General features: G+C 41.1%; 1 protein-coding gene across 5 annotated transcripts; it reads right to left on the bottom strand.

Moving 5' to 3' along the window:
- Positions 1–70,242: 70,242 nt before the first annotated feature.
- Positions 70,243–219,656, bottom strand: ZDHHC14 (zDHHC palmitoyltransferase 14). 5 transcript variants are annotated; one of them, XM_048844153.2, is made up of 9 exons: positions 217,694–219,656; positions 144,592–144,752; positions 128,969–129,127; positions 105,345–105,482; positions 99,696–99,744; positions 90,500–90,602; positions 86,569–86,678; positions 85,670–85,772; positions 70,243–71,449 (listed from the first exon to the last, which is right to left on the bottom strand). In XM_048844153.2, the coding sequence occupies exons 1-9, from the start codon at positions 217,942–217,944 to the stop codon at positions 71,093–71,095; spliced, it is 1,431 nt and encodes a 476-aa protein (XP_048700110.1). In that variant the 5' UTR covers positions 217,945–219,656; the 3' UTR covers positions 70,243–71,092. The 5 variants fall into 5 exon arrangements, with proteins under 5 accessions (XP_048700110.1, XP_048700108.1, XP_048700107.1 ...); XM_048844151.2 differs by having other exon boundaries at positions 144,580–144,752; positions 217,694–219,654; XM_048844150.2 differs by having other exon boundaries at positions 70,243–71,494; positions 217,694–219,652.
- Positions 219,657–219,986: the final 330 nt, after the last annotated feature.

Genomic DNA, 219,986 nt, shown 5'->3' with positions numbered 1-219,986 from the left:
TGATTTACTGCAGCAATGGAAAATCCCCTTCCATCGCTGTAGTAAGTATCTACTCTATGACACTACAGTGGTGTAGCTGCAACTGCCACTGTAGCTTTTTTGTGTAGACATACCCTAAGTATAAGACAAGACACCACAGAAAGATACAGACAGAAGCAGAAGGACAAGAAAACAAAGGGACAATACTGGTCAACATCATGGCTTGTGGTCTCATCATACAAATTTATAGTAAAAGACAATTCTTATCCCAATCAATTTACAGTCTTAGGTAAAAGGGGGAAACAAATGGAGGGGGACAGAATACAGTGACTGTAATGCAAACATATTTTGCATAGACTATCTATGTGCATAGTTTGCAAATATAGCTATTTGAGGGTGTATTTTGTTTGGTTTTTGATCAGTAGCAAGCAAGGTCTCACCTTCAATCCCAGTTTTTAAAAAGGTAGTGTAATTGTACAAATTGTCAATGAGCCAAACATTATTATTCCTAAAAATCATGTATAATATTATGAAGCAACATAATGCCTTACATGCATATTTCCGTATCTGAAGTGCTTACAAGCTTCTTTTGCTATTGGTAACTCTTTCTGCTGAGCCAGACAACTTTAATAAAACAGAAAAACAGCATACCCACAAGTCTTTTAACTTGAAAATGAAGTTGCAACTTTCCCCGCCTTTTATGTAGAACAAGTGAAATATCTGGGCAGTTTTCTAGCTATCATCTTGAACAGGAGCAATAAAAAATATATGTGGCTGCTGCAGAGCTGAAAAGCAGCTGTTTAGCAGCAACCACACCATTTTTTTTGCTGTAACAACGGTCAGGACTGATTAATTTGAAAAACATTCAAACTCCATTTTGATGTGGTTTTTCAATTAGTTTTACAATCCAAACAAATGTGCTATGGTGTGTTTATTCTAGTTGTTTCATTCTTTAGATCATGTCTTGAGAGTGAACCTCTCATACACACCTTTCCTCCTAATGCTTCAATCTTTCTCCACTTTGTTCTCAACATCTTGCCTTCTGAAAACTACCAGGAAGGGCTTCATACTCTAGGACTGATGGCCACTTAAACAACATTTGTCTGTCTTAGACATAGAAACAAAGTAATGATTTGAAGGCCTCTTTACACATCTAAAATCTCTGATCTTCTAGACCATGTTCATCCACAAGCTGATCTTAACAAGAAGGTTTACTGGAGAAGTTTACAGGTGGATAGGAACATCCTTACAGCTGCTTATTTCTACATCCTTGTTGCTGCTTTTTCTTCTGTGCAGGCCAGATCACATTTCTCTTCCTAGCTGAAACCTTCATTATAAGCTAACACAAAAGCCTTAGCACAAACGGACTGCCAAGGGGAGACACCTAAAGTGATTTCTAAAACCCTTTGCATAGGTGAGCTCTCTGCTGCCTAGCAGAGTGCTGAGGACTTTGGCCCTAGTTCGTAAAATGACTTAACCACATTCTTAACTTTAAACATATGAGTAATTCCACTGACTTCAATGGGACTGTTCATATACCTAAATAATTTGCTGGATAAGGGCCAAAGTACTCAGCACTTTGCAGAATCAAGCTCATATTTTCTATTTGATACATATGACTTTAGCTACTCAACACCCAATTTGTACTTCCAAAGCCCCATACCTCAAACTGAGGTATCAATATAAATTTTAGAAGTGAAAAATCTCCTTTCCATAAAAGCTGTTAAGCAAGCACATATGTTGGATTTTGTTATTTCCCCTCGCTATGACTTTTCCTAGTAAATATGTACTCTTGTGGTTCAGTTTATTGAACTAAATTTTCCAGGGATATAAATGGTCACTTCAGTAGAATCCAGTGAAGAAATGAACAATTTCACTAGAAAGGGCTGAATTAGTTAAATGAAGACCCTGTTGTCAAACACATACTATTCAAAATACTTATATTTGAGATGAATTGTGGCCACCCATTGTGATGGGAAAGGGGGCAAAGAGCATTCCTCAAATCTTTCTCATTCCTGCTCAGATTCTGACCACAGTTGCAGCTCCTGAACAACCCTGAGCACAAGGGCTGCAGAGGGTTAATGCTGCCATGGGTGCTAACTTATCCAAATTTGGTAGGGTAGAGTAAATGTAGGACCAGATCTTTACCCACTGTGCTGAACAGCAGGGCTGGTCAGCTATAGAAGGGCGTACATACTGCATTGTCCTAAGGGCTTTTCCTCAGCATCTCCCTCTAGTTTGACAGAGCCACTGCCCCCAACAAAGGGCAGTGCCTTAATGCTACAATCTGAACTAAGGAGGTAATGGCCAAGGAAGCTGAGGAATTTACCACAGCCATGGAAATATTCTGTTCTAAAACTAAACTTGTTACATCAGATGAAATAACTGGAAATACTCCAGTAGACAACTTTGCAAATGGAAGCTTCCGTCAAATATAAGTATAATCTAAATTCCTGACAGCAGACACAGTGACAGTTAATTCCATTAGTTCTTTATTTTCCAACATGTTTTGTAAATTATCATTACCACACTAAAGTCAAAAGGTTAAAAGGCTACCTGTGCCACCATCTTTGCCTCATGCCTATATGAATTGTGTCACTGTGTAATATTTGAGAGTCTCATACCACAAAATTTTATGGCAAAGTTGACAAAAGCTCCACCAGCAAAATCTTTACTGTTCTTCCAGATGTTGTTATGGGATCAGAGAAGACTAATAGCCAGAAACAAGTATAAAATACTTCAAGCCTCACTCTCTCCCCCCTTTAACCCCATCACCTTATTTGCCCTCTAACAGTAGAACATTTTTCTTGTTTTTCTGAAAAAAAAATCTCAAATTTCCAAAGCTTTCTAGTGGTTGAAAGCAGTCCATTCATGATTTAATCTTTGACTCAGTCATAATAGTTCATGGATTTTATTTTTCCTTCAGGATTCACATACACACACATTTTGTCTTATTTAACTCTGACCTCAAAGGCTCTGAAATCATGGCAAACTTCCTCTTAGCTGATTTGATGTGCCTTTGGTTGAGCCTGGTAACTGCTATTCCAGTTGCCAGGGTGTGATGCGAGCTGCTCCTTTCCCACATCTCCAGCCACTGCTGAGAGGTACCTAAACACTGATTTGCATATACAAATGCAACATTGTAGCAAAGCAATGAATCCCTTTTGTTTGTGAGTATTTCTGAACAGTAATTTGATGTGACAATAACTGGAGTAGTATTTGTGAAAATACATTAAATTAGCTGCCATGGAACATATAAATGGTTCTTTTCCTCCTGTTGCAGTGATCGGAGTCGACAAAATTCATCCCTTGGTCATGAAGACCTAAGAATTCCTTTCAGTATCAGTTTCTTCATTTTGGCACTATCGCAACTCATGCTGAAACAAGTGTTTTCATATTCAGTGCAAACTATAGTTCATGTGATGCGACTTTGCCAAAGATGTGGACACATTTTTACTCTCTTACTCCACACCTCACAGCAATGACGATGGATCAGATCACATGTGTACTGTCAAACTGGCAGGGCCAGCTAACCTTGAAATCCCATAAGTTGTCAAGTCCAGACTTCTCTAGGTCCTAACAGCTGGTCTAGATAGAACTTTCCCCTTATAATTTTTCATTCTGGGGATTTATCTCCCAGGAAACAATTCTGAGAAGAGCTTTGTTTGTAATTTCTTTACTTCTTTCCTCAGCCCATCAACTCCTTGTGATTGCTAATTGATCACAATGAGATGTCCAGCACCTCAGTCATTAGTACTTAATTATTTAGCTCCACATTGGAGTACTACATTGTAATTTTTCCAACTCAGTCCTGTTTCATTTGTTTTTCACTTTCTTCCTCTGGCTAAAGTGAGGATATTCGGTCTAACTCACTTTATTATATACTCGGCCAGCGTACTTATTTTGTGTTTCAGAGTAACAGCCATGTTAGTCTGTATTCGCAAAAAGAAAAGGAGTACTTGTGGCACCTTAGAGACTAACCAATTTATTTGAGCATGAGCTTTCGTGAGCTACAGCTCACTTCATCGGATGCATACTGTGGGAACTGCAGAAGACATTATATGCACAGAGGAGGTATTGTTTCATTGTCTCTGTGCATATAATGTCTTCTGCAGTTCCCACAGTATGCATCCGATGAAGTGAACTGTAGCTCACGAAAGCTCATGCTCAAATAAATTGGTTAGTCTCTAAGGTGCCGCAAGTACTCCTTTTCTTATTTTGTGTTGATTGTGAATGTAATGTATGTTCCCATTTTCTTTATGGTGTAGACAAAATATATTGTGCTTTGACTACTTTTGCACCCTGATTGGTAGAAAGCCATCAGTTTTGGTTGGTCACTTTGGACAGGGCTGTGAACAATCTGTGGTTTATTTTCAGTTTTACCTATTATGGAGGAAGGAGTCTGCCAGCTGCAATGAACTATAATGTCAAGAAGATACCATCCCAAAAGCAACAGTTACTGTAAACTACATCAAAGTGGCTGGGTATTCTGATCCATTGCAAAATTTCTGTTGACTTCAACTAGGCCAAGGTTTTCATCTGAGGTGTTTGTCAGTGCCTGCACTCCAACGTACCACTAATGAATAGTACAAAATATATTGTACCAGTTATTTGCAAACTTTCTTGGAATAACAGGAAAATATCTGGATTTTTTTCTTGGTATGTAATCACAAATGTAGAAATCATTCCCCTACCTTCTAGTACTTATGTGGCTATCTCCATTGATGAGTGTCATAAAGGGAAGGGTAACAACCTTCATGTATGCAGTAATATAAAATCCCTCTTGGCCAGAGGTACAGAATCCCCTTACCTGTAAGGGATTAATCAGTTCAATTAACCTAGCTGGCACCTGACCAGAAGGACCAATGGGGAAAGAAGATACTTTCAAATCGGGTGGGGGGTGGGAAGGCTTTGTTTTAGTGATCTGTGTGTGTTCTCTCAGAGACAAAGAGAGAGACCAAGCAAGTAATCCAGCTCCTACCAAAAGATACATCTAAAATTACAGGAATAGTAAGTAATAGCAAGGAAAGGCATTAGATTATCTTTTGTTTTAGCTTGTGAATTTTCCCTGTGCTAAGAGGGAGGTTTATCCCTGGTTTTTGTAACTTTGAAGTTTTGCCTAGGGGGGAATCCGCTATGTTTTAAGTCTTATTACCTGTAAAATTACCTTCCATCCTGATTTTACAGAGATGCTTCTTTTACTTTTTTTTTTCTTTATAATAAAGGTCTGTTTTTTAAGAATCTGATTGGGTTTTAGTGTCCTAAAAACCCAAAGGTCTGGTCTGTGCTCACCTTGTTTACCTATTTGGTTGGTATATTATTCTCAAGCCTCCCCAGGAAAGGGGGTGAAGGGACTTGGGGGGATATTTTAGGGAAACAAACTCCAAGTGGTCCTTTTCCTGAATCTTTGTCTAACTCAGTTGGTGGTGGCAGCAGTACCCATCCAAGGACAAGGAAGGATTTGTGCCTTGGGGAAGGAAGAAATAAGCTTAGGGGTCTTTTATGCAGGTCCCCACATCTGTACCCCAGAGTTCAGAGTGGGGAGGGAACCTTGACCAGGAGGAATCTTATTGGCAGGATATGAGACGCAGGCCATGTTTATGCTACAGCAGTACAGCTGCATTGTTGCCTCTGTAGCACTGTAGTATAGATGTTTCCTGCACTGATGGATAGTGTTTTTCCATCAATGTAATAAATTTTCCTCTCCAAGATTGATGGAAGAATTCTGCCATCAAGGTAGCCACATCTATGCCATCTGTGCTCTAACTATGGCTCTCAGGGCAAAAAAAACCTCGAGCTATGTTGCTCAGGGCTGTGGACAATCTAATTTTTAAGTGTAGACCAGATTTTAGTTGAAGATCAAAGATTAGGACCTATTTTCTCCAGTCTCTGAAGTTTAAAGGAAGAAGGGCATTAGGACTTTCTTTCAGATGACTAACAAAAGACAAATCTCGCTCAGCTAATGTGGCTTTAGGCTCAACTCACACTGAAATTCAGTAGAGTTGGAATGCCTAACTCCATTAGGCTCCTTTGAAAATGGTGACAGCCTTAGGGGTAGATTACACTTAAAAATTAGATTGACCTTGCTACGTTGCTCAGTGCTGTGAAAATTTCATGCCCTGAGTGTCATGGTTAGGTCAGCCTAACCCCCAGTGTAGACATGGCTAGGTTGACAGAAGAATTATTCCATCAACTTAGCTACGACCTCTCAGAGAAGAGCTTTAATTATAATGACAGAAAAACTGCTTCTGTCGATGTAGGCAGCATCAACATTATGGCACTAAAGCAACACAGATAGATGCAGTGCCAAAGCTGTGCTACTATAACATAGACATGAAATATAGTTACACTTGTTTGGGGACTGTTTTGAGGGTATAATTTTTTTCCTCTGAGCAGATCTATAATGACAATTCCAAGGTGTTTAATTCCCCAGCTCTAATGGGTAACATGTTTATCAGGAAGTTTCTGCAGAAATCTATTAGGCCATTTCTCCACAGATCATTTCTAAAGGAAACAGTGATTTACAACAAAGTTAACAAAGAAAAGGTTGTACTCAGGCCTGGTTTTATCACTTGGTAATGCTGCCATGAAAGCATGTTGCAAGTCCTTTTTCAGTGTCTGTTGTCAGAGTGGAGCAGTTACTTTACTGGGATGACATGACAACCGAAGGATTGTATATGCTTTAGCTAATTGTGTTTCCATAATCAACAAGTTCACTACTATGCTGGCAACATGCTTTCATGGCAGCATTACCAAGTGATAAAACCAGGCCTTAGTACAACCTTTTCTTTGTTAACTTTGTTGTAAATCACTGTTTCCTTTAGAAATGATCTGTGGAGAAATGGCCTAATAAACAGATCTCTGCAGAAACTTCCTGATAAACATGTTACCAGTTAGAGCTGAGGAATTAAACACCTTGGGACTGTCATTATAGATCTGCTCAGAGGAAAAAAATGATACCCTCAAAACAGTCCCCAAACAAGCGTAACTATATTTCATGCCTTCTATAAGGCATTGTTCATCTTCTCGCAGGGCAGAGAGCGTCCCTCAGGAAGAAGAATTCTGAAGCCTCAGTTTGACATACATGTATTTTTTCTTTTCATGTCAACCCACATTAGCTCTTGCATGCATGGTCTTTCTTCCAGTCCCAACTAAACCCTCCCTATATGTGAATATTTTTACTGAAATATTTTAGAAACCAACGACAGCATTTGCAAACATAGCATATATCATTCATACAGGTTACTGCAAATAAAGATCCTAGTATTCTAGTAAGGGGACATTACGGTATGGCTAGAGGAGGGGACAGGAAATCAGGCTTCTGATTAAGATATGAGTAAGATGTTTAGCTCTATGCCATGATTTTTCTATCTGTAAAAGTGGTTATAATAATCTCTGTCTCAGAGCGTTGGCATGATATTTAATGTATGTAAAACATACTGTGCTTTTCAACCAAAGTAAAACATAAGGACAAATTAATAGTATAACAAAATATGAATGGCGGGAATCTTCAAAAGAGGCTAGGGGAGTGAGATGCCCAAATACTTTTGAAAATCCCAGCCAATGTTATTAGTGAGACCATAAATCCACACAGATGTTTGTCCTGTCAATAGTGTCATTATAATAAAAGTGATGCCTTAGAAATCCAAGTGTCCCACACCGTCCTGTGTTTGAGTATCAAGGTGTAAAAGACTAGCTGACCTTTCTTCTATCCTAAGCACCAACACAGCTTTATCAATTCTGTATGGACAGCAGTTAAAGTGTCTTCCAATATATGCTAGAAATATGTCCCTCTAGCTGCAAAAAATAAAAACAAAAAGCTTTAGATGAGGCCAAGAGAACAAGGTGGGTTGAATGTTTTACAGCAGTGTTTTCAAGGGGATGTAGCATCTTATCTTCTGGTGACAAGATGGGGGTTAGAGCTTGGAACTTATTCTGATGAAATTAAAATTGGTTCTTCAAATTAATTGAGACTTCCCTTTTAAGCTCACAGAGCATGCTTGTCCAAACTTTTTGAAGTTACGGGGGCATTACAGATCCAGCACTCGGCCATCTGCTCTGTTTGTGGTTTTGACCACAGAAGGCCTACTTTTAAATGCTAAGCTTTGTATTTAAAGAAATGTGTTCAGTCCTATCTGTTCTTGACATCAAAAATAGTTACTGAAGAAATAAAACCAAAATGCAAAACACTTTCCTACAATGAGATAAAATATAAAGCCAACTGAAGGGATGAGTGTAGTTAAGAACAGGAAGTGGCCAACTAAATCACCGTGCTATCCCTTCTGAATCCCATCTGTCTGTTTTTCACCAAACTCTCTTCCAGCTCCGGAAACAGCTACCTGTAGGGGTCTTGTCATAGAGAGCTTGCTGCATTGTGCCCTTCTTTTGTAAGTTAGTCCAGTATCTTTACAGACATAAGTTATAGCTGTTATGGAAGAAATAGCCCCAGTGGAATAAAGTAGTTAGAAGTTAAAATACTCTCTCCTTTGTAGAAGTCAGACTTGAGAGACACATGTAGCCCATGGAAGAATTTTAACACTACAGCCAGCAGCCACCCTAACTCCTGGAATGTTTGTAAATTTGTTTCACACATTTTCTTTGTTTTTGTTTTCCAGCATAAGCAAAGAGCATCCAGCCTTTTCCATGGCTCAGGAAGATGTTATTTTGGAGCTAAGGTGAATTCTGAGCTTTCCTGGAGCAGTTTGTGCCCTTCCCACTCTAGCTTATTTCTTACTTCTCTGAATTGCCTTCTACTACTACTGGTTTCAAAAGTCATGTTTACAATGCATGCATAGGAACGCTGCGTCAAGGTAAACTCTCCTAGCAAGTGACAGAACTTTTTTCTTCACTTGAAATCTCAACATTTTCATTATGGCATTTTTGGGGATTTCATCTAAAGGAATCTGTGCGCTTTTTCAATATGCAGTCTGTGTAAGACATTCTCTCCCTCCCCCCCTCACATTATTTCCATTATTGGGTTTGTTACAAATCCAGTCATTACTTCGCATGCAACTTCCTCTGCAACACCTATTGTTCTTAATTTGGAGCATCATGCTCTGTTTTCCAGAACTTCAATTTCATTGTAAATATATTATAATCTTTCCTGAATAACTCAGTTGACAGTGGCCTTAAAAATGTCTTACAGATAATGCTCTTTCAGCCATTCTTTCAATACATTTTCTGCTTTGGAGTCTAGAATTTTAACAGGTTGCAGTAACTCTTGTCTAGTCTATTATTTTATTAGTTTGTATCATGGTAGCACCTACAGACCCCAATCTGAGATCAGGGTCTCAGTATGGTAGCCACACACAGTAAGCATTTTGGCCTACCTCTCTGATGTGCAGTGGCACTGTGTCTGTTTCCCTCTCACTGTCTGGATCTTTCTTGGGCTTCTTCCTACACTTGAAGTCTCCTCATAGGCCTTCTCCATGGCATATCCTAGGCTACCCTCTACCAAATGCTGTCCTGCCTCCTTTCCCCAGCTCCCTCCCCACAGGAAGTCCCCATTTGTTCTTTCCCCAGACTATGGCTGCTTAGTAGCTTCCTTCTGGCTCTCTCCCATACTGCTCACAGACTGTTCCTTCTATCTCCTAACAGGGCTACCTCTTAGTCCCATGCTCTTTGGCCTCTTGGTCCTATGTCCTGGGAGATAACCAGGCACAGGTAGAACTAAGAGCCTCTAAAAGGTACACACACCTATAATGAAAAGATGTTTCCTGCCCTAAACAATCTAATGCAACCATAACTCATGCTAACAATGGCATGTATACCATGTATGTACGTTCATGAATGTACTATTGCCTTTAAACAAATAGGTTTGGTCCTTTAGCTAAAGCAGTGCTAGAAACTCATGCTTTAGATCCAGGGATCCCAGTCTGAATCCCTGTAGATGACTTGGTGCATAAGAACACAAGAACAGTCATACTAGATCAGACTAATGGTCTACCTAGCCCAGTATCCTGTCTTCCAACAGTGGCCAGTGCCAGATGCTTCAGAGGGAATGAACAGAACACGGCAGTTGTAGAGTGATCCCCTCTGTTGACAGTCCCAGCTTCTGGAAGTCAGAGGTTTAGGGACACCCTGAGAATGGACTTACATCCCTGGCCATCTTGGCTAATAGCCATTTATGGACCTATCCTCCTTGAACTTATCTAATTTCATTCTGAACCCACTTATACTTTTGGCCTTTACAGCATCCTCTGGCAACAAGTTCCACTGGTTGACTGTGCACTGTGTGAGGAAGTACTTCCATTTGTTTGTTTTAAACTTGCTGCCTTTTGATTTAATTGGGTGGTGACCCTTGTTTGACGCTGTATGGAATCTGGGGGACACTTGAGGATATTATATCAATATTGTAAAATTGTAATGAGTTATGCCAGATAGGCCATGTTAGGTATCTGCAAAAATGTTATAATTTTCTAGATATGATAATCTCATTTATGTATTTATATCACCTTTGTATTATGAGTTATAGATATGTATGTATGTCTGTATTTCAAACTTGGGCTATGCTTCTGGGGGACACCCCCAGACAGTTTGGGCGTCAGCTCTGCCTAGCCTGCTTCATGGCCAATTAAGGACCATCAGCTATACAATTGACCCATTGCGAGAAGGCAGATACATCTTATGACTCAGTAAGACAGTCAGGGGCATGCCTATGGACTGAACTTTAAGGCCTCCAAGCCGTGTGCTGCGCAGCTTTTTGTTTGAAACAAAGGAAGCTCCTCTCAACAGCAAAGGTGGGGATAGAATCTATCCAGTTTGTAACATTGCTGTTGAGAGGAGCTAGCTCTTCAGGATGATACAGTTCCTTTATTCTTTTGAGTTGGAGCTTAAGTCTGTCCATTTCTGCCTTAGCTTCTATTCCTGCAATCACATATATGCCAGTCTTTGTTCATGTTCAAAACACAGGCGTTCTCTTTCAGCAGCTTCAAGTTTGATTGCTTCTGCTGATGCCTTCTGGTTCGTGGTCACTGATCTTTAACCTTTAAAACTCTCAGTATCAAATTTCAATAGCGTGGGGTTCTGATCCAAAGCTTAATTGACCTGGTTCTGTGGATCCTAGCCCAACTACACCACGGTGACGGTGATCCCAGTGGGGAGCCAGCTACGGTCACTCTAAGCATATGGTCTAACTCTAACCAGTCAACTACGTGTAATCAAATTTATCCCCAAACTGCCATCTTTTAAGTAAATTCTTTTACTGTGAGCTCAGGTGAGGGTAACCCCATAACTTGTGCAGAGAATGTAAAAGTCAATGGTAAAAGCTATTTAGGGTAAATTACAGCTTCTAATATCACTCTTGTTAAAGCAGATCTGCTCACAGAGGAAGATTATTTACGAGATAAGAGTGTGTGAATACTGTAATCCTCTATGAGTTTACTGTAAGTGTGCTTTTAGCCAGAATCCATCTTGAACGGAATGGTGTTAAACATGAAGTTATATGAAGTTAACATGTCTGTTAAAGGGGAATGTTTCTCCAGCTCTTTTCTGTCTGTAAAACAGACAGAAGAAGTCTGTCAGCCTATGACGGTTGAAAATTTATCAGTTGACCCAGAGTTGATTCCGGATACAACTGAAGTCCAGGAAGGAAGTGGTCCTAAATTTGTGTCTGCTAGGGATGATGACATTGTAACTAGGCTGCATCCAGTTAATGTCATAAATAGCTCCCAGAGACCAAGTGATTCTGGTGCTTCTATTTTGCCTGTTGCTAGTGTGTTGCTGGGTAAAGATATGACTACCTTGATTGATCCAGTGGGAGCCAGGGCAAAAGGAAAACAGGAAGGTGATGTTACCCACTGAAACTGTAGCAAGGAAGAGAATACTTCTAATTTTGTGACTATGAAGTCTAGCAATTTACCTGAAAGGAGGTTTTGTGAAAATCCTCCTGATGGGCCAGAGGTGATTCTGGATGTATGTGAAACTCAGAAGGAGTTTGGTGATTTGACTGTTGTGCCAAAGTCAGTTCTGGACATAAATAAAGGTCAGAAAGAACCTAGTGCAGTGCATGATATTGCAGAAGGAAAGGAATTTCTTGGTGAAGTCTTTGAAGTCTGTGAAAAGGAATAGTTTCCATTGACCCTTAATGGGCCATTGTTGATAGTAAACAGACTCTCTTCTGAGGGCATGGCTACACTTGTGAGTTAGAGTGCATTAAAGCAGGCCCGTGAGCTCTAACTCACGACACGTCCACACTGGCAAGGCACATAGAGCGCTCTGACTCCGCGGCTAGAGAGCTCCTGGTAATCCACATCGGCGCGTGGAATAACGTTTAATGCACCCCCACTGGAGTGCCGCAGCGCCAGTGTGGACGCCCTGATCTGTCAATGTGCTCTGATCGGCCTCCAGAAGTGTCCCACAGTGCCTGTTCCAGCCACGCTGGTCATCACTTTGAACTCTACTGCCCTGCCCTCCTGACCAACCATCAGACCCGCCCTTTAAATTTTCTGGGAATTTTGAAAATTCCCTTCCTGTTTGCTCAGCCAGGCATGGAGTGCTCTCAGTGAATCTTTCCAGGTCACCATGCCTCCGCACGCCAGGCAATCCCCAGTATGGAGCAATGGCGAGGTGCTGGACCTCATCAGTGTTTCGGGGGAGGAAGCTGTCCAGTCCCAGCTGCACTCCAGCCATAGGAATTACAATACCTTTGGGCAGATATCAAGGGACATGGTGGAAAGGGGCCATGACTGAGATGCACTGTAGTGCAGGGTTAAAGTGAAGGAGCTGCGGAATGCCTACCACAAAGCCCGTCAGGCAAACAGCTGCTCTGGTGCTGCCCCTGCGACCTGTCGTTTTTACAAAGAGCTGGACGAGATACTTGGGGGCAACCCCACCTCCATGCCGAGTACCACCATGGACACCTCAGAGGCCAGTTCAACAAGGCAGGAGGAGGAGGAGGAGGAAAGTGGGAGCGAGGGTGCTGAGGAGGAGTAAGATACCCCGGAATCCCTAGATGCATGTGGCCAGGAGCTGTTCTCAAGCCTGGAGAAACGGAGCCAGTCGCAGGGGGCGGTGCTTCGGGAAGGACAAACACCAGAGGAGGTTCCCGGTAAGCGACTTTTATTTTGGGAAGGAAGTTATTCGGTGCGGGCTCTTGGGGCGAGGAGGGTTAGGGCCTTGATACAGAATAGGGCATTGACGTGCTCTCTCACATCGTGGTAATTGGCCTCAGTGATCTCCTCAAAGGTCTTATCCAGAACTTGGACAATGCACTTGTGCAGGTTTCTTGGGAGAGCCACTGTGGTCCTTGTCCCAGTCAGGCTAACATGTCCATGCCCCTGTGCCATGAGGGCAGGGGGGACCATTGCTGCACACAGGCAAGCTGCATATAGGCCAGGGCAGAAGCCGCATTGCAGTAGAAGACCCTCCCTTGATTCCCAGGTCACCCTCAGCAGCGAGATATCTTTCAGGACGAACTCCTGTGGAAAATGTGGGGATAGCGTTCAGCGTAGGAGGCCCCTGCAGCTGTTGGCTCTCCCCAAGGCACAGAAACCCAGAGGACAGTACAGCCGTAAACAATCAGTCACGCTTGACCCTGTGCTTACTCACCATTTTGGGGCTCCTGTGGGTGATGTGTGCTTGCTTTGGGATAGGAAAATGATGCTATTGTGTAGACTGTGTTTGCCCTTAAGTACGGGGGAAATCATTGCTCTGCCTGGTGTGAACAATGCTGCCTCCATTAAGTGTTGCATTTTGCCTTTACAGATGCAACCTTGAGATCTCAGCCATCCGTGTTATCACCGGCCGAAAGACTCCAAAATATTAGAAAGAGGCCACGTAGAAGCAAAGAAGACATGCTGCATGAAGTAATGCAGCAGTCCCTTGATGAGAATCTAAAAGCGCAGCAGTAGAGGGAGAGTGAAAGGAGGATCTGCCAGCAGAATGAGGAGCACTGGCAGAAAAGCGCAGAGCTCCGGCAGCAAAGCACAGAGAGGCTGATAAGAATCATGGAGCACTAAGCGGACTCGATCCAGCTGCCCGTAGCCATGCAGGTGGAGCACTACCATGCCCCCCCCCCCGCAGCCCTTGTCCCAAACTCTTTCCCTTGTGCCACCATGTCACCTCCAACCCACTTTCCCCAGCATCCGGATTCTTATTGTCACCAGCTACCTCCAACAGCTGTAGCTTCACCACCGAGCCCAGAAAACTACGACCCTTACCCACTGCACTCAACCCCCATCACCATGCATTATAGCCATCCTGAAGTGCAGCACTCATTGCACAGCACTCCAGACAGGAAGGCTGAGTATGATAACAGGACATACGCAAATCTGTGATTGTACCATTCCCCACCCTACCCCAACCCCTTGCCCTTTCTGGTTTCCCAAGCAGTTGTGTTTCTTTTCAATAAATGGATTTTTTGGCTTTGAAAACATTCTTTATTATTCCATAAAGTAAAAGATACCTTAGCCCAGGAAAGAAACAGGCACTGCAAGTCAGCGTAGCAAACACAGATTCCTACTAACATTGGAACCAAGGCACTTCACTCCCATGCAGGGCACCAAACATTACTGATGGCTTTCAGCCTCAGATTGCTCCCTCAAGGCATCCCTAATCTGTGCAGCCCTGCGCTGGGCCCCTCTAATAGTCTTGCTCTCTGGCTGTTCAAATTCAGCCTCCAGGTGTTGAACGTCAGAGTTCCATGCCTGAGTGAATCTTTCACCCTTTCCTTCACAAATGTTGTGGTGGGTTCAGCACGCAGATAGAACCGCAGGGATGCCGTCAATGGCCAGGTCTAGCTTCCCATACGGAGCGCACCAGCGGCCCTTTAACCGGCCAAAAGCACACTCCACAGTCATTCTGCATCGGCTCAGCCAATTGTTGAACTGCTCCTTGCTGCTGTCAAGGCTCCCTGTGTAGGGTTTCATGAGCCACAGCATTAAAGGGTAAGCGGGGTCTCCAAGGATCAGAATGGGCATTTTGACTTCCCCTACCGTGAAATTCTGGTCCGGTAAAAAAAGTCCTGGCTTGCAGCTTCCTGAACAGGCCAGTGTTCTGAAAGATGTGTACGTCATACACCTTTCCGGGCCAGCCTGCATTAATGTCAATGAAACACCCATGGTGATCCACAAGCGCCTGGAGAACCATAGAAAAATACCCCTTCTGATTAACGTACTCTGAGGCTAGGTGCCAGAATTGGAATATGTGTCCCATCTATCACCCCTCTGCAGTTAGGGAAACCCATTTGTGCAAAGCCAGCCACTATGTCATGCACGTTACCCAGAGTCACGGTTCTTCTGTGCAGGATGCGATTAATGGCCCTGCAAAGTTGCATCAACACGATTCCAATAGTCAACTTTCCCACTCCAAACTGGTTAGTGACTGATCGGTAGCTATATGGAGTTGCTAGTTTCCAGATTACAATAGCCACCCACTTCTCCACCGTCAGGGCAGCTCTCAATCTCATGTCCTTGCGCCACAGGGTGGGGGCGAGCTCCTCAGACAGTCCCATGAAAGTGGCTTTTCTCATCCCAAAGTTCTGCAGCCGCTGCTCATCATCCCAGACTTGCATGACGATGTGATCCCACCACTCACTGTGGACAGACTGCAGCATTTTCCCTACGGCGCTCTCCGAAGGCTGGTTTAACTCAAAGCGCTCTATATCTGCAAGTGTAGCCATGCCCAGAGGAAAGCATTGGTGCCTAGTGGCCAAAATCTTTCAAATGTGTATGGATTCACTGACCTTCCTTTAGAAAGGCCTAGTGTGGATAGCTTTGAAAAGATTTCAGATGAAATAAAATTCGTTGGAGTTTAAACAGCCTTATAAGCTTAACCGGCTTGTTGGGGAGAAACTGTTGTTGGAACACAAATGTCTTCATGTTTATTCTTTAAGTAAGCAGTCTGTGACTCAGGTACTGAGGAAAGATTGGGTTACTGGTTTTTTAGAGCAGAACAGCCTTTTAACTGAACCCACAAGGATGCAGGGGTGAGCAGGCAAACTGTCATCTCTAGATATTTTGTATATGACTTGTAGTCTCTTAGTGGACTTGACATCTGGTTCCATGTGGAAGCAGAGGTTGGTAATGGAAGGACAAAAGAACCTTGAGTCGAACATGCTAGTGAAAAGGGATGGTATCTCTTTAAGACAGAGTCCAGCCTTGGAGTTGGTAAAGTTTGAGGATCTGAAAACTAGTAAACAAGCTAGTGTCTGTGCTGATGCAAATTACCTGACTGACTGAGGGGGAGGAAGACTTGCCTATAGCCATTAGCAAAGAGGACGGACCCAGCCAGCCAATGGCTTCTGTAACACAAAAGAGTTCAGATTTTGACCCTACTGGACAGGGAGGAAGGGAAGAATTAAACCTTGCAAATAAAAGCGACAGGTTAACCCTAAAATACCAAAAACCCAAGGAAGTGGTTAAACTGAAAGCCTATGTTAAGGAAGACCCTGAGGTCAAGAAAAAGCTACAAAGATTCAAAAGGGATATTGAACAAGCTGACCCAAAGAATGGTTTGTCTAAACTAAAGGCTTGGCATGACAAAAATAATTGTAAATGTACATGTGTGATAAAACTGATATTATTGCTAATGATTGTAACTATCTTGTTTCGGATACCAAGAACTGTAAAAATGTACAAAATGTGCAAGCTCTTTTGGAAAAGCCCTTGAACATGTTAAAAGTGGTACATAATAAAAACCCTTATGATTATGCTGTTTGGTTCAACAAGAACACACTGTGTATTAAAAAGCCTAATAATTTTGAGGTTTCACAGCTAATGCATAGACACATTTCTAAAACTTTCCACAGCAGAAAAACTACTACAAGCTTGAACTGCTGTGCACAAAGGGAAACTGTGGTACAACACCTCACAGCCTTCATGGCTGAATACCAGAGTAAGTGCTCTCTAACGAACATCAATGGGTATGTTAAGTCAACACATAGACCAAACCCTGGAATCACTCAAGTGTTTCACAAAGTATGGACTAAGTTTTTGGCTGGGGCCAAAGCATGCATCAATAATTTGGCCTTACAAAGAATTCCATGTAAACACAGCTCATATCAATGTTGGAAGGTCCTGAAGATGTATCCAGGAGCTCTAATTTCACCCTTCTACACCAGTCTCATGTTGGGGGTCTGATGCATGGCTAGAAAGGGTTAAACATCCTGTAAAATAAATAACCCTCAAAAGACATGTGGGGAGATAATGTTTGTGTGTTTGTGTATATACATATGTAGGAGTAGGGTTGACAATGTAATCAACAGTCCCTGTCTATTGTGTATTCTGATATCATTTAAATGAATTCTAAACACGGGATATCTCGGTATTCATCTCTCTTTGAAATGTACTGTGAATGGTGGAGTAAAAAGCAAATGACCTTATGTTAATTCATATAACTAAGTACCAGTGATGGACCTCCTTCAAACTCGTCCTAATTACCTTTTGTTCCCCGAGGAAATCCCAGTTTGTCAAAGAGGACATGAAATTGTATAAAAGATCCTTGGGTCCCAATTCTGTCATCTCAGATCTGCTTAGGCTTCATCAGGGGACGTTTGAGTCGCAAGACTGAGGTCCCAGTTATGAGATTTGGACATTGAACTAGAACCTATAAACCAGGGCTGTCGATTAATCGCAGTTAACTCATGCGATTAACTCAAAAAAATTAACTGCGATTAAGAAAATTAATCATGATTAATCACACTGTTAATCAATAGAATTTATTGAAATTTATTAACTATTTTTGGATGTTTTTCAAATTTTTTTTTTATTACAAAACAGAATACAAAGTGTACAGTGCTCACTTTATATTAGTATTTATTACAAATATTTGCACTGTAAAAATGATAAATAAAAATAGTATTTTCAGTTCACCTCATACAAGTACTGTAGTGTGATCTCTTTATTGTGAAAGTGTAACTTACAAATATAGATATTTTGTAACATACTGCACTCAAAAACAAAACAATGTAAAACTTTAGAGCCTACAAGTCAACTCAGTCCTACTTCTTGTTCAGCCAATTGCTAAGACACACAAATCTGTTTAGATTTATGGGAGATAATGCTGACTGCTTCTTATTTACAATGTCACCTGAAAGCAAGAACAGGCATTGCCTGGCACTTTTGTAGCTGGTGTTGCAAGGTAATTTAAGTGCCAGATATGCTAAACATTCATATGCCCCCTCATGCTTCGGCCACCATTCCAGAAGACATGCTTCCATTTTTGTGACTGAACTCCTTGGGGGAGAATTGTATGTCTCCTGTTCTGTTTTACCTACATTCTGCCATATATTTCATGTTACAGCAGTCTTGGATGATGACACAGGACAAGTTCGTAACACTTTCACAGCAGATTTAACAAAACTCAAAGAAGGTACCAATGTGAGATTTCTAAGGATCGATACAGCACTCGACTCAAGGTTTAGGAATCTGAAGTGCCTTCCAGAATCTGAGAGGGATGAGGTGTGCAGCATGCTTTCAGATGTCTTAAAAGAGCAATACTTCAATGTGGAAACTACAGAACCCGAACCACCAAAAAAGAAAATCAACCTTCTGCTGGTGGCATCTGACTCAGATGATGAAAATGAACATGCATCAGTCTGCACTGCTTTGGATCGTTATCAAGTAGAACCCATCATCAGCATGGATGCATGTCCTCTGGAATGGTGGTTGAAGCATGAAGGGACATATGAATCTTTAGCGCATCTGGCACGTAAATATCTTGCAATGCCAGCTACAACAGTGCCATGCAAATGCCTGTTCTCACTTTCAGGTGACATAAACAAGACATGGACAGCATTATCTCCTGAAAATTGTAACCAAACTTGTTTGTCTGAGCGACTGGCTGAAATAGGACTGAGTGGACTTGTAGGTTCTAAAGTTTTACATTATTTTATTTTTGAATGCAGGTTTTTTTGTACATAATTCCATATTTGTAAGTTCAACTTTCATTATAAAAAGATTGCACTATAGTACCTATATTAGGTGAACTGAAATATACTATTTCTGTTTTTTCTATACTGTTTTTTACAGTGCAAATATTTGTAATAAAAAATAAATATCAAGTGAACACTGTAAACTTTGTATTCTGTGTTGTAATTGAAATCAATATATTTGACAATTTAGAAAACATCCAAAAATACTTAAATAAATGGTATTCTATTATTGTTTAACAGTGCGATTAATCGCAATTAATTTGTTTAATTGCTTGACAACCCGAGTTTTAATTAATTCTGACCCTCACTCTGCTTGTAGAAACAAAGGTTTTAGAAAGTCATTTATCTTCATTTTTGAAGAAAGTTTCAAACTGCTGAAATTAAACTCTGATAAAAGTACAATGATATCTCTGCCATTTAAACTTGGTTTTTGTAAGAAAACTTCTGTGCTTTTAGAGTTTTAGAGGTTTTTATGCACAAGTTTCTGAGGAGTTTTTTTTTTTTAAATATTCTCTTCTTTTACTGATTCGTAACTGAAACATTTGTTATTTGTGAAAAATAATTCTAAATTTCAGTTTTCAAAAATTGTTCCTTTGCTATAAGCAAATGAAGGTGCAATTTTAAAGAAGACATAAATGAGATAAATACACAAGGAACAATGAAGGGATACAAATATCTAAGTCTTAAATGATTATTTTCCTGGGGTTCTTTAATAGTAACAACAACATTTATGAAAATGAGATGGAAGAAGAACAGTCTTCATCAAGAAACAAGCAGGTCACACAAATTTCAGGGAAAGGAAAATGAACTATAGCGTATGGAGGAAGAAAAAACTATCAAATCTCTAATACAACACAAGTTTCACCCTTGGGCTGTATTAAGTAAAGCACTGGCACTCCTACGAACACTTCCTTTCATATTTCACACAAATCAGGGAAGGTGTGTGGGGATTGGAAGAAAGCCATTGTTATGGCAAAATGAAACAAAAGGGGGAAAAAAAAAAAAAAGAGATGAAGCAGTTAATTATAGACTAAATATCTTTAGTTCCAGGAACAGTTTGGAACCTTTCATAGCTGCTTGGGAGAGACTAGGAAGTGAGATAATTCTCGACATGAATTTACAAAGAGTTGGTCTGAACAGATAAAGAACATGTGTCCACTCTAGGAACACGTCCTGTTTAAAAACATTTTAGCAAGGGGATAGCCTAACGTTGACCCTGATGTTTTGAACATGTTAAACCCTGTTTTCATTAGTGTTTAAAAATGTGTTAGTGAAAACACATTAGTTAACATGACCTGTTTTCCTAAGCTAGAGGGGGCCAAAATGGAAAGAGCTCTTTGAAAGAGACTCAGAATACTGATAAGGTAAAACAGTGGATGTGATCTAACTGGGTTATAATCAGGTATTTGATAACCTATTACACAGAGGACTAATCAAAGAGGTCAAAGGACGGGTACTACTACTCAGCTGGAGTCCTGGTTCAGAAGCTGAATAGAGGGAACTATCCTGAGGGAGGCATAACAAACAATAATAAACATATTAAAAATAATAATAAATAGTATGCTACGTGGTACTTCACCATCAGAGATGCACACTACGGTCCTGACCCAAAGCCCTTTGGAGTCAATGGAACGACTCTCCCACTGACTTCAGTGGGCTTTGGATCAGGAAGAGAGAATTACCACTAGGCATTGGGACTAACACCTGCGGTGAGAGTGGCAGGTCTAAATACAATGGGCTGGCAATCCACCACAACTTTATAGCACCTTCTATATGCAATTCTCAAACACATTACAAACAGTAATATCACAGTACCTCGTGAGGAAGTTGAGTAATATCGTTCCTAATTTACAAACAGGTTAACTCAAGTACAGAGAAATTATGGGCTAGATTGCGTAACCCTTACTCACACTGGTGAACACTTACACAGGCTGTCCCATATACATCAATGGGACTTCTCATGTAAGTAAGTGTTCACCAGTATTAGTAAGGATCATGTTCTCTAGCCCATAACTTCACTGTTCCTGAATTAACCTGTCTGTAAATTGGGGAAAATATTACTCAGCTTCCTCTAGCTCTAAGTGACTTGCCACAAGTCCCACAGGAAGTCAATGGCAGAGCCAGCAACTGAACACAAGTCTCCCAGACCTGTGCCTTGCTCACAAGGCCACGAGACCTAGTGCTGAGACCAAATGAAACTGTAGATTGTAGCAAGAGAAGCACAACACAAGACCAGAAAAACTACATCACCTCACAGTTACACAAAAACCATAGACACACAATTGTGGTTCAAGACAATTAGTAGAGGCATAGGCAGGTAGGTGAGCCCAGGACCACAACCCCCAGACAGATCTGGTTTATTCATAAGAAGAATAAAATATCAACATGTGAAACTCCTGAGGCAGCCCAGACTTTGAGGTACACCTTAGCACACACTAAAAGAATGGACGACAAAAGAAATAGCAAAACAAGCCAGCTGCTGAGGTAATACCCAAAGGAAGGGGGAAATGGGGGAGGGGGGGGAAAAGAGAAATACTAAAGAGTAATTATTCCTAAGAGCTGTGGTAAGGACTTAGGCTGTGATTTAGGAAATTTGGATTCAGTTCCTGGCTCTGCCACAGACTTCCTGGGGCAAGTCAATTAGAGGTAAAGGAAATTGAGTAATATTGTGTGTGACCTTATCAAGTGATTTAATCTCACTGTATCTGTAAAAACGGGTATACTACTACTTCCCTACTTCACAGGAGTTTCATGAGGATAAATTCATTAATGAGGGCCATATAAATAGATCAGAACAATACGGGATCATATAGTGGATGTAATTCTTCACCCTGGAGCATCCTCATTTCATAACATGGAAAAAAGAGAATACCTACCCTAAAGCTGCTCATCTACCAATTAAGTGTCCATATATTAACTCCTGAGCATCATCATGACTGAATGAGGAGATCCAAGGCCAAAAGGTCTATGATATAGAGTTCTCTTTGAAAGAAAGGTGCTAATGTTATGCAAGTTTATTTTCTCCTATAGTTCAGGTAACTTTATTGGCTAGTCAACAAGGAAAGTGTGCTGCCCACACTGCTCATGTGCCATGTTCCCCTTGGAATTCAGTGTAAATAATGATAGTCCAAGCTGCATAAACCACTGCATGCTACATGAACTCCATTAGAGGACTCACATGAGTACAGGTAGGTGCAAGTGGCAACGGGGCAGCTGCTGAGGAATACTGACGCCATTGATGGGGATGGCCTTAGATGCTGATGTCCAGACAGATGCAAACTTAGCTACCACAATGATGGCTGCAGTATAAAAACCAACCTGAGAGAAAACCATGGAGCCTCACCTTCCAATGACACCACATCTTGCCAGATCTGCACAGCTAGAGGCCCTGCCTCCCAGAGGGTATAGTCTGGTGGAACTGAAGATCTGTTGGCGATTGTCATCTAATGAGATGATTCCTCCCCTTCTTCAAAAGGGAAAGATACAGTCTACAGTAAGAGAGGAGTTAATACCTGTAGTATTGATGAAGGTTATAAATTACAATCCCTAGATTAATTGTAAAGGAGGTAAATAAAATTCAAAATGTAAATTCATCCACTCGGGTAGAATTTAACAGCAACAGAAAACACCTGAACTACAGAGAGCAGTAACAGTGGGAAAAGGAGACCATGGCGCAATAGTAACACCTTAAGCAGCGGACTCTGAATGGATAGGGGACCCAGTTTGAACTGAGAGACTAGGGGCTTTGTCCAGGGGCCCTGCTTTGCTTTGGACTTCCCAGCAGAGATTCTGAATCCTGTGCAGAGCAAACACTACAGGTCTAGACTGGGCTGTAGTGAAGGCAGAGCAACTGCCACCCTTGCAACACTGGACTGGCAATGGAGGAGGAGCTGATTTTTCAGAGCTAACTTTTCCAAAGCCAGACCAGGCAGCAGCCATGCTGATGGAGCTAACCTCATGAAACCAGACCAGCTAGATACAGAGCAGACGTAGGCCTGGTGATACAGACTTCACAGGACTGGAGAAGGAGAGCCACCCAGTGGTGCCCCTTTGACCACTACTGAGTTTATTTGGATTCGTAAGTGAGAGTTTATGTGGGTGGGGGATTGTCTGATGGATAAGAGTTCTGGGCTTTAACAATCCAGGTAATTAACAACTGGTCTTTGGGATCAGCCATACCCTGGTACACTTTGGATTTTGTATGTTTCCTGAGTGCTTGTGGTGGAGGAGAAATGCTGCAGTGATGACCAGGCTGTTTAGATTTTTAAGTTCCTACAGGCTGGGAATAGATACTTTTGTTTAGATGGGGGCTTATAACACATGTTTTATTTAATCTACCAAGGTTCACCTAGATGTATTATTGAACCCAGTCCTGGTCATGACTATTGATTCCTGGCGGAAAAGTTACATTTTGGGGGGTCCCATCTGGGGGACTCAGATGTGCAGGACAAGCTCCCTCTGTCCAGAGGAAGAACATAACCACAAGGATGTGATTTTGTCACCATCCCTGGCTTGAGAGCCTGATTCTGTAGCTGATGCTATAGAGACTTTGCTTTCAGCTGAGAAGATCCCTAGTTCAGTCCCTGCGGTGTCACCCAAGATGGGGGCCATCACATAAGTGCTGATCATGGGGCAGGTATACCCTGTCACTCTTTGGGGTGGAGGAAGAGGTGTTATAGGCCCATGGCGGAGTCCAAAGAACTGTCCTTAGCAGTGTTGTCCAGTGGACTGAGTCAATAGGGCAGCCCTCCTATGCAGGGCTGGGTGCATAGGTGTAGTTTGACTGCTATATTGCAGGGGGGCAAAGCACATGCAAACACACATATGCTCACTGACTCTCTTCTCCCCCTGCCTGGAGTGGAACCTGGGCTGCTGGTGTTTGCGGGGAGGGGTGGGCCAGCTTAACAGGGGAGCCCCAGCTGTGACTGGTGCCTGGCTGCCACTCCCCTCCCTGCTGGGGCTGCCCAGGGGATGTCCCCTCTGCCCTACCCCACCCCTGCTTCCCTACTGTCTCGTCCCCCAACATCACATCACCTCTTGCCCTCCCTTCCCCCCAGCCTCCCCAGGCACTCACCATTGTACAGGAAACAGGCAGGCAGTAGAACCCAGGAGGTGGCATCCAGTTGCCAAGGCAGAGGCCAGGAGAACAGCTTCTCCATTCCACCCCCAAAATGTGCTGGGGTAGGGGGAGGAGCAGCGTGGCAAGGACAGAGCCCCCCTTGTCCCCAGACTGGCCAAGCAGAGCAAGCCCTGCAGGGCAGCTTGGCGCTCGCAGAAATCGGGGTTGGGGGAGTGGCACATGACCCCATGTAACCCCCCCCACACACTACCTCACTTCTGTTTTGGGGGGAAATGCCCCCCCCCCCCGCACCCACCAAACTGTGGCTGGGCGGCCCGAGTCAATATGGCAGCTCTGCTATTCTAGGCTATGTGACCTAGTGGCCACAGTCAATATCACTGCCCTCCTATGCAGGCCTGTGTGGCCTAGTGGTCAGCCACCCACCTGGGCCCTCCATACTCCATGGGTGCCATCCCAGGGTCCTGTCAGCAGCGACTGTATTCACTACTAGGTCAGTGGGGATCCATCCGAAACATGCTGACTTCACTCCAGTTCTACAATCAGAGCAATGTTTACTTCCTACCCTGGTTTCCCGTGCTGTCGTCCACTGGTCTGCTGGACCTCTGGGTAGACCAGTGAAGCTCCTGATGACTCTGTCCCCTCTTGGGCTATCACAGGCAGCCAGGTATCCACTTGGGTCTCAACGTGCCGAGCCTCCTTGGTCTAGGGCTCCAGCAGCTCCTGGGAAGGAACGTGCATCCTCTCTCCTCAGCGGTCAGCCCCAACTGAGCTGGGCTGCTTCCTTTTATATTGAGGCTCCAGTTGCAGCATGTCCAGCAGTGGCGAGGAGGCATGGCTTCCTCATCCCACAATATGGGGCTAACCCCTTCTCGTCCAATGCAGGGCAGGTATACTCCATCACAGTGTTACATATTTTATTTATTTTAAAAAGGGTCCCATAGATATATTATTGAGCCCACCATGGCTACTGTCCTTGACACCTAGGTGAAGGGCAACACCAAAATTTATTATAAAAGGCCAAATTCTGTGACCTGCTTCAGTCCCCTTATGCCACTCACAGTGCAATGGAGTGAAGCAGGGAGTGGCTCCATCTCCATAGCTGGTGACAGCTTCATCAAGTGGGAGTTACCAGGGGGCGGGCGGGGGGGACAGCCTGCAGAGTGCCAGCTTCCATTTTGCCTGCTCTAAAACACAAGGGATGTTTTCAAGCATATATCAATGATTTCTTGACTAGGCTTTTAACATTCCAATTCTGTTCTGTTCTTTATGAGGCTCAAACAAAGCAAGATTATTTGTCAAATAAACACTAATCATTCATTAAGAGAATTTTCTGCCAAGCTGCCTACTCATTCGGCCTTGGCTGTGCTGATGGAACATGGGAGTTTTGATTTATAAAAAGCAGATGATCTTTGGCTAAAAAGAAATTTCCTTCTGTGTTTAAATAGCAAATTCAAGACACAATTAAACTCCCCTTATATCCTCTTGAGCCTCAGAAAACAGTGAATTGCCCCTTTGTTTTCTTTTTTATTTCTCAACATTTTATAATTGCTCCTCCCACTTGAAATTAAAAAACTTTAAGCATTTCTCTAGTTATACCTTTGATCCTTCCAAGCCAGAGAGGTGCTGGTTTAAATCTGTTCACCAGCATACTGCCATTGACACTGCACAAACATTTTTAAACCACACTTTGCCTCAGCATTCTGTGCTCCACATACCGATTCCAGAGACTTAAGCATTAATGCTGTCCTTTCTGCAGCCAAATAACCAGGACCTACCACCATTTCACACATCATACTAGAAACCTTCACAGGGTCTCAGTCTCAGAGAGGCCTTCTTTACATGCAGGGAGTATACTGTGCTGTGCTACTCTACAAACAGGAACAGACAAATGCAAACAAAGGGCCATTTATTTCCTCAGGTACAGCATACAGGAGAAACAATTAACAAAATATTTTTTGCAGTGGTGACGGAAAACAATGTGCTGCATATTACTTCATCATGCGAAATAAGCACTATGGTCCAGATCCAAAGTCCTTTGCAATTAATGGAAAGACGCCCATTGACTTCAATGGGCTTTAGATCTGGCCCTATGCCAGGCCATTAGGACAAAACTACCCTGGGCATCTGGATTAACCCCTCCACTGAGAGTGGCAGCTCTAAATACAATGGGCAGGCAGTCACTTGCAGAGGGCTGCAAAATACTGCTATTAGTCTCTACTGCTCCTGCCTCTTGCTCCCTTGCTGTGTGGGGAATGCTAGGGCCTGTACTGAATTCTTGAGTTGTTTTAACATATGTCATTCCACACAACTCAGCAGAGTGCAGCAATTAAACAATATTTGGATGTATTTTTCCATTGCTCTCTCTCTTTCTTCCCACCTTTCTGTTGAGAGAGATTGTGCCAAATTAACACCACCAATTTCTGCTAGTCTAAAACTCAGGGGAGGTCCTTGATGGCAAAAGCTTCCCTAAGAGATTAGGCTTCACTGACTCAAAACAGCTGCTACCTCACTTCCACCAGTGCAGCCTGTAAGGGTGTGATCAGCACTAAAATTTTGTGGTACTCCTTGGAAAGGAGATGTGAATAGGGAATCTGCTGGTTCAATAGCTCTCTCGACACTCTCCCACAGAGTCCTGGTGAGAAATAAGGGCTAGAAGACCCACAGATTTCAGAGCAGCAGCCGTGTTAGTCTGTATCCGCAAAAAGAAAAGGAGGACTTGTGGCTCCTTAGAGACTAACAAATTTATTTGAGCATGAGCTTTTGTGAGCTCATGAAAGCTTATGCTCAAATAAATTTGTTAGTCTCTAAGGTGCCACAAGTCCTCCTTTTCTTTTTGAAGACCCACAGAGTGGCAGTAGAAGAACCATTGCCTGCTCTCTATAGAAATAAATCTCCTCTAGGACGTCAGGAGCATGGTTTCTGCAGGGACATAAAATTTGCACCTTCCTTTGCTAGCTTTGCCAGATTGCCTCTGTGTTTTTATTTTTCAATAACTTTTTTTAATGTATTGCGAGATTACAATGTAATTACATTATAAGACATAATAAAGGTCTAAGACACACACGCAAACTACAATGCTAACAAGTCACATGCGCTACTAAACCCTCTTTTCCTATGCATTTCAAGTAACCAACAGTTTATTCAGAAATGAAATTCTTAGGAAGAATCATAAATTATTCTGTGATCAAGAAACAATGGTTCAAATTAATTCCTGATGTAACTTCACGGATTCCCCTCTTACAATGGGGATGAATTTAGCCAAATGTCTTTAAGACTAAACTTCTGGTGTTTTGAAATCAATATTTTAGTGCTTTGGCATCCTATGTTGAATAAAATAATAATGTTTTCTATTCAGTCAGTGTTGCTTTAAAAAGTGTGTTTAGTTTTTGTTTGAATTCTTTTTCTGTTTAAGACATGTATGTAATTATGGATTGTTTTTGCCAAATACTGACTGACAGCATGGATCTAGACTTACACCTATTATAGGGTTGGACCACCAGTTTTTGACAAAAGGGTATTTAATCCTATACTTACAGCAACGATTAAGCCATAGCTGGCCTCCATATTTTCTGTGTGCAACTCCTTCAGCTCACTGACTTCTCAGCTTCAAAATCATTTATGCTCAACGCCAGCTGACTTATTTTCAGAAGCATTCCACTCCAGCTGACATCATCTTTGCCTTGTGAAGGGTCACACCCATATCAACAAACAGTGATTCATTACTGCAGCTTAGAGAAGTTAAATTAGCTACTTAGGAATTCCATGATAATTGGTCTGATATATTATCATGAGTTATTGTGAAATCACTGTTGTCATAGGCAATTTCCTTCTGTATTCTCAAACTATTACCTGACAGCAGTCATTTAATTGGATTTCCTGCTACTCATTGCCAAGATTGGTTTCCTAGATATTTGGTTCTGAGAACATTTATGGGGTTTATGTTGGCTAAATTGCCCAGCATCCATTGAATTATCCTATTCCGCCAAATTTTTCCTCCGTTGTTATAAGTAAATATGATCTGTTCATTTCACTCAGATGTAATACCCATATATAAAAACTACATTAGCAGACCAGTAGGGATGTGACAAACCAAAAGAAATGTGAAAAATCACAATGAAGGATCACACCTGCCAAAAGGCAATAGGCACCAGGGAAATATAAAGGTGATGGCCCATTGTTCTGGGATTTAAAGCACTGATCCTGACCTGTAAAGTGTTACTTATAATATCCAGATTTGTGGCTCTCTTCTGTACCTTCTCCAGTTTTTCAGCATCCTTTTTCAAATGTGAATACCAGAACTCAACAGAGGATTCTAGTGTCAGTCTCACCAATGTGATATACAGAGGTAATGTCACCTTCCTTTGCCTACTCACTACTCCCCTACTTAGACAGCTAAGGATCGCATTAGCCCTTTTTGTCACAACATTGCACTGGGAACTTACGTTGAATTCTTTGTCCACTATAGCCCCTAAATCCTTTTCAGAGTCACTGCTTTCCAGGATACAGTCCCCCATTCTGTAAGTCTGGCCTGCATTCTTTATTCCTACAAGTACAATCTTGCACTTGGCTGTATTAAAACACATTTTGTTTGAATGGCCCCCGCTTTTCAAGTGATCCAGATCACTCTGTATGACTGATCCATCTTCATCATTATTTACCACCCCACCGATCTTTGTGTCATCTGCAAATTTTATCAGCAGTGATTTTATATTTACTTCCAGATCACAGATGAAAATGTTATAATGTCACTCATAGAACTGATCCCCATGCAACCCCACTCAATGATTCCTCATTAACAACTGTTTGAGATCTGCTAGCCAGTTCTTAATCTATTAAATGTGTGCTTTATTGATATTGTAAAGTGCTAATCTTTTCATCAGAATGTCATACAGTACTCAGTCAAAAGCCTTACAAAAGTCTAATTGTATTACATTCATGTAATAATCTCTATCAACCAAATGTATTAATAATCTCATCAAAGAATTAAATCAGGCTTGTTAAACTTGTCTGCAATAAAACCATGTTGATCACCTAGAGTAGGAATAAAATTGCTGCCAGTTAAGACTTGTGTTTTACATCTCTTCTGAAAGATGACACGTTGAATAGCAAAATGTTCCTGAATGTGTTAGTACACTGGTTCTCAACCAGGGGTACATGTACCCCTGGGGGTACACAGAGGTCTTCCTGGAGGTACATCAACTCATCTAGATATTTGCCTAGTTTTACAATAGGCTACATAAAAAGCACTAGCAAAGTCAATACAAACCAAAATTTTGTACAATGATTTGTTTCATATGTTCTATATGCTATACACTGAGATGTAAGTACAATATTAATATTCCAATTTATTTTATAAGTAGATGGTAAAAATGAGCAAATAAGCTATTTTCATATTTTCACACAAGCTGATTTCATAAGCAAGTAGTTTTTAAGTGAGATGAAACTTGGGGGTACACAAGACAAATCAGACTCCTGAAAGGGGTGCAGTAGTCTGGAAAGATTGAGAACCACTGTGCTAGTACATTGGGCTCACTACTGACACAACTGCATCACCAGCACCACCTCCTACAGGAGCTGGGGGGCAGGGGGAGGAAGAGGGGCTGGGGCTTGCTTTCTGAAATATCCCATCTCCATGCTTGTCCATCTCACAGTCAGCTCTATATTTTGGTTGAGTCAAGACTAACTTTCCTCATGTTATGGAAATGCACAAGTCCCTCCTCTCAATCTTGTTCCTGCCAAATTTTGTATTTTAAAATTCAGTTATTTTTTGTATTGAAGAGTAAACCAAAAGCACATGAAAGAAACCAGCTACCTACCTGTCAAAACTGTTGTTCTTTGAGATGTGTTGCTCATGTGCATTCCAACAGAGTGTGCATGCTCCACATGCACATCGTTGGAAGGTTTTTCCCCTCGTGGTACCTGTCAGGTAAGCTGTGGAGACCCCTGGAGTGGCGCCTTCATGGTGGTGTATATAGGTCCCTGCCGACCTGCCCCTTGCTCAGTTCCTTTTTGCTGGAATACTCCGATAGAGGGGAGGTGGGTGGGATTTGGAATGGACATGAGCAACACATCTCAAAGAACAACAGTTACGAGAGGTAAGTAACCATTTTTTCTTCTTTGAGTGATTGCTCATGTGCATTCCAATAGGTGACTTCCAAGCAATTTCCCTGGGGGAGGGGTCAGAGCTCACCTGGTTGCTGAATGCAGCACTGCGCTGCCAAAGGCTGCATCGTCCCTTGCCTGTTGGGTGATGGCATAGTGTGACGTGAAGGTGTGGATGGAAGACCATGTTGCTGCCTTGCATATGTCCTGGATAGGGACCTGCACAAGGAATGCTGTGGATGAAGCTTGCGTTCTTGTGGAGTGCGCCATCAGCGGAGGGGCTGGAATTTTAGCCAGGTCATAGCACGTCCTGATACAGGACATGATCCACGATGAAATGCACTGGGACAAGATCGGAAGCCCCTTCGTTCTCTCTGTGATTGCAATAAAGAGCTGTGGTGACTTACGAAATGGCTTTGTGCGCTCAGTGTAGAATACTAGGGCATGCCTGATGTCCAGGGAATGGAACATTTGCTCTCAGTTACTGGCATGTGGCATAGGGAAAAACACAGGTAAAAATATGTTCTAGTTCACATGAAACTGAGAGACTACCTTTGGTAGAAACGCAGGGTGAGGGTGTAGCTGCACCTTGTCTTTATAAAAGACTGTATAGGGAGGCTCTGAAGTCAACACTCTAAGCTTGGAGACCCTTCCAGCTGAGGTTATGGCCACCAGAAAGGCTACCTTCCAGGAAAGGAAGGACAGAGGGCAGGTTGCCATGGACTCAAAAGGGGGCCTCATGAGCACAGACAGGACCAAGTTGAGGTCCCATGGGGAATGGGCCAATGCACCTGGGGATAAAATCTGTCCAAGCCCTTGAGAAACTGGCCCACCATGGGATTCCGAAGACTGACCTACCAGCTTTCCCCAGGTGGAAGGCCGAAATGGCAGTCAGGTGTACCCTGAGAGATGATATTGCCAACCCCCACTGCTTGAGGTATAGTAGGTAGTCTAACACAAGCAAAATTGGTGCTTGCTGTGGAGTGCTGCCCCTCTGCAGAGACCAGATGGAAAACTGCTTCCACTTTGCCGGGTACATGGCACAAGTGGAGGGTTTCCTACTTCCCAGCAGACCCTCCCTAACTGAGTCTGAACTCTGAAGCTCAAGAGGGTTCAACCAGGGAGTTTCCATGCTGTGAGGTGGAGGGACTCCAGGTTGGGGTGTTGCAGACGGCTGTGGTCCTGTGTGATTAGGGTCAGCCATATAGGAAGCGCCACTGCTCTGTCCAATGAGAGGTTCAACAGCATGGTGAACCAGTGCTGGCAGGGCCACACTGGCACTATGAGGTTCAAGGAAGCCCTGTCCCAGTGAGTCTTGAGGAGGACTTTGTGTATGAGAGGGAAGAGCGGGAATGTTTACAGCAGGTGACCCATCCATGAAAGGTGAAAGGCATTCATGATGGAGCCTGGGCTGTGGTTTAGGAAAGAGCAGAACTGCTGGCACTTCCTGTTGCTCCGCTTCATGAACAGGTCTATGTGGGGAGAGCCCCACCTCTGGAAAATCAAGAGCATGTTGTCCAACCTGAGGGACCATTTGTGACGGTGAAACGAGTGGCTGAGGCAATCAGCTAGCTCGCTTTGCGCTCCCGGAAGGTGCGACGCCTCTAGGTACATTGAGTGGGCAATGCAAAAGTCCCACAGCTTGAGGGATTCCTAGCACATGGGAGAGGAGCGAGCACCATCCTGTTTGTTTATATAAAACATCGCTGCAGAGTTGTCCGTCAGCACAGACAGACAAGCGCCCTGAAGGCGGGCCTGGAATGCTTGGCATGCCAGACAAACCGCCCTCAGCTCCCTTACATTGATGTGCGGTGATAGATCTGTGTGGGACCATAGGCCTTGGGATCTGATACTGCCCACGTGCACTGCCCAACTGAGCGCTGAGGCGTCCATGTCCAGAGATAGTGTAGGTTGGGGTTTGGCAAAGGGTATTCCCTCACAGACCACTTGTGGCTGCAGCCACCAGTGGAGAGACTCGAGGATGCGAGAGGGGAGGGTAACTATCCTGTTCAGTGGGTCCCTGCTGGGTCTGTGCACCCATGACAACCACACCGGGAGAGGCCGAAGGTGCAACCTGGTGTGCTGGACTATATATGTGCAGGCCGCCATACGTCCCAACAGTTTCATGCAATTTCTGGCCATAGTTGTGGGGAATCGGTGAAGGTTTTCGATAATGTCCCTGAGTGTTTGAAAGCGCAGCTCGGACAGGAACACCCTGGCCCGTATGGAGTCCAAGAGTGCGCCTATGAATTCTATTCTCTGCTTCGGGACTAGTGCGGATTTGGGCATGTTCAATATGAGGCCCAGCCTGAGGAAGGTGACCCGGGCCTGAGAGACATGCTCCATAGCCTGAGCTTACGACTTGACCTTCATGAGCCAGTCATCCAGGTATGGGAAAACTTGCACCTGACATTTGCGGAGGAAGGCTGCCATGACCACCATACACTTCGTGAATACTTGGGGGGCTGCCAAGAGCCCAAACAGGAGCACCCCGAACTGGTAGTGCTGGCCGCTGACCACAAAGCAAAGAAATCATCTGTGGGCCAGGATAATGGAGATATGAAAGCACGCATCTTTCAGGTCGAGGGCGGCGTACCTCTCTGTCCTCCGCGAAACTTCACTTTCCTTATGAACGTGTTGAGGTTTCACAGATCCAGGATAGGCTGGAGCCCACCCTTGGCCTTGGAGGATGAGAAAATAGTGGGAGTAGAACCCCTTGCCCCTCAACTACTGAGGAACTTCCTCTATTGCCCCTAGAGCAAGGAGCGATTGCACCTCCTGCAGAGGGAATTGTTCGTGAGAAGGATCCCTGAAGAGGGATGGGGAAGGGAGGTGGGAGAGAACAGAATTGGATAGAATATCCCACATCCACCGTGTTCAGGACCCAGCGATCTGACGTGATCTGGGACCAAGCACGGTAGAAGTGGGACAGTCAATTCACAAAGAGGGGGTAAAGATCTGAGCTCGGTACTGGTGCTCTGTCCTAGGGCACATCTTCAAAAGTTTGGCTTTGGGCCCACAGGCTGTTTGGAAGAACCCAGGCCTTGGCCTGAGGAGGACTGTGACTGGCACCTCCTATTATTCCTGCCCCGTCTCCTGGATGAGTCTTGCCTGGGAGGCCCAGAGTAGAAACGGGACGGGGGCTGAGGCTAAAATGGCTTTCTTTGGAGTGCAGGGGTGTGGATCCCCAAAGAACGTAGAATCACCTGCGAGTCCTGAAGACTGTGCAAGTGAGAGTCCATATTTTCGGTGAACAAGCCAGCACTGTCAAAGGGCAGGTCCTGGACCGTGTTCTGGACCTCAGGTTGTATCCCCGACAGCTGCAGCCAAGCGCTGCATCTCATTGTAATGGCAGTGGCCATAGTCCTAGCCGCCAAGTCTGCCGCATCTAACGTGGCCTGGATGGAGGTTCTTGAGACCACCCTGCCCTCTTCGAGAAGTGCATTAAACTCCTTGCACGAATCAGCCGGAGCAACTCCTGGAATTTTGCTAACATGCTCTAGGAATTGAAAGCATAGCGGCTGAGTACCACTTGCTGGTTGGCAACTTGAAGCTGGAGGCTCCAGTTTGAGTAGATGTTTCGGCCAAAAAGGTCCAGCTTCTTAGTGTCCCATGACTTTGGGGCGGGACCTGGCTACCCCTTATGGTTTGCCGCATCAACCACAAATCCGGCGTGGAGGGGAGGTCAAACTCTTCCTCCAAATCCTCCCGAGTTGGGGAGTCCACCTGCATCGGACTCAATGGACCTCCGGTCGGAGCCAGAGTTAACGGTGCCAGGTCTTGAGGTCCAGACTGTGGGTGTCCCGCATTGGGACGCACCCCGCTGGAATCCCCTCATGGTTTCTTAAGGGGGGAACGACCGCGGTCCACCTTCTTTTTCTCATGCGGCACCGTGGACTGTGAGCAGTGCCACCTGCTAGAAGTGGCCTTACGAGCCAGGGGATGGTGCCGATGCTCCTTGGAGGAGTCCTTCCTTGGTGCCGGGGCATCCCGCACCAAGGCCAGGGTGCTGCGCACTGATGATGCCGGTGCTGTTTCTGGTGCCAGCTGAGGGCGGAGGGCCGACTCCATCAGGAGGAGCTTTAAATGATAGTCCCACTCTCTCTTAGTCCTGGGTCTAAAGCTCCTGAAAATTGGACACTTGTCTGTCTGATGGCCGCCTCCTAGGCACTTGAGACAAACAGCATGCGGATCACCTCTGGGCATAGGTTTTGCACACCTCTCTCATGCCTTAAACCCCTGCGACCGAGGCATGCCCCGGTGCCTGGGGAAACTAGGGTGGGGGGGAAAGCCCCTCAAAGTAAGCTTAACTAACTAGGAACTACTATACAACTATCGATTAACTATTTACAAATAAGAAAAGGGAACCACTAGGTAGGCACTTGCGAATGCAAGAGACTGAGCTGCTCCAATGACCATCACTGCGGGTAAGAAGGAACTGAGCAGGTGGCGGGTCGCCAGGGACTTACATACACTGCCATGAAAGCTTCACTCCAGGGGTCTCCACAGCTGACCCGATGGGTACCACTAGGGGAAAAAACCTTCCGACGATCGTGCACACGGCGCGCGCACATGCCTATTGAAATGCACATGAGCAATCACTCGAAGATGAGCAGAAAGTTCTCAATTCTATTCTCAGCGGCATGAATTGCACCTGTGATCAAAGAACAGAATTTGGCTTGAAATGTTGTCTTTTTTTCCCAGGCTCCACCACCTCATCCTAAAATGCAAAAAGTACCTTTGCTGATTATTCATTAAAAGTTTGAAAAAACCCAAACCCTTCCCCTGTTTGCATTTCAGCTCCTAAGTAAGGGTATTAAAAATATGTATAAATCTCTATGTATTTTATCTCACATTGAAACGAATTTTGGTCTGAAATTGCAATCTATTTGTCTGTGTTATCTCAGAAAAAAGGAAGTTCTAAGGGGATGGGCACAATCATTCAGCCTTTAGTCATGGAAGGAGACTTTCTGAAAAACATGAGCTGTCACACATGAATAAAAGTCGTCACATCTGAACCCATGTCACTTGTCTGAAACAAGTCTGACTAATATTCTACTTCAGCACTGATGCATAAACTTTCCATGTTCACCTATGGCTCGATTTTCAATGAGCACAGCTCCTGTTTAAGCACCAAAATAGAATCATAGAATACCAGGGTTGGAAGGGACCTCAGGAGGTCATCTAGTCCAACCCTCTGCTCAAAGCAGGGCCAATCCCCAATTTTTGCCCCCAGATCCCAAATGGCCCCCTCAAGGATTGAACTCACAACCCTGGGTTTAGCAGGCCAATGCTCAAACCACTGAGAAAATAAATGGCCAGATTTTCAGAAGAGCTTTGCATCCAACATATTGAGCTCTGTTGACAATCTGCCCCAAACAGTGAGTGCTGAGCACTTGAAAATCTGGCCCATTGTGGCTTTTTGTGCCCTATGCAAATATACTGTAGAAGGAGGAAGAGGGAGTCACCATTATATATAGTAGTAATTAACATTATTAGAATATTATTAGTATTAGGCTTAGATTGTGAGCCAGAGATGGGCAAACTACGGCCCCTGGGCCACATCCGGCCGGTGGGACCCTCCTGCCCGGCCCCAAGCTCCTGGCCTGGGAGGCTAGCCCCTGGTCCCTCCCCTGCTGTTCTCCCTCCCCCGCAGCTTCAGCTCTCTGCGCTGCTGGCGCAATGCTCTGGGCGTCGGGGCTGCGAGCTCTTGCCGGGCAGCACAGCTGCAGAGCCGCAGCCTGACCCGGCGCTCTGTGCTGCGCGGTGGCGTAGCTGGCTCCAGCCGGGCGGCGCGGCTGCCTGTCCTGGTGCTCTGGGCGGCGCAGCTATAGCGCTGCCAGCCACAGGTGCTCCAGGCAGCACGGTTAGGGGGCAAGGGGGGTTGGATAGGGGTTGGGGCGGTCACAGGGTGGGGAACAGGGGGGTTGAATGGGGGCAGGGGTCCCGGGGGGAAGTCAGGAAGGAGAGGGGAGGTTGGATGGGGCGGCGGGGGGCAGTCGGGGCAGGGCTGCCGGGGGCGGTCAGAGGACAGGGAGGGGTGGATGAGGCAAGGGTCCTAGGGTGGGGGGCCATCAGGGAACAAGGAACAGGGGCGTTGGACGGGACAGAAGTCCCGGGGCGACTGTCAGGGCATGAGAAGCGGGGGGGGGAGGGGATAGGAGGCGGGGGCCAGGCCACGCCTTGCTGTTTGTGGAGGCACAGCCCTCCACACAATTTCGGAAACCCGATGTGGCCCTCAGGACAAAAAGTTTGCCTGCCCCTATTGTAAGCTCTTTGGGGGCAGGGATTGTCTTTTTGTTCTGTGTTTGTACAGCACCTAGCACAATCGGGTCCTGGTCCATGACTGAGCCTCCTAGGTGCTATGGTAATACAAATAATACAATAAAGAATCTGATGGCCCAACCCTGCTTTCACCGAAGTACATGGGAGTTTTGCCAGTGCAAGAAGACTCAGGTCCACAGACCACAAAAGAATGCAAGATTAGTATCACTTTTTATGTTTCATACAGAGTATTTTTTCCTGACACTCACAACTATGGGAGAGGACTGTTACAAGGGAAGCTCTCTGTTCTGTGAGGTTTAGAATACTGCTACTTAGCACTTGTATCATCTTGACTTGTTCAAAGCACTTTATAACTACTAAACACTTAATACAGCTACAGGCTCTAACAGCTCTAGCAGCTCTAGCCAAAGCCCAGTCAAGTCAGAAGGAATCTTTCCACTGACTTCAACAAGCTTTGAATCAGACCCTAATGTCTGATGCACCTTTCATCAGCTTCAGTACAGGTGCTGCTGCGTTATAGCTGGTCCTGACAGATTTTACAGAATGTTTTGTCCAAGTTACAGATTGATTTTCAAAAAGCATGTCACTGTTATAATCTTTGCATGTTGAGTGTTATAAAATGCCCCCATCAGAGCATTTAATTATTAGATCAAAATAACAGCAGAATGTAGGAAGTCTGATAGAATGATTCTCTTTCACAGGCCAATGAAAGAAATTTAGTGTCACACGCAAACTGATAAGATGGATGTTATCCTGCATTTGAGAGTCCGCTATCCCACAAAGAAGTCATTTCCTTTTCCGGTGCTGGATACTCAGCCAGGCCTCTGTCACTTACCTGAGAAGCACTTTAAAAAGGGTTGGGCTATTTATTGATTAATAGCAACATCATACTAAAGATAGGCTAACCTGGTTTCCTGCTTCAGTGCACTAAGCTAATTGCCACAGAGGTCAAAAAGCATTTGTTATCACCATAGCATTGCAGAGTTGGTCATTATGGAGAGGTCAAGTGCATATGGAATTGGACGAGTGCATTATATTTTTGACGCCCTCTGAAATATCAGAGGCCTGATTTGCCACTGCCCTGCATTTTGCGTTGTGGATCCTCCTTTCCTTCCCCCCACAGATAGGCAGGTGAGGGTAAAGCTTGTGAAGACTACTCCAATGAGTGGGTAACTGTAGTTTCTGTGGAACAACTGTGAAACTGCTTTGAGCTGGATTAGGGTCAGAGGGAGATACAGATTTTTCTGTCCTGGTCCCCGGATGCATCTGTCCAACACCAACACCAACCAGGAATGAGACTTTGTATTTATGTACCACCAACTTCTCTGTGTATAACACAGCTTTTTCTGTGCCTTTAGTCTGGGCCTGGAGTTAATATCCTCCTCTATTCATTGGAGACTCCAGCGTAAGTAAAGGAGGACCTCAGAACAAATGCTCAGAAGTGCAGGAAATTTGATACACAACTCATTTTGGAAAGTAAAACAATTGGAAAACAATGGTCTTAAGTAAGTCCTCCTTTACTTATCCTGGATTATTTAGGCAGAGGATCCTCTATACAAATATTGCATAAAACATAAATAAATTGCTAGACCCTATTCTTTGATTTTGAACTCAACCATGCAACTGGATGTCTTTACTAAACAAAAGAAGAAAACAGTCCAAAACCAAAGTACCTTGGCAGAAAAAAGGAGACAGACATAAGCTATTACTCACTTCCTATAATGACGGCCAATGATACAAGGAGCTGTGGCTTGTTTAAGCCATAAACCTTATTGCTGTCTCCTAAAGTTCCACTAGATTTAAATATTAATTTTTGTCATCTGCAAGAGATGCAAAGTTAGAGAAGATTTTTTGCACATCTATGTGGAATTGTAAGGAAAAGATTTATAGCATAGCCATTCACAGCACCTTAAGGTCTACTTGTCTTTCGGGTTGCCAAGTCTCCAGGATTGTCCTGGAGTTTCCAGGAATTAAAGATTAATCTTTAATTAAAGATTATGTCACGTGCTGAAACCTCCATTAATACGTCCAACCAAAACTGGCAACCCTATGTTGTCTTTCCACAGTATACTCCCATATTCAAGAGGATTTATTTGAGCTGTAAAAGTTTGAGTCTAGGTTGAAATTTGGCACCAAATTTCGGGATTCATAACCTACTGGATTCATACGCTAATTTAAAAAATGGACAAGCGTCTATTTGTGGGGCAAAGTAGTGATTCTAAGAAAGGTGTTTTCATCTATCTAGTGACTTAATATTGCAAGGCATTTTTCTTTTTTGGCTTTCTACCTGCAGTGACCATGACCCTTAGCTGGGGGCCAACAAGTGCACAGCACAGCCCAAAAGGATGGGGGGTAGGGGAGAGAGGGCTTTAATTCTCCTCTCCCCCCATTGACTCGTTGTGTGGCCTTTGCTCTGTCACTTAACCTCCCGGCCTCTGTTTCCCCCTTTGAAAATGAACACAAAGTTGAATGTGACTAGATCAGACAGTTCTCCTTTCAGAAAACTGACACACAGGCAGGTTTGGAAAAAAGAAGGTCTCTCCAGGGCAGCTTGCCATGAACAGAGAGAGAACAAAGTGCAAGGGCCAGACATAGACTTTGACATGTAAAGTGACTGCTACCAGCCTTTAATCTTTGAAAACTATTTTCCTGAGCTGCAGTAGCACAGCTCCTTGTTGCTAACATGAGTAAGAGTGAAAGCTTTTCTTGTTCTCTCCCCTCTCTTTATAAATAAACAAACATTGCTTACTGCAGCTAAACCTGGAATAGGCCTTTTGAAGCGGAGGTGACCTCTGCTTCCAGCATTCACCTTGGGAATGAAGGAGACTCGCCTCGTGACAGAAGAAGAGCAAACAGGTGGAGTCCACTAAGCTAGCACTGCCAAAGTCATGAAGGGAGGTTCAAAGAGGAAAGTGTTCACTCTCCTAAGAGGTGGCACTGTCCTAAGGCTCTTGCTGGGAAGTTTAGATTGGTCCATGCTGTTCCATGCATCAACAAAACCACAGCCGTGAACAGCAACAAGTCAGGAGAAATGGCTAGCGCTTACTTTGTGCCAGGGCTTGCCCAGGCTGAGCCTCGGCACCTCTAGGCTTGGCAGTTCATAGCCCCAGCACCCATGGGCTTGCTGCATCAGTTATGAATGTAAAAAAATTGCTTGAGCCCCAACACCTCTTTCATTACAAATAAGCACTGGAAATAGTTCTGCCAGGAGAAACCCAAAAAGCAAAACAAAGCAAACACAAAGGCTGAGCCAACATGCTCCAGTGGGAAGAATTTCATCGTAACACCCTAACATGGTAAAAGCTACACTCTGTGAGCATCAGCAGGGATTGTTCAGAGTGATCGAAACCACCAGAGTACATAGCTCTGAGAGGGGGATGCCAACCAGGCCAGGCATTTCATAACCCAACAAGCAGTATTGCCCATCCCCAAGCCTTCAAAAAACATGTCAGACCCCAAAATCATGAGATTGGCTTAAAAAGCAGATTTTAAAAAAATAATAAAAGCTGGGTTCTTTTTTCTTGCCTTCTGGTTCATGAGCCTTTAGAGTGGTCTCAGGTCATGTTTTCACGCTTTTCTCCACAACCACAAGGGCTAAATATTTTCATTTAAAAAGGAACCAATCAACAAAAAGAACTGAGATTATGTAGTCACTTGACTCCAGGAGCTGAGGCTTTAAAAAGACACCCAAGATCTCAAGACCTACGATAAAATCATGAGAGTTGGCACAACAGCAATATGGCACAGCCAGTGCCCAGATCAAGAGAGGTAGGAATACTGCTGATGGGCACTAATGAAGGATCTGAAATGCACTGTGACTGATATCTTCTAACCCCTATTGATCCTGGATGGATGAGGGCAGGAGATAACAGGCCAATCAGAGTGCTGGCAGATATAGATACACTCAGCTATATTTGGATGCTTGCCAGTAGCCAGGGTGCTGCCTAGCAGAAGAGCAACAGGAAATTTGCACTTTGTAGGGACCCATCAATGCGGCACCCTGCAGAAGCAGGAATCAAGCAATCTTACACATTTATTTTAAACCGCACTGGGCCTCAGATTGTTCACATGTGGAGGGGACCGTCTTTGTGCAGGTTTCACCTCTCTTGCACAGAAGGGCACAGCCCGAGTTGCCTGTACAGCACAGTCCTGTCCTCCTCCAGACCAGGGTCCTCACTGTGGAGGGAGTGGAGCCTGGGGAGACTGGCCCAGAGGGGAGACACATTTCTTCCTTCACTGTCCCAAAGAGGGTAAGCAGGAAAGACATTACAGCTCAGGGTCCAAGGGCAGCAACCACCATAGAGCTGGATGAGGAGAACATCAGTGCAGAGGCTGAGGGCCTCCATGCAGATGGCTTTTGGTCTGCTAGTTTCTGATTTCATCTGCAGGGAGATGAACTCTGTCTGTCCATCTCCTGTGCAATTAGATAATGTGACATGGGAAGCGGTATCTCTGCAAAATAATCTTTGTAGAGATTTCCTCCCCCAGAATCTCTTCCAAGGCCTTTTTCCCTGGGAGAGAATGATCTGACCTAAGATACCGTTTCAGAGCTTTCTCAGCTTGGGAGAGGGAAAGAGCCTGCTGATATTGTAAGTGGTTACAGTGACTAACGCACCATGTGGAGACCGAAGCCACATAAATAATAGAGACACCTCAAACATGCTTCACTGAACCTCAGGAAAAAGCAAAGAAAAGGTCACAGGATTCCAACTGGGGAAAGAATAAAACTAATTCAGAGCACACTCCTTTAGTGCTTCTCTAGAACTACAATGTCAATCGGGAGAGAAAGCCTTTGACTTGTGTTAAGATCATTCTCCACAGCTGATGTCAAATTCTGCTCTCAGACACATGAAAATTCAAAGCAATTCCACTCACTCTGGGTGTACACCAGTGTCACTCCAGATTTACATCTATGTAACAGAGAACAGAATTTGACCCCTTTAATTAACCCCCCTTCCCTCAGATAATAACAGAAAAATGACTGACTTTATGCATGACAGCCATGGAACTATCAGCATTCAGTCATTCTGTTTTTGCTTCCCCAGGATTGTTGCTAAGCACAAACAATGCAAGTGATGGCTTGTGGGGGGACCTGCTGTCCTGTGCAGATCTTCTCACTATACCAGTCTAGATCTCCTCTTCAGGCAGCAGGAACTTGTGGTAAGACCCTCCCATCCAGCCATTTGGGGCTCTGTTGTTGCTTAAAGCCCTGCAAACTGTAAGGTGAAAAGGTGATGTTCTTAATTTCTATGGCAGAAAGTGATGGACAATTGGCCTGGAAGGAACCCCTAGGCAGCAGTCTCATAGCTCTATTATAAACCCATTTTGGCTATCAACCCTACTTGCCATCTGGGCCCAAGGAAACATGTAAGGATTATTTTAAAGAGGGGCAGAATTCAATAGGGGTAGGAAATCCGTGGGATAATCAGTACCCTCTCTGGTCTTGGTTGGAATCGGCATGGATTCACAGAAACCCAGCCTGACAGCAACAAAATTAGATGATGGTATGAGAGTTAAACAAAGGGCTTGCATGACAACTGCTGGATTTTTCTATAATTACACACATACCAGAGAGTCTGAACTCAAATGGCAGATCACCGAGACCTGGTAATACATCAGAACTGTAAAGGACTATCCTCAGAGTCTCTCTGGCATCCAAGCATGAGGGTGTTTGATGATTTTGTCAGCAATATCAAGCAGGGAAGAGAGGGTCTCAGTAAATATGAGGGAATATGAGAAATCTTGTCAACTCTGGAGCCTGTCAGACATCTAAGACACATAATCTGCAGATCCAGAGAGACCTGCAGATGTCAGGAGAAGCTGCAGTGGCCTTGTATTATTTCCCTTGTGGGAATTACTGCAGAAGTGTGGAATGTCAAGAAGCAGTAAATGCAGAATGATAACACACACATTTCAAAATGTCCACAACAATCTATTTTTTACTATACATATCTCCTCACACCCTAATTGGTGGAAGGCAGTGCAGGGGAAGATAATTTAATTCCAAGAAACTCCCTATCCCCCCTTTGCACCTATCTAGCAACCCTTTATTTCACTCAGTTTTTACATGGACACTGTATCCCTAATACCAGTAAACATCAACACAGAACGATGTCAAACCAAATACATGTTCAGTATGTAGAGATTGCTATTGCTGGTTTACATATTATATATACAAGTGCAGGAAGGAAAAAATGTCATGAGGCAAAAGTCAGATCTGTTACCTCAGTGTCCAAAAGAAAGTAAACCAAAACCCAATTTTCTTGAGCCCCATTTATATTTTAAAAAATATGTAAAACCTAAATTTAAAAAATGGCCTATTCATTTATTATGTGGTTTGATGATGTGGGAGGAGATCCCTAACTATTGGAATCTGGGGGCATGGCTACACTTGCAGATGTAGAGCACTGTGAGTTAAACCCGCCTTTGTAGAGCACAGTAGGGAAAGCGCTGCAGTCTGTCCACACTGACAGCTGCAAGTGCACTGGCGTGGCCATATTTGTGGCACTTGCAGCGGCATTGGGAGCAAGGGGATGGGGGGGCATTCTGGGTCCTGTCCCAACACCCTGTGATGCATTGGTTCGCATTCCAGCAATCCTTGTGCTTCCGTCGACTGCTGGAATCGTGTTGATACAAGTTTGCAGGGCCATTAATTGCATCCTACTCAGAAGAACTGTGACTCTGGGTAACGTGCATGACATTGTGGCTGGCTTTGCACAAATGGGTTTCCCTAACTGCAGAGGGGCAATAGATGGAACGCACATTCCATTTCTGGCACCAGCCCACCTTGCCTCTGAGTAGGTTAATTGGAAGAGGTATTTCTCTATGGTTCTCCAGGTGCTTGTGGATCACCGTGGGCATTTCATTGACATTAACACAGGCTGGTCCAGAAAGGTGCATCACGCACGCATCTTTCGGAACACTGGCCTGTTCAGGAAGTTGCAAGTCGGGACCTTTTTCCCAGACCAGAAGATCACTGTAGGGGAAGTCAAAATGCCCATTGTGATCCTTGGAGACTCCGCTTACCCTTTGATGCCGTGGTGTATGAAACCCTACACAGAGAGCCTTGACAGCAGCAAAGAGCGGTTCAACAACAGGCTGAGCCGGTGCAGAATGACTGGGGAGTGTGCTTTTGGCCGGTTAAAGGGCCACTGCTGCTCTCTGTATGGGAAGCTGGACCTAGCCAATGACGGCATCCCTGAGGCTATATCTGTGTGCTGTACCTACCATAACATTTGTGAAGGGAAGGGTGAATGATTCACTCAGGCATAGAATTCGGAGGTTCAACACCTGGAGGCTGAATTTGAAAAGCCAGAGAGCAGGGCTATTAGAGGGGTCCAGTGTGGGGCTGCAAAGATTAGGGATGCCTTAAGGGAGTAATCTGAGGCTGAAAGCCAACAGTAATGTCTGGTGTGGTGCCCTGCACAGGAGTGAAGTGCGGTAGGAATCTGTGTTTGCTATGTATGATACACTGACTTGCAGTGCGTGTTGCTTTCCTGGGATAAGGTTTATTTTACATTATGCAATAATAAAGAATGTTTTCAAAGCCAAAAAATCAATTTATTGAAAAGAAACACAACACAACTGCTTGGGAAACACAAAGGGGTGGGTAGGGGAATGGTACAATCACAGATTTGCATATGTCCTGTCTGGAGTGCTGTACTTCAGGATGGCTATACTGCATGGTGATGGGGGTTGAGTGCAGTGGGTAAGGGTCAGTTTTCAGGGCTTGCTGGTGAAACCACAGGTGTTGGAGGCAGCTGGTGGCGATAAGAACCCAGATGTTGGGGAAAGTGGGTTGGAGGTGACATGGTGGCACAAGGGAAAGTTTTGGGACAAGGGCTGCAGAGGTGGGTGGGCATGGTAGTCCTCCACCTGCATGGCTACAAGCGCCTGGATTGAGTCCACTTGGCGCTCCATGATGCTTATCAGCCACTCTGTGCTTTGGTGCTGGCGATCCGCATTCTGCTGGTGGACCCTCCTTTCACTCTCCCGTCACTCCTGCACTTTTTTATTTTCATTAGTTGGATGCCACATGACTTCATACAGCATGTCCTCTTTGCTTCTACACGGCCTCTTCCTGATTCTTTGCAGCCTCTCAGCCGTTGATAACACGGATGGCTGAGATCTCAAGGTTGCATCTGTAAAGGCAAAATGCAACACTTAACAGAGGCAGCATTGTTCACACCAGATGGAGCAATGATTGCCCCGTAATCAAGGGCAAGCACAGACGTGAGCTGTAGCTCACGAAAGCTTATGCTCAAATAAATGTGTTAGTCTCTAAGGTGCCACAAGTCCTCCTTTTCTTTTTGCAAATACAGACTAACATGGCTGCTACTCTGAAACCTGACAATAGCATAATTTGCCTGTCCCAAAGTGAGCGCACATAACCCATGGGAGCCCCAAAATGATGAATAAGCACAGGGTCAAGCATGACTGATTGATTGTTTCATGGCTGTACTGTCCTCTGGGTTTCTGTGCCTTGGGGAGAGCCAACAGCGGCAGGGGGCCCCTTTACTGAACACTGTCCCCACATTTTCCACAGGAGTTCGTCCTGGATGATATCTCGCTGCTGAGGGTGACCAGGGAAGCAAGAGAGGGTCTTCTACTGCAATGCGGCTTCTGCCCTGGCCTATATGCAGCTTGTCTGTGTGCAGCAATGGTCCCCCTGTGCCTCATGGCACAGTGGCGCGGACGAGTTAGTCTTACTGGGACGAGGACAACAGTGGCTCTCCCAAAAAACCTGCGCAAGTAATTGCCCAACTTCTGGATGAGATCTCTGAAGAGATCACGGAGGCTGATTACAGCGATGTGAGAGAGCACATCAATGCCCTATTCTGCATCTAGGCCCCAACCCTCCTCGCCCCAAGAGCCCGCACCAAATAACTTACTTCCCAAAATAAAAGCCACTTACCTGGAACCTCCTCTGGTGTTTGTCCTTCCCCAAGCACCAGCCACCACAACTGGCTACCTTCCTCTTGGCTTGAGAGCAGCTCCTGGTTGCATGCATCTAGGGATTCTGGGGTGTCTTCCTCTGCCGGAGCACTCTAGCTCCCGCTTCGCTGCTCCTCCTCCTCCTCCCGCCTTGTTGAACTGGCCTCTGAGGTGTCCATGGTGGTACTTGGCATGGAGGTGGGGTCGCCCCCAAGTATCGCGTCCAGCTCTTTGTAGAAACAGCAGGTTGCAGGGACAGCACCGGAGCGGCTGTTTGCCTCTCAGGCTTTGTGGTAGGCATTCCACAGCTCCTTCACTTTAACCCTGCACTGCAGTGCGTCCCGCTCATGGCCCCTCTCCATCATATCCCTTGATATCTGCCCAAAGACATCATAATTACTAGTGCTGGAGCACAGCTGGGACTGGACAGCTTCCTCCCCCCAAAACACTGATGAGGTCCAGTGCCTCGCCATTGCTCCATATTGGGCATCGCCTGGCGTGCGGAGGCATGGTCACCTGGAAAGATTCGGTGAGAGCACTCCACGCCTGGCTGAGCAAACAGGAAGAGGATTTTCAAAATTCCCAGAGAATTTAAAGGGCAGGTCTGACAGTTGGTCACCTGAGGGCAGGGCAGTAGAGTTCAAAGGGATGACCAGACCAGGGGGATGAGGCTTTCTTCCAGCAACTCATGGAAGCTACTAGATCGCATGCCCTGATTCTCATGGGTGACTTTAATTTTCCCGATATCTGCTAGGAGAGCAATACAGCGGTGCATAGACAATCCAGGAAGTTTTTGGAAAGCGTAGGGGACAATTTCCTGGCGCAAGTGCTAGAGGAGCCAACTAGGGGGGGGGCGCTTTTCTTGACCTGCTGCTCACAAACCGGGTAGAATTAGTGGGGGAAGCAAAAGTGGATGGGAATCTGGGAGGCAGTGACCATGAGTTGGTTGAGTTCAGGATCCTGACGCAGGGAAGAAAGGTAAGCAGCAGGATACGGACCCTGGACTTCAGGAAAGCAGACTTCGACTCCCTCAGGGAACGGATGGCCAGGATCCCCTGGGGAACTAACTTGAAGGGGAAAGGAGTCCAGGAGAGCTGGCTGTATTTCAAGGAATCCCTGTTGAGGTTACAGGGACAAACCATCCCGATGAGTCGAAAGAATAGTAAATATGGCAGGCGACCAGCTTGGCTTAATAGTGAAATCCTAGCGGATCTTAAACATAAAAAAGAAGCTTACAAGAAGTGTAAGGTTGGACATATGACCAGGGAAGAGTATAAAAATATTGCTCAGGCATGTAGGAATGAAATCAGGAGGGCCAAATCTCACCTGGAGCTGCAGCTAGCGAGAGATGTCAAGAGTAACAAGAAGAGTTTCTTCAGGTATATTGGCAACAAGAAGAAAGCCAAGGAAAGTGTGGGCCCCTTACTGAATGAGGGAGGCAACCTAGTGACAGAGGATGTAGAAAAAGCTAATGTACTCAATGCTTTTTTTGCCTCTGTCTTCACTGACAAGGTCAGCTCCCAGACTGCTGCGCTGGGCATCACAAAATGGGGAAGAGATGGCCAGCCCTCTGTGGAGATAGAGGTGGTTAGGGACTATTTAGAAAAGCTGGATGTGCACAAGTCCATGGGGCCGGACGAGTTGCATCCGAGAGTGCTAAAGGAATTGGCGGCTGTGATTGCAGAGCCATTGGCCGTTATCTTTGAAAACTCGTGGCAAACCGGGGAAGTCCCGGATGACTGGAAAAAGGCTAATGTAGTGCCAATCTTTAAAAAAGGGAAGAAGGAGGATCCTGGGAACTACAGGCCAGTCAGCCTCACCTCAGTCCCTGGAAAAAATCATGGAGCAGGTCCTCAAAGAATCAATCCTGAAGCACTTGCATGAGAGGAAGGTGATCAGGAACAGCCAGCATGGATTCACCAAGGGAAGGTCATGCCTGACTAATCTAATCGCCTTTTACGATGAGATTACTGGTTCTGTGGATGAAGGGAAAGCAGTGGATGTATTGTTTCTTGACTTTAGCAAAGCTTTTGACACGGTCTCCCACAGTATTCTTGTCAGCAAGTTAAGGAAGTATGGGCTGGATGAATGCACTACAAGGTGGGTAGAAAGCTGGCTAGATTGTCGGGCTCAACGGGTAGTGATCAATGGCTCCATGTCTAGTTGGCAGCCGGTATCAAGTGGAGTGCCCCAAGGGTCAGTCCTGGGGCCGATTTTGTTCAATATCTTCATAAATGATCTGGAGGATGGTGTGGATTGCACTCTCAGCAAATTTGCGGATGATACTAAACTGGGAGGAGTGGTAGATACGCTGGAGGGGAGGGATAGGATACAGAAGGACCTAGACAAATTGGAGGATTGGGCCAAAAGAAATCTGATGAGGTTCAATAAGGATAAGTGCAGGGTCCTGCACTTAGGACGGAAGAACCCAATGCACCGCTACAGACTAGGGACCGAATGGCTAGGCAGCAGTTCTGCGGAAAAGGACCTAGGGGTGACAGTGGACGAGAAGCTGGATATGAGTCAGCAGTGTGCCCTTGTTGCCAAGAAGGCCAATGGCATTTTGGGATGTATAAGTAGGGGCATAGCGAGCAGATCGAGGGACGTGATCGTTCCCCTCTATTCGACATTGGTGAGGCCTCATCTGGAGTACTGTGTCCAGTTTTGGGCCCCACACTACAAGAAGGATGTGGATAAATTGGAGAGAGTCCAGTGAAGGGCAACAAAAATGATTAGGGGTCTGGAACACATGAGTTATGAGGAGAGGCTGAGGGAGCTGGGATTGTTTAGCCTGCAGAAGAGAAGAATGAGGGGGGATTTGATAGCTGCTTTCAACTACCTGAAAGGGGGTTCCAAAGAGGATGGCTCTAGACTGTTCTCAATGGTAGCAGATGACAGAACGAGGAGTAATGGTCTCAAGTTGCAGGGGGGGAGGTTTAGATTGGATATTAGGAAAAACTTTTTCACTAAGAGGGTGGTGAAACACTGGAATGCGTTACCTAGGGAGGTGGTAGAATCTCCTTCCTTAGAGGTTTTTAAGGTCAGGCTTGACAAAGCCCTGGCTGGGATGATTTAACTGGGAATTGGTCCTGCTTCGAGCAGGGGCTTGGACTAGATGACCTTCAGGGGTCCCTTCCAACCCTGATATTCTATGACCAGCGTGGCTAGCAAAGGCATTGTGAGACACTTCTGGAGGCTGATCACGGCGCATTAACAGACCAGGGCGTCCACACTGGCGCCGCGGCGCTCCAGCAGAGGGCACAGCAAACGTTATTCCACTCGCCGAGGTGGAGTACCTGCAGCGCTGTAGCTGCGGAGATAGAGCGTTCCACGTGCCTTGCCAGCGTGGATGGGTAGTGAGCTAGGGCGCCCGGGGCTCCTTTATTGCGCTGTAACTCGTAAGTGTAGCCAAATCCTGGGTGTTGCTGACAGTACTCCCACATGAACCTTCTTGTGAGGGAACAGTATAAACAATAATACTGACAAGCTCAAAGGAGACCATGGCTCCAAGAACATACATAGACCAACTCTTCACAAACAAAGCTCTTGCGGTCATACAAATGTGCTTGGTAATAAAAATTATGGAAAAGAAAATGTTCTCTAAAGAGAACCAGTTGCAAACTTTCCCAGAAGATATTCAGTGCCTCTTCAAAACTTGCAGATACTGACTATAACGGATCATAATATTTTAACTGCAAATTCAAAATTTTAAAGTTTCACAAAGGTTTCAAATGGACATGTTTCATTTTTTAAAAATTGTGCAAAATTTTCACAGAAATAAAAAAGTAAACAGTCATCAAAACTATTGGCACACTGCTGGCTCAGGACTGGGGAAGCACCAGGTGAATCATATGCCACCTTTGCACCAGCTCCAGGAGCTGTATTCTCCGCCCTGCGTTTCAGGGGGGATCTAGCCTTGTACTTTCACCCTGCTTTCATGTTTCAGTTCTCATATGTGAATTCGGCAAATATGCACCTATGTAAACTCAATGCAGGCACATTCAGGCCTCCTATTTATAATGTGAGCATGCAAAACAAACCCTGACCTACATGGAGAAGTTCTCTGCCAAGGCCAAATAATAAACTTTCCCATTAAATCAAGCTTTTGGCATCAAAACTGATGTGAATGAAGTACTTTAGAGTAGAATGTGATTACTCAACTAAAACACAGACAACCGGTCTCTAGAAAGACTGAGTATAATTTTATCTTGTTTCTTCTTCCATTTGAAATAAGCAATTATGGGGAACTCATTGGTCCTTGAAAGGTGCTTGACTTACAGCCCTGGAGAATTAAGTCCAATTTTTTCACAGGACAGGTAGAGCACAGGAAGGGTCAATGTAAACTGCCTCATATTGCCCTGTCAAGTATACGATCAAAAAAGTTTGGAAGATTTTATTTCTAGAGATGAAAGGATAGCTCAGGTTTTATGCTCATTCCATCCTTGGCCTCTCTACTTAGATGACAAAATGGTTTTCAATTAGTAGCAATTGTGGTGGTGGATTTATTATTTTAGTGCCTGGATCTCTCACTCAGGAATGCAGACTTCTTGTGCTGGGTACAAAACACATACAGTAACTCCTCACTTAATGTTGTAGTTATGTTCCTGAAAAATGCGACTTTAAGCGAAACGATGTGAAGCGAATCCAATTTCCCCATAAGAATTAATGTAAATAGGGGGAGTTAGGTTTCAGGGAAATTTTTTTTGCCAGACAAAAGACATTATATTATATAAACTTATAGTTCATCATTTAACAGTGAGGCATTCCCTGGGAAATATCCCACCCTCTTCCACCCCGACTCCACCACCTCAACCAAGCTTTACAATCATCATTGCTGTGTACAGTTGTTGGATCATATTAAAGAAGTTCTGTATTAAAATCACAAATGAGTTTGATTCCCCAGAGTTTAAATTCCAGGGTATTACTAATTAAGAGGTCTCTTGGTTTTTGGTACTGTTTCTCTCCCTCTATGTATGAAACTTGCAAGCTGCTAATTGTGTTAGTACATTCTAAGACAGAGTCTGTTCTCAAAGCAATTCACAGAGAGAGAGACTCAAAGCAATACTCTAACAGAAACAGCACCCAGAGACTCCCCACCCTTTTGTTGTATTAACAATTGTGATTAAAATAGAGATAGAGGATGTATGTGGATGGATGCTTGGTGTGGATAATAACTGAATGATCAGGGAGGTGCCAGCCTAAGAATCCAGTGTCCATTGGCTGAAGAAGGCATCAAGTGGAAATAACCAGAGGACCCCACCCGGAGGGCAGACTGGAATCCACCCAACAGCCTCAAGAATGGGAGAACCAAAGAACAAGATAACATCTTGGAGCCGTCAGGAATGTGCTATCTGCTGATTGATTCAGCAACGGCATGATGAAGCAATTCCCATAGACTGGCATAGGAAGAAATTCCTATAAAAATAGACTCTAAAAAGTGAGAACTTTGGGGTCTGATTCTGCAAACCAACTTCCAGGAGCATCAGATGAGCATCTGACAAGGCCCTGCTCCCTCCTCATGTCCAGGCCACCTGGCCAGTGGCTTGGCATGAGCAACTCTAAGGCTGGTAACTATGATAACAACCTTGCAGAACCTGTGTGTGTGTGTATGTTTGTATGAATGAATGTGAGAATAAATTTGAGATTGAATGGAATGTTATAACTATAACTAACTGCTTACTATGATTCTTTCTGTATTCACAGTAAATGTGGTATTTTGCCTTTTTCCCTTTAATAAGATCCTGCTGGTTTTTATTTTATTGGTACAACACAGTATTAAATTGTTTGTTTAAAACTTATATATTGTGTGTGTGTACGTACACGCTGACTCCACTCTAAGTACACTGCCCTTTTAAATAGATCAGCAAGTTGAGACAGCAGCTACTGCCAGCAAGTTCCCTCTGTCCTGAGCCCTGTTGTGTGTCCCCATACTCTATGGAGATGGGGTAAGTGGGGGTAGGGGGACACCCTCACATTAGCAACTCTCCCTCCCCCCGCACAGCAAGCAGGAGGCTCCCGGGAGCAGTTCCAAGGCAGAGGGCAGGAGCAGCACACAGCAGTGGGGGCAGGGACAGTTGAATGGCTTGGCAATTGATAGCCTTCTGGGGGGCTGCTGCACAGGGAACTTAGGGGAGTGGGGAGCTGATAAGGGCAGGGCCATCCTTACCCATACGCAGAGTATGCAGCTGCATAGGGTACCAGGAAATTTGCACCAAATTTCCTGGTGCCCTGTGCAGCTGTGTGCTGCTCCAGCCCCTGCTCTGGCTCTTCCCCAGGGTCCCAGACCCTGCCTCTTCCCTTCCCTGCTCTACCCCAGCCCTGCCCCCACTCTCCTGAGCTCTGCAACAGGACTGGGTCTGCAGTCACTGGCAGCAGGAAGTGCAGCGACCCAGCCCCAGCCGCATTGCCGGTGAGTTCTGGGGGGTGGTTCCCTCCTGCCCCACAAGCCAGCCCTGCCCCATCCCCAGAGGCCTGGGGCCCGCTCCCCTCCCACAGAGGGGCTGCATAGGGCCCCAGAATAGCTAGAGAGGGTCCTGGATAAGGGGGCTGCTGGCTCACCCTGGTTGCAAGCCCCCACCACTATCTCCAACAGGCTGCTCTCTCTGCAAGCAGTGGACAAAGCAGGCAGCTGCCAAACCTTATAAAGGAGCTCTTTTAAAGTTGTGTAATGCAGGTTCCCTAATTGATCAGCAAAGTAACACCAAAACAGCGTTATCCAGGACAACTTTAAGTGAGGAGTTACTGTATTAAGAGATAATCTGGCCCCTGTTATATTGAAAGGTGCCCACAGGGGGTCTTGATGAACAAACAACCAGACCCCTTAAGGAGATTTAAACACCCTGGTTCATCTGGCCATTAAAGCTCTGAGGTTCCTTTGTACTGCAGAGCAGCTAGACTAAAGGAGGCGTCATACCCATGTTCATCTTTGAAGGTCACTTGGTCCCAGAGGAGTTCTGATGCGTTTTCCAATATGTAATACTCAGGGATTGAAAAGGAAGATAAAACTATTTTGCTCAGCAGCTGATTTTGATGCGAGTTCCAGACAGAGAACTCAAGCAGCTGCTTCTGGGCAAAGGGCAGTGGTGCCTGACTTGAGGTTTCTGCAAGGGGAAGTTGCCTGTATGCAATCTGTTAGCACCTCTGTTTTAATGAACAGGACTTAGCGTAATTTGCTTATTTACAAAACACACACAAGAAAATGCCCAACTCTGCATCACTGCCTGTTATGTACTAGCTCAGGGATTCTCACAGTAAATTTTTTGGTGGCCTCAGAGTGCAGCCATCAACTCTTGCTGGTGGCTACACTGACAATTTTTCCTAAAATATTTAGTTGACTTGAGGAAAAATAAATAAATATGCACATATGTCCAAATCATTGTAATTTATTGATTTAGGGTTTTTTCAGATTCAGTAATAAAAATAATTTACAGTTGTCTATTCTTTACTGGACATAAACAGAATAGAAACACAAATAAGGTGCTTCACATGTTCTTGTCTTTTTTGTTATTTCTTTTGTTTTTTTGGTTGCGCTTTTTTTGCTTCTTCTAAGACTTGCTAGCTGGTAAGTCTTCTGCTGTGAAGAGAGATATTTGCCAATATCACCTTTCACAGCAGACTTACTCAGCCACCGCAAGCCCTGGGGCAGATTAAGCCCTGGATGGGGAGATGGGCAGGGAGGTGGGCAGGGAGGCAGCAGGGCCCAGGGCCAATAGGTGGTGGGTGGGTAGGGGATGGTGAGCCTGGGGCCAGAACCTGAACCAGAACCTGCCACTGCACGGATGGAGCCCGAAGCCCCATAGCTGAAGCCTGCCTCCCCTACTCCCAGGAAAGTGGGGAATTCACTAGCTGCCTGCACCTCCAGTGTGTGTGTCTCCGGAGTGGGGCAGAGCCCAACTGCTGCTGGCAGCCCTGAGAGAAGGGCCACTGCTTTGTGTCCCTCACCCCCTTCACAGCCCAGGAGGCTGTGGCCGCAAGAAAAGGCCCTGGTGGTCGCATGCAGCCACAGTGACCGCATTTGAGAAACACTCTAGCAGACTGTCAAGGAGCCTACCGGCCCTATAGAGCACCTTGCCTAAACATCCCCTTCAGAGGTTCTCAAGAATAATTCAGGTTTCAGAGTAACAGCCGTGTTAGTCTGTATTGCAAAAAGAAAAGGAGTACTTGTGGCACCTTAGAGACTAACCAATTTATTTGAGCATGAGCTTTCGTGAGCTACAGCTAACTTCATCGGATGCATAATAAGAATAATAAGAATAATTCAGAGGCTCACAGCCAATAACAAACCAGTTTCCATTAAAGGGGTTTATCAACATAAAATAAACCCAAAGTAAAGCCAAAAACCCATGCCCATTCTCTTCCATCCCCGCCTCTGATTGGTCCCTCTTCCCTGAGGTCTGTCTGGCTCAAAGTTTCCCCACTAGGCACAATTTCCATTCCTCCCAGGCTCTGCTCGGTCTCTCCTCACAGCCAGGGGTGAAAGTAACTTAAAGGACCTGCTGGTACTCCAGAGTCCTGAGGAGGGGGCAGGGCCTCTAATGGAAGAGGTGGGGCCTTTAAATCCCCAGGCCCTTTAAATCAGGATTTAAAGGCCCGGGGCTAGGGCTGCGGTAGCAGCAGCTGGGAGCCCCAGGCCCTTTAAATCACCCCCTGAGCTCCCAGCTGCAGAGGCGGCTGGGAGCCCTGGGGCAATTTAAAGGGCCCAGGGCTCTAGCTGCTGCTACCACAGTGGAGCTCCAGGTCCTTTAAATTGCCGACGGAGCCCCGGGGGTCCAGCAACAAGGCCTGAGGCTCCGGCTGCCACTACCCTCCAGGGTCCTTTAAATCGTCCCCGGAGCCCTGGGGTAGCGGCAGCGGGTCTACAGCGGCAATTTAAAGGGCCCAGGGTGGTAGCGGTGGCAGAAGCCTGGGCCCTTTAAATCACCACCCGAGCCCCGCCGCCGCTACCCCGGGGCTCTGGCAATTTAAAGGGCCCAGGGCTCCAGCTGCTGCTGGGAACCTCAGGCCCTTTAAATTGCCACCTGGGGAAGCCCCGATACGGAGCACCGGCTCTTGCAGGCAGGGGTGGCAAGTTTGTGGAAATTTTGGTGGTGCCCAGAACTTGCCCCTGCCCAAACTCTGCCCCCCCCAAACTCCACCCCTAACCCTCTCCCCGCTGGCAGCAGCAAGCTCTGGGTAGGGCCTCCCTCCCCCCCCCCAGCAGCACACTCACCCACACCACTGACACTGCACGTGCTCCTAGGGCTCCTCTCAAGTCCAGGAATCTCCCTCGCCTCCCCTGTGGTGGGTGCCATGGGGGGGGGGGGGCTGCCCCTCACTGGGGGTGGGGGAGGGGGGGCTGCCCCTTGCCCAGTGTGGGGCAGGAGCGGTGACTGCGGGCAACGGCGGTGGCTGTACTGGTGGAGGGTCCCGCCGGAAAATGAAAGGGTCTGAGGGGGAAGGGCAGGGTGAGGGCAGCCTGCCCTGACAGTAGTGTTGGGGGGCACTAGGACCATACAGCAGCAGTTTTTGTAGGGAGGCAGCCTGGAGCTGCAGGGGAGAGACAGGGATGCTGTGCTCTGGGACACAGGGAGGCCCACAGGGGCAGCAAGGCAGGGGGTCCAGGGGACACTCGAGTGGGGGGGCAGCAGGTGGGACCAGGGGGGAGACTCAGCCCCGAACATTGGTGGAGCTGGGCCCCAGGGCCCTCAATATTGCTGGAGCCACGAGCCCATATAACTCACCTCTGCTGCTTGCCGGTTTGTCATACCAGGGTGTACAGGCTTACTTTCAGCTCTGCTCCCAGCTCCTCTTTGGCACATCCATTGTCAGGCCAATAGTTTCCCCCTTTGCAGTCAGAGGATCACAAAGGTCTCTTGTCTAGGCCAGGGCTTCTAGCTCACTCACAGCTCTCCCCCTACATCTTTGCTATCTGCTGTCTCTCCCTTTATAAGGTCCAGGTGCCTTCCTTAAAACCCAGTTGGGGAGCCAGGCAATTACCCACAAGTGAACTGGATCTTGCTCCCTCTTAAAAAGGCCAGTCACCCTATGATACTGATCCTTTTAATTATGGACTCAGACACATCCAATTTGCCCTCAGGCAGTTCAGTTCTGCAGGGTCAGATGATCCACGGCTGAAATATCTAACTCTACTGATAGCAGCAGACCATGTTAAGCAATAAACTATTTACTGTGCTAAGCCAGTCAATCAAAACTAACACTGTACTGTGGGTACACCAAATCAAGATTGCAATTTATCAGATAAAACATTATACTCCAGATGTCCCCACAGGCGCATATGACAGGATAGAAACCTCACTGTAGTTTCTAATCTGTTGGCTCAAGTAAAGGCTCACTCCTAATCACCCCCAACTTTTAGGAAGTTTAGGTGCTCAATCTCTTCTCAATGGATTGGAGGCCACTTACAGATGTGAAATTAAACCATATAGAAACCTGGGGTATATTTTGTATGTTTCCCCCATCTCTCAAAACAGAAACAAGGAGCCTTTTGAGAAAGCTAAAGGACAATAAATTTAAAACTGACAAAAGGATTTTTTTTAATGCAAAGTATAATTAGGCAGTGGAACTTACTGCCACAAGGTATCATTGAAGCCAAGAGTTCTTGCAGGATTTGAAACCAGACTGGACATTTATAGGGATAAACAAGAATGTCCAGAGTTTTAACAGCAGGGAGCGGGGAGACAGGGGAATCACCACACTACCACACCCAGAACCCAAGAGCTTTGGAAAGGGATATAAATCTTCATATTTCAAGGCTTATGCCAATCTCTAACTACTGGAGTTAAGAGGAAACTTTCCCTGAGGCAGGTATTCCATAACTGCTTGTTACAGGGTTTCTTGCACCTTTCTCTGAATGATCTGGTGCTAGACCCTGTCACGGACAGGATACTAGAGTAGATTCTGATCCAGTCTGGCATGTCCTAGGTTGCATTTGTAATGAAACCTAAAAGCAGGCACATTTTATATGTCTGGCTTTTGCAGAAGTTTCCTGCAGCTCTTATTTCAAGCTGTCTGCACTGATTTTATGTTTTATGAAATGCACTGAGAGATTTCAAATGAAACACTAATTAAAAGTCTCCTGATTACTTTAATCAGAAACTAAAGAAATTAAACTGTCTCCAGAAACCTCTCTATGCAATCTCCAGTGTGCCTGGAGCTAGACCTGATTAAATGAGCCTGCATGATTTATTTGGGCAGTATGAATGCCACCTCCTGGCTCTGAGGGAATTGAATTAGAAGAAATAAATCTTTCTACCCGGTTCCCTATGAAAGAGTTGAAGCCATTAGTTGATTACTAGTGGAAGCAAACTTCCAGCCTCACTCAAGTTTCTCTGCATAACCGCAACTTTTCTAGTTTTGTACTGGTAACAGAGAAGGATGTAGAAGGGTAAAGGCTAATTCTTCCTGAAGTGCCATCCTAGATTAATCGAGAAAAGGGCATTAGTTTTTCTTATCTTTTGATAGGAGAATGTGATCAAAATTCATCTTATTCATAAAGCTGATTGCTACAGAGCCGGTGCTTCAGAACCCACTAGAGGTAATAGTTATGGGGACTTAGAAGATTACTCTCAAGAGAGGTTTCAGAGTAGCAGCTGTGTTAGTCTGTATCCACAAAAAGAAAAGGAGTACAACCAAAACACTAACCCAGGAACCTATCCTTGCAACAAAGCCTGTTGCCAACTGTGTCCATATAGCTATTCAGGGGACACCATCATAGGGCCTAATCACATCAGCCAGACTATCAGAGGCTCATTCACCTGCACATCTACCAATGTGATGTATGCCATCATGTGCCAGCAATGCCCCTCTGCCATGTACATTGGCCAAACTGGGCAGTCTCTACGTAAAAGAATAAATGGACACAAATCAGACGTCAAGAATTATAACATTCAATAACCAGTCGGAGAACATTTCAATCTCTTTGGTCACTCGATTACAGATCTAAAAGTGACAATTCTTCAACAAAAAAACTTGAAAAACAGACTCCAACGAGAGACTGCTGAATTGGAATTAATTTGCAAACTGGATACAATTAATTTAGGCTTGAATAAAGACTGGGAGTGGATGGATCATTACACAAAGTAAAACTATTTCCCCATGTTTATTTCCCTGCCCCCCCCCCCCCACTGTTCCTCAGACATTCTTGTCAACTGCTGGAAATGGCCCACCTTGATTATCACTACAAAAGGGTTCCCCTCTTCCCCCCCCCCTCCTGCTGGTAATAGCTCACCTTTCCTGATCACTCTCGTTACAGTGTGAATGGTAACACCCATTGTTTCATGTTCTCTGTGTATATAAATCTCCTCACTGTATTTTCCACTGAATGCATCCGATGAAGTGAGCTGTAGCTCACGAAAGCTTATGCTCAAATAAATTGGTTAGTCTCTAAGGTGCCACAAGTACTCCTTTTCTTTTTACTCTCAAGAGAGATTCCATAGTCCATACTGGAGAAGTTTGGGTCTAGACCTCAAGGACAAAGTGTCTCCTCATTACTTTCCTTCTCATTATATATTTGGTAAGGAAAATCTTGGGACTTCAGTAGCACTTTATTACTGCTGGGCAATTGTAGGACTCTTTCAACACTCACTCCTGCCAGCCAACAGTGAATGTAATTGAAAATATCGCTGCCTTAAGCTAATGTTGAGATTTATTTGACCTTTGGCTTGACTCGAAGTAAATGGTTCCTGCGTTTTGGTCTTGTGTTCCAGCCCGACACACGGAAAAAGGTTGGCCCAGATTCTGGGCTGTGCTGAGGCTGCTTTGATCGTAACTAAGCCGCGTGCAGTTGGCTGTTGGAGGATCTCTACACTGAAGAGTGATTCTCCAGTGGCATAATGATGCTGAAGGGTCTCCATTCCCCTTTCTGTGGCTTATTTGCCCCCAGACAATCCTCAGTTGCTGTATCAGTCTCTTGAAGACACTGGCAGATAGCATGGTTTAGAACAGCCTAAATGCCTACAGCCCTTATATGTACAGAGGAGCACAGTACACAGCCATCTCAGGCTTGGGGAGTGCAAAGAGGGTTTAAAAGCACTTTTGCACACCCTCCTTCCAGAGTTTTACTGGGTGCTTCTGGGTTGCAGCCAAGGTTCTGGCACTTCAGCTCATTGGTACAAGCAGAAAGGACTAAATTCAAATCTTTCTGAGAATGAGAGTTTCAAGTCCTCATAGCTGATGGCAATTTGCCTCAGGGAACTCCTCAACTGCCATTGAGGAGTAGTTATGAAGAGATTCTCAGCATATTTGAGCTCCTTGTGCACCTCTCAGGACTTTGAAATATATGCGTACAGTGGAGCTGATACAATTTTAGACTTTGCAAGTAGATCTTCTGGGACTAAGAACACAATATCTGTCTGTCCCCATAGATGCTGAAAGAGGAGAGAATGGGACTCAGTTAAATTTTAAAATGATCTGACTTAGCAGCTTCACTTCTTGCATCAGACTCAAAGATACTGATATATTATGCAAAAAGAAAAAGAGTACTTGTGGCACCTTAGAGACTAACCAATTTATTTGAGCATGAGCTTTCGTGAGCTACAGCTCACTTCATCGGATGCATACCGTGGAAACTGCAGCAGACATTATATACACACAGAGATCATACACAGTGGGGTGGGAGGAGGTATTGTTTCATGATCTCTGTGTGTATATAATGTCTGCTGCAGTTTCCACGGTATGCATCCGATGAAGTGAGCTGTAGCTCACGAAAGCTCATGCTCAAATAAACTGGTTAGTCTCTAAGGTACCACAAGTACTCCTTTTCTTTTTGCAAATACAGACTAACACGGCTGTTACTCTGAAACCTGATATATTATGAAGCCACATTTTATGGAACTGTTGTTGATGCAATTCAGGGGCACTCAAACCTTTTCATAGTGCAGGCCATATCTTAATAGACAGATTGTGTTGGAGACTGCCTCCCCTTCCATTGGGTATTGAATGTGGCAATTAACACCACTGCTTACTTAGAAAAGGAGTAACAGCAAAGCATTTATATATTTATTTATTTAAGTGCGGTGTAGCAGTTGAAAACAAGGAAAAGAGTCAACCATCATGCAAGAAACCAGCTGTCTATGGACAACCAGCATATGGTCTAAGAACGACTGGTGGTCTACAGACTACAGTTTGGAAGCCACTGGAATTCACTCTCCTGCCGTTTTAGATATCAGGTGACTGTATCGAATTTAAAGAGTCATGTCCCAGTTAACCACACACTGTAATTCACCAATGAACTGAGGGAATACCTTCCATTTGTGTAGAGTAATGTCACTTCAGGTTAGTGAAGTGAACATTGATTTAATGTAACATTATCAAGTTTTTGCTTCTAACAGGATTGTGTAGAACAGAAAAACTTAATTGGGACAGTTTAACTATAACCTCAGATATTAAGGGCAGTGATTTTCCTCTCTTTTGGGACTGTAAACCATTAATAATGATTATTATTTTCATACAAATATACTATATTTGCATATATATGTAACTGTGTAGTATAGTTACAGTGTTTGTGTTGTGTGTAGAGACAAAAAAAAAAATCTTTCTTAAACATGGGAGACCAGAACTGCACACAGTATTTCAGATGAGGACACTCAACTAATTGACAGGTTTCCCCCAAATCTGTGAGAAATCTCCATAGATCAGAACATGAATGGAAGACCAGGACATTAACACAGAGGTTCTTTGCTGCAAAGTCCCACTCCTTCCAGTTGCTGCAGAACTCCCCATATTGCCAAGGTGTATACTGTGTGGAGGACAGCAGCATGGAGGATAATGCATACAGCATCAGCCTTATCTTCCATGGGGCAAACCCTGGAAGGCGAGGGGAGAGGAAATGACACAGCAGATACCGTCCACTAAGTATCATGTCCCCCAGAGCTACAGAGCACAAAGGCCAGTGGACTTGGGGAGGGGTTAGAGCTTCTGCAGGACTGTGGGAGGCTGATACTATTTCCCCTCCTGCATGCCCACCTACTCTGGTTTCTTCCAGGTTTGGCTTGCCTTCACACCCATTAGCAGATTGTAAAAGATCAGGCAGTATCAATACAAATCAATTGGCACAGGCCAAGTAATTTTTCAGAGGCAGGTTTATATTTGGACTGGAGAGCGTCCTAAACTCTCCATTATTCACTATTCACCAAAGGAGGAGAATTGTCAGGGCATCTAGAACTTGTATAGAGGTGAGTGTTTTTTAAAAAGTTGTATCTAGATTAACATTAAATAATATAAACAACAAGCACTGTCTGGAAATGACATCCTAGGACCTGTTAACGCTGTCACATTGTCAGAGCAATGTCATTACCATTACTATTCTCTTGAGTCAATAGGTCAGGGATTTACACTAAAATGTGGTAGTCCTTACTGGTTTGGAGCAACAATAGATAGTTGTAGATTCCTCTGCAATATTTGTCAACATGCATTGCCTCTATTATTATTATGATTGTTTGTATATAACTAACAATATAAGGCATTCTATAGACCAATAAGAGGACAAGCTCCCAACCCAAAGAGTTTTCAATTTAATTAGACAGTGTAAAAACAAAGGTAAAGAGAATAAGAAGTAATGCAAAACCAGAGAAAATGAGTCAAGGTAACTGTGCATCTTGCTGGATGAGCAATTTAAAAAAAACCTGAGTTTAATAATTATGATTTTCTGTTGTTCAGGAGGGAGGAGACTGGGAGGTAAAGACAGAGAGGGTGGAGAAAAGTGCTGGGGGTTATAGACCCCTTGGAAGTGATGTACTTTAAGGAAGGACTAAGAGAAGAAGCAAACACAATAGACTGGACCACAGAACGATTCGTCCAGACAAATAGGTGAGAACATGGTGGTGTAAGGTCTCACAAGTGAGGAAAAGGGGCCTGGATTTACTCCTCCATCTTCTAGCTTTGACCTAAAATTGATTGGTTTCTAGTACTGTGTGCAAGTCTTAGAAGACAAAGATGAAGACACTTTGACTGTAGCAGTGGAGGTGACTGACCTTTAAATGCAGGAAACAAATGTGACTGGGGTCAGAAAAGTGACTGTCAAAAAAGAATCTCTGAATACAACAGATCTCCTCTGACTGTGAATTCAGTCATTTTACTTTAGTGACAAAAATAAGATTTTATTACTCTTTACTCCTCTTAGCCCCACAAAGCCAACCCAGCTAAGGGAGAGCTACCTGCATTCTGTTTTTTCTCATGCATCACTAACACAATTACTGATTAAATTAAATTCCACTTACAGAACCTTAGGCCTGATCTACACTAGAAAATTAGGTCGGCATAACTATGTCACTCAGGGTGTGAAAAATCCACACCTCTGAGTGGCGTAGTTAAACCAACCTAAGTCCCTGAGTAGACAGAGCTAGGTCAACAGAAGAATTCTTCTTCTTCTTTAAACCTAGCAACCACCAGCTGGGGAGTTGGATTAACTACACTGAAGCATTACAGCAACACAGCTGCAGCTGCGCCACTGTAGCATTTTAAATGTAAACAAGCTCTTAATCTGGGAATGTATATCTCAACAGCACCCCTTAGGCCAGAGATACTAATGTCGACATACACAAGCCAAAAAGAACACAAGAAAAACATTCAGATCACACAGAGATGTTGCAGGATGATAGTTATTAGAAAATTAAAAATAACCTACATCTTTTCATGATCAATATTATTCAGGCATGGTACAACTTGCCATTATAAAACTTGTCCTGATAAAAAATACTGAATACTTTTTTAACAAACTCCTTCAGTTAATGAGATTTGCCTATGTTTGGTCAAGGTTTGTTCATGTCCTCTGACCCACATGGAATTTCTGCCAGGAAAATATCTTGGCAAAAATTCTTTAGAGTCCTGAGACAAACACAAAGCTTTGGTTTCATACAAAGTTAAAGTACATGCACTTAGATTTTTAAAATTCATTGCAAGTTATAAGAGTCATCTTAAAAAGGAAAGATTATTTCATTTTATAGTGCACGTTCTTTACCATTGCTTGCTATAAATATATTAAAATACTTACAGGGCCTATTTGGAGATTCATTTCAAGAGGCTATTTGCCTCAGCATTTTTTTTGCTTGTAGCTACAAAACAGCCAAGTATTATTTTGTAAGAATATGGTAATGCTCATACAGGGTAAGATGAAATCCAGAACAGTGACTAATATTTCCTGTTTTCCTTAACACAGATTCAGCTGATCACTCAGTTTCCCTACAGTCACTGAGAACAGAATTTTTTCCCCCAAAAGACATTTTATATCTATGCTCTGATTACTGACCAGTCCTAGACTCTTCAGTTAGAGCTTGCAGAAAACAAATCTTAGGATACACTCGCTGCATACTTCTGCTGCCATTGAAGTAAATGGAAAAACTCAGGACATTGGAAGAGGAAATACACTAATTGCCTCAAGTTTCTAGGTTTGAATAAACCATTCCTCAGTTAGGTCCCAATACTGCAACTTGTTACACACAGGCTTGGGATCAGAGCCTCCCAATGGTACCCTAAAAAAACCCCAAATGGTTTCCTACCTTTTGTAACTGTTGTTTTTTGAGGTTAACCCACCCTAACCGTTAGACCCCACCCCCGAGCAGCATTTAGTATTTTACATCCCTAATTTGTACTGCTAATTTTGAAGGGGCTCTGTTTTCTGAAAGATAATAAATTTTAGATTAAAAAGATAATAAATTACAAACGTTCTGTGCAGATAGGTGAGAATGACTGCTAGGCATGTTGCTACTTTTTCACCAGGGGGATTATTATAGCAGAGTGCCAGCTCTGATTAACTACAGGCAAGACAAAAGATAACGTAATTGTCTTTCCTGAACAATGGAACCAAGTGTCATTGGATGAAGGTGGTCAACAGGTTCCTGATACTCAGCCCCCTACCATGAAGTGCTCACAAGAGTTTTAGATTCTTATAAGGTTTTTGGTGCCAAACTAGGGCATATGGGGGGATTGAAGCAGGGAGGGGGGAATCTAAGGGGTGTTGAAGCAGTGCTGGGGCGTGGGGACTGGAAGAATGCGGGGAGAGGGGTTTAGGGCTGCGGATTAGGGAGGGCAGATATATAGAGGTGTGTGTTAGGATCTGTGCCAGATCTGTCTGTATGCCAGGATCTGGGGTGTCTGAGCCACTCTCCCTGTCCCCACATATATGCTGAGATCTGGGGTGAGGGTGTGAGCCCCTCTCCCTGACCTTCCATGTGTGTACTGAAATCTAAGAGGGCTAGCCAGCATTAGGGAAAAGACCCTGCTGGAGATCGTGGCCATTGTGGGAGCGAAGGGCCCAGATGGGTGTACATCTCTGCCTACATCAGCAAGGAAACACATGACCTGCTATTAAGCTTCTGTCTGTAATATGCATACAGCAGCAGAGTGTGACAGAGAGCAAGGAACTACTTTTAAACTGCTAATCGCTTTCTAAGTGCTAATGCCTTCATAGGACCAGAAGGGGAGGTTTAGCTCACAGTTCAACATTGTGAAATGGACCATGACTATCTTTTCGCACTTGGCCCTGTCAGCAACTCCGCCTTTCAAAAATCTCAAAGCACAACCATAATCGTCACTGCAGGGGGGATGACCAGTTAAGAATCACGTAGCATCCTTTATAATTACCTATTCACAGTTGCACCTCAACTTCAAACCCAGGTGATAACTACAGCTGCCTCAGTTAACATTGTCTTCTACAAATACCATTACTCTTTCTGCTCAAAAACTAGGACATTAATCCATAAAAAACTATGCAATGTAGAGTCAAGATTGCACAGGGGTATCTCGTGTCCTTCCAGAACATCAAGTTCAGCTACATTCAAACCTCTGAAAATGAAATACAGTGATGCCCCCAAACATTTATAACACACATGCTGCCTTTTAGTGCAGTACATTCAGGAAATAGGCATATGACCCCTGTAGGACACAGTCTAACATGAGCTCTTTGCTAAGGCAAAACTTGTGTTAGGTGAGGTGTATGAACAGGAGCTACCTACACCTGGCCTAATCCTCAAACACTTAGCCTAGCCCAGAGACACCACCACATTTGCTAAATTGTACCACCCTTTACAGCACCTGCAACTTTACACAGAGGATGGCATTTAACAACACTTTTCACTTACCTATCATTAAACCCACAGACCACTCTCATATCCCACCTCACGGCTGACAAACCCCATAGAAAGACCTGAGTGCACCATTTGACAAAACCTGCAGAACTTAGCACCAAAATGAGACATACTGGATCTCTCAAGGTACACCTGAACTTATTTCTTTTGCTCACACACACGAGGGGGAGGTAGGAAAGTCAGAGCAAGATAATTGGCTCAGACTCCCCCACTCCACATGGGCAGGGTTCCCTCAGAACTTTTCATACCACAGTGAAAACTCTGCCAAGCTGCTTCAACTAATGCACCCTCCATTCCACAAAGCTAGATCTAACTCAGTGAATGCAAATGGAGGGCATGAAGATAATCCCTAGTGGCTATTGCCAGCTTCAAGGGGTCAGAGGTAAGGTTGTGTTGGCATATACCTTAACTGTATTTCCTGGTTTTCAGAGGAGAGGCTTGAGTGAAGCTGAACTCAACCTTTTGGAATGGCAAAAGTTACCACTGGGAAACCTTACCTGTGGGTTAACTAAGTACATTGTTGGTGAATTTTACTTCTGTTTCTACAGCAAAGTGAACAGAGTGACCCATATTCTATTCTGGTTTGTGCACCATCAATAGAACAGTTAATTAAATCCCATCTGTAGACTCTTTACTCATGATTATGCACAAGCCAGAGGAACTAAGCTTGAATTTCAGGTCCTAGGTTAAGTTTGTAAGAATGGTACTTAAGAAAACCTTTTTCCTTACCAAGGGAGCAAATCGCATCTAGAAGAAATTGAGAAGCAAACACAGAACCCCATTATGCCAATGTAACAGCCATTAATGATATGAAATATAAAACATCAGACCTATAGCTACTGTCTTAAAATCATGGGATGAAATCCTGGCTGTATTAAAGTCAATGGCAAACCTCTCTGACTTCAACGGGGCTAGGATTTTACCTGTTCTCCTTTACATATTCCTTTACATACTCCTTTATTCTCATTTATTTCTCAATTAATATGCAGATCAGGGTTGTCCTAATGGGAGTATTTTGGTACTCCTTTCTCTCTCCTCTCATGTGTCCTCTGCTCCAAGTCTGACCTTATTTCTTCCTCTTCTTTTTTCTCTATTTATAGTTGTTTCCACATTATTGATTCACTTTAGTATTGCAATACCTTCGTACTCACCGTCTCCTAAAGCTTCATATTCTGTTTTCTAGGCTTTGCCTCCTTTTACTCTTCTTCGCTTTCTTCCCTGTTCATTCCATCTTTCTGTCTCCAGCCTTCATTTCACTCTTCTCTTCTCCCTCCTTCCTACCCTTGCTTTCTCCTTCCTTTTGCCATTCATTCACTCTTCTCTCTGCTACATTCACTCTTCTCTCAATCATCCCCTTGGTCCATTGTTTTCCCTCCCTGCTTCACCCCAGAAATAGGCTCCATCTCATCCCTTCATGCCCTTCTGCAAGCTTCTGTTCCTATCCGATGTAGGACAGGAGGGAGAAATGCAACCAAATCAGAGGAAGGCTTTCCACTTGCAACACAGAGTCAGAATTAATCAGATTCCATATTGATTTTGTTTTGTGCGGGCTCAAGATATTGTCGGGTGGGTTCACTGGCAACATGTGACTGGTCTGGTGGTAGTCCTTGAGGTGCACATGTACTCAGTGAGCCTGCTGTCAATTGCAAAATCTTAGCTGGCCAAATTTTCCTTCAGGCAGCCAAAGGGCAACCAAAAGCTGAGACAGAACACAAGATGGACCTTGAAAACTGGGATATTCCGCCTATAGATGGTTTATACCTGCATATGTAGAACCTAAATGTACTTAGGTTCATTCATATTTAAGGCCCAACTATATCTGAAGTTGGAGGAAAGACAGAAATATGTTCTTTCCACTTTTTTAAAAAAAATCAGTTGTTCAATAACTGATGTTAAAAACTGACACTCAGTGTGGGTCTTATGGATAAACATATTTCTGTTCAGGATCTAGATCTTGTAGAGGTTGCTCCGCGCCCCCCCACCCCCCGATTACTATCACCGTAGTAGTTCCCTCCCACACTAAAAACTAGAAGAATGAGGAACACACTTTCCTACATGCAACATTGAAGTTGTGTTGATTTTAGAGCCTAAATACATTGACAGATCAGAAGTGCAGCTTTCAGTAGCTCCTTGTTACTGGTTACTACTATGCTGCTCCTGCAGTTACTAATGTGGTGTCAAGAACAATTAAGACAATTATTCATTTAAAGCCTCAAATATTGTATAATGCATCTATTGTAAATGCCAAGATTTATGTAGGGAAAAATCTTTGTAGCATCACAAGTTGGTCATCTGCCTTACAAATCATGCTGCATGTAATTCCTGAAGTTTATGAGATCTGAAAATAATTGCAATTTGCCTGACCCATTCATCTACTAAGACCAGCTGCAAAGAATCTAATCTTCTCTCTACACAATTTTTAATGGCTTAATTAACATAGTAAACACTTGGATTTGAAAATATATCTTGCCTGTATTATTAGTAACATGTACAATGCGCAAGTTGATCAAGGATTCACTGATTTACAAAATGCAATCATCTCTGACATTTATTACAATGAGAACAACATTACTGTTTAATCATTAGTAATATAAAATTACTTTAAAAATAGAGAGGTCTTTGAGAAAACAAGAAAAAGGAGCCTTTTAAAAACAGATCTTATTTATGAAGAATTGCATTTCATCGTACACAGTCTTGTACTGTATACCCACCTAGAGGGGAAAAACTATTAAAAAAACAATGAAAGGGGAAAAAATTTCTGCCAGATTAACCAGCATAGTGAACTTCTACACATTTATAGGTACTTTTAGTAAAAACATACATTTACTTTTCTGTAAACATCAACTTCCATTTAGATTCTGCATTTATACAAATCAGAAGGTACCAGTATGAAGAACATTCAAACTTTTTATAAGATTAATTCAACATAATGTACTAACTGTTTAAGGAAAAGAACAACAAAGGAGAAAGCAAAATATTCAAAGAGAAACAAATACAGCAATGTGACCCTGGATTATCAGGTACCTTGTGCTCTGGTACCTTGTGCTCTGCAATGCAAACAAAATACAATCAAAGCTAAGAATCCTGCAGAACAAGGGATGGTTAGTTATTTTGCTGAACGGTGCCATATGTGTATGTGAATTCCATCTGAGGGAGCTCACATGATGGAAAGCAGTTGCTGCTGGGGAAAAGAAAGACGGAAGAGTTGCCCTACACAGGAATTTCAGTCATTCTGACGATGGAGACACTGATTTTAATCTGTTAATCAAGAACTGTAACTATAGAAACAATTAATTCAGTTCCGGTATTTTCCAGCAGATGTCCTCACAAGTCAATAGTGTCAACCAGAGATACCACCATAACAAAAACTCTGGGGTGGGGAAGGAAAGGAGAATAGATTCAAATTAAGGTGATATGAAAACCTGTAAATAAAAACAAGGTAATGGTAACAATACACTATTTTATTTATCATTCTTAAATACAATCTTGAAAGATTATAAACAAAGGGCAAAAAAAATATGGCATATCACCGGAATCTGAATGAATAAATGGCTCTAAAATGGGTATTCACAGTACTTCAGTTCTGTTGTCAGACTTTCTATCTCCCTCTCCAGCACTGGAAAAGCAAAAGGTTCTAAGTGATGGTCTATCATTTTAAACATTTAAATGTGAAGAGCGATCAGTGTGTTTCAGTTGGGGAACAACATAAAACCCTGTACAATATCCCTTTCTCTTACATAAGAATGTCACTATAAACCATATCACAGACATACAGTTGATGTGTTTCTGCCTCCACTACTTGCTACTGGCAAGGACATACAAATGTTGCCACCAAATGGAGTTTTCTGTAAGCATGAGATGCCTTGGGTATTCCTGTGAAATTGCAAGCAGATGAATTTATAAATAAAGGTGATCCTCAGAGTTAGCTCAATAGCTGTGAAGTTTAAAGACCACAGTAAAATATTTATCTTACTTGTTCTTTCACATAGTGGATAATCAATCCTTGGTACACTGATATCTGTAGAATTAATAAAATATTAAGACCCACTTAGCTACAGATTCACTTATCCAATCAAGTATTGTTTCTGTAAGGTTATACAGTAATTTCCCCTAGTGGCAACTGAATTCAAACAACTTTCCCTTCTACTAACAAAAACAGAAATATTTCACTTACTGTTCAGTACTATGAGCAAAGGATAATTTTTTCCCCCTTTTTTTCACTAGCAAAATTTTAGTGCTTATGTCAGGGAAGGCTGATAACACTAACCAAAGCAAATAAAATGTGACAAGGTGCTATGATTGCTTCATCCCAAACTTGCTCATCCAAAATAGTCTTGAGATGAAACATCCGTTTTTGTTCTCAGCTCTAAAAGAATACAAACAGTGCAGTGGTTTTGTAATAAGCATTCATCATGGGCTAGGTTAAGAACACAAACTTCGGTGTTTCTGAGAGGTGAGAGTACACTGTGTTGGATTATTATAATTATTTGGGTGCCCTCAAATCACTCTGACATTCAATGTGCTTTGAGCACTTAATTCCCTTAGGCTCCTTTGAAAATCCCAGCCATAAGTAATACACTCTCCTTTCCACTACCAGAGCTAGTGCTGTTAGGCTGGTGGAAACTCATGGATATGCACCTCGCTAAGTTTTTCTGTCAGCCCCATCTCCATAGTACCTGACTGTCTAGCTGTGGATTGGAATCCAGCACAAAGGGAGTTCTTCTTCGGAAAGGACATACCCAAAAAGAGAGAGAACATCTGAAAAAGAATTTCTGAGCAACCTTGCGAGACTGAATAGGAAAAGAAACTGAGAAGCTATATCCCCTTATGTGAAAGCTTGCAAACATTTTAATGACTCACCATCACTATTAATGATGGAGCATGCATAGACTCATTGCAATTTAGAGCAGGAAGGGACTTCAAAAGGTCATCTAGTCCATCCATAACCAACTGTGAAATGGAACCCAAGAAATCAGTTGATGTTATCAAAGTTTTCCTTCTATATTTTCTATACCTACAACTAGGTGAAAGGTGATATCACCATTTAGAGAAATAAAATTGGTTACAAAACCTCAAAGTCTGAGGGCTCTTGTCAGCATGTCATCTGACATTTCAATAGCATAAATGGCTGTATTCCAAGAGGCTTATTGTGCTCTTTTTTAAAAATATGGCATTTTTTTTCACTTGACATCCGTGAATGACCATGTTTCAATGCTGCAGGAATGTCATGCTTCTTGATCGATCAAGGAAACATTTTATATAATAGCAATTTGCAGTTGAAATAATATCTTGAGCTTGATGGAAAGACTCTCTGCATTTAATTTATCCTGAGAAGAGATTATTGAGGGTTCTAGAATCTGAAAAACAATTCAGATAGAGTAAATTACAACGTTTGAGTTCTCTCAGCTTATGCACAGGGTCCTCTTCAATTGTCCCTGAGTGGAGATATTTTCCACAAACCATAACTCTTATTTTCCCGAATCACAAACTGAAGCATAGAATAACTTTGTAATATAAATATTTCCATTTTAAATAATGGATGAAAATATACAGATGAAAACTTATGACTGGACAGCAGCTACAGTGTATCGCTTGATTGTTCAGGTTCACTTCATTGACTTTTCTCTTCCTTCTGAAGCCTAACATCCAGGAGTTTAGGTCCTAAGCAGATATTAAGTATCTGTACTTAATACACAGGTTTGCTGTAGAAACACGGTATTACCAAAACAGACAGCCTATACAAAGCTATACATAATACTAAAGCAAAACAATTCATGTTTAGATTTTCCCTGTGGCGGCTGGGCTCATTATGCAAATACATCAAAGTCAAAAACATAACCCCCTGATAGACTAAGTCATCCAAATGGGACTTTTCTTTTCCAGTAAACTGTATAAGGATAACTGTACGCATATTCAAAGAAACAGGATGTAATTTTATTGGATGTCCGCAGGTAATCTTATCACACAAGGGAATGGAAGAATCTGTGGTATGGCACAACACAATACCTTATTCTAAACAATTAAATAGAAGGTTAAATGATATGTAGCATGATAAAAATCAGTAGCCTCCATATTTTAGGCACTACTGATTAATTTAAAATAAAATTTAATAAATTGAAAAAAATAACGTTGTCCATTGGTTAATCTATTGCACCGTCTTTAAATGAAACAGCACTTTGAAACTCACAAATAAAAAAGCAGCACTCTCTTTTAATACCAACACCACTGTAACACATACCTTAGCGTGGCATGCAAATCCACATCTGCAGTCATTTTTTGTATTAACAAATGGAATGGTTATTTTCTATTTCAAATATTAGTAGCATAACATGTAAGTGCAGATCATTCTGGCCACAAGTGTGGTAAGCCTTAACAAGTGTGTATTACAAGAGCATAAAATGCATAATGTAACACTTACATCCAAAAACTTATCTTTTTTATATTGTAACATAGGCCGTCCTACAGGTAGAATTACAAGTTGCTGGACCCACATCTTCAGTTAACAGGATTACTGACCTTTCCTGGTTTTATTTAAAAAATAGAAGCAGTCACCATCAAAGCAGAACCATTAACAATCCAGTCAAAAGAATGCCATAGTTCCTTTGAAAAAATAATTCGTCCATTTAGCAAACTCCATTACATGGGAAAGTTTTCATTATATAGGCATGTTGGAGTCTTACGGTGGTACTGTAAAGTCTTTCCTGTTGGGTATACATTTGTACAACCACTATGATATGGTACAATATCATCAATAAAAATTGGTCAAACTGAGCTAAGCTTCACAAGACCACGCACTGAGTCTTCATGCAATGAATCTTGGCTAGCTAGGCTCAGGATGTGCATGGTATGGCTGTGTGTTATAGGGCTCCCTGCTGGCAGCATACCAGGAGGTGATGGAGCTTCCTCAGGAGTGAGAAACTGATGACCTTCATGTTCCTCTTTTAACGGTATCATGTCTGTCAAACCGGTTTCTGATGTGAGATTTGGCATGGAGGACGGTGGTGTCGGCTGCCCTAGAGTTAGCGTGGCACAAGGAGGGCCGATAGTGGTCTTTCCTGGTAAAGGTAGCTCTTCACTAGTTATGCTGGGTTCACTCTGTAGTAGTGGTGTGGCAGCAGCCTGTAAAACGAATTTAGTGCTCTGAATGCACTGATCTTGATCACACTGAAGGAGGTCAAAACCCATAGAGGGCAAACAAAACAGAAATGGGAGGATGTGGACAGAAGAGGTATGGAAAAAAATGGAATGTGAGAAGAAAGAAGAGAGTCATTAGTATCATTCCAGGGTTAGACTGCTGACAATAAAAGAGCATGCATAACTAAACCAGCTGCATTCTGGGATGAAAGTCGGAGTAGACTATGATAAACATTACAGTGTATGAGAGTCAGGGACTTCAGCTGACTCTAAAGAGGTACTTTCTAAACAACTTTAACTTAGTTGGTTATTACTTATTCTTACTTGAAAATCTTGGAAATGCCTAATGATCAGGTTTTGCTTGGTTTGCTGCATATTTGGACAAAAGTGGCAGCTCAAATGTCACTGACTCCAAAAAGCATTTCAGCAGGCAGCTGGACAATTTTAACACAGCAACTTTTACTCTAGGATGGCTAGGAATTCAGAAAAAATCTTAAGCCATATCGCAAATACCTTTTTGAGTTTTAGAGCACTAGGTTTGTCTCCTTTCTATTTATTTTATCAGGCTTCACGTAACCTGAGAATTACTGGGCTACAGAAGAGCTTTTTCAGGGCAAACATCCCTTTGAATGCAGCCAGTTTTGTAAAAATTCATCTAGTAATACAGTCTCTTTGCCCAAGATTTTGCTTCCCAGATTGTTTAAGCTGTTAATATTCTTCAGCCAGGAGATATGTACAAAACAATTATCAACCTGCAGCTTGATCACATGGACTTGATAGAAAAGTTCACTTCCATGGTTTTTTATGCTGCTTATTCATTTGTTTAATCTTGACAGTATGGAGGATCAAAACATAGCTGATTAAACATTTGTTTTCTGGCAAGCATCCAAGATTTTTTAAACATAATGGACCAAATTCACACAGCTGTAACTCCATTTAAGCCAGTAGAATTTCACCAGGAATTAATTTGACCTAAAATCATATTTACAAGGACAGTATTTGCAAAAATTAGTCAGTCAATCCCCAACGTGGCCGAGTTGTTAACCGCAATACTGTAATATGTCCAACTAACTAAAAATTGAAATATGTTCATGGGCAAACCATTGATTGGCAAAGATATCATCCCTTCTTCAAAAAAATCTATACCAAGGCATCAGTTTTGAGGTAACTGCTCTTTAAGGGAGAAGGCTGGAGTCTACAGCCTAGTGGTAACCAAGGAGGCCCTGCCCACCCTAGGATTGAGCTATCTAAACATGAAGAGGCAGCTGAGAGAGAGATAGGGGAGTAGAAGCCATGTATGCTGTAGTTGGTGGTGATTTCTCTGTCTCCAGGACACCGGTCTAATCAGACTCAGATACGTGGTGTTATGTCTGAGAGCTCTGAACCAGGGTCCTGAGGTGAGAGTCTTATGAACCATTTGTTGTAATTGCTCCTACCCTTATGCCTTATTAAAGAGAACATGCTATTTTATTAGTGTGTATTGGCTTCTCCTCTGTCTTCCCCTGCTGCTCCCAGGCTGTTAAAGTGAACCTACTATTGCCCCAATCAGGGGAAATTAAGGTGCAGCCCAGCACCCTACTCACACCCCTGAGTGACATAAGTTTTGCCAACATAGGCTGTAGTGTAGGCATATTCTTAATCAATTGCCTGCCACTGCCGTGGTCTTGGGCATTGGTGCACCACTCAGATCCCCCACCAGGCGAAATGGCTCCACAGAAGCTACAATAAAATATAGTGCATAATGACCATAAAATCCCAATACATAGGGCACAAATGATAAGATACTCTAAATGGTTTAGGAGCCTAACTCCCATTTCCTTTTAGTGGGACTTGGGCACTTCTGAAACTTTCACCCACAATGTAGTTTGTACACTCCTTATGCAGTTTCATCTTCTAGAATGATGTATACATTGAGTTTCAAATACATTCTTTTCTTTCATACAATTCTCTTATTCAAGGCTTGGTGGTGAGCATTCAGGCCTGGATCTAGCAAAGCACCGAAGCATGTAAGTCAGGGGTCTCAAACATGCGGCCTGTGGAGTTATTTCCCACGGCCCGCCATAGCTCCCCTGCCCCCCGCCTCCTCCCCTCTGCCTCTGCCCCCTCAAGCGCGCCACGTCCACACTCCTGCGCTTCCCACCACTAAACAGCTGTTTGGCGGTGCTTAGGACTTTCCATGGGGGGAGGAGCAGGAACGTGGCGCGCTCAGGAGAGGAGATGGAGGACAAGCGGGGCTGGGGCAGGGATTTGGGGAAGGGGTTGGAATAGGGCTGGGAGGGAGGGGAGTTGGGGTGCAGACTTTGGGGAAGGGATTGGGATGGGGAAAGGGTGGGAAGAGGCGGGGCAGGGGCAGGGCCTCATGGAAGGGGAGGAGTGGGGGCGGGGCCGGAGGCGCTTTTGTATCTTTGTATGAAAAGGTGTCAGTGATGCAGCCCTTGAGCCAATGTACTAGTCCTCATGTGGCCCTTGTGGTGATTTGAGTTTGAGATCCCTGATGTAAGTAGTCCCATATGACTTTAAAAGCTTAAAGCTGAGCACATACTTCAGTGCTTTGCTGGGAAGGGGCAGGGTGTTCAGCACCTTGCAGGATCAAGTCCTTGATTGGCTATTCATTGTGAAGACCCATTCTTGACTAATAAATGGCTATTTCACCCCATCCCAAGTAATTAACTAAACTATAGCCCCTGCATCAACCTTATTAGGAATGCCCTACAAAAATGGGGTCAGCATTCTAATCCTTCCAAGGAGACGACAAATTCCATCTTCTCTGAGAAGTACTAGTCAAACGCTATACTCTTACACAACAAAGGCTATAACCACCAGAGCATACTCATAAGAAATAATTTTAGCAGCTGATTTATTGCCTTAGTGATGTTTCAGCATTTATCTTCAAAAGCAGATCATTGCCCAATGTGTTCCAGCACCATAAGTACACAATTTAAATAGCATGAAGGCAATTTACTTAGAGTTATGTACTGGTCTGTATTAAATAATTTTAATTTAATTCTAATTCATTGAATTCTAATTCATTGTAACTGAACCAACATCTCAAAGATACTGAGAAAGAAGCTTGATAAAGCTCCATTAAAAAGGAAACCATACATTTATCAGAGTTTAATGTGTATAAAAGAGCATTCTCCTTTTTCTCCACTTCCATGAGTCCTCCCCTTTTCTGAAGGTTGGTACCACATCTCATTTCCTGACCACTACTCTCTACCTGGTACATCCCCAGCACTCCATCCCTTTTCCAAAATAATTTTCAGTAATTTGGTAAATTCGTGAGCTAAATCCTTAACACTCTAAGAAGCATATCATCTGGACCAACTGACTCATAGTTGTTCATATTTCCCTAGTAATTCCTCCCCTGCCTTTTATCAATTGCTATTTCAAGTCCTCTTTTAAAAACACTCCTTCCAACAAGCCTACACACCACCGTCCTCCCTTCAGAGGAGCATTCACAAAAATTATTGGGTGGGTGGGTGGGTGGGGGGGAATGAATCTAACAAGATACATGCTATACTTCACTATTCATTCACACTGTGTTTTGTTGCCTCCTTGAGTTTGCATACCGTCTACTACCCTAGATTTCAAACTCTTCATGGCAGGCACTATGCCTTTTTACATGGTTTGTAAGTCACCTTGCTCATTGTTGGTGCTATATATAAAAGATTATTAAAGAACAACATAGTTCTCACTTCTTACTCTGTTAAGATGATTTCCTACCAAATGTGTAGTTATGCCAGTTCATATATACAGTACAATAATTATTAATGATTAATGATTTATACAGTGTTAACTTGTGATAGCAACAAATTACTTGTGTGGTTCAACTAAAGAAAAGAGAACAGCTGGAACAGATCAGTGACAATCTCTAGTGCTTTTTTGTTGTTCAGATGCACCATTTCCTTACACAGCTTCTTTTTAGGTTTACAATATTCTGCATTTCATGAACTGTGATCAAATATGCAACTTTTTATGTAAAATATAACAATAAACAGCTTTCCACAATCTTAAACAGGCAAATCTTGGGACATACTAGGTTTTAAATTTGTTTTGAGAATGGATTATAGCAGGATTTATATTATAAGAGGCATATGCATGAAATGAATCTCTCAAATCTATGGCATTTTTATGCAAGTATAACACTCTTCGATTTGTGATATACACAAGCTATCAAAAAGAGATTTGTCTACGAAGATAATCTGAAGGTGTTCCCTGATTACATGATATGTTTCCTGGGTGACACAAAATATAGGGGGGGAAGTGTTAGTAGGAAGTGCCCTCAAAGATATTCCACGGAAGTTTTCAATATTAAAATTTTAGATTAAACCCCCCCCTAAAAAGCCAACAATGGGGTATCAAACTATTTATAGCTCAATTGTTCAAAAAGATTGGAGTTAAGCCCCTTGGCTCCTTTTTCCTCTAGATTCTATCATCTGATTTTGTTTGCTGTACACAGCTTCCCCCTTTTTACTGGAGCAGCTGACTGAGCCTAAAAAGTACGGGATCAAGTGCTTGTAAGTACAGAAGTTCGACTGTGTATATTATATAAATATATCTATACGGAAATTTGTCATTTTGATATTTATTTTCACACCAACAGCCACGTACAAACTAGACAATGTGAAAAAGCTAATTCTTTACTTTATTTTACAAATAATTCATACAAAGAAGTGTATGCACACAGGTTTTCTGAAGAAAATTTGATTTTACCCCACACAATATATATTATTAGAGCTCTTGTTCATATTAATATAGCTCTCACACTAACACCACCAGCAGCAATTCTATTAGTTTTAAATGCAAAATTAACTTCATAGCTAAAATTCTCTAATAGCAATATCTTTAAAAATGTTACAATTCTTGAAGTACTTAAGAAAAGGCTGCACAACGGAGTTCTCTAACGAGCTACAAATAAAACACAAATAATAATAAATGGTTAAGAGGAGGATTGGTTGAGCTGAATGATGGAGTTATGACTTAGTGGGCATACCTGAAACCTAGTGAGATGAAACACGTAACTGGCATGTCAGTTTAGATGGGCACAATCTATATGTGAAAGATGGAGGGATGGAAGGTGAAACTGTATATCAATGTACACAATGCCAGCAAGCTATCTTTTGACAGTGAAGGACAGGATGATGATATACTTGGTGAGAATGGAAGGAATTGTGTTTGTGCAGTGTCCAGTGCAGTGGGGCACCAATCCCAACTGGGGCCTTTAGGTGCTATCCTAATAGAAATATTTACTACTAATAATAATTGTAATGATGGAAGGAATGAAAAGCAAAGGAGAAAGTACATTGCTACAGATCACATGGAGAATGAGAATTAAAATTTCATGGATCAAACCTCGAAGTGCTAAAAAACATAAGATAGTCCTTTTATGAATATCCTTACCCAGAGGATAACCTGTTTGTTACTCTTCAGATGTATATGTATGAAAACGATTCCTAGGATTTGTGGAGGGCAGCGTTATGACTCCAGCCAGAGGCTCTACATCTTGCAGAAAGGGAAGAAATGGAGGACTGAGAATAATCGGGAACTTGGCACCAATGACTGTAAACTACCAAGGTACTAAGGAACAGATGCCTATGATGCGATAGCACAAATGTTAGATTTAAAAAAAGGAAGTTAAGGAAATTAAGAAATGGACCAAGCATGATGTAAAGGGTGGAAATATTAAGATTTACCAGTTGGTAACAAGGTGGAGAATGCTAAGAGATACCATTCTTAACAACAAACTACAATTCCTCTGGGAGGTGGCGGAGGGTCGGTGTGTGTGTGCGCGCGCACAGAATGAAAAGTATTAAATGTTGCTTTATAATGGACTGCCAAAAGAACTGAGGGTAAAAATATCCTGTATTAGAAATCAGATCAGAATACAAAGAATCAATTCAGGCTTGTAAGGAAAAGATAAATACAAGAGAAATGCAGATTGACTTAATGGTAGGCACAAGGAGTAAGGGGAATAAGAGCTTTCACAGACCGATAAGAGGAAAAAAGAACTAAATAGAAAGTAGGAATAAATGAGGAGAGGGTAACAGACGATTCCATAATGGCTGAGATACTGCAGTCCTTGCTTAAAAAAAAAAAAGGAAAAAAAAACGATACCAAAAAAAACCCAACTCTTTAAACAAGAGAGAGGGTATTTGGACAATTGTGAAGTAATGAAGACCTTGTAAAAATAGGGTATTAAGGAGTTAGCTCATGAATTTACCAAACTACTGAAAATTATTTTGGAAAAGGGATGGGGTGCTAGGGATGTATGAGGCAGAGGGTCGTGATTGGGAAATCAAATGTGGTACCAATCTTCAGAAAAGGATAGTGTGATCCTGGTAATTACCATCTGGTAAATCTAATTTCAGACCCTAGTCAAATAATGGAAATATTGAGAGAAAAAACTTTGTAAACATCTAGAAAATAAGCCTCCAGTTTGTGAAGAACAAATTACACCAAACAATCTCTGTCTCAGTGCTTTGAGAGGACTGCAAAATCAGTGAATGAAGAGAATGCAGATGTAATTATCAAGATTGAAGTAAATCATTCAATGGACAGCTACACAAAATCTCAATGGCAAAATTATTGCAAATGCCCTTAAATATAAAAACAGATTGTAAATAGGATGATGGATCACAAATAAGGATAGTTATAAAAGGTACTGTATTGCATTGGAAGGAGGAGTGTAGTGGATTGCCATTGAGATTGGTCTTTGAGTTAAACTTAAAATCTTCAGTGATAAGACCTTGAAGAGGGCAAACACCACATTAAATTCACAAATGATACTGAACAAGAAAATGCTGTGAAAAATGAAGATATAAAACAAAGCATCCTAGAAATATTAAAAGATGGGAGCTGGAATTAAAATGAGATTCTGCCTGGAAAGATGCAAGCCAGTGGGGAAAATATTCTGAAACAGTCAATTTTAATTCAACCTGGAAAGAAATAATGAGGGAGACACAGAAGTCATAGTGCAGAGAATATTAGATGAGTCACCACTGAATCATGGCAGAAACAGGCCAATGAGATTGTGTTCCATAGATAGAATCATTAAATTATAGTATAGCACAGCACAGAAAAGTGATAACTGTTCTCTGTATGGTTTGGTGGGACTGCCCCTGGAATTTTGCATCCACTTAGAATTATAGAATATTAGGGGTGGAAGGGACCTCAGGACGTCATCTAGTTCAACCCCCTGCTCAAAGCAGGGCCAATCCCCAATTAAATCATTCCAGCCAGGGCTTTGTCAAGCCTGACCTTAAGAACCTCAAAGGAAGGAGATTCAACCACCTCCCTAGGTAACACATTCCAGTGCTTCACCACCCTTTTAGTGAAAAAGTTTTTCCTAATATCTAACCTAAACCTCCCCCACTGCAACTTGAGACCATTACTCCTTGTTTTGTCATCTGCTACCACTGAGAACAGTTTAGATCCATCCTCTTTAGAACCCCCTTTCAGGTAGTTGAAAGCAGCTATCAAATCCCCCCTCATTCTTCTCTTCCGCAGACTAAACAATCCCAATCAGCCTCTCCTCATAACTCATGTGTTCCAGTCCCCTGATCAATTTTGTTGCCCTCTGCTGGACGCTTTCCAATTTTTCCACATCCTTCTTGTAGTGTGGGGCCCAAAACTGGACACAGTACTCCAGATGAGGCCTCACCAATGTCGAATAGAGGGGAACGATCACGTCCCTCGATCTGCTAGCAATGCCCCTACTTATGCAGCCCAAAATGCCATGAGCCTTCTTGGCAACAAGGGCACACTGTTGACTCATATCCAGTTCTAGTCCACTGTAACCCCTACATCCTTTTCTGCAGAACTGCTGCCGAGCCATTCAGTCCCTAGTCTGAAGCGGTGCATAGGATTCTTCCATCCTAAGTGCAGGACTCTGCACTTGTCCTTGTTGAACCTCATCAGATTTCTTTTGGCCCAATCCTCCAATTTGTCTAGGTCCTTCTGTATCGTATCCCTACCCTCCAGTGTATCTACCACTCCTCCCAGTTTAGTGTTGTCTGCAAATTTGCTGAGGGTGCAGTACACGTCATCCTCCAGATCATTAATGAAGATACTGAACAAAACCGGCCCCAGGATGGACCCTTGGGGCACTCTGCTTGATACAGGCTGCCAACTAGACATTGAGCCATTGATCACTACCCGTTGAGCCAGACAATCTAGCCAACTTGCTATCTACCTTATAGTCCATTCATCCAGACCATACTTCTTTAACTTGCTGGCAAGAATACTGTGGGAGACCGTATCAAAAGTTTTGCTAAAGTGAAGGAATAACACATCCACTGCTTTCCTCTCTCTCATCATAGAAAGCAATTAGATTAGTCAGGCATGACTTGCCCTTGGTGAATCCATGCTGACTGTTCCTGATCACTTTCCTCTCCTCTAAGTGCTTCAGAATTGATTCTTTGAGGACCTGCTCCATGATTTTTCCAGGGACTGAGGTGAGGCTAACTGGCCTGTAGTTCCCTGGATCCTCCTCCTTCCCTTTTCTAAAGATGGGCACTACTTTAGACTTTTTTCCAGTCGTCCGGGACCTCCCCCGGTCACCATGAGTTTTCAAAGATAATGGCCAATGGCTCTGCAATCACATCCGCCAACTCCTTTAGATTCATAGATACTAAGGTCAGAAAGGACCATTATGATCATCTAGTCCGACCTCCTGCACAACGCAGGCCACAGAATCTCACCCACCCACTCCTGAGAAAAACCTCTCACCTATATCTGAGCCACTGAAGTCCTCAAATCGTGGTTTAAAGACTTCAAGGAGCAGAGAATCCTCCAGCAAGTGACCTGTGCCCCATGCTACAGAGGAAGGCGAAAAACCTCCAGGGCCTCTTCCAATCTGCTCCGGAGGAAAATTCCTTCCTGACCCCAAATATGGCCATCAGCTAAACCCTGAGCATATGGGCAAGATTCACCAGCAGGAAAGAATTCTCTGTAGTAACTCAGATCCCACCCCATCTAACATCCCATCACAGGCCATTGGCGCATCCGGCCCCATGGACTTGTGCTCGTCTAGCTTTTCTAAATAGTCCCGAACCACTTCTTTCTCCACAGAGGGCTGGTCACCTCCTCCCCATGCTGTGCTGCCCAGTGCAGTAGTCTGGGACCTGACCTTGTTCGTGAAGACAGAGGCAAAAAAAGCATTGAGTACATTAGCTTTTTCCACATCCTCTGTCACTAGATTGCCTCCCTCTTTCAGTAAGGGGCCCACACTTTCCTTGACTTTCTTCTTGTTGCTAACATACCTGAAGAAACCCTTCTTGTTACTCTTAACATCTCTTGCTAGCTGCAACTCCAGGTGTGATTTGGCCTTCCTGATTTCACTCCTGCATGCCTGAGCAATATTTTTATACTCCTCCCTGGTAATCTGTCCAATCTTCCACTTCTTGTAAGCTTCTTTTTTGTGTTTAAGATCACTTCTGGGAACATGACCAACAACAAGAAGGTGAGACAGACCAGTGAAAAAAATGGCAAGTGGATAGGAGGGCTTGACTTATGTGGAAAGATTTATGGCCTGATTCTACAAAGACTAACTCAACTGCTTAACTTTATATACTATGATTGGTCCTACTGAATTCAGTGGTACTCAGGGTACATAAAGTTAAGTCCACAGGAAGTCTTTGAAGGATTGGGGCATAAGAGAGCAAAATGTGCAGCTAAATGTGACTAAAGAGGATCATAAAGAAAACCTGCCCATAAATGTTCAAGAACAGAGAAGAATATTTTGGGTTAATGGGTTAATTAGAATGAATGCCCTGAAATTAAGACAAATTTAGAGTGATATTGGGACAATGAGCTATACTAGATCCAGGTTTCCACCAAATAGTCTCTTAAAAATGAGACTGGTAATTACTGTAGAATAGCACAATGATCTAGGGCTGCATGTAAATGGGCTGAGCCCTTACCATGTCCTCACTTGAGCTCACAGATGCAGGGCTAGTCCCCAAACATGACCTCCAGTCCTAGGATAGGGCTTTTTTCAAAAAAAATAAACTAACAACTCCACCACAAGCATATGGCTTAGCCTAAGCTTCTTCTCTCAGCTTGGTTGTCCCTCCAGGACCATCTGGCCTTAGCTCTGTGGAGAGCAGCTCTCTCATATTTAAGATATAGCCATGTCTTTGGTGGTCTCTCCAAAGGGTCTTTCTCTAGATAGTCTCTCTGCTGCATAGCCTTTGCCAGTAAGGACAGTTGGTGCCAAAAATCCGGTGCAATGAAATCTGTACCCTCCCAGGCAGAATTTCCATGATTTCTCCAATGTTATCAAATTTGCTAATTCTATTAATATCTGTGTCTTGAGCAGGGCTGGATTAACGCAGGGGCTTTAGGGGCTACAGCACAGGGCCTTGGGCTAAGGGACCCCTGCAAAAATAAATCCATAATTATATACAATTCAGTGGTCACCAACCCATCGATCGCGGCACCTCTGTCAGTCAATTGTGATCTCCGGGCTGCTAAAAGTCCATCAGCGCAGCAGGGAAGTGGCTGTCTGCTGGCTCCCAGAAGTGGTTGGCTGCTGGCATGTCTCTGTAGCCCCTGACGGGGTGTGTGTGTGTGTGTGTGTGTATGTGGCTGCCCCCTCCCCAGCACTACCCCCACAGAAACCGGCCAATGGGAGCAGTGGGGGCGGCACTTGCTGTGCTATGCTGCAGATGGCATAGGCCTTCACCACCCCCAAAAAAATCTCCTCTAGCTGTCATTAGTGGTAACTATAGTATTAGCAAAAAGAAAAGGAGTATTTGTGGCACCTTAGAGACTAACAAATTTATTTGAGCACAAGCTTTTGTGAGCTACAGCTCACTATTAGCAGTTATCCTACAACAAAAATGAGAACTAGAGGGAAGGTCAGTTACAGATGGAGAAGGTCTCGTTCTATCTGCTGTTCAGCAGTACTTACACAACAGTAAAAACATCACAGAAATTCATGATAAATTGATGCTTCCATAGTGAGGTTGAGGTCATGCCCTATCTACTTAGCAACTGCTGCTAGGTAAGCAAGCTGTCACTGCCTTGTAGCAAAAGCAGCCTGTAAGACAACTGCAAAAATATACTCTAGAAATTATTTTGGGGAAGTCCTACAGCTTGTATTATACAGGAGGTCAGACTAGCTGATCACAGTGTTCCCTTTTGGCCTTGGAATCTATGAAAAGACCAAAGAGTGGATATTTGAGGGTTCTGGGGGAGCTTGTATCTAGGAGAAAGATAGGACTTGGCAGATAGCTGAAGACAGGCTGCTGGAATCCTAACTGGAAATGGAAAAGCTGGTAAGGACTCAGAGCTAGCAGCAAGGCTAACTGAACGTGACAGGAAGGGAAAAGACTTGTAGCGTGGCAGAGTCCAAAGTCCAGGATATGAATGAGGACGATTTTTTAATGGAGGTTAAAGATGGAACGGGACTATCAAAGAATCGTAGAAATGTAGGACTAGAAGGGACAATGACAGGTTATCTAGTTCAGTCCCTTGCACTGTCAAGTAAGCCAGATTCACCTGAGGAGGAGCCTGAGGTCGCAAGTAGGGTCCATTGGAAGGTAGGAAAGCATGCAACTGAGAGCAAGGAATGTGAGAGAAGGTTGGAAAAGGAGTTGTGAGCAGCAACAAAGATATGCTCTGTCACTAGACTATCAGACTGGCTACAGAAAGGAAGTTAAGAACCCTCTTCTGAACTATGTTAAGTATAAAAAATGAACAATTTTGGATAGGTAAGAGATATGACCTTGTGCTAAAGACCAACAAAAATCAGGGGAGATTTCTGAAGGTTCAAACGTTGCTTAGGCACTTAACTCCCACTGGAAGCCAATTGAGGGCTTTCTCCCATTTGTGTATTTGAAAATCTACCCATAACTTATATACAATGTGTGGAGGTGTGCATCTTTGGCCTATAAGTTCTAGGACTGGCAGGTACAGCATCTTGAGAGATAAGATGTCAGAGACTCTTACAAATATTTCTATATGTAAACACATGTCCTATTCAATCTTCCAAGTGTCCCCTGTGAAGTCATTTTCAGGCATGAAGGCTGGACAGTTGTCATAAAGGGTTCAAAGTGACTATGCTCTCTTCTGTGGCTGATCTTCATCCAAGGGTTTTCCCACCTCGGGTCCACTGAAATTCATTCCATCACAAGGCAAGTCTTAGAGCATTTGATGATCTAATTCCAGTACCTAAAGCTATAATACTGTGTGCCTATATACATCACTCTTTATCCAGCAGCATGCACTGGTCTGACTCAATTCCCCCTTTACATTTGATCATCTCAGTACATTTCATGATCAATGTTGCAAGAGCTTTCCACTTTTCCAGAGATACGAAAACTGCAGAGTCAGTCTGTTGACAGGCTATTTGATCATGAATATCTGGTAGGTGATGAGTATTCTGTTCTTATAAAGCCTGTGTGTCACAGTGACTTCACCAGCTTCAGAGGTCCCAGATGCACAAATATGACTGTATTAGTGAATTTAATTAGGTACATGCTTTGAAGCATATAAACTATAGTATGGGCATATCTATGTTGTAGAACAGGGGTTCTCAAACTTCATTGCACCATGACCCCCTTCTAACAACAAAAATTACTACATGACCCCAGAATGGGAGACTGAAGCCTGAGCCCAAAGGCTTCAGCTCCAGGCAGTGAGTGGGCTTTGGCTTCAGCCTGGGCAGTGGGACTCGGGCTTCAGCCTTGGGCAGTGGATCTTGGACTTCAGCTTCAGCCCTGGGTCTCAGAAAGTCTAAGCCAGCCCTAGCGACCCCATTAAAATGTGGTCCCAACCCACAGACTGAGAACTGCTGTTGTAGAGAGTTGTAACAGAACTTGATGCTGAAAGCAAAGGCTAAATGTATATGGACTGCGATGATCAAAGAGATCTGCTGGAAGAGACTCCATGTTATGTCTGTATACTTGTTCCAAAGTGACAGAACAACATGACAAAGACCTACTGTGACTAATTTGTCTCTGTATATAAGAATCCTGACAGAGTCCAAGGAAGTTTAGCTGAGGGTGTCCTGAAACATTTCAATATATTTCCAGAATTTTAGAGTTTGAGGTAAGATTCTTGAGTAGAACTTGCACTGAGACCTAGCATGGCCTGCCTTGTAGGTATCTGACAAAAAGCTTAAGATAAATGCCATGATTGTACCTGAAGTCACTTAGGTACTTCTTGTTAAAAATTATAAAAAATATTAAAATTTATTTTAAAAAATTAACATTATAAAGAAAACTGACAACCATTCCACTAAATCCTTGCAGCAATAAATGGAAACAATTCTAAAATCTTATAGAAGAATCTTTATAAAAGTTTAAGTGATTGTAAAGCTCACAAAGTCATGAGAAGTGTATTCTTTCTTCAGTCAAAAATCAAGACTGAAATTATGCTAGAAGACTGTGGTGCGAATTGATCTCCCTCCCTCCCTCCCTCCCTCCAAGGAAATAAAAAGTGCATTGAGTCATACGTTTAATGAATCTTTGACATATCTTCACAATCTACATAGTGGAAGAACAAGAGATCAGAAGTGGGCATCTTTGCTACTTATTCTCTTCTTCTTGGCACTGGAAGTCATGCTTTTCTGATGTGAGGTCCTTTGCCATCAAGGGGCACAACAGGAACCATTGGCACATTTTTGGAAGATATTTTAAGTTTTGAATATGGTACTGAGGTTGCCTGTTGTTCATTAGAAGTTCAAAGTCCCACTCCTTTTTCTCAAAATGCACCCCCCATCTTAAACATATCCTCTTGTTAACCTGTCCTGTATAAATATGTATCAATCTAGACAAATCTGCACTGAACAGGCAAAGGAAGAGAGTATGTGAGAAGAATACAATACCAAATGATACTCTGTTCTGCAAAACTGATGAATCCACGACAACTGAATAGTCCAGTTCAAAACAAGGCAGGTATCAACAGGATATGTTAAAGTGACACTGTATATTCAATCGCCAATAGATTTCAAGTGTAGGGGAAAAAAAGCCACTTATTTTTCTATTGTCCATGAGTAAAAACTATCATTATTGTATAGATATAGATAAAAACCTTGATTTCTTACTGCATAAACCTACTGCAGTATAGTTAATAATGAATAATTCCACCTATCAGAGTGGCAGCTGTATCCAGTTAGTTTATTACTTGATTAGTTCACATGAAAGCGGAGAAGGGAAACATTCACAGGGATCTTGATGAACACTATGGGATGGTTCCTACCATGTTGCTTTGAGACTGCGTTGCCCCATACATTGTAATGCCATTTGATGGTGCTGCTGGCTGTGGTGTATCTGGCTGTATAAATCCTCTTCTGTCAATTAGACTACAGAATAATAATAAAAAAACCCACACAAGATTGTTAGAAAGATTATGATTAATAATTCTCCACCCCCAATAAAAATAGATTTCAATATTACATTATTTGTGCAAAATTTTAACACACAAAGGTAAAAACAGAGGGAACAGTGTGAGAGAAACACAAAATGAACAGTCTGGTGAAGAACTTGAACAAAGAGCTGTTTGCTGGAATTCTGAAAGTAGTGTGATCACGCTGTGTATTACAGGCTGACTTTGGTTTTGCCAGCTAATATCTATGTACAAGACTATGTACACTTCTAAATAAACTAGACTTACAGCTCGTCTACACTGCCCCACAGTTTGGACTACAGGAGCGTGAACAGCAGGGCGCACCAAAGTGCTGTGCTGCAACTCCTCTGTGTGGATGGTGTGGGTGCAAACTAAAAGGAATACAATGTACAAGCAAAGGAGTAATTACATTATTCTGTTTTCTGAAAACAATTAACTGCTTGGAGTTCCTCACTTCCAACAGCTAGAAATACTGCAATGAAAGATCAAAGAACCACTAAACAAGTTTATTTATGTTACAGGTGTATGAACCTGTACTTAAACTGTTTTACTAGATCTAATTGCTGACTCAGCCATAAAACAGAGTCAGCAACTTACTTGCATCCGTGATCTAAAAAGATCAGTTTCACTAAATAGTACAATGAAGACCTGTTTCAGTTGAGCAAACTGAAGTAAGATAACAAAAGTCAAACTTAGATCAGTAAGTCTGTGGTCTCATCCTATACAAAAACATTACTTTTAGTAACCCTTACCTTGGAGAGATGGGCCCGCACAGCGCTGCACAACAATTAGTAAAGATGTTGCCATAACTGTATGGATTGTAATTCTCTTTACCTCTTTTATTTGACCAAGATCCTTTAATCTGAAGAGACATGAATATAAAATATCAGCTACTATGTCACATACAATTGCTGGGGCAAATTAGGGGTAATCACAGTAACAACAAATATAATAATCATTATTTATGATTTGGGGAAGAAAAGAGGAAAAGAATGTTTAAAAGCATGTCTGTACTAACCCCACAGTCCTGAAAGGGCTTTGGGAGAATCTCCATGACGCAACCACATAGAGGCTACATCCACTGTTTCAATTTCAGAATATGTAGGTTGGAGTAATGGCTACTAAGCAAACCTATAGCCCACACATGGGTGAGAGAATGAATTCCATGTCCCCTGTTGTCTATGTAGTTCCCTGAATACGGACTGAATAATTCAGGCTTTTCATGGGAAGGAGGTGAGTTAGTAAATTCCTTAGTAAGTCTGAGGAAGAGTCCTTGCTTTTCTGCCTTGAAAAATAAAGAATAGGCATGCTGCACTGTCATAATTCCCTGTAATCTGAGGGTTTTCCATGGAAAGCGTTTTATTTAACATGGAAAACAATTAGCTCTGTCTATATAGCCAAAGTTGACCCCAGTTCAAAAACAGATCAGGACTGGTATTTCATCTCACCTGTTTTACTTCACAAGTATGATGCATATTCTTCAATTTATTACTGAAAAATGCTCTGCCCTGCATCTTTATGCTTTGTATTTTGTAAAATACACAATTATAACTTAGCCCTTAGCCAATGACCAAAATATATTTGGCACACACAAAAATACTAGGTTTGGGGTTATCACACAATTATGAAAAAAGCTACAAAAATAAATAAAAATAAAAAGTAAATTTGGAGTAATTCCTTCAAAAAGCTTACGTCAGTATATTTGGATTAAATGGCAAAACTGAACAATGCTCTCTTATACCATCTGTTAGTTAGCTTTAGTCTTCCCTTTAGTCTCAATATTTCTTAATAATCTGGTTAGGAGAGACATGAAGTATCTGTCTTCACAGTTAGTTAAATGAACTGTTGTGACACTGGAACCGATGGACCCATCCTCCATGTAGAACAGAGACTGTAAAAGCGGATGACCTCTGAACTAATGATTTCTTCTCTGTTGGGAGAACCTGCCCTCAATTGCCAGAGCACTCAAACAAAATTTAGTTTAAATGGCAGAAAGTCAAAGACAGACAAGACACATGATGGAACTTGTTTTCAAAACCAGACTGGTTGATATTTTCTGAAACTTTTTTCAAGTCTAAATTGTTTTTGAATTACAGATTATGTAGGATTCTAGTGGAAAACATTGGGAAAAGGGTGCTATAGACAGCTGGATACTTCCCCACTGCACTGAAATGTATAAAATACAGAGACTTTTTGAAGGACTGGCTTTCACTTGCATTTTGTTCTTTTTGTTTGTTTGTTTCTTCTTCTGTGTTTCTCATTTTCTGTTCCCAGAAACTGGTCTAATGGGTCTTATTGAACCTTGGTTATAACTAGGGCTGTCAAGCGATTAAAAAAATTAATTGTGATTAATCGCACTGTTAAACAACAATAGAATACCATTTATTTTAAATATTTTTGGATGTTTATTACATTTGCAAATATATTAATTTCAATTAAAACACAGAATACAAAGTGTACCATGCTCTCTTGGTATTTATTTATTACAAATATTTGCAAAAAACAAAAAATATAAAAAAACAAAATGTATTTTTCAGTTCATCTCATACAAGTACTGTAGTGTAATCTCTTTATCATGAAAGTTGAACTTAAAATTGTAGAATTATGTACAAAAAAACTGCATTCAAAAATAAAACAGTGTTAAACTTTAGAGCCTACAAGTCCACTCAGTCCTACTTCTTGGTCAGCCAATCACTCAGACAAACAAGGTTGGTTACAATTTGCAGGAGATAATGCTGCCTGGTTCTTGTTTACGTCACCTGAAAGTGAGAACAGGCGTTCGCATGGCACTGTTGTAGCTGGCGTTGCAAGATATTTATGCGCCAAAGATTCATATGTCCCTTCATGCTTCAACCACCATTCCAGAGCACATGCTTCCATGCTGGTGATGGGTTCTGCTTGATAACGATCCAAAGCAGTGTGGGCTGACACATGTTCATTTTCATCATCTGAGTCAGATGCCACCAGCAGAAGGTTGATTTTGTTTTTTGGTGGTTCGGGTTCTGTAGTTTCTGCATCAGAGCGTTGCTCTTTTAAGACTTCTAAAAGCATGCTCCACACCTTGTCCCTCTCAGATTTTGGACGGCACTTCAGATTCTTAAACCTTGGGTCGAGCAGTGTAGCTGTTTTTAGAAATCTCACACAGGTACCTTCTTTGCGTTTTGTCAAATTTGCAGTGAAAGTGTTCTTAAAATGAACATGTGCTGGGTCATCATCCGAGACTGCTACAACATGAAATATATGCAGAATGCAGGTAAAACAGAGCAGGAGACATACAATTCTCCCCCCAAGGAGTACAGCCACAAATTTAATTAAAAAGAACAGGAGTACTTGTGGCACCTTAGAGACTAACGAATTTATCAGAGCATAAGCTTTCGTGGGCTACAGCCCACTTCATCGGATGCATAGAATGGAATATATAGTAAGAAGATATATGTATACATACAGAGAAGTTGGATATATATTTTCTTACTATATGTTCCATTCTATGCATCCGATAAAGTGGGCTGTAGCCCACGAAAACTTATGCTCTAATAAATTTGTTAGTGTCTAAGGTGCCATAAGTCCTCCTGTTCTTTTTGTGGATACAGACTAACATGGCTGCTACTCTAAACCTAACAAATTTAATTGACGCATTATTTTTTTAATGAACATCATCAGCATGGAAGCATGTCCTCTGGAATGGTGGCTGAAGCATGAAGGGGCATATGAATGTTTGGCATATCTGGAATGTAAATACCTTGCAACGCGGGCTACAAAAGTGCCATGCAAACGCCTGTTCTCACTTTCAGGTGACATTGTAAATAAGAAGCAGGCAGTATCTCCCGTCAATGTAAACAAACTTGTTTGTCTTAGCGATTGGAAGAATAAGAAGGGCTGAATGGACTTGTAGGCTCTAAAGTTTTACATTGTTTTGTTTTTGAGTGCAGTTATGTTACAAAAAAAATCTATATTTGTAAGTTACACTTTCATGATAAAGAGATTGCATTACAGTACTTGTATGAGGTGAATTGAAAAATACTGTTTTGTTATTTTTACAGTGCAAATATTTGTAATAAAAATAATAATATAAAGTGATCACTGAGCACTTTGTATTCTGTGTTGTAATTGAAATTAACATTGAAAATGTAGAAAAACATCCAAAAGTATTTATTAAATTTCAACTGGTATTCTATTGTTATTAAGTGCGATGAATCGCAATTAATTTTTTAATCACGATTAATGTTTTTGAGTTAATTGCGTGAGTTAACTGCGATCGACAATTCTAGTTATAACCCAATCAATATTTTCCCATCTAATGTCAAAAAGGATTAAAACTACCCTACAAGTTTAAGGAGGATGTTTATCATCACATATAGTTATTAAGAAGCAAAGCTTCATACTACGAGAAAGAATTCTGAAGTTTTTAGAACTAGGGGTAGAATGCACTAAACACCTAATGAATCGCTAAAACCGTGGTCACTGCATCACTGTTACCAGGTCATGGTGCCCTATCACCTCCTTCCTCACCAAGACACGCATACCAATATGCAGATAGGTTTTTTGGGGGGGGAAGGGAGGCGGGGAAACTCAGTAAGATCTACAGAAAGGAAACTGAAAATACAGACAATGAAAGTTAACAATCTTTTAATATTTACTAAATGAAAACAGGTATACAATTACACCATGAAGTCAAGAACTTACATCTTCATTTGTTGTTTGATTGGAGCTGATCAAATATGTATGAAAACCTGAGAGACCAACAATAGACCAAACGGAAAAAAAACACACGACAGCTTCCAGCACAGTGATTAAAAGTCAAGGAAGTACAAATTTGTATGAAATCTAATAATAATTAATAATAGCACTCACATAGTGATTTGTTTCTTTAAAGTACTGAACTCTGAATTCTGCACAAACATATGCTGAGTAATCTTCACAACACCCGTATTAGGAAAGTATGTAAGTAAATGGAAGTACAGTTTCACTTACAGACAGACAGACAGAGAGCTTCATTCCATGACTTTACTCAAAACCACACAATGAGTCAGTGACAAAGATGAGATTAGAACTGTGTTTACATAGCACCTAGCACAAGGGGTGGTGGCCCATGATTAGGGCTTCTAGGAGCTACAATAATTCAAATAAATAAGAACAGTTTAGAAGTTTCTGGCTTCCAGTCACACGTAAAATCAGTGAGACTCAGAATGAGACTTGCAAGCAGCTCTTTAATGTGCCTCCTGAGGCTCTTTGCAGCACACGATATTAAAACACTGTGATTTAATTATTAACCAATCAGAATACTTTTACTATGTTATTAACCAAGTGTAGTTGATAAAATAATATTTGGTCAGTCATTTCTTGTGGGAATAATATATATAAACTAAATATTTCCTCATCATACTGTTTCAATATGAATATATAGTATTATAGTAAATGAAACAATTAATTCACACTTGTGTAGCTTTTTTGGGTAATGTGGATTGCTAATTTGGCTCCTGAACCACTGAGGTCTGAGTATCACTGTAGTAGACCATGCTGTCTGTCCTCTGTAACTGAAGCAGAGATACTGATTATACATGTCCTACAAAATCATAATGACAATGTATTAGCCCAGGTATGCTACAAATTCCACTTGCTCTCCATTACCATCATGATTACATTCACTGCTCTGTTACAAACACACACACACACTTGCCATAAGCAAGTGACTGTGGAATTTGCAAGGCCTGTTTACAACTTTTACCTTTGTGAATTTTCCTACTGGAAACAATGCACTGAAAAGCACCGAAAACCTTTTATTCATTACTACAGAATGAACATAAGCAAGATATTTCACCATTCAGTCAACTGTGCCTCAATATTATTTTTAAGCTTTGATCTTATCAATTTTTCCTCTTTTTCTTTCCAACCTACCTTCCCTCTCTTCCTTCTGCAGAGGCCTTTTTACCTTAACTACAACCCCCCAAAATCAGTAACTAGCCTTTTTTAGGGCCAACATCTATGTTACTATTAAATTGGTCAACATTGGGTGCTGTGCAGTGCAGCTTACAATATCCTTTAACTCTGACTAAAAGACAATCTCAATGTCAAGGTATCATACTTTGCTCCTAAACCTTGTTTATCTCAGTAAGACAGCAAGCTACTACAACCAAAAGACCACGTCTATCCTTTCAATTGCTATTTATTTCAGTTTATGTACAATAGCTAGGAACTTGGAACTCTCATCCTACTCTATATTAATATATTTATGTTTGATAGTCTATATATACCAAAGAAGAAAAAAAGCATTGTCTCCTACCAAAATATATAATAAATTAATAAGGAATATGGCAATTGGAAAAGAACATGATGACAATTAATCTATACAAGTCATTTTCCAAAACAACTGTTTCTCAAAATATTCACAAACAGGCCACAAAATGCACCACTCACATCCTCATCAATACCTGTCTACACAAGAGAAAGAGAAATATGCATGACCCCTTAGCACTATGAAAATAAAGAAGCCAGAAAAAGCAATACCAGGAATGCCCTGGTCTTTTACCATTTAAAAATTACAACAAACATATTCAGGGTATTATTTAACAGTCAAGCACCATAATATTGCTGTGATCCAATAAACATGGGAACTATACATTACACAACTGCATAAAAACCTCTTAAAATATTGCTAAATTTGCAAAGTCATTATAATGCCCATTAGCCACTGGTAACAACTTTGCTCTAACACAACTTAGTTTAAATGGCAGAAACTGTCAAAGCCAAGCAGAAATGGAAATGAGCCAACAATTCATTAGTTTTGCTTAGGGTATAAAACATTTATATGTCACTCTTTAGAACTATCTCTTGCAGAAACAGGATGGATAGAAGAACCATGATGAATTTCTGAGCAGCAGGTTTGCTACTTTTCTTCCTCTCCCTCAGGGGTGATTTGAAAGGTCACAGATGAGCAGGAAAGGAGCTTGCACTGGGGACCAAGCCGTAGACACAGCAGCAGGCAGCCTATGAACTAGGACAAGAAGGCTTAGGCACAGAGAGCCTGGCAGGAGTTTGGCAGCAGCAGGATACAGACAGAAGAACCTGCAAACAGGAGGCAGAAGTCACCCCCCCTAAAGTTGACTGCTGCAGGACAGCGTGGTAGAGCTCTTAAGTGAAACTGCTGATGACACAAATGAACATTGTCTAGTGGGATCTACTGATCAAAATTTAAACTGTCCTCTGAGACAGGCTGGACTAGAAAAGACACCCCAGATATCAGGTCTGAGGAAGACCAGTTACCCTCCTACCCTTATAGTTGACTGCCCCCTTAGGACAGAGGTAAGAAAAAAGGTTTATCTTTTATTTCAACTAAGAACTAAGCCATTGTACCTAAGATATCAGAGGGATAGCCATGTTAGTCTGTATCCACAAAAACACAACCTATCCTGGAAAACAATCCCTCACTCTCACAGACCTTGGAAGGCAGGCCAGTCCTCGCTTACAGACAGCCCCCAACCTGAAGCAAATACTCACCAGCAACTACACACCACACCACAGAAACATTAGGAACCAATCCCTGTAACAAACTCTGTTGCCTACTCTGTCCCCATATCTACTCTAGCAATACCATCAGAGGACCCAACTGCATCAGCCACACCATCAGGGGCTCATTCATCTGCACATCTACTAATGTGACATATGCCATCATGGGAGATGGGGCATTGCTGGCACATGTACACTGGCCAAACCGGACAGTCTCTAAGTAAAAGAATAAATGGACACAAATCAGACATCAGGAATGGTAACATACAAAAGCCAGTAGGAGAACACTTCAATCTCCCTGGACATTCAATAACAGATTTAAAAGTAGCCATCCTTCAACAAAAGAATTTCAAAAACAGACTTCAAAGAGAAACTGCTAAGCTACAATTCATTTGCAAATTTAATACCATTAATTTGGGCTTGATTAGGGACTGGGAGTGGCTGCCTCACTACAAAAGCAAATTTTCCTCTCTTGTTATTGACACCTGCCCATCAATTATTGGGATTGGACCACATCCACCTTGACTGAATTGGGCTTGTCAACACTGGTTTTTCACTTGAAAGGTAACTCCCTTCTCTTCATGTGCCAATATATTTATGCCTGTATCTGTAATTTTCACTCCATGCATCTGAAGAAGTAGGTTTTTACCCATGAAAGCTTATGCCTAAATAAATCTGTTAGTTTTTAAGGTACCACCGGACTCCTTAATGTTTTTGTACCTAAGATATTTTCAACCAATATTTTCTTTCTGCCAGCCCTCGTGAATAATCCTTTCCTGTTAACCATGTATGCGAGCACTTTTCAGGAAGCAACCAGGTGCTAGAGTCTATAGGGTCAGTGGCTACATGCACATAAGCACTCCCTTCCAAGACCATTTTATACCTGGTGATTTATCAAGTGTATGGAAAATTTTGGAGCACTGCATCCCGCAGAGCAACCTATTGGGATGGGACTAATTATAGAACATTCCCCTATTAACAGGGCACTGTTAGTGATACTTAATTAAGCAAACTGCTTTACAGGATCTCATATTGTGGATATTCTTGTAGAAGCTTTTCTAAGGTTATCACCATGCAGTTTGAGAAACTTAAATACATGGATGAATTTATGCTCACAGCACCTGAGCGAGGCAGGGAAGCATTAGGTCATTCTGATAGGCTACACTATCTCCACCTGTGAGGGCTCCCGAGGGAGGGAAAGAGATCTACTGTTCTGGGCATACTCCGTTAGCTCCTCACTTTATGCTTTTTAAGCAGGAGTGAACTACTGAGCCTTGTGCTGGAGGACTCACTGAGTGTGAGCTTCCATAATAGGTTTTTTGATTCAAGGTAAGTGTTTTAGAATTTGTCCCTTTACATTTATAGTAAAAGGAATAAAGTTAATTCACTTAAGTAAGAGGTGCTTAGATGAAAATGTAGGAATTGTGAGGAAAACAAAGGCATAGTACAAAAGATGTACCCTCAGTTTAGCATGTAGGGAGCTATGTATTTAACTCCCTGTTCATCAAGATGTGCAAATAAAATGGAAGCTCATTAGTTATTAAAAAGATAATTGATTTATACATAGTTGTTGAATACACAGCAACAAGGCTCAGCTATTGAGTACAGTAATATGGTCTACTACAACTAGAGACCCGTAAAACTCGGTTTGTCACATAGCATTGTTAGTGAGGCATCAGCTGAAAAGCAAGACTCTCTCTTCACAAATTGTCTTGCTGCAAAACAAAATTCCCAGTACTGTTGATGCAATTTCATTTTGTATTGTGAGGAATTGCAACCAACCCACTAAACTGTCCAACATGTCACATTCTAAAGGAGCTGCTTCTACAAAATGCTCTATTGAGCCTCTCAAACTGGCATGACTTTGAATGCAAATTATGAATAAAAAGCCTATTGTTCCTGTACAAGGATCCACAAGTGTGGGATCAATTACCTTTTGATTTAAGAACAATTGAAAGCTTTTTCCATTTTGAGAGAACTGAAAGACTAATCCACTATTAGAAGTGATTTGTCATTCTTTTATGTGGAAGTTATTGTTGTGCTATTCAGGATAGATTGCTTGTTTGTGCTTCCTAAAAACTGTGGCCTTGCTTAAAAAGGAGGTTATGGCTCAATGATTCTACATCACAAACATACAAATCAATGAACACATCAGAAGTTATGTCTACAGAATTTAGCAAACTTGACGTTTTAGAAATATACAGGTGACAACACTCAGGGGTGAAATCTTGTTACTTCTGCCCTTTACATATTTCTTTAGCAAAAATTGTAATTTTGCCAATTAATAAGCGGACGTTTTTCCACAAAACCATCCCAGGTGGTGCGTGTGGTGTATGGTTGTTTTTTTGTTTTTAATAGGCAAAACCGCCATTTTTGTGTACTTCTGGGCAAAAATCTAGTTTTGTGCATAAGAGCAAGTGTTCTAAGGCAAAACAGTAAAAGGGTTTTGCTTTTGCAGAGCCCGTGTAAGGAATGATTTTTGCACTGGCTTTGTGAGTGATGCAAATAGTTTCACATATCTATATATCAGCCATCCACACATATTAGTGGGGAGTTGGAAGAGCTATAGTCCCACAGGAATTTAAGCAGGAAGTCAAGTAGAAGTTATGGCAGCTCCCCAACCTTTTCCGTCTGTTAGCTCAGAGTGGTTTTCAAACTTTTTGTATGGGTGACCCTTTTCATACAGCAAACCTCTGAGCGTGAGCCCCCCTTATAAATTAACAATGCTGGGGGTAATTTAATTCAATGGGGGCTCGGGGCTGCCAGCACCACAGAACTGACAGCTCGTGACCCCCACGTAATCACCTTGTGATCCCCTGAGGGTCACAACTCCCAGTTTGAGAATCCCTGTGTTAGCTGTTCTCAACTGGGAGCAGAAGTCATAGAATCATAGAAGATTAGGGTTGGAAGAGACCTTAGGAGGTTATCTAGTGAGTCAAACCCCTGCTCAAAGCAGGACCAACACCAACTAAATCATCCCAGTCAGGGCTTTGTCAAGCCTGGCCTTAAAAACCTCTAAGGATGGAGATTCCACCACCTCCCTAGGTAACCCATTCCAGTGCTTCACCACCCTCCCAGTGAAATAGCGTTTCCTAATATCCAACCTACACCTCCCCCACTGCAACTTGAGACCATTGCTCCTTGTTCTGTCATCTGCCACCACTGAGAACAGCTGAGCTCCATCCTCTTTGGAACCCCCCCTCAGGTAGTTGAAGGCTGCTATCACGTCCCCCCTCACTCTTCTCTTCTGCAGACTAAACAAGCCCAGTTCCCTCAGCCTCTCCTCGTAAGTCACATGCCCCAGCCCCCTGACCATTTTCATTGCTGTCCGCTGGACTCTCTCCAATTTGTCCACATCCTTTCTGTAGTGGGAGGTCCAAAACTGGACTCAGAACTGCAGATGTGGCCTCACCAGTGCCGAATAGAGGGGAATAATCACTTCCCTCAATCTGCTGGCAATGCTCCTACTAATGCGGCCCAATAAGCCGTGAGCCTCCTTGGCAACAAGGGCACACTGTTTACACATATCCAGCTTCTTATCCACTGTAATCCCCAGGTCCTTTTCTGTAGAACTGCTACTTAGCCAGTCAGTCCCCAGCCTGTAGCAGTGCATGGGATTCCTGACCTTGCGGAACCTGATCAGACTTCTTTTGGCCCAATCCTCCAATTTGTCTAGGTCACTCTGGACCCTATCCCTACCCTCCAGTGTATCTACCTCTCCCCCAAGCTTAGTGTCATCTGAGAACTTGCTGAGGGTGCAATCCATCCCATCATCCAGATAGTTAATAAAGATGTTCAACAAAACCGGCCCCAGGACCGACCCCTGGGGCACTCCGCTTGATACCGGCTGCCAAATAGACATCGAGCCATTGATCACTACCCGTTAAGCCAGATATCTAGCCAGATTTCTATCCACCTTATAGTCCATTCATCCAATCCATACTTTTTTAACTTGCTGGCAAGAATACTGTGCAAGACCATATCAAAAGCTTTGCTAAAGTCAAGATATATCACGTCCACTGCTTTACCCATATCCACAGAGCCAGTTATCTCATCATAGAAGGCAATTAGATTAGTCAGGCATGACTTGCCCTTGGTGAATCCCTGTTGACTGTTCCTGATCACCTTCCTCTCCTCCAAGTGCTTCAAAATGGTTTCCTTGAGGACCTGCTCCATGATTTTTCCAGAGACTGAGGTGAGGCTGTAGTTCCCTGGGTTCTCCTTCTTCCCTTTTTTAAAGATGGGCACTATATTTGCCTTTTTCCAATCATCCAGGACCTCCCCCAATTGCCACGAGTTTTCAAAGATAATGCCAATGGCTCTGCAATCACATCAGCCAATTTGCCTCAGCACCCTCGAATGCATTAGATCTGGACCCATGGAGTTGTGCATGTCCAGCTTTTCTAAATAGTCCTTAATCTGTTCTTTCACCACTGAGGGCTGCTCACCTCCTCCCCATACTGTGTTGCCCAGGACAGCAGTCTGGGAGCTGACCTTGTCTGTGAAGACAGAGGCAAAAAAAGCATTGAGTACTTCAGCTTTTTCCACATCATCTGTTCACTAGGTTGCGTCCCCCATTCATTAAGGGTCCTACACTTTCCCTGACCTTTTTCTTGTTGCTAACATACCTGTAGAAACCCTTCTTGTTACCCTTCACATCCCTTACTAGCTGCAACTCCAGTTGTGTTTTGGCCTTCCTGATTACACCCCTGCATGCTCGAGAAATATTTTTATACTCCTCCCTAGCCATCTGTCCACGTTTCCACTTCTTGTAAGCTTCCTTTTTGTGTTTAAGCTCACCGAAGATTTCACTGTTAAGCCAAACTGGTCACCTGCCATATTTGTTATTCTTCCTGTGCCCTCAATAAGGCTTCTTTAAAATACAGCCAGCTTTCCTGGACTCCTTTCCCCCTCATATTAGCCTTCCATGGGATCCTGTCCATCAGAAAAGCAGACTTTGACTCCCTGAGGGAACTGAAGTCCAGGGTCTGTATTTTGCTACTTTCCTTTCTTCCTTTTGTGAGGATCCTGAACCCAACCATCTCATGGTCACTGCTGCCCAGGTTGCCACACACTTCTACTTCCCCTTCCAATTCTTCCCTGTTTGTAAGCAGCACATCAAGAGGAGAACAGCCCCTGGTTGGTTCCTCCAGTAATTGCACCAGGAAGTTGTCCCCAACACTCCACAAAAACTTCCTGGGTTGTCTGTGCACTGCTGTATTGTCCTCCCAGCAGATGTCAGGGTGAAGTCCCGCAATAGAACCAGGGCCTGTGTTCTGTAAACTTCAGTTAATTGTCTGAAGAAAGCCTCGTCTACCTCATCTTCCTGGTCTATAGCACATGTCCACCACAACATCACCCTTGTTGCTCTCGCTGCTAAACTTAACCCAAAGACTCTCACCAGGCTTTTCTTCAGTTTCATGCTGGAGTCCTATTCCACTCACAGCTGAGAACTTGTGAAAAAGGCAAGAAGCTGTTGGAACATATTAAAATAGCACAGTGACACTGAGGGCATGTCTACACGGACCTTGCAGTTCAGACAAAAGGAGTGGGAACAGCAGTCCACACAAGTGCTGTGCTGCAACTCCCCTGTGGGATGCTGCACGTTCAAACTTCAAGGTCCTGAGTTTGCACTAATGCAGTCCTCTTTAAAGAGGACTGCATTAGTGCAAACTTAGGACCTTTAAATTCATGTACGCAGTGTCCACACAGGGGAATTACAGCACAGCACTTCAGTGCACATTGCTATTTGCACCCTCATAGTCCGAACTGCAGGGCTGCGTAGACATGCCTTGAGCTACAGTTAGTGGGGGATAGTGGGAGCAGGTGAGGGAATCTAACAAACAACTAGCTACTTGAATTAATGATACCTAGGACAGATTTTACTGTGTCCTAAAGGACTGACAAAGTTATCAGCATAAGTATACTTTGGAAATACTGGATTGTTTGGTGCCACTTAATATTTTTGCTTTTGTATTTTATAATTGACTTTTTCTATCCCACCAAAGTCAACAAATTCCAAATAAATATTTTCCTCTCATGAGGAAATGCGTACAATTATCTCTTGAAATGTGTGTGTGACTTCAATAAATGTTAAATGGACATTACATACATTTACCTAGAATAGACTATACCCCCAAAAGATGCAAAATAATAATAAAAAAAAGAGCTCTTCTCTTCTCTACGTGCAACACTAAATGAGAAATGATGTAGCAATACTAGAGCAACTGGTGAAACCTTTCTTGAGAAAGTCTCAATTCCATGCATCCAACAACAGCAAAAAAACCCCAAAAAACAACCCGGATACATTTATCATATAATTTCTTCCTTAATATTTATGTAACAAAATCTACAGCACATTTTAATGAAAGGATATCTTGCTGGACTGTCCTTGAGGGCATTTAAGAATCCTGTTTGCTGTGATCCTGTGGAAACAAAAACCAAATTTTACAAATGAGTTAGAATTTTCAGTATAGGCTGCTTTCATCATAGATCACATCCACAGATCAAAAACAATAGGCGCCTGAAGATCAGTTGCATAATTGTATTTTGAAAGTAGTATCAACAAAAAAGTGGCAGACTTATAATCAGATCTAACATCTGCAGGGTATTTCTCAGTAATACCAGACTGATGTCTGCACCGTTTTGCAGTAATAAGATTTCTAATTATCCCTCAGTTCTTTTCTATCCTAATATGGAAAAGAAAAGATTGTTAGCTACTTTTTGACTTGGAAATCCTATAAGATATACACCTGCTATGGCCCAGATTTTCCGCTGCCCCTAGCTTACTCTGTGTGCAGCCAGGCAAGTATGTGCAAATGAGCCAAATACAGATCTCTGATCCTTGGGCCAGTTCTACACCACCTCCTGACCCCTGGGCATCTTGAGAGCTACTCCAATTTATGCTGGCTGGCTATGGCCACCAGGGCAACATCCACTAGCTGGGAAGAGCCAGAGAATAGCATGCTCCAGGCAGACTCCTTACACCAGGGTTCCAGGAAGGATGGTGTAGGAGATTGCTATGCCAGCTCCATGCTCACTGGGGATTCCCCACATTGGGAAGATATGTCCACTTTCCAGTCCCTATGCACTGAACTGATGCCCAGGGGCTGAAGAGGGCTGAATAGACTGGCCCTTACTGCTGCACATATTATAAATAACTTTGCATTCTACTGTATCATTTAACCATTATTCATTGAATACATTTTAAATATTTTCCCTTTCAAGAAAATTCTCCCTCCTTAGCTAAAGAGGATCTGATGGGGGGGGGGGGGGAATCTTGATGATGACTATCTTTTTTTAGGAGACACCATTTCCATGGGCCAGACTAGTGGTTTACAGTGGTCGCTATCAAAAAAAAGGAAAAATGACTTGCCTTATATTTTTCATTCTTGACTTTTTCCCCCAGTATTCTCACACTTGGGTCTTAGTTTCACAGCACAACTTCTCCCAGGTTTCAGGCCCTTAAGGACACCAGTAGCAGGTAGGTGTGTGAACAACACTCTCTGTTGGTGGTCATACACCTCTAGTCACTTCCTGACTTACCACAAAGTGAAGGCTCCTCAAACCAAATAAGTCAATCACAAAAACAAAATGGCTGAAAGATTAACGCCTAAAAAATAAAATTGAATGAATACGAAGATAAAGTCTATATTGAAAAGGTTTTCCTCTCTGAAACTGAGTGGGTATATGTGGTTGAGCAAGAATCCTGCAAGATGATGACTTCAGAGAAGCAGAATTACTAAGTAAGTAATTTTCTCTTCTCCAAAGATACTATCTGTATAGAATTCTCACTCCTGGAAAGAAAACAGCGCAAGTGGATGTCAGAAAGAAAAAGAGCATCATTAAATAATTACAGCAGGCAGAAAGAACAAAGCCAAAGATGCTAATGCATGTTTTCTTTTTAAAAGTATACTTAAGGGTAAGACAGCGTCCCTCCAAAAGAGGGTGCAAAAATGACAGCCTATAGGATGAATAAAAAAGACAAAACAAGCTTCACAAATTTGGCCAACTCAAGGGACATGCCCCCAAAGTTACAAAACTGCTAGAAAGTTGGACTGCACGGGAGGTTCTGCTGGATTGAGAGACTGAGGCAAGATTGCTTCTGTGCTTTGTAAATGTATGGAATAAGGACCATTTGACTACTTTGCATATGCCCGTAATGAAATCATAGAATCATAGAATATCAGGGTTGGAAGGGACCCCTGAAGGTCATCTAGTCCAACCCCCTGCTCGAAGCAGGACCAATTCCCAGTTAAATCATCCCAGCCAGGGCTTTGTCAAGCCTGACCTTAAAAACCTCTATAGAAGTCTATAGAAATCTTTCATGAGGTAGGCAGGGAAGGCTGGGGAAAATATTGTCAAGATAAGTTAGCTCATTAAGGTGGAACTCCATAACTACCTTGCAAAGGCATCTCAGATGAGTCCACAGCTCTTTATTCTTTTAAGATTTTGGTAAAGATTGATCAGTCACAAAAACTTGAAGTTAGCTCACTGTGAGATAGTCACTAACACTAGGAAAATAACCTTCCACATCAGAAACTTGAACTCACAGGTACTGAGTGGCTCAAAAAGAGCTTTCCAGGAGCACATTAATATTTCATAACACCAGCAGCTTTTTAAATAAAGGTTTCAAAAGAATCAGTCCACCAAGAACCATACAACAAATGGCTGAAGAGACACCTTTGACTAGCTCATGATGGGTTGCTAATAAACGAACTCAAATGGAGTTAATCTTTAAGTTAGATTCATACAGGAGAAGAAGGTAATCAAGCAGTTTTTGAAAACCTATATAACTTTCAATATTAAGTCCTTCTCTTAGACAGGTTCCACAAGGGTAAGAGAACTCAAATCATTGGCTCGAAAACTCTAATCCTACTGTGCTCTTGCCAGCAATCAAGCCGTCATACACAGAGCTCCCAGACTGGGATGGAGTAAAGTGTCATGATTCTGAGAGATCAGTCACGGCTAGGACTCTGATCCTGGTGGAACCTGCTTTGGCCATCTGCAAAAGATCTGAGAACCTGACTGTGATAGTATGAAGCTACTAGGATCAAGTATTTATCTCATCTGGATTTGGCCAGAATTGTGGAGAGGCACACAGGAACCTCCTTCCTCAGTGGATGGAAAAATAAGTATCTTTTGTTAATGTAATGCCTTCTCAGTGTCCCGAGTAAAAGATGAGTGGTTTCTCATTGGGGTGAATGATGAAGAGAACAACATCTAGTGTAACACTGTCACGAAAGATCTGATTCAGTACTTCCTGATCCAGGAGTCCACTTATGAGGCTCTAAAATATCTACTAAGGAATTTCTTACAGAGCCCTCTCTCTCATTGGAAGGGCTTCCAGAGAGACAACCTTATGCTTGCTTGTTTATATAAAACATAATAGCCTGATTTGCCACTTGAATCAGAATCATCATGAAAGATATCAAGTCTCTAAAGATCTTCATCAAATTCAGAACCCGCCCTTGCTGGTCGAACACTGATGTGCAGTTGTTGCTCTTGGAGAATTCAAGTTCCTGCAGACGGTCCCCATCCCTGGGGAAAAGCATCAGAGGTCACTGCTATTTGGATCGGATGACTTTGGATTCAGATTCCATTTTCTAGTTGACGACTGTTTCTGGAGTATCAGGTAGGCCTGGAGGTCTCTGGATCTAATGTAAAATGGTGATGCTTGGATTCACTGGACTCTCAGAGTACACTAGAGATATACCATAGATTTTACAGCTACAGTTGTGGCCATGAAACTCAACAATTGTAGCATGGCCAAACTGTCACCTGTTATTCCTTGCATATCCTTTCTGGAAAACTGGCATTGTCTTGGATATTGTCCTTGGATAGGAAGGTTTTTTTCTGAGCTGTTGAGTGGTCTGCCTTGCTGCCAAAGGGATGAGGTAGTGGAGAAACAGCCTGAAAGGGAAACAGAGGGAAGTATCTTTGAAGCTGAATCAATTCCAAATCACTGCACAAAGACCAAAGTCTCAAGGAAATGAACTGAAGATTTGAAAACACCAAAGCACAGAGGCACTTAAGCGAAGCACTGAAGCACTCAATGCCAAATACAAAGACAGGGATTAGGGAACTGAGATTCCTGGAGACTTCTCCTCTATCAGCATTTATTGGCAAGCAGCAGCTAAACAATTGCAGGATTACCCCCCCACCCCACCAAAAAAAAAAAAAAAAAAAGAAAAGAAGACACAAAGAATACCTGAAGCAGGATAGGCACCAAGGGAGCTCAAGAGTTGCGGCTGCAGTTAGATACAACTTTTGCAGAGAGCTCTTTCGAAGACTGCAGTCAAGAAATGACTGGATACACCCAAAAGCTGAGGTTAAAGAACCTGGGTAGCAATCAATCAGCAGCGTGGAGGTTACCTGGGGACCAAACAAGCTTTCGGGAGGTTTTGCTGTCTCATGCTAGGGTAATGAGACCCCACAGCAAGAATCCTGCACAGATGGTATCTTTACAGAAGTCAGCATTTAATGTTTACAGCCCAATATTTGCAACATCTACAGTGTGTTATGTGCTGTTCAAGCATATAGTGTGAAACCCTCTGCCCCAATTTTAATGTAATTACCACCACTGTAGTAAATATTGATTTTTTTTTTCAATAGCGACCACTGTAAAGTGATGGTCAATTGGTAAATTCAACTGCCATGTTGGAGATCAAATACTTGAGTGATTTCAGTGTGCAAAAAAAGAACCCCATCTGCAGGAAGGAAAGGGGAATCAACTCGTAACTGCAGAGGATTTATACTCTCAGATAAGTCAGATTTTAAAATATATTAAATATATTAAAAATGGCAAACCAGAATAAGAGCATGGATAAAAATATTCCTCATAGACATACTTTTCCTAAATATGTGTGCGCACACATGCGTAATAAAAGCCTCACAGGTTTAAATAGTAACAGTAAAAATAGTTCCAATAATTCATTTTTCCTTCTTTTGGAGTATGAATGCTATTCTTCTAATGACAATATTCCAAGTAAAATTAATTTAGAGTGGACGGACCTGGTGGAAAGGACATTACTATGGCCACAGGGTTCCCCACATTTCAAACTGCTGCTGGTTCTAGTTTGTTGCACATTTGAAGGGATCTTAAATATTGTACATTTTTAGGAATCTTGTGAAAATGCTTCCATTCTTCCTTTAAAAAGCACATGCTACGGCTTTTGTTTTTTGTTTTTAGAAAGGAAAACAGCTTCATTTTTGTAGGGTTCAAATAATTTAAAAAAATCATACATTGGCAGATTTTTCTGTAGAACCATTTCTGTGCGCACTGTGATTAACAAACTAGCTGCATAATGTGTTAGACCAAAAGCTGGAATTAACTATTATAAAGAAAACTAACAAGAAAAAGGCCCAATTTTGAAAATGGCCTCAAAAAAGCAGCTGTTCAAGGGTGGCTATTCTTATCTACCACAGTAGAGAAATACCAACAGTTTTTAAAATTCCTAATAAAAATGTACTGGAGTTTGAAAGACTTTTTCAATCATGAGAAGTTGAGATATATATTGGGATTAGTAGGATTTATCAACTGTGAAAAAAAACCACAGAATTACTTCCAAACACAATCCAGCATACAAATATAAAAACCAGTATCAAACCCATGATTATATATTTTACACTATCTTATCACATACACCCTATAATACACAGGGATGTTTCAACAATGGCTATGCATTCAAGATTGTCTATGTCTAAGAAAACTATCTGTTAAAAATGCAGGATAGAGGGAGATGTACTTTATCCTGGGCACAAAGCATATGAGCTATTCCTCAAAGGAACTGCCCACTAGATGACAGAAAGAAAATTAAAAATTGCATTAAGGCTAGGCTCTACTATAGGAAGCCTGGCATAGGAATTCAGATTGCCATAACACAGCGTATCACTGGTGGCTCTCAAGCTTCAGAGAAAGGGTAGAAAAACAAACCCAAAACCCTAGATGATCAAAAGATTAAATTAAAAATAAAAACTCAAGCAAATGGCTACATACATAATCTGATTTCACCAGCATACTTACGAAGGATGATGTGGGTGATAACGAATGCAAATATAAAGACTGTCAGAAAGGACAGAGATAAAATAAACATATAAAAAAATCGGTAGTTTCTTTTCCCCACACAGTTGCCTACCCAGGGACAATGGTGATCAAACCGTTCTGAAATGAGAGGTAGAAAAAAATGGAATATAATTAATAAAGTGCTACTTTACTTCAGAAAAGCCCTCTAAATAGTGTAGAACAAATCATGATTTAATTGGTATTTGCTAACGGGTCAGAGAACTTCTTAGGACCCCCCCACCCCCCAGTATTTTAATGCAATGTTACAATTAAGAAATTAATGCACAACAGAGGTGGTGGTCTGTTAAATTACATAAATTTATGCTTTAGTACAACTGGAGAAATAAGCATACACATTTCCACTATCACATATAGAGTACCAGTTTAATTATCTGGATTTGGTCTCCAATATATTCATTTTTACTCAGAACTATAGTCCTCTATCACTATAATTTTGTGCCACGTGTCCAGATTATACATTTGAGATTTCCCTGTGTCCATTACCACCCCACACCCATCAATTACGGAGCAGAAAATATTTTCCCTTCTTTTGTTATTCAGTTCATGATATCTTCCATCTCAGATCTGCTATTTTTCAGTTAGAACCAAAACTTCTACACCAAACAACTTCCATGGCAAAACAATTGAAATACAGTGTGGTGGAAAAGGGTTATTCTTAAGGGTTCACTTTTCTCAATTTTTTTCTTAGCTTTTTTAGCTATTGTGTTTTAAATCCTTTATTTTATTTTTTGAGAAATAATCCAGGGACACCAGGCGCGCTACGGCTGACGAGAGAAAGAGCTCTCCTGTTGGCTTAATAACTCCACCTCCATGAGAGGTGGTAACTACATTGGACGGGGAAGCTCTCCCACCGACATAGTGCTGTCTAAGGTCAGTATAACTACATTGCTCAGGAGTGTGGATTTTTCACATCCCCTTAGCATTGTAGTTATGGTGGAGTAAGTATGTAGTATAGACCAAGCCTAGACTGTTTAGAATAAGTAGTTAACACACATTTAATGGACCATTTGAGATGAAGTGGCCCATTAACACCCCTCCAGTCAAAGGGGGGAAAGCAGTGTGTGTATGGGTAGGGGGCAAAAGGCAGCTAAGGGAATTATAGATTGTAGTTTCAGAGGAACAGCCGTGTTAGTCTGTATTCGCAAAAAGAAAAGGAGTACTTGTGGCACCTTAGAGACTAACCAATTTATTTGAGCATGAGCGTTCGTGAGCCACAGCTCACTTCATCAGATGTGTACCGTGGAAACGGCAGTTACGGCATAACTTAGCTGCCTTTTGCCCCCTACCCATACACACACTGCTTTCCCCCCTTTGACTGGAGGGGTGTTAATGGGCCACTTCATCTCAAATGGTCCATTAAATGTGTGTTAACTACTTATTCTAAACAGTCTAGGCTTGGTCTATACTACATACTTACTCCACCATAACTACAATGCTAAGGGGATGTGAAAAATCCAATTTATTTGAGCATGAGCTTTCGTGAGCCACAGCTCACTTCATCAGATGTGTACCGTGGAAACGGCAGTTTCCACGGTACACATCTGATGAAGTGAGCTGTGGCTCACGAAAGCTCATGCTCAAATAAATTGGTTAGTCTCTAAGGTGCCACAAGTACTCCTTTTCTTTTTATAGATTGTAGTAATAAGCCACCCATCCAATGTCTTTATTTAGTCCATGATTTTTAGTGTCTAGCAAAGTTATGAATTTAAGCTCCCAGGCTCATCTTTTGAAAGTGTTGTGCAGGTTCCTTTGAGGATGAGGACTGATAAGTCAGATACAATGTGATCGCTTTGTGTTATCATAACACAGGTGATACAGTGTTTTTGTCTTTTATCATTTTCCTGTGAGAGTTCATTCCAGTGATTGTCTGGTTTCACCCACATAGTTGTTATTGGGGGATTTAGCACACTGGACATGAGGAGGCTGGGCCTCCTCAAACAGCCAGGCATGGCCCTGCCCACACCCTGCCCCGAGGGCCCTGCTTCAACGGATCCGGTGGGCTCCAGGGGCTGGGGCCGTGCTGCCCGCATTCCTGGGGCTGGGGAGGCTACAGCAGCACCACCACATGCTCTCCCTCTAGGCCCTCCGGGGCTGGGGGAGGGGGGGAGATTGCAGCGTCGCCACCGTGCGCTCTCCCTCCCCATGCTCTGGGGAGGGGGGGGGCGCTTTGGGCACTAGCCAGCCTGTGGCAGGGGCTGGTGGCCACGGTGGGGGGGGGTGAGGGGCGGGAAGGTCTGGATTCCAGGGCATATGGAAGGGGCGGGGCTGGGGGCTAGCCTCCCCCAGCTAGAGGTTCACGAGCCGCCCTGGGCACTGGATGTGGTACACCACATGTTGTGATAGCCATGTGTAGGACCCATGGATCTTAAAAGGTTTGTTGTGAGGGGTGCTGATCATTGTAGCAGTAGAGATATGTCTGCAGGTTTTGCATCGGTTGTTCTGGCAGAGGCTGGTGCCGCTTTGAGTTAGTGTGTCCAAGTCTGTGGGGAGCCTTCTTCTGATTATGAGCTTGGAGAGACTGGGGGTTTGTTTGAAGATGAGAATTGGGGGGTTCAGGAAAGATTTCTTTCAGAGTGGGGTCCCCATCAAGTATAGATTGGATTCCCAGCATGGATTCACCAAGGGAAGGTCATGCCTGACTAATCTAATCGCCTTTTATGATGAGATTACTGGTTCTGTGGATGAAGGGAAAGCAGTGGATGTATTGTTTCTTGACTTTAGCAAAGCTTTTGACACGGTCTCCCAGAGTATTCTTGTCAGCAAGTTAAGGAAGTATGGGCTGGATGAATGCACTACAAGGTGGGTAGAAAGCTGGCTAGATTGTCGGGCTCAACGGGTAGTGATCAATGGCTCCATATCTAATTGGCAGCCGGTATCAAGTTGAGTACCCCAAGGGTCGGTCCTGGGGCCGGTTTTGTTCAATATCTTCATAAATGATCTGGAGGATGGTGTGGATTGCACTCTCAGCAAATTTGCGGATGATACTAAACTGGGAGGAGTGGTAGATACGCTGGAGGGGAGGGATAGGATACAGAAAGACCTAGACAAATTGGAGGATTGGGCCAAAAGAAATCTGATGAGGTTCAATAAGGATAAGTACAGGGTCCTGCACTTAGGACAGAAGAACCCAATGCACAGCTACAGACTAGGGACCGAATGGCTAGGCAGCAGTTCTGCGGAAAAGGACCTAGGGGTGACAGTGGACGAGAAGCTGGATATGAGTCAGCAGTGTGCCCTTGTTGCCAAGAAGGCCAATGGCATTTTGGGATGTATAAGTAGGGGCATAGCGAGCAGATCGAGGGACGTGATCGTTCCCCTCTATTCGACATTGGTGAGGCCTCATCTGGAGTACTGTGTCCAGTTTTGGGCCCCACACTTCAAGAAGGCTGTGGATAAATTGGAGAGAGTCCAGCGAAGGGCAACAAAAATGATTAGGGGACTGGAACACATGACTTATGAGGAGAGGCTGAGGGAGCTGGGATTGTTTAGCCTGCAGAAGAGAAGAATGAGGGGGGATTTGATAGCTGCTTTCAACTACCTGAAAGGGGGTTCCAAAGAGGATGGCTCTAGACTGTTCTCAATTGTAGCAGATGACAGAACGAGGAGTAATGGTCTCAAGTTGCAGTGGGGGAGGTTTAGATTGGATATTAGGAAAAACTTTTTCACTAAGAGGGTGGTGAAACACTGGAATGCGTTACCTAGGGAGGTGGTAGAATCTCCTTCCTTAGAGGTTTTTAAGGTCAGGCTTGACAGAGCCCTGGCTGGGATGATTTAACTGGGAATTGGTCCTGCTTTGAGCAGGGGGTTGGACTAGATGACCTTCTGGGGTCCCTTCCAACCCTGATATTCTATGATTCTATAGGTTGTAGTGGTTTGAGGATACCCTGTATGGGTTCTGTGTGGGGTGGTAGGTGACAACTAAGGGTATGCATTAGAGGGGGATTTATTTCTACATTGAAGCAGGGTCTCTTGTTGTATTAAGGTGGCTTGTTCCATGATATGATCTACTTCTCTGGTGGAGTGTCCTAGTTTGGTGAAGGTGGTTTTGAATGTGTTAATGTATATATCCTGTAATTTCTCCTTGGAGCATATACGGTGATATCTGAGTGCTTGGCTATGGATAACAGATTTCTTCTTGTGTTTGGGGTGATTACTGGATTTATGAAGGTAGGTGTAGTTACCTGTGGGTTTCTTGGACACAGTTGTCTGTAGGGTTCCATTGCTGAAGCTAACTGGTGTGTCTAGGAATTTGATGCTAGTGTGGGAGTGTTCCAGAGACAGTTTAATGGACAGGTGTGGTTGCTGTGGTGGAAATCTACCAGGGTAGGCTTCCCTGCCTCTCCTCTTCTTTTCCCAAATTGGCCACTTCACTTGAATGGTACCTTGAATATGCGTTAATTACTTACGCTAAACAGAAAAGGAGTACTTGTGGCACCTTAGAGACTAACCAATTTATTTGAGCACGAGCTTTGATTTATTTATTTATTGATGCATCCGATGAAGTGAGCTGTAGCTCACGAAAGCTCATGCTCAAATAAATTGATTAGTCTCTAAGGTGCCACAAGTACTCCTTTTCTTTTTGCGAATACAGACTAACACGGCTGTGAAACCTGTCATTACGCTAAACAACATTCCACTTTCTATTTAGCTGTGACATTCTGAGTATGTTTCCCAGACCTGAAGAAGAGCTTTATGTAAGCTTGTCTCTCTCTATAACAGAAGTTGGTCTAATGAAAGATATTACCTCACCCACCTTGTCTTTCTAAAATTTTAAATTGTAACAGAGTCTAAGATCAGAAAATAACACAGATGCTTTTATGCCTCCTCCCATTCTCAGTCTAAGACCTATTCAAAGCCTGTTTTGTTTTTCCTAACTTTTAGGTCTCCATTGATGTATGCTAACTATTTGTAGTCAGACAGGAAAGGCATGCAATAAATCTGAAAGTCCTCAAATTCTATGCAAAAAAAAAAAAAAAAAAAAGCACATCTGTCCAAACACACCAGTTTGTTTTTATTGCGTCTTTATGGTTAAGACCTACATGAGAGGATTTTCTTAAAGAATGTATTTAGGATTATCTTGATTTAAAAATTTAAACAGCATGCACTACAGACTTCTGAGTTTACTATATTTATTAGCTTTTTCAAGGTTTTGCGTGACAGTTGTTTGGGCCACATAGTTCTGCTAGATATCTATTTCAAATTCCTGTATGGCTATTTAGGGTAAAGTTACTGACCCTTCTTGGGAATGAGAAAAATTCAGAATTAGCATCTTCAGTCTTATCAAGCTACTAATAAATATTTCAGGAGCTTAAAACATTGGGTGCTATTAACTTCTCTGCTGTAGTGGAACACACAGTGGTTCCCTGAAGTGATTAGAAATTCCATTAGAATACTGGTGCTTCAAAGTGATGGGCACTGTGCATGGGTAAGCACTTTATAGTGCACTTTGCCTCACATAACTGGTACATAATGCAGTACTTGGGCAGTTAACACCACAGAGAAAAATATAATTGTAAAATACGGCATGGAAATTATCACAATTCAGGGTGCAATCCAGACCAGTGAGGTGTTGTCACCATCTGCCCTGCAACCTTGGGTGCCTCACAATCCTTTGCTGCTGTAGCTCCCAAACTCAGCTGCTCTGGCTTTGCTGGTGCTCATATTTACGCCTTGCTACTTCTATTTCCCTTACCTGAAATGAAATAAACTGAAAATAACAAATGGTAACCTTTCTTTTGTCTATTCCTGGCCACTGTACTTGAGACTCACTTAAAATAGTTACACCAGTGCTTAGAGTGTAAACAGCATGCTATGTATAAATCCTGTTTTGACTATGCCACTATCACCTTCTATGGTGCAATCCAGACCAGTGAGGGATTGTGTCACTAACTGCCCTTCAATCTTGAGTGCCTCACAATGTTTTGCTGCTGTAGCTCACAACCTGGGCCGCTAACAAACAGATAAACAGCATGCAGGTCACACTCTGAGTATCTGTGTATAGCTGCAGCCTGCCAGCAACACTCCAGTCAACACTCTGGCTTTCACCAGCCTTGATTACCACTTGCAGGGTGACCCTGACACACTCCCAGTCCTGGATTTTCCCCCAAAACATGTATTCTGAACTGTTCAGCCCTCTCCTAGACAGTTCAGATATTAAGTCTGTTGCCCCTCTAAGGGATCAATATTCAACAGTTTGCTACTTTAGAGTTACCAAACAATTCAGCTTAAACACAACACTGGATTAGGTTTGATTAAAGAATAAGACACAATTAACTAGAGGGAGATAGATTTGAAGTGAGAAGAAGACATTAAGTCAGAAATGGTTACCAGAGAAATAAAGATAATATGCTGTCTGGTACTAAAACTTAAACTAGATTTGGTTCAAGGTAAAATCCTTACCACATGTTCCCACCAACACAGCTAACCAAATTCTCAAGTCGGCATCTGCCCTCAAATTCCAAAGGGCTGGTTTCTTTGTCCATCTTAGGTAAAAAAGCAAGCGAGCAAGATAGAAAGAGCAAGATCCTGGGGTGTTTTTACCTCTCACTTTTATAGTCCATTTCCTCTTTGAAGTGATTCTTCTGAGCATTGCTCCTTAAAGTTTATTCAAACAGTAAAGGTGGCGCCGTGGAGTCTGGGGATGAAGGTGCCCTCACGCTCTTTCTTCTCCCCTGTGTATGCTGAAATGCAGATTTGCCTTGTCTCCCTCTTGCTGTCTCAAAACCTTGTTTACTACTTATATATAAAATGGGGTAAGCACACATTCCTTTGTTTAAGACAGAGCTGCTTACCCACTCCTGCTTAACGTGGGCTACATGGGTTTGAACATGTGCTATCAATATCATATGGGGGAATTCATAATTTTATGTATAATGTAGCTACATACACTTCACTGATATTACTGACCAGTGAGTTATTAGTTTTCAAATTATCCCTCACAAGGGATATTTTGTATTAAGGATTATTAAAATAGTGTGTAGGGTGTGAATACAGGGGTGCATTTGGTCACAGATACACAAAACATTTTAGGGGCACGATCCTAAGCAAAAGGTTACAAAAAGTGGCTTTCTGTTAAAAAAAGGAAATTCCATGCAGCATCTCTGGAGAATGCCTTTTTTAAACACCCTCATTCTCTTGTATATTGATATGCTGTGGAATCAACTCCTCTTAATGGTATAAAGTTCCAGTTTCTAGCCTTGAAGTCATAAAATATCAAATCTTAAACCTCTCATTGGTTCAGGCAGAACACTACATTTTGTACCTCAGATCTGTATCATGTAATAGGCAGATGTTAAAATGTGCAAATGAGAGCTAGTTTATATATTGGTAAATTATAAGAAGTGAATAAATTGGGCCCCATCCCTTCTCATAGGAAGTAGTTAGAGACATAATGATATGTGACATCACAACAGGCTATATAGGCTAGAAATCTGAGGGACTGTTCCACACATCTTTCAGTTAAGTATGTGTATTTGTTTATCTGTAGGGTTACCCTTATCCCCCAGTGATATAACAGAGGATTCAATTGTCCTGGCACTTGAGCAAACACCATATAGTTACAAATAATTGAAACAGCAACATCTTATTGAACAGTGGTAACGTGTTTTCCTCTTGAGATTTGTCTCCTTCCATCCCCCATCTTTGTTGTATTTTACATACTTCTTAGCTTTTTGATTTCACTCTCCTCTCCATCACAGCTTTCTAGGCTTCAACAGAGTGCTGGCTGAAGGGTCTATTTAGCTGAGTGTTCACTAATTTGTATGGCCCAATTTAATCTCCTTTCAGCCAGTGATCAAAAACATAGCCAGCTAAGTGCTAGCTGAAAATTTTGTCTCAGTGTCCTATTCATCTTTTCCATATAGGGTGGCAGGTAAAGGAGTAGGACGGGTTCTCAAACTGTGGGTCAGGAGGCGACCCTGTTTTAATGGAGTCGCCAGGGCTGGCATTAGATTTGCTGGGCCCCAGGGCTGAAGCAGAAGCCGAAGAGCTTCAGCCCTGAGTGGTGGGGCTCAGGCTTCAGCTTCAGCCCTGTGTGGCGGGGCTCAGTTTACAGGCCACCCCTCCAGGGGCTGAAGCTCTTGGGTTTCAGCTTTGCACACACCCCTCCCCCGTCCCCCCGCCTGTGGCTTTGGCCCCCCTGCCTGGGACATTGGGGCTGGCACAGGCATCGGTCCCCCCCTTCTGGGGTCATGTAGTAATTTTTTTTTTGTCAGAAGAGGGTTGCGGTGCTATGAAGTTTGAAAACCACTGGAGTAGTAGATACCATCTAAGTTTATAGTTAGCAGTATTTATGATACATGGTATAGACAGCAGGAGTCAAATAACTGTTGGTGGTTTTTACTGGTAATAGTCGTGGGTCTCAGCCCTGCAACAGAAGGGAGAGGTAGACAAGCTGCCTTCCACAGAACCTACCCATCACTTAGAAATGCCAGGAGTTCTCATCTCTTTGTTTGATACTGACTGGTATTACTGCAGAATGTGCATTAGGGGCCCCTTGCTTTGAACTTCAGGACATTTATGGTATTAATGAATAAAAAGAGGGAACAGCAGTACTGGCAACACGAACAGACAACCCAAACTTCTTGCACCATTAAGAACCTTCGAGTTTAGACTTGCTTCATCTATAATGTAATAAGCTGTGGCTTAATAAACTCTAATGAACAAATGAGTTCATATCATTTGAATTGTCCCCTCAACATTTTAGGAGGCTGGAATTGAATGATGCCATATTTGGAAGAGTAAACTCTGCCTGACATTTCTGCCTGGGTTAGAAAACTGGCAACGAAATGAAGTTCTTTTTCTCCTCAGTAAAATGTGCAAAGTAATAAGATACCATTTCAATTTTTATAATGCCTTTCCTTCCCACATAAGCTTTCTCTACAACTAGGTCATACTGTCACAAAAAAAAGAATTTGTGGTTATCCATGGAAGGTCAAAAAGATGCAATTTCCCAAGGTTGAGAGATCTCAATTCATGCTGAGAAATAGTTCTTGCCTTGAAAGAAAATGTGTCCTGTATTGGTTTCCTTTTTAGCCTTGCTCCCTGTGACAAAGTGGGAATATTTTGTAATACTTTTATGAGGCCTGTTTGTGCCTCAGTTTCACCTATCAACAGCATTGTTACCCAGTGGGTGGAAGGGGATTGTTTGCTCTCAGGGCAAGCTGAGACACATAGATGGCTGGGCCTTAATCTCCATATCAATGGAGCATCTGAGAAGACCATGGCAAATCCAAGAGCCAAGAGACGGACACCTAGCAACCAATGACCCAGAGGGATATGGACTTCTCTGACTCTCCTTAGGGAAGCTGAAGATGCATTAATCCCTGAAGAGTGTAAAATCTCTATCAGGAGTCTGTCTCATTTGGATTTACTAAACGAACCTCATGGTGTGAAAAATGACTGCTGAAGGCCCAGAGGTCCAGTCTAAGGAGGTGGTGAAGCCATGCAGCTGACCCTGGAGGAAAAGCGAGATGCCTAGTGGGTCTGGCACGTAGGGGTTCCTCCTAGAGACTGTTCCAAAGCTGGGTCCATAGCACTCATCCTGTGGATTCATGACATTCCCTTCATGACATTCCTTGCATGCCCTTTACACAAAGAAATTCGCTCTTGTTTAGCGGGATCAGCAAGCTGTCAAAATTGTGAATTAAAAAGATACTTACTTTATAAATTGCAGGATTTCTGCTCCCTCCCTCCCAACACCAAAAGTTTGTCAATACTGCACTAATAACTATAGCTCCTTGGGTAAAGCCACTATATCATAACAGTACAACGCTCATGACCAAGAGTCTCAAAATATTGTTTGGTATAATAACGTATATGCGATGTACAGGTAATTTTATGATCACTTTCCAAATAAAACAAGTTTTTTGTAACTCCTTAACTACTTTTTCTTAATCACAGTGAATACCAAGAGAAGTAGCTTTGCTCATGTGTAGCAATTGCTCAGCGTCTGAAAAAATAGTGACATTTCAGAAGGTGGGAATAAGAACTTTAGTGACTATGTTGGTATTTTGTAATGGAAAATGCCACAATACTTAAAGGACCGAATTCAGAGAGAATGCATAATGCACATTGAATGATGCATCTCTAAGTGGCTTTTCACTGATGTACATGAGTCTATGCTGATGCATCTTGAATGCTGGGGAATCAGAAGATGTAAAGCTAAAAGCAGGAATTGCCATTTTAAACTTTGCTACTTCTTACACCTTTGCGTTAGGTGCTTTCCTGCTACATTTCTCTCTTTTGGCTCCTTAGAATGTAAGTTACAGCAACTTGGTTTTCCTCATACCTAGTGGGTGAATTCAGAGGTGACGTGTAAGATAAATATGTATTTAGTACATGTATTAGGAGAGCAAATATTTGGGAGAATGAGTCTAAGTAATGCACACTCTGAATTCTTTTCCAGGTTTCTTCTAGACTTGCCTCTGTACTTAGCCCAACATCTCTTTCCAGACCCTAGGACAGTTACTTTTGAACAGTTACTTTTAAGAACAATTATTAATTATTTTATTTGAGAATTCTAGCAGTTACTGTAGGGTAAAAAGGATAATGTTTCCTATTTTAATATGAAACTTTAAAGGCATGTTATATTTAGTGCCTAAACAGGCTGACTGTGCCCTTTTTCAAGTAATTATTTAAAAATATATCATACAGCTCAGAAACAAAGAGCTTCTCTATTTAAAAGATCACCATATAGTATAGACTCTTTAAACCCGAAATATTAAGCTTCCATTTCTAAGCACTATATCCCGACAGGCATGTAAGGCAATCCTAGACCCCCTTGAAGCCGTAAAGTATTTTCCTCTGTCAAAATGTTTGATGAGAAACATATCTAATATATAAAAAAATTTTTTTTGACATTTTCTGACATGAATCATTTGAAGGCAAGGTTGGTCTTTTAGTTGATAGAATTCCTCTCTGGATTTGTTGTAAGACTTGAGAAGCATTCACTAGTATTTAAAAGTTGCCTTCTTTCCCCTTCCTTGAAGGACTAGCTAGATGCAAATATCACTTTGTATAAAGGTTAACTTGAAGGGATGGGCAAGAAAGTAACAAAAAGATTCTGTAGGATACAATATGTAGCTATCTTGTCCGCATCACTTTCTAAGTGCTTTCTAATGAACACAAAATTCACTTTCTACTTTTTTCCTTCTAAAATTTCAAATGGAAAAGATACAAAACTAATCCACTAATTGAATATTTAATATGACCTATTCATCCCTTAACAGCATACAGGCAAGTGCACTAAAAATTGCTCTTGGGATTCTGCAGAATTAACAACTCCCTTTTCAGCTTCATTAGCTAAAACTATGGCTATGGTTACACTGCTCTGCAGTTCATATTGGGGTGTGTTTGTGAGAATGGCAGTGCACAACAAAATGCTGCACTGTAACTTCCCTGTGTGGATGCTGTGGGCATGAACTAAAAGGTTCCTACTTTGCATTAATGTGGTTCTCATCACACATCCACAAGGTGGATAAAAAATTGTTTTTTGGGGGGGAGAAAGGAATTGTTTTAAATTTAAATCAGATTTTATTTTATTTAAATTATAAGAAGTTTCTTTTTAAAAATAAACCTGTTCATTTCATTAAAATGAAATCTGAATTTAATACAAAATATGTTAAGGCCTAAACTTATCACTTAAAACACTTACATAAAAAAAAATATGCTACACCTATGAGCCTCTATAAAAAAGTTGAGTTAAAAGCTGCTTTTCTATATAAAGAAAGAATCGGGGGAAAACATCTAACTTTTGATGTAGGTCAGGTACTGTATTACGGACTTGATCCTATAGGAGACCCAAGATCTCTGCTAGAGACTGGCAAAGTCATCATGTACACTGGGACCCAGTTTCTGACTTTAGGAGACACCATGATGTGTCTCATCATGATCATCCACTGAGCCACCTAGATGGTCTCATACTCCTATTTTTACAGCTTCATTGTACCTGAGCTCTGATTGGCTTGGTTCTCAAATTATGAATATTTATGACTCTACCCACCATGGAAATTTACTCTCCACCTAATAGAAAAACCACTGAGCTGCCCAGTAACTATCACTCCTTGCTTCTGGATGGTTCTGAGCACTTTAATAAATGGCCTTGTTCTATCTCCTTGCAGGCGTACACAGAGGTACAAACAGAAATCCATTAACTTGTCAACTGCCTCCCTCTAAACAAATGAAATACTGCAGTGCAAAAGTGGGTTACACAAGTAGTAGTCTTGGATGGTTAGTTCTTTTGTCTGTCTGGGGGGAGTAGTGGAGGAGGGTTGGCACCGGGGAGTTATGGAGCAGAGTGTGCAACCAGAAAGGAGCAATGCTGGTGTCACAGCAGGACACTGGGAACAAGGGACAACATTCTTCAGAGTGCAGCCTCTAGTGTTGATGTCAACACTGTGGAACTGGAGGAGGGGGGAAAAGGCCATATCTGCAGGTCATAAAAGAGACCCATTGGGGAATATTTTCAAGAAATTCCTGTACCTATGGGTAAAAAAAGGAACACCTGCCAAATGTAAAACAGTGCAACAAAGAGATGGAAGACCTGGTTGTCAGAATTAAACAACACTATGAAAAAATGCTCCTCAGACGGCAATGACTTTGAAGATGATGATGTGGACATGTCTGAACAATCTAGATCAGCTGGTTAGTAAACTTGTTCTTGCACCATTCTTATGGACCACCTACCATGTCTTACTATGCTAGTGAATGATAACTCAGATTGTCATAAATTTGTGTTTTTGGTGGATTAAGTTACTTATTAATTTCAAGATGGTTGTGGGAGTATTTATCAATTCATTTTTACTGTTACTGCTGGACTTCTGAAATGATTTTTTTATTGCTCAGTATAATCAAAAATCCTAGTTGAAGATTTCCTGTTTAAAAGAAAAAAATTAGACATTTATGAATTTTAAACATTTTTCCCCCCAAAACTATTTGATAGGTTGCTAGAGATAAATAGATGTAAATAATCCTTATAATTTATTATTTTTCCTATAAAACTGGGTTTAGAATAAATTCTCATTTAAACAGTGAAACAAATAGCTTCAGAAGGATAAATCTTTCGTTTACAATTGGATTTTTTAAAAAAGCAGTACACTAAGTAATATTCAGTGAGAGCGACTATTTTCACCATTTTGTTTAAAGGCCTGGCTTAGATGTAAGGGGTTATGAACGTCCATCCTCTGTAATGACTACAGCTTCAGAGTTATCTGCTGGTAGCACCAGCAGTGCTGCAACTAAACATATGTCAGACAGTAATTACCCATATACCCCCTTCCTCCCCAAAATAAATAAATAAAAACCAAGAAAACCCACAAGTCTTTCTTCTTCATCCTGTAAAACCATGGATGAGATTGTAATCAGGACCAGCAAATTCCAGCAAGACTCCACAGATGAAAAGAACACATCTCTTTTGTCTTGTTCAGAACAAACATTTCATTGACATGGTTCACCATCATCATGACCACACCACACTTCACCCTGCAGAGCAGACATTGCTGGAAGGTTGCTAGATACAGTATATAAGAAGGAAACTGAACAGTATGCAAAATACATTGACAGGAAATTCATCAATCTGAGTCTGGATGGGTATATAATTATTCAGTAATATATGCTTATGACACAACAGAAGATGGGGTTGTCTATCTTACAGAAACAATTGATTCATCAGGAAATGCCCATACAGCAGAATACTTAAAAGCAGCAGCAGTAAAAGCTACAACAAATTTTGAACAAAAATTCAAGTCAGAAATTTTGTCACAGACAATGCTGCAAATATGTGAAGAAATATAGAAGATGATAATGAAGGGATTCTGAAACTTACAACATATGGGTGCAGTGCTCATTTGATGCATCTTTTAGCCAAAGACTTCAGTAAAACTCCAGGAATAAAGGAAAATGTGGAAATTACAAAATACTTCTGTAACAATCGCTTCAGCATCACTGAAAAGAGGAGGAAGACCCAAACTAATTCTCCCCCAAGATGTATAATGGAATCAGTGGCTGACTGTTTTGAACTACTTATTAAGAACTAGCTTATTTTGATGATATGTGAAGAAAATCATGACAAAGAAGATGGAACTATCACAGCCATAGTAGTCAACGTGGGACTAAAGAGAAATACAGAAGATAAGTTCAGGATATTTCCATAGCCTTGGACAAACTGCGGAAAGATTGTTGCTGTATTGCTGATGCTGTTGAAATCTGCACAGAACTTCAAGAGACATTGAAGAAAGACTTACTCCACAACAAAGTTAAATTGCAGGCAGTAAAGAAACATCTAATAATCACCCATCAATCTTGCCAGACATAATAAATTTCAGGGCTGGCAGAAAAGCACTCAAGCACTACATGTTTGCTGACGATATTTTAAAGAAAGTCACACCACTGAACCAGAGTTTATTTAAGTCCCTAAAACAGCTTTTGAGAGCAATGGTCTTTTCCGCAGGCACAGAAAGAATATTTTCTTCATTTGGACTATCTAATTCAAAATTGAGAAACTGATTGGGAGTTGAAAAGGCAGGAAAACTTCTCTCTTCCAGTTTATAAATAAAAAGGAGGAGGGAGGGGACCATTATCTCATTTTTAAGAGACTTAGGCAAGTAGGAACTTTAGTTTCAGTCACTTTCACTTAGGCATATTTGAAAATTTTCCCAGGATGACCTGAAATAATTAATTTAATTCACTGACTACAGTTAATCCCTCTGTTCCTTTAACAACTCATTTAGTTGTAAATGTGAAACATGTTTTGAGAAGAGAAATTTACATATCCAAAACATTTGAGGTTATTTTGTTTAATAAAAAGACATTTTATATGCTGTTTTGTGTGTTTAAATTTCAGTTCCCATTCTAATGCAGCTTGACACAAAAGCAGAAAGTTAATTATCTAGTAAATAAGCAATATATCATTCACCATTTTCTAACATACTAAAAATGTACACTTACCAAGAATCTGAAAATATTAAGCTTTATATTTTCTTAAATAAATGTATCGTGTACCCTTCTAGGTAGCCAAAAGATGTACCAAATCTAGTGTAAAGGCTCCATTTAGCTGTAAATCAACATGTTTTAATGGTTATATCAACAAGTGAGAATGCACCTTTCTTTAGAAAATAACGGAAGTACAAATGGAAAAGTTGATTTAAATTGATTATTTAAATTGAGGCTTTCGTCTCAGTGATTTAAATCATGATTTAAACAGCCCTGATTTAAATCAATCCACTTTAGAACTAGGAACTTTTTAGTTCACACTCATAGCATCCATACAGGGTCACTATACTGCACCACTTTGGTGAGCGCGGATATTCATATCCCTGTAGTCTGAACTGCAGGGCAGTGTAGACAAGCACTTAGTTATAACCAACAGCTCAGCTTGCATTGATCAAAGTTACTATGGATAGTTGCAGTATGACAGAGGAAACAAGATCCATTGTCTTGGATGTCAAACTGGCTAATTATTTTGAGATCTAAGACATCTGCGCACGCTTTGTAATATTTACAACTATGGCTCTTTGTAGGATTATGATGTCAATGTATGACTACATCTATTCAGGATTACAGACTTTGTACTTTGCATGGAAATTTGTACTTGTCGCTTTTGTTTCCTCTTGAAACATCAATAAAAGTAGTAAAATAAAAAAACCCTAAATAAATACTCTTTGTAAGTGCTTCTTAAATACAGAATTTGTCTATTTTCTCCAGGATCCTAATGAGATTGATGTACACAAAGGAAAATAAACAATAGTGCTGGATTAAATCCTGTCTAATAATGTTACAAGTCTTTATAATTTAGACTATTTTAACCACAATCTTTGTATCCGATCCTTCATACCTTACTCCTGTGAGCTATTCTTATCTCATGTCATTTGTCCCATTGACTTCAGAGTGACTATGCACATGAAGAATATTTACTCACATGAGTAAGACTGACTAGACTAGATCCTTAACTGGTAACATTCACCTAAGAAATACTGAACCTTATACAACTTAAGTACATAATATACACTAGTATGAAATTCATTGTCTTCACAAAAGAATAATAAAGATTTTGTCATGAAATCAGTGTGAAAACCAATAATAAATTAAACAAAAAGTGACTGCTAATTAAATTGCTCTGGATGTGGACACAGATCTGCAACATCTGTGGGGGACAACAGATAATGGATCTTTAAAGCCACCGAGTTTAGGCATCTCAGTATGTTTACTACGGTTGAAAAGAAAATAATTCAGCCTTTTGGCCTCTAGAGTAGATTCAGTGAATAAATAAAGTAATAATTTCATTTTAACCACCCCCTGCAAAAGCGTTCAGGGTGCTGAACATTCATTAAATTTTTTTTTTGTAGGTGCCAAAGATAAGTATCTGTGATACCCTCTGCATCACTAAACAAGTCTATGCAAAGCCTTAAAAAGTGATGTGACCTAAACCAGCAAAGTAATTGTGAAAAATGGAATTCTATTAATGAGAATATATTTGGGTGTTTTGCATGACTACAAGAAGTAGTAATTCAGAAAGAGCAACAACGGGGATGCTCGGTAGATATTTTAAAACTAGGAGCAACTTAGATACCAGTCGATGTGCCATCCCACAGATATAAGCCACATACACAAGTAATGTAATAAGATCACTTGTGGAGTAAACGGTCCACAAAGTAAACAGTCCATCTTTAATAGATAATGGCAGAAAGTTACCTTATAGAATAATGCTTTTTTGCACAAATGATATTTTAAAAATCAAATCTAGACGAAGATGTTTAATTTTATCAATAAAAATATTTATCAATTTATTGGGGAAACATCCAGCCATTGCTCTGGGTAGTTTCATAGTCATGAAATGTCAGCATATATAAAATACAATATAATAATTACATTGCACACTTCCCACACTACTGCTTCTAACAAATATCTGCAATTAATAACCAAAATCCCTTTATCTGCCAGTACATTAAGGGTAAAATTTTCAAAGGCACAAATGGCAATTAGGAGCCCAGCCCACATTGGCAGTCAGCAGGAGTTCAAAAGCTGCTAGGTGCCTAAGGCCTGTGCCTTTGAAAATCTCCCCATTATATATACCATTGCAAGTCCAAATATGCGTTTGTGCATTACCTAATACAACTTCCAACTACAACATGCACCATAGCCAAAATTCAAATGACGAGGTGGAGAAGCAGGGGCTGGGAGGGAGAAAATGGAAGTCTAGAGAAACGGGGTATTACTGCAACACACCTTGCAGCCATTTCTAACAATGAAGGGTTTATTTCCCTTCATTCCTTACAAAATGCAATTTCTAAAGTCCTTGTGTATGGGGAGATTTTGGCAAACCAGTAAAGTGCCTGAATCCACTATTGCTTATTGCTAAAAGCAGCCAAGTCAGCAGACCGTAAAGTGGCCATGCAGCAGCCTCAGCTTGACCCAGGGAGGAGGGAAGGGGGTTTGGGGTGCCACAGAAAAGGCAGCTTGACCCCACATTCTTCCTGATAAGAATTGTGTTGAAGCTGCTGATCCATGCATTTTAGAAGAGCAGGATGTGCCCTCAGGAATGTGTTTAACAGGGTCTCAAGGCTGCAAACTCTGGGAAAAAACCTCACCTGGTTAACCAATAATCAGAAGAAAACCTCTTGCTTGACCATTGAAACTGCTTGCTTAACAAGTTTCCTTTAGGGGACATGTCATTGAGTTACTAATGTATAAAATAAGGGGGAAAAGTTTGAGGTTGTGGGACTCTTCGGGACTGGACTTTCCCACTGGATGCATCTTGTGTTCCCCACCAGCAGACAGGCTGCTGCTGTGCCACTTGAGAGCCACACTCAGCTTCGGTAATTATCAAGGGTTGGGGGTGTTTTACTAACCTGTGGCGGACGTGTGTAAGTGCTTGAGACGAAGTAAAATTTAACTTTAAGTGAAAGCACTCTTGTGTTGTCTTGTTTGTGCCAGCCATCTATCAGTCGGACGGTTGTGTCTCCCCTGATTTATTTCCTGACACTACCTCGCACAGAGTAAACGTCACCAGGAGCTTTGGGTTGAAAGAACCCCGGGTAACACTTGTTGGCTATCGATATGATCACCTCACTTCTTTTAATCCCTCCACTGTCTTCCCAACAGCAACGTATCAAATGTAAGCATTTGATCACCAACCCCAAAGCTCAATAAAATACTTATCCCTTCCTAATTATTTTCTCGTCAAGTTTTCTGTTACCTTCCACACACACCCTTCACTCCACCAACTTTCTTAACCATGTCCACATATTTGTGAGCCTCTCCCACAATCACCCTTGTACTTTCTTCTACATGGTCTCCTCTGTACATAGTATCGCCTCCCTGAGTTAATCTATAAAAACATTATACTTTTAAACCCCTCTTAAAGACAGTCTTCTGATGCTGCTTACAGTGAATCTTACTAATTTGTATAAAAATCCCTTTTTGTTGCTCCTCTTCCCTAACCAACTCCTTGTTTTTGTCAGTCTTTCCCTAGATTGCAAGTTCTTTGACCACCCTCTCTACATGTCTAGAAAGTGTTTAGCTACAGTGGATACCACCATAAACAAAATCATTAATAAAAGGTAGTCAGCCAGACTCATCTGTGCATCTGGTAGCTTGCATTTTCTTTTTGGGGTTTTCAAAATACCCCAAAAGACAATATACCTTAGTTGGCATACAAAAGGAAGGCAGCTGATGTCCAGGTGAAGCCCAGAATGAACAGCTGTCCATTTAATTTTCTGCCAAAAAGAGCAGAGCTGGGTCGACTGAACAGCAAACCCTTAAGAAAACCGAAAACGTGCTTAAGAGTACTCAGTGACTCGGCCCTCAAAACTAAGTGCAAAACTTACTTTCTTCAACTTGGCACTAGCACAGCTGTAACTACAATGAGCAAAGATAAAGAGAGAAAAAGGAAGATTAGGAAAAAGAGCTGAAGAGGAGCTAGAGAAGGAAATTAAACAAAACACATACATAGCCCCAACTGTCTTAGGGAAGTAATTGAGGAAAATTATACCACTAACCTATTGAGATTTTGATTTTCACTTGGGAGGCACTCAGACACTAGAGTAGAGGGCCTGTGATGAGGTGAATCAGATGGGTTAAGGGGCTGCTTTGGCTTGGAGAAGCCCTGCCCCACAGCACCTGCAAGTCATGTCAGCAATGGAGGAGGAAGCTCCACTCAGTGGGCAGCCCTAGGAATGGAGCAGGCTCTCGAGCTTCCCAGCTCCCATAAAAATAGCTGGTAGCTAGCGGAGCCTCTGTCCTCACAGTAAGGGAACACAGACCCTGCCCGAAAAAAGGGGAAAGGGACCAAATCCCATAACTCGTGCTGGACACCCAGTGAAATCTGGAGTGGACTCTGGCCCATCCTGGGCTGGGCCCCTCTGAAAAGGGGCTGAACTGAAACTGTCTACAGGTTGCCCCTTTCATCCTTTTGTTTTATCTGTTTTGCTGATCTTGGATTGATCAATTGTTTCACTAAAGCCTTGGCTGGAGGGCTGAAAGCTAGCCATTGCTAGACTGACACAGAGCGCCCCTGTTGAAAGGACTGGACTTGTGTGTGTGTGTCTTTCCATGCAGCAGCTGATGGGGACAGATCCCTGAAAGACCCATTATAAGGATGTTGCTAGTCATATCCTAAATTTTTTGGCTCCTGAAAAGGAGAGTTCTCAATTATGATATAGTGTTAACTAGCCAAAGTCTCCCCTTTAAAAAAAAACAACACCTTTTCTGCATAGTCCAACTACAGTCGAAAAGCGGGACCATTGATTTATAGCGGACTATAGCACTGCAGAAGGACCTACTTTTATTTTTATTTGTACGCCCCATTTGTCTTTCCCGTTAATGATGTAAACAAACATTTTTCAACTAATGGTCCATTAAAGGTGATGTTAGAGTATTAATGCATAGTGAAACAGAATCAAGTAACGTACACAAGTGTCAGCTATACTGGACCGTAAAGCTTTATACAAATTATTCTAACTCCCAAACAGCCACAGCATACGAACATTTTAAAAGCTTTATACTACTACTACTACTGATCAACCTGTTCTAAATAACTCGTACTTTCAGTGCAGGAAGCTGATGCCATCTGGCAAACTTGACACACCCACTACAAGAAGAACCTGTGAGAGGTTTCTACAGAAAATATTTGTGATACCCATCCCTTATTTTTTAATCAATCAGTTATGTGCTGTGACTATTTTAACAAGTCACTCCCAGTTTTCTTTTCTTGCGCCTGGAACAGTGGTGTATAACCAGGGAAACTATTTAAACAAAAACATTTCACGTGAACCCCACCATTTGGCCAATTGTTGGAAATGTTTATACATTGTACTTTTAAAAGAATGATTTGTTGAAATAAGGTCCAATCCAGAAAGAACTCATCTATTGAAGTAATTTTATAATTGCCTGGGATAAGTTTTCTATGGCAGGAATGATTTAAGCAGAAAGGGAGAGTCTATTGAGGAGAGGCTGAGGGAACTAAGATTATTTAGTCTGCAGAAGAGAAGAGTGAGGGGGGACGTGATAGCAGCCTTCAACTATCTGAAGGGGGGTTCCAAAGAGGATGGAGCTAGGCTGTTCTCGGGGATGGCAGATGACAGAACAAGGAGCAATGGTCTCAAGTTGCAGTGAGGGAGGTCTAGGTTGGATATTAAGAAAAACTATTTCACTACGAGGGTGGTGAAGCACTGGAATGGGCTACCTAGGGAGGTGGTGGAATCTCCATCCTTAGAGGTTTTTGAGGTCCGGCTTAACAAAGCCCTGACTGGGATGATTTAGTTGGGGTTGGTCCTGCTTTGAGAAGGGGGTTGGACTAGATGACCTCCTGAGGTCTGTTCCAAACCCTAATCTTCTATGATTCTATTAGCAGGAAAAATCACTCAGAACTTTCCTCTAACACACTCCTGTTTTTGATTGTATCAATTCTAATTTGAAAATCAGAGAAACATTCCTATTTGTCCTACGGTCAATAAAAGCTGGCTTTTATAAAAAGAGATTTTAGCTTAAAATTGACCTCTGTTTATTTAAGAATTCCAATTTTAATATAGAAGAAAAACTTTTCCTGATTAGTAGATAGAATTTTTACCATAACATCTAACAGATTGATTTATTTACCAAAGAAACTGCCTGTAGGCATCCATTCATTATATGAAGACCAAAGGCCACCTTTCCACACTCAGCTTATAATTCACTATATGGATATTCTCTAAATGTGAATGTATAATTCTTCCAGTGATTGATATATACTGAAAAGGATCACTGCTACATGCTGCAATTGCATTTCTGAGCTGGAGACATCTGCATTATTTTCTTGACTGCACAAGGTTCAGGATCACCAGTGTGTTAATCAGCCACATTAAACCCCAAATGTATTCTAATTACACTGCAAAACTACACCGGTTTGACTGTGGTTAAAAATAAAAAGTGGTCAACCACACTTACTTACCCTTCAAGAAACTATCTCCAGAAAAAAGGCAGGATGTACAGAAGAACATCAAAACATTATTTCAAAAAAAGAAAAGGAGTACTTGTGGCACCTTAGAGACTAACCAATTTATTTGAGCATAAGGTTTCGTGAGCTACAGCTCACTTCATCGATGAAGTGAGCTGTAGCTCACGAAAGCTTATGCTCAAATAAATTGGTTAGTCTCTAAGGTGCCACAAGTACTCCTTTTCTTTTTGCGAATACAGACTAACATGGCTGCTACTCTAAAACCTAATGTTATTTCAGTTTACTATTTTAAAATATAATCAGGGCCTGACATTGCCATTGGCAAGCAAATGCTAAGTAGGAAATTTTCTCTGAGTGAAGACTTAACCATCAAATTTCTGTGGATACTAAAGCAAAATTAAGTTTCTAGCCATTACCTTAGAGGAGACAAATTTCCAAACGTAAACTGAGTGTGAATGATATTGTGTTGTCATCTTGAGTCTGCAGATAGGCTGGAACTGTGAAGATGTGAACTGTCTACAGATCATATCCTGGCTGCAGAGCATAGCACAAGCCAATTACTTTGGAATTGCAACAGGAAAAGAAACTCCTCACCCTCATTACAGTTTAGCCAAGACAGCAGAGCTGCCCTGTGGCAACTACTCCAGACTCAAGGCTGAACACACTGTGATGCTTGTACCTGTGACATAAGCAGACTAACTGTAGCAGATGACCACCCTATTCCATCCCTACACACTCCTGTTGTGTTGGATGCAGGGAGTTCCCTGAAGATCTTGGCTCTCTAGCACAAAGGAAGGGCAAATACTCTACATGGGCTCCCCAAAAATTGCTGCATCCCTTGTGCTGTGGAACGCAAGTGGTTCTCTCTCAATGAGTGGCAAAGAAAGGACCAGGATTTGCCTTCAAAGGAGGTGTGGGTCACCAACCCTCATTTTCATGGGGGGTTAACACCAAGGCACTGTTTTTTTCCCCTCCCACCAGTGATGCAAATCCCTAGTGTAGTTGCACTGCCCAGTGTAGGAAGTGACCTGCATCACTGTAGTTTACCCCAGGTTCAAAACTAGAGCAGGGGTTCCAAAACTTGGTCTGTGGCTTGTTCAGGGTAAGCCCCTGATGGGCCGTGAGACGCTTTGTTTACCTGAGCGTCCGCAGGTATGGCTCCTCGCAGCTCCCAGTGTCCACGGTTCACCATTCCCGGCCAATGGGAGCTGTAGGAAGTGGTGGCCCGTGGTACTTGCGGACGCTCAGGTAAACAAAGTGTCTCACGGCCTGCCAGGGGCTTACCCTGAACAAGCTGTGAACCAAGTTTGGGAACCCCTGAACTAGAGTAAGAAGCACTCGATGCAAGTAATTTTTACATTGTTCTAGTGCATTTGAACTAGGGGCATGCACTGGTGCAGCAACACCAGTGTAACTATACCAGTGTGAAATGTAATCTCACTTATGCCTCATCTACACTTAAAATGTATATCAACACAGCTATGGTGCTCAGAGGTCCAAAACCCCCATTGTCGACACAGCTACACTGACGGAAGAATGCTTCAGTTGATCTAGCTACTGCTACTCAGGGAGGTGGATACTATAGTGACAGGAAAAAACCCTTCCATCGCTGAGGTGTCTACACTACAGCACAATAGTGGCATAGCTACAGAAATGTGGCTATGCTGCAGTGCAGAAAAGCCCTTAGTCTGTCTGCAATGGGATTTTAGCCTCCAGTTTAGCTCTACCAGAGCAAACCTCAAGTGTAGATGTAATTTACACTAGTACAATGTGAATTGCACTGGTGTAGTTTACCTCAGATGAGACCATGTCTTTAAACTAGAGGTTTGCACTGGTGCAACTACAATGGTAGCTAAATAGCAGTGTAGATGAGCCCTAATTTCCCCCCCACAAAACTGCTACATGGTTGAAACTTCCAGGAGGCTATATCTACCCTCTTCCAAAATCCTCACATTGGCTGGTAGGAAGCAGGATAATTGTGTTAGCTAGTGACCTTCTGGATGATTTTATAACCATGTGAGGCTGGTCTCTTTAAGCAAACCACCATATGTATTCATAGGAAGACTATCCTGCCCTCTAAAAGCACTTTAATGAAAAAATGACAAAAACTGAACATGTATGTTTTCTTTATACTCACCTACGCAGTTATCACAAAGGCTGCAATGTGAGGCACGAGGTGGGCGGAAAATCTTGCAAGTGAAACAGTATTTCAGTTTCACTGTCTGTCCATTGATGATTACTTCTTTTGTTCTGGGAGGTGGACGGTATCCTCCTGAACTGGAGCCATTTGCAATATCTAACAGGGAAATAATTAAACATTAGAACAATAATTTATATTCTCTTGCCAGATATGCGATAGGCACATTACTGTCATTTTAAATCCAGTTTCTTTAACATTTACATATATTTTTGTAGATTTAGAAAGCTTAAAAACAGTTTTTCTCTCTCCCAGACTCTGAATATCTAGGCTAATAACTCAAAATACAATGCATCACAAAAAATGGAAAAAAAAACACACACAGCTAATTGTTTAAAAAAAAAAAAATCTAGCCACCACAGCTTCTGTACCACAAAAACCAAAATCCCACACTCTTCAGCCTAGCCAGCACCTTTAATATTTACTTCATGTACGATATCTAAGACTGAGTAACACAAAAATCTGTTCAAGCACAGACTCCATTTCGCTGGCCCCTCAAAAATAGGCTTGCTCTTCGTGGAGTTTCTTGTGATGTGTACATTTGTTCACTAAGAACTGGACTAACCACTAACTCATTTAACAGAGGTGACTAAAGTCATTTTCAACTGGGGAAAGAGCTCAAGGATTTTTTAGTTCACATCTATAAATGAAAAATGGCCCTCTTGCAAAATGCTGTAATCACTTTAAAAGGGAGGTTTTGCTTTTAGAAACGTTTTTAAGTCTTTAATTATTAAGACAAAGAAATGCAGCGTTCAGGCTGAATTTAATGCCCAAACTAGACATTTATACAATACACACCAACATTCTACCTATCATTAGAGCACTTGGCATATATGGCAAACAAGATCACTCATTGTTCTGAGACCCTTAAATACCATGGTAAAATGGAGTACATTCAGGAGAGTATTTCACTCATCTTGCTTTTTGAGAGTTTAAAATCAAACACGTAGTGATATTTTAATACAGCTGTTGTAGCTTAAAATCTGTTTACAAAGAAGTCTCTGCTTGCCATCTGGCAAAGTGATAGTTGAGATTATTTAGGACAAGAACATTTATTACTCCAGAAGCTAGAGCACTGGCTAGGTTAATCATTTTTAAGGATCGATTTTGTATTTTAAATGCTTCTGAAGTGCAGATATATGCTGAGAAGCGCATGTGGTTAAAATGGTGCCTTCTTACTCAAAGAACTGCCCTCATTGATTAAAATCTGATTACTTTAGTGACAAAATGTAAGTTTTACTGTCAGCCAAGCAGAACCAAAAGAGCTATGGTAGAGTGAAACAGATTATTTTCTGACTCTTGCATCATAAACAGAATTGTTTTAATTAAATTTCAGTGTCAGGGCCACATGTGCAGCTATGTTTTCTTCAAATGATGCCTGCAGTTACAACTTGGATGAGCATAGAAAGGTCTAGGACTACCCTGAAGTATGAAACAGTAATACTATTACAGTTGCAAACATGCTATTCATCTAATAAATACAGTTACAAATATTTATAATATAAACAGGGTCCTGACAAACTTATGTTTCAGCACCCACTTCTGAAAGAACACAGAAATTGTATGTTAAGATAGTTACTATATATATCTGCATCTTTAGGTAAAAGGTTTATGAATATACTGAGCAAGTATCTTTAATTTTCAGATTTAAAAACTATTTTTTTCAGTGTAATTTATAATCTCCTGCCTTAATTTTTTAAAAAACTATTACAACAGTAAAAGCCTGTTAGAATCTTATGAATATATATATTTACAACCTTCACACAACCTTGAAGTTTTTTGTTTGAAAACTGATAGCTCTCATTGAGCTGAATTTGTCATAGTTCAAGCGTAAGAGACTATTCACAAAACAGATAAAGCCTCTTTAACAGCTCCTGATAATTACTAGATTTAATATTATAGCAACATGCTCCTGAGATACTAGGAGTATGTCTACAGTGCAACATAAACCCAGGGTTTGAATTCAGGCTTAAGTCTACCTCCACTTTCTTTCTGTCTAAACACAAATCATGCTAACCCAAGACTCAGACCCAGAGTCCTCAGGCTATATGGGTTTACATAACGTATATGATATGATTAGCATGATCGATGAGGAAGGAAACAATCTTTGGATTCCTTTTTATTTAGAACAGGGGTCTCAAACTCAATTTACCTGAGGCCAGTGCCAGTCCTCAAATCCTCCCAGCTGGCCAATAATGTCACTGAAGATGGTGTTGAGAAAAGAAAACTTTTATATTGTATTTTTTATTTTGAATTTCTTAGAAATAATAAAACTGTCATACAACTTTATACAATTCTTTGCATGCCAGAGAGTTTTCAGTGTTTGCCAGATACCTGGCAATGCTTCAGTTCTGTCAGTTCATTGATGTTTGACCTCAGCAGCTGAGCAGTTCAAACCTTCAGGATTGCAGCAAGGTGGGCATCAGATAGTTGTGTTCAGTATTTTGACTTGTTTATATACATTGTGGAAAAAAGTGACGCTGCCTCCATGGCTGACTTTGCCCAGCAACTAGTGATGGTATCTCCATCCCTTTCCTCCAGCCAATGGGAGCTGCGGTGGGCCGCGCATGCAGCAGACATTGCTGGCAGCATGGCTGCATGTGTCTCTCCTCCATGGGCCGCAGATGGCCCACGGGCCAGGACTTTGAGACCCCTGATTTAGAACTAAGCTAAGCTAACATTGTGGCAGGCAGCAAGAAAACATTCATGCATACAGCATTATATTTAGCGCTTTACAGGTACCATGAGTGATTCCAGCCCCAAATTTAAAATGAAAAAAGGTGAGGGTTGAGGGGTTTTTTGGTCTTTGTTAGGTATGAACTTTTTAAAAATTAAAAAGGGAATATTTTACACATTTGCTATACAAAGACATCATTTATCATAGGCTGCAGCATCAATAACCATGAAAAGCTTTACCACACAGCAATAAAAGTAATATGCTTAAGACCAAAAGAGATTATTTACAGGATATTTATTTATATATCTCCATTATAGACACACACACGTAATATGTTTTGTTATAAAAAGATACTGTATCATTTATTTTTATTGCTAAAATTGAGACAGTTAAGCACACTTACCATACTTTGAATGACATTACCACAAATATGCTAGCACTAGCCTTTAATCATAAAAAAAAAAAAAAATCAAATTCATCCTTAGTGGAACTCCACTGACCTTAATGTAGTTATAATCAGGGATGAGTTTGACCTTAGGTGTCAATGACAGACTAAGACTGTGGTCAAAAAGTCTGTATTTGTCAGCCCTAATTAGGCTCCAATTCAGCAAGATATTTAAGCAAGTACCTAAATTCAAGCATGTTAATAGTCCTATTGACTTTAACTAGATAACTCGCATGCTCAAAATTAGGCACGTAATTAAGTCCATCACTTAAGAGGGGCTTTAATACATAGGCCTTTCTAGAATACCTTATTAATTTATTCTACCGATTAATTTTGGAGGATTGCATTTCCAAACATGGTTTTAGTCAAACCTGGCTGACAATGCTGAATGTGATTTTCTGCAATGACTGCTAAGTAATGGTCAGCAAAACATGATGTTTTAAAAAAAAAAAAAAAAAAAAGATTTGCTTACAGCTATACCAAACAGCCACCATATTAAACAGTTAAGCACAGGTCTAGTAAAACCATACTTGATATCAGTTTTGATCATGTTTTTTCTACCACAATTCAAGCCATAGTATGGATAGAACCTTCAGTAAGTAGATCAGCTTACACCCAGAAGCAGGAGTTGATCATCCCCATTACTTTCATTTACACAGCTTTGAATATTATCAGCTCTGTAAAATTATCCAGACCCTTTTTCTTTCTTTCCTATATACATTCATAGTATGGGTCTTCATGTGCCCAGGTATATGGCCACATCCTACTTACCTCCATATACATAAAACATAAGCACTAAACATGTAATATCTAGAAAATATATGGCTTGTGTTCGTATTATTTTACCAAGCTGGATACAATATAGATGTGAAATTTCCCTTCCCTTTCTTTTCAGAGGCTTTTAATCTTTTCCAAAATGAAACTTATATTTGGGGAAAATGTACATTAAGAGTCAAATCCTGATCCCAGTGAGGGCCAAGTCACAGGAGTTTTGCCATTATGTTTCAAAGGGACAACGATTTGGCCCTAAAACAATATATTGATAAAGCAATAATTTGTTTTTTTTTCCAGCTGCAGTAAAGGCCTAGTGTCAGCAAAATTCTTCATGAATGAACTCTGACATCTGTAAGAGCACAAAAATAAATATTAAAAAGATCTTACCACAACAAGGAAGGTCCTCTTTTTGTGTAACCATCTAAGTCCATGCTGCACACTTAATTATAAACACTGGGCTACATGGAGGAAAAGTCAGTATCTAGACAACCAGGAACTTAAAACTTGAAAATGCCATTCTCAAGGGAGAACAGCAGAACTTCTCACTCTACAAAAACACTGGGAATGTGATTTAAAAAAAACCCCGTAAAGTAGTGCTGTTCACTGCAATCCACTTGTAACTCTTGATCTGTTATTGACAGGGCTGGATTAACCTTTTGTAGGCCTCGCACCTAACATATTTGTGGGCTCCCACAGAGGCAATGGAGCATGATGCAGGGACGTCAGTCCCCATAGCAACGGGCCAGCCCAGTGTGAGGGCACTATTTACAAACTGGCAGTTGCCAGACGCACAGTGCCCCACCCGGCCCTGTGCTGCCAGCATGCCCCTTCCCCTCAGAGGGGGGCGGGGGGCGCCATGCCACAGCACACCACCCAGCCCCCCCACCCAACACTGGAACCCCCCCCCCCGATTCCCTATGGCCAGAGCCCCCCCGTGGCCCCTGCCCAAAAATGCACACCACCACCCCTGCCCACCGCCCCACCACAACTGCCTGTCACTGCCCACTGAACCCCCACTCCCTAGTGTCCCAACACACAGATCTTCCCCACCACCTCACAGCCCAGCACGCCCCAGAGACCCACTCCCCACCCCCTGCCTCCTGGCAGCACTCACCAGCCCTGCTGGGAGGTAACTGTGTCTGCCGGGCTGAGCCAGCACCACACCCAGAGCTGGTCCCGGGGCCAGGAATCACTGCGGCCCCTTGGGTGGTGGTGCGATCAGCAGGCCAGTGCTGGCTGGGCTCTCTCAAGACGCACTTGCCTGGAGGGGCCAAGGCAAACCCCCCACCCTCACCCCCACCCCAATTGGTGAGACTGGCCAGGCTTCTGCACCAGTCCCAGGCAGCTCAGCTCTGGGGAGACAGGTGGGAGAAGCAGAGATGGAGGTACACTGTGGTCCAGCCAGGGAGCAGAGAGGAGCAGGGCAGTGGGGCCACGGGGTGGAGAGGATCCTTCAGCCTGAGGCACAAGTGATGGGCGGTGAGGAGCTAGTGGGCTGGCGGAGTCTCAGGATGCAGTGCAAGCGGAGCAGGCCGGGGCCCCTTCTAAGCATGGGCCCGGCTCCATGGAGCTGCTGGCGCCATTGTAAACCCAGCACTGATTTTTGAGCTAAAGACTACACTGACTTTCAGAAGAGGACTTACTGTCCCAATTTAGAAAAAAAGATTACAAGAGTAACTTCCCATAATCTTTTTGAACTCTAGAACTCTGTTAAACATGAAGCTGCTATTTTCTCTTTCTGTCATGAGATTCTGGTTTACTGAGAGGAGAAAAGGAAAGACTGGAGGTGAGAGTGCTCTGGAAGACCTGCCTGGCAAGGAACAGTGTCCTATTTTATGAAAATTTTGAGATAAATTAGCCATACTGTATCAGACAACTAGCCTATTAAGTTGGTACCCTACTTCTGGAACGGAAGCAGAACACAACCAAGTTGTACTCTCAAAACAATATTTGCTTGGCCAATTGTACAGTACTCTAAAAGGTTGTTGGCGGGGGGGGGGGGGATTTCCTTAAAAACACTGGAGTAATTCAGATTATATTCTTTAAGTGTGTGTAAGAAATGGGGGTGGGGGGAGGGGAGTGAAGAAACCCGAATTGGTACAGTAGTACTTATACATCAATGAGACTTAGTGACGGATTACAGCTGCGGCTTAACATTGAGTTCTTAGGGCTTTTGGACATGCTTGAAAGCAGCAGCAACATAGAACAGGTTTGAAGCAACCTGGCCTAAGAGATGAATTTGGGAGGATGTGTGTAAGATTTGAAGAGATCCATGTAAGAAATCAGTGTGAAGATAAGAAATACAAAGCATTTCCCTTTCTTTTCTTCACTGTAGATATGCCCTTTATAGTTGGAGAAGAAAAATGCCATAACCATCTCTTTAGAAATTTATCTGCAGCACCAGTGCTATGCAGAGAGATTAACATTCATGAGGAACAGTTAATCTCTCCTACACATATTGGACAAACCCAGACTCGGGGGATCTCCTCTTGATAAATTCATTCCTCTTACCTCAGTTATCTTTTCCTATGCGGCTTTAATTAAAAAAAAAAAAGTGCAGTTGCACTATATTTTTTTCTAATTGCCAAAAATAGGCTGAAGAGTATTCCAAATGAAATTTAATGCAAGACTGATAAAGTAGTATCAGGGTTTACATTTTAATTGCACAGAAGATAGGAAATTCCAAGTTATAATTCTCACAGCAGCAGTTGCCTCTTTGCATGTACCAGGGAATGTGGAGTTAAGATAGGTCTGGGGAGCGGGAAGGAGAGGGAGATATGAGAAGAGTGGGACAGAGATTTTGGGGTGGGAAGATGGGGGCAGAAGGGTTTCTAACTACTAAAGCACATTCTCCTCCGGAACCTGGAAAGGAATCCTGGATTCCTGAGTCTCTGCATTCTTTGCTAGTGGTTTTTCATAATTATTTGCTGATAGCAAAGTGTGCGTCTAATCCCCCCTTAAGTGCCTGATTCATATAGAGGACAACCACCTACTACTGCTACTAGTTATTCCATTAACTCAAGTGTCAGACATCTGTGATGTCTATCTAAAGGTCCAAAGCCTGCTCATGACCCATGCTGGGAGTTAATATGGTTCCACATGATGGAATTTCTGTTGGATTTGTTTGCTTTTACTTAAAAACTTAGCAAATTACATAAAGAACATTAAGGTTGCAGAGTCAAGCACCCAAAAGTTAGGAAATGCCAAATCTAAGGTTGCCTATGTAACCTTAATTTGACCCCTATGATTCAGTAGTAGAGATGTTGTTTTAACTCTGTACTTGGTGCTGGTACGACTGCTTCTAGAATACTGTGTCCAGTTCTTGATGTCCACAATTCAAGAAGGATGTTGATAAAATTAGAAAGTGTTCACAGAAGAGCCACAAGAATGATTAAAGGATTAGACAGCATGCCTTATAGCGATAGACTCAGAGAGCTCAATCTCTTTAGTTTAACAAGGAGAAGGGATGATTTGATTACAGTAAGTACCTAGATAGTGAACAATTTTTTTCATATTGGACTCTTCAATCTAGCGGAGAAAGATATAACATGATCCAAGAGCTAGAAGTTAAAGCTAGACAAATTCAGACTCGAAATAAGGCATAAATTTGTTTAACCGTGAGGATGATAAATCATTGGACCAATTAACCCAGGTTTTTGGTGGATTCTCCATCACTGGCCATTTTTAAACCAAGAATGGGGGGGAGAGATAGCTCAGTGGTTTGAGCATTGGCTTGCTAAACCCAGGGTTGAGAGTTCAATCCTTGAGGGGGCCATTAAGGGATCTGGGGCAACAAGAAGGAATGGTATTTGGTCGTACTGTGAAGGCAGGGGACTGGACTCGATGACCTTTCAAGGTCCCTTCCAGTTCTATGAGATAGGTATATCTCCATATTAAATGGATGTTTTTCTAAAAGTTATGCTATAGGAATTTTTTTCAGGAAAGTGCTATGGCCTGTTCTATACAAGTGGCCATATTAGATGATCACAACAGGCCCTACTGGTCTTGAAATATATTAATCTACATGATCAACTACTATTTTTTCAGCCTGACACAAATGCCTGACATGCATTTTCAACCAGAACAGAATTTGGGAAAGTTTTAAGCAACTGAAAACAGGGTCTCAATGGATAATTTCAGGCAACCTTAATAATAGGCAGCACTAGTAGTGCTGTCTATAATGCTGTCTGCCTTCCACCCCCACAGCTTTTAGGATTTTTTTTTTTTTAGTCATTCAGTACAGATTTATTCCTTGTATTCTTTCTGAATTTACATCTTGTTTCCAGAGAATGGAAATGAAAATGAGAAAGCTAAGATACTCTCTTCACCAATTAGCCAGGATTTTAAAGTAAACACTGCATCCTTCGGTAGGGGCCAATAGCTCCTTCCATTGACATCCAAAGGCTGTTTATGCTCCTGCCACTTTCTGTGTAGACAATCGCATTACATAAACATCTCTTAAAAATCGACTATTATCACAGTCATCTGAAAACCATGGGTACACTTAAAAGTTCCACATATGAGTGCTGGGTGCCAAAACTGGAGAGCTAATTTGTTGTTCTGAAATTAGTGTACTAACTTCAGATAGCTATCAGTGCACCTGTTCATCTATCTTGCCAAACAGCAAGATTCTAGTGATTTGGGGGTCAGGGGGGAATCATCACAGCAAGATAGTTCCTCTAATTGCCATCATGATTCACATTTGTAATATTTCAGATAATCAACAGTATTATCTTTATGTATAGTTGCTAAAAAGTTATTTCTTTTTTAGTTTAAAAAATAACTAAAAACAAAACTTTAACGTAAAAGAGTAATAGATTATACAGGTTTCTGATTTGGAATAAAGTCCTCCAAAAATTCATGGTTATTATTACTGGTGTATAACTAACGATCTAGTAAATTTCATTAGCACTTTTATTAACAGGATTATAATTTTATTTTTGCCAAAAGGCAAAATCAGAACCAGACACAAGAGACTGAAGAGACCTTTGGTAAGGAGGGTGGACTGTAGAATCTTTTAGGATTATTCTCAATTATTTTATCTTCTTTCATTTTATTCTCTCTTGCATTTGTTTTCAAATAGAGATCGGAGAGTCTCCTCATTGCTGGGGGAGGATTTATTTTCTGGGTGCATTGAATTTTCAAAAACTGTCCAAGGAATAATTCTCTAGAATCTTCTATATTTGAGATATTAATGATCAGCATATTTAGAATATTGTCTAAGCATCAGCTCTTCTCCTCCCAATAAATGCTCACTTGGTTTATTGCAGCAAACCTCCCTCAGTGAGGAAAGAAACAAGGGAATTATAAACAGAATGACTGTTTAAGCACAACTCACTCCCACTGGAGATTTCTCTTCCCTTTTAGCCAGTGGTTCATTCTCTCTCTCTTTTTGTTTTTTAAAATGGGGTTCCGTACTCAAGGAGGAAATGGAGGGTGAGAACAACCCCTAGACTTGTTTGCAACCTCTTGCCCCACCCCAAGTTAATAAAATGACAGGCTATTTCTGCAATTCTACTAGTACCTTAATTGTAATATCTGGGTTTAAAGAAACCATCTCTACAAAACATTCTGTAATTTGTTAGACTGGGTTTTCAGATGTTTTTGTTTGTTTTTTCTTTTGTTCACTTGACCAAAGAAAGAGGAAAGAGGACTTGGGGAATAGTTAAATCTCATCTGAATTTATCAAGCATCAGTTTGGAGAATCATTGGTACTCCCACACTCTTGAAGCAGTATGTGCTGTGCCTCTCAAGGTAAGAACACTGCAGTGAATTCAAAGTCAACACATTATCAACTTCCAATTTAGTCCTATGTGCACAACAATTTTTAGAACTGAATGGTGTGATTGTGGGGGCTGAAGATCTGATATTGTCTCAGTTTCATTTTCTCCTGAACCTTGTATTAGGCTTAGGCTCCTTAAACCTTTGCAAAGATACTAACCAACTATCCAATACTGAGCATCACCCTGCCTAGATGCCTACAGCAGTACTCTGAATCCTCAAGAATTTTTCTAAAGACAATGAAATTCAATCCTAAAAGACAAGTCTAAATGCTTCACACATGATAGAATGTTCTCAAATTATCATTTCTGAGGCAACAGACACACCTTGAGAAATTCCTTATGAATTCCAATTAAGGCATATACGATCAACATTTGTAGTCTACGTCTCAAAGTTTAGTACCAAAGGGATTAATTTATGAGAAAACAAGATACACCCAGTATAGGAATCACTTAGCTTTTTAGATTATCTCTTTTCAGAAATCAATATTTACAGTTGTTACCAATTTGCCTCAACCAATTTAACTAACTGATGCACATTTTCAGTTTCCAAAAATAATTTAAACTGTATCAAATACAAATAAAGGAGTCATTCACCAAACTCCCTCCCACTGACAGTAGTAAAAATCCAATCAATCCACTTGTTGAAATTTCAATGTGATATATGCCATCATGCCAGAGAGGCATTGCTGGCACATGTACATTGGTCAAACTGGACAGTCTCTACATAAAAGAATCAATGGACACAAATCAGATGTCAAGAATTATAACATTCATAAACCAGTCGGAGAACACTTCAAACTCTCTGGTCACTCGATTACAGACCTAAAGGTAGCAATATTACAACAAAAAGACTTCAAAAACAGACTCCAACGAGAGACTGCTGAATTGGAATTAATTTGCAAACTAGATACAATTAACTTAGGCCTGAATAGAGACTGGGAGTGGATGGGTCATTACACAAAGTAAAACTATTTCCCCATGTTTATTTCCCCCCCTCCCCACTGTTCCTCAGACGTTCTTGTTAACTGCTGTCAATGGCCCACCTTGATTATCACTACAAAAGGTTCTCCCCCCTCTCCCCCCCGGCTCACCTGCTGGTATTAGCTCATCTTAAGTGATCATTCTCCTTACAGTGTGTATGATAACACCCATTGTTTCATGTTCTCTGTATATATAGATCTCCCCACTGTATTTTCCACTGAATGCATCCGATGAAGTGAGCTGTAGCTCACGAAAGCTCATGCTCAAATAAATTTGTTAGTCTCTAAGGTGCCACAAGTACTCCTTTTCTTTTTACTTGTTGGACCGTATCCCAAAGGAGACTTTCTCTGGGATAACCTGTAACTTACTTTCAGTATGTTTGTGCAAATACAGGGCTAAGGAAAGAAGGTAGATTAACATTTCTGGAGACAGTATATCTACAGAGCAAGTACAGAACAAGCTGCAGCGATGCAGCAGTCCACACACTGACCTACTAACACGCTTCGGCCTTTACCTGAAGAGACCTCCTCCTTGACAGACACATCAGTGTCTATATCCGTTCAAAGTCTCTTTGCTAAAGTGGTCAACAACGGGACCAATTAGCATCAAATATGATGGTGATTCTTCTGATATGGATTCTTGTCTAGAGGGAACTGGATTGAGACCAAACTCATTTCACGAAAAACAAACCTACAATTGCCAGGTGGTAACTTTTTTATTGAAATATTCATGCTTTCCCAGTAATTTTCATATAGGAATCCTAATGGTTAAACAGCCTTAACATTCTTAAATCTCTTTACTCTTTATTAAAGTCATACAGATATGTTGCACACTTTCAGAAATAAGTATAACAGTCTAATTACACCATTTGGGAAGTATTTGGAACTGTGTATTTTTCATAGGAGAAGATGATAAAAAGAAGGCTTGGCAACGGAGGATTTGCTGTGTTTGATGGTTGTAGGGGTGGTGGGAAGGGAAGTGGGAGTTATGGAAGCCACTGGAAGAGTTAAATAGTTGGTGATAGGAGGTTAGATTCAGACAAACACTCCATTGCGGAGAATATACATTTCTGTGTCATATATTCATCCAAAGTACCTTATCACTTCTTGGATTAAAAGTACTCATCCTCAGTACTCTAAGGATTCAATAAATATATTTTCGTTTAAATTATATTATAATTAAAATATTTCTCCTACTACCTTCAGCTCCAGCACTAAAATAGGCAAAGAAAGTTAACCTTTTCCCAAATATCGTAATAAAATTGAAGCAATACTACTTTACAAAACCCTTAGACTCAATTGAACTCAACATAACATTGAATAGTCATGTCAATCCTTTACTTCTGTAACTAGCACTACCTCAAGAGGGCTTTTTGTGGAATACCAGAATATTTTTATTGTTCGTTTACACAATAATTACGACAACTTCACAGGAGAAGAACATAAGAATGGCCATACTGTGTCAGACCAAAGGTCCATCTAGCCCAGTATCCTGTCTTCTGACAGTGGCCAGTGCCAGGTGCCCCAGAGGGAATGAACAGAACAGGTAATCATCAAGTGATCCATCCCCTGTTGCTCATTCGCAGCTTCTGGCAAACAGAGGCTAGGGACACCATCCCTGCCCAGCCTGACTAATAGCCTTTGATGGACCTATCCTCCATGCATCTATCTAGGTTTTTTTTTTTTAACCCTGTTATAGTCTTGACCTTCACAACATCCTCTAGCAAAGAGTTCCACAGATTGACTGTGTGTTGTATGAAGAAATACTTCCTTTTGTTTGTTTTAAACCTGCTGCCTATTAATTTCATTTGGTGACCCCTAGTTCTTGTGTTATGAAAAGCAGTAAACACTTCCTTATTTACTTTCTCCACACCAGTCATGATTTTGTAGATCTCATATCTCCCCTTAGTCATCTCTTTTCCAAGCTGAAAAGTCCCAGTCATATTAATCTCCTCATATGGCAGCCATTCTATACCCCAAATAATTTTTGTTGCCCTTTTCTGAACCTTTTCCAATTCCAATATAAAAGGGGCAGTCCCTTATTTTTCAGCTATACTGTATAGTAATCAATTTACCTGTCTGAATTCCATCTTCTCATAAGTTTCCACAGTCCACTCCAAATAATTTTGTTTTAAAGAAAGCGTCATAGCTTTTTCCTGAGCTTTTCATAAACACATCTCAGACTATTTTTCTACTATTAAAAAACAAAACAACTGTCCCAGCAACTGTCTTAAATTTCAGCACATTATGTACTCAGTTTTTGATTTTGAAAAAATGTCTTCAGTTATATCACTGGCAAAAAACTGAAAAACAAACTCTTAAACAGCCTGCTCAAAAGTCTTCTGGTATTTTCCCCAACAACATAAATTTAAACTCTGGCATCTGTTTTCTAGATCTTTGTATTTTATGAAAATTAGAAACTCCTTCATTTATAACTCCCAGTCCTTGTTTATATAATGAACTATTCTCTTCAGTTACACTAATTTCTCAACATGAATAAGTTTCATATTAATTTCTTAAGACATTCTGACTGAAGTGAGGATTCAGCCTGCCTCTAATTCATATAGATTTTGCTTCTCTTCAGCCTGTGCTTACATTCTGCGCTAGGCCTTTCTTCTTTTAGGTTACCCAAAATGCCACAGCCAACAGAAAGTTAATAAAAAATATTTTGGGAGTGACATGCTTGGGTTACCTGGCATTTTCCTGCCTTTTCTCCTATTTACTCTCCGCCCACTTTGGTTCTAGCTTGCAGCAATGCTCCTGTCAGCCAAGGTTGGCTGGATAGAACTCCCCTTCTGCCACATCAGTGAATGCTCACTGATGCTCAGAGCAGCAGTGAAAGGGAGGAATACAGCATAAAAGCATCATGAGGAGCTGAGATCTGAATTCTGGTATATCAACACAACATGGTGTTATTACACTGCTCAGCCAGAACTAGAAAATGTAATACAGCTATATACTTCAGAGTTCCAAGAATGCCTAAGGGAAATAATTCTCCCCACAACCAGAGCTGCTGTATGACCATGCATCCCACACTGCCCCTGCACCCGTCCCAAATGGGGAGTACAATGCTGGAGGAAGAAGGGCTTGTGGATCCAGCAAGTTGCAAACCCACTGATTTGATGTTAATACTCTGATGCCACTGTGTGGCGAGGTACACAGAAATCCCCTGTGGAGTACAGCTCTCTGGCATGTAGGGAAGGCAGAGCACCACATAGCCCCCCTGCATCCCATCCCCCAATGCCGCACAGTGAAACCACACTAGTTCTGCTGTGGACCCTCTATATCTGCTGAAGGGGGACAGGAGTTTACCAACAACACAACAGTGACCAGTAAATTGATTACTATATTTCTATAGTAATACAGAAATACAATTTTATCTGTAGAATAAACACAAGCCAATGACAAACTTGTGTCTCCTTCTATAAAACACACTTTTCTTCCAACTGCAACTGTTCTGAAACTGAGCCCTTCAATCAAAACTTGTGTTAGGATTTCATCATACTGCAACCTCAAGATTCAAATGCTGCAAAAAAGGCAACCATTACAATTTAAAGGGCTATTCTATGGTTCTATATGATATTAAAAATGAACTGGTGATCTTAAATCTCTGCCAAAGCCTTTGAAAAGGCATTCTAAAGTAATGTATGTAAAAGGTGATAAAAATATCATTTTCTGACCCACAAAATCCACCATGTGGGAAAACTTGTAGGTTTCATAATTTATTTTTGTACTTTCATAACTGTCATTGGAGAAAGAAAAGTCAACTATGGCATCAAAAGAGAAACAGAGGAAGAGGTCATAATTTGTATCAGATAGAAGACTCCTATATTCACAGCCTCACAGTTTTACTGCCGCTTAACATACTTAATTGTAATTGTTTGTGTCTCTTCTGTTCTTACAAGAGTGTAGCTTTCGCTGAAAACTGACTATTGAAGTTGCATTGTGGGGTTTCATGTATGTTTCCCAAGGAATTCTGTTTCAAATTAACAGTATTGGGAGGTTGTTTTTTTGTTGTTCTTTTTTTGCTTTAGTAAAAAGATTTTTGATTCAGCAACTCTGCAAGGGCTTTGACAGCCAAGTAGCATATCTTTTGGTTATGACATTTGCAATTATAAAAACTCTGCAATTAGGACTTAGTAAATAATTGTCTTGATGTAGGAGCCATATCAGAATCTAGCTCACTCTTCCATAGTTGTGTTGGCTCTGCATGAATAAAAAATAATAAAAGTTTAACTGTTGTCATAGATGTGCAACCTTCCATGGACTCTGTCTTTCTATGTGCTTGTATGCTGCCTAACACAAATCAGTACAGCCCTGTGCGGATACAAAATTTGTATCCGCATCCAAACTGCGATCCACAAACATGGTCCATGAATATAAAACAACTATCTGCAGATTTGCGGGGCTCTACAAATCAGTCCCTGTTCCTAGTTGGGGTCCTTCGGCAGACAATATAAACAAACATATCAATGTCATAATTAGATGTGACCCAACATAAGGTATGTTGCCTAAGAAGGTGCAGAATTTAAGAGTTTAAGAAGTATTGCATGCCTGTGTCACTTTTCTTCCCATAAACACTTTTAGAGGTATATACCAGTAAGTATTTTTTTATGCACTAGGGAACCTTCCATCATATATAGAGAAAAGGCCAGTAACAAATCACAGCAGTAAGCTATCATTCTTCATGCCCACCACTGTGGTCAGCAACTTCTGACTGAAGAATTCCTCAGACTCTTTTCTAGGAGAGTCAATACTATTTGTGGGAGTTAAAATATTATTTCAGAGTGATTACTGCTGAGATGGGGGTTTGTCCTCCACAAGCTGAGCAGCATTCTGCCTCTGTACAGTACATACACACTTGGAAGAAAAGCGAAGGGACAATGACAGACCTTCTGTGTTACCTATTTGTCTTTCCAGGTCTGCTGCTTCATCTGGTGTTGCACGTGGGAGGACTCCAGGATCACTGAAACTAGTACGCAGCAAGGTCCCCATCACGAAAAAGAACAGAATCCCACCTATTGCAGGAATAGCAGGTGTAATCTTCTCTGACAAATATGGACAACTACAAGGGAGAGAGGAAAAAGAAATAATTGTTATACTACTACTGTCAAATAGTGCAATACATGTTCTCAGAAACTATTAAGTCACTTGCCATTAAAGATCTATCCAGGTTAAGAATTTATATTCTATTAAGTCTATATTGCTTTGCAGTGGAATGCTACCCATACTTTTAATAAAGCTGAAAGATGGCTTTAAAAAGCCACACCTATCACTATTACCTCATACTAGTTTAATATAATAAAGATTCAAAAAGCATAACAACCACCGCATTGTTAAGTAATATTCCCTCTAGTATAAGAAAAACACAGGTTTTGTTGCAGACTATTATTAGTTCTTATACTGTATCTTAGCATAAACTTTGTTTTACAGTTTGATGACAATCAGCTGCGAGGACAAAACTGAGAAAATTTTACACGTAAAACAATGGGAAATTTTTTAAAAGTGAGGAGGTAACACATGGTAAGAAATTCAATGAATTCTATAACATGAATTAAACTCCACTGTTAGAGGAAATGCACAAGGACGTACATAAATGGCACATGCTTCCTTTATCCCCCTGGGGAGGTATCAGTGTTATGAAAATAGAATGTGGTGCCTCAAACTTTTGTTTCTCTCTCATTCCATTCTTTGTAATTTACTCTGTAAGCTTGTTTATTTGCTTTAAAAATAAAAGGAGTGCAATAATAGTGCAACACATATGGAAATGAACAACCAAGGTGGTCCACGGCAATGACAGCCCTTTTTCAGAACAGTAGAGTGTTTATTGTTACCAGATTTAAAAAATGATTACTGGGCTGCAAGGCTATAAAGCACACAGAATTTTTTTTTTAAATTATTCCACTCAGAAAAATCATCATAGATGGAAGCACTGGAACCTAATTTAACTCACAATCATGGCTGTAAGTGAAAAGAGAGAAACCATTATCAGTTGTACTTAGATACTATACACTATAAAACTCTGGCTAATCTCAGAATAACACTAGGTATTGCTGGATCATTCTGGTATATGCATGGATTTATATAATCCAAGAAGTCTGTGTTATAGAACAGGGAAAGTCAAAATCCCAGCCCATTTGATGTATTTATATTCACAATCTAAGCTTTAGTTTAAACCAACAATAAACTGAAAAGTATATTTCTAGCCCAGGTCCTGGTTGACAATATAACCTTCCAGATCTGAACCAAGTCTAACCAACATTGCCTTCCCTAGTCTACAGATGATCGGAAACAATGACTAAGGGTAGGTCTGCAATGCAATCGGGAAATGCAGTGTAAGCATACCAGAACTAGCTCTGATTGAGCTAGCTTGCTAAAAATAGCAGAGCAGCCACAGTGTCATGGGCTTTCCAGCTAGCTTGATCAAAGTTAACTTGGATATGCCTACATGTGCTGCAACCAACCCCCAGCACCCAATTAACCTCACTGGGATACTAACTGCCAGGCTAAACAATGACAACATTAAATATTTCCATGGCTGATCATTTTAGCAGAAGGAATGGGGAAACAGTAGAAATAATAATTAAAAGTTCAGTTACTGTATAAAGACCATATTTTACCCTGTGAAAAGCTCCTATTGACACTGGTGAGAGTTCAGCTGTGGATGGACAACAATATATAGTCCTACATTTTTACTCTAGCCCATGGCACATAATTCTATTAACAATGGAATATGGCCCCTTGAAACACAAGAATTGGACACTGCTGTTATAGTAGCATGTTGGGGAAGGAAAGTTAAAGTACAGACAAAAAAATGGACTTGGTTGAAAGAATAGTCCTAAAAGATCTAATACAATTTAAATAACTGCAGATGTACTTCACAAAGTTTAAGAAATCAATTCTTAACTTGTTTAATATATCAGAAAAGCCACTCAAAACCAAAAACCTACAAGAATCTTTTATACGAATCTGAAACTATTATAGTGGTCAATGTATGTCTTGTATGTGCAGAACTATTAAAAATCAACCCACTGCATTGGACTCTGAAGCAACAGTGCAAGTCAGCTCTAAGGATACATTTTGAAGTGAATTATTGGGAACATAAGACCTTACTAATACAATAATAATCAATATTAAATAAAGCACATACATTATTTTTGGTTGCATTATTCATATTAGACCCCAAAGAAATGGGAACTATAAGTCTGTGGATCACATAAGTGCTGGAAGGTAACTTGAGATATACCTGTGAAACTGTAATAAGCTATAAAAATATAGGGCAAATGCCAAAGCAGCACTGCTGACAATGTTTAGATACATTCTTCATCTAGAATCACCATTCATTGTAGGAAGGATACTGTAAGCATCCATTTTTAATGGTCACCATAACCATAAAATATGTAATCATTTGCTATGTGCTAACATTAGCATTCCATGATATTGATGAAAAAAATCCAACTTTCCACATCAAAAGATTAAAAGACCAAGGAGGCAATACACTGTACGACAAATGAGAAAATTAACAAAAATATTAAAATCTCTTCATAAATATCTAGCTGAAACACAATCGAACTCCGAAGAAAATAAGACTCATCAAAATTTGAAGATATTGTTTCACTCCTTACAAGAGAATGGGCTTGTCTAAACTTAAAACTAGGTCTGTCGAACGATTAAAAAAAATAATCGCAATTAATCACGTGATTAAAAAAAGGCATAATTGATCACAATTTTAATTAATACAATATTGGTTAAACAACAGAATACCAATTTAAATTTATTTTAAATATTTGATGCTTTTCTACATTTTCAAATATACTGATTTCAATTACAACATAGAATACAAAGTATACAGTGCTCATTTTATTTTTTATTACAAATATTTGCACTGTAAAAAAAGTTAAGAAATAGTATTTTTCAATTCACCTCATACAAGTACTGTAATGCAATCTCTTTATCGTGAAAGTACATCTTGCAAAAGTAGAATTTTTTTTTTTTTTACTTGAGAGAAATTAATTTGTTAATACTTGTAAGACATTCTGAAGATTCAAAGCACTACAAAAATGCTACTTAGTAACAACATGGAACTAACTGCTCTGATGTTCTATGAAAGGAACACCATCAATTTAAAAAATCATTTCCACCTGAGAATTTGATCCCTATTAGCTCAATTAACATGATCTCCTGTATAAGACAAGTCATAGAATTTTACCCATTTACCCGCATACTAAGCCCAATAACATGTCTGACTACAGCATACCTTCCAGGAAGCCCAAGTAATTCCTCAAAATTACTGTAAATGAATTTTCATGTTTTTCCCCACTGTGTTTACTGCCTGCACTTGACAGAACTTGGTGGAGTCAGTTTCACTTCCTGTCTCATTTTGTAGCTGTGCCAGATAGGGCAACTTCCTCCAATATGTCTGGGAGACCATATCATATTAAGGGCATGAATGGTTTATACATCACTGCAGGCCAGGGATTGTGTGCACTCCACAGGGTTAACACAGCAGCTCCAGGAAGTGAAAATAGTAAGGGATTATTAAGGCAAATTATTCAGGTTATAACACCTCCACAGAGGACCAACTCCTAGGAAAGCTCACATATTCTGGTTCAAACTGGATTCTCCAGAGACCAGAAAAACAGCCCAAGCTTAAACTTACTTAAGGATTTTGTTCTGATTCCTGAAGACTAAAAACTGATATCAACTTGTAACCACAAGGAAAACACAATCGTGGGTTTGAAGGACTGACACCGTCACGTGAGGGTGACGACTGGTAAGCTTTTTAGCATGCACGTAGGTTCTTTTATTATTTTTATATGCTTTCTCTGAAATGTCCTCACCTTCAGAATAAATGTGTTTGCTTAGAAAGAGCTGTCTGGTAACTTGTAACTGCTAGCAATGCACTGTCCATAGCCCTTGAAAAGTCAAGCATAGGCAGTACTTTTTAGGCAGACTGGCTTGCTGGGGACAGTCTGCACAGGGTGGATCAATGAGCTGTGCAGCCTCAAAACCCCCAGTCATAAAGGAGTGAGACACTGATCTCCACCCAAGAGAGGTGACAGGTGGAAGCCAGAAACATTTAAGTGGGTGTCTTTGTAGGATCACAGAGGGGAAAAATACAGAGGCATTTACCTTGTAATTGTGACACTAGCATGATGATAATCACAGATCGCACACTGCTTTAGAGGAAGAGCTCTTATGCATACTCTGCCCTCGGTTTTGTAAGAGGGTGTTGTTCTTCGCTAACAGAAGTGGCAAAGCTGACACTGAAGAAAAAGCAGGCAGACACATGCACAGAGAGGAAGAAAATAAAAAGATCTACGTTTGTCTAGTATGATTATTTGCAGCCTGCCCAGGTGACAGTTTTAAACAGCAAAAGGATCAGGAAAAAAATCCCCACACAAACAAAAACTTTGTGCTTTTTTTTTTTTTTTTTTAAAAATAAGGGAATTTTTAAAAGCCATTCTAGGACATACAATTTCAATGAGGTTTCGTAAAAAAATTATATATTTGAAATTAATCAATTTTTAAAAATTCAAAACTGATAATGACCCTTTAAATGGCTCATTTCAACATTTCCAAAAAATTTTTTTTGACCAAAACAATTCGACTAAATCAACATGAATTCACTAAATGTTTCAGACAACCCAAATCCGCATTTTTGGTGAAAGTTTCGGCCAAAAAATTTCACCCAGCTCCAATTCTGGCAAATGTGTTTCTTTGCAAGTATAAGTTTGTGTTCACAGGCACATATTTTTAAAGTAAATATTGGAGAATATTCCCTGAAAGCAAATTTTGAGCTTTTAAAACAAAATATTCCCAACAGAATGGCAGTGGCAGTTCTTCCTAAAAAAAAAATAAAATAAAAAAAGTCATCTATGTCATGACACTGACAGCATGGGAACCCAATGAAAGACAAATCTCCATCCTACAGCACTAGTATAGGAAGCATTAAAAAAAAATTTAAATTCATTTCCCTATAACACCTATTCGATGGCCTATGGGAAGCGAGCTGGAGGCCTCAGCCGATATCCAGAAATCACAAAACAACTGTCACTAATTGGCAGCTTGGTGACAGAGAAGAAAGATTAATGGACCATACTTGGAAGTATCATTGATAGACTCCTCTCAACACTCTTACAGTTACATTAGCGGTCTTCAGTTTCAGAGATTGCACCATAGCTTGAATCTGTATCTCCTCAAACAAAAGAATCCAAAGAGTAAGGGCAGAGTGAAATTTTACAGCTATATTTTTCTATAAAATAGTCTGCTTTTCTCACATCATTTTTAGAAGCTGTGTTTGAAGGTTAACATGAGTGTGGGAGGACTGGTCTGTCATTGCTGGATAAAAATAGAACATACTGGTGTTGGACAGAGAATTATCAAGCACTGTCCCCTGAACTAAGTATGCCTAAGGAACGATAAAATGTCTCTTCTTAACTCCCAATAACACTTTTAATTGCATAACCATGCTTGGACAAGGGTGCTGAGTTCTGGAGAAAAGTAAGGACATGTAAGAAGAGCAGTGAAGAAAGCACAGCAAGAACCCTACAGCCTTTGAGCTCTTTACTAGAAAAGGGATGAAGAAAGAAGCAGATTGCAAACCTTCACCAGAAAGATCAAGGCATTTCTGAACAGACCTCACTGACAGTTGTTGTTATGGTCTGGTAGGGAGATGCAGCAAATGACAAATCCAATATTGACTCTGCAGCCTTAGCTGTGCAGCTATAAAACACAATAGACAAATACAGCCACTTCCTAAAGACCAAACAACAAAGAAAGGCTTTCGTACCTCTGAGGGACTGGAGGAATCCAATCTTGATCTCCATCAGCTAATTGGAGGGTGGGGAATTTAAAAAAAAAACCCCACAACTGAAGAATCTGGATTTTATGTAAGATGTATGACACAGAAATCAGAGGTGTAGCCTCACATCGAATCTTTTTTTTTTAAAACCCATAAAAAAAATACTGTGACCTACATACGTGGTGCATCTGAAGTAGAATACTTTTACTCGCTTTTCATTCTTAAATTTCTGTTACGAGAGGAAAAAAAGATATATTTTACAAAAGACAGCAATAGTTTAATAAATAGGGAGGAATTTAAACAGTGATAAAAATTATGAATTGTTCTCTTTGATCTACATTACCATCAGACTTATCTTTAGTTCCATAGATACATGTTAAATATCTGCAACAGATGTATCTGCAACAACTACAGGGGCAAAGTGTCGTGTAATGGTAAGAGAAGGAGACACACTCCTGTGTTCTACTTCTAGCTGTCACTGCTTCACTGTCTGAACGAGATCTGTTGCTTAATCCAGTGGTTCTCAAACTTCTTAACTCCAGCATCTCTTATTTCCCCCTCCCCCACATATGTGTCGACCTTGCTCCCACTTTTGTCACACACCTACCCCCCCCCCCCCTCCATTCTCTAAAGCCTGTTGTTTCCCAGGGCTAGATTGGCAGACAGAGTCCATATCAATTACTGCTTTGACATATTATTTCCTCTTCAAATAAATGTTTTTCACAGCATGAATTTTCATTCAGCTATGTTCTCCACCAAGCATTTATTTTAATTGATGGTGAATCTGATTTACCAAAAAAAAAAAAAAAAAAAAGAAAAGGGAAAAACTGAGATGCAAAGAAAGAACATCCAAAGTTAGACCATGATTCTGCAACCAAATCCACTTGATTTCAGTAGAGCTTGACAACAATGGACAAAAGGTCTGCACTACCAGAGCCGACTTGCAGGATCAGGGCCTAATATGGTAAGTGAACAAGACAGTTATTTTCACTAATTTTATTTGAAAATATATATATATTTATATTATGGTAGCATACCAAGCCCCCAATCAGACGTGGGACCCAATTGGTGCAGGGTTCTGTACAAACACAGAAACAAGATTGGATGTGGACATAACATCCAAGCAAGTTAATATGGGAAAGTACTGGCACAACTTTATTACACGTACTGCAGGGTTTTTTTGGTTTGTAATTGGGGTTAGAAATAGGGAGGCTAGAACTAAGAAAAGGGAAGAAGGGGAAGAGGAACAGGCAGAGGTTGTCTTCTGTCTAGCCATCAGCAAGCTATATTTTGTAGGCATCATGGCATAGGGGGAGTCTTAAGGAGGGATTTGAAAGAGTATACATTAGCAGTAGTTGAGATTTTGTCAGGGAATCTCCCCCCTCCCCCTGCATGCATAAAGAGAAGCACAGGAGCGTTTACAGGAGAAGCCGACTGGCAAAGTAAAGTACACCAATACAAAAAAATTTCACTTACACCAAAAATCACACCATATTCAGATTGCTTCCAGTCCCAAGAGACCACCCCAGATCTTACACCATAGACAACACATGTAGCCAATCCTGTAATAAACTATCTAAAGGTTTATTAATTAGGAAAAAGGAATAAGTTATTTACAGGATAAAGACAGGTTTCAGAGGAACAGCCGTGTTAGTCTGTATTCGCAAAAAGAAAAGGAGTACTTGTGGCACCTTAGAGACTAACCAATTTATTTGAGCATGAGCTTTCGTGAGCTACAGCTCACTTCATCAGATGCATACCGTGGAAATGCATCTGATGAAGTGAGCTGTAGCTCACGAAACCTCATGCTCAAATAAATTGGTTAGTCTCTAAGGTGCCACAAGTACTCCTTTTCTTTTTACAGGATAAAGCAAGCAAACACACACAAATGAGTTACCATCTAGATCCTAGAAGTGACAGAGTTGTAGTGATCTGTCAATTCAAAGCATCTTTCAGGGTGAACCCAGGAGGTAACCCCTGGGGATCTCTGGCTTCTGTTGTTTCTCTGGCTCTAAGAGAGTTCAAGCAGCAAAGAGATAAAATAGTTGATGTAAAGATTTTCCATTACCCAGCACTCAAAGCGATGGGATGAGGCCTTCTCCACGTCCTTTTCCATGGGTGGAAGGGACAATTAACACAGTTTTTGTCTTTTAATGACTCACTTAAATATTGACAGTCCTCCCGGATGAATTGGGGGGACGATTCCCTGCCTGGGTTCACAAGCTCAGAGCAAATGTTTTCAAAGTTATAAAGCAAAATTTACATATTTTCTTATAGCATGGACTAGACATTATATCTGAAATTACAAGCATTTCAGAGTCTTAACGCTAAATACCTTCTTAGAAGACTAATACCTATTCTGAGCAAAACTAACAGAGCTGAATTAGTCTGGTCTCCAGCGATAAGTTTGTCAGTTCTTAGCTAATGCCTGCAGACTTGGCAAGAGCTGGCATTTGGTCTGTCAGGATCACAGGCACAATGCAATATTTGTATGTGTACAACTAGCACTACAAAATTCCTAACAGCCCCCCAAAAGTTCATGGTCAAAGCATAGTTGAGCACAGCACATTAATGTGGCTGGCATTAGAGTGCTCTTTCAAGGCCTCTGTCAACTGTACAGCATCACATTGACCTCTTGTAATGGCTCTTGAAGGTCCATAGACAGCTACTCCACCTCTGCCCGGCAGCATCTTTGCCTCACAAATACCATGCAGGACACAGGATATTTTTCTCACTGAGATCCAATCTAGTAAGTAAACACCACCAGAGTCCCTTCAAGCAATGAAAGCACATTCAATTGTCATTCTGCAGCTGCTGAGTCAATAGTTGAATCTTTCCTTGGTGTGTCAAGATGGCCAGCATACAGCTTTATAAACCAGAAGAGCAAGGAGTAGGCTGGGGCCCGCAGAATCACTGTTGGTATTTCAATATCGCCAATGGTAATCAGCTGGTCAGGAAACAATGTCCCCAATTGCAGCTTTCTGAACAGTCCTGTGTTCTTAAAGATGCAAATGTCATGCACCTTCCCTGAGCAGCCCATACTGATGTCCGTGAAGTGACGTGGGTGATCCACTAATGCTTGCATAACATAGAAAAGTAGCAGTTTTCTATTCGTGTACTCTGTGGCAAGGTAGCCCAGTGCCAAAATAGGGATGTGTGTGCCGTCTACTGCTCCACCGCAGTTCAGAAACCCCAACTGCTGCAGACCTATCCACTTCATCCTTCACATTGCCGAGAGTCACAGTTCTGCATAGCAGGAGATTATTAATGGCCTTACAGATCTGTACGACAACAGCCCCTACTGCGGATTTTCCAACTACAAAATGATTTCCCACTGAACAGCACCAATTCAGCATTGCACGTTTCCACTATGACTGCCACTCAATTCTCCACTATCAATGCAGCTCTTATTCTGGTGTCCCTGTTCTGGTGCAAAGTTCAACACACAGATCCAGGAACGTGGCCTGTCGCATCCGAAAGTTTAGCAAGCCATTGCTTATTGTCCCAAACCTGCACTACAATGCAATCAAACCAGTCAATGCTCATTTCTCAGGCCAGAAGCAGGGCTCCACTGTCTACAGCTGCTCATTGAACAGCACCAACAACCTTGCATTCGTTTTCATTATGATCCTCAACAAACTCTCCTTGACGATATCTTCATGTCCCCCATGTTATGGTTCTTCCTTATGGTCTTCGAATGCCAGAGGATTGAGAGTCCTTTATTTGCAGAGCTCTGTAGGCGCCATGTTTCTGTCAGCACAGTGAAAAGTTCCACACAGGTTTGTGGTATTTTAAAAAGCAGGAAAAAAATTTGGGGATTTGTTTCATATCAAGAGATGGAGAAAGTTCTATGTGGGAACTTGACCACTTGCCCCTAGTCATCCCTACATGACTCACTTCTATCCCAAAATACATTGTGAAAGTTTCCCAAAAGGCATTGTGCCATGCAGTGGCACATAGCACACCGGAATACCTACCCCTGGTGCATCTCACTTACATTGACATGCACTCCTGGTGAGTATACACACCACCAGCGCAAACAGCCACATATGCACGCACATGAGTGATATACTAACTCTGGCAGCTGTAAACCAATGTAACTTGTGTTAACCAAAGTTTGTAGTGTAGAAGATCAGCTAGACACCCAATCAGCCTCTCCTCTACACACTCGGGCCAGCCTCCCCACCCCTTCCAGGAGTGATGTGTACCTTAACTATTCATTTTCTGGATTTCAGAAGTTCAAATCTGTGTTACTTTCAGTTCCCTCACTCCAGATCCCAGCTCTCATGAGAGGGGCTCAGACACTCCGGGAGGAGCAGGGTCCCCTAAACCCCAGTGCGCACACAGCAGGAAGGGAGAGGGGTTCAGAATCCTGCAAAAGGACAGGGCTCCCCCAGATGCCAGCACACATACAGAAAGGGAGAATTCAGGGCTGAGAACCCCTCCCCCTCAAATTCCCAACTTCCTCTGCTACCATCCATCTTCTCCCCTCCCACTCCGCCTTTTACCTCCCCATAATACCGCTATGCCTCGCTGCAGACCCAAGCCCCTTTTCCCGTTACTACCTACTCTTGCATTTCTAAATAAACCCTAGTCTCCCAGCGAGCATTTGCTTGTGCAGTTTATTTATTCATTTATTTATTTTCAAAATATAAATAGTTGCAGGGCCTTCTGAATATTCTGCTGTACTCAGATTACATTTCTCCACAATGGAGAGAAAGTAAAAAGACAAAACAAAACACAAAACAAAATACAAAACTTCTGACAGAGACAGGTTTTTCCTAAATGTTCACAGTTCATTCTCAGATTTCTGCCCAGGGTAGGTTTCAAAACACCAAAGCTGCTAGAATCTGTGAACGTAATGAATTTTTTCCTCCCTGGAGACTCTCTCAGGAACCCCTTGCTCAAATGAGCCCACATTTGGATCATTAATCCTACCCTATACATCCATGAGGTACAGCAAATTTCAAGATAATTTGTGTAAGCGCACAAATACTAGAGCACTAAGAAGAGTCATCCTTTCAACAGGAAGGACTTCTCAACCTTACCTAGAGGACAGACACTGCTTCATTGTAATACTGTAAAAAAAAAATGTAAGGGAAAATGGAGAGGAGGGGGACTACATATTCCTCATCAGCATAGCAGGCTCAGAGTGATGTAAAGTGGCCCACTCAATTCAGCGAGATGTTCTCGGCTGAAAAACAACACTCAGTGGAGATGAATACAGCAGCCTGAAACAGTAGCTCCAAGACATACGAACAATCCCACCATTCATTGTCAGTGGGTGTTAGAAGGATAACAAATCCTTTTACCTCCTCCATTTGTGCATGCTCAGTGTAATCTATTAGGTGTGAGAATAGGTATGTAAGCCTTAAACTGTTTGGCATATGCCTAATTGGAGAAGCAAACTCTTTTTTAATAAATTCATTTGATTCCCCCAAAAGGCTGGTGGGTACCATGCACTCTGTTGGGGGTAACTCAAGATTTGGTACCCTGATTTGATCTTTATTGGGGCTGTCGATTAATTGCAGTTAACTCACACGATTAACTCAAAAAAAATTAATCGCGATTAATTGCAGTTTTAATTGTACTTTAAATAGAATACCAATTGTAATTTATTAAATATTTTGGATGTTTTTTACATTTTCATATATATTGTATTCTGTGTTGTAACTGAAATCAAAATGCATATTACTTTTTATTACAAATATTTGCACTGTAAAAATGATAAACAAAAGAAACAGTATTTTTCAATTCACCTCATTCAAGTACTGTAGTGCAACCTCTTTGCCGTGAAAGTGCAACTTACAAATGTAGATTTTTTTGTTACATAACTGCACTCAAAAACAAAGTTCACTCAGTCCTACTTCTTATTCAGCCAATTGCTAAGACAAACAAGTTTGTTTATATTTACAGGAGATAATGCTGCCCTCTTCTTATTTATGTCACTTAAAAGTGAGAACAAGCATTTGCATGGCACTTTTGTAGTTAGCATTGCAAGGATTTACATGCCAGATATGCTAAACATTCGTATGCCCCTTCATGCTTCGGCCACCATTCCAGAGGACATGCTTCCATACTGATGATGCTCGTTAAAAAAAAATGCATTAATTAAATTTGTGACTGAACTCCTTGGGGAAGAATTGTGTGTTCCCTGCTCTGTTTTACCCACATTCTGCCATATATTTCATGTTATAGCAGTCTTGGATGATGACCCACCACATGCTGTTCATTTTAAGAACACTTTCACTGCAGATTTCATGAAACACAAAGAAGGTACCAATGTGAGATTTCTAAAGATAGCTACAGCACTCGACCCAAGGTTTAAGAATCCCAAGTGCCTTCCAAAATCTGAGAGGGATGAGGTGTGGAGCATGCTTTTAGAAGCCTTAAAAGAGCAAGACTCCGATGCTGAAACTACAGAACCCAAACCACCAAAAAAGAAAATCAACCTTCTTCTGGTGGCATCTGACTCAAATAATCATAGAACTGGAAGGGACCCCATAGGTCATCTAGTCCAGTTCCCTGCACTCATGGCAGGACTGCGTATTATCTACGCCATCCCTGACAGGTGTTTGTCCAACCTGCTCTTAAAAATCCCCAATGATGGAGATTCCACAACCTCCCTAAGCAATTCATTCCAGTGCTTAACCACTCTGACAGTTAGGAAGTTTTTTCCTAATGTCCAACCTACACCGCCCTTGCTGCAATTTAAGCCCATTGCTTCTTGTCCTATCCTCAGAGGTTAAGAACAACAATTTTTCTCCCTCCGCCTTGTAACAAACAACCTTTTTTGTACTTGAAAACTGTTATGTCCCCTCTCAGTCTTCTCCTCTCCAGACTAAACAAACCCAATTTTTTCAGTCTTCCCTCATAGATCATGTTTTTTAGACCTTTAATCATTTTTGTTGCTCTTCTCTGGACTTTCTCCAATTTGTCCACATCTTTCCTGAAATGTGGTGCCCAGAACTGGACACAATACTCCAATTGAGGCCTAGTCTCCTTTTTTGTTTACAATACTCCTGCTAATACATCCCAGAATGATGTTTGCTTTTTTGCAACACAGTGTTACACTGTTGACTCATAATGAAAATGAACATGTGTCGGTTCACACTGCTTTGGATTATTATCAAGGAGAACCAGTCATCAGCTTGGATGCATGTCCCCTGGAATGGTGGTTGAAGTTGAAGCATGAAGGGACATATGAATCTTTAGAGCATGTGGCACATACATATCTTGCAACGCCAGCTACAACAGTGTCATGAGAACGCCTGTTCTCACTTTCAGGTGGCACTGTAAATAAGAAGAGGGCAGCATTATTTCCTGCAAATGTAAACAAACTTGTTTGTCTGATTGATTGGCTGAACAAGAAGTAGGACTAAGTGGACTTGCCGGCTCTAAAATTTTACATTGTTTTATTTTTGAATGAAGTTTTTTTTTGTACATAATTCTACATTTGTAAGTTCAACTTCCATGACAGAGATTTCACTACAATACTTGAATTAGGTGAACTGAAAAATACTATTTCTTTTGTTTTTTTACTGTGCAAATACTTGTAACCAAAAATATAAAGTGAGCATTGTACACAATGTATTCTGTGTTGTAACTGAAATCAATATATTTGAAAATGTAGAAATATTTAAATAAATGGTATTCTATTATTGTTTAACAGTGCGATTAATAACGATTTATTTTTTAATTATGCGATTAATCACTATTTATTTTTTTTTAAATCGCTTGACAACCCTAATCTTTATCTGTGAGGGGGAAAATAGCTGCTAGAATGTGTCAACTTTAGGAAGAGTTCCTCCCGCCCTTCTCCCTGCAGGATGTACCTCGGGAACCCCTGCATCAAACAGCCCTAAATCTGGAGCACTGACCATCCATTGTGCCCCCATGACACACCACAAATTTCAAGGCAATCTGATCAACCATATGGACTTTAGAGTGCTTAGAACTGTTGAGCTCTAGATAGAAAGCTGGTGTTAATCCTAACTATAGTGTAACTTTTACTGTGCTAAAATTATAATTGTAGCATTATTGCATGGTCACACTACAGGGCACAATTGAGATTTTTGTGATGCCTTAACAATGCATACCATTCCCTAACATGTTAGGATTTCTTTTAAGTTTAACCTTAACTCTGAATTTTCAGAGTTTGTAAAGTTTGATTTTGGGAAATACTCAACCTTAACCCCAGTTTAATATAATTTTTATCTGGGAACGGACATATACTATTCTGTACAAGAATGTCCTACCACGATTCAATACCTTTTAAAAGTCATTACACAAAGGAACATAGGGGACTGCTAAATGAACCCTTGGACCGTATACATTAGAAGGAAAAAATTATTCCTTAAATGCAAAAATTTAAGGAAGCAGATTTCTTAAATCCAGTAGTGTAGGTCATTAACTAAACATCATTTTGAGGAGCAAGGTTCAAATCTATTTAAATAGCTTGATGACTAGCTTTCAAGAATGTGTGAAAACTTGGCAGAGACTGAGACAAACAGCAATTACCAAAAAGCAAGAGAGGCTGCAGGGCCTCTCCCTATCAGACCACCCAGCATACAACAAACCCCATAATAAGTATGGCTAAATTCAGCTGTTATGAAAATCCACTGGAGTTACAGAAGAGATGGATTTGGACCTAGGAATTTAAAAGAATGATAGGCAGCAATGTTGAACATAACAGCAAGATAACCCCAAACTCCTCCATAATAATTCAACTATGATCATGCACATTCTCTGAGGTTCACTGCAAAGATGTGCTACAATCAAGTAACAGCGTGGTATGACTCTCCTCTCTTCTATTGCTACATGAATTAACTCTAACGATCAAATGACAAAGCTGAAAGTAGTGGATAGATATGGTAAATAATGCAAATCTCTGAAAAATAGCTGCTGTTATTACAGCTCCAAAACTAGCAAGCACATTTTATAATATTTTTAAATCAAAGGAGAATTTTTAAAACATCAATATATAAAATCACCTATTTTAGAAGATAAATGGGAAATTTTTCATTAATTTTATATCAGGAACCTCGGTCCTACCAAATCATCAGCTTCTTTAGAAAATCCAAACAGATATGGCACATCTTTGACAAACAAAAGGCTTTCAAAATTACTCCCTCACAAACAGCAAGACAATCATAAAGGCTTTTCAAGTTCAAGTCCTGTTTACGGACTAATTTCTGCGCATTTTGACATTATAAATACTTTTATTCTTTTTCTTTCCATATTGTACAAATAAAGCTGTTCTCACACTATTAGCTGATTAACAAATTTCTGTCTCTCTCTCACACACACACACACAGACCCAATTTGTACTGTTTCAAATAGTTCACACAGAAGGTTAAGATGAAGTTCTAACTGTAGACACACAACAGCACTACTTAGGTAATCCTAAGTAGTTATAAACACAATAAAACTGAGAAGACAAAAAATCCCACAATTTTCTGGAATTTTGCACATCAAAAGTCTATTACCTAAAACTTTCAAAACAACCTTTACTCAAAAATCCTGGGAAAACATCACTAACAGGGCCCATTACAATATAAAGGTACGTGTGTGAAGCCCCACTGAAATAAATGATATTTTGCACTCAATCTGTCCTGGGTATACTACTACACACATGAGAAGCAATAAACATATTAAACTTGTCTTTTGAAGAGATAAGCTTTGAATCTAAATCACTTCCTGCAGCTGCTTCAATTAAAAAAAGAACTGAAGGATCTCATCCACATTGTACATTAGTAACTTTTTATTGTTAAAAATTAAGCACTAAGGGCTGTTTACTCTTTCCCAACTGCGATGTATCGAGCGGAGCAAAGAAGAATAAAATGGGGCTTTACTCCCTTCCTCCTAAAAGGAGCAGAGTAAAAACAGTGACAACTCAGTCACATGCTCCCCTTTCCCCAGAGACTTAGAAAGCGTTTGCTGCAACTTCATACGGTTAGGCTCCACAGGTGTTGAGAAAGTTATGCCGAAGCTGAATACCAGCCGCACTCAAGCCATGTTTTAATTGCCTCCTAGACAGACTACTGCAACTTCTCTACGTAGGGCCTAGCATAATCACCACAAGTAAAAGGTGCCTCTGGTGAAGTATGTTGCAGGCTGCCTCATTAATAACTAAGGCTGACATGAATGAATCATGCTAAAGTACTGCCAGCCCTAACTATTAAAATAATCATGAGACCGGCTTAAACGTGAAATTAAAAAAAAAATGGGGTCTTTAGTCGTCTTCTAGGTTTTGAGCCTTGTCTACATTTAAAAGCTTTACAGGTGTAACTATGGTGGTGAGTGGTGTATTTTAGGTGAATTTATGTTTCGGTTTTTAAAAACCAAAGTAGCACTAGCACCTTTTTCTTTTAAATGGCAGCTTAGGTTCGGCTGTCAGCCACAAGACTCCAGGAGCGGAGGTTTTTAAGCAAACACCAAATACTGCAAGATGCACAACCCTAGAAGAGTTGACAACAGTGCAAAAATGAACTCCACTGGCTTCTTGTTTATTTCAGGACTAGTTTCAGTGTCTTGATCCTAATTTACAAAGTTCTTATTAGTGTGGGACCTAGATAGCTCAGGACTCTCTTGGTTGGCATAGAGCCTGAAGATGACAAATTAACTTAAACACAAAATGGAATCTAACCTCGGGGAGTTGTGTTGTTGCCTAGGTTCCCCCCAAGCTACATCACCACCAGCTAACAATTCCAAAGGTATTACACTGCTTCCTAAGTATTAGGAGTGCTTTTAAATTCCAGGCTAGAGAGCAGAGCATCCTCAGAAGGATCCCCTCTACCCCCCAGAAAAGGAATTCCTTGCCATAGGAGGGCCAGATCATGTCTAAGCCTAACTTGGCTCATATAAAAAACGTTTATCAAAAGTTGAGTTGGGTTTTTTGTTTAAGTCTTTCCCCATCTCACCTTCTTCAACCTCTAGTTCCTGGCAGCACGTTCTCCATGAGGTTCTCTTGACTTCGAAATTCACTCCCCACGTTGGTCTATAATTGCCCAAGTGTGTTGACTTATGGGCATGCTGCAAAGTTCACTTCCTTCAGGTTTGGGGAGGGCCAAAATGGCTGGAGAGATTTTAACAGTACATTTGAATTTTAATATTTTTGCTGACTGAACAGTGGTATGAATGTGTCCGGACTAAGAGGGAAAGAAAGGAAGAAAGTGCTCCTATTTTAGTTTTGCAATAATTTTTAGCTGTATTTTTTAATTAACACAAGGCCACTGAAAGCTCAGGATAGGAGTTCTCTGTATGCACATTTAAATCCAAATAAGCAAATATTTTTCAAGTTGTGTTAGCAGAAGGAAGTGACATTTCAGTTATTGGCTTTATCAAGATGTCTAATATTCTGATAATACAGCATGAACAGGAATGATCATCTTGAAAAAGGCTGCTGACTGAAATGACAATTGCCCCTACTAACAGACACTTGCTTATTCCAGTAATAATTGTTTGCACTATATACTATCTAAATTGCCCTATTCAAATAGAGGTCATACTCGCAAGCATTGTCTTGTGGACAAAACTATTCTGAGATATATCTATTACAGAAATTCAGTATTTCTTTATAATGGAAGAAAAAAGTTAAATCTTGAATGGAAAGTCTCCTTATTAATGGTTAAAAGTTTAGAATATCAAAAAAGAAGAAAACAATATGGCATCTATATAACTGTTTAATTTTCGCTCATGAACAGCATGTTCTGCAAACTGATGTAATTTAAGTAACTTCCCAGAGATTTACATAAGAGTGGTCAGTTTAAGTGATCTGTGCAGATCAGTTAAATATTTTGCCTGATATTTTACATACAGGACTTGAAGGGAAGGAAGGAACAAACAAGAAAAAGCAAATAAGAAATGCTTATTCAACCAACTCTTTACACAAACATTGTTTCAGCAAGAAAGGAATTTACATGAAAAACCGAGTGAGTTCAGTAAAATACTTTAAAAGCTGTTTCATATACAATTTTGGCTTCTAATATTTCATTATAATTCCCAGCCCTTACACAGTGGAGTTATTACTATAATTTTGTTCAGCAATTATCATAATACACAAAATATGGTGTAAACTGAATAATATTTTATGTAGTGATGAATAATGGAATATTACAGCTCTCTTTCCTAGAAAGTGTAATTTACTTCTTCAATTTAACAGTTCTCTAGTTTTGTCAACTAGAAAGTGTCACAAGAAGGTGAAACAAAGCAAGTAAAGCCGTTATCCTATTTATCTTTATTGTAACTTTAAACACTTTTAAAAAAACATTTTGAATTATGTAATCTGTTACTGTATGTATAGTTCCATTAAAAAAAATCGCACTAAAAAAGACACTTTTCCTGTCACTATTTATATGGATATTTGCCAGCTGATTTTGCAAGAGGTATAATGTGATCTCTTCTACCCCTCAGGCAATCCTGTCATGGAAACCAAAGCAAAAAACTCTGTTACTGCACTGTTCCCGGAATATTTTCTCTGGAATTACAGCAAGAGATTCTTGGTATGTGACTTTTCAATATCACTCAGGTTCTGGTGTCCTCTTAATATAAGATGGGGAAATAACTCTCCTAATATGCTCTCAGACCCATAAATACACTTCAATTCTTGCCTGAAATTCAGAAGTTTCTTAAAACAGGAAACCGATAACATATGCACAAAACTATAAAGGGAAGTCTCATGTACACATACTCCCACACACTGCTACCACCACTGTGGAAGCCAACGTAAACCTGGACCACAAGAACATACCAACCACAACTAGAAAGATCACTATCTGACAGATTTGTACCAAAAGAAGAAAAGGATAGCATTACAGAACGTAAATCATATCATATCCTATTGCCAGCGACTCCCAAACTTCATGCGATGGAGCATCCCTTAAAATGGATTAGAGGATGTGTATCCTACCCAATCACATTCCCTTATGTGATACCCCAGCACAACTGCTGCCATTTTTTGGTACATTCTTTTTCCCCTGTTCTTACCTGCCTGTAGCATCTACTCCCTGGAAATGGAAAGCAGGCTTTTTCCAAGGACCCACTTGCTGCATTCTCCAGAGCAACAGGAACACATCTGAACAGGGAAGAAATTTTCCGAACTATGAAACTTCCTGCAATCTCCACTTTTCTCTTCTGCTTGTGCTCTGGTTGGCCAACTCTGTCCTGCCACACACCCTTTTCTTGAAAAGCCTGCCTCCTTCAGGTTTGGGAAACAATGTACTATCTTGACAGACACAAGCTACACCATACAAAGATTACAAACGTAGCATTTTTACTTGAAATGTATCCCAACGTGAAGCCCAAGACCGTCAAGATTCAGCTCTCTACTATTAACAGCTTTTCTATACATAAAAATGTCACTACTTGAGAGTCTGATATCCTAGAGCCTTGCAGGGTTAGAAGTGTGAGGTTTATCCCACTGGCAAGGCGAAGGCCCAAGCATCTCAGCAGGAGCCAGCTCCTGCTCCTAACATTAGAAGGTTTCAAGATAAAAAAAATTTAGCCAAAATTTGAGAGATAAAACAATTGTTCATCTTTGGAAGTGATTCACATTTCTCTCCTTCTGAGGCATATACAGTTGACCTCATGGTAATTATGTACCTGGGCTTTGCAGGTGGAAAACCATAAGTTACCTAAATAAAACATTTAACTCTCTAAAACATCTCAAAATAATTTTTATGTAATATATATTCTGTACTTGTCACATGGTAGTGTGGCATTATGGTTTTATTAATACTGGTCCAGGTGGATCTGCATAAAATGCACTTGTGGCTTCATCACTCATGGCAAAAGTAAAAAGGCCATCCTAAACTTTTACCAAACTACACCATGTATTCCACGGTTTACACATACACATTTATATGCACGCATTTTTTGAGTCACAGGGAGAGGGGAGGGAAGTGTATGAGAGGGGGATGTATGAAAATGGATACATTAACCCAGTCCGGGAGAATAAAGGACTATAGCCACAAAATGGGGTTCAGTATATGTAGCAGCAGCACAGCTTCCCATTGCACTACACTACTATGCCTTAACCCTTACCTAGAGGGAAAGGATTTGAAATATGTAAAAACTTTACTCTGAAATTCAGATGTATTTTTTTCAGTACTCTGCCTTCTCTGATAAAACAGAGCAGAGGGTAAGAATGGATGGATTAAATCATGAAAGAACCCCAACAAACAAAACAGCTGCACGTCGAATTTTTGGACTACCACACTTGACATTGTGAACTTAAAGATTATGTACACCATTCCCTACAAGAGTAATTCTGTTGCCCTCTGACATATTACAACAAAGATTCATTTTGTGTATCCATTACATAATGCTGTATGACAGTTTCTGACTAGCACTTAGAAGATCAAAACATTGAAGGGTTCACTGGCACTGAAAGCCCACCAATTGATTCAGAATTTAATTCCGAATAGTTTGCTAATCAAAATCCAAAAGCAGTACCAAATATGTACTTGAACTTCTTTTTTGATAAAGTGAATAGTGAGAAGTTACACTTGGTGTTCTGATGAAGTTATCTTTAAGGTAGTGAACTAAATTATCGTCATTCTGTTGCTGTGATTGTTTCCATTTTCCGCATGTTAGACTGTTTTGTGACAGTCACTTCCATGCTATCTTGATGGTCGATGCTATTTTGTAACCACCAGACAGAAGGTTCTAACAAGATTTGGCTGGCAGGACCAAAAAAAAAAAATTGAAGACATCAAAATGTACACACAGAAGGCATGGCATGGCCCTCAACTGTATTCTACAATCTTGATACAGATTCAACATTTCACATTTTGTATATTAAGTATCTCTTAATCCTTTATCCCTGAAGTCCAAAAATTGCCTAAACATTGCATTTTATTGTGTGTTGTGAATAAAGTTCCACCCCACCCCCATGAGCTAAACAGTTTACTATCAACTTGTTTAATATTGAAGAATCTGTGGGGGGAAAAAATTAACAGTGGCCAGGGTTGTAGAAGGGGCAGCTGGCAAGTTTATGTATTTAGAAAACAAAAAACCCCACAGAAATAACAAGGTAGATGGCAATCATTACAGTACAAAGTTGTCAGGGTATTGTTGCATTCCTTTCCCCAATCCTTCAACTGTTTGTCTGACCTCCCCATTCAACTTCCTGTGCGTGCATGAAAGGTTGCTGGCATGCATAGACATCAGGCCTTTTGTTAGTGTCTAAAACCTGAGATGTGGGTTCTCAGCAACTGTTGGAATCAGGCCCCTTAGACTAACGAGGGTGAGAAAACCTGGATTTGTGCTGGAAATGGCCCAACTTGATTATCATACACATTGTAAGGAGAGTGATCACTTTAGATAAGCTATTACCAGCAGGAGAGTGGGATGGGAGGAGGTATTGTTTCATGGTCTCTGTGTATATAATGTCTTCTGCAGTTTCCACAGTATGCATCCGATGAAGTGAGCTGTAGCTCACGAAAGCTTATGCTCAAATAAATTGGTTAGTCTCTAAGGTGCCACAAGTCCTCCTTTTCTTTCTGCGAATACAGACTAACACGGCTGTTACTCTGAAACCTTTTAAATTATACTGTCACTTGGCAGCCATTATATTTATGCAGCACCTAGTGCAATAGGGTTCTGGTCCATGATGAGAATCCCTAAATGCTATAATAATATTGAAACATTTATATTGGGTCCAGAGTTTTTAATCCACAACCTCATCATGTAAACAACTGTTCAGCAAGAACATGCACAAAAATCTATTCAGGGTTAAAAAAAAATCAAAGATTTTACAAGTTCATCTTCCCTCCAAATACCAACCAACCACCCACTACTACAACCACTCCAGTAGTTTAATCCCACAACGTGACCTCTCAAAATGTCTATAACCTAGCTGGAATATTACAGAAACACACGACAGTGGTCACTATTACATGGCACCTGTAACTGAAAAATTGTGCTCCCTCTACTGGCTCTGAAGCAAGTTTGCTAATGAACACCACTCTCTAACCTGTGCTGTCATCCCCAATGTTGGCACACAAAGGAGGAAATGAACAGAAAAGCTATCGTAACTGAAGCTCTATAAAAACAGAAATAAAGACGGTCAGTGTTTAAACAGAGGCAAAAAAGAAAGTTGTTCTCAGGAGAGTGTAAGAGTGACCCATGAACAATGGCAAGTAAAATAAATACTTTAAGATGTAACTTGATACTGTTTTTATAAGTAAAATTCAGATAAAAACTTAAGGGCTCAGTTCTTTTCTCTACCAGTCTGCCTACACTGTCGTTTATCTTAGAAAATCAGGCACTTCACTTGCTGACTTGACAAGAACCCCCTAGGTACCCATCAGGTACTGCAGAGCAAGACTAAAGCCTGAAGTCTATAAAAACACAAAACTGATAAAGCTGGACTTACTACCTAGAGCAAAACTGTAGATAGAAGGATGAGAAGTACCACCCTTACTGGAGAAAGCACAACATAAATAAAACGCAAATATAGCGCCAAGCAATAGAGAAACACATCCATCTTTATTGGGGGGGGGGGGGGAAATGAGAGAAAGAACGTCTCCACCAGTTGGTAGGAAAATAGCTATCAGAATATGACTGGTATGGGAATTTGTTTTAACAGGAAAAAAAATATAGAAAAATATTCCTTAAAAAGTAATGGCTAGTGTACTGTCCTGTGCAACCTGCATTAGTGGTCACTTACATTTTGTACCTGACCATTTGGTTAACTACTACTACATCATTTTCCAAACCTAGAGATAGTCAACCTTCTCTAGTCTGCACTTATGCCTTGTATCTCAGCCAACTCTCCCTAGTGGCTCCGAAGTTGTGCCAACATGCCCACTTCCTCAGCCTTCCTATGGTTAGGAAAGAATCCCTTGCGATCTTTGAAGAGGGTTATTGCACAAACCTCTGACTTCTAAACTGTTTCTATAACACACAATATTTAATTCCGCTTTTTGACTGCTTTGATGAACAGCGAACTTTAGTTTTGACTCAAGTCCTTCCATTGTATATGTGAAATAGTTTATTTCATAGCTTCATGTGAGTAAATTCCAGAAAGGCATACTGGGAGGATCCCTTCAGAAAGATTTAAAAAAAAATAGATTCCAAGGTCAGAAGGGATCACTATGATCTAGTCTGAACTTCTGTATAACACAGCCACACAAATCCCCCAAAATAATTCCATTTGAAATAGAGCCTATCTTTTAAAAATACATCAAAAGCTGATTTTCAAATGGTCAGCAGATGGCAAACACACCATGATCTTTGGTAAACTGTTCTAATAGTTAATTACCTTCACTGTTAAAAATTTATACCTTTTTTCCCAGTCTGAGTTTGTCTAGCTTCAACTTCCAACCACTGGATCTTTTTACACCTCTGTCTGATAGAATGAAGAGCCCACTATCAAGTATTTGTTCCCCATGTAGGTAGTTTATCAATCAAGCTTGTTATCTCAACAACAACAACAAAAAAGATATCAAGGTAGTTTGACCAGACCTGTTTTCCATCAACCCATGTTGACTGGCGTTATATTATCTTCCTTCGATTCTTTATTAATGGAGTCCCATATCAACTGCTCCATTATTTTGCCCATAAACAGTGTCAGACTGACAGAACTATAATTACCTGGATCATCCTCTTTACACTTTTCAAATATTGTGTTATAGTAACAGGTTAGAGGTCAGAGTACTGTTTGTGTAATAATAATTGCAAGGGATTCTTTCCTAACCATAGAAAGGCTGAGGAAGGGGTCTTGTCGCTGGTAAGGACTGGCTGAGCTACAAGGAGTTAACACAGACTAGAGAGGGTTGACTGTCTTTTTAAAAATATTGGTGGAACATTAGCTTTCTTCCAGTCTTCTGGAACTTTCACAGGGTTCCAAAATTCATTGAAAATCAACAGTAACAGTCCAGCAGGCAACTCAGCCAGTTTTTTTAAAACTCTTGGATGCAAGTTAGCTGGATCTGATTATTTTAAAATGTGATTTTTTTCTTTAGGAAGGATTTAAATTTGGAGGTGCAGGCTTAAAATAAAAAGGGCAGAGTGGCCCAGTAGACTGGACTGTGACTCAGGAGATGTGGGGTTCTATCCCTCACTCTACCAGTGATTTGTGTGTAACCCTGGGTGAAACCACTTCACCCCTATGTGTGTGTTTGCACCCCCTACCCTTTGTCTGTTAGATATTTAGAGTACAAACTCTTCTAGGCAGCAAATAGAACTGTTAGTATGCATAGTACGGTTTTTGGCACAATCAATCAACCCCCAATTATGATCATTTGTATTACCATAGTGCCAAGGACCCCTACTCATAGACCAGGACCCACTGTGCTGTACAAACACAGAATAAATCAGTTGGGATCTTTAGATACTGCTGTAACAAATTATAAGTAACTAGATACATAGCAGTAGGGGAAAGCTCCGAGTCAAGGCTTTCACAATATAATAGAAAAAATAAAAGCCTCGAGGACTTAAAATAACATTGTATTTCACTCCGGTAATCATCAGACTTCACATACAAATAAATATGGTTACAAAAAATAAAAATGTAAGAAAATACATGAAACTAGAAATCACTAGGCATCTCTTTTTAGGCATTTCTCCCCCGACCCTTAAAAGTCTCAGTCAGGTTTTCTGAAATGGTATTGAGTCAGGTTTGCACAAGCACTTAGATAGCTTTCAATAGCCATTAATGGAAACCTTATGCTGAGAAACATTTTGAGCAATAGTTTGATTTCCACGTGTACACAGGGCTTATCAAACATTTTAGCCAACATCTGAGGAAATTAACTTTCAAATTCAGATAAAATAGCCTTTTATGAGAGTTATTAAAAATGGGAATGAAAATGAAAGACACTCTGAAGTGTTCAAGTTCTGTAATAAACAGGTTTCAGAGAAGCAGCTGTGTTAGTCTGTGTTCGCAAAAAGAAAAGGAGTACTTGTGGCACCTTAGAGACTAACACATTTATTTGAGCATAAGCTTTCGTGAGCTACAGCCCACTCCATCGGATGCATTCCACAAAGCTTGTGCTCAAATAAATTTGTTAGTCTCTAAGGTGCCACAAGTACTCCTTTTCTTTTTGTAATAAAGAAGTCATTTCAATGGCAGTTTCATGAAGACTAACTAGTTTCATCAGTGAGCAACTATAGGATCCATGGCTCAAAGAAATCATAGTAGTCAAGCATAACATTTGTCTATACAGAAAGGTTTACTGAGTATTTGCACAAAGAAAAGTAGCAGTGTTCTAAAGAGAGATAGGTGCAATTAAAGAAAAAGTAGTAACAGGATTTATATTTTTTTTTCATGTATCAATATTGTTTGTATTTCAGTGCATCTTGCTGTCACCAAAAGAAAACAAAACACACACAAATCTGCTGCCCATACTAAATATTTAAGCATTCTTTTCCCAACAATATGTTAGCAGCACTGTGCCAGCCTAACTGTAATCTTTTGTAAATCTATGCATAAAAAACAATCAGGTTTGGTCTCCTGAGATTTAGGAAGACAGAAGTTGGAATTCACCCCCACCCCCTTCATGTCAGATCATGACAATCCACTGGGCCAATTCAGGAGTGGCCTTGATGGATCCTGAAGAAGTACTATCCTACTGGAGCACAAGGCTGGTGACAGAAGCAACATCTCAAGGATTTTGGGTGTGAATCAAAGTGGAGAGATAATCAAGCCGCCAATAGTAACACGCAGGATTTTCCATCATACAAGGCAATCCTCAGAAATCTTTATTATGAGCAATTCCACAGTTAAAGTTGCTAGACACTCTCCAATATAATGGAATTTTGGCCATCCTCTAACTTTCTGAAAGGCTCATTTACAACTGGAATTTCTTAAATAGGTGTGGTCTCTAGTCTGCAATATGTTTTTAATTTGATGCTAAGTGAGCAAAGCATTTTGAGGTTATGAAGGCTTGTGAAAAACACAAACCTAGATCTTTTGGGAGGAGTTTGTTTTCCTTTTTTGTTTGAGGGGAAGACAGGGGATTCCTTCTTTTTAAAGTCTCAACTTTTTAATAACATCCTTAACAACTGGTTGATTATTATCCTTTGGCAATATCTGCAACCACCCTCAATTAAAGATTTGACGAAGGAACTACAAGCCATGCCTGAGATGGAAAAACCCACCTATAGGTTTAGAGGAAAGAGCAAAGGTGTTCATTTAATCTGGGGCTTGTTACTGAATTAACTAAGGCTTTGACTGTGCAACAGAATCCATCCAGAAAATCTTATGTCACACAGAATAAAGAAATAATCACTTGGAGAATTCTAACCTAATATTGAACCTGCAAATGCAAAATTATCTAATCAGAAAAGATTTTAAAAAGGCAGAAGTTACCAAATCACAAGCATATAAATTATATAGCAATATTAGTGTGCATTACGCTTCAGACAACTCAGATAAAGGGGTAAAAATACTTTAAAAGCACCTACATGCCTTAGGAGCCTAGGTCCCAAGTCACTTAGGTTCTTTTGAAAATTCTACTTTTAGTCTCCACCTAGAATTTCACAGCCTAAAAGAAATTTCTATAAGTTGTAATTTTCCTTCTTCTCTTCCGGCCCAGTACGTTAATATTACAAAAGCAGTTCAGCCAGCTTCTATAAACACACCTACATCTCCAACTGGCCAGAGTTCTTTCTGAAGACTAACTTACAGTGAAAAAGGGAGATATTCAGAATTAGAGTAGCTCAAAAGCCAAGCAGTCAAAACTGAAATCCTTATGTGCAGTTCATCTTTTAAAAACATGGATTATTGAATGTTGACCTGGGTCACCAACAGATATCTGAACTAGATTTTCAAACCCAATTCTCTTTACTTTTCTGTTCTTTATACTGTTATTGATCTTATGTAACAGTAGTCTCTGACTCCAAGATAATGAAAAAGCACATCCGTGCTACAAAGGAATCTTGCATTTTTCTCCTACATCAAACAACATCCACTGCTAGAAGTTTTTGTTCATTAGAAGTTGAAAAATTCTTGGATAGTATAACGCTTTAGCTAGTGCTCCCAGTCATTAGAAACTATTTCCCACCCACTGTATAACAAGCCCTGACTATTAATTAGGGTTGCCAGGCATCCAGATTTCAACCAGAAAGCCCAGTTGAAAAGGGACCCTGGCGACTGACCCCAGCATCGCTGACCAAACCATTAAAAGACTGGTTGGCCACCACAGTGGGGCGGACAGGGTGCCTGCCCGACTCCACGTGGCTCCTGGCGTGTCCCTCTGGTTCCTAGGAACAGGGCGGTCATGGGGGCTCCACGTGTTGACCTCTACTCCGAGCACCAGCACCGCAACTCCCATTGGCCGAGATCCGCAGCCAACAGGAGCTGCGGGGTAGTGTCAGTAGGCAGCGGCAGCGCACAGAGCCCCCTGGCCGTGCGCCTCCACCTAGGAGCCGGGGAACCGTATCAGCCACTTTCCGGGAAATGCCTGAGGTAAGCACCGCCCAACCCCCCCTACCGCACCTGATCCCCTTGGCTCAGCTTTGAGTCCCCTCCTGCACCCCAACTCCCTCCCGCACCTCAACCCCCTGCTCCAGCTTGGAACCTCTTCCAGCACTCCAACCCCTGCCCCAGTCCTGAGCCTCCCTCCTGCACACCAAACCATTCATCCCTGGCTCTACTCCAGAGCCTGCACCTCTAGCCAGAGCCCTCATCCCCTCCTGCACCCCAACCCCTTGACCCAGCCCGGTGAAAATGAGCAAGTGAGCGAGCGTTGGGGACAGCGAGTGACAGAGGGAAGGGGGATGGAGTGAGCAGGGACAGGGCCTCGGAGAAGGAGCAGGGAAGGAGTGGGGCAAGAGTGTTCTGTTATCTGCAAATAGAAAGTCGGCAACCCTTCTCTTAATACATATCATACTTTCTGTATATGATAGCTAGCATCATTTCTACCTGAAGTAAATTATGGACTTAGACTCCATGACCTAAAACTTTAATGCAAAGCCAGACTATTTTGAACTTCTTTTAAACCCTGAACATTGGCATTAAATGGTTTTCTTCAAGATAGAAGCAAGTCACCATATGTAAACTAACCACCCAGAAAGCTTCTTCAATCTAGTCAGGTTGATATCCATAATTAGAATTACCTAAATTACTGCACAAACGCCTTTCAGATTTTTTTAAAAATTAGTCACTGAAGGAATTACAAGATTTTGGAATTCTAATTTTACTTTGACATTTTGGACTTGGATCTCTATTCTGTAGTAGAAAAAATTTAACATAACCAATCTAGAATCTTGAACAACAAATATCCATGCAAGCAAGGTATTTTATTGATCTTATCAGTGTGTTGTTGATTTCTTATCTGAATGTTCAATTCAAAAATTAGGGATAAATGAGGCTGCATAGGTAAAGTTTTGGGAAGTCTGTAGACAAGTTATTTTTTATGTTGTGATAGTGCCCATTCAGGTCTTACTGTGCCCTTTCTTGCCACAGTACTAGAAAATAAGTTTAACAGCAGCATGGGCTAGCTATGAAGTTCCTGAAAGGGTACAATAGAAACTCAGGAGGACATGGAATTAATCATAGGTCTCAGCCTGCAAGTTGAACCTTCATCAGTGCAACCTCTAAGGTGCCACAGAGCTGCCATTCCACCTTCTGTACAGGAAGAGGTTAACTGTGCAATAGTAGTGAGGAATGGGAGATGAAGCTTGCATCTCAACATGCTGTGGAGTTTACTGGCTATACAAATTGAGAAACCTCTGTAGAAACTGATTGTTGGGTGGTGCTCTCCACTTTATAGTCTTCTCCACAGTTCAGTTTTAACGGTCCAAGTCCTAAGTAGGAACTCAGTCACCAACGTCTAAGTGCCTTGGATGTTACTTTTTGCTTCTGAGGGTGTCAGACATGGAATTGGGTTTGACTGTGACTGGTAGCCACTAAGATTGTTGCCCACTGTATGTGAGTACAGGACCCCTAGGAATGGTGATGCCTCTGGTGCAAGCTCTAGCTATAAAACTACAAACAGGAGGACCCTGACTATATCAACCTGAAACAAATCTAACTTCCTCCTCTTTCCTTCTGGCTAGTTTACAGTTGTCTTAGCTTGCATTTGAGAAACTGTTGGATTCTTCTAGAAGGGCAGCCTCCAGCCAGCAAGGGAGCTGATCCATCTGCTGGAGAGAGAAACAACTAAGGAGGCTGAGTGAGTGAGGCCCCTTAGATATAGACGGATGTCATAATTCAAGAGTTCAAGTGATCTGTCTCTGGCAGGGAATGGAAAGTAGTAGAATTTTTTTTTTTAAAGAAAGCATTGGGAATGCAGTGTTGAATGTTTCACTTTCTTTCCTTTGAGCATCTTCAATAAAAGCAAATCTTGAGTGACAGAAAAATACATTTCCCTATCTTCCCTTCAGCTCCTTTTGACTAGGCAATCATTGCTAAAGTCCTGAACGGGGAAAAGATACAAAAACAGTATTGTGAATTATGAATATCCTACAAAACTGTATGTCCTTGCCTACCCTCAAGCTGCAAAAAAAAAAAAAAAAAAAAAAAAAAGTGCCATGAACAAATGCAAACACTGAAGTCATAGAATGGCCTTTGTTGCTGAGCTTCTATTTTTTCCCTAGCAATCCTGTTAATTTTCTGCATTCCACCATTGGAATTTTATTAAATGACGTGGTATTCAGTAAACTCGGTCACCAATAAAAAAGTGGCCAACAGTGAATGTCTTGCCTGTAGTGACAAAGTGTGTAAAAACATACTTCATAAAAACAAATTTAAATATTCCACATAATGCCTCAGTTTACTAAAACAAAGAATTTACAAAATCTCATTTATTTTTCTTTTTTGCATCCCTGTATGGACAATGGAAATGTACTGGTCAATTATGACTTTAGACTAAAAACCAAATTGCACAAGTTTAACTAAAGATCTGATTTTAAACCCAATTAAATGATCCAAACCCCCATGTGGATAATATTAATCAGATTTAAATCTGTTTTCAACACTAAGTTGATATTTTAGTGACTTGGGTAAAATTTCCAGAAGCAGAGAACTGAGACTTAGGCTCCTAAGGGTATGTCTACACTGAAAACACCACCACGAGTCTCAGAGCATGAGTCAGCTGACAAGCTCAGGCTTTGGGGCTAAAAATAGCAATGTAGATATTCCTGCTGGAATATCCTGTTCAGATTCTGAGACCCATGCCCCCCGGCCAGGTTTAGAACCAAAGCTCCAACAGGAATGTCTACACTGCTATTTTAAGCCCTGTAGTGCAAGCCTGAGTCAGCTGATTGGGTCTGAGACTTGCTGATGCAGGGTTTGTTTTTCACACTGTAGACGTACCTTAAGTGCCCAAGTGACTTTTGAAAAAGGGAGTCAGGTTCCTAAATCTCTTTGGCACTTTTGAAAATTTTACCCCAGAGCTAAATTGTTAGAAACCAAGTTCCAGTTTTACATCTAATTAAGACTGCCCACACCAGGCTTTGCACTGGCTTAACTAAATTGCTTTTTAAGATACTTTAAAGTTAAACTGGTACAGCTTTGAATATAAACACCTGTTTCCAGAATTTCACTTTCCACTTCCTGTGCACTAGCACATTACTATAGAGTTTGTGTTGCAAATGTAGCAGAGTAATATGTGTTTCTTTTAAACAGTTTGTATCAATTTTTAAAAACTACAGAAACATTTATAGGATTCTGAATTTACAGGCAAGGGGCTGACCCTCATGTTAAGTATGATCAGCTTCACAGAAATAAGATATTCCAGAGAAAGGATGGAAAAGATGAACAGAGACAACACTTGGTGAAGTCCAATTTTTTGTTCAACTGCAGAAGACCAGAGGATAAAAAGGTGGTGGTACTCTTTCATTAAGACAAACTGGGATTAGAGAGGAACGATAGGACAGCAGCTCCAGAAAACATCATAGAACAGAGGGGAAGAAAACATCTGTGGCATTTGGTACGTATTTTCAGAGCTGATTGAGGGGTAGCTATGGAATGGTGATATATATACAGAGTTCTAATGATGGATCCGGTAAAAAAGTGCTGGAGAGAGTTAGAGACAGATGTCTTTGCTATATTACAAGTTTCCAGGTCCTGCATGGTATTTCTTCTATCTGACATGCTATGTTCGTTGTGTCATCATTCTCTCATATCCTATAATTTGTTTCTGTTTCTTCTTTGGTTAGGTTCCTTTCTGAGCTCTTACAACATAAAAACAACAAAAACTAGCTCTTATACAGCATTTTTTTAACTATAGACCTGAAAGTGCTTTGCAAAGGACGTAAATACAAGGTTTAAAACAGGGTTTAAAAGAGAACTGGATAAATTCATGGCGGTTTAGTCCATTAATGGCTATTACCCAGGATGGGTAAGGAATGGTGTTCCTAGCCTTTGTTTGTCAGAGGGTGGAGATGGATGGCAGGAGAGAGATCATTTGATCATTACCTGGTTCACTCCCTCTGGGGCACCTGGCATTGCCCACTGTCAGTAGACAGGAAACTAGGCTAGATGGACCTTTGGTCTGACCCAGTATGGCCATTCTTATGTTCTTAAATATTATCCCCATTTTCCAGATGTGGAAACCAAGACACAGGGAGGGAAGTGAGTTTCCCAAAGTCACCCAGCCGGAAAGTGGCACAGGTTTCCCTAAGTCCAGTACTCTATCCTCAAGGCCACACTGCCTCCCTAGAAATAAATGTAGACTATGTTATGGCATTATGTGTATGGCTTCATATTACAGATGTATTCTTTTTTCCAATTTAATTGCAATTGTTAATGCATTTTTTCTTCTTACAAGAAAAAAGTGTCATTTACTTATGCATCTTTCTGCAAGTGGTTAGGATTGATTCAAGATTTAATGTCACCACTGAGGGAAGACACTGATTACTTTGGGAAGCAAAAGTAGCAGTCTGGAGTCAGGCCGGTGGACAGCAGGATAGGAAAGAAGAAAATACTGAAGAGACCGACAGAAATCCTATATGATCAGCACTAGAATTAACAACTATTTGATGACTGTATCTGATTCTGGTGATTTAGGGCAATATTTTCAAAAGCACCGAAGTGATTTAGAAGACTAAGTCCCAAGTGACTTAGGCACTTAGAAGCCTAACTTCCACTTTCAATGAGACTTAGGGTCCTAAGTGTCTGTATCACTTTTTAAAATTTTACCCTTCATTTTAAATATTTCCTGTAACGATTTTCTATTTAAGATTTCTCACTAGGAACAGAAACCTAAAAGACCATCTCCAAGGAGTAAATTTAAGTTTAGACATAAAAATTAAGGAATTTGTACAATACTCTGAAAATAGGAAGTAGCATAACTATTACAGGTAAATCCTGCTAGACATCCTGTTGCATATGTAGGTTTACAAGGCCTCAGAATATATTGGATACAATATTATTAAGCTCAACCACTCAGGCAATAATATTAGCATATTCTTTATATTGAACATGTAGTAACCAAAAGCAAATCTTCCTGCTAAGTCAGGAGGAATGGCTTGTCACAAATCCAGCTCATTCCCATAGAGGGGGTGCTGGAGATGCCGTATAACCCTAAAGCAGCTGACATTTATTTTTTTATCTCAGATTTGCATTTCATCAGATTTGCAACTTGATTACATGTGCTTATTTATATGCAAATAGGTTCAGTTTGTTTACAAATCCTTGCACTTGCTGAGCACGGGGACCAGCATCACATCATGCTGATACATTACTTTGGGAGATGAGGTCTCTTCTCTACTCTATTTTAAAGAATAGAGACATTGAACAGCAGCTCTGTATTCAAGAGATGTGACTATGGATACAGAGAAACAGAGAAATGTAACCTGTTAATGTTTCTTTTCCCCCTCCTGTTTCAAGTGTCTCCCAATATTACTGAGGGTATTTTCCTTGCTTTGTTAGTGGGAGACACCCCAGTCCCCTCAGTCAACAGCGAACAGTTAACACCCTATTTCCTGAAGAAGTGAAGCACTCTAAAAGCTTCAACAGTAATAAAGACTAGAGTTAGAACTTCATAAACAATCATGACATTGACATACAATAACTAGCAAAATCATTAAAAACAGCTTTGTTTGTTTTTTATATTTAGAGAGAACATGCAAGGACAAAGGTCTTGTAGACTAGAGAGCTAAGGACAAGGTTGAGAGCCAAGTAGCTTTAAGTTCTATTCCCTTTATCTGTCCTTAAAAATATGTAGGCATTCTGATACTATAGTGATGGACACAGAATGAGAACTTAATAGTATGCATATATAACACACCCAAAATAAAGGTGGGACAACGAGGTAACACTAAAAACAGGTAAGTCAAATCTATTGCCCTCCTTTCCTATTTTTACATGTCTACCAGGCCAACTGGGTGTATTAATTACAGTTAAATTTCAGGATGTGGGAACAATTAGATTCAAGCCATTAACCCATGAAGGTTAAAGAACCTGGGTTAAATATTACTAAAAAACAGTAGAGACAGCAACACCCCTTCTACTGAATGCTGTGTTAGTTGATCACTGTATATTAATTTTTTATAGTAGCCTGGGGAAAGTGTATGTAGAAGCCCATAAGGCTGCTTGGCAGTTCTCCTTGTATGATGCATCCCCCCTCCACTGAGTAGGATAATGCTGATCTGGTTCAGTGAGTTATTAAATTTGTAGCAAGGTGGCCCTGGACCCTACTTGGAGCTTTTTGGAGTTGAAATCCCTCCAGCTGCACAGGGTTACCCACACAAAGTCCTTTTATATTATCTTTGCCTACAGGATCAGGAATTTAACCATAGTTGCTTTTAGAATTTTAATTTGTTGTACTTTCTTAAAAGTCACTAAAAAACTAATGCAAATTACTGCCTACCTGTTTTACAGCATGCTCCAATGATTTGCTCCAGATTAGTACACTTTCCTGGGGTAGGTGACTAATCCTGGATATGACATTAAATAGGCCCAATTATCTAGCATCATTAATTTGAAATAGTTACTTTAACAGATACATGCATTTACATCACTATAAACATCTGTTTTACTTCAATTGTCTTTAGAAAAAAATGAAATATAATCAACAGAAAGATACCTAGACCAATCCTACTTTAATATAAGATATCCTTTTAAAAAAAAAAAGACTGATTCATGATACATACACTCACTATAAACTAAGAAAAATGTTGGCTCTTATAAACTGGCCTACAACGAACATATATAAAAGCCAATATTCTCTTCTACACTGCTACAACTGGAAGATGGAGGGGAGGAGGAGGTTACTGTTATTCACAGACACTTATTCGATAAGAAATAAACTCCTGTAAAGCAGGAAATATATTGACGTGAAATAAAAAAAAACATTAATAATGACATTGTAGTTAATTTGTCTTATATTTTAAAATTTCAAATATATACACACAGATCTTAGCAAAGGGAACTATACACAACTAAACCATTTAATTTATAGGAAACTAATGCTAAGCATAGATCAACAGATATGGATGATAAGAGAAGATTACTTTAGCCAACTGCCAAACAGAACATGATTTTGTCATCTGTATTAACCAGCAACTCAGGTGGAAAATGATGGTAAAGCTTTAACTGAAAGCTTATCAGTCAGGATTTCTACAGCTTGTTAATAATTCATATGGAGGATTTAGAAATTACAGTAGGCAGACTGACAGGTTTTATGCAAAACAAGGAGGTGGAGAAACTCGGCTTCGATACGAAGTAGCATTTTAAATCACTGAACCACAGAGCAGTTGAAATGTAGGCTGCCGCTCTCTGGTCACCCCGTTCTGAAGGCAGTGCCCCCGCCAGCAGCAGCCCAGAAGTAGGGGAGGCATCATACGCTATTGCTGGTGCCAATACCATACCATGATACCTGTGCTGCTGCTGGCGGTGGCGCTGCCCTCAGAGCTGGGCTCCCATCCAGCAGCCGTGGAGCTTCCTGCAGCTGGGGGAAGTTCCCGGAAGTGGGTCTGACTCAGCCCCAGGAGCGCTCAGGCAGGGAAAGAAGTCCCATCCCTGCCCAGCCTGGCTGGGAGCCTGGTGCATGGTGGGAGCCCCCGGCCAAGGTGCCCTAGCCCTGCCCCTCCCCAGCTTTGGGCCCAGGGGCTAAAGGGGCCTTGGCCTGGCTGTGTGGAAGGGGTGGGTGTTATCACAGTGTCCTGGGTGGTCACCCACCCATAAGGCCAGCCCTGCCCCTCAAAAGCGATGCCTTCCCCATACTATGCCAACTTTACTTCTGCACTGCTGCTGGCAGTGGCGTTGCCTTCAGAGCTTGGCACCTGGCCAGAAGCCACCACTCTCCAGCTGCCCAACACTGAAGTGACAGATATGATATCTGCTTCAGAACTCACTCTCCCAAACCAAGGGCCAATAATTTTACAAGAACTAGCTGGTCTAGCAATCTATATTCCAGTTCTATCCACCCCCCTGCCCCCCAACATTCTACAGCCCAGTCTACACTACAAAGTTAGGTTGATATAAGTAGCCTTGCATGGAGCTATTTGTGCACTTATCTACACTCAAACTTGTCTCCAGCTAAGGTAAGCCACAAGCGCTGTTTCATGGATGCAGTAAAACCACCTCCCCAAACAGCGTGGAGTCATGGTCAACTTACTGAGGTTGACCAAGTGAGAATGATCTGTGTGGACCCTAGCGGTTCTCCAACATATGTCCTACAATGCCACATTTCCTGTGAAAGTGGCTGTTTTGGTCACAGTTGTGAACTCCACTGCCCAGGGGTCATGGAGCCTGGAAGCCACAAATTCGCCTTAAAAACCTCCTGTGTATTTTTTAAGTGCCTTTTTCTGATTGCCCAGAATGGCAAGAACACAGTGCTCCCTTGTTGCATGCAACCCAACCAACCATACAAGCTCCAAACACCAGATGTGCTCCTGCCTGCAGTAGCCAGGAAATACTATATCCCCTGGACCTGTGAGAAGAGGCTGTGCAGGCACAGCTACAGACCAGTTGTAGAAAATGCAAAGATTGCATGGAGGATGCAGGCAAAGGGGTACCACAGGGATCAGCAGCAGTGCCATGTGGAAGACAGGGAATTTCCCCAGGCATACCACGAGGCCAGGGACATAACAAATCAATCTGGTGCTAACCCACAGATGTGCTGCTTTTACAAGCCATATGCCACACTTGATGGAGACCCCACAGACAACCATGGATAACTCTGAGGAACTGACAAACACACCATGGTCTGATTTGGGGGGAGGGGAGGGAAAGACATGCCAAGGTGCTCCAGCCATGCCACGAGCCAGGACCTGTTCAAGACTCCACCACAGTCTAGCCAGTCCCACCAGACAAGCACAGATGAGCCCAATGAAGGGGAAGGTACCTCAGGTACACAAGCTTAAATTTAAAGATGGCACCCAGCCCTTCCCCAAGTTAACAAAACATGGGTACAAACTTTCCATTGTTTTACTCATATGAGGTGGGGCAATCATTTAACAAACAGAGGTAGAGTTTGCATGTGCTTTTAATTCCCCTGTTGGGTTAGATGAAGGTGGGCAGGGGTGTCAGGGACATGCAGAGCAGTTTGTTCATGTATGTAGGGACATCCTTTATAACCTCCTGAGGGATCTCAATGAAACTTTCACCACTTCTCTATAAGCAGCTCTCCCAATAATCCAAAATGCAACGATAACCACCTTGTAGTATGTTACATTAGGAACTAAAGCACTCCATAACAAAAGCAGGAACAAATAGCATTTGGTTGCACCACTGTGCTTAAAACAAAAAAGAGGAAAGATCATCCTGAGGGTAGAGAGCTAGTTATCTAGACTTTCTGTGCCTCAGTTCTTCATCTGTAAAATGGGGATAATAAGTTCCCTACCTCACAAGTGTTCTGAGGAAAAATACAATAAAGATTGTGAGGTGTCTGGCTACCCCCGGTTATGAGGGCCATGTAAGTACCTTAGATGGAAATATGATAAAACACTTCTCACCATCTAAAAGCCTGGGAAACAACTGAAATTTTATTATAGCCACACATTTAAAAATTCAAGTCCGCATTTAAGAATGTCATTGGTGGCAGACTCTCCCTTACCCCCAAGCATAGGTCAACATAAGGGTCTCAGTTTCAATACTGATTTAACTTTTTAAAAGGATAATTGTATAAAAAGTTATTATCCTTAATTCTAGTTTTAAAGCATGACAGAAATTGGCCCATACTCTTTTATACTGGGCTCCCAAAGGATCACGCTGTGTAGAAAGAAAACTATCTCCGTAGGTAGGGTCAACTTCAGCTATTTCGTATATATTGCATAATATACCATTATGGTGTATCTTTTGCCTATATGCATGGTCTCTCATGCCCAGGACATCCAATCTCTGAAAGGCCACTATTTCATATAGCAAATGACATAGGATGTGGACATGGACACTGATATCCAGAAAAGACAGCTTAAGAAAACTTTTAACCTTAAAAAACACAACTCACTTTGTTTTTCCACATGGTTTGAAGTGTTCTTTACTGTGCGTTTATTTCCAAATTGCTGTACTGAGTAAAATGGGTTCAAGAATTTTTGGGGAAAAGATTTTTTCCTCCAGTTATGTGCTTTCATCAAACTCTTAAAATACAGTTACTTTTCCGGAAAGATATATTATATGCACCTAATACATTAGTGTAAGAAAAACCGATCATATGCCGGAAGTAATTCTTTTTTAAGATGCCAGTGTTGCATTGGAAACACTATGGTTCCTTCCCACAACTGAGGAGTGGGAAGGACAACCCTCCTTGTGGTTCCTTATTCCCCCCGCCTCCCCATAGGACACCATATGGTACCCACATGATCCATCCAAGGGCTGGGCAAGAGTTATTTTGGACCTACTCAAAGTTGATTGGTAATAGGCTGGAAGGTTTGCTATTTCCAAGTATTCTGTTGTGAAGTCCACCTCAGATCCAGGGGCTATGCATCAGTGTAATCATTATGTAGGCACTAAGCTTTCATCAACCACTGTACACTCATTACTCCATTAACTTGTACAGACGACAGAAAAGTTGCCTGAAAAAAGTCCATTGAACACCACTATTTCTTCAATAGGAATCACTTCAACTTTAAATTATAGCTGATTGGAACATTTTCATCTTGGTATAAACAAACACCCCTGCTCCACACCCATGAGTGGTAAAGGTAATAGGCCCCAGGTTCAAGTCCAAAGCAGACGAAGACGAGAGTAATCAGGGATGAAAAACTCCGCTCTGAATCAGGAACAGCAGAACTTGACTCTGGGTTTGTAGTGTGACATACACCTATATCCTGACCATTTCAGTTTTGCAAAAGCATTTGAAAGCATTTTTATTCCAATATGAAATTAAAATAAATTTCCAAAGCTTTAAAGTTATCACAAAATGTAATGGTCATTCTTTGGTCAGCTCTGCTTGAAATCACTTTTCCCCTATTTTGCAATTCCATATATTTTTACATTTTTTAAAAAGCCATCCCTTTAACTTAGAGAATATCAACTTACTTTTATTCCTAATACTAATTCTTTTAGAAAAAGTTATTTTTTCTGTTACTTTCATCATCAAAAAAGACCAGGAAGCTCAGTCTTGAAAAAAGACTCACTCTTCATACTATTTGCTCTCTTTGAAAGCACAAACATTTTTCAGAGAGCTTCCATTTACTCTTAAATTCTCCCCAAGTACGAACATCAAGAAGCAATGCAAAACTGGATTTTTTGTACCCTATGAATTATTTGTGCCCAGAATGTCCCTAAAATCTGCTTTCTACTTCTTCATTAGCAACAGAATGTATATTCATGGGACAATGCACAAGGCTAGAAACTTGGAAGATACTAAAAATATAATTAGTTTAGGGAAAGTGAGTGATAATTTCTGAAGAGTAGCCAAGTAATATAAGAATTGCACCATATATCTTTATCAGGAAAAGCAGGAGACACTGAAAGTGACAAAGGGGAAGAGCTCTGCTACTGGAGATAACACAAAAAAGAAGCTGCTGAAAACCATCTTTGCTAATCTGAATATTCCAGGTGTATAGCCTTGCAAAATACACAGTGGAACAAGGCCCTTTCTAATAGAACTAGTATTTGTTCCAATAAAGGGAGAATTATTAACAGCAAATTTAGAAATCTTATATTACTGTAGCTAAAGTACATTGTCACTTTTAACTTAGGCTAAGAAAAATAGGATCAAGATAAGTAAAGTATCAAGAGCAGCAGGGAGACGTTTCTGTGTATATCATATTCTTCAATGCACCATCCCCAACCACAACATAGGAAATGGGTGTTTAGTACTTTCCTCTCGCCCCTTTCACAGTGACAGGACAGAAAGCTTATTTGTTCATGTGCATAAAGCTGACCCACACTTCTGCCAAGGGCTGCAAGACACAGTAGGAGCTCCTTTCTAAACCTTCATGCTTTCTGGTGGGGAGGGAAGTAGTTATTTGTGGAATTATGAAAATTTCACAAATCTTTTCCCATGACCCTTTTTTGACATTCAAACTGTAATGAATCACTCCCACAATGGACTGCTAATTCAGGAAGGAAATTTCATGTCCCTTTCCCTTAACAGCAGATAAATTATAGAGGTTGCAAATAAATTAACCAGTCAAGGACAAACACATTGGCACAATAATCATTTGTTTTTGATCATTTTCTTTTATAAAACCTAATTCAATTTAGCTTGCCATCTTTATCCATGTACATAACAAAAATAAGATGGAAATAATGCCCAAAAAGTAACTTTTTATGGAACCTTATAAAGGAAGTCTGCAAAAAGTTCTAAAGTCACTGATGTGTTCGAAGGCAGGAGCTTTAGTCAGTTTGTGGAAAATAAATTCTGAGAGACAAATTGAGGATTTAGCCTTTGGTTCCTGGATATAAACAGTTACACACACACAAAAACTACATTTAAAAAACATTATAAACCTTACAAAGTGAAGCATTTAAAAAGTTAGGAAATGCAAGAATTAAGGTTGCCTGTGCAACTTTTATTCTCTCTTCCAGCCCCCTTGTGAAAAAACATCATGAGACAGTCTTTAATCACATACTATTTTTCCCCCAAAGGCCTCCCACCTCATTGCACATGATGGACCTCCTCCGGGGATGAATCAAAGTTGTACAGTAGAGGAGATTGTTGCCTGTATGACCCCTGTTCATTTGTTGCAGAAGCTAGGTGAGTAGTGAATGAGGCAGAGGGCTGCGAAAAAGAAGGATGATCTCATGGTTAAAGCCGTTGCACGCGGTCCTTGAGAAATGGATTCTATCCCTGCCTCTGCCACAGAGCTCCTCCTATGCCAGAGGTAGGCAAACTGCGGCCCATGGGACCGCCCTGCCCAGCCCCTGACATGAAGGCCATGCTCCTACCAAACTGCACCAAAGCAAAGGGACTCTAGAGCATTCCAAGCAAATGTCTCAAGAATTTAACATGGGCAAAATGCAACTTTCCCTTAGCCTTGTTTTTGGAAATGGCCAAACCTTTTTGGCTGAAAATTTTCAAAAATATTCAGCCTGAGGCAGACATGTAACATGGGAAATTTCAGCGCAAAGTTATAAGCAAATGATGAGTCTTATATTGGGATAACAGGAGATGCTACCAATCCAGTTTACAAGCTTTACACTAGGTAGAAATATCACTACAATTTTAGATTAGCTGTACTGTTTGTAGACATTTAATTTCTTCACCTTCCTAACTGTACTTTTTGGAAAATAAACACATTACATGAAAAAGGACAAGAATGGATGCACCTCCACTTCTTTTCTACAATGTACTGCGAGTTCAAGTATTGGGCAAGTTTCAAATCCAGAAAGGGAAGTAAAATTAAAAGGGTGATGGAAATTTCCAAGGAGAGAGTGAAAAGTTAAAGAACTACAGACAATGTTCTAAATAATCAGGTTAAGAGATATTTAAAAAGCTTGCAAAAGGCAACTAAACAGCTGTAACTTTAAGAGCACACAGTCCTTTTAAAAACTGGTCATTTAGAGCACTTGCCCCATACAGTAGTTTCACAACTAAACATTTTTGACTTAAGGTAAAAACATGACAGATGTGTGTGATTAAACTTAAACAGAATTCAAACATGTTATATGCCCATTTTCATTTTCTACTGTTCTTAATGGCAGTGCAGTAGAAGAGTCCTTTGGCAGAATGCACCTTAGCCAACACCTCTCAAAGTTCCTGTTGGGTGTGAAAACAAGCTGCACCGAGGGAAGATGGTGGCTACTGCCAGCCTAGTGAGAGCCATTTAGAAAGAGGATATTCTTGCTAAAGGCACTCTTGGCCTCACTCCTATTGAGGAGAGCATATGCTTTTGAATGAGGGTAATTCTTCACGGGATTCTCTGCAGTAGAACATTCTTCTTCAGAACAAAATTTTTTCTTCAGCAGGGGCTGAAGACAAATGGCAAAAAAATTACTTAACACCAAAAAATTCTTCAAATGTAGTTAATGCATGAAACCAATGTTTTTTAACTGTATAGTAAATTTGAAGAGTCTGTATTTATAAGATCATATAGGACAAACATGGTCTGAGAGTGTTAAATTTCTTAAAAGATCGTTATTTTAATTCAAACCGATGGATTTATTTGTAAATTCTCAGAAAATTCATTTGATGTTCAAAGAATAAGTGCTGTAATTTTGGGGAGGACATGTTGTGTTGTTCATACATAAGCAGAGTGACTGTATCCCTGATTTCAAGTGCAAAACTTAATTCAACCTTAACTATGGAACCACATCCACAGCTTCCATAAAAACGGAAAGAGCTATTATTGAGGATTTAAACAATAGTTTTGTTGGAAACTTAATGTAAATATGGCATAGAATTTGAATCAAGAGTAATAACCTTAAACTGAAGGGACAACCTAAAAGGTTGAAACAATATTTTCCTCTCCATGCCCATTCAACCCGAAGCCTCTTTGGGCAACCTGAGCAATGAAGATGCCCAGTTGCAAGTGTTTTTTGTGACATGAGCTTTTGCCAACGAGCAACTAGACTGAGACCACTACCTGAAAGCCCAAAAAGGGTAAGATGATTTTTGTATGAAGCTGTTTTAACCAGTACAGCAGCGTAAAGAGCTCTAAATCCAATTCTCAGTTTGAACTCATCCAGTCACCTGAACTTTTCTTGAACTTGAAATTTTTCGTGTGCTATGAGTCAGTAAAGAATTTTTTTTTAAGAAAACCTTCTGACATACTTAAACTGTAAAGAACTCCTAAAAAACAATCACCATACTATGAAATTAGGTCGATTTTATAGAAGTCGATTTTTCGGAAGTGGTTTTATACAGTCGATTGCATGCGTCGCCACTAAGTGCATTTAGTCGGCAGACTGCGTCCACAGTACCATGGCTAGCACAGACTTTCAGAGCGGTGCACTGTGGGTAGCTATCCCACAGTTCCCGCAGTCTCCATTGCCCATTGGAATTCTGGGTTGAGCTCCCAATGCCTGATGGGGCAAAAACATTGTTGCGGGTGGTTTTGGGTACGTCAGTCGCCCCTCCCTCTCTCCCTCCCTCCAGGAAAGGCCTTTTTAGACTTTAGGTGCATCATATTGCTGTCCCTTGTCACTGGTGAAGAAGTCTTGAAGGCGCACATTACACATGAAACAGCTCCAGGGCTCCTGCTCTTTTGCCTTGGCCACACAGCAGCAGCTCCTGGATGCCTTCGCATCAATGGTGAACGGCTCCACTGTTTCCGCTGCAACTCTGCAGCAAATGGTGCAGTAGGACTGCTAGCCGTCCTCATCAATGGTGTTTTGCTCGCTCCACCACTTCCGCTGCAACTCTGCTATCCTGATCTCCTGCGAGCTGGAGTCTTCTGCCTCAGGCTGCTCTTCCAGCTGGCAGCACCGTGCAGTTTCACCTACCCCAGCCTACCCCTTGCTCCCATGGCTTATGAAACCTGGACAGTAGTAAGGAGCAATACAGCTATAGGCTGAGCAAGTGCAGAATGGTGGTAGAATGTGCCTTTGGACGTTTAAAAGCGCGCTGGCATTGTTGGTCAGATCCCAGCACAACCAACATTCTCATTGTTATTGCTGCTTGCTGTGTGCTCCATAATATCTGTGAGAGTAAGGGGGGGGACGTTTATGGCGTGGTGGGAGGTTGAGGAAAATTGCCTGGCATCCAATTTTGAGCAGCCAGACACTGATTAGAAGAGCACAGCAAGGCAAACTGTGTATTACAAGAGACTTTGAAAACTAGTTTCATGACTGGCCAGGCTACGGTGTGACAGTTGTGTGTGTTTCTCCTTGATGCAAACCTGCCCCCTTTGTTGATTTTAATTCCCTGTAAGCCAGCCACCCTCCCCCCTTCAAAATCAAGTAACTATTGTTTTGCATCCATGCATTCTTTATTAATTAAAAAATTGAGATAATGGACAAGGAAACTGCCAGTGGTTTTGGGTATGTGTCATCAGTGACCATTCCCTCGCTCCCTCCCTCCGTGAAAGCAATGGCAGACAATCATTTCTCGCCCTTTTTCCTGGATTGCCCACGCATACGCCATAGCACTGCAAGCGGGAGCCCGCTCCGCTCACCACTGCAGTTGTAAGCATTGTAAACACCTCACATTTGCCCTTGGAGATTTTGGCATATATACTGGCATTACATCTTTTGGAACGGAGTTCTGATAGCACGGATTAGTCTCCCCATACAGCAATCAGATCCAGTTCCCCCCTCTTTCGGGGGACTGCATGGTCACCTGTGCTGATGAGCTCACCATGCTGGCCAAACAGGAAATGAAATTCAAAAGCTCCCGGGGCTTTTCCTGCGTACCTGACTAGTGCATCTGAGTTGAAAGTGCTGTCCAGAGTGGTCACAATGGAGCACTCTGGGATAGCTCCCAGAGGCCAATACCATTGAATTGTGTCTACACTACCCCAAATTCGACCCAGTGATGTCAATTTTAGCGCTAATCGCTTTGTTGGGGAGGAGTACCAAAATCGATTTTAAGAGCCCTTTAAGCTGACAAAAATAGCTTCGTCATGTGGATGGGTGCAGGGTTAAATCAACCTAATGCTGCTAAATTCGACCTAAACTCGTAGTGTAGACCAGGGCAAGGGGATTTAGAATTTTTAGCTTTAAGTATTAAGAGTAATATTCCTGAAAATTAGACTGTTTTCTCTAAATGATTCCTTGGAGTCAAGAAAAAAAATTGCAGTCCACGATAGGGCATTTAACAAGGCATAATAGCAAACTCTCTGCTTGTAAATTTCAGAGAAACGGTATTTTGTTAAAGTAATCTTAATAAATAATCCTCTCCAACTGGAGAAAAGAGATTAAAGATAGAATCCTTCTAATCAAAGACATTCATATTAATTGATTTCACATTCTAGTTACATGAAAAAGCCGAAGATATTACTGGTAGTCCTTGGCTAATCAAAAAGATACTAAGACGAAAAATGTAAGTCACTAAATTTCTTCCTACCCTTGATGAAAATCTACTTCAAGGGCTGAAATTTTGCTTCCAAGGGAAAAGAAAACACAAAAGAAAATAAATTTACTCATCAGAAAACATATTCCATGAATGTAGGTTAGCTGCTCAATTCAACAATTCACCAAAAGCTGAAGTGCAGTGAATGGGAATTCTATGCTTTTAGTCTTTAATAGCAGCTATGTGGACACATTCAGATAGCTTTAAAAAAATAAAAAACAAGACAAAGGGGAAAAAAAAGGGTATGGACATAGCGTATTGCTCATATGCATCCAGTTAACCAAGGGAATGACAGTACGAGTCTTATAGTAGATTGCAAAAGTTTGGTCTGAAAGGTAGCTGAAATACACTCAGATTTAACTCTGGCTATGGATTTGTCTACATGAACACTTACCTTGCAGCAAGCTCAGGTATAAATTTACCACGCTCTAGGCTGTCATGCATTAAGTGTCCGTATGGACCGTGCTGCCATGCATTTGCAACTCCATAGTTTCTCTGAGTAGATTAAAGCTCAACAGGGAACTTTTAGGGCACAGCAGCAGGATCCACACAGACACTTCATATGTGGTAGGCTCCTACAGGGTAGATTTACATCACAGTTTGCTGCAAACTAAGTGTTCATATAGACAAGTTATGTCTACACAGCAACTGAGAGAGATAATTTCCAGCTGGGGCAGACATACATGCTAACTCTGCTCAAACAAGAATGCTAAAAATTGCAGTGTGGTCACAGCACCACCTCAGGCTAGTCACCCATGTACCTAGGATCTCAAACAGGGTTGTACTCTGGCAGCCAGACCAAGCCGCCACCACATCCACAATGCTATTTTTAGAATGCTAACCTGGGCAGAGCTAGTGCATATATATTTAACTCCAGATGCACTGGAGATGTACCATCTGAGGAAAGAATATATTAAAAAGAAAAATATCAAAATGATGAGGTGAACTAAAGTCTCATGACTACTATTTGCACTTCATTTGTTTGTTAGAAAAGGTCAAAGGACAGCTCACACGGCTATATTTTGGGACATCAGAAATAGTTCTGTGCATTAAATGGCTTCAAGGGCAGTTAATTGAAACACCCTGAAGTATTATCCTTTGTTTATAATTATAGTCATTCATTGCAAGATTTTTTAAATGGCTTCTGCTCACTAAAAATGTTTTCTGGGTATTTTCAACCAACTTTGTGGGGGAGGGGGTTCTCCCTCTGTTTAAGTTTTATATGTAAATGCCAGACACCTAAAAGAATTCCCAGACAAAAACCAAATTAAGATGGAATTACAACAGTGCAAACACCAGAAGTTTAGGGTAGTATACATTGTGGAGATGTTGCAATATGAATACCAAATGTTAAGTCCAGAAAAATGTATAATTAACATTAAACTAAAAAGCAATGTTAAGGAATGGAAATGCAGTTATGGCAGGCACTTCAGTGACACCATGTAATAACCACAGGATTATGACCAAGGTATTTTAGTTTCATGGCCCCACACTAAGTTATACTAGTTTATTAAATACCTTACTTTTTCTTCTCTCCCCCCGCCACCTCAGAGTCACAGCAGGGCAAACAGCAAGACATCCCCATTTCCGCTCCTTCCTGAATACACTACATTCATGTGACAAGTCTGTATCTCTATGTTCACTTTTGTGACTTTTCCTTTTAATTTCCATTTACCTAGTTTCCTTGTTTTTGTGTCGTTCCCCTTTCTGAAGTTAAATGCTAAAGCAGTGGGTTTCTTTGGTATTTCTTTTCCCTCCCCCCTTCCCTTTCCCCCAAGATGTTACATTTAATTACATTTCTATTGCTGAGAGGTTCAGCTATATTTACCTCTTGGACCAGATCCTGTGCTCCACTTAGGACTAAATCAAAAATTACCTCTCTTGTGACTTTCACTAATAGTTGCTTCAAGAAGCAGCCATTAATCATGTCTAGAAATAGTATCTCTGCATCCTGTCCTGAGGTGATATGTACCCGTCAGTATGGGGATAGTTGAAATCCCCTATTAGTACTGGATTTTAAAGTTTTTGTAGCTTCTCTCATCTCCCTCATCTTTTCACAATCACTGACATTATCCTGGTCAGGTGGTCAATAGCACATTCCTACTGCTATACTCATTCATGCATGGAGTTTCTATCTGTAGAGATTGAGCACTATAGAGAAATTCTGTCCCCCAGAAAGCATGCACAAAAACAGAATCTTGGGGAAGTCTTGGGGAGCGTGTCACAGAAAATGTGCCTTGTGTAAGTCTCTGGTGTCTAGTAGCACCTTTCTCTATGGCATTGATAGCAATGCAAGAGTAGTGTCATCCTCCTCATAGGAACTACAAAGAAACTCCACTGAACAGTGCAAGGTGGCAGCTTCATTACGCCATGGAACTCCAAAATTCTGGAGCGTTTTTTCTGCAAAGTATGTAGTTAGTTCATCTTTTGAGCAAGTATGAGACAGTAGCTTCTGCACTATAACATTGGAGATAGACTTGGAGTCGGTGATTTTTGTACTGGACAGGTGCAATACCATGGAGTCTCTTCTTTTTGGTAATATTTTTGATTCCTCTGCAAGGTAGATTTCATCACAGATCCAGTATTCTCTGTAGTCTCATAATGAAGTGTTCAGCCAAATCTCAGCATGTTCACAGTTTTGTCGACAGCTTGTACCTCAGCCATACCATCTATGATTGCTACAAGGTCACATGCTATTATTATTTCAGGTTTAATATCAGCTGTGGATTCCCTAAAACTCCCACAATACTGCAGGACAAAATGCTTCACTGAAAAAAAAATGTAACTGCAAACAGAGTCCTCATAATACTGTTGACATCAGCACTTTCTTCCACTTTTGATAGCGCTATGTCTTTTATATCTTTTAAGGGTAACCTCTGCAATTCATTTCTGCAGATATGATTGCTAAAATTACATCCATGTTCCACAGTTCATCTTCAATAAGTGCTTAGCAAAAAGTCTCTTAAAGCATTTGTTCATCTTCAATCCTGTTCAGAGCACATATTTCTCTGTACTTGCTTCTGCTGTGACCGTTGCCACTGCATTCCCAGCCATTAGAGTCTCTGCACTGCAATTTATCGACTCCAGTTGAGTAGCACAGTTTGCAGGAGTAAAATCGGTGCATCTGTGGTTTTTACCTTTTGACACAATACACTATACTAATTCTTGGTGTAGCACTTTGTATATCGCACCAAGTCATATGCATGGGTGTCTTTGGAGTTAAATACCCCATCTTAACTTTACTTTCCATCAACATTCTTGCTAAAAATGACTGCTTCGTACAGCTTCTCACTTGTCTTACGTGTTGAAATTATGCTTAATGGATGCCATTGGGCTTCCAGCTTATTGCAGAAGAAATGGGTGGTCTTCTCACAACCCATTTCACAGGACCAAGTATTAAGTGAGTCTTGCCCAAAGTGGGAATTTGTCCCAGCATCTTCAATTTTTTTCTGACGTTTGATGCACTGTCTCCAACCTTGCCAAATTCAGTTTACTGGTGCTCTTCTCATAGGATGGAAGGTGCCACCAAGCATTGTTTTAAGCAGATCCTCCACAGTGATACTCTCCAAAGTTTCAGCTACTAGCTAGTACTCTTAATCCTACCATCGATCAATAAAAATGCTCAAGATCTAAGTAAAAACAAAAGATTTTGTAATACAATCTCAGACTTTAAAGTCAGAAGATACCATTGTGATCATCTAGTCTGACCTCCTGCACACTGCAGGCCACAGAACCTCACCTGCTCCTGAAATAGACCCCTAACCTCTTATGCAATATATGTTATGAAACTATGTGCATACCATTTGCAGACAAATTCCATTAATTTCTGGCTGGAAGCCAGTGACTCATTACAACTCTTGTGGCAAAATAAAGCTGATAATCCATACCAGTGAATCACTTCTTTGCTGATACACTACTACTTTTTACATAAATCTAACATTAGAAAAATCAATCAGGTATCATATTTTGAGAATTAACTGATAACAGTAATATCAGTTGAGGGCCACAATTTAACTCTGAGGGCTGTGCCTGTGTTGATATATATTAAAAACTATTTTTAAAACTTCATCTCAAATTTATCTCTAAATTATTCTAGGCTTGTCATGTTTGGGACCATTGTGTTTGCAAAAGAAAGTTTTTAATGATAACCATCTCAGCACATTTCAGATGACACTAAATTATCAAAATTTCCACCAATCAGAAGATCCGGAGTTGGGATCGGGCCAGAGGGGAAGGGGTGGAGAGTGAGTCCCCCCTGCCATGTCACAGAGGGGGACACCATTGAAATTATGATTCTGTAGATTTTTTACAAATGAAATGACGCCTCCTTTACCTTTCTATCATCTTCCCCATGGAATTACAGATACTCTCAGAAAGTCATGCTTTAAAAATACATTTCTCTCAAATCGTACTCATTAATACCTCAGAACCATGAGTTTCAGTGTCACCATATACGCACACACGGGATAACACACTAGCATTTATGATGAAAATAATTAAGAGGATCTGAACTTTGCCAAATGGATCATAAATATTTTTGCTGAAAATGAATTCTCCAGTTAGTCTGCCACTAATTTTTTTAGTGCAATTTAAATATAACAACAAAATTTTGCATGATGTTGCTTAACTGACAATGAAATCAGATTTCCATTATATTATCAAGTTTAGCCTGCCCTTATTTGGCTTCCTGCTAAGTTAACAACATGGTAGTCAGGAAGTGGAGTCCCTCAATCACAAGCACATTACCTTACAGCAGGGGTCTCAAAGTCCTGGCCCACGGGCCATCTGCGACCCGAGAACCTCCCCACTGCAGCCTGCGGAGAAAAGAGGCATGCAGACACACTGCCAGCAATGTCGGCTGCAGGCACCACCCCCCACAGCTCCCATTGGCTGGGGGAGAGGGACAGAGATACCATCACTAGTCGCTAGGCAGAGTCAGCCACGGAGGCAGCATCATTATCATAGAATCATAGAATATCAGGGTTGGAAGGGACCCCAGAAGGTCATCTAGTCCAACCCCCTGCTCAAAGCAGGACCAATTCCCAGTTACATCATCCCAGCCAGGGCTCTGTCAAGCCTGACCTTAAAAACCTCTAAGGAAGGAGATTCTACCACCTCCCTAGGTAACGCATTCCAGTGTTTCACCACCCTCTTAGTGAAAAAGTTTTTCCTAATATCCAATCTAAACCTCCCCCACTGCAACTTGAGACCATTACTCCTCGTTCTGTCATCTGCTACCATTGAGAACAGTCTAGAGCCATCCTCTTTGGAACCCCCTTTCAGGTAGTTGAAAGCAGCTATCAAATCCCCCCTCATTCTTCTCTTCTGCAGGCTAAACAATCCCAGCTCCCTCAGCCTCTCCTCATAACTCATGTGTTCCAGACCCCTAATCATTTTTGTTGCCCTTCGCTGGACTCTCTCCAATTTATCCACATCCTTCTTGAAGTGTGGGGCCCAAAACTGGACACAGTACTCCAGATGAGGCCTCACCAATGTCGAATAGAGGGGAACGATCACGTCCCTCGATCTGCTCGCTATGCCCCTACTTATACATCCCAAAATGCCATTGGCCTTCTTGGCAACAAGGGCACACTGCTGACTCATATCCAGCTTCTCGTCCACTGTCACCCCTAGGTCCTTTTCCGCAGAACTGCTGCCTAGCCATTCGGTCCCTAGTCTGTAGCTGTGCATTGGGTTCTTCCGTCCTAAGTGCAGGACCCTGCACTTATCCTTATTGAACCTCATCAGATTTCTTTTGGCCCAATCCTCCCATTTGTCTAGGTCTTTCTGTATCCTATCCCTCCCCTCCAGCGTATCTACCACTCCTCCCAGTTTAGTATCATCCGCAAATTTGCTGAGAGTGCAATCCACACCATCCTCCAGATCATTTATGAAGATATTGAACAAAACCGGCCCCAGGACCGACCCTTGGGGTACTCCACTTGATACCGGCTGCCAACTAGATATGGAGCCATTGATCACTACCCGTTGAGCCCGACAATCTAGCCAGCTTTCTACCCACCTTGTAGTGCATTCATCCAGCCCATACTTCCTTAACTTGCTGACAAGAATACTGTGGGAGACCGTGTCAAAAGCTTTGCTAAAGTCAAGAAACAATACATCCATTAGTTGCTGGTCACTTTTTTCCACAAGTAATATAAACAAGTCAAAATACTAAACATCTATCTGATGCACACCTTGCTGCAATCCTGAAGGTTTCAACTGCTCAGTCACTGAGGCAAAACATCAAACTGACAGAACTGAAGTGTTGCCAGGTGTCTGGCAAACACTAAAAACTCTCTGGCAGGCAAAGAATTGTATAAAGTTGTATGACAGTTTTATTATTTCTAAGAAATTCAAAAAAAACCCAACATTTTCTTTTCTGACCACCATCCTCAGTGACATTATTGGTCCACTGGCAGGATTTGAGGACTGGTACTGGCCCTAAGGTAAATTGAGTTTGAGACCCCTGCCTTAGAGTCAAAACAAGAAATCATACAAGGCAGATAATATACTGTTTCTAGTTATCTTACACCCCTATAAAAAAGGGAAAGCAGTTAGTAATAGAAATCCTAAGTGATATCTATGGTGGTATGATGAGCTACAATATTTATGATCTCTAGATAGCAAAATGAATTATGGATGACCACTGAATTTCTTAGCCAATGAAAATGTGCAATTAGAAAGATTTCTAATCTATTATTTCTACTCATTTAACAAACCTAAATGTTCACAACCAAAATCTAATAAAAAGTCCCATTGAAATTAAGGATATATTAAAAACTTAAGATCACAAGTGCAAAAAAAAGTTTCTCAAGTTACATTTAAGATTGATAAAAACTAATACTTCTATTTTACTTGAGTGCCACAAAAAATTTTATAGAAGCAAGTGGGGGGATACAAACTTACGAATTAAAAGAATCTTAAATCTTCATTATTTTTGCTGCTCCAATCATGTTTTCGCCTCTTTTGCTTCCCGAAGAGAAAAAACTCATTGTCTAAACAAATATTTGCATAGGAAGAAGGAAAAAAGTGACACCACATGATGACACATCCATGGTGATAGTGCTATCTTAAAAGCATGAGTTGCAAAAATATATCCATTGGAAAAGCACAACCACCCCATTCCATGGCCCCAGGCTGGGATTCTAAAGATAGTCTAAGGGAGTTTAAGGCTCGAAATCCCATTTAAATTCAAGGGGATTTGAGTTCCTAATTGCCCTAGATACCTTTGAAAATCCTAACCTTAATAGTTTTATTCTTCCATCTGCCTTGATTCGGATGTAAAAAGGTACAGATTACTAAAGAAATACACATACTAATATTGGATGGCTTACTTAAAAATTAAATACTACCTTCTATATATTTTCTCCTTTCCTGGAAGCATCCAGTACCATAAGATAAAAGAGCACACACCCACGGGGAAAAAATTGGTGGGTGCTCTGCACCCACCGGCAGCCAAGCTCCCTGCCCCAGCTCACCTCCGCTTCCTCCCCTCAGCACACCGCGTCCCCACTTCTCCTCCCAGTGCTTGCTGCCGCGAAACAGCTGTTTCGCAGCGTAACAAGTTAGGGGAGGAAGGGAGGAGGAGCGGGAACATGGTGTGCTCAGGGGAGGAGGCGGGGAAGAGGTGGTGCTGGGGCGGGGATTTGGGGAAGGGGTTGGAATGGGAGCGGGGCAAGGACGGAGTCTGGGCAGGGCAAGGTCGAGCACCCACCAGCACCACGAGAAGTTGGCGCCTATGATAATGTTAAACAACTGTGGACCCTATTTTATCAAGGTCTTCTCATTAAAACACAAAGCAACAAAAGATTACAAGCTTTAACAGCTCTTTAAAAGCACTGTTCATTTGTTAGAAACCAGGTCAAATTCACTAATAATTTATTTTATATGTTGAAAAACAGCATTGATTATTCTCTACCAATGCTGCAAGTTAGAAATGCCATTTATAAATAAATGAAAAGTTTCATTAGTTTCACAGTAAACAATAAAGAATCAGATAAAAATAAATTATTTTTTCTAGGATGTTTTTAAATCTTAAAATAGTAACAACCGACTGTATAGCAAATACAAGGCTTCAGATTTTAAATATTAGCAACATAACAATGTATGCATTTTTCTTTGAGTACAGTAAATCTTTTGATCAGTAAGTTGTACTAAAGTAATTTAGTCAAAACGCTTCCGACAACTGCCTTTTGTTTTTTAAAAAGGTTAATATGGAACATATAGAGCAGAATAAACTGCCACCTCAGAAAAATGTGGTGCTTTCAGAATCAGGGTGGACGTGCACCAAATGAAGTAAATAAAAAGCAAAAAGTTAGCAGCTCTCAGGATCCTGGCCAAAAATGTGTCTGAATACTCAAATCCTGTATGTAATGGACTTGAATTTCCATTATTTATTAATAAATTCTATTATAGATTCATAGATTCCAAGGCCAGAAGGGACAACTCTGATTATCCAGTCGGATCTCCTATATAAGACAGGCCAGAGAACTTCTCCCAAAATAATTCCTAGAGCATAATTTTTAAAAATACATCCAATATTGATTACAAAATTTTCAGTGATGGAAAATCCACCACAATTCTTGGTAAATTGTTCAGTTACCATCACTGTTAAATTACCATCACTGTTAAAAATTTATACCTTATTTCCAGTCTGATTTTGTCCAGCTTCAACTTCCAGCCGTTGGATCATGTTACACCTTTCTCTTCTAGATTGAAGAGCTCATTGTTAAATATTTGTTCATGGAAATACCTTATAAATCTATTAAGACAGTTTCTGATGGAACTGAAATTGACTTGTTAGCATTCATGTGATGTCATGAGTAAACAACGTGGCAGTTGTTGTATTATATCTTTTTACAAAGAATAGGAATTGCAATTATAAAAGACCCTGCCACTCCTCAACCCCAAAAAAGATATTACAAAACTTAAACATAACAAAAAAACCTCACCAACAATTTTTGTTGTTGCTTGAATACAGAATAAGAAAAAAGTAAACCACTGCACGTTGCTTTTAAGAGTGGTCCCTAGCCCTACCGTGTAGAGTCAAATTATGCAATGTTGCTGGTTTTCATACACTAAAACCAAGTACTTCAAAGGTTTCCCAAGCAAGGAATAAATACATATTGATGACTGTATTTTCAATCTAAAGTAACCAAAGACATAACTCTGTCAATATTAAGTGACATGCAGGAAGCCAGTTTTCCTACTGAACCACAATTTGCACAGTGATACTGTGTGCCTCATAATACTGGGATAAATTTAAGCCATAGATCAGATTTGAAACAACTGAGTTAGCCAGGATAAATCAAGTACCACTGGTCTTGTGCATTTTTTCTTTGAATAAAACCTAAATGTATATGGGTCTGAACATGCTGATGTGGTTCAGAGCATGAGTCTTGATCGGATTTAAATCTTGTATTACAAAAAGCTGATACATATATCCACACATATACATAGACACACACACACACACAGAGGTTTCTGTAATACAAGATTTATACACAGGATATATCGGAGGGGTAGCCGTGTTAGTCTGTAGAATGAGGAGTCCGGTGGCAGCTTAAAGACTAACAGATTTACTTGGACAAAAGCTCTCGTGGGTAAAAAACCCACTTCTTCAGATGCTTTTCTTCAGACACTTCAGATATTTTTTTACCCACGAAAACTTATGCCCAAATAAAACTGTTAGTCTATTAGGTGCCACTGGACACCTCATTGTTTTTTTGACATAGCATATATGTATCTCACCAGACAGACAGACTTTTTAAATTTATGAATAGTTTGTTGATTTTTGTCTGCTCTGGTTTGAAGGTATTAAGAGAAATGTATCTCTTTAGGAAGGAGATTGTATGAAGCATATTGGCGGTGACACTTAAAACTTCATTAGAAAAGCTAAGAATATGCATGATTTCACTTTTTGAAATTTGAAATAAGTTATATATTCTTTAATTACTGAAGAGAATCTCTCCTGTTCAAAGTGCCTTTAATATTTGAAAAGTATTTTCCTTTTTCTATTCTATTAAAGTCTATGAACAACTTCTCCTGACTTCATAGAAGATTAAGGCATTATATAGCTCCTTCTGTGGCAAGAGTCATGACGTTACAAATGGAGGTGAACAGCAGATAGCTCCCGGAAAACAAAAGTCAATATAATGCTCTGGGAGTAGGCATAAGGTAAACAAACGAAATGTAATCATGACTTTATTAGATAGCTTTGATTCAAGCAACCTGAATAAGAAATCCTTTCATAAAGTAACCAGAGTTTTACATTTGTTTTCTTTTTTTGTAAAACTATCAGTGTGGCAGACTGGCAAGAATAGTTGTACACTAATATTTATGAGTATGGAATGTATTTCTTTAAACTGCAGCAATAAACTGTAATGTACACCTTTTCTCCCTTATTCTTGGGGGATGGTTTTTAGAGAATGATGAGCAGTGGTGTTGTGGGATTCTAACAGAGATTATGTTGGGCAGTAAATATAATAAATTAAAGTTAAGCCATATGATTTTTGGGTAACTGACAGGTCTGTTTATTAGTGCATTTTAAAAAGTTTGTCAAGGGTACTCAAAACATTGAATGAACAATCTTATTGCAGAATATCAAAATCCAAGTAAAACATCAAATATAATCCTTGGAAAAAACAAAAACCCAGATCAAACTATGGCTGTATACTGAATACAAAACTCATTAGTACACTAAAACTATATGGCAATTACAGTTCTCTGACAAGATCCTAAAATTTTCACTACGTTTGTCATCGAGTTGCTCCAACTAGGATTTAAATTATTCTCCAAACCTGTAGTATTTAGCTCCAAAATACTCCTGAAATTGAAAAGATGTGTTAACTTCTATTTTCTGCCTTGATATCTCCACCCCAATACAGTCTACTCTTTCAAATCAATTCCATACCATACTGTCAATCTGTTATACACACTTTCTTCACCTGCCTTTAAAAAGCATACTTCTAACACATTCAAAATATATATATATATATATATATATATATATATATATATATATATATATATATATATATATCTATCTCAGTGTGTTAATTTGACGTTTTCCATCAGTCACTCTCACTCTAAGGATAATGACATTAGCCTGGTAATACTTGCTTAAATATTCTAAAAGCCCATAAAGGGTAGTATATCATATGTCTGATTTTTAGTGCTGAATACATTAGATCAGGCGGAACTCCCAAACACTTTTTAATGTCATTACTAAGCACCTGCAAATCAGTTTTTTAAAACATATTAAATTGTTGACTGTTTTTAAAGAGCTGAAAATCAAAAACAAAACTCCAATCTCCAGTTGTAATTCCCCCATATTCGCCCCATCTCCTGTAGCTCTGTCTACTCTCCTGCTCCTGCCATTCTCCAGAAATGGTTAACATTTTACAATTGATGTGGGGGCAGAATTCAGGTTGGACAGAATGAAAATCGGGTTGGCAGTTTTTAGGATAGCTTTAAAGCAAGTGTGGTAATAGGTTTTTTCCTCATTATTTGTATTATGGTAGCTCCTAGAGGCCCCAATGAGATCAGGGCTGTAAAAACAGTAACATGAGAGTAGTCCTGCCCTCAAAAAGTTTACAATCTAAACAGACAAAACACAAAAAGAGTGGGAGAGGAAACGGACACAGAGGTGAAGTAACTTGTGGAAGGTCACAAGGCTTGGAATGGAAACCAGATTTCCTGAGTCCCAGGCTATCACTCTACCCCTTAGAAAACACTGCTTGTCATCCTCATCCTTAACCATCTTTCTTGGTTTCTTCTCTTTATTTGTAGTGCTTACTCCCAGTTCTTTGCAAGGATTAAGTACTCTTTAGACCAGTAGTTCTCAACATATTTACCATTGTGTGCTGCATATGCAGCTCTCTCTGTGTTATGTGGGCCGCTTCCACACAATACTTTTTTATATATACACAAAGGCATGAACCAACACCCATGTTGCAGATCTGCAGATGTCCTGGATTGGTACCTGAGCAACGAACACTGATGATGAAGCCCGGGCTCTTGTGGAATGAGTGGTCACGATGGCCAGAGGCAGAACCTTCGCCTGCTCACAAAAAGCTTGGATGCAGACTGTTATCCAGGACAAGATTCTCTGGTATGACATGGGTAGCCCTCTCATCCTTTTCTGCTTCAGCTACAAAGAGTTTCGTGAACTTGAGGAAGAGCTCAGTTCTCTCAATATAGAAGGTGAGGGCCACCTAACGTCCAATGTATGAAGCTGACATTCCTCAGTGGTCTTGTGAGGTTTTGAAAAGATGACAGGAAGAAAAATGTCCTGGTTGCTATGGAATTGTGACACCACCTCCGGTAGGAAGGCCAGACTGGGGCAGAGCTGGACCTCGTCTTTAAAGAACACCATAAGGGCTTTGATTTGAGAGACCCTTCTGGCCAAGGTGATCACCATTAGGAAGGTTACCTTCCAAGGGAGCAGCATGATGCTAACTCTATTCTCTGAGCTAGGACCAGGGTTGACTTCCGCTGGTTTATCAATAGATCCAGCACATGGAAGGTGGCCCATATTTGTGCTAAAGCTGTGCTACACCTGAGCCTGTTACTGAACTTTGATCAGCCAGTCGTCGAGGTACAGGTAGACTTGCACTCAACGCCTGAGGAAGGCTGCTACCACCATCATACACTTTGTGAAGACCCGTGGGGCTGCTGATAGGCTGAAGGGAAGACTGCTGAACCTCATGAGGAAGGCCAGACAATTGAAGCCATGAACAGCACCTCATGGTGACTACTAACACTATAGTACTGGCCGCTGAGACAGCCATATCCAGAGTCGCCTGAAGGGAGGTCCTGGCCACAGTCCGGCCCTCCTATAAGATTGCTGTAAATTCCTGCCTCAATTCCTGTAAGACTGAGTCTTTAAATTTGGATAGAGTTCCAGAGTACATAGTTGGAGACTGCCCGCCAAATAAACTTTCTATCTGAACAAGTCCAGTCTCTTAGCTTCTTTATTTTTGGGGGGCAGCACTCAACTGCCCCCATCTGTCCTGCTCATTTGCTGCTGACACTACCAAGGATCTGAGAGGAGAGGGGGGTGCGAGTAAAGGTAGTTGTACCCGCTTGCCGGGATTTAGTATGTCTTTGCCTCTTTGAGGTGGAGGGCAGAAAGGTAAGGCCACTCTGGAGGGAGCAGCAACAGCCAGGCTGTCCATCAAGACATTTTCCTTTACTGCATTTAAAATTACCCTTCTGAGCAGGTGCCTTCCTCGCCTGCTCTAAAATAAGTTGACACACAGAGAGTGAAATAATCAAATTATTAAGAAAATAATTATACGATAAAGGCAAGCTCAAATCATCTCCCTAGGCTTGGCCATTCCCAGGGTACCTACATCAGGACTGCCCAGCTCACAGCTTAGGCCCTCCCCTCAAGTGAGCTGCCCCCAAATCCATTATATGCAGCAGGAGTAATAACCTACCTGCAAGAATCAGTCAGCAGAATCCACTTAACCCTTTTCCAGCAGGACCACCACCAAACAGGTGGTATTTTCAGTGAAACAGTAGCAGCCTGTTCACTAGGTTACAAACACTGTATTAAAGTTATGTCAGTTTTAATATTCTGACCACAGTAATGTTTCACTTAGCTTGGACAATGAAAACAGATTTGTCAGATTCACTTGCAAAATTCTCATGCTCTAAGACAATGTTGCAAGGTCTGAGTTGAGACATTTTCTATTGATCTTAACTTTGCAAAAGCTTGGTATTTAAACAACCGAAATTTGGGATCAAATTTGACCCGGCAGTGTCTGTTTAAATCATACAAAAAGGGAAAAAACTATGAATTATCTTCCATGGTATTTCAACCTCTTTCATAATTTAAAGACCTGTGAGAGGGAAGTCTTGCTTCTTACACTCATTGCTCCCCATTATTAAACTGACATTTTTTTCAATAGATACAATAAAGTGCTCCTTTAAAAATTTTTTTTAATTTAGATACCATTTTAAGAGAGCAATTACGCTAATGCCTATAAGAAGGTGTCAGACTGACAGCTTCTGAACACAAAACTGAAGTAATCTTTTTCATCCCACAGAATATTAACCATATAGGCAGCTGCACTGCAAACTTGCCAACACTGTCCAACTAACATGCCTCACTGATCTCAAAGGATTAACTCCAATAAAAAACATCTATGCCCATTAAATATTTGACCTTTGCACCACATTAGAATGAATGTGTGTTAAAGCTCATTTTAGAAGCCTAAGACTATTTCAACTTTCAAATACCTGATCAGCAGATGTTGCTTAAATTAATCTACTATGCATAAGACTTAGAAAGTAGTAAACTCATGTTCCCCATCTCATAAATAACAAGAGGATTATTTCCTCATGACACTAACAATCAAGAAAAATAAGAGGTTACGACAATTGTTAAGGAAAAGTCTCTAGAAAACATGCTTTTAAGTCTATTCATGGTAAAAAAAATAAGGTTATTTTCATATGATGTGTAAGACATCTTTGGACTACTGCTTAGAAACTTTAACTATTAGTTAACAAAGTTTTCTGTCATGTACTAATAGAAAAGTGCATGTGTTGGGAAGGGTGTGTTTACTTTTCAATCAAGTTGGAAGCTAGCCCATAACAGTTGTACATTCAGGGATCAAAGTGCATCAGTTGCTATTTTAAGGTCAGACTTTATTTTCTGGTTTTCCCATTCACAGCCAACTGCCTGACCCTGAAAACTCAACCAGGAGTCACAGTCAAGGGAAATGGTAGAATTTATTATGCCCCACCCTAACTCAAGCTTCATATTCCTTCTCCCAAACGCACTACCACCTCCCATCCTACCCCACACACAAACTTGGATTTACTATAGGATTGGGAGAGAGACTCAGGCAGTTTCCCGGATACTTTAATACAAATTGATGTTGGAAAAAAATGCATACTGCTGCTTGACCTCAAGAGGAACAAAGAGTCTGTGTGTTAAGGACAAACAATTCTTTGATTTTATTTTGAAGATGAGCGCACACTATGGTCACCAGTCCAGAACTATCTGTTGAGCCAGAGAGAAACTTTGGAATTTGCCTCTTAAAAAGGGATCAGCCCCAAGTTATTAGACTGAAAGTGACTTCTCAGCCAAAGCGCAGGATTGTGCAATTCCTAATTCATAACTCCTTCCCTTTACCCTACTCGGCAGGCAATTCCTTATGCTCAAATTAGTTGTAAGTATCCAATTTACAAAATAATTTTAAAGGTTAATTCTCTAACATACTGCATATATGGAATTCTCTAGTCTAAAGATACGTCTACAATGCAAAAAGACACCCGATGGCAGTGAGTCTCAGAGCCTGGGTCTACGGATTCGGGCTTGCACTACCGGGCTAAAAATAGTAGCATGGACATTCCTGCTCAGGCTGGAGCCCAGGCTCTAAGACCCAGTGAGAAGTGTGGGGCTTAGAGCATGGGCTCCAGTTAGGGTGACCAGATAGCAAGTGTGAAAAACCGGGACAGGGGGTGGGGGTAATAGGTGCCTATATAAGAGAAAACCCCAAATATCGGGACTGTCCCTATAAAATCTGGACATCTGGTCACCCTTGCTGCAGTCCACATAGAAACACCAACACTGCTATTTCTAGCCCCATAGCCTGAGCCCTGCAAGTCTGACCTGGGCTCCGAGACTTGCTGCCATGGGTTTTGGGTGGTTTTTTTTGCATAGTGTAGATGTACTGGCTCCTGCACTCAAAACATTCAGTTTGCTGGCAACAAATACTACCTAGATTCCCCCACCCACTTTTAGCTGAAGTCACAGATCATAGAATCATAGAATATCAGGGTTGGAAGGGACCTCAGGAGGTCATCTAGTCCAACCCCCTGCTCAAAGCAGGACCAATCCCCAATTAAATCATCCCAAGATGTACATGATAGTAGTAGAAAAATACCAAAAAGCAAGAGTATATGGGGTACAAGACTGCTGGTAAAAGGCTTTAAAAAATTTTTTTTAACACTTTCAAAACATTCTAGACACCACAGCCCTGCTGACCTATAAGAAGGGAAGAGAGTGGGAAAAGGCAGTAAGAGAAAGGATGAGGGGGAAGGAGAGGCTAAAAATATATTTTATATATATATATTTTTATAAAAGGGCTGGGTGCAGGGGAAATTGACTGACACAGCTGTAGCTGAATAACTCGGCATGTGGAACCTATCCTAGAATAAAGACTTCATTCTAGAATAATCATTTCCAGTCAGATAAATGCAGCTCTGCAGGGTTTAAAAGTAAGTTGGGTTCATTCTTCAGCTGCAAGTGGCCAAATAAACACACTCCTGTCATTATGTGTAACCAGTGTGACACTAGAACTGGAATACATTTTTTAAGAAATGTCAGTTGAGTGTAGACAATAGCTTTCATTGACTTTGGGTGGGGAGGAGGAGGGGAATGTTAGAATTCACTGAGACCAACTGGGAATGGATACACACTTTACATAGTCTATTCCAATCTTTTACATAATATGCTTTCATACAATGGATATTTTATGTCCTGGTCTTGACAAGTAACGATAAAAAGTTTACTTGACTGGTTCTACACCCAAAGTTTGCTTAGCCTTGGGGAAAGTTCAAATCAATAGTAAACACAGCCATAAGTTATTCTCCATCACTGTAGTGCAAATTCACAATCCTTCTGTTATCTTCAGAAACCAAAACAAAGCAAATACCCTACCTCTGGTTTATTACAGAGCTGCAGTGGTGATGCTAAACTTATGGAGAAGTCACTGTCATTCTAATTCCCTCTTTTCTTCAAGTGCTTTTAAATCTATGAAATAATTTCACATTAGGAAATTTTTATTCTAATTTCTAATGCCATATTAGAACACTTCTTTTCTAGTTTAGCTCCATCTACTGTAGGGCTTTTGCAGGCATAGTTTTGCCGTTAAAAAAATTCAGACCCCTTAATCACCATGACTATGCCAGTAACAATTCTTAAATGGAGACCTGCCTTCAATAATCTTTTCTTCCCCGAATGTACTGCCATGTCAGCAATTGAATGTTAGAAATCAATCACCAACACACATATTTAAGGATTTAGCAATTCTTCTTAGCAATTCGCATTTCATAAGTTATCTTTCTTCATTTTTAAAAAAACATTTACCTGAACTGCATCTGTTGCTTAAATAAAATGTAAGCAATGGAATCATTTTGTTTGCTTGAAAAAAGCAGACTGTACTATTGATCAAGAGGACTAATGATGTTTAATGTGTATTCAAAACTCCTAAACAGCAATGAACAATTTTTCAACTGACTAACTTGCTAAAATGGTAGTGTAGCTCCAAGTAGATGTGTTCCTCACTCTTGAATGGCTAAAAGAATTAGCTCATCTACTATGTTTTAAATTCATTACAAAAAATACACTTATGCAATATTTTGCTTAAGAATTTAAACCACACAATTCACAAGTTGCAGCTGTTGTGAAAAATCAGCTTTTCCACAGCCAAACTTTTCTGAGTTTAAATTCCCAGTGTTGCATTAGAGTTGTACTTTGTATCAAGCTTTTTTTTTTTTAATTAAAAAAGAATGACTGCATACAGCAAATATACTAACAGCACTTACTGCAATGTGAGATTTAAATTGGGGAGAAAGTAAAACAAAAAAGCAGCTGTGATCTCATTAGTTAAGCCCATTATGCAAGATCTCATTAGCTACCGTGACACAATAATGTGCATCAACATTACAGTCACTAATCAAAAAGAAAAGGAGCGGGGACATGGAAGCTAAATCACTGTTATATTACAGCAAACCAATCTCATAATTAAAACTTCAGAAAATAATTCAGTAAGTATTGTAATTCCACAGTTTTCCAAAGCTATGGGGCTGATTTTAAGAAATGCTTAGTACTATGGTGACCAGACAACAAGTGTGAAAAATCAGGACAGGGGCTGTGGGGTAATAGGTGCCTATATAAGACAAAGCCCTGAACACGAGGACTGTCCTATAAAATCGGAACATCTGGTCATCCTACTTAGTACCCACAGACCACAAATGGGAGTTTCACGTGGTTCAAAAAATTTTAGAATTAGGCCAAAGGCTAAATTAGAGAGGCAGTAACCTATACCCAAGTTAAAAAAATTGCAACCAGCTTAAGGTACAAAGCCTGGTTTTAGCTTCCTCCCACAACTTTGCCTTGTAAAAGGGTTTGGTCTAAAAAGCTGTGCATTTACTTTGAAGACAGAGCGTTGGTGCAAAATGAAGAAAAAAAAAATGTGCCAAACATTTGAGTTTCACATCATTAAAAGATATCTCGTGCAAAAATTCAAAACAAGGTAAGCTTGGGTGGGGGCGGGGGGAGGGTTGCAATTATGCAGAATTGTTAGTAACTTTTGTTAAGGTTAATTATGAGCCTCATCCTGGCTCCCATGAGCGTTAATAGGACTTTTGCTACCAACTTCGGTGACAGAACATTGTGCACAAGCATCTTTTTATTGTCTGGATGCAACTCAGAAAGATTATAAATATTTCTATAGCTGCCAACTAATAGTGTTTCTTTAAAGTAAGAGTTTTATCAGATCAAAAATCGAACATTTCCATACCTGTTACACTAAAACGACCGTAGGTTATTACCCTTTAAAAAAAATCTAACATTTTTCCATCACTGCTTTGCATGTCACTCGGCTTGGACAATTGCAATAGATTTTCAGTTTAATTTTTGTTTATAGTCAACTTCAGCTTTATACAATAGTTGAAGTTTCAATGTTTGGATTGCAAGTATTCAAATCTAAACAATAACTTTTCATGGGAAGTTTCCAAACATTAGTATTATGTTTTGCAAGTTTTTATTTTGTTTTATAAATACATGACCCAAATGAGAGGCCTAAACCACTATATATATATATATATATATATTTATTTATTTATTTTTAGGGCAGACGAGTAGTTACATTCCATTACCTGATGTGCCCAATTAAAAGCTCAACTTCTTTCTGCTGTTTCTAGTAGAGCTAGAAATTCACTTTTTTAAAACTACGTCAACACAACTCAGGAATAAGGTTATGTGGAGTACAAAGCATCATTTTTGTCTAGGTCCTATGTAAACTAATTTCCTTCTCCTTTCATAGTGAAGTAGATTTAAAACAAAAAAAACCCCAAGCACGCTTAATGATAAAGAAACTATTTATATGAAGAATGAAAACCTCAAATCTGATGAATTAAGAATGCCATTTCACTAGGCAGAAACGTCAAAGAATTACAGAGACGATAATCTTAAAGTTTTGGATTTGAAGGTGCACAAAACCACTACCGAAAGACTATCCAGAGTTAGACATAAAATTTTTGCAAGGGATATTAAACCTCAAGCTTCAGGGCTCAAGACAATCTCTACATTACTACAGATCAGGATGGGACCTGATGTGGGAGACAGATTATCCCACATATGCCTACTTGTAGGGTTCTTACTCTTTCCTCTGAAGCTTCTGTTTCTGACAGCAGCCAGCATTGGGATACTGGACTAGATGGACTCAGGTCTGACCCAATATGGCAATTCTCATGTTTTCCAGTAATAGAATTATTAGAAAAGTGAGTTACTATACTATAGTAGACATTTTGAATGCTGCATATAGTTTTGGAGAACCAGTAGTTTCACATGGAGATTTTATTGTCTGGGACTTAATTTTTAATAAAGTTAATCTTATGCAAAAAAACAAAAAACCAAACAACAACAAAGACTTGGTAATTTATTTAGGCAATAAGAAGTTTCATTTATTCCCTGAAATCATAAGAATGATCCAAAAAAATGCAGTTGTACATTTCTCTCTCTAGCATTGGTGTGGAAGTGCCAATGGTTACTTATGCAGCAGAGAAAACTGAGTTCTGGTGGTCTCCAGTTAACTATTTCAGACAAACATTTGGTTGGAATAATTCAGTCTCTTCACCAGTAAGGAGACATTTTTCATGACAAAAGCCATCTAGATTCCCATTAAAATGGACAGATATAGAACGAAGACCAGAAAAAGAGAGGGATGGCTCTAGGCAAAAGAGACTTCCAAGTACATTTTCACATTTTACTCTGAAGATTTTTGTACACAAGTTGCCCAAGGCCACACTGATATCTCTCTCAAGGTTCTTAAATAGGTGCCCATCACCATAGTATCTGATGTTGTCATCATGCATCAACTCCCAGAAATACAGAGCTAGGATTTTTTCCCCTAAAGAATATTTTAAAAAAATCCTTATAACCATTATATTAAAGTTGGAGAGGAGGAGGCTGAACAGAACAGAAATGCAGTTATAGGAGGGAAAACAGAAACAGAGGCTAAAGCTAGGAGGATGATTTAAATATGCACCCCTCCAACTAACAACCTATTTACTCTTTTACACTAATTTGAGGACTACCATATAAATGGAGCCCATTTTAACAAATGTTACAATGAGAACTGTTCAATATTCCCAATTTTATAGAAATTGAGTTAAAAGCAAACCTGGGTCTCATCTTCTTCCTCCTGTTTTCCCCAGAACCATCAGTCTCGGCAATCTTCTTTTCTCTTATCTTTCTATTAGAAAATATTTCCCATGTCTGTACTGAATAATCGTCAACACCCACATTGTTTCTTAAAAGTGACACTGACAAAGTAACTGTCCATGTTCAAGTCACAAATTCCATGCCAGAGTGCATGAGCAGGCTACTTGTGAACTTTTAGGGTAAATGAAGGCATTTGGCTTTATATCTTATAATGCACACAAGGAATGATCCAAAAGCTTATGAGCTTACATCTAGTCAGCAAAGCGTGGCCTGTATTTTAAAGAAGGGGCTAGAACAAAAAAAGTTCCCATTTAGCCCATGATAATCTCTAGGGTGCATGCTTGCAGAAATGAAGGGAACAAATGTATTCATTTACCTACTCTCTCATAATCAAGGAAAGTCCCCCAAAAAGAAAACTTACACTAAGTATACTTAGTGCCTCAAAAATATACAGAACTCATTGATAGTTACCATTTTTCAACTTGGGTAATTTGAAGTGGGGATGGTGAAGAAGATGAAGACATTGTTAGGTATGTCAGTAGATGGGCATCATCCACAAGGAAAATATCTAATACTTGTTGCAATCTGACATAGTCTAAGTACAGAAAGTGTAGTTCAGAAAGGTTTTTTTTGTTTTGCTTTTTAAATAAATCCCAGGAATAAGTTCTCTCTGACATGGATGCTTTAAGGATAATTTAGAGAAGTGAATTCCACCACAGGCAGGGATATTACTTTTACTCTACCTTCAATTTGATGGAAGAATTTTAACAAGGAGTTCTGAGCTCCCCTCCAGTACATCATAGCATTTGATTATGTTGCTATGCATTACTAATGCAGTGTTGGAATTTCTAGTTATACAGGGGGTATTTCCATGACATTAATTTAACTATTAATTCCTTTATTAAAACCATTTGGCCTTTGGAATTTATACAATTGCTCTAAAAATGCCTAAGTAATTAGCAATGTACTACATCCAACAGTAACAAAACATTTATAACCATATGATCAAGATACTTACAAACAGGCTAAACCCAGGGGTGCTTAGAACCATATTGGTCAGCTCCAAGGTGGTCAGGCAGGTATTAGCAACGAATGTTTGAAGAGTTTACTTTTTTATATCCTTTAACAAACAAGTAATGTCACTGCCAATTACCAACTTCAGCTAAAAACCAAATTTGAGACAATTCACCCTTATTTCCTGTCTTAATCCAGATAAGATTTACAATTTACTTCCTTCCCAAGGCCTTTCCTCCCTGTCTCCTCACCCCGCCTTGCTTACCAGCAGAACAGTGGGAAGGATTGCACTTGTTTCTTTTAAGCCAGTTTGTCTTTTTACTATAGCACTTCATTTTATTAGTTATTTTTTGAACTATCCTTCCCCACACTACAAATAATAATATTAAATTATTCTTCTCACTACCTTCTTTTATTTGCTGACTGGGGCCTTTTCCTTACTAGCCACAAGCCATAAAGCAAATATATTGTTATCCTAAGCTAATTATTTTACGTTCATAATTACCCCTACAAGCAGCTACTACATTTCACATGTGTCAGTGAAGTAATTCCTTCAATTTGTGTATCCTAATGCTTACTCTAAAATACCTCTTGGTACCTTCAGGATGAGAAATGCTACATGCAGTATGTTACCACCAGTCTTAACAGTTAAACTCACCACAGGTAACGTTTGCTACTAAATAAGATGTGATTTAGTGATCTCCACACAGTCATTAATACTAAGATTGATGTAATTGATAATATTACTGCTGCACCATTGCTCCTCTGGGATTCTTCGTATTTCAGTCAGTGGGAGTTCCAGTTAACAGTTCAGACTATGAAATGTATCCCTGAAAGAATTATAATATTATATTAGCCTCATCAGGTTGTTGGAATATTCCATACAGGGATAAATATATATGTTTTAAACACTTATTTGACTGCTCCTACAAATATCTGACATCTTTTCTAACACTTCATTTTTGACCACATTGTCACTTTAATATCTTTAGATCATGTATTAGAAGAAGACAAGAAGCAGTTATTTAAATTCTAGGAAAGGAGAGAATGCATGTTGCTGACACAATAGGTCAGTCAAAGTAGCCTGTACAGTATGATACCCTTCCAACAAAGTAATCATTTAGGTTTATTCTACGCTTTGATGTGTTTTCCATCTTCAATTAAATAAATGTATGTATAATAGAGGTAGTTTTATCATCAATTTGTGCTTTGAAGCTTACGTTATTGCTATTTAGATCAATTAAACTTTCATTTTTATGCATTTTTCAGTGCACCTCTCTGATATAAATTCCAGATTTTTTAAAATCACAATACTAGAAGTGTGCTAAAACACCAATAAAAAGAGAAAGGCACAGATTTGTAAAGGTAGTTAGGCATTGCTTTGCTCAGTGACACAAGGCCTACATGACTTAAGCTCCTAAATCTCATTTTCAAAAGCAATTTAGGAGCCTAAGAGACAAGATGGGTTAGGTAATACCTTTGATTGGACCAACTGAAGTTGGTGAGACACACAAAATTTCAAGCTACACAGAGCTTTTAAGAAGACATGAAGAGCTTAAGTTATTTCTGAAAATGAAACTTAGGCCCTGCAACACCAAAAAAATCTGAACTAAACGTCTGCACCAACCAACTTAGTCTAGGTTAATATTTTGTCCTATATTACAGCTAGTATGCTCATTTATCTAATCAAATAGGCACGAAAATACTACATTTTTGTGCATGGATTGCCTGGAAATGAAAAATGTAAGCAAGTTACGCATTTTAAAAAAAATAAAGAGAAGGCTAAAGTTATCTGATAATACAACATCAATTCACTGATTGCTACACTATCTCCCTGATTAGCATAAAACATCATTTTGTCACAAAATTAAAGCAATGGTTGATTACACAGTGAAATCACGTAGCTTGCTAATATGAGTGTTGATTCATCAAGGTTTTGCTGCAGTGAGTGGCAAAGTCATATCATTTCAGTATAGTGTGTTTACTACTACTTTCACTGTACAATCTCTAAATTCTATACAAAAAGGTATAAATCAGGAAAAGTTCTCTAGTAACAGTGGTACTCAAAGTAAGAAGGCACAGAACAGGTCACCAACTGTTACTATACCAATTAGAAGGTATGGGGCTTGTCAACACATACAAGTTGCATCCACTTAAGTGAAAATTTGTGTTTTATATCAAACTAGTTAAACCAGTACAACCCATGTGGGCACACTAAATCAATTTATAACTGTTTTCCAAATTGAAGTGTACCCACAATGACACAGGAACTGGTTTAATTAGATTGATACAAACACTATATTTTAGTTCAAAAAATGTAATTTGAGCATGTTTAGACAAGGCTTAACATGCACATAAGTTTAAAACAAAGACGCTATTTTCTAATGTGATGGAGGTTGAATTGCATATCTTACTCTCCTGTGATTGAACAAGTGCATGTACAAAGTAGATAGGTTTATTCTTCCCTGGATGTGTACATGTAATTAATTCAAGCCAAAAGGTGTTAAACTGCACTAATAAGTTGCAATGATACACCAATTTAGTTAGAGATGTGCAACCCCTTTTACTGCATCGGCAAGGCAGCATAGGAAAGTTTGCACTAATATTGCTCAGGTTATATCTATTCTGAGATTACGATACTTCATTTTCCATGATTGTCAAGCCAATACCTTTTCATGAGCACTGATTAATTTTAGAAATACATATAGATGTAGTAGAGCAAAGGGAAAAATAAAGCGTGCGAAGTCCATTTATCAGAAAGAATGAATGAGCATAGGAAAGGCTGCAGGATCAGGAACCAATCGCTTGAATCAATACCTGCGTAAGGTTTTACAGAGAAATAAAAAGAACAAGCGATTCTGGGTGCCACCTTGCCACTTGAAGATATTGAGCACCATCTTCTGAAAACCAGACACCTTTAAAGTGTCAAGCTGGGCATCCAAAATCACTTTTGAAAGTCTGGGCCAACATTCTTTGGGCCCCAAAGAATTTACAAACTAGGGCCCCAATCTTGAAAACTGCTGCATGCAAGCAAATCCTTCAACGTGCATGAATCTCCTGAAAACAATAGGTTTGTGCATGGACACAAACATCCATTTGCATAGAACCACTTCCAGGATTGGGACCCAAGGTTGCGTGCAGTATCATGTTATATCCAAACAGAAGCGCAGGGAAAAGGCAGCTTACAAGAAGACGACCACATGTCTACCTCAGTTTGTTATGTGTGCTCCTTGAGGTTTTTTAGTTTGTGGTTTTCTAAGTATTTTAGTTGCTTAAAAACTAAATCTGTTTATAATTTTTGTATACGCATATTTGGGCCTATTGAAGAGAGGAAAGTGAAATGAGAGAAAAGAGATGTCACAGGAGCAAATCGGAGATGGAAGCGAATAGGAGATGAAAACAGGATGCAAGGGCAAATGAGGGAGGGAAAAGCATGACAAGGGAAGCAGGTCAGAAAGATAGTTGGACAGCAATGATAGCAAATCATAACAGTCCAAATGAAAAAAATTGATTGTTTGAGAGAATGACAGAAAAATCTATTGCTCTTTTGGAAAGGGAGCAAAAGCGAATCAATGAGGAAGAAAGCCTGTTCCAGATAATGGGGGTAGTATGTACAAAATGAGGAGGAGAGAAAAAGAAATCGGGTACTATAGCACATGAAAAGGAATGTAGGAAGTCAAGGGAATGAGGGACAAACATCCACGTTAAGGTCATATAGGTTCCCAGGAATAAGCTACCAAAAACAACAAAAAACCTCTTCCCCCGTTTCCCTTCAACTTGGGTACAGAAGTTGAACAATTTAAACAATTAGCCCCAATCTTTCAGGTCAAGAGCAAAGTTATCTTCCTTCTTCTGTAGCAAAAAGAAAAAGCAATTTGAAGACTGGCAAGTAATGGTTCCCTTCCTATACTTTGTTCAGATGTATGTACCCAACTCTGTATACAATTCCTATTAACACTAATAGAATTCATGCACACAGAAGGGATAATATAAATCCTGTTCCTAAACTGCTATATTTCTATCGACATAATCTGTTTGTATACACAATCTAAAATTATTGGTGTCTTTGGGAAACTGATTTGGTTAAAGTTACTGTTAGTTTGTGCTCTTAATTAATGCTGTTCTCAAGTAACATAAACAAGTATTTCTTAAAAGGAAAGGATAATCACTTGCAGCAAGTTCAAGCGAGAAAAACTTACCCTCAATTTAGAAACTATTCCAAAACACTTTTCAATAGGGAATCACTTTCTAAAATATCTTCCTCTTTGTATAGCCCAAATAAACCCACAAATATACCGAGCAATTAGCTACACAAGCCAATATTAAATGATGCTTTAGATGGTGACTTGACAATTCCACTGCATGCATTTTTCTGCATAAAAACAAAATCTGCCACACAACAGTGACATTATTAGGGAGAACATTTTTGCTGCTCTCCTCTTGAAGCAAGTAGTTTTTTAAATTCATTGAACTAAATTTTGTTGACAATTTGTTAAGCATTCAGTTTAAAGGGGAAGAGTGCAAGAATTACTCAGAAACAGTATGTGCACACACAGATATGCTATGCAGCCACAAAAGTCACAAAGCTATTTCCTAGTTTCAAAATGTCCAGTAGCATTAGCACTTAAATAACAACTAGATGAAGTTTAGATAATTTTAAATTTAATCTTCAGTGCAGTTTACATACAGTAACACTAACATAGCACCCAGGCTCAGAGATACAGTTTAAATAACTTTACTGGACTTCTAATATAAATTCAGGATAGTGATGAAAAGCTAACAGCTGTTCCTAACTTAACTGTTTTCAATTGTGCAACCAAGCAGAATATTTCAACACAAAATGTTTCCTTGGAAGGTCGAATTTAAGTGAAAGTTACAACTTCCTGTCAAGCCATTATCTGTAATTTACTTTAAAATATTTCAATTTAAAATGTAACAACTTGTACCCTGAACTTCCAAGCTTCTTTCTGTGGTACCAGTATGTTCATGCAAGTCCTACTGAAGTCGATGATATGTCTACACTTCACACTAAGCCCGAGCTCTGACTCGGGTTTGAGCCCATATCCCCCCTTCCATTCACACACAAATCAGCCTGACTCAGGTCAGCAAGTACTCAGGACCCAGGTCCTAGGACCCTGGTAGGAGGATGGGTCAAACTCTGTCATTTTGCACTGTGGACACAGCTCAAGCCATTGACCTGAGTCCAAAAGGTCTGAGTATGGACATATCAGTATGGCTGTGAGACCCAGGACCAGCAACGGCGAGCCCAGGTTTACAATATAGTGTGGACACCCAAGCACAGGCTTAGAAAAAACAAGTCCACAAGCCAAGTCCTACTGACCCAGGTTCACAAGGCAGCATAGACATACTCAGTGAGGCTCCACAAAGACTCAAGAATCTGCCCATATGAGCCTAACTGGGTACATCTCTACTGCCAAAAAAAAAAAAAACCCACACACAACACTCCACACACCGCAACAGCAAGTCTCAGAGCTCGGGTCAACTACCACACTCACATTAGGGGGCTAAAAACATCAGCATAGACATTCTCACTCAAGCCAGAGCCTGGGCTCTGGGGCTCTCCACCCTCACCGGATATCAAAGCCTAGGCTCCAGCCCAACCGGGAATGTCTATTCTTAGCCCTGTGGTGCAAGCCCTGTGAGCCTGCCGCAGTTGACCCAGGCTCCAAGACTCACTGCCAGGGCTTTTTTCCCTTGCAGTCCAGATGTATCCACTGACACCTTCAACAAAGTCAGTTACTAATCAAACGTACTGAAAGGAAACATTCATAATATCTGCTTAAAACTAGAAGAGGAAACATATGTAATAAATATAATTGGTGGACAGATTACCATCATTGACCATGTTAGCTCAACTAGTCACTGAGGTTCAACAAGTTTCACAGAGTCTACAGTAAGATTTATAGTAAGCAGTTCCCTCTGGAAAGTAATATCTTCAATGTATTCCAGGTGACATATTTAAAAACAAACAAAAGCTTTTAGAGTTCAGTACATATAAGTTCAGCAGGTAATCAGAACGTATCTTCCTAAATGCTACCAATAAATTAGGATTTCTGCATTTAGCTGGTCCAATCCAGAGACTATTAATACCACTACTTAGCTTCCTGAAGATGGTAAGCATCAATATGCACTGTATGACTGGACTACTTTACAAGCTTCAGAATATGATTTTTAGAAATAACAGCTAAGTTTACATAAAAAGAAATGGTTCTTATGGAGCTAGAAGGCCAGAAGCTTGTGCCTGTTTCTGGAAGAGATTTGTTACCACAGACCAAAAATTCATGTACACACAGTTTTTGCACCAGTACTGGTTTGAAACCAATACAACTAAGCAGCACAACCCCCAGGTGTGTAGTTAAATCAGTATAACTTATAATGATGTAGCATTTTCCCAGACATGTAGAAAAATAAATTATACTGATATAACTGTGTTCACTTTAAGGGGGTTATACTGACTTAATTATTCCAGTAAAAAGAGAATCACATCCCTAATTGAAATAGGGAAATTGGTATAAAAACTGTGTGTAGACCAGGCCCAAGTGTGCAATTCTCCACTGTCCTGCATCTTGTACAGTCCATTTCACCATTGCAAACAGTAGAAAATTTAGTACCTTCTGATCTGATAATATTTTACACTTTGCCCTGCATATAGCTAGGCATTATCATTGCAATGGAGAATTAGTCTCTAAAAACTGATGTTAAAGCAGTTTACAAAAATCTTAGTAAAACAAGATATCATAAACCAGAGATGGAGCTCCCTCAGACACTGATACAGAACAAGAAGAAAATGTACCCAGCTAGATGGTGATAGAATACTGAACAACATCTGAAATTGTCACTGAAACATTGGTGGCTCTACAGGCACAAACATCATTTGGACCTTTTAAACACAGAGGACAGATAGTCTAACAGTTATTACAGCTAACTTCATAAGAGTTTAAAAAAAAGTAATCCTAAATAGTCCAGTGAAAAGGAAGGTTACCTTTCAGTGCTCAACTATGAGAAAGTGGATGGCATTTTCGCATCTGTCAATTCTCATTCTTGAGAAACTGATAGACAAGCACCTACATCAGCTCCTCCACATCCTAACTCCTGCTATTATGCATTCTTATTACTATATACAGAAACACCAGAATAATTACATTTTGAAAGCAACTACAGTACAACATTGATTATCTAACCCCAAGAACCAAGAACCTTCTTTAACTAAAACAGGGTTGTGTCACTTGATGTCTAGCACATTGAATTTCCTCTCAATTATACAAACCTGTATCATCTCAATTCATTCAAATGTCCTCAATGACACCGAATGAATTCAACTGCACTGTATCTAGTTTTCTTCCAGGAAATTTAATACATGCAGTAAGACAGTAGGAGGGAACGAAAGCTTTATTGTCACTTACTCAAATGCAAAGAAGAGTCCACTGGTGACCAAGATGAGAACCAGAGTCAGGTAGAAGACTCCAGTCTGCCGGGCCATCATGATCCTTCCGTTGCAAAAGAATTTGTTTCTTCCAGGGAAAACCTCCCATTTTCTCTTGGGAGCTGCTTTCTTTTTCTTATGGGGAGACTCCATGGGAGATGAAGAGCTGTGTGTGCTGATCTGACTGTACTCACAGTCTTTCATGGGCCCACTACCACCTCCAGGAGTCATCAAGGGAGTGTAATGAGGGAAACACCCCCAAAACAAAGATATTCTTCTGACCAAGATAATCCTCCCCACTAGCCCCAATTTTTTTTTTTAAAAAAGGCAAGTTTGTTACCAGAACAGTGGTAAATGTATCACGCAAGCCCGATTAACTCTTGAGAAACCAAAGCTGTCATACTAGAAATGCCTGGGAGGTATTCCTTCCCACCCCACCAAAATTACGAACTCATTTAAAATAGTCTTTTATGGTTATAAGAGCAATTTATCACAAAACAGGAACCAGAAAAAAATTACAAAACAGATTGGTTGACCACAAAACTTAAAAAGTGTTCATCTTTAATGGAGTGGTTGTTCTTTTCTCAAAAGAGCACACCCTCAGATTTATCTGGGGATCAACATTTTAGGTAAAAAGAGGTTCAGCAGTTGAGTCTCTCCCATTCAGAGATATTTGTTATAATACTCCTCCAGACAGCAGGTTTTACTACGAAAAGAAAAATGTATATTCCAAAGAGAAAATCATCCCCACCCCCTCAAAGAGACACCACACAAGGCAAGCACAAACAAACCCAGCTGCAACTCAAGCTTTGGAGAAACACACTGTAGAGGGATTTCTTCCTCCTAATCCAATGCAAAGTGGCTGCTTTGCTGCTGTTTCTTCTTGTTCGTCTGGGGAGGTGAATTTTGATCGTTGCTCTGAGGAAGTGAACGTTTATTTTCTATTTTCTCCCTCCATAAAACTAAAAAATGTTCGAGCAGGGAGGAAGCAGAGTCAAGTCAGTGCCTATCCTTGGCAGAAATGGACACCGTTGGAGCCAGTCCTCATCCTTTTCATACACATATAAAAAGAGAAGTTCCTCCTCCTCCTCACCCCTGTCTTTTGGGCAGTGGGCGGTGTCAGCGTCTGGAGGTGTGTGGGTGGCTGTTTTCAAACCCAAGTTCGTCTAGACAACAGGTCCCCACCGCTTGCTCACGCCGCTGCTCCGGATCAATCCCGCATGGCAGCCGGTTTTCTGCCACCCCCCGAAAAGAGGACTCACTGCGTGTAGCATGTGTCTCTCCGCCCAGGACTCTTCCTCCCCATCGTCTTCTCCACACAGAGCGTCACCTCCCTGCCACCTTCTCCCACCGCCTCCGAGGCGGACACGGCTCAGTCAGACGCTGTGGGGACACGGGCTCCTTCCCGCAGGGCAGAGGGGCTGGCGGGTCCCACCCCGCATCCTGACACCTCCGCGCCCAGAGGCGGGCTCGGGCTCACACCGCCCAGCGAACGACGCCCCGCCGCTGCCGCGGCTCGTTGCCAAGCCCAGGTGCGAGGAGCCCTGCGGCACAGCGCAGCGCGGGGGGGTCGCTCCCCTTCCCTTCCTCCGGCTCTGCCCTTAGCCGGGCTTGGCCCCAGCAGCCAGACCAAGCAGCAGCAGCAGCCACCTCTTCATCTTCGGCGGCGGCGGCGGGGGTCACAACGGCTGCCGGTGCCCAGGGGGCACCAAACCCCTCCCCAGGCGCTCGCCCGGCCCCCGCTGCTGCCCTCGAGCCGGGGCTGGGCTCGGCCAGGTACTCGCTCCTCGCCCGGCAGCTGCTGCAGGTCCCGCCCCCGTTCTCCCGCCGGCTCCGTCTGCGGCCCCCGGAGCACTCCCTCGCACCGACGCCCGGCAGCCCGCAGCGTCTCCAGCCAGCCCCAGGCAGCAGCTGCCGGCTGCCAGCCGCAGGGGCCAATCCGCTGCCGAGAGCCGAGAGAGGAAGGGACCCGCCGCCAATGCCTGGTCTGAGCTGAAGGGAAGGGCCCCGGACCGCTGGGAACTGTAGTCCCGCCCCCACCCCTCCGCGCAGCACGACACAGGGAGGGAAGCGGGGGCGGAGAAGGCAGGACTACAACTCCCAGCATGCCGTGCTGCTCGCCTCTGGCGAGTCTGAGTGAGCCGCTGTGTGGGCTGAGGTGGGGGGAACACAATGACCTCTCCTGATTTGTAACTTGTAAAACAATAAAAGTCTTCTAACCTGAGCCTTGATGGGATCTTCCCACCCAGCCACGCCTTGTGTCCCGTCTCTAA

The sequence above is a fragment of the Caretta caretta genome, chromosome 3 (assembly GCF_965140235.1).
Source record: "Caretta caretta isolate rCarCar2 chromosome 3, rCarCar1.hap1, whole genome shotgun sequence".
Lineage (NCBI taxonomy): Eukaryota > Metazoa > Chordata > Testudines > Cheloniidae > Caretta > Caretta caretta.
Note: the sequence above shows the minus strand (reverse complement) of the source record. Positions and strands in the feature narration are given on the sequence as shown.

Bases quoted from the DNA above. Each gene is read 5' to 3' on its own strand.
- ZDHHC14 (XM_048844149.2), bottom strand. From the start codon at position 217,944: ATGACTCCTGGAGGTGGTAGTGGGCCCATGAAAGACTGTGAGTACAGT. The intron at 99,745-105,344 runs GTAAGTATGCTG...TTGTTTCCACAG, and splicing joins TATCACCCACATCATCCTTC to GATCACAGCAAACAGGATTC. The intron at 85,773-86,568 runs GTAAGGGTTACT...ATTATTCTGTAG, and splicing joins TGCGGGCCCATCTCTCCAAG to TCTAATTGACAGAAGAGGAT.